Source organism: Triticum urartu, chromosome 7A (assembly GCF_056163025.1).
Source record: "Triticum urartu cultivar PI428250 chromosome 7A, HENAU_Tu73, whole genome shotgun sequence".
Classification (NCBI taxonomy): domain Eukaryota; kingdom Viridiplantae; phylum Streptophyta; class Magnoliopsida; order Poales; family Poaceae; genus Triticum; species Triticum urartu.
The window spans coordinates 575,429,375-575,717,732 of NC_141879.1; the positions used below are offsets into that span (position 1 = coordinate 575,429,375).

General features: G+C 44.7%; 3 protein-coding genes and 1 long non-coding RNA gene across 8 annotated transcripts; all 4 read left to right on the forward strand.

Annotated features, from left to right (window-relative positions):
- Positions 1-3,048: 3,048 nt before the first annotated feature.
- On the forward strand, positions 3,049-139,326 carry LOC125521801 (uncharacterized). 2 transcript variants are annotated; one of them, XM_087534693.1, is made up of 3 exons: positions 3,049-4,081; positions 138,595-138,904; positions 138,975-139,326. In XM_087534693.1, exons 1-3 carry the CDS (start codon positions 3,182-3,184, stop codon positions 139,109-139,111), a joined length of 1,347 nt encoding a protein of 448 aa, XP_087390819.1. In that variant the 5' UTR covers positions 3,049-3,181; the 3' UTR covers positions 139,112-139,326. The 2 variants fall into 2 exon arrangements, with proteins under 2 accessions (XP_087390819.1, XP_048542819.2); XM_048686862.2 differs by lacking the exons at positions 138,595-138,904; positions 138,975-139,326 and adding exons at positions 5,778-6,078; positions 6,164-6,797 and having other exon boundaries at positions 3,052-4,081.
- Positions 77,033-82,396, forward strand: LOC125521751 (uncharacterized). Of its 3 annotated transcripts, none has more exons than XM_087537348.1 (4): positions 77,196-77,545; positions 78,865-79,168; positions 80,444-80,503; positions 81,853-82,388. In XM_087537348.1, exons 1-4 carry the CDS (start codon positions 77,270-77,272, stop codon positions 82,101-82,103), a joined length of 891 nt encoding a protein of 296 aa, XP_087393474.1. In that variant the 5' UTR covers positions 77,196-77,269; the 3' UTR covers positions 82,104-82,388. The 3 variants fall into 3 exon arrangements, with proteins under 3 accessions (XP_048542772.2, XP_087393474.1, XP_087393475.1); XM_087537349.1 differs by having other exon boundaries at positions 77,201-77,545; positions 81,494-81,993; XM_048686815.2 differs by lacking the exon at positions 80,444-80,503 and having other exon boundaries at positions 77,033-77,545; positions 81,853-82,396.
- LOC147960503 (uncharacterized) lies at positions 136,835-138,586 on the forward strand. Its single transcript, XM_087534694.1, has 2 exons — positions 136,835-137,207; positions 137,924-138,586. The coding sequence occupies exons 1-2, from the start codon at positions 136,924-136,926 to the stop codon at positions 138,048-138,050; spliced, it is 411 nt and encodes a 136-aa protein (XP_087390820.1). The 5' UTR covers positions 136,835-136,923; the 3' UTR covers positions 138,051-138,586.
- Positions 139,327-148,389: 9,063 nt separating the features above from the next.
- LOC125522600 (uncharacterized) lies at positions 148,390-150,642 on the forward strand. Of its 2 annotated transcripts, XR_015611286.1 has the most exons (4): positions 148,390-148,750; positions 149,668-149,975; positions 150,051-150,203; positions 150,292-150,642. It is a non-coding gene; the product is annotated as an uncharacterized LOC125522600 (long non-coding RNA). The 2 variants fall into 2 exon arrangements; XR_007289849.2 differs by having other exon boundaries at positions 150,051-150,639.
- Positions 150,643-288,358: the final 137,716 nt, after the last annotated feature.

The window sequence follows — 288,358 nt, forward strand, 5'->3', positions numbered from 1 at the left end:
GTGTGTAGAGACTAACAGTATTCCTACTAGTACTACTACTAGTAACATCCAACCCAGATACGATCTGCAACCAGGAGTACTCCTGTACGTGGGTAGGCTCAGGCAGTACTCTGCAAGACGGCAATAACTCGGCCGGTTGCGGTCGAACAAGGTAACGTCACGATTTGAGTGACGGTTGCTGGCGGTGATAAGTCGATGGAAAGATCGTCCGATATTACTTGACCCCCCCGAGAAAATGAAAGACAAGTACTAATATCTGATCTGACTAGGTAAGGTAGTACTAGGTACCGTGAGTTTAAAGGCACTACTATCTGATACAACCTCGTCTGGCTCCGGTTTAACAGCCTGTAACTTTTCTGACTTGGCTGAGGCAAGAAGCTAAAAAGGTTGACAAGCTATAATTGAGAACCAGGCTGTGCTTAATGAACTTGTGCTGTACTGAGCTTCTTTCTAAATCTATTGAGTAAAAAAAAACTAGCTAGCCCAACGATCGGCAAAAACTGACAGAGCAATAAGAATCTACTATACTTATAAAATTTCTTAAAATGCAAAAAATGGCTTATAATTTAAACAATCATTTTCTAAAAAGGAAATCTTTTTTTGCCAATCCATCTCTGTCATAAAATTGTGCACGCATGCGGAAATACTTTTTAGTGTTACATTTGTAAAAATGCACAGAGCTGGCAAAATTGACCTTTTTCTATGTGAAAATATACAAGCACACAAATACCTGGATATTTTTTTGGGAGAAAAGCATTAGATCTATCAAAAAAGTTTACCAGAAATACAAAACACCTCAAACATAATAAAAATTACATCAAAATATCGACACCACCACTGTCCCCGACGCATCATTGTCACCGCTTCTCTACTAGAGCCGGCTTGACTTTGATGACAGCCGGGAAGTCTTTGTGCACGTGCCCTAAGGACCAGCGCCCTGGAGCCGCGGTCGTCGTTATTGAACTCTTGCATTGATTTGAAATACTTGACAGTAAATCTCGCTACAAGACAAGAAACCCTAACATACCACCCCAAGGAGAGGACGAGAACCTATATCGGAGCTCCATCGACTACATCCAGACAGACGAACTCGACAAGGGTTGTAGCCCCAAAGACAAACACGAAGAAGAAAGGCCGCCATCCGCCCGAGCGCCACATCCGTTAGGACTAAAAAAATCCTAACCTAAACTACTTACCGGAGCGGAGGCACCAAGATTCTCCTTCCCGCCACCGGTCGCCGGAGAGGTAGGGAGAAGGAAGGCGAATCCATGGGCTCGCCGGAGATGTTTAGAGGGAAGAGTTTGTCGTAGCCATTTAGGGTTAGGGGATGAAAACGAGAGGAAGTCTTCATAGCACCTCGGTATTTGTGGATGCATTTTTTCCAAAAATTGGTCTTACATTAGAAAAAAAATCCCGCGGCTGCATCACTCAAGTTATACCAGAGACGCCCTAGAGAAAAAAAAAGAAATCTACTCCCTCAGTTTCTAAATATAAGCCTTTTTATAGATTAGATATTCTAAGAGCAACTCTAGCAAATCCCATAAAAATTTGACCCGCAAAACGTGTTTCTGGTTCCACAAAGATCACGTTTGCGGGTCGAAAACTAGTGCGGCCAAACAGAAACCGTATCTAAACCTGCATAATTATACTATAATTAATTAAAGAAACACTTTCGCGGGAGAACTTGCACAAACATAGTTCATCACATGATCAACAAACTATAAGCATAATTATACTACATACTACGTTCAACTAGTACTAGAGGGGTTGGATCTGATGGCGGCGAGGTCACGGCAAATGGACAACGCCGTGGAGGAGTCGGACGCTCAATCCTCCTCGCCGGAGCTGCACAGTTCGATGTACTTCGCCACCTGCTCCGCGCGGATGCGGCGCCACTCCTCGGCCTTCTCCTTGGCGGCGAGGTTGGCGGCGACCGCCTGCTGCCACTGAAGGTCTTCGAGCTCCTCGACGTGGCGCCGGCGCTCCGCCTCCTCGCGCACGCTCCGCTCGGCGATGGCGGCCGCAACGGCGTCGACGTAGTCTTCCGGCCCGATGACTCCGAGGCGGCCGAGCGGAGCGGGCTTCTTGGGCTCCTCCTTCACGGGGACGAAGGCGAACGCGTCCGACTCCTCCTCGTCCTCCGACCACTCCCTCTTCAACGGGAGAAGGCCCGCGCCGGAGGAGTAGAAGCTCCCGGCGTACGTGGACCTCACGGAGGAGAAGGACGCGCGCCGACGGTCGTACTCCGTCGTCTCGCTCCGCTGGAAGCTCGTCGGCGGCGACGGGTCGCGGTTGGTCCACTTTCGGGCCCCGTGCTTCCTCGCGCCGTCGGATCGGACGCGCATACTCGCGCTCCGGGTCCCTTCCGCCGTCGGATCTGCTGCCGGAGCCGCGTCCGGAGCTCCACATTCGGCCCCACATGGCGGCGGGAGGCGGGGCGGGTGGTCGCCAGCGGCGAGAAATGTAGAGAGGGGAAGGGAAATCACGTGGCTCAGCGGCGGCGAGGGATAGGGTTTGGACCCGCAAACGAGTCGCGGAACCGCAGTTATAGCAGTCGGGGCGTGCGGTTTGCGGGCCGCGGCAAAAAATTTTGTGGGCCAGGCGAATATGCGGGCTCTGTTCTGGCCGGAAAATGGGCCAAGCCCGCATATTCGCCGGAATTTTGCAGGTTTGCGTGTTTGCGGGGTCTGCTAGAGTTGCTCTAATACGGACTACATACAGAGTGCAAAATGAGTGAATCTGCACTCTAAAATGTGTCTATATATATCTGTATGTATTTTTTTTAGGATCATCTGTACGTACTCTTTGAAATATGTAAAATAGGCATATATTTACAAACGGAGTGAATACTTACCTTTCTTTCTGTTCGGCTCTGCTGGTGGTGACAGGTCACACCCATGGAATGGAATGGAAGCGTCCAACTCGCCACCACTTCCGTCGCCGACCTGCCCCACCCCGGCCACACACCTGCGACACGAGAGAGAGATGCCGAGATCCCAAGCACAAGCAATCCCAATTCCCGTGGCCTTTATATAAAGAAGATCCCCTCCGTCTCTCTCTCCTCCACTTGTACTCCACCGCCACCACCCAGGGAACGCCACGCGCAGAGCTCCTCTGAAGCAAACACCAGACACAAGCGGGGACGAATCCCAGCCGTGCGGTTCGTCGATCGATCGATCCGATGGGGCGGCGGCCCAGCGCGTCGCCGGTGGGGTCGGGGGAGCCGCTGCTGCCGGAGGTGCGCAAGTGCGTCAGCGGCGGCGCGACGATGCAGCGGTCGCTCTCGCGGGCGGACGACGAGCTGCAGTGGTTCCGGTCGTGCCTGCGGTGGGTGTGCATGGACCACTCGGCCCCGGGCCGCGCCGCGCTGTCCTGGCTGCTCTTCCTGCTCCTCGCCGTCGTCGTCCCGGCCGTCGCGCACTTCGTCATCGCCTTCCGCCCCTCGCGCCGCCCCTTCGACGCCGTCGTGCAGGTCTCGCTCTCCGCCGCCTCCGGCGCCAGCTTCTTCTGCCTCTCCTCCTCCTTCCGCCGCATCGGCCTCCGCCGCCTGCTCTACCTCGACAAGCTCCGCACCAACAGCGACCGCGTCCGGCTCAACTACACCGCCCGCCTCGCCTTCTCCTTCCGCCTCCTCGCCTCCCTCGTCGCGCCCTGCTTCGCCGCCGAGGCCGCCTACAAGGCCTGGTGGTACGCCACCTCCGCCGACCGCCTCCCCTTCTTCGCCAACGACCTCCTCAGCGACGTCCTCGCCTGCTCCCTCGAGATGGCCTCCTGGATGTACCGCAGCGCCATCTACCTCCTCACCTGCGTCCTCTTCCGCCTCATCTGCCACCTCCAGGGCCTCCGCCTCGAGGACTTCGCCGGCTCCCTGCTCGTCGAGGTGGAGGAAGGGAGGATGGGGGTGGAGCGCGTCCTCAGGGAGCACCTCGACATCCGCAAGCAGCTCAAGGTCATCAGCCACCGATTCCGCAGGTTCATCGTCGCCGCGCTGCTCATCGGCACCGCCAGCCAGTTCGCCTCCGTGCTCCTCACCACCCGCCACGACTCCATCGACGACCTCCTCCACACCGGCGAGCTCGCGGTAAGCCTCGTTTGCCTGATTTCTCCACTCTCTTAGGCTCGATTTCTGAATGTGATGTGTGTGTTCAGTTGGGCAAAATTGGGGATCGCAATCAACTTGACATTATCTTATCTCAGTCTAATTTAGACCGGACTAATAACTCTTTATGTTTAAAATTTATAAGCAAGTTGGAACTGCCTAGAATCGATCAACTGATTGGTACCTTGCCTATACGAGGGGATTAAAAATTGGGTCAAATCGTTTGAGTGCTGAATTTTACTGGATTCAGTTGCCTTCATAGTTACACTTTCAGGACTTCATCTGAAAATAAAAACACTTGGTCGGTGGTTTCTGGACAGGCTCCATCGTCCTCTAAGTAGATGAGAGATTATATAGAAATCCAATAGTCTGATTGACGTCTATAATTAAGTGATAGTAGTATCATGTGAGGAACAGCAAAGCTAGTTAGGTGTGACGTGAGTCACTCTGCTGGCGATCGATCTGTCTCTGGACCTGAAAATGGGACTTCATTCATTTCTGAATGCTAATTGGGGCGCCATCTTTGTAAAGGTATGAGTAGGGCCATGAATCAGTGATAGTGCCTTATTGAAATCACAAACTGAAGGGAGTTGGGACAGTGTATATAAGGTGTAGAGCTCCTGTAGTTTTCAGATTTTGTCATAATCGCAAACAGCGACCTCTATACTGTATTCACAAATATAATATGGTTACAATTCAAAAGAAAAAAAATATCTAATATGGTTAGAAGTTCCAGTTTCAGCGCACATCAGCTATTTTGGAAGCACCACTGTATTTAGGCCAACATAAGCTGATATTCAGAAGAATCACACTTCATTTGAGATTATCTAGAAATCCAATAACTGGGCTGGCTGACGTCTATAATTAAGTGATCTGGAGTAGTATAATGTGAGAAACAGCAAAGCTAGCAGGGTGTGACGTGATTCATTCTGCTGGCCACCGATCTGTCGCTGGGCCTGAAAATGGCACTTCATTCATTTCTGAATGCTAATTTGTGCGGCATCTTTCAAAGGTGTGAGTAGGGCCATGAATCAGTGATCTTATTGGAATCTCAAACCGAAGGGGGTTGGAACAGTGTGAAGGGGCCTGAAAATGGCACTTCATTCATTTCTGAATGCTAATTTGTGCGGCATCTTTCAAAGGTGTGAGTAGGGCCATGAATCAGTGATCTTATTGGAATCTCAAACCGAAGGGGGTTGGAACAGTGTGTAGGAGGTGCAGAGCTCCTTTAGTTTCAGATCTTTTCATAGTCGCAAACAGCGACCTATGTGGCATTAACAAATCTAGCAGATCATTATAAGTTCTAATTTCAGTGTTACTTAGTTACTTAGGCCCTGTTCGGCAAATCGACACGGAGCAGAGCCGGCGGAGCGGCCTTCCAGCCACTCCTCAAATTAGAACTAGATCCTGCTGCGCTCCGGCGTGGAGTTAGAGAGTGGAGAGAGTCCGAACAGCCCCTTCTTCGGCTATTTGGCAGTACTACTGTATAGGATAAGCTGCTATTAGGAGCAGCTAAACTCAAAACAGATATATGTGGTACTTACGGCATTTTGAACAGAAAAAATGGTGAAAGAATTAAGATTTTTCGGACACATCTTACTTACATTGTCTCAGCTCTGCATACTTGGCACCATTTCCAGGCACTGGTCCTAATGTTTCTTCATGTTGAATTCTGCAGCTATGTTCAGTGGTACTCATGTCCGGGCTCATCATAATCCTGAGCAGCGCCGCCAAGATCACTCACCAGGCGCAGGCCCTCACGGGCCAGACCACCAAGTGGCACGCCTGCTGCACCATCGAACCGGTCCCGGACGACGAGATAGATCCGGGATCCAACCAGAACTCCATGCTGGAAGACCCCGAGGACGAGAGCGACTGCGAGTCCAGCGAGGAGACCGGCGACGAGGACATGCTGGAGAACACCAAGTTCCTCCAGCCTCACACGCACGTGATCTCCTTCCAGAAGAGGCAGGCACTAGGTACGTATGATCATCTACAGTCACCGTACATTTCGTCGAATTTCCATGAGATGATCTTTGGGGCTAATGAAAAACGATCTTGCAGTGACTTACCTGGAGAACAACAAGGCCGGCATCACCGTGTTCGGGTTCACGCTGGACCGGTCGTACCTCCACACCATATTCATGCTCGAGTGGACGCTCTTCTTGTGGCTGCTGGGGAAAACAGTCGGTTTCTCGTGAAGACGAGGGACTGTATGCACAAGGTTCTGTTCTCTTCCATGTTTTTCTGCTCTTGTGCCCCATTTGATCCTTGTGTGAAAAGAGAAGGAGTAGGGTTTTTTGTGTGCGCGCGCGGGTGGCACGTGAGTGGTGTGCACTTGTACGTGTGTGTATGCTAGCAGCGATTTGGTGTGTGCTGATGATCATGTAAATTATTATGGGTTGATTGCTCGTGGATGTAAGGTCTATGTACAGTTGTTAGATGAGTGCTGTAGAGCCTCCGCATGCGTGCGTGCTGCTTGGCATTGCAGGTTTATAATCTCGGGTTGTAACTTGTAAGCCAGCATCAGTTGTAGAGTAGGTGTGTCAAAAAAAGAAAACTCTTTCCTTTTTTTTTTTTGGTTCAAGAAAACTCTTTCCGTTATTTTGGTTCTACCGGCTGTTCTCCTGAAGAAAATGTTTTGTGCTCCGTATTTCGGTATGAATTCTATGTTATATGAGATGGTATTTCATATTCAGTACATGTATAATAGTCAAAGCATTTCAATGCAGGTGGGGGTGGTACATCTAATAGTATTTTTTTTTGTGCGCTGGTGTTTCCTGTGTGCTCCTAACTACGCAGAGGTCAAATCTATGCTCGTGCTCATTGTGTTTGTATCCACTTGATACTTCATTTTTAAGTTAATAAAATTCATCTTTTTGTTAAAAAAAAGAATCAAAACTCACTCAAAGTGATGCTCTGGGTTGGCCCATTTTCCAGTATCTGCATATGGTTTTTTCTGTATAATGTGTCCTCGTGGCGATTAATGGGCTCCTATGCGGCGCTTTAGGTGCCGAATAGCTAACGCTCGTTATAGCTTTGCTCGCAAGCCGCAGCCGAATAAGGCCACCTCCCTCTCACGCTTGCTCGCTTTATCAAGTTCGCACGTTTTTCTTTTGTTATTACCTACAGTATGACCTTCCCCTAAAAGAAACTTACAGTATGATCTAGTGTACTACTTCCTCTGTCCCGACTGCAACAAGTAAGTCAGGAAGGAGGTAGTACTTGCCTCAAAAAGAAAAGAAAAAACTACAGTCCTACATGGCCAGCGGTTTTCAAAATCTATGAACTTTTTAAAATTTTATGAACAAAAATTCATGAATCGAGAAAAAAATATGGTTTGAAAAAAAATCATTTTTTTAAAAAGTTATGATTTTGAAATATATAATCATGAATTTCAAAAAAGTTCATGGCATTTAGAAAAGTTTGTAAATACAGGAAACATTCATAGATTTTGAAACAACATAAGTGGATTCAAAAAAGTTCACTAATTTAATAAAGTGCTAGATTTGAAAATAGTTCATGAATTTCGAAAAAGAAGTTCATGAATTTTAAGAAAATTTGTGAATAAAAAACGAATCATGAATATGAAAAAATTCACCAATTTTTAAAAAGTGTGTGGATTTAAAAAGGACGATATTTGAAAAAAAGTTCAAGAATTTTATAAAAGTTCAAAAAATGGAAACTTTCTTATTTTTCTAGATAAAATCACAAATTTGAAAAACTTCACGGGTTTTGAAAAAGTTTATAAAAACTGAAATGAATTTGTGAATTTGAAAAACATTCGTGCATTTGAACAAAGTTTAGGAATTTGAAAAAAAGTTCACGAATTGAAGAAATAGTTTACAATACTAAAAAAGTGTTCACAAATTTTGAAAAAGGAAAAGAAAGAGAACGAGAGAAAGGAAAAAAAGTACGAAAAACTGGCCGAAACAAAACCGAAAAAACATGTGTCTTCTAGGCACAGAACATGAAACAAAAGAAGTATTAGTACGCACAGTAGGTTTTTTTGAGACACTCTCGCTAAGCTTTATTTAAATCACCCCAATGTTTACAGGTAAAAATAAAAGATCTCCAGGATGACCAAACCAAACATGATGACCAAATCCGAATGTTAAAGCATGCTTAGCGAGATTGTGAGCCTCGGTATTCAAGCTCCTATACTCGTGAACTATATTACAAGACCAAAACACAGCCAAATGTTCTTTGACTTCATGTACTATTGCACCATATTCCGCAAAAGAGCCCTGCTTAATTCCGTCCACCACTGTCTTACAGTCCGAGGCCATCTTCCTCGCATAAAGATCTTCCACCAATGCTAGAGCCTCTCGAAATGCCATAGCTTCGAGTGTTTCTAGGCATGAAATATTCCTGACCGTGATGCATGATGCACCTAGAAAAGATCCTTCAGAATCTCTACTAACCATAGCCACCGAACCATAGTTTCCGTCTCTAGATACAGTTGCATCAATGTTGAGCTTTACATGATCCTCCGGCGGTGCTACCCATGATGGTCTAGCTATCGGGATTCTAGTCTGACCACTTGATGGCTTGGCAAGCACCCCCATGTCAACTAAAAAACAGTTTATGAAACAGTGGGTTGATAGTGGCGACTAATGTATGTCCTCGTGAATTACTTTTCGTCGAGCTTTCCAAATAGCCCACAACATACCTACCATCCTCATGAATTCATTCTCGTCGAGTGTCTCATGCATCAGGAACAACCACTCTTTTGCATTCATCTCCAGATTTTTCACACATGTGTTCGACCATCTCATCTAGGGCCAACGCCCACACGCTTCTTGCCATCATGCAATTAACGAGAGCATGTCGCCAACTATCACTAGCTGAACATATAGAGCAGACTAGGGAAGTTGACATGTGTCGATGATGTAAAAGATCCGTAGTTGGCAGCGAGTCTTGACAAAGCCTCCAAAGAAAGTTTTCCAGTTTAGATGGTACCCTGATGTTCTATAAAGACGACCACTTCTTTCCCTCGGCGCTAGTATCTGATGGCCCTTTAATATTTTCTAGCAGGTTCTCCCTCTGTATTTTTGTTTTCATTAGCAGTTTATATACAGAGCTAACAGAGAATTTGCCACGCGGGTCAGCACCCCAGGCCCAGAAATCATCAAGTCTTCTCATGCACAAAGGGATCCTCAGAATAGCCTCCGAATCGAAAGGCACAAATGTTGCCCGCACTACCTCCTCTCACCAAGATGCCGAGGATACATCTGTAAGCCCCGAAACCAATCTGGGAGGGTTCCCAACCAGGGAAGGAAGTGGTTTCATTAAACCCTCTCGAGGTATCCAGTTACTCCGCAAATATTAGTTGATTCTCCTGTTCCAATACGTCTGATAATACCTTGACCAAAGTGTCTCTGCCGTCCAGAATCGCACGCCAAACCTGTAAAGGGTGAGCACCCAGGCTCACCTCCAATAAATCCGTTGAGGGGATGTAATCCGCTTTCAAAATCCTAGCACTGAGTGAAGTCGGTTCTTGGATTAGTCGTCATGCACTATTGTAGGATACTGCTAACACGGCACTACGATCAGAGGCCCTTTGCCGAAACGGTGTGCGATGCAATAATCGCAAACGGTGGTGTAAAAACCGTCAAAAAAGTTGTAAAATGTTTGCAATGGCGGAGCCATCAAACACAGTTTAGATTTTAATTGCGTGTGCGATGCAGGACACACGATTAATCCATTCAAACTGTCTGCGATGAGACAGAACAATAGAAACGGGCAGCCATAACAATATGTGTGCGATGCAGGACACACGGTTAATCCATTCGAACTGTTTGCGATGAGGTAGAACAATAGAAATGGACAGTCATATCAATGTGTGTGCGATATACGACATACGGTTAACTCGGATGAACTGTTTTCGATTAGGAAACACAACAGAAACGGTTCAACTTAACAACATGTGTGTGATATGCGGCATACAGTTCACATGGATGAACTGTTTGCGATGAGCCAAAAGAACACAAACGAGTCGTGTAAACAAGATGTGCGTGATACGTGGCAAATAGCCGACTCGGATGAAGTGTTTGCGATGAGAAATTACAATACAGACGGTCAATACAGTTACTTCGTGTGTGATTCTGTGTGTACAAAAAACTTTGAAAATGCAAACTAGTTGCTTGCGGTGGCGGAGTATCGCACACGATGCGTCTGCGAGCACTCGTGTGCGATGATTAGTATGTTACACATACGTTTTCTTATGTTAACATGTGTGTGAATTTACAATATGGACAGTTAATATGCAAATGCCTTCTGGACATCGGGCACACGCTTAAACTCAATGAACTGTGTACGATACTAATACTTTTCATGAAAATTTATGAACTTGAGTAACATCATTTGAGTATAACACACACACACACACACACACACACACACACACACACACACACATATATATATATATATAGTGGTTACACTATTCGACAAAAGGAGGATCTTCGTAACACGGTTTTGACAACCATATCCATATCTACATACTTAACATATATAGTAACAACTAGCACATTTTAAGAGGCTGAGGCCCAACAACCACAACTATCCACTAGAAGCAGCTTGATCACGGCGACTCAGCATCTCGTCAATGAAAAGGAAGAGCCCTCATGTGCCTTGGTAGAGCATGAGTAGAACAGTGTCTCTAATTTTCCAATATGGATGCATTGCCACGAGAAGCGAGAACTTGTTAATTTGAATGGTTCCATTTCTGCGGAAAATGCAGTACCTTGCAATCACTTTGGCGTTATTAGCAGGCACAAGTGTAATTCGACCACGCCGGAGAATCGATCCAGGAACTGCTACAGGGGGCAATTTCTGTTAACATGTAGAATAAAAAACAATTGTAACATATCGTTGAAGATATATATAGTTTATGAGCATCAACATTAAAATAAGACTTTTCACCAGTGTTTTGTGCACATAATTGGTCTTATTCAGTGTGTGCACCATATGTCTAATTAATCCCATCCAAAATCCAGCATTCATACGCTGTGCTATCTTTGTCAGATTATCAACAAAGTTTATGACATGCTTCAAGTCCTTCCGGTGAAATTTGGTACGCTTAGTAACATACATATCGTTCACTATGCATTCAACATATCCTGCTTAAAAGGTAGAAAGGTATTATTTATTCAGAACATAGCAGAAGAATATATAGTGTGCATAAATTGGTAAATAAAATTTGTTACTGCCTAGGAATGGAGTCAGAATATGATATCACAATTGGTTGCTTAAATAGTGATCAATTGGTTGCTTAAATAGTAATATCACAGCATGGAGAAAGTTGAAAGGACACTAACCTCGATCAGATTTTGATCGACTGATGACATTGGGGAAGTAAACATCCATGTTAATTAGACCAGGTTGTGGTGCATGCACTAGAATTTTATTGCCAGCTTTCAGTTCATAACACTTAGACATTTTTCTCCAAAGGTCTGCATTAAAATAGGAGTGACCATCTTTATCAAGTTTTACGTTAACCGTCATTGTAAATCTATGCTGCGTTGTCAATATGACATCCTCGGAGTCATCAGCAAAGTAAAGCCCAAGATTTCCTTCTACTCCTGTTCTTGCAAAGCAAGGGATGTACTGCTTGAAATGAAAATTAAGATTGTAAATTAGATATATTGAAATAACAGAGCAATATGCAAATATGGGAGTAACTGATAGAACAGATCCATATATATAGATGAAAGAAGAGTACAAAAATATAGAATTAAAATAGATAATGTAACAAAGATTTGATGCAAATATATGGATAATATAGCAACAGACGGTATATGTTCACAAATTTAGGCCATGCCGACCGTGGTAGGTTGATATTGAACATACCGAGCGCTCCCTGAAGTCATCCGGAATGGTGAGATAGAACTTCATTTTTGACTGGCCATGACCACAGTTGCCCGATTTGTGCTCGCACTGTGGACACATGAATGAATACCCACGAATCAGCTAGAACAAAAATGATTCCACGGCGATTTCCGTCGGTTGATTAACAGCGATGGACCGACTACGATAAGAGATGAGTGAATATTTCGCTAATTAAGTCGATTACCTTCTCTATGAGAAAAATCCCCAGCCCAAATCCCATAGAAAACCCAGTCGACCAGAGTCTAGAATGTCGGTGCAGATAGGCGGCGGAAAGCGGTAGGGGTGAATCCAGTGTCGTTTGGAGCACAACCTACGCCCGCCGCCAACAGCCATCGAGTTTAGGGTGCAGAGTTGCAGAGGAGTCCGCGACGAGTGAGTGGGGACGAAGTGGGCGAGGGTTTTCTTTTTTCCTTTTGCATGTGTGAGTGAACACACACGATTCGCAGAGGCGACGGAGATGAATCGTGTGCGATAGTAAATCACCGAGATTGAATGGGAATTCAAATTTCCTTTGTCCTTCATCCATGAGTTTTTTTTCTACGATGAACATAAACTCTGCTGATCACCGTGTTCAAACTTGACACTTTTCTGGGTTCATTTACAATATTTAGGGGATCATGTGCATTTTGTAGGCATTAATGCACATAATTCAAATTCAAACAATCGGTGCATGAAAGGGTGCACAAAAACGGTCTGGAAAAACTATACTCGTGGTATTTAGTAATTTCTCAAGCCTTTTACAAGGAATGGGCAGAGATTTCAATGGAATGCGTGGCAATAGTCAACCACAAATGCGTCATTTACTAGGTTATCAACTATAGAACAATGAGATATGTGCTTGAAAAACATGACGGCTGGCATGGTGCCATGGTATGGCCTCACCGTGCCCTGGTTAAAAGCTGAGAAGGTTTGATTTATGTCGTCATGCACGTCCTCCATAAATCGAACCATCACCGAGGAAGTTTAATGCTTTCGAGAGGAAAATCACCAAGATTGAAGGGGAATCCAAATTTCCATCCTAGTTTGTCATTCAGTTTTTTTTCCAATGATCAACATACCGCCTCAAATGCAATGTGTTCAAATTTGAAATTTTTCCGAACTTATTTATCATATTTAGGGGATCATGTGCATTTTATAGGCATTAATTATGAACATAATTCAAATTCGAACAATCAGTGCATGAAAAGGTCCACAAGAACGGTCTGGAAAACCATGCTCATGCTATTTAGTACATTTTCATGCCTTTTACAAGGAATGGGCAGATATTTCAAGGAAATGTGTGGCAATAGTCATCCATTAATGCATCGTTTACTAGGTTAACAACTATAAAAAATGAAATACATGCTTGGAAAACATGACGCCTGGTGTGGTGCCATGGTATGACCTCACCGTGCCCTGATAAAAATGTCGTCATGCACGCCTTTCATAAAACGAACCATCACCGAGGAAGTTTCATGGTTTCGAGGGGGAAATCACCAGGATTGAAGGGGGATCCAAATTTCCTTTGTCCTTTGTCCACGAGTTTTTTCTACGGTGAACATACAACCTGCAAATCATCGTGTTCAAATTTGGCACTTTTTCGGGTTCATTTGCCATATTTAGGGGATTATGTGCATTTCCTAGGCATTAATGCGCAAAATTCAATTCAAACAATCGGTGCATGAAAGGGTCCACAAGAACGGCCTAGAAAACCATGCTCGTGTCATTTAGTAAATTCTCATGCCTTTTACAAAGAATGGACAGATATTTCGATGAAATGTGTGGCAATAGTCAACCACAAATGTTTGTTTGTTGGGTTTTCAATTATAGAAAAAATGAAATAAATGCTTAAAAACATGACGCCTGGCATGGTGCCATGGTATGACCTCACCATGCCCTGGTAAAAATTTGAGAAGGTTTGGCTTATGTCGTCATGCACGCCCTTCATAAATCGAATCATCACCGAGCAAGTTCCATGCTTTCGAGAGGGAAACCCCCAAGATTAAAAGAGAATCTAAATTTTCTTCATTATTTGCCCTGGAGTTTTTTCCTATGATGAACATACACCCTGCAAATCACCGTGTTCAAATTTGGCATTTTTTCGGGCTCATTTACCATATTTAGGGGATTATGTGCATTTTCTAGGCATTTAGCGCATATAAATCCAATCCAGCTACAGATGCATGGGTGTGATGTGAGGGACGTGGATTGCCGTTCAATCACGGCGCATCCTATGATGCACACGCGCGATCCGCGTGGCCGGGATTCCGGCTAATCATAATGCAACACACAATAGGCTCAGCGCACACTGTTTTCAGAAGCGACGAAGATGAACCGTGTGCGATAATGAACGTGCAAAATTGTAAGGGAAGCCAAGTTTTTGTTGTCGTTTGTCGTTGAGCTCTTGAATACCACCGCACTATACGGCTGCCCGGCCCCTCTGTCCCAAAGCTCTCTCCAGGCGTCGTCCATGGCACCGCGACACACATTAACTGGTAAGGAAGCGATGGCATCCCGCTGCGCCGCATTCCTCGCCGCCCGCGACCGCACACATGGTAAGAAAGCGATGGCATCTCGCCGCGCCGAGTTCATCATCGCCGGTGGCCAGACAGTTACATGGGCGGACTTTGAGGCTGCCATGGCCGAATGGGTGGTGGATCTAGAGGCGGCCAAAGCCGCACAGAAGGAGCGGAAAAGACAGAAAGCAGTCAAGAAAAGAGAGTCCCGTCGCCGCAAGAAAAAAGAGGCCGCACGCCGTGGTGAGGAGAGCTTGGCGGATATCGAAGCACGGTGGGCTGCCGCCTACAAGGCCGGGAAAGAGAACGTCGGCGTCTGGCCAACATGCCCCGATGGCGGCATGTGAGAAGTAGTTTAAGTTTGTAGTATTCGAGCAAATTACGAGTAGGGTACTTTAAATTTGTAGTATTAACGTACAATGTCGGTAAGAGCATCCTTTGAGGGCTTTGAGCGTTGATTAGCATGTGTGCCTATGTGCATTTTTTGCGTTTATCATTAGAAGATCACAAAACACATGTTTTCTATGCTGTACCTGTGTGCGTTTTTTTTGCGTTAATGACCCATAAGTCTGTTACCTGTGTGATGTTTCCTAATAAACCAAGCGTACCATTGACCGAAAAAATCAAGTACACATGTACATTTTATTGGAGATGGGATTTGCCAACTTTCTTTTTTCTTGCATATGAGTATTTTATGCGCTTCGTCTGTGTTGTGTGTTTCCCCCGCCCAAGTTTCAAGTTTCGCTGCAAAATTTTCATTAGGCGCGCGATTTCAGAATTTATTCCTCCAACCACATCCCCACCCTCAGTATCACCCCCTCACGCCTCCCCCTACCGGCATCTCAAACTGCCACCGCCGCAACCACAACTTCAACCACATCTACGTTCTGCTCGGATCCAGTCAGGTAACCCACCGGTCTCTATCACGTCCCCGGCCTAATTGCTTAAATGGCTTCTGTGAAACATCCTCATGCCTCCAACCCCTCCCCCCCTGCCAGGAGCTGATGGCGGTCCATGGCGCGATGGCCGCTATGCGTGTTGACCTGGAGGAACACCTCGCCGCCGCCGCCGCCGACGACATGGTGCAGGCTCTGGCCCAGATGAAGTCCCCTAGCGACTACCCCCCAGGACTTAACAGGTAAGATCTGACCAGCTAAATCTTACCAATACCACTTGCAACGGCTATGATTTGTACAGTTGATGTATTAAACATGTTCGTGCCTTGTTTATTTTAGTACTGCACACTATGTGATGTTCAAATATTACCGTGTCCAGCTCAATTTCACCAATACCAACAATAACGGCCGATGCTTTTGTTTGTCATTGCTTTTGTTTGCCGTTGAGGTGAGATGCGTAAGTACATCGGCCTGTCCATGTACTTACGCAGGGTCATAACGTCCGATGCTTTTGTTTGCCGTTGAGGTGAGATGTATCCCATGTCTTACAGTATTTCACATAATTTGTGCAATTGCAGTTTAACTTCTACCATTTACTGGTTGCTTGTAGGTACACATGTCAATGGCACTAATCCATGTTTCGACTCGGAGGAACAGCTCGCCTCCACCGTCGTTGACTTTGGACGGGCTCTGGCCAAGATGAAGTGCCCCAGCAACTACCTCTCAGGACTTACCGAGTATGTACTCACCAGTTCAATATTACCAATACCAGTTGCAATTAATGACTATATTCTGTACGGTCGATGTATTAAGCATGTTCTAGTAAACATGCCTAACACGTTTTTGCTACTTTCCCTACCTTTTCATAGACATCTGGGCCATTCTCTGCTTTGGCAGCACCTGCCTTGTGATGTTTAACTCTGCCAATTGCATTTTTATCAGTACCGGTTTCAATGGCCATTAAGCCTGTTGCAATTAACAGCTAAATCCATTTTTAAACAGTTGTATTTTAATGGCTACAAACTTACAAAACATGACTTAGGATGCTACTAAGCCTATTGCAATTAACACTTGTATCCATTTTTTAATCTGCCCATTTGCTACCATGCTACTCTCCATAATGAAGATATACTAGAGATGCTGCCCATTTGCTATTTTTGGTGGATGCTAAACCTGTTGTACTTAGCATGCTTGTCCATGTACTTATGCAGGGTCATAACAGCCGATGTTGTTGTTTGCTGTCGAGATTAGTTGCATCCCATGTCTTATAGTATTTCACATCATTTGTGCAATTGCAGTTTAACTTCTACCATTTACTGGTTGCCAGTAGGTACACATGTCAGTGCCACTGATCCATGCTTTGACCCGGAGGAACAGCTCGCCTCCGCCGCCGCTGACTTTCGGCGGGCTCTGGCCAAGATGAAGTGCCCCAGCAACTACCTCTCAGGACTTACCAAGTATGTACTCACTAGTTCAATCTTACCAGTACCATTTGAAATTAATGGCTATGTTTTGTACGGTCGATGTATTAAGCATGTTCTAGTAAACATGCCTAACACGTTTCAGCTATTTTCCCTACCTTTTTATAGACAACTGGGCCATTATCTGCTCTGGCAGCACCTGCCCTGTGATGTTTAACTCTGCCAATTGCATTTTTATCAGTACCGGTTTCAATGGCCATTAAGCCTGTTGCAATTAACAGTTGTATCCATTTTTAAAGAGTTGTATTTCAATGGCTACAAACTTACAAAACATGAATTAGGATGTTATTAAGCTTGTTGCAATTAACAATTGTATACATTTTTTAATCCGGCCCTTTACTACCGTGCTACTCTTTCAAAATGAAGATATCACTACAGATGCTGCCATTTTATTATCATTTGCTATTTTTGGTGGATGTTAACCCTGTTGTAGTTAACATTGGCTTTGTACTTACACAGGGCTACAATGGGCGATGTTGTTGTTTGCCGTCGAGGTTAGTTGCATCCCATGTCTTATACACCATCTATTACTAAATATAAGTATTTTTAGAGATTCCAATTTAGACTACATAAGGAGCAAAATGAGTGAATCTAGATTCTAGTCTAAGCTATATATATATATATATATATAATTCTATATACATCCGTATGTAGTTCATATTGAAATCTCAAAAAATACTTGTAATTAGGAACATAGGTAGTTGTATTTTACATCATTTGTGCAATCTCAGTTTAGCTTCTAACATTTACTGGTTGCTTGTAGGTACATATATGAGCGGTACTGATCCATGCTTCGATCCCTTTTGCGTATGGGGCAATGAGATATTCATGAACAAGCGTCAAGTGTGGAAATTAAGAAAGATTGTTAGGCGAAAGAAACGGATGATTGGAATTAAGCTCTTTATTTACACTTTGTCGAAGACAACGATGAACTTTAGGATGATAAGTAATGTGTTGCCTTTTCCCCTGCCCACAACAAGTTACTCTATTAGACCTCAGTATCTGATATTTTTCTCTTTTCAGTGGTTTCCAAAGCTATTTACTGATGATTACCTTGCAAACTACATGACCGGAGTGGAGGCACCTAAGGTTAAAGTATATAATTCATGCTACCATGATAATGCTTTAGAAGTGTTCCTGGAGGCATTGAAGGATGGGCGGGCGATCGTCACAAGGGGTTGGACAAAAGTGGTTCGTGCCTATGGCATGCAGGAAGGGACATTATGGGCATTACGCTTCTTCAACACCGTCGGCAGTCAAAATGATTTACACTTGTCTCTTCACCTTTACCGCCTTTAAATACTGTGGTTCATCATAGTTAATTGCTGCCTAATCCTGTAATTACTGAACATATTGTATTGGCAATTTTATTTATGGATTCGTTGTTGAACTATTGTGCTGAGAATTTGAATTGCACGTTTCATAAATTACAGGAAAAAATAGAAAGAGAACAGACAGTCATGGAACTTTGCAAACGGTTCTGGCAGTAAAAGCGCTTGTGATGGATAGCCCAATGCCACACAGTTTTTTTTACATCAAATAGTGTGTGATGTAGTTAATGAAAGCAAACAGTTAACCAAGGCAGAGCGTGTGTGATAGTTACACCTTTCACACACGAGCATATACATAAAATTGTGTGGGATGTACATACGAACGGAAATGTTTTCCCTAGATTGACTGTGTAGGATGTACATAAGAACGGAAACGTATTCCTTGGATTGACTGTGTGTGATATACATACGAATGGAAATGATTTTCTGGGATTCACCGTGTGGGATGTACATACCTACGGAAATGTTTTTCTTGGATTGCCGTGTGGGATGTACATACCTACGGAAATAATTGGGTTTCGATGCCTCGCAAGATCACACACGCCCCAGCCTGTGTCCCAGGAGGGCCTATCCCCGATGATTTCTGGGTCATGTGGGAAGGACCCCCCCTATCGCCCACACTCACTTGGCGATGGTTCCAAATGCCGTCACGGAAAGGGGTTAAAAACCATTTGTATAGCACCGATGCGCAGCAGTGATGCCTGCCTCGATAGAAGAGATAGGTTAAAGAGCTCCATGTCACGAAAGCCTAACCCTCCCAAAAACTTTGGTTTTGTGCATACATCCCGAGAGACCCAACACAACTTCCTTTTCCCCCTCTTGCTACCCCACCAAAATTGACGAATAATTGAGGTTATGTTTTCACATACTCCCCTTGGTAGCCTGAAACAAGCCATGGAATAAACAGGAATGGCATGTGCAACACCCTTGATGAGGACTTCTTTTCCAGCATAGGATAGCAACTTTTCCATCCATCCTTTGACTTTCTCCCATACTCTATCTCTCAAGTACTTAAAAGTGTCGTTTTTTGAGTGTCACACATTGGTAGGCATGCCCAAGTACCTCTCTGTTAGTTGCTCATTGTGCACGTTAAGCGAGCCCTTTATGATATCACGTACCACTTGTGGGCATCCCTTACTGAAGAAAATCGAGGACTTATGATTGTTTACCCTTTGACCAGAAGCATTGCAATAGGCCTCCAACAAGTTTGACACTGCAACCGCCCCTTCATTACTTGCCCTAAACAGCAGCACGCTATCATCAGCAAAGAGAAGATGGTTAACAACTGGAGCAGTCGGCACCACCTTAACTCCCACCAAGCTAGATGACTGAGAACTGAATTTCAAAAGGCACGATAGGCCTTCTGCCGCGGTCAAGAAAATATAGGGGGAGATCAGGTCTCCCTGACGAATCCCTCTAGTAGGTTTAAAATGGTCAAGTTTCTCACCATTGAACAGAACCGAGAAAGAAACTAATTTTATCATACTCATAACTGTGTTAATCCATGACTGTGCAATCCCAACTTACACATGATTGCTTCCAAATACGTCCACTCGAGCCTATCATAGGCTTTCATCATGTCAAACTTTAAAGCACAATGGCTATTTGACTTTGACCTGCTTCTTTTCATAAAATATAGACATTCATACGCACTTATAATATTATCCGTTATGAGCCTCCCTGGAACAAAAGCAGACTGCTACTCTAAAATAATGTCAGGAAGGATTTGCTTCAACCTGTTTGCAAGTATCTTCGACGCTATCTTGTACAAAACATTACACAAGCGTATTGGTCTGAATTGGGTTACAAGGGTCGGATTCAATACTTTTGGGATAAGAACCAGAAAAGTGTCATTTACGCATTCAGGGCTCTCCTCCCCTCTCACAATTCTCAACACAACATTTGTCACCTCTTCACCACAAACATCCCAATGCCGCTGATAGAAGTGCGCTGGAAACCCATCTGGCCCCGGTGATTTTGTTGGAAACATCTGGAAAAGAGCCGGTTTTACCTCCTCTCGCGTGTACACCGCACACAAGATGTCATTCATGTGTCCAGTCACCTTCCTAGGAACATGATCAAGAACTCCCTCCATATCTGAAACTCTTTCAGAAGTATGCACCTCCTTGTAAAAATTTGAGACCAAGTCCTTAAGTTCAGCTGGATAGTCCACCAACACCCCAAGGGAGTTTGACAATGCTTTTATCATGTTTTTCTTTCTCCTCATACTCACTCGAAGATGAAATTTTTTGTGTTCCTGTCACCCTCCTTGAGCCAATTAATTCTCGAGTGCTGCCTCCACAATATTTCCTCTCTATGGTAGAGTTCGACAAGCCTTTCATTTATCTTGAGTTCCTCATGACCAGGTCCAGTCCTTGCCAGATCACTTCTAAGTCTTTCAAGAGCCCTCTTCAAACCTTTAATTTCTTTACGTACTGACCCAAAAGTGTCAACATTCCAACTCCTGAGCCTGTTGGACAGTGAAGCCAGCTTATGTTTAATGTCGTCAACTCTCATGCTTGGTTGGTGTGCATCCCCTGTCTCCACAATTGTTTCTTTCAGTACACACAGTAGGTGAGCCGTCTGTGTTGGCTACATTCAATCTCACTACCTGCAACATTTTTGAAGGTTCAATAAAATGGGCCAAGCCCAGAAATGCAAGGGGGTGTGCGTTGGTTTGTTGAGTTGCCTTTACGCGTCGGGTCTCGTTTATAGAGAGACCTCGAGATGGGCCGACCTAGGCACGCGTGAGGCCAGAACCCCCCTTTTATCAAGTTTTTCTTTTCTTTTTATACTCCCAAATATTCTTCAAAAAAGTACAATAAAAAATTGAAAAATGTTAATCAAGCATTTGAAAAATGCTAAATACATATAGAAAAAATGTTTATCATGTATACAAATAATATACAATGTGTATTAAAAAATGTCAATCAAGCATTTCAAAAATGTTAATAAAATATTTCAAAGACACAAATCAAGCATTTAAATAATTTTAAATGTATATAGAAAAATATTTCTCACGTAATGAAAGTGTATTAAAAAATATTCGCCGCCTCGCAAGCCGTCGGATCTGACACAGGTCTAGCGGGTGAACTTCTTTTCTCTACTTTGCAACAAAGACCTTGTTGCAGAAACATTTATAATAGATATTGTGAGAACTTTTGTGCAACAGAGGTTGTGTTGCGGATTTTTTTGCAACAAGGGTATTGTTACATTTTTTTACAACAGAGGTCTTGGTGCGATTTTTTTGCAATAACGGTCTTGTTGCACATTTGTGTTTTGCAACAGCAGTCATGTTGCAGAAGCGGACAGCGCCTTTCGTCGTCAGTGTCGAGCGGAGGTCATCTTCTTCATCACCCGATAGAAGCAGAAGCGGGCACCGTCAATCAAGAAGAGGGAGTTGGAGAGAGGGTGGGTGGTGATGGAGGCGGCCGACAACCGCGACAACGGAGAGCATGCTCGCTGGCATCAGCGGCGACGTGGCTAGATGAAGGAGAGAAGATGGAGGAGGAGAGAGGGTTGATGGTGGGAGAGGCGGTCGACGACCGCGACGGCGGAGCGCGTGCTCGCCGGCGTCAGCACTGGCGCAACGAGGGTGCTCGTCGGCGGCGCGGCTGCCAGCGCCTGTTCTGGATGAAGGTGAGAAGATGGAGGAGGATAGAGGGTGGATGGTGGTGGAGGCGGCCAACAGCCACGACGGCGGAGCGCGTGCTCACCGGCGTTAGCGGTGGCACAGCGGGGGTGCTCGCTGAAGGAAATATGCCCTAGAGGCAATAATAAAGTTATTATTTATTTCCTTATATCATGATAAATGTTTATTATTCATGCTAGAACTGTATTAACCGGAAACATAATACATGTGTGGATACATAGACAAACAGAATGTCACTAGTATGCCTCTACTTGACTAGCTCGTTGGTCAAAGATGGTTATGTTCCCTAACCATAGACATGAGTTGTCATTTGATAAACATGATCACATCATTAGGAGAATGATGTGATTGACTTGACCCATCCCGTTAGCTTAGCACTTGATCGTTTTAGTTTACTGCTATTGCTTTCTTCATGACTTATACATGTTCCTATGACTATGAGATTATGCAACTCCCGATTACCGGAGGAACACTTTTTGTGCTACCAAACGTCACAATGTAACTGGGTGATTATAAAGGTGCTCTACAGGTGCCTCCGATGGTACTTGTTGAGTTGGCATAGATCGAGATTAGGATTTGTCACTCCGATTGTCGGAGAGGTATCTCTGGGCCCTCTCGGTAATGTACATCACTATAAGCCTTGCAAGCAATGTGACTAATGAGTTAGTTGCAGGATGATGCATTATGGAACGAGTAAAGAGACTTGCCGGTAACGAGATTGAACTAGGTATTGAGATACTGATGATCGAATCTCGAGCAAGTAACATACCGATGACAAAAGTAACAACGTATGTTGTTATGCGGTTTGACCGATACAGATCTTCATAGAATATGTGGGAGCCAATATGAGCATCTAGGTTCCGCTATTGGTTATTAACCGGAGACGTGTCTCGGTCATGTCTACATAGTTCTCAAACCCGTAGGGTCCGCACGCTTAACGTTCGGTGACGATCGGTAATACGAGTTTATGTGTTTTGATGTACTGAAGGTAGTTCGGAGTCCCGGATGAGATCGGAGACATGACTAGGAGTCTCGAAATTGTCGAGACATAAAGATCGATATATTGGACGACTATATTCGGACACCGGAAGTGTTCCGGGTGGTTTCGGAGGAAACCGGAGTGCCGGAGGGTTACCGGAACCCCCCGGGAGAAATAGTGGGCCTTATGGGCCTTAGTGGAGAGAGAGAGGGCTCGCCTAGGGCAGGCCGCGCCCCCCTCCCCCTCTGGTCCAAATTGGACTAGGAGAGGGGGGGCGGCGCCCCCCTTTCCTTCTCCCTCTCCCCCTTCCTTTCCCCCTCCTGGTAGGAGTAGGAAAGAGGGGAGTCCTCCTCCTACTAGGAGGAGGACTCCTCCTCCTGGCGGGCCTATAGGGGCCCGCCGGCCTCCCCCTTGCTCCTTTATATACGAGGGCAGGGGGCACCTCTAGACACATAAGTTGATCTGTTGATCTCTCCCAACCGTGTGCGGTGCCCCCCTCCACCATAATCCACCTTGATCATATCGTAGCGGTGCTTAGGCGAAGCCCTGCGTCGGTAGCATCCAGGGCCGGGCTGGAAAATTCTGGGGCCATGTGCGAAACTAAAAAATGGGGCCCTACTCGCTATAAAAATGAACTAACGAGCAACTATAGTGTATATGTATCTCGCATATTTTTTTATAATGTATAACATAAGATGTATTAATTAAATTTCGTTATGTTTCTTTTCTCTTGCTCTTATAGGAACCAGCCAGATTTTCCCCCATGTTTTCTCAAATCTGTATTATTAAACACAAGATAAAAAAAGATGAATACAAAAACTGAAGGCTGGAGTCGGTCACTCAGTCATGGATTGGTCTGATGAGGCGACCCCGTTTTCTGTAGCAACGATGATAGAACTGCAGCGGCCTGAAGTAACGATCCTCAAAAAGTGGGAGAGAAAGCTACGAAGGCAACGACATCGGCTCAAATCTGTTCGCTCTGATGAGGTGAAGGCGAGGACCGACGAGACGATCTCATTTCGTGTTGCGAGGTGGACAGGACTGTTGTTGCGGTTTCAGATCCCGATCGGCTGCTGCAGCGTTCCCTTACTTTCAGACGGAGTAGTTTCCTTTTTATGGGAACATCGAGTGAATCCTTTTCCACCAAGCGATAGCTTTTTCCATCGAGCGATCGAGGCACGAGCACTCGACGGCCTCTACTCGGCCCAACTCCAGCGCCAAGCGGCCGAGTGCGGCAGAGCCTTGACATCTTTTTAGAAATACTATGCCTATATAAAAAAACTGGGGCCCCTCAAAATTATGGGCCATGTGCAGGCCGCACATCTGGCACCACTATGGGCCCGGACCTGGTAGCATCATCATCACTGTCATCACGCCGGCGTGCTGACGAAACTCTCCCATGAAGCTCTGCTAGATTGGAGTTCGTGGGATGTCATCGAGCTAAACATGTGCTGAACTCGGAGGTGTCGTGCGTTCGGTATTTGGATCGGTCGGATCGTGAAGACGTACGACTACATCAACCGCGTTGTGCTAACGCTTCTGCTTTCGGTCTATGAGGGTACGTAGACACACTCTCCCCTCACGTTGCTATGCATCACCATGATCATGTGTGTGCGTAGGAATTTTTTTGAAATTACTACGTTCACCAACAGTGGCATCCGAGCCAGGTTTATGCGTAGATGTTATATGCACGAGTAGAACACAAGTGAGTTGTGGGCGATACAAGTCATACTGCTTACCAGAATGTCATACTTTGGTTCGGCGGTATTGTTGGATGAAGCGGCCCGGACCGACATTACGCGTACGCTTACGCGAGACTGGTTCTACCGACGTGCTTTGCACACAGGTGGCTGGCAGGTGTTAGTTTCTCAAACTTTAGTTGAACCGAGTGTGACTACGCCCGGTCCTTGTTGAAGGTTAAAACATCACTAACTTGACGAAATATCGTTGTGGTTTTGATGCGTAGGTAAGAACGGTTCTTGCTCAGCCCGTAGCAGCCACGTAAAACTTGCAACAACAAAGTAGAGGACGTCTAACTTGTTTTTGCAGGGCATCTTGTGATGTGATAAGATCAAGAAAGTACTTTGGAGAGATCAAAGGCACAAGATGATGATGGCCATATCATGTCACATATTTTTGATTGCATGTGATGTTTATCTTTTATACATCTTATTTTGCTTAGATCGACAGTAGCATTATAAGATGATCTCTCACTAAATTTCAAGGTACAAGTGTTCTCCTTGAGTATGCACCGTTGCGAAAGTTCATCGTGCCGAGACACCACGTGATGATCGGGTGTGATAAGCTCTACGTTCACATACAACGGGTGCAAGCCAGTTTTGCACACGCAGAAATACTCGGGTTAAACTTGACGAGCCTAGCATATGCAGATATGGCCTCGGAACACTGGAGACCGAAAGGTCGAGCGTGAATCATATAGTAGATATGATCAACATAGTGATGTTCACCATTGAAAACTACTCCATCTCACGTGATGATCGGACATGGTTTAGTTGATACGGATCACGTGATCACTTAGATGATTGGAGGGATGTCTATCTAAGTGGGAGTTCTTTAATAATTTGATTAACTGAACTTTAATATATCATGAACTTAGTCCTGATAGTATTTGCATAGCTATGTTGTACTCCCTCCTTTCCGGTTTATAGGGCTTATCTCAAAATTTTAGTTTTTCCATTTTATAAGGCTCAATTTGGTTGTTCCCCATCACATGTTCAGACTTCAAGGTGCATTAAATCATTGCATGCAAGTATTAAGAGAAAATTGACCAATGCATGCACTTTATGCATGCATGCATTGCAATTAATGCATTCGTAAACATAATTTTTTGAGGAAAACAAGAGCATTAATTGGGTGCTTTTGCAAACTACAAAAAATATTCCACCACTCATCATCTACCTTGGTTGGTGAGATTTTTGAATTGAGCCTTATAAACCAGAAAGAAGGGAGTAGATCAATAGCTCGCGATGTAGCTCCCCGTTTACTTTGGTATGTTCCTAGAGAAAAACCAAGTTGAAAGATGTTAGTAGCAATGATGCGGATTGGATCCGTGATCTGAGGATTATCCTCATTGCTGCACACAAGAATTATGTCCTTGATGCACCGCTAGGTGACGGACCTATTGCAGGAGAATATGCAGACATTATGAACGTTTGGCAAAGCTCGGTATGATGACTACTTGATAGTTTAGTGCACCATGCTTTACAGCTTAGAACCGGGACTTCAAAAATGTTTTGAACGCCACAGAGCATATAAGATGTTCCAAGAGTTGAAATTAGTATTTCAGACTCATGCCCATGTCAAAAGGTATGATACCTTTGATAAGTACTTTTCCTACAAAATGGAGGAGAATAGCTCAGCTAGTGAGCATGTGCTCAGAATGTCTGAGTGCTACAATCACTTGAATCAAGTGGGAGTTAATCTTCTAGATAAGATAGTGATTGACAGAATTCTCTAGTCACTATCACCAAGTTACTAGAACTTCGTGATGAACTATAATATGCAAGGGATAACGGAAACGATTCCCAAGCTCTTTGTGATATGGAAATCTACGAAGGTAGAAATCAAGAAAAGCATCAAGTGTTGATGGTTGACAAGACCACTAGTTTCAAGAAAAGGGCAAAGGGAAGCAGGGGAACTTCAAGAAGAACGGCAAGCAAGTTGCTGCTCAAGTGAAGAAGCCCAAGTCTAGACCTAAGCTTGAGACTAAGTGCTTCTACTGCAAAGGGACTGGTCACTGGAAGCAGAACTGCCCCAAGTATTTGGCGGATAAGAAGGATGGCAAAGTGAACAAAGGTATATTTTATATACATGTTATTGATGTGTACTTTACTAGTGTTTATAGCAACCCCTCATTATTTGATACTAGTTCAGTTGCTAAGATTAGTAACTCGAAACGGGAGTTGCAGAATGAACAGAGACTAGTTAAGGGTGAAGTGACGATGTGTGTTGGAAGTTGTTCCAAAATTGATATGATCATCATCACACACTCCCTATACTTTCGGGATTAGTGTTGAACCTAAAATAAATGTTATTTGGTGTTTACGTTAAGCATGAATATGATTGGATCATGTTTATTGCAATACAGTTATTCATTTAAGTCAAAGAATAATTGTTGTTCTATTTACATGAATAAAACCTTCTATGGTCATACACTCAATATAAATGGTTTATTAAATCTCGATCTTAGTGATGCACATATTCATAATATTGAAGCCAAAAGATGCAATGTTAATAATGATAGTGCAACTTATTTGTGGCACTGCCATTTAGGTCATATTAGTGTAAAGCGCATGAAGAAACTCCATGCTGATGGGTTTTTGGAATTACTTGATTATGAATCACTTGATGCTTGCGAACCATGCCTCATGGGCAAGATGACTAAGACTCCGTTCTCCGGAACAATGGAGCGAGCAACTGACTTATTGGAAATAATACATACTGATGTATGCGGTCCGATGAGTGTTGAGGCTCGCGGCGGGTATCGTTATTTTCTGACCTTCACAGATGATTTGAGCAGATATGGGTATATCTACTTGATGAAGCATAAGTCTGAAACATTTGAAAAGTTCAAAGAATTTCAGAGTGAAGTGGAAAATCATCGTAATAAGAAAATAAAGTTCCTGCGATCTGATCGTGGAGGAGAATATTTGAGTTACGAGTTTGGTCTTCATTTGAAACAATGCGGAATAGTTTCGCAACTCAAGCCACCTGGAACACCACAGCGTAATGGTGTGTCTGAACGTCATCACCGTACTTTATTAGGTATGGTGTGATCTATGATGTCTCTTACCGATTTATCACTATCATGTTGGGGTTATCATTAGAGACAGCTGCATTCATGTTAAATAGGGCACCATCTAAATCCGTTGAGATGACACCATATGAACTGTGGTTTGGCTAGAAACCTAAGCTGTCGTTTCTTAAAGTTTGGGGCTGCGATGCTTATGTGAAAAATTTTCAACCTGATAAGCTCGAACCCAAATCGGAGAAATGTGTCTTCATAGAATACCCAAAGGAAACTATTAGGTACACCTTCTATCACAGATCCAAAGGCAAGATCTTTGTTGTTAAAAGTGGATCCTTTCTAGAGAAGGAGTTTCTCTCGAAATAAATGAGTGGGAGGAATGTAGAACTTGATGAGGTAATTGTACCTTCTCCCGAATTGGAAAGTAGTTCATCACAGAAATCAGTTCTAGTGATATCTACACCAATTAGTGAGGAAGCTAATGATGGTGATCATGAAACTTCAGATCAAGTTACTACCGAACCTCGTAGGCCAACTAGAGTATGGTCCACACCAGAGCGGTACGGTAATCCTTTCTGTAAGTCATGTTACTAGACCATGACGAACCTACGAACTATGAGGAAGCGATGATGAGCCCAGATTCCGCGAAATGGCTTGAGGCCATGAAATATGAGATGGGATCCATGTATGAGAACAAAGTATGGACTTTGATTGACTTGCCCGATGATCGGTGAGTCATTAAGAATAAATGGATCTTCAAGAGGAAGCTAGACGATGATAGTAGTGTTACTATCTACAAAGCTCGAATTGTTGCAAAATGTTTTCAACAAGTTCAAGGTGTTGACTACGATGAGATCTTCTCACTCGTATCAATGCTTAAAAGTCTGTCCGAATCATGTTAGCAGTTGCCGCATTTTATGAAATCTAGCAAATGGATGTCAAAACTGTATTCCTTAATGGATTTCTTAAAGAAGAGTTGTATATGATGCAACCAGAAGGTTTTGTCGATCCTAAAGGTGCTAACAAAGTGAGCAAGCTCCAGCGATCCATCTATGGACTGGTGCAAGCATCTCGGAGTTGGAATATATGCTTTGATAAAGTGATCAAAGCATATGGTTTTATACAGACTTGCGGTGAAGTCTGTATTTACAAGAAAGTGAGTGGGAGCTGTAGGGTAACGCAACAGAAAACAAAAAATTCTGACCCACGCACCAGCCCAGGACCACTATGGAGACTACATACATGGTTTGATATTTTTCATTACCGACTCGTAGCGCAGCGGAAGTAGAGTCGATGATGAGTGGCGGTGCAGATCCCCGCAGCTAGGATTTACAACCTCCCAACCGCGAGGATGTATACCCTCATCCACCCCACGGACAGCCCTCCGGGAGGCGGTCACACAGTTCCTCGGACGGTGTCACGGACAGCCCTTCGGGAGGAGTCACAGAACTCGGACCGTCACTTGGACAGCCCTTCGGGAGGAGTCACAGAACTCGGACCGTCACTTGGACAGCCCTTCGGGAGGCACTCTCAAAACATCCCCTCGGACAAAAGGATCGAACTATGACCTCTCTATGGTGTTGCACACATACGGTGTCATCTATCCGGCAGGGGTTCGCCATCCAGAACTAGTTCCTGCCGGAACCCAGACAACCTTTCGGCTCTACAAAACTATTTCGCTGGGAGGGGGAGAGAGAGCCAGATCATGCATGGCATTTGTATGAGAGCAAGATTGTGTCTTTAGGCAGCCCCCTCCACCCCTATTTATAGGCCAAGCCCAAGGGTGGCTTCTCCAAGAAGCCAAAGGGGATAATACCAAAAGGCCCTCAAGGTGGCTTCTCTAAGAAGCCAAGCAAAAAGCACTTTCACTATTCACGATGACATTTTTCAGCGTCCGTTCGAACTAAAAATATTTATATGGGCTCAGAACATTTCCAGTACCCACTAAAATAATTTTCATTGCGTTCCAAACCAATTTCGATTTAGTGAATTTCATCTGCGAAAAGCAAACAAGAATGCGGTTTCACTATTCATGAAGACAATTTTTTCACGTCCATTAAATCCGAAAATATTTCTATGGGTCTTAGAATAATTCCAGTACCCACTAAAATGATTTTGGATTCATTCCGAAACAATTTCAGATTAGTGAATTTCATTTGTGAAAAGCAACCAAACCAGTACCGACAGCTCCGGAACAATTCCAGAAAGTTTCCAGAATGACTCTGGCACCCTCCAAGAATTATCAGGCATGTGCCGAAACCAATTTGACTTAATAGTATATCCCGAAACAACTTTTTGGTTTAACTGAAACTCATCCGATGACCTCTCTGTGGAACTTTTCCGCTGTCCGAAACATTTTGGTGTCCGAAACTTTTTCGGTGATTTTCTCTCAAACTCCCTGTCTAGTATTCAGCAGATAGATGACCCTTAAGCGTGTGACCCTATAGGTTCGGTGAAGCATAGATATGACCGGAACACTTTCCGATCAATGATCAACATCGGAGCCGTGGACACCCATATTGACCCCTATACCCACATGAATGAATATTCGAGCGAACCTCCAGTTGTCGTGTGCTATTCATGTTGCTTCGTGATATGTTACAAATACCCGAGGTGAGACATGTTGGCATCCCCATGGATAAACAACTTGTCCACTATGCCAGTTACCTCGTTACCGGTATTGTTCTCTTTTGTCATTCCCATGTTCCGGCATCCCCGTGATCAAATCACAAAGTGTCTGGCCAGACGATGATGGATACCGTAACACCGAGAGGGCCCAGAGATATCTCTCCATCGTCGGAGGAGCAAATCCCAATCTTGAGCTATCAAGTTACTTGACATACTTTTCCATGAACCCGTAAGCCGCCGTAATAGCCACCCATTTATGGATGACGTTTAACAAACCCCAAAGTTCATGAAGCAAGCATGAAGAAACTTGATACTCTCATGGTCTAAGGAATCATGCAAACGTTAACCATCCCTGTGTTATGTACCATTAACTTGTGACGAATGAATCTCATAGCATAACATCAATCCAGGTCGATTCAACACAAATGTTCTCTTAACATTGTGCCCTCAAAGTTGCTGGCATAGACATGCCCATGATCAGGAAAACAGAACCATCATGCAACACTTGAGCTAGTCTTAGAGGCCATACTAAGAATACTTCTTACCGTTTATTATTCCACACGTGCATATGAGTCTTCCTCCGAGCCTCGTGTTATTGCAGACTCGAGAACCATAGCAGTTATAGCATGGAACATAAACATAATTATGAACTTGGAGATAAATAATATCATTTATTATTGCCTCTAGGGCATATCTCCTACAGACTCCCACTTGCACTAGAGTTAATAATCTAGTTAATGCTAATGCACTTTACACGTATGGCATACTGGTGTAAAAAATGCTTCTCATGTGGTATAGCCTGATGTCCATCGGATCTGACAACTTCAGCTTCATGTGTATCTCTGCACATCCTCGCGTTTTCACGCTTTCACAAAATTCATATTTTGTGCGGACTTGGCTTTGTATATATGTGAATCATTGGTTGAAACATGATTCTCAGACTGAGTTATGGAGCAACTATCTGCAATAGTGTCCCATTGACCAAAGCCTTCTTGGAACCATACTAAGTTCATGAATGAACTATATGATTCAACATCTTTGTCTTTGTCGCTTCTAAAGCGACAACATACTTCACCTCTGTTATAGAATTCACCATAGTAACTTGTTTCGAACAATTTCCAACTAACTGCACCACCATATTGTGTGTTACACAAAACCCTCAATTTAAATCAAAAATCACATGGAGAAATGATGAAGATTGTATTGATGTAACCTTTTACAACAAACTCTTCATGATCTCCACTTGCGAGAAAACATGTCATCAGTGCTACTTTAGTACTCAATGATCCTTTTTCACTCTTGTCCCATGATCAGTACTTTTGATCACTTTGGTATCTATACTCGCAACATCTTGGGAGTATTAGACATATCTGGTTGTTTTACATACCATGGAATACATGATTAATCCAAACACAGGAGTGTGTGGAATCTCCATCATGTATTTTGCTCATCAGTCTTTTGGGACACTGATTCTTGCAAAAACTCTTTCCATGTGACTTCGGCAAGAATCACTCCTTGTCGTTCTTAGTGCTAAACGGTTTTAGCATCTTGTCAATATGTATTTTTGCTCAGCCCTATTAGGTAAATCTATCTCCATAGATCATTATGCCTAATATCAAGGCTATTTAGCCCAAGCACTTCATTGAAAAACTATTTTCAAATGAAGTCCTAATTCGTGTCAAGAAATTTATTTCCAATTAACAATGTGTCAAGCACACAAGGTTTTCAGAAATATTATTATGCTCCCACTTACTTTCTTGAAACCACAAGCATCTTCGTTACCCATTGATGAAGTCAAATCCCTTTGACCATTCCATCAAAAACGAAGATTCCAACTCCATTTTGCTCTCTTCTGTCCATTGCTGGAACTCCGAAGCTAGCATACTTAGTAGCATCCTTTGGACCGACAAAATACTTTGGAATGTATCACATACAAGTCCTAGGTTTTAATTCCATTTCATGGAAATTCTTTTGTCATCCATGTTTCATATCTCACGTTTTGAAATATGTATTAATTGCTAGTTTAACCCGAACCAACTTTAAGCATTGCTACGGTGAGGCAATCTCATTGTAGTCAACTCCTTGAACTTGTTATTGCAACAAGTCGAGCTTAATGGATAAAACAGTTTTATCCATATCAGTTTATAGTCCCATTACAATCCGTTAGACTCCAAGTCTTTCAGAGGGTTTATCAAGATTTAAATCTTGAATCATTTATGGAAACTATCTCGGATTATATTGGCATTCAGCCAATTCCGGAGTCAGGGCCCATCAATGCTTCCTTGTGTATCATAGGTATACTGTTGTCTAACAACAATATCTCGTTTGCGCACCTGAGAGGTTTGCATGTGCTTTGCTTATGTTGTTCAGCTACAAGTTCGACCAAAGTCCATACATCTAATGTAGAGGTTTCCGTATCAGTCGCAGTAGGAAACTCTGGAATTACTTCCATGTTCCTTTCCTTTGACCTGATGACGAAGATACTTGTTATCTCGTCGAGTTGCACTGTCCTCCCACTTACCCTTTTGCAAGAACTATTCTCTTTAAAAGCATATCTTTTTGTGGCAAAAATTCTTTGCCTCGGTATAGTGGTGGGGGAATACCCAATGACTTGGGATAACTTACAAAGTAGCACTTTTCTGATTTGGAATAGGTTTGTAACCTTTTACACAAGCCCCATATTCCAAATGTTAAGAAAAGATATAACATGGTTGGGCGTACCATACCATGCCATCATTTCAACAGACCTGATGGAGCTTTTTTCAGTGTAAAAGCCGCAGTCTCTAAAGCATTACTCTTCAAAAGTGATAGTGGCAAATTTATTTATGTCATCTTTGATCTTACCATGTCATAAACGGGTTGATTACATCTTAATAGACATTCCACTCATAGTGGTGTTCCGGGAGGTGTAAGTTATGAAACTCTTTTCACAACTCATCAAACATTTGCTAAACTTGTAACTCAGATATTCCTTTCTATCAAATTGTAGAAACATAATTTCCTTGTTACAATAACTTCTACTTCATTTTTGAAAACCTTTCGAATGATTTCAAAAGATCCAGACTTACGTCTCATCAAGCGAATATCCATATATCTACTTGAGTCATTTCTGAAGATATATAAATCCACTACTTGCAACAACATTTATTGAACTACACACATCAAAATGTATGATCGCCAATAAGTTTGTTGCTCGTTCCTTATGGCCTGTGAACGGTATTTCAGTCACTTCACTTTTCGGAGGAAAGTTGCAAGTGTCAAATGATTCAAAATCAAACGACTTCAAAATCCATCATAATGGAATTTTTCCATGCGGGTTTCTCCAATGTCACCAAATGCAGTGCCACACATGTGTGGTATTCTCATAGTCTTGCAACATTTAGCGTCAGTGTTATGGATGTATCATTTTACCATCAATATTCATAACATACATCCCATCTTGGATGGAAGCATGGCCCTTCATGTTATTCATAATACCGAACAACAATTGTTCTTTTATGAACAACCCTTTCGCAATAAAGATTGTGCAATGGGGTAGAGTGTAAGAAACTCTAAAATGAATTATGAAAGTAAACACAGAGGTAATATATTAATATCATTATTCATAACATACATCTCATTCATAATGAAAGTATGGCCCTTATGTTTATTCATAATACTGAACATCAAAAGTTCTCTTATGAACAACCTTCTTGCAAGATACTTTATGCAATGGGCTAGAGTGTGTAAAACTCTAAAATGTTTTATGAAAATAAATACATATGGTAATACACCGATGGAAGATATAGTAACATTTACTATGTTCCATGTGTGTATCTAAACCTCATTCCTGGCCAGTCTTTCGGGCCATAGTAGTGCTTACATCGAGTTGCAACAAAATGCAATCGAGCGGGTATCCTTGGGATTAACTCACAATACCCAAGAATTAGTGATTAACATGTTTAACCATAACTCCAAGAACTATATCTTTCACCAGCCTTCTATACATCAAAAACTTGTATCACATTCATACATGAGCTGGATATTCCAGTCATCTTTCTTTCTGCCTTTATACTTCTAACAGTTTAACTTTTAGTATTTCCTACTCGCAAAAGAAGCACCCAACTTAAGAGTGGCGTTAGCCCCGGACTTCCTAGGCGTGTAAGTCATACTAACACCCTTTGGACACTTCCTTTCTCTTTAAGTTGTTGTTTTATTCACCTTTCCTCATATGACAGGTGTTCTTCTGGATCCCTCTCTTATCAGTCTAATGCATAGTAAACACTTTACTAATAATTTGCAGACAAACATTGCTTTGGATATTTCATATCTTTCAGCCATTGTTTGTATCTGAAAATTAATTTTCAGTTCCATGAATATCACATAACTATCCCAAACTATTGAAGTTCGAGTTTCATGGAAGCAAACATATTGCACTTGACCGCAACAGAATTCTAGCTTTTGGATCGAAGGACGAGAGTCTCATCATCCATTACATTTAGCTGGAGTATACAGAAAGCATGTGATAGGACAAAGTCCTTCTCGGCACTTTTGAGGGAAATCCTCACATCACGTTACCAATCGTAAAGTTTTAACCAGATATTTAACATCTATTCAATTTTAACGGGGAAGGTGGAAACGCGAGCCATTATTCTACAACTATTTTGCAAGAAACACTTAGACAGTGTTCATAATTAATTGCACTGAGAATTAAACAAGTTAATTCTATAGTGCGCTCCCACTCAATTCAATATCTCTCAAAATTGATTGTGAGTGATTCAAGATCCGCATTTCAATTCGACGCCATTGACGGGTTCATCACTGATGATGCGAATTTCAATCGGTAGGCCAACTTGCTGATCACATCTCTATGTTGTTCTTGTTCATCTTTCGATGGGTGTGTTCCGAGCTCAGGACGATCCTGCCTGAACGTCAAAGACAACCAAGTGATCTTGCTGCGAGGTCTGACCTCACCCACCTCATTCCTCTCAATTCGTTCATGCTCATGTGTACATGGCGCACCCCGAAAAGATACGAATTTCAGACGGTGCTACACTTGGGTGAACAATAACTACTTTGATATTTTGAAGTGAGAGATCACCCTAATAAAAAGCGACTACCGCGCAATCAAGAAGGGTGCAACAAGAGGGATAAACATCTCAGGCAATTCATAATAGCATGATATGGTATAGCCCCTTCTGACGGAGAAGTATTTCATTTCTTCGTCTTTGGCATTCGCGTCGGTGTTCACCTTCGCGAAGATTGCCACCACCTTGTCGATGCACCAGATAATATTGCTATCTCCATAGCGTATAAAATTAATGCATTACTTAAGGTTGACACGCAGGTCATTAAAGTGCAATCATATGGCTCCAGCCATCATGCCGAATCATGACACACATGTCATGTTAATTACATTATATAATCATCTCATACATAATCAAATTATTATGAGCACTGCTATACCACATCACATGCACATGCAAACCCTCCTGCAAAACCAAGTTAGACGCCTCTAATCGGTTCATGCAAAAACTTGTTTTTCGTGGCTTCTAAGGTTTCGAAACAACCCAAAGCTACCAACGTCCATCATCAAGTATGATAATTCAAGTCGCTAGATAAACTTTGCGGGGTGTATGAAACACGAGATAATAAAATATCGAGCCCCATACTAAACTTTGTCATACGCATGACCCCCATGCAGATCATATCTGCATTGGCCTTTTGTCTGCGAAATTTCATCTTTCTTTCTAACTATGGTGGATTTTGACAAACTATTAGCACTTCGTTGATCAATCAGGATCGCGGATTGCCAGAACATTGAAAATCCACCATGCCGTTATTAAGATCAGATATATGCAAATTCCAGGGAAGAAACAAGAACATCGGGTAACAGATTTCATCTGCTACCCGCACAAATAATTTTCAGTAATAGAACTCATCTACTACAAATTATATTATGCAACACCCATACATCTCTATGTATTCTAGATCGCAACCTGCATCTACGCATAGCACGGCTCTTGATGCCACTGTTGGGTAACACAGTAGAAAACAAAAAATTTCCGACCTACGCACCAGCCCAGGACCACTATGGAGACTGCATACATGGTTTGATCTTTTTCGTTACCGACTCATAGCGCAGCGGAAGTAGAGTCTATGACGAACGGCGGTGCAGATACCCGCAGCTAGGATTTACAACCTCCCAACCACGAGGATGTATACCCTCATCCGCCCCACGAACAGCCCTCAGGGAGGCGGTCGGACAGTCCCTCGGACGGTGTCGCGGACAGCCCTTCGGGAGGAGTGATGACCCACAAGTATAGGGGATCTATCGTAGTCCTTTCGATAAGTAAGAGTGTCGAACCCAACGAGGAGCAGAAGGAAATGATAAGCGGTTTCCAGTAAGGTATTCTCTGCAAGTACTGAAATAAGTGGTAACAGATAGTTTTGTGATAGGATGATTTGTAACGAGCAACAAGTAACAAAGGTAAATAAAGTGCAGCAAGGTGGAACAATCCTTTTTGTAGCAAAGGACAAGCCTGGACAAACTCTTATATAAAGAAAAGCGCTCCCGAGGACACATGGGAATATTGTCAAGCTAGTTTTCATCACGCTCATGTGATTCGTGTTTGGTACTTTGATAATTTGGTATGTGGGTGTACCGGTGCTTGGGTACTGCCCTTACTTGGACAAGCATCCCACTTATGATTAACCTCTATTGCAAGCATCCGCAACTACAACAAAAGTATTAAGGTAAACCTAACCATAGCACGAAACATATGGATCCAAATCAGCCCCTTACGAAGCAACGCATAAACTAGGGTTTAAGCTTCTGTCACTCTAGCAACCTATCATCTAATTATTACTTCCCAATGCCTTCCTCTAGGCCCAAATAATGGTGAAGTGTCATGTAGTCTACGTTCACATAACACCACTAGAGGAGAGACAACATACATCTCATCAAAATATCGAACGAATACCAAATTCACATGACTACTAATAGCAAGAATTCTCCCATGTCCTCAGGAACAAACGTAACTACTCACAAAGCATAAACATGTTCATAATCAGAGGGGTATTAATGTGCATATAGGATCTGAAAATATGATCTTCCACCAATTAAACCAACTAGCATCAACTACAAGGAGTAATTAACACTACTAGCAACCTACTAGCACCAATCCCGGACTTGGAGACAAGAATTGGATACAAGAGATGAACTAGGGTTTTGAGAGGAGATGGTGCTGATGAAGATGTTGATGGAGATTGCCCTCTCCCGATGAGAGGAGCGTTGGTGATGACGATGGCGATGATTTCTGATACGTCTCCAACGTATCTATAATTTTTGATTGCTCCATGCTATATTATCTACCGTTTTGGACTATATATTGGGCTTTATTTTCCACTTTTATATTATTTTTGGGACTAACCTATTAACCGGAGGCCCAGCCCAGAATTGCTGTTTTTTGCCTATTTCAGTGTTTCGAAGAAACAGAATATCAGACGGAGTCCAAACGGAATAAAATCTTCGGGAACGTGATTTTCTCACCGAACGTGATCCAGGAGACTTGGACCCTGCTCCAAGGAACAAAAGAGGCGGTCACGAGGGTGGGGGCGCGCCCCCTGCCTCGTGGGCCCCTCGTTGCTCCTCCGGCGTACTTCTTCCTCCTATATATACACATGTACCCCCAAACGATCAGAACAGGAGCCAAAAACCTAATTCCACCGCCGCAACTTTCTGTATCCACGAGATCCCATCTTGGGGCTTGTTCCGGAGCTCCGCCGGAAGAGGGCCGTCATCACGGAGGGCTTCTACATCATCCTAGCCTCTCCAATGAAGTGTGAGTAGTTTACCTCAGACCTTCGGGTCCATAGTTAGTAGCTAGATGGCTTCTTCTCTCTTTTTGGATCTCAATACAATGTTCTCCCCCTCTCTTTTGGAGATCTATTCGATGTAATCTTCCTCTTTTGCGGTGTGTTTGTTGAGACCGATGAATTGTGGGTTTATGATCAAGTCTATCTATGAACAATATTTGAATCTTCTCTGAATTCTTTTATGTATGATTGGTTATCTTTGCAAGTCTCTTCGAATTATCCGTTTGGTTTGGCCAACTAGATTGGTAGTTCTTGCCATGGGAGAAGTGCTTAGCTTTGGGTTCGATCTTGCGGTGTTCTTTCCCAGTGACAGAAGGGGCAGCAAGACACGTATTGTATCGTTGCCATCGAGGATAACAAGATGGGGTTTATTTCATATTGCATGACTTTATCTCTCTACATCATGTCATCTTGCTTAAAGCGTTACTTTGTTTTTAACTTAATACTCTAGATGCATGCTGGATAGCGGTCGATTAGTGGAGTAATAGTAGTAGATGCAGAATCATTTCAGTCTACTTGTCACGGATGTGATGCCTATATACATGATCATGCCTATATATTCTCATAACTATGCTCAATTCTGTCAATTGCTCAACAGTAATTTGTTCACCCACCGTAGAAAACTTATGCTCTCGAGAGAAGCCACTAGTGAAACCTATGGCCCCCGGGTCTATTCTCATCATATCAATCTCCATCACTTTTATATTGTTTTGCTATTACTTTGCTTTTACTTCTTACTTTGCATCTTTATATCAAAAATACCAAAAATATTCTATCTATCAGATCTCACTCTCGTAAGTGACCGTGAAGGGCTTGACAACCCCTAATCGCATTGGTTGCGGGTAGCTATCGCTTTGTGCAGGTACGAGGGACTTGAGCGTGAGCTCCTACTGGATTGATACCTTGGTTCTCAAAAACTGAGGGAAATACTTACGCTACTCTGCTGCATCATCCCTTCCTCTTCGGGGAAGACCAACGCAAGCTCAAGACGTAGCAAGAAGGATTTCTGTGGCCGTTGCCGAGGAGTCTACGCAAAAAGTCAACATACCAAGTACCCATCACAGTCCCTATCTCCCGCATTACATTATTTGCCATTTGCCTCTCGTTTTCCTCTCCCCCCAATTCACCCTTGCCGTTTTATTCGCCCTCTCTCTCCCTATCCTCCCTCTCTATTTGCCTCTTTTTTCCCATTTGCTTTTGTTTTCTCGTGTGTTAGATTTCTTGTTTGTCGCGATGGCTCTACCAAATTTTGGTGATCTTCACTTTAAAAGGTTAGAGGAGATCGAAAACAACGTTAGGAAGTTTATGGTTTTGCAATTTGAGCATAATAATTTCTTTAGAAACGAGTTTAAGGAACAAAAGGGTTTTATGAGTTATATGAACAAAGAGCTCGATGATATGTCTAAAGAATTTGACGGTATCAGATCCCAAATTGCTCGTCTTGAAAAGATGACTGCTGAAATTTCGAACATGCAAGCTACCTTAGTCAATAAGATGGCCGCAAAACCGAATACCTATGAAAATCAAGATGAAGATCTAAAAGTTATTGATGTGTCCCCTATCAAATCTTTGTTCTGCAATATGAATCTTGATGAAACTGAATATGATCTTCCTTTACCTAGAAGGCGTTCCAAAAATTCGGAGTATTTAGATCTTTATGATGAAATTGACGAAAGTGGGACTGAAAGAAATAAAAATTTAGATGTTGCTAAACCCACTATATTGTATTTCAAGGAATTTAATTATGAAAGATGCTCTTTGATTGATTGTATTTCTTTGTTGCAATCCGTGCTAAATTCTCCGCATGCTTATAGTCAAAAGAAAGCCTTCACCGAACATATTGTTGATGCCTTGATGCAATCTTATGAAGAAAACCTTGAGTTGAAAGTCTCTATCCCTATAAAAATCTATGATGAGTGGGAACCAACTATCAAAATTAAAATTAAAAATCATGAGTTTTATGCTTTGTGTGATTTGGGTGCTAGTGTCTCCACTATCCCCAAAACTTTGTGTGATTTGCTAGATTTCCGCGATCTTGATGCTTGCTCCCTAAACTTGCATCTTGCGGATTCCACTATTAAGAAACCTATGGGAAGAATTAATGATGTTCTTATTGTTGCAAATAGGAATTATTTGCCCATAGATTTCATTGTTCTTGATATAGATTGCAACCCTTCTTGCCCTATTATTCTTGGTAGACCTTTCCTTAGAACGGTTGGTGCGATTATTGATATGAAGGAAGGGAATATTAGATTTCAATTTACATTAAAATAGGGCATGGAGCACTTTCCAAGAAAGAAAATAAAATTGCCATATGAAACCATCATGAGAGCCACTTATGGATTGCCTTCCAAAGATGGCAATACCTAGATCTATCCTCGTTTTTATGCCTAGCTAGGGGCGTTAAACGATAACGCTTGTTGGGAGGAAACCCAATTTTATTTTTATTCCTTGATTTTTGCTCCTGTTTAGTAATAAATAAATTATTTAGCCTCTGTTTTGGTTGTGTTTTTTGTGTTTAATTAGTGTTTGTGCCAAGTAGAACCGTTGGGAAGACTTGGGGAAAGTCTTGTTGAACTTGCTGTAAAAAACAGAAACATTAGCGCTCACAAGAACTGCTGTAATTTTTATTTGAAGAGTGCTATTTAGTTAATTATTTTTGCAGATGATTAATAGATAAATTCCTCACGTCCAGAAATTTATTTTAGAATTTTTGGGGCTCCAGATATTGCGCTAGCTACAGATTACTACAGACTGTTCTGTTTTTGACAGATTCTGTTTTTCGTGTGTTGTTTGCTTATTTTGATGAATCTATGGCTAGTAAAATAGTTTATAATCCATAGATAAGTTGGAATACAGTATCTTTAACACAAATATAAATAAATAATGAGTTCATTACAGTACCTTGAAGTGGTCTTTTGTTTTCTTTCGCTAACGGAGCTCACGAGTTTTCTATTTTGAGTTTTGTGTTGTGAAGTTTTCAAGTTTTGGGTGAGTTCTTTTGATGGATTATGGAACAAGGAGTGGCAAGAACCTAAGCTTGGGGATGCCCATGGCACCCCCAAGATAATCCAAGGACACCAAAAAGTCAAATCTTGGGGATGCCACGGAAGGCATCCCCTCTTTCGTCCACTTCCATCGGTAATTTACTTGGAGCTATATTTTTATTCACCAACATGATATGTGTTTTGCTTGGAGCGTCTTGTATTATTTGTGTCTTTGTTTGTTAGTATGCCACAATCATCCTTGCTGTACACACCTTTTGAGAGAGTCATCTATGAATTAAAATTTGATAGAATACTCTATGTGCTTCACTTATATCTTTTGAGCTATGTAGTTTCCTCTACGTACTTCACTTATATCTTTTGAGCGTTATAATTTTGCTCTATGTGCTTCACTTAGATCTTTTAGAGCACGGTGGTGGTTTGTTTTAAAGAAACTATTGATCTCTCATGCTTCACTTAAATTATTTTGAGAGTCTTAATAGCATGGTAATTTGCTTAATATAAATATGCTTGGTGTTCAAGATATGTGAAATTTTCTTTTGAGTGCGTTGAATACTAAGAGAAGATTGAAGCATGATAGTTGTTTTGAGATATGGAAGTGATAATATTAGAGTTATGCTAGTTTAGTAGTTGTGAATTTAAAGAATACTTGTGTTAAAGTTTGTGATTCCCGTAGCATGCACGTATGGTGAACCGTTATGTGATGAAGTCGGAGCATAATTTATTTATTTATTGTCTTCCTTATGAGTGGCGGTCGGGGACGGGCGATGGTCTTTTCCTACCAATCTATACCCCTAGGAGCATGCGCGTAATACTTTTCTTTGATAACTTCTAGATTTTTGCAATAAGTATATGAGTTCTTTATAACTAATGTTGAGTCCATGGATTATATGCACTTTTTCCCATCCTTCCACCATTGCTAGCCTCTCTAATACCGTGCACCTTTCATCGGTATCATACACCCACCATATACCTTCCTCAAAACAGCCACCATACCTACCTATCATGTCATTTCCATAGCCATTCCGAGATATATTGCCATGCAACTTTCCACCGTTCCGTTTATTATGACACGCTCCATCATTGTCATATTGCTAGCATGATCATGTAGTTGACATCATATTTGTGGCAAAGCCACCATTCATAATTCTTTCATACATGTCACTCTTGATTCATTGCATCTCCCGGTACACCGCCGGAGGCATTCATATAGAGTCATATTTGTTCTAAGTATCGAGTTGTAATTGTTGAGTTGTAAGAAAAATAAAAGTGTGATGATCATAATTTTCTAGAGCATTGTCCCAAGTGAGGAAAGGATGATGGAGGCTATGATTCCCCCATAAGTCGGGATGAGACTCCGGACGAAAAATAAATAAAAGAGGCCAAAGAAGCCCAAAAAAAGAGAGAAAGAAAAGAGGCCATAAAAAAAGAAGAAAAGGCCCAAATAAAAAAATAAAAAAATGAGAGAAAAAGAGAGAAGGGACAATGTTACTATCCTTTTACCACAATTTTGCTTCAAAGTAGCACCATGATCTTCATAGTAGAGAGTCTCTCATGTTATCACTTTCATATACTAGTGGGAATCTTCCATTATAGAACTTGGCTTGTATATTCCAATGATGGGCTTCCTCAAATTGCCCTAGGTATTCATGAGCAACCAAGTTGGATGCACACCCACTTAGTTTCTTTTTGAGCTTTCATATACTTATAGCTCTAGTGCATCCGTTGCATGGCAATCCCTACTCACTCACATTGATATCTATTGATGGGCATCTCCATAGCCCGTTGATACGCCTAGTTGATGTGAGACTATCTTCTCATTTTTGTCTTCTCCACAACCACCATTCTATTCCACCTATAGTGCTATATCCATGGCTCACGCTCATGTATTGCGTGAAGATTGAAAAAGTTTTGAAAAAGTTAGAGTATGAAACAATTGCTTGGCTTGTCATCGGGGTTGTGCATGATTTAAATACTTTGTGTGGTGAAGATAGAGCATAGCCAGACTATGATTTTGTAGGGATAACTTTCTTTGGCCATGTTATTTCGAGAAGACATAATTACTTTATTAGTATGCTTGAAGTGTTATTATTCTTTATGTCAATATGAACTTTTGTCTTGAATCTTTCAAATCTGAATATCCATACCACCATTAAGAAATTTTGCATTGAAATTATGCCAAGTAGCACTCCGCATCAAAAATTCTCTTTTTATCATTTACCTACTCGAGGACGGGCAGGAATTAAGCTTGGGGATGCCTGATACGTCTCCAACGTATCTATAATTTTTGATTGCTCCATGCTATATTATCTACTGTTTTGGACTATATATTGGGCTTTATTTTCCATTTTTATATTATTTTTGGGACTAACCTATTAACCGAAGGCCCAGCCCAGAATTGCTGTTTTTTTGCCTATTTTAGTGTTTCGAAGAAACAGAATATCAGACGGAGTCCAAACGGAATAAAATCTTCGGGAACGTGATTTTCTCACCGAACGTGATCCAGGAGACTTGGACCCTGCTCCAAGGAACAAAAGAGGCGGTCACGAGGGTGGGGGCGCGCCCCCCTGCCTCGTGGGCCCCTCGTTGCTCCTCCGGCGTACTTCTTCCTCCTATATATACACACGTACCCCCAAACGATCAGAACAGGAGCCAAAAACCTAATTCCACCACCGCAACTTTCTGTATCCACGAGATCCCATCTTGGGGCCTGTTCCGGAGCTCCGCCGGAAGAGGGCCGTCATCATGGAGGGCTTCTACATCATCCTAGCCTCTCCGATGAAGTGTGAGTAGTTTACCTCAGACCTTCGGGTCCATAGTTAGTAGCTAGATGGCTCCTTCTCTCTTTTTGGATCTTAATACAATGTTCTCCCCCTCTCTTGTGGAGATCTATTCGATGTAATCTTCCTCTTTTGCGGTGTGTTTGTTGAGACCGATGAATTGTGGGTTTATGATCAAGTCTATCTATGAACAATATTTGAATCTTCTCTGAATTCTTTTATGTATGATTGGTTATATTTGCAAGTCTCTTCGAATTATCCGTTTGGTTTGGCCAACTAGATTGGTAGTTCTTGCCATGGGAGAAGTGCTTAGCTTTGGGTTCGATCTTGCGGTGTTCTTTCCCAGTGACAGAAGGGGCAGCAAGACATGTATTGTATCGTTGCCATCGAGGATAACAAGATGGGGTTTATTTCATATTGCATGAATTTATCTCTCTACATCATGTCATCTTGCTTAAAGTGTTACTCTGTTTTTAACTTAATACTCTAGATGCATGCTGGATAGCGGTCGATGAGTGGAGTAATAGTAGTAGATGCAGAATCATTTCGGTCTACTTGTCACGGATGTGATGCCTATATACATGATCATGCCTAGATATTCTCATAACTATGCTCAATTCCGTCAATTGCTCAACAGTAATTTGTTCACCCACCGTAGAAAACTTATGCTCTCGAGAGAAGCCACTAGTGAAACCTATGGCCCCCGGGTCTATTCTCATCATATCAATCTCCATCACTTTTATATTGTTTTGCTATTACTTTGCTTTTACTTTTTACTTTGCATCTTTATATCAAAAATACCAAAAATATTCTATCTATCAGATCTCACTCTCGTAAGTGACCGTGAAGGGCTTGACAACCCCTAATCGCGTTGGTTGCGGGTAGCTATCGCTTTGTGCAGGTACGAGGGACTTGAGCGTGGGCTCCTACTGGATTGATACCTTGGTTCTCAAAAACTGAGGGAAATACTTACGCTACTCTGCTGCATCATCCCTTCCTCTTCAGGGAAAACCAACGCAAGCTCAAGACTTAGCAATTTCCCCCTCCGGGAGGGAAGATTCCCCGGCAGAACAGCTCCGCTAGAACCCTAGATTTGTTCTGCCAAGGTTCCGCCTCGTGGCGGTAGAGCTTCGTCCGAGAAGATGGCTTGTTACTTTTTTCCCATCGAAAGACTTTATATAGCAGAAGATGGTCTCCGGAGGGCCACCAGGGGGCCCACGAGGTAGGGGGCGCGCCCAGGGGGTAGGGCGCGCCCCCCACCCTCGTGGGCGGGGTGTGGCCCCCTGGTGAAGTTCTTGCTCTCAGTATTTTTTATATATTTGGAAAACGTCTTCCGTGGAGTTTCAGAACTTTTGGAGCTGTGCAGAATAGGTCTCTAATATTTGCTCCTTCTCCAGCCAAGAATCTCAGCTGCCGGCATTCTCCCTCTTTATGTAAACCTTGTAAAATAATAGAGAATAGGCATAAGTATTGTGACATAATGTGTAATAACAGCCCATAACGCAATAAATATCGATATAAAAGCATGATGCAAAATGGACGTATTGATGTCTACTACACAACCTTCTTCTTGTAGACGTTGTTGGGCCTCCAAGTGCAGAGGTTTGTAGGACAGTAGCAAATTTCCCTCAAGTGGATGACCTAAGGTTTATCAATCCGTAGGAGGCGTAGGATGAAGATGGTCTCTCTCAAGCAACCCTGCAACCAAATAACAAAGAGTCTCTTGTGTTCCCAACACACCCAATACAATGGTAAATTGTATAGGTGCACTAGTTCGGCGAAGAGATGGTGAAACAAGTGGTATATGGATAGTAGATAAAGGTATTTGTAATCTGAAATTATAAAAACAGCAAGGTAACGAATGATAAAAGTGAGCGTAAACGGTATTGCAATGTGTTGAAACAAGGCCTAGGGTTCATACTTTCGCTAGTGTAAGTTCCCTCAACAATACTAACATAATTGGATCACATAACTATCCCTCAACATGCAACAAAGAATCACTCTAGAGTCACTAATAGCGGAGAACAAACGAAGAGATTATGGTAGGGTATGAAACCACCTCAAAGTTATTCTTTCCAATCAACCCGTTGGGCTATTCCTATAAGTTTCACAAACAGCCCTAGAGTTCGTACTAGAATAACACCTTAAGACACAAATCAACCAAAACCCTAATATCACCTAGATACTCCAATGTCACCTCAAGTATCCGTGGGTATGATTATACGATATGCATCACACAATCTTAGATTCATCTATTCAACTAACACAAAGGACCTCAAAGAGTGCCCCAAAGTTTCTACCGGAGAATCACGACGAAAACGTGTGCCAACCCCTATGCATAGGTTCCAAATGTCACGAAACCCGCAAGTTGATCACCTTAACATACATCAAGTGGCACGTGGTATCCCATTGTCACCACAGATATCCACGGCAAGACATACATCAAGTGTTCTCAAGTCTTTAAAGACTCAATACGATAAGATTACTTCAAAGGGGAAACTCAATTCATTACAAGAGAGAAGAGGGGGAGGAGAAACATAAGATCCAACTATAATAGCAAAGCTCGCGATACATCAAGATCGTGCCAAATCAAGAACACGAGAGAGAGAGAGAGAGATCAAACACATAGCTACTGGTACATACCCTCAGCCCCGAGGGAGAACTACTCCCTCCTCGTCATGGACAACACCGGGATGATGAAGATGGCCACCGGTGAGGGTTCCCCCCTCCGGTAGGGTGCCGGAACAGGGTCCCGATTGGTTTTTGGTGGCCACGGAGCCTTCTGGTGGCGGAACTCCCGATCTATGTTGTGTTCTGGAAGTTTTAGGGTATATGGAGTTATATAGGCAGAAGAAGCACGTCAGGGGAGCCACGGGGGCCCCACGAGGCAGGGGGGCGCGCCCTAGGAAGGCCCCACCCTCGTGGGCAGCTCCCGTATCTTCTGACGTGGGGTCCAAGTCCATCAGGTGTGTTTCCTTCCAAAAATAACTTCTCCAGTTGATTTCGTTCCGTTTCGACTCCGTCTGATATTCCTTTTCTTCAAAACACTGAAATAGGCATAAAACAACAAATCTGGGCTAGGCCTCCAGTTAATAGGTTAGTCCCAAAAGTAATATAAAAGTGGAAAATAAAGCCCAGTATTGCCCAAAACAGTAGATAATATAGCATGGAGTAATCAAAAATTATAGATACGTTGGAGACGTATCAAGCATCCCCAAGCTTAATTCCTGCTCGTCCTCGAGTAGGTAAATGATAAAAAAGATAATTTTTGATGTGGAATGCTAGTTGGCATAATTTCAATGTAACTCTTCTTAATTGTGGCATGAATATTCAGATCCATAAGATTCAAGAAAAAAGTTCATATTGACATAAAAATAATAATACTTCAAGCATACTAACTAAGCAATCATGTCTTCTCAAAATAACATGGCCAAAGAACGTTATCCCTACAAAATCATATAGTCTGGCTATGCTCCATCTTCACCACACAAAATATTTAAATCATGCACAACCCTGATGACAAGCCAAGCAATTGTTTCATACTTTTGATGTTCTCAAACTTTTTCAATCTTCACGCAATACATGAGCGTGAGCCATGGATATAGCACTATAGGTGGAATAGAATGGTGGTTGTGGAGAAGACAAAAAGGGAGAAGATAGTCTCACATCAACTAGGTGTATCAACAGGCTATGGAGATGCCCATCAATAGATATCAATGTGATTGAGTAGGGATTGCCATGCAACGGATGCACTAGAGCTATAAGTATATGAAAGCTCAACAAAAGAAACTAGTGGGTGTGCATCCACTCGCTTGCTCACGAAGACCTAGGGCATTTTGAGGAAGCCCATCATTGGAATATACAAGCCAAGTTCTCTAATGAAAGATTCCCACTAGTATATGAAAGTGACAACATAGGAGACTCTCTATCATGAAGATCATGGTGCTACTTGGAAGCACAAGTGTGGTAAAAGGGTAGTAGCATTGCCCCCCTTTTTTTGGCCTTTATTTTTTTTGGCCTTTTTTTATTTGGCCTTTCTTTTTTTATTTGGCCCTTTTTTTATTGGGACAATGCTCTATTGAATGATGATCATCACACTTCTATTTATTTACAACTTGATGATACAACTCGATACTAGAACAAAGATGACTCTATATGAATGCCTCCGGCGGTGTACCGGGATGTGCAATGACTCATGAGTGACATGTATGAAAGAATTATGAATGGTGGCTTTGCCACAAATACAATGTCAACTACATGATCATGCTAAGCAATATGACAATGATGAAGCGTGTCATAATAAACGGAATGGTGGAAAGTTGCATGGCAATATATCTCGGAATGGCTATGGAAATGCCATAATAGGTAGGTATGGTGGCTGTTTTGAGGAAGGTATATGGTGGGTTTATGGTACCGGCCAAAGTTGCGCGGTACTAGAGAGGCTAGCAATGGTGGAAGGGTGAGAGTGCGTATAATCCATGGACGCAACATTAGTCATAAAAGAACTCACATACTTATTGCAAAAATCCATTAGTCATCGAAACAAAGTACTACGCGCATGCTCCTAGGGGGATAGATTGGTAGGAAAAGACCATCGCTCGTCCCCGACCGCCACTCATAAGGAAGGCAATCAATAAATAAATCATGCTCTGACTTCGTCACATAACGGTTCACCATACGTGCATGCTACGGGAATCACAAACTTCAACACAAGTATTTCTCAAATTCACAACTACTCAACTAGCATGACTCTAATATTACCATCCTCATATCTCAAAACAATCATCAAGTATCAAACTTCTCTTAGTATTCAACACACTCATAAGAGAATTTTATTATTAATCTTGTATACCTAGCATATTAGGATTTTAAGAAAATTACCATGATATTTAATACTCTCAAAATAATATAAGTGAATCATGAGAGTTCATCTATTTCTTCAAAATAAAACTACCACCGTGCTCTAAAAGATATAAGTGAAGCACTAGAGCAAATGACAAACTACTCAGAAAGATATAAGTTAAGATCAATGAGTAGTAGAATAATTATGCAACTATGTGAAGAATCTCTAACATTTAATCATTTCAGATCTTGGTATTCTATTCAAACAGCAAGCAAAGCAAAATAAAATTACATTCTAAGAATGGAAACATCATGTGAAGAAGCAAAAACTTAGGATCAACCGATACTAACCGATAATTGTTGAAGAAGAAAGGTGGGATGCCAACCGGGGCATCTCAAGCTTAGACGCTTGAGAATTCTTGAAATATTATCTTGGGGTGCCTTGGGCATCCCCAAGCTTGAGCTTTTGTGTCTCCTTAATTCCTCTCATATCACGGTCTCCCTAAATCTCAAAAGCTTCATCCACACAAAACTCAACAAGGACTCGTGAGATAAGTTAGTATAAACCATTGCAAAGACCTTATCATACTCTAATGTAGCAAATCACTAAAATTATTATTCAACATTGCATACTAAATGCCTCTGCACATTTAATAGTCCTATCCTCAAATAGAATCATTAAAGAAGCAAGCATATGCAAACAATGCAAACATAACAGCAATCTGCCTAAACAGAATAGTCCGTAAAGAATGATGCAACATCCATACTTCCCTAGCTCCAAAAATTATGAAAGAAAATTACAACTGTAGTAAATTTATCAGAGCTTAATATGCAAAAGGTTTCAACATTTTATCACATTCTGACTTTTCCAGGGAATTATTGCAACAGCGGTAAACATTATGTTTTCAAACAGCAACATGTGGACTTCTAAAATAGGCATAGTAAAGGCTATCAATGCCACTTTTATTGAAATAAAAGATGCAAAACATTGTTCTAAATAACATCAAGCAAATCCTAACAAAATAAATTGACGCTCCAAGCAAAACACATATCATGTGGTGAATAAAAATATAGCTCCAAGTAAAGTTACCGATGAACGAAGACGAAAGAGGGGATGCCTTCCGGGGCATCCCCAAGCTTAGGCTCTTGGCTATCCTTGAATATTACCTTGGGGTGCCTTGGGCATCCCCAAGCTTAGGCTCTTGCCACTCCTTATTCCATAGTCCATCAAATCTTTACCCAAAACTTGAAAACTTCACAACACAAAACTCAAAATAGAAAACTCGTGAGCTCCGTTAGCGAAAGAAAACAAAAGACCACTTCAAGGTACTGTAATGAACTCATTATTTATTTATATGGGTGTTATACCTACTGTATTCCAACTTCTCTGTGGTTTATAAACTAATTTACTAGCCATAGATTCATCAAAATAAGCAAACAACACACGCAAAACAGAATCTGTCAAAAACAGAACAGTCTGTAGTAATTTGGATCAAACGTATACTTCTGGAACTCATAAAATTCTCAAATAAATTGCTGGACCTGAGGAATTTATCTATTAATCATCTGAAAAAGAATTAACTAAATATCACTCTCCAAATAAAAATGGCAGCAATTTTCGTGAGCACTAAAGTTTCTGTTTTTGACAGCATGATCAACAAGAGTTTCCCCAAGTCTTCCCAAAGGTTCTACTTGGCACAAACACTAATTAAACACATAAAACCACATCTAAACAGAGTCTAGATGAATTATTTATTACCAAACAGTAACAAAAAGCAAGGAATTAAAATAAAATTGGGTTGCCTCCCAACAAGCGCTATCGTTTAATGCCCCTAGCTAGGCATGATGATTTCAACGATGCTCACATAAAAGATAAGAATTGAAACATAAAGAGGGAATCATGAAGAATATGACTAGCACATTTAAGTCTAACATGCTTCCTATGCATAGGGATTTTGTGAACAAACAACTTGTGGGAACAAGAATCAACTTGCATAGGAAAGCAAAACAAGCACAAGTTCAAGATTTTCAACACATAGAGAGGAAAGTTGATATTATTGCAATTCCTACAAGCATAAGTTCCTCCCTCATAATAATTTTCAGTAGCATCATGAATGAATTCAACAATATAACCAGCACCTAAAGCATTCTTTTCATGGTCTACAAGCATAGAAAAATTACTACTCTCCACACAAGCAAAATTCTTCTCATGAATAATAGTGGGAGCAAACTCAAGAAAATAATTATCATGTGAGGCATAATCCAATTGAAAACTAAAATCATGATGACAATTTTCATGGTTATCATTATTATTTAAAGCATACATGTCATCACAATAATCATCATAGATAGGAGGCATGCTTTCATCATAATAAATTTGCTCATCAAAACTTGGGGGACAAAAAATATCATCTTCATCAAACATAGCTTCCCCAAGCTTGTGGCTTTGCATATCATTAGCATCATGGATATTCAAGGAATTCATACTAAAAACTTGCAATCATTCTCATCATTCAAATATTTAGTGCCAAACATTTTATAGATTTCTTCTTGTAGCACTTGAGCACAATTATCCTTTCCATCATACTCACGAAAGATATTAAAAAGGTGAAGCGTATGAGACAAACTCAATTCCATTTTTTTATAGTTTTCTTTTATAGACAAAACTAGTGATAAAACAAGAAACTAAAAGACTCGATTGCAAGATCTAAAGATATACCTTCAAGCGCTAACCTCCCCGGCAACGGCGCCAGAAAAGAGCTTGATGTCTACTACACAACCTTCTTCTTATAGACGTTGTTGGGCCTCCAAGTGCAGAGGTTTGTAGGACAGTAGCAAATTTCCCTCAAGTGGATGACCTAAGGTTTATCAATCCGTAGGAGGCGTAGGATGAAGATGGTCTCTCTCAAGCAACCCTGCAACCAAATAACAAAGAGTCTCTTGTGTTCCCAACACACCCAATACAATGGTAAATTGTATAGGTGCACTAGTTCGGCGAAGAGATGGTGAAACAAGTGGTATATGGATAGTAGATAAAGGTATTTGTAATCTGAAATTATAAAAACAGCAAGGTAACGAATGATAAAAGTGAGCGTAAACGGTATTGCAATGTGTTGAAACAAGGCCTAGGGTTCATACTTTCGCTAGTGTAAGTTCCCTCAACAATACTAACATAATTGGATCACATAACTATCCCTCAACATGCAACAAAGAGTCACTCCAAAGTCACTAATAGCGGAGAACAAATGAAGAGATTATGGTAGGGTACGAAACCACCTCAAAGTTATTCTTTCCAATCAATCCGTTGGGCTATTCCTATAAGTGTCACAAACAGCCCTAGAGTTCGTACTAGAATAACACCTTAAGACACAAATCAACCAAAACCCTAATGTCACCTAGATACTCCAATGTCACCTCAAGTATCCGTGGGTGTGATTATACGATATGCATCACACAATCTCAGATTCATCTATTCAACCAACACAAAGGACCTCAAAGAGTGCCCCAAAGTTTCTACCGGAGAATCACGACGAAAACGTGTGCCAACCCCTATGCATAGGTTCCCAATGTCACGAAACCCGCAAGTTGATCACCTTAACATACATCAAGTGGCACATGGTATCCCATTGTCACCACAGATATCCACGGCAAGACATACATCAAGTGTTCTCAAGTCTTTAAATACTCAATACGATAAGATTACTTCAAAGGGGAAACTCAATTCATTACAAGAGAGAAGAGGGGGAGGAGAAACATAAGATCCAACTATAATAGCAAAGCTCGCGATACATCAAGATCGTGCCAAATCAAGAACACGAGAGAGAGAGAGAGAGAGATCAAACACATAGCTACTGGTACATACCCTCAGCCCCGAGGGAGAACTACTCCCTCCTCGTCATGGACAACACCGGGATGATGAAGATGGCCACCGGTGAGGGTTCCCCCATCTGGTAGGGTGCCGGAACAGGGTCCCGATTGGTTTTTGGTGGCCACGGAGCCTTCTGGTGGCGGAACTCCCGATCTATGTTGTGTTCTGGAAGTTTTAGGGTATATGGAGTTATATAGGCAGAAGAAGCACGTCAGGGGAGCCACGGGGGCCCCACGAGGCAGGGGGGTGCGCCCTAGGAAGGCCCCACCCTCGTGGGCAGCTCCCGTATCTTCTGATGTGGGGTCCAAGTCCATCAGGTGTGTTTCCTTCCAAAAATAACTTCTCCAGTTGATTTCGTTCCGTTTCGACTCCGTCTGATATTCCTTTTCTTCAAAACACTGAAATAGGCATAAAACAGCAAATCTGGGCTGGGCCTCCGGTTAATAGGTTAGTCCCAAAAGTAATACAAAAGTGGAAAATAAAGCCCAATATCGCCCAAAATAGTAGATAATATAGCATGGAGCAATCAAAAAATTATAGATACGTTGGAGACGTATCACATATCAACTCCCCCAAGCTTAGACCTCGCTTGTCCTCAAGCGAAAAGCCGAAATCGAAAAATATGTCCTCATGTTTAGAGATAGAGGTGTCGATAAAAATAAAATACGGACATGAGGGCATCATGATCATTCTTAGAACAACAACTTATATAATTCTTGTCATATGATTTCTTATGCTAGAGTAATAATTGAATCACATTCTTAAGTATGAATAGTAAACTTCATTGAAAACTAACAAACTATGATCTCAATCATTGGAGCAATTGCAATTTATCACAACATAGGAAAGAGTCAATGTATAAGAGCTTTTCATTAAGTCCACATACTCAACTATCATATAGTCTTTCACAATTGCTAACACTCACGCAATACTTATGGGTATGGAGTTTTAATCGGACACAGAGAAAGATAGGGGCTTATAATTTTTCCTCCCAACGTTTTACCTCAAGGGTAATGTCAACAATAATAGTTCATGAAAACTCACATCCAATTAGCCATATATACCAGGATCTTTCCAACATACTGTGCTTGCCAAAGGATAAAATGTAAAAAAGGAAGGGTGAAGATCACAATGACTCTTATGCAAGGTAGGAGATAAAAGTAAAAGATAGGCCCTTCATAGAGGGAAGCAGAGGTTGTCATGTGCTTTTATGGTTGGATGCACAAAATCTTAATGCGAAAGAACGTCACTTTATATTGCCACTTGTGATATGGACCTTTATTATGCCGTCTATCGCTTTTGTTTCTTCCATATCACACGATCGTATAAAGCTTATTTTCTCCCACAATAATAAGTCATACATATTTAGAGAGCAATTTTTATTGCTTGCACCGATGACAACTTACTTGGAGGATCTTACTCAATCCATAGGTAAGTATGGTGGACTCTGATGGCAAAACTGGTTTAAGGGTATTTGGAAGCACAAGTAGTATCTCTACTTGGTGCGATGAATTTGGCTAGCACGAGGGGGAAAGGCAAGCTCAACCATGTTGGATGATCCATGACAATATAATTTATCTCAGATGTAAGAAAACATAACCCATTACGTTGTCTTCCTTGTCCAACGTCAACTCTTTTAGCATGTCATATTTTAATGAGTGCTCACAATCATAAAATATGTCCAAGATAGTATATCTATATGTGAAGACCTCTCTTTCTTTATTACTTCCTATTAATTGCAACAATGACCAAAACTATGTTTGTCAACCCTCAACAACTTTTATTCATCAAACTTTTCTATGTGAGCTCATTACTCTCCATAAGACTCACATGATCTCTTTGTTTCTTTTTATTTCTTTCTCTTTTCTTTTATTTCTTTAGGATCATGGCAAAATAATTAAGCCCTTGACTCAACACTAATCTTTATTATATAGCTCACGGACTCGATTACATAGAAGGATTATAAAGCAAAACTCACAACTAGATCATACTAAGAACTTTTATTCTACTGGATCAAGATATTACCAAAAGGATCGAACTAAGAAAAACAGTAAAGATAAAAGTGATGGTGATACGATACCAGGGCACTCCCCCAAGCTTGGCAGTTGCCAAGTGGAGTGCCCATACCCAGGTGATTATGTATCCTTTGTTGGTGAAGAAGGTGGAGTTGTTGATGATGGATAGTCGCACATCGAGCGTAGGAGGTCTTCTAACTTGCGGATAATGCCCTTGAGTGCAATGATATGCTCCTTCAACAAAATATTTTCACGTGTGAGATACTTATTTTGTATACGAGCTAACTCAATCATCTTGCAAGCTTTGATTTCTGTTGGGGTAAGAAGATTGTGATCCAGTTGAAGGGTTTCTTCTGTTGCCGGAACTTGGTCCTCCATGGCCTTCTTGATCCCTTCATCCTTGCTGATCTACATAGGTTCTTCTCTCTTCAGCTCTGTCTTCATTAGCCAAGCATCGTTGCCCTCATGGTTGGAGGAGGAGGGAGATGACATAGTGCCTGGCCTTGACAACCCTGACAGAAAACAGATCGAAACAAGGACAGGACATTTTTGCGTGATACGGGAGTCAAAACCCCCGGGAGATTATATAATGAATTTTTACCGACCAAAATACGTGTCGTGTACGAAAACAGGATCCGGAGAGCACACGAGGTGCCCACGAGGTAGGGGGGCACGCCCAGTAGGGTAGGGCGTGCCCTCCACCCTCGTGGAGGCCTCGTGTCCTTCCCGGACTGCTTCTTATTTTTCCATTTTTCTAAATATTCCAAAACGGAGAAATATTGCCTTAAAAACTGTTTTGGAGTCGGTTTACTTACCGTACCACATACCTATTCCTTTTCGGAGTCTGAAACGTTCCGGAAAGTGTCCCTTATGTATTCCTCCGGGGTTACAGTTTCAATAACATTGGTTTCCACATTTATGGGATTACCTGAGATATAATGTTTGATTCTTTGACCGTTCACCACCTTTGGATTTGTGCCTTCAAAGTTGTTGATTTTTATGGCACCGGAATGATAGACCTCCTCGATAACGTAAGGACCTTCCCATTTAGAGAGAAGTTTTCCTGCAAAAAATCTTAAAAGAGAGTTGTATAGTAATACATAATCACCTACATTAAACTCACGCTTTTGTATCCTTTTGTCATGCCATCTTTTAAATTTTTCTTTAAACAACTTGGCATTTTCGTGGGCTTGGGTTCTCCATTCATCAAGTGAGCTAATATCAAATAACCTCTTCTCACCAGCAAGTTTAAAATCATAATTGAGTTCTTTAATAGCCCAATAAGCCTTATGTTCTAGTTCGAGAGGTAACTGACATGCTTTTCCATAGACCATTTTATACGGAGACATACCCATAGGATTTTTATATGCAGTTCTATAGGCCCATAATGCATCATCAAGTTTCTTGGACCAATTCTTTCTAGACCCATTGACAATCTTTTGCAAAATTAATTTGAGTTCTCTATTACTCAATTCTACTTGACCACTAGACTGAGGGTGATAAGGGGATGCAATTCTATGATTAACATCATATTTAGCAAGCATTTTACGGAAAGCACCATGAATAAAATGTGAACCACCATCAGTCATTAAATATCTAGGGACTCCAAATCTTGGAAAAATAACTTCTTTAAGCATTTTAATAGAAGTGTTATGATCAGCACTACTAGTTGGAATAGCTTCTACCCACTTAGCAACATAATCAATAGCAACTAAAATATGTGTATATCCATTAGAGGAAGGAAAGGGTCCCATATAGTCAAAGCCCCAAACATCAAATGGTTCAATAACAAGTGAATAATTCATAGGCATTTCTTGACGTCTACTAATATTACCAATTCTTTGACATTCATCACAAGATAAGACAAACTTACGGGCATCCTTGAAGAGAGTAGGCCAATAAAAACCAGATTGCAATACCTTATGTGCAGTTCTATCTCCAGCATGGTGTCCTCCATAAGCTTCGGAGTGACACTTGCGTAGGATCTGTTCCTATTCATGCTCAGGTACACAACGTCTAATAACACCATCTACTCCTTCTTTATAAAGATGTGGGTCATCCCAAAAGTAATGCCTCAAATCATAGAAGAACTTTTTCTTTTGCTGGTATGTGAAACTAGGTGGTATAAACTTAGCAACAATGTAATTAGCATAATCAGCATACCATGGAGCAGTATGAGAAGCATTTATGACATTTAATTGCTCATCAGGAAAGCTATCATCAATAGGAAGTGGGTCATCAAGCACATTTTCTAACCTAGACAAGTTGTCTGCAACGGGGTTCTCAGCTCCCTTTCTATCAACAATATGCAAATCAAATTCTTGTAGCAAGAGAACCCATCCAATAAGTCTAGGTTTGGCATCTTTCTTTTCCATAAGATATTTAATAGCAGCATGATTAGTGTGAATAGTTAATTTAGAATCAACAATATAAGGTCTGAACTTATCACAAGCAAATACAACTGCTAAGAATTCTTTTTTAGTAGTAGCATAATTTCTTTGTGCATTGTCTAGGGTTTTACTAGCATATTGAATAACATTTAATTTCTTATCAACTCTTTTTCCTAGAACATCACCTACAGCATAATCACTTGCATCACACATAATTTCAAACGGTACATTCCAATCAGGTGGCTGAACAATGGGTGCAGAGATCAATGCTTTCTTAAGTATTTCAAATGCTTCTACACAATCATCATAAAAAACAAATGGTATATCGTTTTGTAATAAATTAGTCAAAGGCCGAGAGATTTTTGAGAAGTCCTTAATAAACCTCCTATAAATCTGGCATGGCCAAGGAAAATTCTTATACCTTTGATGTCCTCGGGACATGGCATCTTCTCAATAGCATCAACTTTGGCTTTATCAACTTCAATACCTCTTTCAGAAACTTTATGCCCCAAGAAAATACCTTCATTAACCATAAAGTGGCACTTTTCCCAATTCAAGACAAGATTAGTTTCTTCACATCTCTGCAAAACTCGATCAAGGTTGCTCAAGCAATCATCAAAAGAAGATCCATATACGGAAAATTCGTCCATGAAAACCTCACAAATCTTTTCACAAAAGTCGGAGAATATAGCCATCATGCATCTTTGAAAGGTAGCAGGTGCATTACATAAACCAAAAGGCATACGTCTATAAGCAAAAGTACCAAAAGGGCATGTAAAAGTAGTCTTTGATTGATCTTTGGCTGACACAGGTATTTGAGAGAAACCAGAATAACCATCTAGAAAGCAAAAATGTGTATGTTTGTATAATCTTTCTAGCATTTGATTGATAAAAGTTAAGGGGTAATGATCCTTTTTAGTAGCCTTATTTAATTTGCGGAAATCAATTACCATCCTATAACCTGTCATAATTCTTTGAGGGATCAATTCATCTTTATCATTAGGAATAACAGTAATTCCTCCCTTCTTAGGGACACAATGGACAGGGCTTACGCACTGACTGTCAGCAACGGGATAGATTATACCTGCCTCAAGGAGCTTTAGTATTTCCTTTCTTACCACTTCTTTTATTTTAGGATTCAGCCGATGTTGATGATCACGAACTGGTTTAGCATCTTCTTCCAAATTAATTTTATGTTGACATAGAGTGGGACTAATGCCCTTAAGATCATCAAGAGTATACCCAATAGCAGCACGGTGGTTCTTCAGAGTTTTCAATAATCTCTCTTCCTCATGCTTTGAAAGGTTAGCACTAATAATAACAGGATATATCTTTTTCTCATCAAGATAAGCATATTTAAGAGTATCAGGTAACGGTTTAAGCTCAAACACGGGATCACCCTTGGGTGGAGGAGGATCCCCTAGGATTTCAACAGGAAAATTGTTTTTCAGAATAGGTTCCTGTTTAAAGAATACTTCATCTAATTCCCTTCTTTCATTCATAAACATGTCATTTTCATGATCTAGCAAGTATTGTTCTAAAGGATCACTAGGAGGTACGGCAATAGAAGCAAGACCAATAATTTCATCCTTACTAGGTAATTCTTCTTCACGATGTTGTCTACTAAATTTAGAGAAATTAAATTCATGAGTCATATCATCTAAACCGATAGTAACAACATCCCTTTTGCAATCTATGGTAGGATTAACAGTGTTCGGGAAGGGTCTACCAAATATAATGGGACAAAAGCTATCTCGTGGGGAACCAAGAACAAGAAAATCAGCAGGATATTTAGTTTTCCCACACAAGACTTCAACATCTCTAACAATTCCCATTGGTGAAATAGTATCTCTATTGGCAGGTTTAATTGTGACATCAATATCTTCTATCTCAGCAGGTGCAATAGCATGCATAATTTCTTTGTATAAGGAATGAGGTATTGCGCTAGCACTAGCACCCATATCACATAGGCCATGATAACAATAATCTCCTATTTTAACAAAATAACAGGCATGCCTACCACAGGTCTAGGTTTATCTTTAGCACAGGGTTTAGCAATTCTAGCAGTTTCATCACAGAAATAAATAACATGTCCATCAATATTATCAGACAATAGATCTTTAACAATAGCAATATTAGGTTCAACTTTAACTTTCTCAGGAGGTGTATATATTTTAATATTGCTTTTATGAAGTATAGTTGAAGCTTGAGCATGATCCTTTATCCTAATAGGGAAAGGTGGTTTCTCAACATAAGCAGTAGGAACAATAGGATCATTATAAGTGACAATCTTTTCTTCAACTTTAATGGGTGCAGCTACTTTTACTTCTATGGGAGGATGATATTTAAACCACTTCTCCTTGGGGAGATCAACATAAGTAGCAAAAGATTCATAGAAAGAAGCTACTATCTCATAGTCAAGTCCATATTTAGTTCTAAATATACGAAAAGTATTGGTATCCATAAAAGATTTGACACAATCAAAACTAGGTGTCATACCTGACTCCTTACCTTTGTCGAGGTCCCAATATTCATAGTTTCGTTTAATTCTTTCCAATAAATCCCATTTGAATTTAATAGTCTTCATCATAAAAGAGTCAGCACAAGAAGTATCAAGCATGGTGCGATTGTTATCAGAAAGCCGAGCATAAAATTTTTGAATAATCATTTCTCTTGAGAGCTCATGATTGGGGCATGAATATAACATTGATTTAAGCCTCCCCCAAGCTTGAGCGATGCTTTCTCCTTTGCGAGGCCAAAAATTATATATGTAATTGTGATCACGATGTACAAGATGCATAGGATAAAACTTCTGATGAAATTCCAATTTCAATCGTTTGTAATTCCAAGACCCCATATCATCACATAGCCTATACCATGTCGATGCATCTCCCTTCAAAGATAAAGGGAAGACCTTCTTCTTAACAACATCTCCGGGTACACCTGCAAGCTTAAATAATCCACAAACTTCATCCCCATATATTAGATGCTCATCAGGATGTTTTGTTCCATCTCCTAAAAAAGGATTAGCTGGCAGTTTTTCTATCATACCCGAAGGAATTTCAAAGCAGACATTTTCATTTCCATTTTCAGTAGGTTGAGTATGTTGAGGAGAAACTGTTTGCTCTACTGGTCGGGGTGAAGATGCCCCAAACAAGCCCCTCAAAGGATTACTTTCCATCGTAACAAGTGACAGTAAAATTCAGCACACTATATAAATTTTTCCTTACCAAATTCCACCTACCAAAGGCGCTTCACTCCCCGGCAACGACGCCAGAAAAGAGTCTTGATGACCCACAAGTATAGGGGATCTATAGTAGTCTTTTCGATAAGTAAGAGCATCGAACCCAACGAGGAGCGGAAGGAAATGATAAGCGGTTTCCAGCAAGGTATTCTCTGCAAGTACTGAAATAAGTGGTAACAAATAGTTTTGTGATAGGATGATTTGTAACGAGCAACAAGTAACAAAGGTAAATAAAGCAAGGTGGCCCAATCCTTTTTGTAGCAAAGGACAAGCCTGGACAAACTCTTATATAGAGAAAAGCGCTCCCGAGGACACATGGGAATATCGTCAAGCTAGTTTTCATCATGCTCATATGATTCACGTTTGGTACTTTGATAATTTGGTATGTGGGTGGACCGGTGCTTGGGTACTGCCCTTACTTGGACAAGCATCCCACTTATGATTAACCTCTATTGCAAGCATCCGCAACTACAACAAAAGTATTAAGGTAAACCTAACCATAGCATGAAACATATGGATCCAAATTAGCCCCTTACGAAGCAACGCATAAACTAGGGTTTAAGCTTCTATCACTCTAGCAACCCATCATCTACTTATTACTTCCCAATGCCCTCCTCTAGGCCCAAATAATGGTGAAGTGTCATGTAGTCGATGTTCACATAACACCACTAGAGGAGAGACTGAAGGAAATATGCCCTAGAGGCAATAATAATGTTATTGTTTTATTTCCTTATATCATGATAAATGTTTATTATTCATGCTAGAATTGTATTATCCGGAAACATAATACTTGTGTGAATACATAGACAAACCAAACGTCACTAGTATGCCTCTACTTGACTAGCTCGTTAATCGAAGATGGTTATGTTTCCTAACCATAGACATGTGTTGTCATTTGATTAATGGGATCACATCATTAGGATAATGATGTGATTGACATGACCCATTCCATTAGCTTAGCACCCGATCGTTTAGTATGTTGCTATTGCTTTCTTCATGACTTATACATGTTCCTACGACTATGAGATTATGCAACTCCCGTTTACCGGAGGAACACTTTGTGTGCTATCAAACGTCACAACATAACTGGGTGATTATAAAGGAGCTCTACAGGTGTCTCCAAAGGTAAATGTTGGGTTGGCGTATTTCGAGATTAGGATTTATCACTCCGAGTGTCGGAGAGGTATCTCTGGGCCCTCTCGGTGATGCACATCACATAAGCCTTGCAAGCATTACAACTAATGAGTTAGTTGCAAGATGATGTATTACGAAACGAGTAAAGAGACTTGCCGGTAACGAGATTGAACTAGGTATTGAGATACCGACGATCGAATCTCGGGCAAGTAACATACCGATGACAAAGGGAACAACGTATGTTGTTATGCGGTCTGACCGATAAAGATCTTTGTAGAATATGTAGGAGCCAATATGAGCATCCAGGTTCCACTATTGGTTATTGACCGGAGACGTGTCTCGGTCATGTCTACATCCCGACGTGCTTTGCACAAAGGTGGCTAGCGGGTGACGGTTTCTCCAACTTTAGTTGGACCGAGTGTGGCTATGCCCGGTCCTTGCGAAGGTTAAAACTGCACCAACTTGACAAACTATTGTTGTGGTTTTGATGCGTAGGTAAGATTGGTTCTTGCTTAAGCCCGTAGCAGCCACGTAAAACTTGCAACAACAAAGTAGAGGACGTCTAACTTGTTTTTGCAGGGCATGTTGTGATGTGATATGGTCAAGACATGATGCTAAATTTTATTGTATGAGATGATCATGTTTTGTAACCGAGTTATCAGCAACTGGCAGGAGCCATATGGTTGTCGCTTTATTGTATGCAATGCAATCGCGCTGTAATGCTTTACTTTATAACTAAGCGGTAGCGATAGTCGTGGAAGCATAAGATTGGCGAGACGACAATGATGCTATGATGGAGATCAAGGTGTCGCGCCGGTGACGATGGTGATCACGACGGTGCTTCGAAGATGGAGATCACAAGCACAAGATGATGATGGCCATATCATATCACTTATATTGATTGCATGTGATGTTTATCTTTTATGCATCTTATCTTGCTTTGATTGACGGTAGCATTATAAGATGATCTCTCACTAATTATCAAGAAGTGTTCTCCCTGAGTATGCACCGTTGCGAAAGTTCTTCGTGCTCAGACACCACGTGATGATCGGGTGTGATAGGCTCTACGTTCAAATACAACGGGTGCAAAACAGTTGCACACGCGGAATACTCAGGTTATACTTGATGAGCCAAGCATATACAGATATGGCCTCGGAACACGGAGACCGAAAGGTCGAGCGTGAATCATATAGTAGATATGATCAACATAGTGATGTTCACCAATGAAACTACTCCATCTCACGTGATGATCGGACATGGTTTAGTTGATTTGGATCACGTAATCACTTAGAGGATTAGAGCGATGTCTATCTAAGTGGGAGTTCTTTAAGTAATATGATTAATTGAACCTAAATTTATCATGAACTTAGTACCTGATAGTATCTTGCTTGTTTATGTTTGATTGTAGATAGATGGCCCATGCTGTTGTTCCGTTGAATTTTAATGCGTTCCTTGAGAAAGCAAAGTTGAAAGATGATGGTAGCAATTACACGGACTGGGTCCGTAACTTGAGGATTATCCTCATTGCTGCACAGAAGAATTACGTCCTGGAAGCACCGCTGGGTGCCAGGCCTGCTGCTGGAGCAACACCAGATGTTATGAACGTCTGGCAGAGCAAAGCTGATGACTACTCGATAGTTCAGTGTGCCATGCTTTACGGCTTAGAATCGGGACTTCAACGACGTTTTGAACGTCATGGAGCATATGAGATGTTCCAGGAGTTGAAGTTAATATTTCAAGCAAATGCCCGGATTGAGAGATATGAAGTCTCCAATAAGTTCTATAGCTGCAAGATGGAGGAGAACAGTTATGTCAGTGAGCATATACTCAAAATGTCTGGGTATAATAATCACTTGATTCAATTGGGAGTTAATCTTCCAGATGATTGCGTCATTGACAGAATTCTCCAATCACTACCACCAAGCTACAAGAGCTTCGTGATGAACTATAATATGCAAGGGATGAATAAAACTATTCCCGAGCTCTTCGCAATGCTGAAAGCTGCGGAGGTAGAAATCAAGAAGGAGCATCAAGTGTTGATGGTCAACAAGACCACTAGTTTCAAGAAAAAGGGCAAAGGGAAGAAGAAGGGGAACTTCAAAAAGAACAACAAGCAAGTTGCTACTCAAGAGAAGAAACCCAAACCTGGACCTAAGCCTGAAACTGAGTGCTTCTACTGCAAGCAGACTGGTCACTGGAAGCGGAACTGCCCCAAGTATTTGGCGGATAAGAAGGATGGCAAGGTGAACAAAGGTATATGTGATATACATGTTATTGATGTGTACCTTACTAATGCTCGCAGTAGCACCTGGGTATTTGATACTGGTTCTGTTGTTAATATTTGCAACTCGAAACAGGGACTACGGATTAAGCGAAAATTGGCTAAGGACGAGGTGACGATGCACGTGGGAAATGGTTCCAAAGTCGATGTGATCGCAGTCGGCACGCTACCTCTACATCTACCTTCGGGATTAGTATTAGACCTAAATAATTGTTATCTGGTGCCAGCGTTAAGCATGAACATTATATCTGGATCTTGTTTGATGCGAGACGGTTATTCATTTAAATCAGAGAATAATGGTTGTTCTATTTACATGAGTAATATCTTTTATGGTCATGCACCCTTAAAGAGTGGTCTATTCTTATTAAATCTCGATAGTAGTGACACACATATTCATAGTGCTGAAGCCAAAAGATGCAGAGTTGATAATGATAGTGCAACTTATTTGTGGCACTGCCGTTTGGGTCATATCGGTATAAAGCACATGAAGAAACTCCATGCTGATGGGCTTTTGGAACCACTTGATTATGAATCACTTGGTACTTGCGAACCGTGCCTTATGGGTAAGATGACAAAAACACCGTTCTCTGGTACTATGGAGAGAGCAACAGATTTATTGGAAATCATACATACAGATGTATGTGGTCCGATGAATGTTGAGGCTCGTGGCGGATATCGTTATTTTCTCACCTTCATAGATGACTTAAGCAGATATGGGTATATCTACTTAATGAAACATAAGTCTGAAACATTTGAAAAGTTCAAAGAATTTCAGAGTGAAGTTGAAAATCATCGTAACAAGAAAATAAAATTCCGACGATCTGATCGTGGAGGAGAATATTTGAGTTACGAGTTTGGTGTACATTTGAAACAATGTGGAATAGTTTCGCAACTCACGCCACCCGGAACACCACAGCGTAATGGTGTGTCCGAACGTCGTAATCGTACTTTACTAGATATGGTGCAATCTATGATGTCTCTTACTGATTTACCGCTATCGTTTTGGGGATATGCTCTAGAGGCGGTCGCATTCACGTTAAATAGGGCACCATCAAAATCCGTTGAGACGACACCTTATGAACTGTGGTTTGGCAAGAAACCAAAGTTGTCATTTCTGAAAGTTTGGGGCTGCGATGCTTATGTGAAAAAACTTCAACCTGATAAGCTCGAACCCAAATCAGAGAAATGTGTCTTCATAGGATATCCAAAGGAAACTATTGGATACACCTTCTATCACAGATCCGAAGGCAAGACTTTTGTTGCTAAATTCGGAAACTTTTCTGGAGAAGGAGTTTCTCTCGAAAGAAGTGAGTGGGAGGAAAGTAGAACTTGACGAGGTAACTATACCTGCTCCCTTATTGGAAAGTAGTACATCACAGAAACCTGTTTCTGTGACACCTACACCAATTAGTGAGGAAGCTAATGATAATGATCATGAAACTTCAGAACAAGATACTACTGAACCTCGTAGATCAACCAGAGTAAGATCCGCGCCAGAGTGGTACGGTAATCATGTTCTGGAAGTCATGCTACTAGATCATGATGAACCTACGAACTATGAAGAAGCGATGGTGAGCCCAGATTCCGCAAAATGGCTTGAAGCCATGAAATCTGAGATGGGATCCATGTATGAGAACAAAGTATGGACTTTGGTTGACTTGCCCAATGATCGGCAAGCAATTGATAATAAATGGATCTTCAAGAAGAAGACTGACGCTGACGGTAATATTACTGTCTACAAAGCTCGACTTGTCGCAAAAGGTTTTCGGCAAGTTCAAGGGATTGACTACGATGAGACCTTCTCACCCGTAGCAATGCTTAAGTCTGTCCGAATCATGTTAGCAATTGCCGCATTTTATGATTATGAAATTTGCAAATGGATGTCAAAACTGCATTCCTGAATGGACTTCTGCAAGAAGAGTTGTATATGATGCAGCCGGAAGGTTTTGTCGATCCAAAGGGAGCTAACAAAGTGTGCAAGCTCCAGCGATCCATTTATGGACTAGTGCAAGCCTCTCGGAGTTGGAATAAACGCTTTCATAGTGTGATCAAAGCATTTGGTTTTGTACAGACTTTTGGAGAAGCCTGTATTTACAAGAAAGTGAGTGGGGGCTCTGTAGCATTTCTGATATTATATGTAGATGACATATTGCTAATCGGAAATGATATAGAATTTCTGGATAGCATAAAAGGATACTTGAATAAGAGTTTTTCAATGAAAGACCTCAGTGAAGCTGCTTACATATTGGGCATTAAGATCTATAGAGATAGATCAAGACGCTTAATTGGACTTTCACAAAGCACATACCTTGACAAAATTTTGAAGAAGTTCAAAATGGATCAAGCAAAGAAATGATGCTTGCCTGTGTTACAAGGTGTGAAATTGAGTAAGACTCAATCCCCGACCAATGCAGAAGATAGAGAGAAAATGAAAGATGTTCCCTATGCTTCAGCCATAGGCTCTATCATGTATGCAATGTTGTGTACCAGACCTGATGTGTGTCTTGCTATAAGTCTAGCAGGGAGGTACCAAAGTAATCCAGGAGTGGATCACTGGACAGCGGTCAAGAACATCCTGAAATACCTGAAAAGGACTAAGGATATGTTTCTCATATATGGAGGTGACAAAGAGCTCATCGTAAATGGTTACGTTGATGCAAGCTTTGACACTGATCCGGACGATTCTAAATCGCAAACCGGATACGTGTTTACATTAAACGGTGGAGCTGTCAGTTGGTGCAGTTCTAAACAAAGCGTTGTGGCGGGATCTACATGTGAAGTGGAGTACATAGCTGCTTCGGAAGCAGCAAACGAAGGAGTCTGGATGAAGGAGTTCATATCCGATCTAGGTGTCATACCTAGTGCATCGGGTCCAATGAAAATCTTTTGTGACAATACTGGTGCAATTGCCTTGGCAAAGGAATCCAGATTTCACAAGAGAACCAAGCAAATCAAGAGACGCTTCAATTCCATCCGGGATCTAGTCCAGGTGGGAGACATAGAGATTTGCAAGATACATACGGATCTGAATATAGCAGACCCGTTGACTAAGCCTCTTCCACGAGCAAAACATGATCAGCACCAAAGCTCCATGGGAGTTAGAATCATTACTGTGTAATCTAGATTATTGACTCTAGTGCAAGTGGGAGACTGAAGGAAATATGCCCTAGAGGCAATAATAGTGTTATTATTTTATTTCCTTATATCATGATAAATGTTTATTATTCATGCTAGAATTGTATTATCCGGAAACATAATACTTGTGTGAATACATAGACAAACCAAACGTCACTAGTATGCCTCTACTTGACTAGCTCGTTAATCAAAGATGGTTATGTTTCCTAACCATAGACATGTGTTGTCATTGGATTAATGGGATCACATCATTAGGAGAATGATGTGATTGACATGACCCATTCCATTAGCTTAGCACCCGATCGTTTAGTATGTTGCTATTGCTTTCTTCATGACTTATACATGTTCCTATGACTATGAGATTATGCAACTCCCGTTTACCGGAGGAACACTTTGTGTGCTATCAAACGTCACAACGTAACTGGGTGATTATAAAGGAGCTCTACAGGTGTCTCCAAAGGTAAATGTTGGGTTGGCGTATTTCGAGATTAGGATTTATCACTCCGAGTGTCGGAGAGGTATCTCTGGGCCCTCTCGGTGATGCACATCACATAAGCCTTGCAAGCATTACAACTAATGAGTTAGTTGCAAGATGATGTATTACGAAACGAGTAAAGAGACTTGCCGGTAACAAGATTGAACTAGGTATTGAGATACCGACGATCGAATCTCGGGCAAGTAACATACCGATGACAAAGGGAACAACGTATGTTGTTATGCGGTCTGACCGATAAAGATCTTCGTAGAATATGTAGGAGCCAATATGAGCATCCAGGTTCCGCTATTGGTTATTGACCGGAGATGTGTCTCGGTCATGTCTACATTGTTCTCGAACCCGTAGGGTCCGCACGCTTAAGGTTTCGATGACAGTTATATTATGAGTTTATACATTTTGATGTACCGAAGTTTGTTCGGAGTCCCGGATGTGATCACGGACATGACGAGGAGTCTCAAAATGGTCGAGACATAAAGATTGATATATTGGAAGCCTATATTTGGATATCAGAAGTGTTCCGGGTGAAATCGGGATTTTATCGGAGTACCGGGAGGTTACCGGAACCCCCCGGGAGGTATATGGGCCTTAGTGGAAGAGAGGAGAGGTGGCCAGGGCTGGGCCACGCACCCCTCCCCCATAGTCCGAATAGGACAAGGAGAGGGGGCGGCGCCCCCCTTCCTTCTCTCTCTCATCTTTCTCCCTCCCGAATCCTATTCCAACTAGGAAAGGGGGGAATCCTACTCCCGGTGGGAGTAGGACTCCTCCTGGCGCGCCCTCCTCCTGGCCGGCCGCACCTCCCCTTGCTCCTTTATATATGGGGGCAGGGGGAACCCCTAGACACACAAGTTGATCCACGTGATCATATTCTTAGCCGTGTGCGGTGCCCCCTTCCACCATAATCCTCGATAATATTGTAGCGGTGCTTAGGCGAAGCCCTGCGACGGTAGAACATCAAGATCGTCACCACGCCGTCGTGCTGACGGAACTCTTCCCCGACACTTTGCTGGATCGGAGTCCGGGAATCGTCATCGAGCTGAACGTGTGCTAGAACTCGGAGGTGCTGTAGTTTCGGTGCTTGATCGGTCGGGCCGTGAAGACGTACGACTACATCAACCGCGTTGTGCTAACGCTTCCGATGTCGGTCTACAAGGGTACGTAGATCACACTCTCCCCTCTCGTTGCTATGCATCACCATGATCTTGCATGTGCGTAGGAATTTTTTTGAAATTACTACGTTCCCCAACAGAGACAACATACATCTCATCAAAATATCGAACGAATACCAAATTCACATGACTACTAATAGCAAGACTTTTCCCATGTCCTCAGGAACAAACGTAACTACTCACAAAGCATAAACATGTTCATAATCAGAGGGGTATTAATGTGCATATAGGATCTGAACATATGATCTTCCACCAATTAAACCAACTAGCATCAACTACAAGGATTAATTAACACTACTAGCAACCTACTAGCACCAATCCTGGACTTGGAGACAAGAACTGGATACAAGACATGAACTAGGGTTTTGAGAGGAGATGGTGCTGATGAAGATGTTGATGGAGATTGCCCTCTCTCGATGAGAGGAGCGTTGGTGATGACGATGGCGATGATTTCCCCCTCCGAGAGGGAAGTTTCCCCGGCAGAACAGTTCCGCCAGAGCCCTAGATTTGTTCCGCCAAGGTTCCGCCTCGTGGCGGCGGAGTTTCGTCCGAGAAGATGGCTTGTTATTTTTTCCCATCGAAAGACTTCATATAGCAGAAGATGGTCACCGGAGGGCCACCAGGGGGCCCACGAGGTAGGGGACGCGCCCAGGGGGGTAGGGCGCGCCCCCACCCTCGTGGGCAGGGTGTGGGACCCCTGGTGAAGTTCTTGCTCTCAGTATTTTTTATATATTTGGAAAACGTCTTCCGTGGAGTTTCAGGACTTTTGGAGCTGTGCAGAATAGGTCTCTAATATTTGCTCCTTTTCCAGCCCAGAATCCCAGTTGCCGGCATTCTCCCTCTTTATGTAAACCTTGTAAAATAAGAGAGAATAGGCATAAGTATTGTGACATGATGTGTAATAACAGCCCATAATGCAATAAATATCGATATAAAAGCATGATGCAAAATGGATGTATCAAGGAGTCATAGAAACTCAGACCGTCACTTGGATAGCCCTTCGGGAGGCACTCTCAAAACAGCCCCTCGGGCAAAAGGATCGAAACTACGACCTCTCTACGGGGTTGCACACATACGGTGTCATCTATCCGGCAGGGCTTCGCCGTCCAGAACTAGTTCCTGCCGGAACCCAGACAGCCTTTCGGCTCTACAAAACTATTTCGCTGGGAGGGAGAGAAAGAGCCAGATCATGCATGGCATTTGTATGAGAGCAAGAGTGTGTCTTTAGGCATCCCTCTCCACCCCTATTTATAGGCCAAGCCCAAGGGTGACTTCTCCAAGAAGCCAAAGGGGATAATACCACAAGGCCCTCAAGGTGGCTTCTCCAAGAAGCCAAGCAAAAAAGCACTTTCACTATTCACGATGACATTTTTCAGCGTCCGTTCAAACTGAAAATATTTATGTGGGCTCAGAACATTTCTAGTACCCATTAAAATAATTTTCATCACGTTCCGAACCAATTTCGGTTTAGTGAATTTCATCTGCGAAAAGTAAACAAGAATGCGTTTTCACTATTCATGAAGACAATTTTGCATGTCCATTAAATCCGAAAATATTTCTGTGGGTCTTAGAATAATTCCAGTACCCACTAAAATGATTTTGGATTCATTCCAAAACAATTTCAGATTAGTGAATTTCATCTGCGAAAAGCAACCAAACCGGTACCGACAGCTCCGGGACAATTCCAGAAAGTTTCCAGAATGACTCTGGCACCCTCCAAGAATTATCAGGCATGTGCCGAAACCAATTCGACTTAATAGTATATCCTGAAACAACTTTTCGGTTTCACCGAAACTCATCCGATGACCTCTCTCTGCGGAACTTTTCCGCTGTCCAAAACATTTCAGTGTCCGAAACTTTTTCGGTGATTTTCTCTCAAACTCCCTGTCTAGTATTCAGCAGATAGATGACCCTTAAGCGTGTGACCCTATAGGTTCGGTGAAGCATAGACATGACCGGTACACTTTCTGATCAATGATCAACATCGGAGCCGTGGACACCCATATTGACCCCTATACCCACACGAATGAATATTCGAGCGAACCTCCAGTTGCTGTGTGCTATTCCTGTTGCTTCGTGATATGTTACAAATACCCGAGGTGAGACATGTTGGCATCCCCGTGGATCAACAACTTGTCCACTATGCCAGTTACCTCATTACCGGTATTTTTCTCTTTTCTCGTTCCCGTGTTCCGGCATCCCCGTGATCAAATCACAAAGTGTCTGGCCAGACGATGATGGATACCGTAACACCGAGAGGGCCCAGAGATATCTCTCCATCGTCGGAGGAGCAAATCCCAATCTTGAGCTATCAAGTTACTTGACATACTTTTCCATGAACCCGTAAGCCGCCGTAATAGCCACCCATTTACGGATGATGTTTAACAAACCCCAAAGTTCATGAAGCAAGCATGAAGAAACTCGATACTCTCATGGTCTAAGGAATCATGCAAACGTTAACCATCTCTGTGTTATGTACCATTAACTTGTGACAAATGAATCTCATAACATAACATCAATCCAGGTCTATTTAACAAAAATGTTCTCTTAACATTGTGCCCTCAAAGTTGCTGGCATAAATATGCCCATGATCAGGAAAACAAAACCATCATGCAACACTTGAGCTAGTCTTAGAGGCCAGACTAAGAATACTTCTTACCGTTTATTATTCCACACGTGCATATGAGTCTTCCTCCGGGCCTCGTGTTATTGCAAACTCGAGAACCATAGCAGTTATAGCATGGAACATAAACATAATTATGAACTTGGAGATAAATAATATCATTTATTATTGCCTCTAGGGCATATCTGCTACAGGAGCACTACATCATTTCTGATAAGTATATGTGAATGACATATTGTTGATAAGAAATAATGTAGAATTTTCTGGAAAGCATAAAGGAGTGTTTGAAAAGAGTTTTTCAAAGAAAGACCTCAATGAAGCTGCTTACACATTGAGCATCAAGATCTACAGAGATAGATCAAGACACTTGATACGTTTTTTCAATGAGTACATACCTTGACAAGATTTTGAAGTAGTTCAAAATGGAACAGTCAAAGAAGGAGTTCTTGCCTGTGTTGCAAGGTATGAAGTTGAGTAAAGACTCAAAACCCGACCACGGCAGAAAATAGAAAGAGAATGAAAAGTCATTCCCTATGCCTCAGTCATAGGTTCTATAAAGTATGTTATGCTGTTTACCAGTCTTATTGTATACCTTAGCATTTTTCTGGCAAGGGAGTACAATAGTGATCTAGGAGTAGATCACTGGACAACGGTCAAAATTATCCTTAGAGGACTAAGGAAATATTTCTCGGTTATGGAGGTGATAAAAGAGTTCGTCGTAAAGAGTTACGTCAATGCAAGCTTTTTACATCGATCTAAATGACTCTAAGCCTCGATCTGGATACATATTGAAAGTGGGAGCAATTAGCTAGAGTAGCTCCGTGCAGAGCATTGTGGACATAGGAATTTGTGAAATACATACGAGTATGAATGTTGCAGACCCGTAGACTAAACTTCTCTCACAAGCAAAACATGATCACTCTTTGGGTATTAATCACATAGCGATGTGAACTAGATTATTTACTCTAGTAAACCCTTTGGGTATTAGTCACATGAAGATGTGAACTAATTACGTAAAGATGTGAACTAGATTATTGACTCTAGTGCAAGTGGGAGACTGAAGGAAATATGCCCTAGAGGCAATAATAAAGTTATTATTTATTTCCTTATATCATGATAAATGTTTATTATTCATGCTAGAATTGTATTAACCGGAAACATAATACATGTGTGAATACATAGAAAAACATAATGTCACTAGTATGCCTCTACTTGACTAGCTCGTTGGTCAAAGATGGTTATGTTTCCTAACCATAGACATGAGTTGTCATTTGATAAATGGGATCACATCATTAGGAGAATGATGTGATTGACTTGACCCATTCCGTTAGCTTAGCACTTGATCGTTTTAGTATATTGCTATTGCTTTCTTCATGACTTATAAATGTTCCTATGACTATGAGATTATGCAACTCCCGATTAACCGAGGAACACTTTGTGTGCTACCAAACGTCACAACGTAACTGGGTGATTATAAAGGTGCTCTACAGGTGTCTCCGATGGTACTAGTTGAGTTGGCATAGATCGAGATTAGTATTTGTCACTCCGATTGTCGGAGAGGTATCTCTGGGCCCTCTCGGTAATGCACATCACTATAAGCCTTGCAAGCAATGCAACTAATGAGTTAGTTGCGGGATGACGCATTACGGAACGTGTAAAGAGACTTGCCGGTAACGAGATTGAACTAGGTATTGAGATACCGACGATCGAATCTCAGGCAAGTAACATACCGATGACAAAAGGAACAACGTATGTTGTTATGTGGTTTGACCGACAAAGATCTTCGTAGAATATGTGGGAGCCAATATGAGCATCCAGGTTCCGCTATTGGTTATTGACCGGAGACGTGTCTCGGTCATGTCTACATAGTTCTCGAACCCGTAGGGTCCGCACGCTTAACCGATGACGATCGGTAATATGAGTTTATCTGTTTTGATGTACCGAAGGTAGTTCGGATTCCTGGATGAGATCGGAGACATGACGAGGAGTCTCGAAATGGTCGAGACGTAAAGATCGACATATTGGACGACTATATTCGGACACCGGAAGTGTTCCGGGTGGTTCCGAAGAAACCCGGAGTGCCGGAGGGTTACCGGAACCCCCGCCCCCCAGGATAAATAGTGGGCCTTATGGGCCTTAGTGGAGAGAGAGAGAGGGCTGGCCTAGGGCAGGCCGCGTGCCCCTCCCCCTCTGGTCCAAATTGGACTAGGAGAGGGGGGCCCTTTCCTTCTCCCTCTCCCCCTTCCTTTCCCCTTCCTAGTAGGAGTAGGAAAGAGGGGAGTCCTACACCTACTAGGAGGAGGACTCCTCCTCCTGGCGCGCCTACAGGGGCCAGCCGGCCTCCCCCTTGCTCCTTTATATACGGGGGCAGGGGGCACCTCTAGACACACAAGTTGATCTGTTGATCTCTCCCAACCGTGTGCGGTGCCCCCCTCCACCATAATCCACCTCGATCATATCGTAGCGGTGCTTAGGCGAAGCCCTGCATCAGTAGCATCATCATCACCGTCATCACGCCGTCGTGCTGACGAAACTCTCCCGTGAAGCTCTGCTGGATCGGAATTCGCGGGACGTCATCGACCTGAACGTGTGCTGAACTCGGAGGTGCCGTGCGTTCGGTACTTGGATCGGTCGGATCATGAAGACGTACGACTACATCAACCGCGTTGTGCTAACGCTTCCGCTTTCGGTCTACGAGGGTACATAGACACACTCTCCCCTCTCGTTGCTATGCATCACCATGATCCTGTGTGCGCGTAGGATTTTTTGGAAATTACTACGTTCCCCAACACTCGCCGGTGTCAGCGGTGGCGCATGGGAGTGCTTTGGAGGAGCGCCGATGGTAGCTGCTCTCGAGAGGATCTAGATTCAGATCGTTTCTAATGTGCAATAAAAATGTTCAATGGACATGAAATAAAAGTAGACATAAAAACCATATATTCAAAAAATGCTAATTGTGTCTTTACAAAATGTTAAACATAAAAATGTTCTTCATCTATATGAAAACGTACACTATGTGTGAAAAAAATTATTGCCAATAAAAATGTTTGCTAGTTATTTGAATTTTTTTACATGTATTCAAAAAAGTAAAACTTATATTTTCAAAAACTTACATCTTGTACTGAAAAATGTTCAATGTGTATCAACAAAATGATTTGCGTCTACACTGAAAATTTACATTGTGTACTAGAAAAAAGTAGACATGTGTTGAGCAAAGAAAAAACCAATTAAAAACCAAGGAAGAAACAACGAAAAACAAGGAAAACTAATGAAAACCGGAAAATAAGCAAATAAAACAAAAAAACAGAAGAAAACCACTTAAAAAGAATGGAAACATCAAAACCCAAGAAATAACCAAAGAAAAAAGAAGAAGAAGAAGAAGAAGAAGAAAATGGAAAAAATAAAATAAAAAGGAAGCCCATGAAAACCGAGAAAAGAAAGAGAGAAAATTGGAAGAAATTATAGAGAAGAAAGAAAGAAAACAGTTAAACCCGAAAAAAGAACATAGAAAGCGGTGAAAAAGTAAAGAAAACAAAAAAATACAACCGTAGAAAAACCTTACCAAAAACCAGTACAATGATCGTCCCAAGCAAGCGAGGAAATGAAACGAGCAACCCGCTAAATGGGTCAGCCCACATGTTGGGGAAAACATAGTATTTCAAAATTTTACCTATGATCACGCAAAATCTATCTAGGAGATGCATAGCAACGAGACGGGATAGTGTGTCTACGTACCCTCGTAGACCGAAAAAGGAAGCGTTTAGTAACGCGGTTGATGTAGTCGAACGTCTTCGTGATCCAACCGATCCAAGCACCGAACGTACGGCACCTCCGCTTCAGCACACGTCCAGCTCGATGATGTCCCTCGAGCTCTTGATCCAATTGAGACTGAGGGAGAGTTCCGTCAGCAAGCGTGGTAACGGTGATGATGAAATTACCAGCGCAGGGCTTCGTCTAAGCACTACGATGATATGACCGAGGTGTGTAACTATGGAGGGGGGGGCACCACACACGGCTAAAAGATCAACTTGTGTGTTCTAGGGTACCCCTCTTGCCTCCGTATATAAAGGAGGGAGGGGAGGCCGACCGGCCCTAGGGGCGCGCCCAAGGAGAGGGAGTCCTACTAGTCCTAGTAGGATTCCTCCACAAGGAAGAGAGGGGGAAGGAAGGAGAGGGAGAGGGAGTGGGAAAGGGGGCGCCGCCCCCCTTCCCTTGTCCAATTCGGACTGCAGGGGGGGCTGCCCTGGCGACCCTCCTCTCTCTCCAGTAAGGCTCATGGTGGCCCATTAGTTCCCCCGGGGGTTCCAGTAACCCCTCCGACACTCTGTTTTTACCCGAAACTATCCGGAACACTTTTGGTGTCTGAATAACATGGTCAAAAATATCAATATTTATGTCTCGACTATTTTGAGACTTCTTGTCATGTCCGTGATCTCATCCAGGACTCCGAACAAACTTCGGTACATCAAATCAGATAACTCATAATACAAATCGTCATCGAACATTAAGCGTGCGGACCCTACAGGTTCAAGAACTATGTAGTCATGACTGAGACACATCTCCGGTCAATAACCAATAGCGGAACCTGGATGCTCATATTGGCTCCTACATATTGTACAAAGATCTTTATCGGTCAAACCGCATAACAACATACGTTGTTCCCTTTGTCATCGGTATGTTACTTGCCTGAGATTCGATCGTCGGTATCATCATACCTAGTTCAATATCGTTACCGGCAAGTCTCTTTACTCGTCCCGTAATGCATCATCTCGTAACTAACTCATTAGTCACATTGCTTGCAAGGCTCATAGTGATGTGCATTACCGAGAGGGCCCGGAGATACCTCTCCGATACACGGAGTGACAAATCCTAATCTCGATCTATGCCAATTCAAAAAAACCATCGGAGACACCTGTAGAGCATCTTTATAGTCACCCGGTTACGTTGTGACGTTTGATAGCACACAAGGTGTTCCTCTGGTATCCGGGAGTTGCATAATCTCATAGTTTGAGGAACATGTATAAGTCATGAAGAAAGCAATAGTAGAAAAACTAAATGATAATTATGCTAAGCTAATGGATGAGTCTTGTCCACCACATCATTCTCTAATGATGTGATCCCGTTCATCAAATGACAACACATATCTATGGCTAGGAAACAAAACCATCTTTGATTAACGAGCTAGTCAAGTAGAGGCATACTAGGGACACTCTGTTTGTCTATGTATCCACACATGTACTAAGTTTTCGGTTAATACAATTCTAGCATGAATAATAAACATTTATCATGATATAAGAAAATATAAATAACAACTTTATTATTGCCTCTAGGGCATATTTCCTTCACTTCAGAGAGTCGTCGCCGCCTCGCCACTCTGAGGAGGACACAAACCCTAACAAAAAAAGCATGAAAAAAATGAAGCCTTCCCATCGGCAAGGGCTAGCATCCATCGCGCCTCCACGGCCCTAAGACCATAGGAGACGAAATAGCCGACGGCAGCACCAGCGGGAGGCGGGAGAAACCCTAGTCGGAGCGTCCTCTTTCTTTCATTCGTCCTCTCTTACTTCGATGGATCTTTTTGTCTCACACATGATAAATCACCGCCATGATAAGGAAACCATCATGCAGAATTTGATTTGATGTTATAATGAGAATTAAAGCTAATATTTATCTTGTCAGAGGGCAATATAAAAATTGGACATACTTTGTAAAGGAAAAAAATACATGCTTAATAGATAAAAAAATATTAAAAGTACATGCTTTGAAAAGAAAAGGCATGTTTATAACATCTATATGTGCCTTAGTGTTGTACATTTAAAATGACTCAATCAAACATAAAGAAGTAGAAAAAATACTTGCATGAATCTTCACCTAAAATCAATGACGTAAGACTTATATGTGCAATACTTAGAACACTTCTAGATTCCTTTTGCAAAACCATAAAATAATTCACATTAAAAAGTTAGTGCACAGATTGATTCTTGCTCCCCCACAAATGTTCTTGGGTAACAGGCCCCCGAGCCACAACACAAGGCCTAGCAAGATATGTGACTAACTTTTGCTCCCCCACAAATGAGCTTGGGTGACAGGCTAACGCGACAAAGCCCAGCGATAGAGTTGTAAGAGCTGTCCTTTTATTCCCGTGTATGCGAACTTAATAAGGCGAGGTGGGACTAAGTTGTCGTAGAAGGAGCGAACGACTCCCACAGAGATGGCCGCCGGAGATGCCACCCACGCGCCGCCGGCCGCGGAGGCGCAGTCTCTGGTGGAGTCGTTCTGCGCCGTCACCTCGGCGACCCCCGACGAGGCGACCTTCTTCCTGGAGGGCCACAACTGGGCCCTCGAGGCCGTCGTTCGCTCCTTCTACGACAACACGGAAGTATGGGCCCGATCCAGCACCCCAGCCCCCGCCAGCCGGTTCGCCTCCGTGCTCCTCACCACGCGCTACGGCACCATCGACGACCTCCTCCAAACCGGCGAGCTCGCGGTAAGCCTCGATTGCCTGATTTCTCCACTCTCTTAGGCTCAATTCTGAATGTGATGTGTGTGTTCAGTTATCTCAGCTTAATTTAGACCGGACCAGTAAATTTTATGTTAAAAAAATTAAGCAAGTTGAAACTGCATAGAATCAATCAACTGATCAGCTTTCATAGTTACACTTTCTGGGTCAAATCGTGTAAGTGCTGAATTTTACTGAATTGTGTTGCCTTCATAGTTACACTTTCTGGACTTTCTCTGAAAAGAAAAGAAAAAGAAAAAAGCACTTGCTCGGTTGTTTCTGGACAGGCTCCAATAGTCTGGTTGACGTCTATAATTAAGTGGTAGTAGTATCATGTGAGGAACAACAAAGCTAGCAAGGTGTGACGTGAGTCACTCTGCTGGCGATCTGGCCTGAAAATGGGACTTCATTCTTTTCTGAATGCTAATTGGGGCGCCATCTTTGTAAAGGTACGAGTAGGGCCATGAATCAGTGATAGTGCCTTATTGAAATCACAAAGTGAAGGGAGTTGGAACAGTGTATATAAGGTGTAGAGCTCCTGTAGTTTCCAGATCTTGTCATAATCGCAAACAGCGACCTCTATACTGTATTAACAAATATAATATGGTTAGAAGTTCCAGTTTCAGCGGCACATCAGCTATTTTGGAAGCATCACTGTATGTAGGCCAACATAAGCTGATATTCAGAAGAATCACACTTCATCTGAGATTATATAGAAATCCAATAACTGGGCTGGCTGACACCTATAATTAAGTGATCTCGAGTAGTATCATGTGAGAAACAGCAAAAGCTAGCAAAGGTGGGACGAGATTCACTCTGCTGGCCATCGATCTGTCGCTGGGCCTGAAAATGGCGCTTCATTCATTTCTGAATGCTAATTGGCGCTCCATCTTACAAAGGTGCAAGTAGGATCACGAATTGGTGATAGTGCCTTATTGGCATCACAAACCGAAGGGGGTTGGAACAGTGCATGCAAGGTGCAGAGCTCCTGTAGTTTTACAGATCGGCCGACAGTGCCTTATCAAATCTAATACTAAATGATTAGAAGTTACAGTTTTGGTGCTACTTCAGATATTTTTGCAGCACCCTGTATTTAGTCTAATATCCTCCTAAATGATTAGAAGCTGCTATCTAGAAGAATCACACTATCTGAGAACAAAATATATCCGGTAAACTTGCCGCATTTTGAATTTTTGAGCTAAAAAAGGGCCAAAGAATTTCAGTCCGGTCCTCACTTTCTGTCGGTGCACACTCTCGCAATATTTCCAGGCACTGGTCCTAATGTTTCTTCATGTTGAATTCTGCAGCTATGTTCAGTTGTGCTCATGTACGGGCTCATCATAATCCTGAGCAGTGCCGCCAAGATCACTCACCAAGCGCAGGCCTTGACGGGCCAGACCACCAAGTGGCACGCCTGCTGCACCATCGAGCCGGTCCCGGACGACGAGATTGATCCAGGATCCAACCAGAACTCCATGCTGGAAGAGTACCCAGAGGACGAGAGCGACTGCGAGTCCAGCGAGGAGACCGGAGACGAGGACATGCTAGAGAACACCAAGTTCCTCCAGCCTCACACGCACGTGATCTCCTTTCAGAAGAGGCAGACACTAGGTACGTGTAAATCAATATAACATCCTAAATTTTCAATTTGGAATGTTAAACACTAGATCATCATTGCATATCATATTTATTGCATTTTGGTTGATCCTAGAAATTTCACGCAACTCAAGGGCCCTCGAAGAGAGTTGGGGATTTTGTTATTTTCATAATTGAATTGTCTCAAATTTTGAAAATAGGATCTGTTGATTTTATTTATTTTATTTTCAATTATTTCTATCACAAAAATACGAGAGAGGGAATAAAATGACTTTCCTAAAATAAAGAAATATTGAGGACTTAATAAAAAATCAAATAAGATTTTATTTGGTTTATTTGCTATTTTATTTGAATTTAGGAAAAATGCGCGTTTTTCAAAATTGCATTTAGGCCTCAAATAAATGCTCATCCTGTGCGGCTTGATTTTAGATGCCGGGCAAAATTTATTTCGGGATTTTTGGAGTCCGTTTAGTATTCCTTTTTTTTAAACGTAATTATTTAAAAAAACGCAACCGACCTACGGGCCGTCTCCGACCTGGACACGAGGCCCGTCCGGCTTTATAAGCCGGGGAGGCCCAGCCGGAACCCCACCCCAAATCCTAGCCGCCCCAAGCCCCCCGCCGCCGCCCCGCGCCGCCACCCGTGCCGCACCGCCGCCGCCCCGCCGCCGCCGCCGACGATCGCCGGAGCCACGCCGCCGCCGCCGCCGTTCGCCGGAGCCATCGAGGTAGACGCCGTTGCCTCAGTTTTCGCGAAGAAAACCGATCGGTTTTTTTAAAAAAAAACTTAGATCTGTTTTTTTTCGTTAGATCTGTTTTTTCGTTAGATCGCGAAGAAAACTTAGATCTGTTTTTTCGTTAGATCGGTTTTTCCGGTTTATTTAAATAGCGAGCGTTCGTCCGTTCATTTGTTTTAACGAACGTTCGTCGTTTTTTTTTCTTGGATTAAATCCGTGATTTTTCTGATCGTGATTTCTGATCCGATTTTTGTTTTAGTTTAACTTTTCGCTCGTTTATCGAAATCAGGCGATTCAAGCGCCTGGAGTTTCGTCTCGAAACCCTCTTTCCGATTAACCAACTCAAACAAGTGTTTGCCACTGTAAAAATTGCCCTAGATCCAGAATAGTAAACAAAGCCTATTTCTTTTGCCCTTTGTCTTTCGTTGCTTCGTTCGATTTGATTCTTTTTGCCAACCGGAGTTCTTAAGTTGAACCTTCTGGTTAGATCTCTTATTTGAGTTTTACCTGTGCATTAGTTGAATACTTATTGTATGCTTGTTTTTTTGTGATAGAGTACCCGGAGTGCGCCGCTTGTTACTTCGAATCGCTAGGTTTCCCGGATCATCAGCAAGGCAAGTAACACTTTGATCATACCTCCTACTATCCAATTTTATTGCATTAGATTAATCCTCACACATTGCATGATTAAGATCTAATTAAATTGTGGGTTTGGAAAGTAGTTGAGGTAGTACCTATTACCTGTTTATTATCAAACCTTTGGGAGCTACTTCTACGTTTGCTTATCATGTCATGCTATGCTAGTAGACGTGGATTGGGTGAGTGTATCCATGACAGATGTGAGATTGTTAATTAATGGCTTATCTAAGGTGGCAACTTAAACACACATCTGGGTGGATTGAGGTACCTGTGTATTCCAGGATTGCATGTTTTCTTTTGGACCGCCACCCGGGCTCAAAGGGATCATGAGATTATTCAGCGTAGAAACTTTCGTGTGCAGCCACAAGCTATTATGGGCTCTAGCATAGTTGATTAAGTTGTGTGAACTCTTACAGTGGTAAACTAGTAGATGTAGGGGAAAGTAGGTGTAACGGTCTACCCGATCGTAAGATGCTAGCGCTTCTGAAAGACTATGTCTCGGTCACCCGTCTTCTTAAACACCATGTAGTGCGAGAAACCAAACGGAGACGATCGAGTCTTGTGGGGAAGAGTGCGCAAACCTCTGCAGAGTGTATAAACTAATCATGATTAGCCGTATCCCCGGTTATGGACATCTTGAGTATCTAGTACCTGGATTATCATGTGAATCTTAACATGTTACTCTAAAAATTTAATTTTGTTGGGTTTTGTTTAATGATGATGTTTAATTGGGATTGAGAATGGTGTCAACCATTCTCAATGTTTAACAACCACCATGATAGTTAAATAAATTTATTCCTTTGCAGTAAGGAAAATTTGGCTTTACGCAAAACTGTAACCATAGAGTTTTCCACCAGCCAAATATGTATATAGAATAGTTGTTTTTTTCCATTACTCTCTATGTGTTACATTGCCAGCATATTCCATGTGCTGACCCGTTTCGGGCTGCAACGTTAATGTTGCAGATTTTTCAGACGACGATTAAGTAGTTTTTAGGTCGTGGTTCTATACTCAGTGATGCCGTTGGAGTTGATGGACTCACTTATCTTCCAAGCCTTCCGCTATTATCGTTATTAGATGGCCTTAAGCCATATTTATTGTAATAAGTTCTCTTTTGAGACACTCGATGTAATAGTGTGTGATTGCTACTCTGCTATAAATTATTCAAGTACTATGTGATGTCAGCATTACTGATCTAGGGATGACACCGGAGCACAGAGATTGGACCGTTTGAGATCTAGTTGCTACAATCAACGAAAATCATCGTAAATTTTGTCGAATTTCCATGAGATGTTCTTGGGGCTGATGAAAAACGATCTTGCAGTGACGTACCTGGAGAACAACAAGGCAGGCATCACCGTGTTCGGGTTCACGCTGGACCGGTCGTACCTCCACACGATATCCATGCTCGAGTGGACGCTCTTCCTGTGGCTGCTGGGGAAAACGGTCGGTTTCTCGTTAACACCAAGGAATGTACGCACCAAGGTTCCATGTTTTTTTGCTGTTGTGCCCCGTTTGATCCTTGTGAAAAGAGAAGGAATTGGGTTTTTTGTGTGTGCGCGGGTGTGCACGTGAGTGGTGTGCACTTGTATGATAGCAGCGATTTTGTGTGATGGTCGTGTAAATTATTATGGGTTGATTGCTCGTGGATGTAAGGTGCATGTACAGGTTTAGATGAGTGCTTTAGAGCCTCATGTGTGTGTGTGTGCGTGCGTGCGTGACGCTTGGCATTGCAGGTTTATAATCTCGGGTTGTAAAAAAAAGAAAACTATTTCGTTTATCTTGGTTCTGCCGGCTATTCTCCTAAAGAAAATGTTTTGTGCTCCGTATTTCAGTATGAATTCTAATGGACATAAGATGGTATTTCATATTCAGTACATGTATAAAAGTCGAAGCATTTCAATGCAAGTGAGGGTGTACATCTAATAGTAGTTTCTTTTTTGTGCGTTGGTGTTTCCTGTGTACATCCTAACTATATAAAGGTTAGATTTGTGCTCGTGCTTATTGTGTTTGTATCCACTTGATGCTTCATTTTTAAGTCAATAAAATTCATCTTCCTGTTAAAAAAAAAAGAATCAAAACTCACTCAAAGTGATGCTCTGGGTTGGCCCACTTTCCAGTATCTGCATATGGTTCTTTCTGTATAATGTGTCCTCGTGGCGATTGATGGGCTCCTATGCGGCGCTTTAGGTGCCGAAAAGGATAGCTGATGCTCGTTATAGCTTTGCTCACAGGCCGCAGCCGAATAAGACCACCTCCCTCTCGCGCTTGCTCGCTTTTGTCAAGTTCGCTGGTTTTTCTTTCATTATTACCTACAGTATGACCTCCCCCCTAAAAGAAACTTACAGTATTATCTAGTGTACTACTACTTCCTCTGTCCCAATTGCGACAAGTAAGTCGGGATGGAGGCAGTACTTGCCTCAAAAAGAAAAGACAAAACTACAGTCCTACATGGCCAGCTGTTTTTATCTACTATACCACATGCCAGCAGTTTCCAAAATCTATGATTTTTTTAAAATTTTATGAATAAAAATTCACGAATTCGAGAAAAAGTTTGTGGTTTAAAAAACATTTAAAAAAAATTATGACTTTGAAAAATCATGAAATTTGGAATATATAATCATGAATTTCAAAAAATTCATGATATTTAGAAAAGTTCGTAAATACTGGAAAAATTCAAAGATTTTGAAACAACATAAGCTGATTCAAAAAATTCTCAAATTTAATAAAGTGCTAGATTTGAAAATAGTTCATGAATTTGGAAAAAGAAATTCATGAATTTGAAAAAAATTGTGAATTCAAAAAAACATGAATCTGAAAAAAGTTCACCAATTTTTAAAAAGTGTGTGGGTTCAAAAAAGGACGATATTTGTAAAAAAAGATCACGAATTTTACAAAAGTTCAAAAAAATTGGAAAAGTTCATGAAAAATGGAAATTTTTCTTATTTTCTAGATAAAATCACAAATTTGAAAAAACTTCATGGGTTTTGAATTTTTTATAAAAACTGAAATGAATTTTTGAATTTGAAAAACATTCATGCATTTGAAAAAAGTTTAGGAATTTGAAAAAAGTTCACGAATTGAAGAAATAGTTTACGATTTTAAAAAAGAGTTCACAAATTTTGAAAAAGGAAAAGAAAGAGAAAAAGAAAAGGGAAAAAACTAACAAAAACTGGCCGAAACAAAACCGAAAAAACATGTGTCTTCTAGGCGCACAACATGAAACAAAATAAGTATTAGTGTGCACAGTAGGTGAGTTGTCCATGTTGGTTACTGTGTTTGGAAGGAAACATTGAGGTTCCTACTTTGAATCTCACTACCTACAACATTTTTGAAGGTTCAATAAAATGGGCCAAGCCCAGGACGCAAGGAGGCGTGTGCTGGTTTGTTGACTTGCCTTTTGGCGTCGGGGTCTTGTTTACCCAAGAAAGAAACAAAGAAAAAAGATGAAGAAAAAAACAATGGAAAAAAATAAAATAAAAGCAAGCCCGTGAAAACCGAGAAAAGAAAGAGAGAAAACCTGAAGAAATTGTAGAGAAAGAAAGAAAGAAAAACAGTTAAACCCGAAAAAAGAAGATAGAAAGCGGTGAAAAAGTAAAGAAAACAAAAAAAAATACAACCGTAGAAAACCTAACCAAAAACTAGTACAACGGTCATCCCAAGTGAGCGAGGAAATGAAATGAGCAAACCACTAAATGGGCCGGCCCAGAAACAAAGCGCGAGGGAGTTTCTTCAAGCGAGCAGAGTATATATCTCGCTATAAGCGAGATATAGCTCTTGCAGCGATTGATGCCCTTTTTCCTTTGCTAGTGTGACCCCAGTGAATTATTATTTTTGTTTAGAAATCATCCATGCAATGTCCCAAATATCGATCCATATGTTTACATTTAATTCTATTGTTGCTCTCTTTAAAGTTACTTGTACTTGGCAGTTGTTGGGTATTTTGTTACTATGATACTATGATACTGCTTTGCCACATACACCACTTCATTCACGGTATTGTCATTGCTAGTAATAATTCTTTCAAACAAGCATTTGTTTCATATGTGTTTGAATTGACAACATAACTGCTAAATGCTAAAAAATCAAATGCTCTTTGGCTCTTTTGTGTCGAATCAATACATTTGTGTTGTGATCCCTACGTTTGTGGATCATCATCTATACATTATTGCATCAATAACAAGTGAACCACTCATGTTTTGTTGGAATCCTAAAATGCATAGTTTTGTATTTATTGACAAAATGATTGTGAAACTACTTAAAATGGGCTATTTCTTTATATTTTTACCAACCACAGTTTTATAAGAAATACTCGCACTTATAGGATGGTGAGCATTTCCAAAATCTGAAGTTTCCCTAGCATCTTGAGCAATAGGTAACAAGGCAAAATGTGTTGTAACCCATCCAATGTAAACTGAATTGGATGACACACTTCTGAGACCAAAATTCCTTTATGTGTGCCACATCGAAACATCACAAGTCAAATCAATATAGTGCATTACTCCAAGTCAAAATAAAAATAGTGCACTACTCACTAGGTTCTCCGGATTAAAGCTCCATGCTACATCAAGGAAGCGAAAAGTGTGGAACCTAATTACTTAAAGTGTGGAGGTCAAACAAGATGCCTAAATTGCTTGTCCCCTCTTAGTTCCTTTTTTGCGCGAAATCTTTCGATCTATTCATCAACTGACAAGGTAGTATAAAGAACACCAGAAGTAAAAATACATCCATGTCCGTAGACCACCTAGCGACGACTACAATCATTGGAATGAGCCGAAGGCGCGCCACCATCTTCACCCCTCCCTAAATGGAACCGGGCAAGCTTTGTTGTAGTAGATAGTCGGGAAGTCATCGTGCTAAGGCCTCATAGGGCCAACACACCAGAATAGCAACCACCGCCCATGAAGAGAAGCATAGATCAAAAGGATCTAACTTGTAGACACATGGACACAGATGAACGGAGACATGATCCAGCTGGATCCATCGGAGATAAACGCCAACTGAATCCCACGAGATCCGCCAGAAATAAACCTCCACAAGCCCTCCATCGATGCTAGAAACACCACCAGGACGGGGACTAGGCGGGGAGAACCTTATTCCATCTTCAGAGAGTCGTCACCGCCTTGCCACTTGTTCGCACACGAACACGTCACATTGTACCCTCGACGCCAGGGGTGATGCACCGTAGCTCACGTCGAAGGAGACCCGACCGACAGCGCGATACGCAGGACAGTCGACGGGTGCTTTTGTAGGCCCGAAGCCCCGCTTGCCCGGGAGGGACCCCGTCAGGGCTCGCGGCGGCTATGGGCTGCTCCAGGTCGATTCGCTCGCCCCTAGAGCCTCGTGGATCCGCAGCCCTCCAACATGAAGAACTAGCGAAGAACGAGAAGAAAGATACAAGGAGAGATAAAAAGTAGATGAACACGAAAAAGTAATAGATTGATTTGTTCGATTGGTGTTGTTTCAATTGGTCGTTACCCCTAACATATATAAGAGGCGGTTGGACTTCCCGTACAAGCAAATGATTCATCTAAGCTTTCCTTACAAGAAAATTATATCAATTCATGTCCTACAACTCTATTTCCAGTCCAACTCGGATTCAGCCCGAATCTGTCCCATACTTCTGTCCTGCTTCTTGCGCGGACCATAGAAATCGCATACTAACTCGGATGGAGTTGAGTTCAGCATCAAACTTGTCTGCCTCGATGATTTGCATAAGACCACACGGGCCACTTCTCCTTTTAAGGCTATCTTTATGACTTTCAGGGCCTATCTTTAAATGTGGGTCGGATTCAATTATGCAGTTTTCTGAACTGTCCGAGTCTTGTAACAACTCTGTAGGCCGTGTACTATCTCCGATGATGATGACTCCAAAAGCAAAGTTGACCGTTTCGACGATGCGCACAACTTCCGTGTAGAACACTTTTCCATACAAGGTCGTCTGAATAACCTTTTGAGCCCATCTCCAACTTCTGGTCGGATTGACTTTGACAGTCTCCACCCCGGCAAGCTTTCCACCCCGGCAAGCTTTCCACACCGGTAAGGTTTCTACCCCGGCAAGCTTTCACCCCGGCAAGCTTCACACCGGCAAGCTTCCACGCCGACAAGATTTCATGCCGGCAAGGTCTTCATCCCGGCAAGCCTCACCGGTAAGGTTTCTACCCCGGCAAGCTTTCACCCCGGCAAGCTTCACACCGGCAAGCTTCCACGCCGACAAGATTTCATGCCGGCAAGGTCTTCATCCCGGCAAGCCTCATTCAGCCGGCAAAGGACGAATAACTCACGCGACCCATCAGACACCACCTAGGTGGGTGTCTGGTCCCTCACGTCACTCAGGACCGGCCCGCGAAGTGTTGCCTCTAACTTTTGCATATGAACTCAGATTGGGACAATTTTTATATCAAAATCAATCGGTTCGACGAGACAAAGACAATTCATGTAGATCATGTTTTCATATGAGGTCATCTTGGGGGCTTAATCGGCCAAACTGTACTCTAAATATAAGATCTTGGTACTTTGAGCATAGTTTCGGCCTTTAGGATGAAATCGGACGGCGACGGGCCAAACTTCAAAGATGCACTTCTCCATTTGAGGCCATCTTATTGACTGTGCCAAAATTGGGTGTCAACACCACTATGAGTAGGACACAATCCCTAACAAAAATAAAAAACATGAAAAAATTAAGCCCTCCCACCGGCTAGGGCCAGGATCCACTGCGCCTCCATGACCCTAAGACCACAGGAGACGAGATAGCCGACGGCAGCATCGGTGAAAGGATCGATATAGTTGACTAGAGGGGGGTGAATAAGCAACTAACAATTTTTAGCTTTTCTTTACCAATTTAAACTTTGCATCAAAGTGGGTTGTCTAGATATGCAACTAGGTGAGCAACCTATATGATGTAACAACAACAAGCACACAAGCAAGCAAGGGATGCAACACAATATAAGCTTGCACAAGTAAAGGTACGAGATAACCAAGAGTGGAGCCGGTGAAGACGAGGATGTGTTACCGAAGTTCCTTCCCTTCGAGAGGAAGTACGTCTCCGTTGGAGCGATGTGGAGGCACAATGCTCCCCAAGAAGCCACTAGGGCCACCTTATTCTCCTCACGCCCTCACACAATGCGAGATGTCGTGATTCCACTATTGGTGCCCTTGGAGGCGGCGACCGGACCTTTACAAACAAGGTTGGGGCAATCTCCACAACTTAATTGGAGGCTCCCAATGACACCACCGAAGCTTCACCACAATGGAAATTGGCTGCACGGTGACATCAACCGTCTAGGGTGCTCAAACACCCAAGAGTAATAAGATCCGCAAGGGATTAGTGGGGGAATCAAATTTCTCTTGGTGGAAGTGTAGATCGGGGCCTTCTCAACCAATCCCTAGAAAATCAACAAGGTTGATTGGCTAGGGAGAGAGATCAGGCGAAAATGGAGCTTAGAGCAACAATGGAGCTTAGGGATGGAAGAGGTAGTCAACTCGGAGAAGAAGACTCCCCTTATATAGTAATAGGACAAATCCAACCATTATCCACTTACCCAGCCCGCGACGCGCGATACTACCACACCAGCCATGCGGTACTACCGCGGGGCACTGCGGTACTGCCGCAGGCGCAGCAGGAGCCAGACCGGCCCTGATGCGTTGAAGCAAAGAGCGGTATAACCGCCGGAGCGGTACTACCGCTCCCCCTTGCGGTACTACCGCAAGCCAGGGTTTGTCTAGGCTGGGAAGGCACGGACATATAAAAATACATCCATGGCTACTTCCTCTGAGTTTCGATTTGTGTAAAAACCCGACACAGTACTGCTGTGAACCTGGAGCGGTACTACCGCGTAGGGCGCGGATGTAAAAAGTTACATCCGCCCCTACTTCTGCTCGTGCTGTTGTGCCTAGCCCGAGGCCACGGTACTACTGCGCCCTGGGAGCGGTACTACCGCAATGGACTGTAGTACTACCGCGACCGTGGCCGGTACTACCGTGAGCCTCTGCGGTATTACCGCTCCCATAAGCAGTACTACCGCATGCCCAACACAACCAACACTAGGAGTCCTTCATTTTGCAGAGACACGGATAACTGGAGGATGCTCCAAAGAGCCAACGGAAAGGTGGTGCAAAAGGAACAGACGTGTAGATGATGATTCCACCCAAACCTTTCCAAAGCGGACCCCCTCTTAATAGTACGACTTCCCTATGACTCAAATCCACCGAAAAGAAACACAGGAAAACTCCGTCTTCACTAGACTCCGAGAGGCAACGAATTGTCTTGTGCCTGAACATGAGATATCTGAAATGCTCAATGCACACGATTAGTCCGCAAAAGCATTGCCATCAATCGCCAAAACCACTAAGGGATAAATATGCCCTTACAATCTCCCCCTTTTTGGTGGATTGATGACAATACGGGATTTGCACAAAGGGAAATAAAATGAAGCATAGGCAAACCCAACATCTATAAAATATAGACGGGCTCCCCCTAGATGTGTGCTCTCTAGAGAAGTGCTTTGGACTGCACGATACACATACTAGGATCAACACTCCCCCTATATTTTATAGACGAGGCATATATTGAAACAAAATAACTAACACTAAGCAAGGATGCAAGATAATAAATATGAGCATAAAGTAACGAGAGAACAATCTACTAAGCAAACTAGATAACATGATAAGACAATAAGATACGCTGAGGACATATGTCTTACACCATATGATAGGCTCCTGGATCCAGACGAAACCAAACACAAACCAACAAACGTGTTTCAACAGGACGAAAGCAAAGAGCGAGACACAACAACACAAAACTCGCAAATCCTACACTCTCTCCCCCTTTGGCATCGAGACACCAAAAAGGCAGAGATGACACCTACGACACAGGTGGTAGCTCAAGCTGAAGCGATCACTTGTCACGCTCCTCGTCGGTCTCGGCAGGAGGGATGGTCTCCTCCTCAGATTCAGTCTACTGGTAGCCCTGCTTCGCCATCCATTCAGCCTCTGGGGTGATGTGCTTCTCGGACCCGCTTGATACCTGCTCACCGAACGTCCTCAAGATCCTCTTGTCACGCCGGCGACTCTCCTTTTGAGCAACATGAGACTGGTACTGGCCCTTGGCCTGTGATAACCCACAAGTATAGGGGATCGCAACAGTTTTCGAGGGTAGAGTATTCAACCCAAATTTATTGATTCGACGCAAGGGGAGCCAAAGAATATTCTCAAGTATTAATAGTTGAGTTGTCAATTCAACCGCACCTGAAAGACTTAATATCTGCAGCAAAGTATTTAGTAGCAAAGTAATATGATAGTAGCGGTAACGGTAGCAAAAGTAACAGTATTGGTTGTGTAGTGATTGTAACAGTAGCAACGAAAAAGTAAATAAGAAAAAAACAATATGTGAAAAGCTTGTAGGCAATGGATCAGTGATGGATAATTATGTCGGATGCGATTCCTCATGCAACAGTTATAACATAGGGTGACACAGAACTAGCTCCAGTTCATCAATGTAATGTAGGCATGTATTCCGAATATAGTCATACGTGCTTATGGAAAAGAACTTGCATGACATCTTTTTTCCTACCCTCCTGTGGCAGCGGGGTCCTATTGGAAACTAAGGGATATTAAGGCCTCCTTTTAATAGAGTACCGGACCAAAGCATTAACACTTAGTGAATACATGAACTCCTCAAACTACGGTCATCACCGGTAAGTATCCCGATTATTGTCACTTCGGGGTTAACGGATCATAACACATAATAGGTGACTATAGACTGTCAAGATAGGATCAAGAACTCACATATATTCATGAAAACATAATAGGTTTAGATCTAAAATCATGGCACTCAGGCCCTAGTGACAAGCATTAAGCATAGCAAAGTCATAGCAACATCAATCTCAGAACATAATGGATACTAGGGATCAAACCCTAACAAAACTAACTCGATTACATGATAAATCTCATCCAACCCATCACCGTCCAGCAAGCCTACGATGGAATTACTCACGCACGACGGTGAGCATCATGAAATTGGTGATGGAGGAAGGTTTATGATGATGATGGCGACAGATTCCCCTCTCCGGAGCCCCGAACGGACTCCAGATCAGCCCTCCCGAGAGAGATTAGGGCTTCGCGGCAGCTTTATATCGTAAAACGTGATGAATCGTTCTCTCTGATTTTTTTCTCCCCGAACATGAATATATAGAGTTGGAGTTGAGGTCGGTGGAGCACCAGGGGGCCCACAAGGCAGGGGGCGCGCCCCCACCCTCGTGGACAGGGTGTGGGCCCCCTAGCCTTGATTCTTTCGCCAGTATTTTTTATATATTCCAAAAATATTCTCCGTTGATTTTCAGGTCACTCCGAGGACTTCTATTTCTGCACAAAAATAACACCATGGCAATTCTGCTGAAAACAGCGTCAGTCTGGGTTAATTCCATTCAAATCATGCAAGTTAGAGTCCAAAACAAGGGCAAAAGTGTTTGGAAAAGTAGATACGTTGGAGATGTATCAGCCTGCATGCAGAACAGAGCCTTCATCTTGTTCTTCAGCCTCTTAGCCTAAGAGGGCTCAGAAGATGAAGGCGAGTATCCATCAGAGATGTCCTCATCTGCTTCCTCCTCCTCAATCTCATCCTCATCCACATCCATCTTAGCAGCCTCCGCCTCAGCACGGGTAGTGGTGTTAACCCACTTGTTCTTGATGTGCAGCTTGATAGGCTCGTGGCGGGTCCAGTTTGGAGCAGAAAAGTCTTCCTCCGGAAACATCTTGTCCCAAGTCTTCGAGATTAGAAGGTGCAGGTATGGACCATAGATGGGAACTTTCCGATTGTAGACCGCAAACCTGAGCTCACTCCACATGATATGAGAGATGTCCAGAGGCTGGGTGGCATGATGACGCGCCTCCTCGCACAGAAGCAACATATCCATGAGATAAGCATGCACCTTATCTTTGTCACCGATGCGAGGAAAGAGAGTGTTGTAGAAGATTCGGTGCATGACATCTAGGAAGGGGTTGAGCACCCAAGTCCGAGTGCCATTGGGAAGCTTGTTCTCCACAAGAAACGGTAGAAGCTTGTCCTTGTTGGAAGACTCGGCGTTGCCATGAGGGCGGGCGCCAATGGGCACATCGGGCCCATCATCAAGGACATGCAGGAGCGTCATGAATTCCTTCCAGGTAGCAGACAGCTTCTTCCCATTGGTCATCGAAGTCATAGTCCACTCCCCATCCATGTGAAAGTGGACGGAGGCAAAGAACTGCGCCACTAGCTCCGGGTCAAAGTCCATATGGAACGCGATGAAGTCTTCAATGCCAAACTGCTCCACCAAGTCTAGTGTCTCACCAAAGTAGTTCCAGTCCTTCCTCAGATGATTCATATCAATCCACTGCATTGGAACATAAAGGTTGTGCTTGGTCTTGATCACATCAATGTATATGAGATTCCGTGCTTGGTCCAGAAAAACTCACACCCTCTAACATTCTCACGAGGATTCACATAGGGATCGATCCTCCTTCGAATGATGAACTCTGATTGAGGCAGCTCGTCCATGCCCTGAACTGGCTCCTTGTACCGGTTGGCAGTCTTCTTGACATTGCGTTGTGGGGCATTGGAGCCCTCCGGAGCTTCTTGATTGCGAAGACGCTTGGAGCTTGTGTCGCGGCTTGGGTTCGAGCGACGGACATTGGAGGCACCACCTATGACACACAACACCAGAACACACGAGAGAAATGAGAAGGATCAATGCAAAGACCACGGCAAAAACAAATGAAACACGTAGAAATAAGATTGGGTAGTTGCCACAAGGAAGGTTCGAAGTCAGCGGTAGTACCGCACCTCTAAGTGGAACTAAAATTTTACTGCCGCTCTAGCCGCGGTAGTACCGCGCCGGGATGGCACGGTAGTACCGCGCCTAGAGCGGAAGTAAAATTTTACTTCCGCGCCGCTCCCGGTAGTACCTCCCCAGAGGAGCGGTAGTACCGTACGATGCGGAAGCGGCCTGAGCGGTAGTACCATACAGGAGGTGCGGTAGTACCGCTCGGGATCAGATCCGTGAAGAACAGATCTAGGCACATCCGCAACATTTGAGTGGTACTACGGTTGATCAAAAATACCATGTGGCAACATACCAAATAGCATTTCTACTGCACTACAACTCTCCTACATCCTACTCTTGCAAAGGTTTGGCCTAAAATCTCAAGAACAACATGCATCTCCCCAAAACCTAGAGGCAAAACAACGAAGCAAAGAGAGAGGGATTTGGGGAGAAACCTTGTTCCATGGCAAGAGGACGGGGTGGGGATCGATCCCACCGGTCGGAATGCGAGGAGAGCGGCCGGAGACGGAGATCCGGCAAGGTCCTCCGACACCATTCTTGGGCAGGAGAGAGAGAGAGAGAGAGACGAAGTGGGGAGACGGAGTTGAATGGGTATGGGGAGTTGGAACTCCCCCTGCCCGCTCTTAACCCCCACCCGCTCGTGACGGCGTGGTAGTACCACAGGTCATCGCGGTAGTACCGCAGGCAGGGCGGTAGTACCGCTCATCCAGCGGCAGTAAAAAATTACTGTTGTGCTGGTTGTGGTAGTACCGTGCTCATCTCCTGCGGTAGTACCGTGGCTAGCCACGGTAGTACTGTAGACCCAAGAAAGTGCACGTTTCGACAAAGAGAAAAACATGGCCTTTGCACAGCAGCCTTCAAGCGACCGGACACGCAAACGCGCACACACACACACGAGGCACCTCAGACACACACAAGGTAGAAAGAAGAAGGCAAAAGACAACAAGGACCAACCACGAAACACAACCTCTCCAAAGAGGGTGGCCGGAGCCACCTATGTTTGAGTCAGTTTGTATGGCACCGCGAAGAGTTATCCTTGGGCCCATGAAAAAAACTCATCTTTGAAGCACAAGTACCATAAAAAATGGCTAATGTGAAAGAATTGATCAATTTATGCATAATGGGGGGAGGGAGAGTTCATTGAGAGAACAACACTCCCCCTATGTCCATGCCTACACCTAAACAAGATATCAAGATGAGTATGGTGTGGTGTGCAAGGGTTCAAGCCACATTGCTCGAATCAATGATATTTAGCTCATGCCTTAACTCGCGAAATCTTGCTTCATCCAAGGGCTCCGTGAAGATATCTGCAAGGTTATCATGAGTGTTGACACAGTTGAGCTCGATCTCCCCTCGCCTAATATGAACCCGGATGAAGTGATACTGAATCTCAATATGCTTCATCTTGAAGTGTTGCACCAGGTTGAGAGAAATCTTGATGGCACTTTCATTGTCACACCAAAGAGGCACTTTGTCACAAATGACACTGTAATCCTTTAAAGTTTGCCTTATCCATAGAAGTTGTGCACAACAACTACTGGCGGCCACATACTCCGCTTCGGTGGACGAGAGAGACACACAACTTTGCTTCTTAGACCAACTCACCAAAGAGCAACCAAGGAATTGGCACCCCCCGGAAGTTGACTTCATATCCACTTTGTCTCCCGCCCAATCAGAGTCCGAGTAGCTTACAAGGTTGAATTTTGCTCCTCTTGGGTACCATAAGCCAAAGTTTGGGGTATGAGCCAAATATCGAAAGATTCGCTTGACCACCACATAGTGGCTTTCCTTAGGTGCGGCTTGAAACCGTGCACAGATTCCGACACTCAAGATGATATCCGGTCTAGATGCACAAAGGTAAAGGAAGGAGCCAATCATGGAGCGATATACCTTTTGATCCACCGCTTTACCATTGGGATCTATGTCAAGTTGGCATTTGACGGACATTGGAGTGGAAGCCGGCTCGAAATCACTTAGCTTGAATCTCTTGAGCATGTCTTGAGTGTATTTGGCTTGGTTGATGAAGGTTCCTTCTCTTCCTTGCTTGATTTCGAACCCAAGAAAGAACTTCAACTCTCCCATCATGGACATCTTGAACTTTGAGGTCATGAGAGCGGCAAACTCCTCATTGAAAGCTTTGTTAGGAGAACCAAAGATAATATCATCAACATATAGTTGGCATACAAACAACTCCCCTTTGACCTTCTTGGTAAAAAGAGTGGGCTCGATTTTACCAATTCCAAACCCACAATCTTGCAACAACTCGGTAAGGTGCTCATACCACGCACGTGGGGCTTGTTTAAGGTCATATAGCGCCTTATCGAGTTGGTACCCATGATCGAGAAAATAGGGATCCTCGAACCCAGTGGTTGTTTGACATACACTAACTCATTAATAGGACCATTAAGAAAAGCACTCTTCACATCCATTTGTTGCAACTTAAAGTTATGATGAGAAGTATAAGCAATCAATAGACAAATGGATTCAAGGTGAGCAACGGGACCAAAGGTTTCACCGTAGTCGATACCCTTGACTTGGGAGTAGCCTTATTGAGGGAGTCCTGGATTAGGGGGTCTCCGGACAGCCGGACTATATCCTTTGGCCGGACTGTTGGACTATGAAGATACGAGATTGAAGACTTCGTCCCGTGTCTGGATGGGACTCTACTTGGCGTGGAAGGCAAGCTAGGCAATACGGATATGCATATCTCCTCCTTTGTAACCGACCTTGTGTAACCCTAGCCCCCTCCGGTGCCTATATAAACCGGAGGGTTTTAGTCCGTAGGACAAGATACAATCATACCATAGGCTAGCTTTTAGGGTTTAGCCTCTCTCATCTCATGGTAGATCGACTCTTTTAATACTCATATAATCAAGAACAATCAAGCAGGACGTAGGGTATTACCTCCATCAAGAGGGCCAGAACCTAGGTAAACATCGTGTCCCCTGCCTCCTGTTACCATCCGCCTTAGATGCACAGTTCAGGACCCCCTACCCGAGATCCGTCAGTTTTGACACCGACATTGGTGCTTTCATTGAGATTTCCACTATGTCATCACCATAAGGCTTGATGGCTCCTTCGATCATCGCTAGCGATGCGGTCCAGGGTGAGGCTTTCCTCCTCGGACAGATCTTCATATTCGACGGCTTTGCACTGCGGGCCAATTCGCTTGGCCTTCTGGAGCAGATTGAGAGCTACACCCCTGGCCATCAGGTCAGATTCGGAAACTTGAACTACATGGCCGACATCCACGGAGACTTGATCTTCGACGGATTCGGGCCCATGTCGGACGCGCCGTGCAGTCGTGACGAGCATGACGTAACTCTGCCGTCGGACAATGTTTGGGAGATCGCATCCGCAACTACTCTGTCCATCAATCCGGAGCAAGTTGCGCCATCTGAGAGCGGAGGGATGGACCCCACCATGGAGGTCGCATTCTCAGTGGCGTTAGAGCTGGATACTGACTTGACTCCTTACGAGAGCCGTGTCACTGAACCACTTGATTCATCTCCGGCCACGGACTCCGAGCCGCTCATATCCGTGCCCGTCGAATCCGACTGGGCGCCAGTCATGGAGTTCACCTCCGCGGATATCTTTCAGCACTCACCTTTAGGAGATGTGCTAAATTCATTAAGGTCTCTCTCCCTGTCAGGAGAACCTTGGCCGAACTATGTCCGGCTAGAATGGGATGCGGACGACGAAGAAATTCGCTGCCCACCCACCACCCACTTAGTAGCCACTGTCGACGACTTAATCGACATGCTCGACTTCAGCTCCGAAGACTTCGACGGTATGGACGACGAAGCCGGAGACGAACAGGATCCACCACCCTTGGGGCACTGGACCGCCACCTCATCATATGATATATATACATGGTGGACACCCCCAAAGAAGCCAATGGCGCCGAGATAGCGGAGGATGACCCCTCCAAGAAGCAACCCAAGCGCCGACGTCAGCGGCGCCTCTCTAAGTCCCGCCACAGCAAGAGCAGTGATACCGGCACAGGAGATAATAACACTCCGGATAGCGTTGAAGACAACAACAATCCCCTCCAGCACGGTGCAGAGCTAGAGGACGAACAAGCTAGCCCTCCAGAGTAGGCAGCAGATGGAGAACCGGAGGAGGACAATTACATGCCTCTCCGAAGACGAGGCAAGCCTCGGCGACGACGAGTTTATCGTGCCTGAGGACCCCGTCGAGAAAGAGCGCTTCAAGCGCTGTCTTATGGCCATGGAAAATAACCTAAAAAAGAAACAACAATAGCTTCAAGCTGATCAAGACTTGCTAGCAGACAGGTGGACCGAAGTCCTTGCGGTCAAGGAGCATGAACTCGAGCGCCCGTCCAAGAGTTACCCAAAACGCAGGTTACTACCTCACCTCGAGGAGGAAGCATTGAAACCTCATTCACCAGTGTATGATGCGGCTGACCGGCCACTACGCGGCCGAGCCAGGGAGGCATTTCAGCCTAAAGATCAGACCGCACCCCGTTGCCACTTAGTCAAAAATACCAAGGCCCGGGGCAACACAGAGGACCTGCGAGACATCTTGGACAGTAAGGCAAAAATCGCAAGGTCAATATATGGGAAACGGGCACGTGCGCCCACACGGGACGATGATCATCGCGTCGGATACACCAAGAGTAAATCCAGCCGGGCCGAATATAGCAGACAAGACTCATACGAACTATGTCGGGATATAGCCCGGCACAGAGGTGCCGCACACCCCCTATGCTTCACTGATGAAGTTATGAATCATGAATTCCCGGAGGGTTTCAAACTCGTAAATATAGAATCATACGATGGCACAATAGATCCCGCTGTATGGATTGAAGATTTCCTCCTTCACATCCACATGGCTCGCGGTGATGATCTACATGCCATCAAGTACCTCCCACTAAAAATCAAAGGACCAGCTCGACATTGGCTGAATAGCTTGCCAGCAGATTCCGTTGGCAGTTGGGAGGATCTGGAAGATGCATTTCTTGACAACTTCCAGGGCACTTATGTGCGGCCGCCGGATGCTGATGACTTGAGCCACATAACCAAGCAGCCAGGGGAATCGGCCAGACCATTCTAGACACGGTTCCTGACTAAGAAAAATCAAATTGTAGACTGTCCTGATGCAGAGGCCCTAGCGGCATTCAAGCATAACATCTGCGACGAGTGGCTCGCCCGCCACCTCGGCTAGGAGAAGCCGAAATCTATGGCAACCCTCACGACACTCATGGCCTGCTTTTGCGCGGGCGAGGACAGCTGGCTGGCTCGCAGCAACAACACATCGAGGAATCCGGATACCTCGGATACCAAAGATGCTAACGGTAGGCAGTGTCGTAATAGACCAAAGTGCCGCAATAACGGCGATAACACCGAAGATACGGCAGTTAATGCCGGATTCAGAGGCTCTAGATCCGGTCAGCGGAAAAAGCCATTTAAAAGAAACACTCCGGCTCCGTCCAGTCTGGATCGCTCGTGTAAAATCCACGGCACCCCCGACAAGCCAGCCAATCACACCAACAGAGAATGTTGGGTGTTCAAGCAGGCCGGCAAGTTAAATGCCGAGAATAAGGACAAGGGGCCACACAACGATGATGAGGAGGAGCCCCGACCACCGAACACAGGAGGATAGAAGGGGTTTCCCCCACAAGTGAAGACTGTGAACATGATATACGCAACCCACATTCCCAAGAGGGAGCAGAAGCATGCACTAAGGGACGTCTACGCGATGGAGCCCGTCGCCCCAAAGTTCAACCCATGGTCTGCCTGTCCGATCACCTTCAATCACAGGGACCACCCCACTAGCATCCGTCATGGTGGATCCACCATACTGGTCCTAGACCCCATCATTGACGGATTTCACCTCACTCGAGTCCTTATGGATGGCGGCAGCAGCCTGAACCTGCTTTATCAGGATACAGTGCAAAAAATGGGTATCGATCCCTCGAGAATCAAACCCAGAAAAACCACCTTTAAAGGTGTCATCCCAGGTGTAGAGGTCCATTGCACAGGCTCAATCACACTGGAAGTGGTCTTCAGATCACCGGATAACTTCTGAAGCGAAGAGTTAATCTTCGACATCGTCCCGTTTCGCAGTGGCTAGCATGCACTGCTCGAACGGACAGCATTTGCAAAATTCAATGCAGTGCCGCATTACGCATACCTCAAGATCAAGATGCGAGGACCTCGCAGGGTTATAACAGTAAATGGAAACACAGAATGCTCGCTCCGTATGGAAGAGCACACTACGGCCCTTGCAGCAGAGGCACAAAGCAACCTGTTCAGGCAGACCACTCATTCAGTGTCACAGCCCCCGGACACCTTCAAGCGAGTTAGAAACAAGCTGCAACAGGATCGCCTGGCACGATCAGAGCTCGCCTAGCAATCCGGCCCCAGTTCGAGTCCTAGTGAAGCGACGAAAACCGTGCCACACGTACATAACTACGCATTGAAAATACCATGGACATAGGCGGGGGCACAATCAGGACACGCCCCACATTGTGGCTTAACCACACTAGGGGTTGTACACCTGTGACATTCCTTTTCTCTTTCAGGGCCTAACTCTTCGGAAGCCCTTTCCGGCAGTACGATTGCCAGACACATTCCGGAAGCAACAACCAAGGCGGCAAGAAGTTAGGATGAACACGGGAACCGCCAGGTGGTCTCTAGTAATACTTGATATACCCGTTTTTCACTATTTATGCATAGCTTGCCCTGGGATAGGACATTTCGAATTGTCCTACTTTATGCTTATTGCACTACTTGTACCAGTATGCTTCAACGTATTATTCAAATAACAATGCATATCATTAATCTGTCATTGCATTATTTAAGTTTTTCTCTTTTCTCTTATACGTCCATTTACGACAATCCGCACCCGCACGTTCGGGTACGGTCAGTACGCCAGGAGCTCTCGTTTACCCCACAATACGACGCAGGAAGTACGAACACTTTTGACAGTGCGGCACCCTGAACTTATAGCATTATATGCATCAGCTCCGAATCATGTCTTTGGTCAAGTGTTGGGTCGCCCGGCTCCCATGCTTTGGTACCTTACGTTCCGCTATATCGACTAAGGTAGCGGTGGGAGAACTACTGCGATTGTGTCCTGGTTCTTCTGGACGAGAACCTCAGTAGAGAAAGCCAAAAACTGAGTGTCATGATAAGGCGAGAGACTGGTCGCTGTTCGAGAGGTCTCAAGTCCTTAAAGACTTTTTCCGCTTCGGGCAAGGAGTCGGCCTTGTCCGGCTTAGGCGTGTATAGCGCCCCAAATTCGTCCCTCCGAATACCAGGGGCTTCGCCAAAAATTTAAAATTATAGACTTCTATGGCTAAGTGAGAGTGATAAAGCATTATAGTCCGATTGCCTGGTTCGTTGCGCTGAACACCTCCCTTAAAGGACCCAAAATTGGGGTAAAGATTGTTCAGATTTACCCCGAACACCCCAGAACTAGTTACATGGGGGTAGAAGCCGACGACTGGCCAACTCTCAGATTTTATAAAAATGGCCGCACAGAAGGTAATATTTTAAATTAAGAAAGCGTCACATGGTGCAAAAGAACTCGTTTCATATTACAGGATCACATGGACATGTTCATTCAAAAATTACATCCTTGGCACCCTCATCTCCCACTAAGCGGGAACCCTTCAGGACGCTCTCACAGTAATTCTCAGGGCAGCGATGCTCCTTGCCCTCCGGCGGCCCCTCCTTCACCAGCTTCACGGCGTCCAGCTTCGCCCGGGCAAAAGCCCTGCGTGCACCTTCGATGCAGACGGACCATTTGATGACTTCAAGCCGTGGGCAGGCTTCCACAAGCCGCCTCACCAGACCGAAGTAGCTGCCGGACAGGGGCTTGCCAGGCCACATCCGGACTATAAGGCCCCCCATGGCCTGTTCGGCCACCTTGTGAAGTTCGACCAACTGCTTCAACTGGTCGCTCAAGGACATGGGGTGTTCGGTCCTAGTATACTGAGACCAGAACAACTTCTCCGCTGAGCTCCCTTCCTCAGCCCGGTAAAACTCCGCGGCATCCAGTACACTGCGAGGAAGATCTGGAAACGCTCCTGGAGAGCTCCGAACTCGGGTAAGAAAAAGGAAAGTCTCCTTCACATGCTTGCTTTGCATATTGAATGCCTTACCCGCTGCTATCTTCTTCACCGTGTCAATCTCCTGGAGGGCCTTGTGGGCTTCGGCCTTGGCGCTCCGGACGCTTTCAAGTGCCTGCGCGAGCTCGGACTCTCGCGTCTTGGAGTCAAGCTCCAAGGACTCATGCTTTTTGGCGAGAGCCTCTAGCTCTTGCTGCACCTCGCCTACTCGGGCTTCTTGTTTCTCCTGTTCCAGGCGTTCTTTGGCCGCTTTGTCTTTGGCCTCGGACACCGCCTTCCTCAGGGTCTCCACCTCGGTCGTGGCCCCTGACAAATTTATGATCGATCCTATTAGTTTACACCCGAACTTCTTTTTAACTATATAGACAGGGGTATATCTTACCTTTGCTCTCTTCGAGCTGCCCCTTGGTGAGGATGAGCTCGTCCTCGGACCGCTTCAGGGCCTGCTTCAGCGCAGAAACCTCCGTAGTACGTGCGGCAGCGGCCAGCAGTGAAGCCTGCACATACACATAGACATACTCTAATTAGACTCCTGAGTTATCATTTGATCCTATATTTGGCTTTTCTTCACGAATGCCGAACAGAGCATCAGGGGCTACTATCTATGCGGTAATATTTTCTTATATTTTGAATGCTTACCTCAAAGCCTGTTAGGAGGCTGGTGCAAGCTTCGGTCAGTCCGTTTTTAGCGGGCTGAACCTTCTCGACCACCGCACTCATCATAGTGTGGTGCTCTTCTGCGATGGAAGCGCTGCGAAGCGCTTCCAGCAAGGTGTCCGGTGCCTCTGGTTGGACAGAGGACACCAGCACGGATGGTTGGCCCCCCTTAATGGGGGACCGCCTGCCGGAGTCCAGAATCATCGAAGGTTCCGGCGCAGTGTCCGGCTGGGGCTTGAACTCGAAGCCCGTAGGAGCCTTGCCCCCTTGGTACCCAGGGCCCAGGAGGTCGCCATGAGGCGCCCCCAGGATCACCTCCCCTTGGCTCGGTGCCTTTTGAGACAACACCTCGGCGTTGTCCGTAGGGCGAGGGGTGGAAGCCGTCGGAGGAGAACCGCTGTTCATATCCGACGAGTCCAAAGAGCTGCTCGACGAGGGTACGTCGAGATGAGCTCGGGAAGGACTGCATAATCATGTTCGGCATGAGGAAAGGCAGTACAATAAAACATACCATGAAGCACTATGGTGTCCGGACACTTACGGCTTCGCGAGGGGCTTGTCCCTGGGTAGCCACTCGTCGCCGCTGTCGCCGGCCGTCGTGGCACAGTCCGGAGGGAGGGTCTTTCCCTTCTTGGACCCTTCGGCCTCCCTGGATGGGTCGACCTTCCTTTTCTTGTCTCCCCCGGCTGGGGGGGAGAGCTTTTCTCCTCCTCCTCGTTTCCGTGGGAGGAGTGCATGTCAGAGTCATCGGATGATGAGCCCGATGTAACCTTGCGCCGGAGACCCTTTCGGGTCCCAGTGGCCTTCTTCTTGGCCTTCTTTTCTAGCACCTCGTAAGGTGCCGGAGTCAACATCTTCGTTAGAAAAGCGTCTGCAGGATCTTCGGGCAGGGGGGCTGGGCAATCAAGCTGCTCCGCTGTCTCTCTCTAGTCCTGTTAATAACATGAAAGCTTAGATCCAGCACATAACTAAACCAGGGCAAATAAATACCCTGAGAGATATAAAAGCCTACCGGATGGGCGCGGCGCTTTGCGCTGAGTCCACGGTCCTCAGTAAGGGAGGGAGGCATCTCGGCGCCCTTGAACAGCACCCTCCAGACGTCCTCGTGCGCCGTGTCGTAGAGCTCTCGTAGCGTCTGGTGCTTGGCCGAGTCGAACTCCCACAAAACAAATGCCCGTCGTTGGCACAGAAGGATCCGGTGGAAGAGCATAATCTGGACCACCTTGACAAGCTTGATTTTCTTGTTCATCATGTTCTGGATGCAGGTCTAGAGTCTGGTCAGCTCTACCGCGGAACCCTAGGACAGACCCTTCTTTTTCTAGGAGGTGAGCCGCGTGGGGATTCCGAATTGAAATTTGGGGGCCGCCACCCAGTTGGAGTCGCGCGGCTCGGTGATGTAGAACCACCCCGATTGCCACCCCTTTATGGCATCCACGTAGGTGCCCTCGAGCCAGGTGACATTAGGCATCTTGCCCACCATGGCGCCTCCGCACTCTGCTTGCTGGCCACCCACCACCTTCAGTTTGACATTGAAGGTTTTTAGCCATAGGCCGAAGTGGGGCCTGATGCGGAGGAAGGCCTCGCACATGATGATAAACGCCGAGATGTTGAGGATGAAATTGGGGGCCAGATCATGAAAATCCAGCCCGTAGTAGAACATGAGCCCACGGACAAACGAGTGGAGAGGAAATCCCAGTCCACAAACGAAATGGGTAAGAAAAACTACCCTCTCATGGGGTTCGGGCATGGGGACGATCTGCCCCGCATTTGGCAGCCGGTGCACGATATCCGCGGCCAAGTATCCAGCTTCCCGTAACTTTTTGATGTTCTCCTTCGTGAAAACGATCAAGCAATGGGGCTCCTAAGGTCGGGGAAGGCTCTGATACCAACTTGTAACACCCTCGATGCGATTATATCTCCCAACGGAGGAGACCATCCACTTGCCTCCTGCTCCAGACATGATTGGAGTGGTTTGAGAAGAAGAACGCGAGCTTGGGCGCTAGAGCTCGAGTGTGCGGGAATGGGTAAGCGAGGAGGAAGGAGGCGTGGGTGAAAAAAGTAAATCTTTGTCCCTTTATAAGGGCGGAGGAGGCGATGAGTCTCCCCACTTGGCTGGCAAAAACCGCTTATTCCCCAGGCGCCGTAATTGATGGCGCGGTTGGGTTACCCACGCCCGTATTGATGAGAATCCCGTGATAAGGGGAACACGATCTCTGCTTTGACAAGACGTATCAAGAAAACCGCCTCGCGATATGTGCGGAGCTGGTTGAGAAAAGCGGTTCGAATAATAACCGGTCCATGGTGTGATGTCATGCTGTCAAAACGTGTCAGCAGATTAGATTTGTGGAAATATTATTCTCTCTACGGTGGTATGTGGAACTTATTTTGCAGGGTCGAACACTATCCTCATATTCAAACTCTTCCATGGTGTATTCGGAGGAGGAACCCGCCTTGCAATGCCGAAGACAATACCGCGCGCTGGACTCATCGTCATTGAAGCCTACTTCAGGGGCTACTGAGGGAGTCCTGGATTAGGGGGTCTCTGGACAGCCGGACTATATCCTTTGGCCGGACTGTTGGACTATGAAGATACGAGATTGAAGACTTCGTCCCGTGTCCGGATGGGACTCTACTTGGCGTGGAAGGCAAGCTAGGCAATACAGATATGTATATCTCCTCCTTTGTAACCGACCTTGTGTAACCCTAGCCCCCTCCGGTGCCTATATAAATCGGAGGGTTTTAGTCTGTAGGACAAGATACAATCATACCATAGGCTAGCTTTTAGGGTTTAGCCTCTCTGATCTCGTGGTAGATCGACTCTTGTAATACTCATATCATCAAGAACAATCAAGCAGGACGTAGGGTATTACCTCCATCAAGAGGGCCCGAACATGGGTAAACATCGTGTCCCCTGCCTTCTGTTACCATCCGCCTTAGACACACAGTTCGGGACCCCCTACCCGAGATCCGCTGGTTTTGACACCGACACTTATGCTACCAACCGAGCCTTGTTGTTGCGAACGATAATCCCATGATCATCTTGCTTATTCTTGAATATCCACTTGGTTCCAATGACATTATGGTTCCCCGTTGGCCTTGGAACCAATCTCCACACCATGTTGTGCTCGAAGTTGTTGAGTTCTTCATGCATGGCATTAAGCCAATCCGGATCCTCGAGTGCCTCATAGACCTTTTGGGGTTCAACACAAGACACAAACGCATGATGTTCACAATAGTTTGCTAATTGTCTATGAGTGTTTACCCCCTTTCGTATGCTTCCAAGCACATTCGTCATGATATGACCCTTGGTAGTGAGCTTGGATGCAATCTTGGCAGCACGATGCTCCAATTCCTCCTCAGGAGTGAGTTGAGGAGCGGTAACTTGATCATCTTGTGCGGTGTCTTGAGCTTGTTCTTGATCTTGATCTTTCTCTAGATCTTGAACTTACTCGAAGGTGAGAACTTGATCTTGGGCTTCACTTGGTGGTTCAACACCATCTTGAGGTTGATCTTGCCCTTGATCTTGTTCATGGGGTTGAGGGCCTTCACTTTGTTCTTTGGAAGCATGCGGGTCTTGGGTTGGTGATGGTTCCTGAGGGAGTCCTGGATTAGGGGGTCTCCGGACAGCCGGACTATATCCTTTGGCCGGACTGTTGGACTATGAAGATATGAGATTGAAGACTTCGTCCCGTGTCCGGATGGGACTCTACACGGCCAACTTGAACTACACGGCCAACATCCGCGGAGACTTGATCTTCGACGGATTCGAGCCCATGTCGGACGCGCCGTGCAGTCGTGACGAGCATGACGTAACTCTGCCGTCAGACAATGTTCGGGAGATCGCATACGCAACTACTCCATCCATCAATTCGGAGCAAGTCGCGCCATCCGAGAGCGGAGGGATGGACCCCGCCATGGAGGCCGCACTCTCAGTGGCGTTAGAGCCGGATACTGACTTGACTTCTTACGAGAGCCGTGTCGCCGAACCACTTGATTCATCTCCGGCCACGGACTCCGAGCCGCTCATATCCGTGCCCGTCGAATCTGACTGGGCGTCGATCATGGAGTTCACCTCCGCGGATATCTTTCAGCACTCACCTTTAGGAGATGTGCTAAATTCATTAAGGTCTCTCTCCCTGTCAGGAGAACCTTGGCCGAACTATGTCCGGCTAGAATGGGATGCGGACGACGAAGAAATTCGCTGCCCACCCACCACCCACTTAGTAGCCACTGTCGATGACTTAACCGACATGCTCGACTTCGGCTCCCAAGACTTCGACGGTATGGACGACGAAGCCGGAGACGAACAGGATCCACCGCCCTCGGGGCACTGGAACACCACCTCATCATATGATATATACATGGTGGACACCCCCAAAGAAGCCAATGGCGACGAGACAGTGGAGGATGACCCCTCCAAGAAGCAACCCAAGCGCCGACGTCAGCGGAGCCGCTCTAAGTCCCTCCACAGCAAGAGCAGTGATACCGGTACAGGAGATAATAACACTCCAGATAGCGCCGAAGACAACAACAATCCCCTCCGGCATGGTGCAGAGCTAGAGGACGAACAACCTAGCCCTCCAGAGCAGGCAGCAGATGGAGAACCGGAGGAGGACAATTACATGCCTCTCTCCGAAGATGAGGCGAGCCTCGGCGACGACGAGTTTATCGTGCCTGAGGACCCCGTCGAGCAAGAGCGCTTCAAGCGCCGCCTTATGGCCACGGCAAATAGCCTAAAGAAGAAACAACAACAGCTTCAAGCTAATCAAGACATGCTAGCAGACAGGTGGACCGAAGTCCTTACGGCCAAGGAGCATGAACTCGAGCGCCCGTCCAAGAGTTACCCAAAGTGCAGGTTACTACCTCACCTTGAGGAGGAAGCATTGAAACCTCATTCACCAGTGTACGATGCGGCTGACCAGCCACTACACGGCCGAGCCAGGGAGGCATTTCAGCCTAAAGATCGGACCGCACCCCGTCGCCACTCAGTCAAAAATACCAAGGCCCGGGGCAACACAGAGGACCTACGAGATATCTTCGACAATAAGGCAAAAATTGCAAGGTCAATATATGGGACACGGGCACGTGCGCCCACATGGGACGATGATCGTCGCGTCGGATACACCAAGAGTAAATCCGGCCAGGCCGAATATAGCAGACAAGACTCATACGAACTACGTCGGGATATAGCCCGGCACAGAGGTGCCGCACACCCCCTATGCTTCACTGATGAAGTTATGAATCATGAATTCCCGGAGGGTTTCAAACCCGTAAATATCGAATCATACGATGGCATAACAGATCCCGCTGTATGGATTGAAGATTTCCTCCTTCACATCCACATGGCTCGCGGTGATGATCTACATGCCATCAAGTACCTCCCACTAAAACTCAAAGGACCAGCTCGGCATTGGCTGAATAGCTTGCCCGCAGATTCTGTTGGCAGTTGGGAGGATCTGGAAGATGCATTTATTGACAACTTCCAGGGCACTTATGTGCGGCCGCCGGATGCTGATGACTTGAGCCACATAACCTAGCAGCCAGGGGAATCGGCCAAACAATTTTGGACATGGTTCCTGACTAAGAAAAATCAAATTGTAGACTGCCCGGATGCAGAGGCCCTAGCGACATTCAAGCATAACATCCGCGACGAGTGGCTCGCCCGCCACCTCGGCCAGGAGAAGCCGAAATCTTTGGCAGCCCCCACGACACTCATGACCCGCTTTTGCGCGGGCGAGGACAGCTGGCTGGCTCGCAGCAACAACACATCAAGGAATCCGGATACCTCGGATACCAAAGATGCTAACGGTAGGCAGCGTCGTAATAGACCAAAGCGCCGCAATAACGGCGATAACACCGAAGATACGGCAGTTAATGCTAGATTCAAAGGCTCTAGATCCGGTCAGCAGAAAAAGCCATTTAAAAGAAACACTCTGGCTCCGTCTAGTCTGGGTCACATACTGGATCGCTTGTGTCAAATCCACGGCACCCCCGACAAGCCAGCCAATCACACCAACAGAGAATGCTGGGTGTTCAAGCAGGCCGGTAAGTTAAATGCCGAGAATAATGACAAGCGGCCGCACAGTGATGACGAGAAGGAGCCCCGGCCGCCGAACACAGGAGGACAGAAGGGGTTTCCCCCACAAGTGAATACGGTGAACATGATATACGCAACCCACATTCCCAAGAGGGAGCGGAAGCGTGCACTAAGGGACGTCTACGCGATGGAGCCCGTCGCCCCAAAGTTCAACCCATGGTCTGCCTGTCCGATCACCTTCGATCGCAGGGACCACCCCACTAGCATCCGTCATGGTGGATCCGCCGCACTGGTCCTAGACCCCATCATTGACGGATTTCACCTCACTCGAGTCCTTATGGATGGCGGCAGCAGCCTGAACCTGCTTTATCAGGATACAGTGCAAAAAATGGGTATCGATCCCTCGAGAATCAAACCCAGAAAAACCACCTTTAAAGGTGTCATCCCAGGTGTAGAGGCCCATTGCATAGGCTCAATCACACTGGAAGTGGTCTTCAGATCACCGGATAACTTCTGAAGCGAAGAGTTAATCTTCGACATCGTCCCGTTTCGCAGTGGCTACCATGCACTGCTCGAACGGACAGCATTTGCAAAATTCAATGCAGTGCCGCATTACGCATACCTCAAGCTCAAGATGCGAGGACCTCGCAGGGTTATAACAGTAAATGGAAACACAGAACGCTCGCTCCGTACGGAAGAGCACACTGCGGCCCTTGCAGCAGAGGCACAAAGCAACCTGTTCAGGCAGACCACTCATTCAGTGTCACAGCCCCCGGACACCTTCAAGCGAGTCAGAAACAAGCTGCAAAAGGATCGCCTGGCACGATCAGAGCTCGCCTAGCAATCCGGCCCAAGTCCCAGTCCCAGTGAAGCGACGAAAACCGCGCCGCACGTACATAACTACGCATTGAAAATACCATGGACATAGGTGGCGGCACAATCAGGACACGCCATGCATTGTGGCTTAACCACACTAGGGATTGTACACCTGTGACTTTCCTTTCCTCTTTCAGGGCCTAACTCTTTGGAAGCCCTTTCCGGCAGTACGATTGTCGGACACATTCCGGAAGCAACAACAAAGGCGGCAAGAAGCTAGGATGAACACGGGAACCGCCAGGTGGTCTCTAGTAATACTTGATATACCCGTTTTCACTATTTATGCATAGCTTGCCCTGGGATAGGACATTTCGAATTGTCCTACTTTATGCTTATTGCACTACTTGTACCAGTACGCTTCGACGTATTATTCAAATAACAATGCATATCATTAATCTGTCATTGCATTATTTAAGTTTTTCTCTTTTCTCTTATACGTCCATTTACGACAATCCGCACCCGCACGTTCGGGTACGGTCAGTACGCCAGGGGCTCTCGTTTACCCCACAATACGGCACAGGAAGTCCGAACACTTTTGACAGTGTGGCACCCCGAACTTATAGCATTATATGCATCAGCTCCGAATCATGTCTTTGGTCAAATGTTGGGTCACCCGGCTCCCATGCTTTGGTACCTTACGTTCCGCTATATCGGCTAAGGTAGCGGTGGGAGAACTACTCCGATTGTGTCCCGGTTCTTCCGGACGAGCACCTTAGTAGAGAAAGCCAAAAACTGACTATCATGATAAGGCGAGAGACTGTTGTTGTTCGAGAGGTCTCAAGTCCTTAAAGACTTTTTCCGCTTCGGGCCAGGAGTCGGCCTTGTCCAGCTTAGGCGTGTATAGCGCCCCAAATTCGGCCCTCCGAATACCAGGGGCTTCGCCAAAAATTTAAAATTATAGACTTCTATGGCTAAGTGAGAGTGATAAAGCATTATAGTCTGATTGCCTGGTTCGTTGCGCTGAACACCTCCCTTGAAGGACCCAAAATTGGGGTAAAGAGTGTTCAGATTTACCCCGAACACCCCAGTACTAGTTACATGGGGGTAGAAGCCGACAACTAGCCAACTCTTAGATTTTATAAAAACGGCCGCACAGAAGGTAATATTTTAAATTAAGAAAGCGTCGCATGGCGCAAAAGAACTCGTTTCATATTACAGGATCACATGGGCATGTTCATTCGAAAATTACATCCTTGGCACACTCATCTGCCACTAAGCGGGAACCCTTCAGGACACTCTCACAGTAATTCTCGGGGCAGCGATGCTCCTTGCCCTTCGGCGGCCCCTCCTTCACCAGCTTCACGGCGTCCAGCTTCGCCAGTGCACCTTCGCCCGGGCAAAAGCCTTGCGTGCACCTTTGATGCAGACGGACCGCTTGATGACTTCAAGCCGTGGGCAGGCTTCCACAAGCCGCCTCACCAAACCGAAGTAGCTGTCGGACAGGGGCTTGCCAGGCCACATCCGGACTATAAGGCCCCCCATGGCCTGTTCGGCCGCCTTGTGAAGTTCGACCAACTGCTTCAGCTGGTCGCTCAAGGACATGGGGTGTTCGGTCCTAGTATACTGAGACCAGAACAACTTCTCCGCTGAGCTCCCTTCCTCAGCCCGGTAAAACTCCGTGGCATCCAGTACACTGCGAGGAAGATCTGGAAACGCTCTTGGAGAGCTCCGAACTCAGGTAAGAAAAAGGAAAGTCTCCTTCACATGCTTGCTTTGCATATTGAATGCCTTACCCGCTGCTATCTTCTTCACCATGTCAATATCCTGGAGGGCCTTGTGGGCTTCGGCCTTGGCGCTCCGGACGCTTTCAAGCGCCTGCGCGAGCTCGGACTCTCGCGTCTTGGAGTCAAGCTCCAAGGACTCATGCTTTTTGGCGAGAGCCTCTAGCTCTTGCTGCACCTCGCCTACTCGGGCTTCTTGTTTCTCCTGTTCCAGGCGTTCTTTGGCCGCTTTGTCTTCGGCCTCGGACACCGCCTTCCTCAGGGTCTCCACCTCGGTCGTGGCCCCTGACAAATTCATGATCGATCCTATTAGTTTACACCCGAACTTCTTTTTAACTATATAGACGGGGGTATATCTTACCTTTGCTCTCTTCGAGCTGCCCCTTGGTGAGGCTGAGCTCGTCCTCAGACCGCTTCAGGGCCTGCTTCAGCGCAGAAACCTCCGTAGTACGTGCGGCAGCGGCCAACAGTGAAGCATGCACATACACATAGACATACTCTAATTAGACTCCTGAGTTATCATTTGATCCTCTATTCGGCTTTTCTTCACGAACGCCGAACAGAGCATCAGGGGCTACTATCTGTGCAGTAATATTTTCTTATATTTTGAATGCTTACCTCAAAGCCTGTTAGGAGGCTGGCACAAGTTTCGGTCAGTCCGTTTTTGGCGGACTGAACCTTCTTGACCACCACACTCATGATAGTGCGGTACTCTTCTGCGATGGAAGCGCTGCGAAGCGCTTACAGCAAGGTGCCCGGTGCCTCTGGTTGGACAGAGGACACCGGCACGGATGGTTGGCCCCCTTAATGGGGGACCGCCTGCCGGAGTCCGGAACCATCGAAGGTTCCGGCGCAGTGTCCGGCTGGGGCCCGAACTCGAAACCCGTAGGAGCCTCGCTCCCTTGGTACCCAGGGTCCAGGAGGTCGCTGTGAGGCGCTCCCAGGATCACCTCCCCTTGGCTCGGTGCCTTTTGAGACAACACCTCGGCGTTGTCCGTACGGCGAGGGGTGGAAGCCGTCGAAGGAGAACCGTTGTTCATATCCGACGAGTCCAAAGAGCGCTCGATGAGGGTACGTCGAGATGAGCTCGGGAAGGACTGCATAATCATGTTCGGCATGAGGAAAGGTAGTACAATAAAACATACCATGAAGCACTATGGTGTCCGGTCACTTACGACTTCGCCAGGGGCTTGTCCCTGGGTAGCCACCCGTCGCCGCTGTCGGCGGCCGTCGTGGCATAGTCCGGAGGGAGGGTCTTTCCCTTCTTGGACCCTTCGGCCTCCCCGGATGGGTCAGCCTTCCTTTTCTTGTCTCCCTTGGCTGGGGGGGAGAGCTTTTCTCCTCCTCCTTGTTTCCGTGGGAGGAGTGCGCGTCGGAGTCATCGGACGATGAGCCCGATGTAACCTTGCGTTGGAGACCCTTTCGGGTCCCTGTGGCCTTCTTCTTGGCCTTCTTTTCCGGCACCTTGTAAGGTGCCGGAGTTAGCATCTTCATTAGAAGAGCGTCTGCAGGATCTTCGGGCAGGGGGGCTGGGCAATCAAGCTGCTCCGCTGTCTCTATCCAGTCATGTTAATAACATGAAAGCTTAGATCCAGCACATAACTAAACCAGGGCAAATAAATACCCTGAGAGATATAAAAGCCTACCGGATGGGCTCGATGCTTTGCGCTGAGTCTGCGGTCCTCGGTAAGGGAGGGAGGCATCTCGGCGCCCTTGAACAACACCCTCCAGACGTGCTCGTGCATCGTGTCGTAGAGCTGTCGCAGCGTCTGGTGCTTGGCCGAGTCGAACTCCCACAAAACAAATGCCCGTCGTTGGCATGGAAGGATCCGGCGGAAGAGCATAACCTGGACCACGTTCACGAGCTTGATTTTCTTGTTCGTCATGTTCTGGATGCAGGTCTGGAGTCCGGTCAGCTCTATCGCGGAACCCCAGGACAGACCCTTCTTTTTCCAAGAGGTGAGCCGTGTGGGCATTGCAGATCGAAATTTGGGGGCCGCCACCCATTTGGAGTCGCGCGGCTCGGTGATGTAGAACCACCCCGATTGCCACCCCTTTATGGCATCCACGTAGGTGCCCTCGAGCCAGGTGACATTAGGCATCTTGCCCACCATGGCGCCTCCGCACTCTGCTTGCTGGCCACCCACCACCTTCGGTTTGACATTCAAGGTTTTCAGTCATAGGCCGAAGTGGGTCCTGATGCGGAGGAAGGCCTCACACACGACAATAAACGCCCAGATCATGAAAATCCAGCCCGTAGTAGAACATGAGCCCGTGGACAAATGGGTGGAGAGGAAATCCCAGTCCGTGGACGAAATGGGTAAGAAAAACTACCCTCTCATGGGGTTCGGGCGTGCGGACGATCTGCCCCGCATTTGGCAGCCGGTGCGCGATATCCGCGGCCAAGTATCCGACTTCCCGTAACTTTTTGATGTTCTCCTCCGTGACGGAGGAGACCATCCACTTGCCTCCTGCTCCGGACATGATTGGAGTGGTTCAAGAAGAAGAACGCGAGCTTGGGCGCTAGAGCTCGAGTGTGCGGGAATGGGTAAGCGAGGAGGAAGGAGGCGTGGGTGAAAAAAGTAAATCTTTGTCCCTTTATAAGGGCGGAGGAGGCGATGAGTCTCCCCACTTGGCTGGCAAAAACCGCTTATTCCCCAGGCGCCGTAATTGATGGCGCGGTTGGGTTACCCACGCCCGTATTGATGAGAATCCCGTGATAAGGGGAACACGATCTCTGCTTTGACAAGACGTATCAAGAAAACCGCCTCGCGATATGTGTGGAGCTGGTTGAGAAAAGCGGTTCGAATAATAACCGGTCCATGGTGTGATGTCATGCTGTCAAAACGTGTCAGTAGATTAGATTTGTGGAAATATTATTCTCTCTACGGTGGTATGTGGAACTTATTTTGCAGGGTCGAACACTATCCTCATATTCAAACTCTTCCATGGTGTATTCGGAGGAGGAACCCGCCTTGCAATGCCGAAGACAATACCGCGCGCCGGACTCATCATCATTGAAGCCTACTTCAGGGGCTACTGAGGGAGTCCTGGATTAGGGGGTCTCTGGACAGCCGGACTATATCCTTTGGCCGGACTGTTGGACTATGAAGATACGAGATTGAAGACTTCGTCCCGTGTCCGGATGGGACTCTACTTGGCGTGGAAGGCAAGCTAGGCAATACGGATATGTATATCTCCTCCTTTGTAACTGACCTTGTGTAACCCTAGACCCTCCGGTGCCTATATAAACCGGAGGGTTTTAGTCCGTAGGACAAGATACAATCATACCATAGGCTAGCTTTTAGGGTTTAGCCTCTCTGATCTCGTGGTAGATCGACTCTTGTAATACTCATATCATCAAGAACAATCAAGCAGGACGTAGGGTATTACCTCCATCAAGAGGGCCCGAATCCTGGGTAAACATCGTGTCCCCTGCCTCCTGTTACCATCCGCCTTAGACGCACAGTTCGGGACCCCCTACCCGAGATCCGCCGGTTTTGACACCGACAGTTCCACTTGAGTGGAACATTGTCCTTCTCCTTCAGCCACAAGGGGTTCCTCAACAGGTAGGATAAAACCAACACCCATTCTTCTTATGGCTTGGGGAGGAATTTCATCACCTACATCACAAGTACCACTTTGGTCCACATGGGAGATGTTATTCTCATCAAACTCCATGTTACACATCTCCTCAATAAGTCCCGTGGACTTATTGAGGACACGGTAAGAATGAGAGTTTGTAGCATAACCAAAAAAATATGTCATCATAAGCTCTAGCCTCAAATTTAGACAAACGAACACCTTTCTTGAGAATGAAACACTTACACCCGAACACCCGAAAGTACTTGAGGTTGGGTTGTTACCGGTCAGTATCTCATATGGATTTTTGTTAAAGCCTTTGCGGAGATAGAGCCGATTGGATGCATGACATGCCGTGGTGATGGCTTTGTCCCAAAAGTTGTAAGGAGACTTGAACTCCGCCATCATGGTCCTTGCCGCATCCGTCAACGTCCGGTTCTTCCTATCCGCTACACCATTTTATTGAGGGGTGTAAGGTGCGGAATATTGATGCTTGATCCCCTCATGACTAAGAAACTCATCCAAGGTGTAGTTCTTGAACTCGGTGCCGTTGTCACTTATCGTCAAAATCTTTGCATTGTGTTGGCGTTGAGCTTCATTTGCAAAGTTAATGGCGGTTTGTTGGGTCTCACTCTTCCTCTTGAAGAAGTATACCCAAGTGTATCTTGAATAATCATCCACAATCACCAAGCAATACTTTCTACTCCCAAGACTATCAAAGGATGGAGGCCCAAAGAGATCGAAGTGAAGGAGTTCCAAAGGCCTCTTCGAGTAAATGATAGTCGTGGGAGGGTGAGCCTTCTCATGTAGCTTTCCTTCGATACAAGCACTGCAAGCATGGTCTTTGGCAAAACTAACATTTGTTAGTCCACAGACATGGTCCCCTTGAGAAGACTTTGCAAAGATCTCATATTGACATGGGCTAAACGGCGATGCCAAAGCCATCCCACGTCAACTTTAGCCATTAGGCATGTCGTGGTCTTAGTGGGTCGCTCCGAAAATTTAATCACATAGAGAACGTTCTTGACATGCCCAACAAAGGCTACTTTAAGAGTCTTGCTCCACAAGAGGGCCATGATACGTCTCCAACGTATCTATAATTTTTGATTGCTCCATGCTATATTATCTACTGTTTTGGACTATATTGGGCTTTATTTTCCACTTTTATATTATTTTTGGGACTAACCTATTAACCGGAGGCCCAGCCCAGAATTGCTGTTTTTTTGCCTATTTCAGTGTTTCGAAGAAACAGAATATCAGACGGAGTCCAAACGGAATAAAATCTTTGGGAACGTGATTTTCTCACCGAATGTGATCCAGGAGACTTGGACCCTGCTCCAAGGAACAAAAGAGGCGGTCGCGAGGGTGGAGGGCGCCCCCCCTAGGGTGCGCCCCCTGCCTCGTGGGCCCCTCATTGCTCCTCTGGCGTACTTCTTCCTCCTATATATACACACGTACCCCCAAATGATCAGAACAGGAGCCAAAAACCTAATTCCACCGCCTCAACTTTCTGTATCCACGAGATCCCATCTTGGGGCCTGTTCCGGAGCTCCGCCGGAAGAGGGCCGTCATCACGGAGGGCTTCTACATCATCCTAGCCTCTCCGATGAAGTGTGAGTAGTTTACCTCAGACCTTCGGGTCCATAGTTAGTAGCTAGATGGCTCCTTCTCTCTTTTTGGATCTTAATACAATGTTCTCCCCCTCTCTTGTGGAGATCTATTCGATGTAATCTTCCTCTTTTGCGGTGTGTTTGTTGAGACCGATGAATTGTGGGTTTATGATCAAGTCTATCTATGAACAATATTTGAATCTTCTCTGAATTCTTTTATGTATGATTGGTTATATTTGCAAGTCTCTTCGAATTATCCATTTGGTTTGGCCAACTAGATTGGTAGTTCTTGCCATGGGAGAAGTGCTTAGCTTTGGGTTCGATCTTGCGGTGTTCTTTCCCAGTGACAGAAGGGGCAGCAAGACACGTATTGTATCGTTGCCATCGAGGATAACAAGATGGGGTTTATTTCATATTGCATGAATTTATCTCTCTACATCATGTCATCTTGCTTAAAGTGTTACTCTGTTTTTAACTTAATACTCTAGATGCATGCTGGATAGCAGTCGATGAGTGGAGTAATAGTAGTAGATGCAGAATCATTTCGGTCTACTTGTCACGGACGTGATGCCTATATACATGATCATGCCTAGATATTCTCATAACTATGCTCAATTCCGTCAATTGCTCAACAGTAATTTGTTCACCCATCGTAGAAAACTTATGCTCTCGAGAGAAGCCACTAGTGAAACCTATGGCCCCCGGGTCTATTCTCATCATATCAATCTCCATCACTTTTATATTGTTTTGCTATTACTTTGCTTTTACTTTTTACTTTGCATCTTTATATCAAAAATACCAAAAATATTCTATCTATCAGATCTCACTCTTGTAAGTGACCGTGAAGGGCTTGACAACCCCTAATCGCGTTGGTTGCGGGTAGCTATCACTTTGTGCAGGTACGAGGGACTTGAGCGTGGGCTCCTACTGGATTGATACCTTGGTTCTCAAAAACTGAGGGAAATACTTACGCTACTCTGCTGCATCATCCCTTCCTCTTCGGGGAAAACCAACGCAAGCTCAAGACGTAGCAAGAAGGATTTCTGGCGCCGTTGCCGGGGAGTCTACGCAAAAAGTCAACATACCAAGTACCCATCGCAATCCCTATCTCTCGCATTACATTATTTGCCATTTGCCTCTCATTTTCCTCTCCCCCCAATTCACCCTTGCCGTTTTATTCGCCCTCTCTTTCTCTCTCTATCCTCCCTCTTGTTTGCTATTTGCCTCTTTTGCCCGTTTCTTGTTTGCTCGCATGGTTGGAATAGTCATTTATTTATTACTAAACAGAGAACTAATATCTATGGATCCTCATCCGCTTGTCAATCTTTTTAAGAGATCCAATTATGATGAACCAATTCCTAGTGATTTGGATGCACAAGATTATCTTTATAAGCTTTTGCCTGAAATCCATAAATCTGAAAATTGTGATGAAGTGCTTCACGATAGATCTTTGAATAAAAAGCATGATTGCAATTATTTTATTATAAATTCTCTTGATGTCAATTGTGCTAATAATATGCAAAACCCTAAGCTTGGGGATGCTAGTTTTGCTATGTCCTCTACTTGTTGCAATGATCATGATTGGGGTGATTCTTCTTTTGATCTTGAAAATTTATTTAAACCCCATGATGAATATGAGATTGATTATAATGTTTGCAATAATGTTGGAAGTGGGTTTGGAAGAATGTCAACTTTAGATCCCACATATTTGGAGAATGTTCAATCTTATGAAGTTTTTGATAAAAGTGGGTTTGGAAAGGTCGTGACTTTAGTTAATGTTAATCCCACTATTTTGGAAGAGTGTCAACTTTGCATGCATGTGGATTGTGTTGAAAATATTTTATGTGATAGCTATTTTGTTGAATTTACTTATGATCCTACATATAATTATTATGAGAAAGTAAAATATGGTGGTAGAAATTTCCATGTTACTAAATTACCTCTCGTTATGTTGAGATTGCTATTGTTTCCTTCCGCTTCCTTGCATATGCTAGTTTTCGCTTGCCTTGATAATTTGTTTGCCTATAAAATGCCTATTCATAGGAAGTATGTTAGACTTGGATGTGTTTGTCACGTGTTTTATGATGCTCTGTTTGTGCTTCAATTCTTGTTTTTCATGTGAGCATCATTAAAATTATCAATGCCTAGCTTTAAGGATTTAAAGAAAAGCGCTTGTTGGGAGTCAACCCAATATTTATCCTTGCTGTAATTTAATAAATAAATTATTTAGCCTCTGTTTTGGTTGTGTTTTTTGTGTTTAATTAGTGTTTGTGCCAAGTAGAACCTTTGGGAAGACTTGGGGAAAGTCTTGTTGAACTTGCTGTAAAAGCCAGAAACTTTAGCGCTCATGAGAACTGCTGTCATTTTTATTTGAAGAGTGCTATTTAGTTAATTATTTTTGCAGATGATTAATAGATAAATTCCTCACGTCCAGAATTTTATTTTAGAATTTTGGGGGTTCCAGATCTTGCGCTAGCTACAGATTACTACAGACTGTTCTGTTTTTGACAGATTCTGTTTTTCGTGTGTTGTTTGCTTATTTTGATGAATCTATGGCTAGTAAAATAGTTTATAATCCATAGAGAAGTTGGAATACAGTAGCTTTAACACCAATATAAATAAATAATGAGTTCATTACAGTACCTTGAAGTGGTCTTTTGTTTTCTTTCGCTAACGGAGCTCACGAGTTTTCTATTTTGAGTTTTGTGTTGTGAAGTTTTCAAGTTTTGGGTGAGTTCTTTTGATGGATTATGGAACAAGGAGTGGCAAGAGACTAAGCTTGGGGATGCCCATGGCACCCCCAAGATAATCCAAGGACACCAAAAAGTCAAAGCTTGGGGATGCCCCGGAAGGCATCCCCTCTTTCGTCCACTTCAATCGGTAATTTACTTGGAGCTATATTTTTATTCACCAACATGATATGTGTTTTGCTTGGAGCATCTTGTATTATTTTTTTCTTTGTTTGTTAGTATGCCACAATCATCCTTGCTGTACACACCTTTTGAGAGAGTCATCTATGAATTAAAATTTGATAGAATACTCTATGTGCTTCACTTATATCTTTTGAGCTATGTAGTTTTGCTCTACGTACTTCACTTATATCTTTTGAGCGTTATAATTTTGCTCTATGTGCTTCACTTAGATCTTTTAGAGCACGGTGGTGGTTTGTTTTAAAGAAACTATTGATCTCTCATGCTTCACTTAAATTATTTTGAGAGTCTTAATAGCATGGTAATTTGCTTAATATAAATATGCTTGGTGTTCAAGATATGTGAAATTTTCTTTTGAGTGCGTTGAATACTAAGAGAAGATTGAAGCATGATAATTGTTTTGAGATATGGAGGTGATAATATTAGAGTTATGCTAGTTTAGTAGTTGTGAATTTAAAGAATACTTGTGTTAAAGTTTGTGATTCCCGTAGCATGCACGTATGGTGAACCGTTATGTGATGAAGTCGGAGCATAATTTATTTATTGATTGTCTTCCTTATGAGTGGCGGTCGGGGACGAGCGATGGTCTTTTCCTACCAATCTATCCCCCTATGAGCATGTGCGTAATACTTTGATTTGATAACTTCTAGATTTTTGCAATAAGTATATGAGTTCTTTATGACTAATGTTGAGTCCATGGATTATATGCACTTTTTCCCATCCTTCCACCATTGCTAGCCTCTCTAATACCGTGCACCTTTCGCCGGTATCATACACCCACCATATACCTTCCTCAAAACAGCCACCATACCTACCTATGATGTCATTTCCATAGCCATTCCGAGATATATTGCCATGCAACTTTCCACCGTTCCGTTTATTATGACACGCTCCATCATTGTCATATTGCTAGCATGATCATGTAGTTGACATCGTATTTGTGGCAAAGCCACCATTCATAATTCTTTCATACATGTCACTCTTGATTCATTGCATCTCCCGGTACACCGCCGGAGGCATTCATATAGAGTCATATTTGTTCTAAGTATCGAGTTGTAATTGTTGAGTTGTAAGAAAAATAAAAGTGTGATGATCATCATTTTCTAGAGCATTGTCCCAAGTGAGGAAAGGATGATGGAGACTATGATTCCCCCATAAGTCGGGATGAGACTCCGGACGAAAAATAAATAAAAGAGGCCAAAGAAGCCCAAAAAAGAGAGAGAAAGAAAAGAGGCCATAAAAAGAAGAAAAGGCCCAAATAAAAATAAATAAATAAAAAATGAGAGAAAAAGAGAGAAGGGACAATGTTACTATCCTTTTACCACACTTGTGCTTCAAAGTAGCACCATGATCTTCATAGTAGAGAGTCTCTCATGTTATCACTTTCATATACTAGTGGGAATCTTTCATTATAGAACTTGGCTTGTATATTCCAATGATGGGCTTCCTCAAATTTCCCTAGGTCTTCATGAGCAAGCAAGTTGGATGCACACCCACTTAGTTTCTTTTTGAGCTTTCATATACTTATAGCTCTAGTGCATCCGTTGCATGGCAATCCCTACTCACTCACATTGATATCTATTGATGGGCATCTCCATAGCCCGTTGATACGCCTAGTTGATGTGAGACTATCTTCTCCTTTTTGTCTTCTCCACAACCACCATTCTATTCCACCTATAGTGCTATATCCATGGCTCACACTCATGTATTGCGTGAAGATTGAAAAAGTTAGAGTATGAAACAATTGCTTGGCTTGTCATCGGGGTTGTGCATGATTTAAATACTTTGTGTGGTGAAGATAGAGCATAGCCAGACTATATGATTTTGTAGGGATAACTTTCTTTGGCCATGTTATTTTGAGAAGACATAATTACTTTATTAGTATGCTTGAAGTGTTATTATTCTTTATGTCAATATGAACTTTTGTCTTGAATCTTTCTAATCTGAATATCCATACCACAATTAAGAAATTTTGCATTGAAATTATGCCAAGTAGCACTCCGCATCAAAAATTCTCTTTTTATCATTTACCTACTCGAGGACGAGCAGGAATTAAGCTTGGGGATGCCTGATATGTCTCCAACGTATCTATAATTTTTGATTGCTCCATGCTATATTATCTACTGTTTTGGACTATATTGGGCTTTATTTTCCACTTTTATATTATTTTTGGGACTAACTTATTAACCGGAGGCCCGGCCCAGAATTGATGTTTTTTGCCTATTTCAGTGTTCCGAAGAAACAGAATATCAGACGGAGTCCAAACGGAATAAAATCTTCGGGAACGTGATTTTCTCACCGAACGTGATCCAGGAGACTTGGACCCTACTCCAGGCGGTCACGAGGGTGGGGGCGCGCCCCCTGCCTCGTGGGCCCCTCGTTGCTCCTCCGGCGTACTTCTTCCTCCTATATATATACATGTACCCCCAAACGATCAGAACAGGAGCCAAAAACCTAATTCCACCACTGCAACTTTCTGTATCCACGAGATCCCATCTTGGGGCATGTTTCGGAGCTCCGCCGAAAGAGGGCAGTCATCACGGAGGGATTCTACATCATCCTAGCCTCTCCGATGAAGTGTGAGTAGTTTACCTCAGACCTTCGGGTCCATAGTTAGTAGCTAGATGGCTTCTTCTCTCTTTTTGGATCTCAATACAATGTTCTCCCCCTCTCTTGTGGAGATCTATTCGATGTAATCTTCTTCTTTTGCGGTGTGTTTGTTGAGACCGATGAATTGTGGGTTTATGATCAAGTCTATCTATGAACAATATTTGAATCTTCTCTGAATTCTTTTATGTATGATTGGTTATCTTTGCAAGTCTCTTTGAATTATCCATTTGGTTTGGCCAACTAGATTGGTAGTTCTTGCCATGGGAGAAGTGCTTAGCTTTGGGTTTGATCTTGCGGTGTTATTTCCCAGTGACAGAAGGGGCATCAAGACACATATTGTATCGTTGCCATCGAGGATAACAAGATGGGGTTTATTTCATATTGCATGAATTTATCTCTCTACATCATGTCATCTTGCTTAAAGCGTTACTCTGTTTTTAACTTAATACTCTAGATGCATGCTGGATAGCGGTCGATGAGTGGAGTAATAGTAGTAGATGCAGAATCGTTTCGGTCTACTTGTCATGGACGTGATGCCTATATACATGATCATGCCTAGATATTCTCGTAACTATGCTCAATTCTGTCAATTGCTCAATAGTAATTTGTTCACCCACCATAGAAAACTTATGCTCTCGAGAGAAGCCACTAGTGAAACCTATGGCCCCCGGGTCTATTCTCATCATATCAATCTCCATCACTTTTATATTGTTTTGCTATTTACTTTGATTTTACTTTTTACTTTGCATCTTTATATCAAAAATACCAAAAATATTCTATCTATCAGATCTCACTCTCGTAAGTGACCGTGAAGGGCTTGACAACCCCTAATCACGTTGGTTGCGGGTAGCTATCGCTTTGTGCAGGTACGAGGCCACGGTATCAATATCAAAGAAAGTGGCAAAGCCCATGAGTGCAAGTTGACAAACGGAAAGTAAATTGTATGCAAGCTCAACAAGCATGACTTTCTCGATCGTGAGATCATGAGAAATGATAACCTTGCCAAGTCCTAATACCTTAGAAGACGAAGCATCACCCCACTCGACATTGGTGGGCATAGATGGAATCTTGTGCACGTCCACCACCAAGTCCTTGCTTCCGGTCATATGATTAGTGGCTCCACTGTCGAGCAACCAAGTGCTACCTCTTGAGCACTGCATTGGTTTTCCCTTGAAGAGGAAAGGGTGATGCAGCAAAGTAGCGTAAGTATTTCCCTTAGTTTTTGAGAACCAAGGTATCAATCCAGTAGGAGATCACGCTCGAGTCCCACACACCTACACAAACAAATAAGAACCTCGCAACCAACGTGATAAAGGGGTTGTCAATCCCTTCACGGTCACTTACGAGAGTGAGATTTGATAGATATGATAATATAATATTTTTGGTATTTTTATGATAAAGATGCAAAGTAAAATAAACGGCAAAAGAACTAACTAAGTGTTGGAAGATTAATATGATGGAAGATAGACCCGGGGCCATAGGTTTCACTAGTGGCTTCTCTCAAGAGCATAAGTATTCCGGTGGGTAAATGAATTACTGTCGAGCAATTGATAGAATTGAGCATAGTTATGAGAATATCTAGGTATGATCATGTATATAGGCATCACGTCTGTGACAAGTAGACCGAAACGATTCTGCATCTACTACTATTACCCCACACATCGACCGCTATCCAGCATGCATCTAGAGTATTAAGTTCATAAGAACAAAGTAACACCTTAAGCAAGATGACATGATGTAGAGGGATAAACTCATGCAATATGATATAAACCCCATCTTTTTATCCTTGATAGCAACAATACAATACGTGTCGGTTCCCTTTTTGTCACTGGGATCGAGCACCACAAGATTGAACCCAAAGCTAAGCACTTCTCCCATTGCAAGAAAGATCAATCTAGTAGGCCAAACCAAACCGATAATTCGAAGAGACTTGCAGATATAAACAAATCATACATAAAAGAATTCAGAGAAGAATCAAATATTGTTCATAGATAAACTTGATCATAAACCCACAATTCATCGGATCTCGACAAACACACCGCAAAATAAGGTTACATCGAATAAATCTCCAAGAAGATCGAGGAGAACTTTGTATTGAGATCCAAAGAGAGAGAAGAAGCCATCTAGCTAATAACTATGGACCCGTAGGTCTGAAATAAACTACTCGCGCATCACCGGAGAGGCCATGGAGTTTATGTAGAGGGCCTCCGTGATCAATGCCCCCTCCGCCGGAGCTCCGGAAAAGGCCCCAAGATGGGATCTCTCGGGTACGTAAGGTTGCGGCGGTGGAATTAGGTTTTCGTGGAGCTCCTGGATGTTTGGGGGGTACATGGATATATATAGGAGGAAGAAGTACGTCGGTGGAGCAACGAGGGGCCCACGAGGGTGGAGGGCGCGCCCAGGGGGGTAGGCACGCCCCCTGCCTCATGCCCTCCTCGATCGTTTCTTGACGCACACTCCAAGTCTCCAGGATCACGTTTGTTGAGAAAATCACGTTCCCAAAGGTTTCATTCCGTTTGGATTCCGTTTGATAATCCTTTTCTTCGAAACCCTAAAATAGGCAAAAAAACAGCAATTTGGGCTGGGCCTCCGATTAGTAGGTTAGTCCCAAAAATGATATAAATGTGTAAAATAAAGCCCATTAATATCCAAAATATATAATATAATAGCATGGAGCAATCAAAAATTATAGATACGTTGGAGACGTATCAAGCATCCCCAAGCTTAATTACTGCTCGTCCTCGAGTAGGTAAATGATAAAAGAAGAATTTTTGATGTGGAATGCTTTCTAACATATTTCTTAATGTAATTTTTCTTTATTGTGGCATGAATGTTCAGATCCGAAAGATTCAAGATAAAATTTTAATATTGACATAAAAATAATAATACTTCAAGCATACTAACTAAGCAATTATGTATTCTCAAAATAACATGTCCAAAGAAAGTTATCCCTACAAAATCATGTAGTCTGGCTATGCTCTATCTTCACCACACAAAATATCTAAATCATGCACAACCCCGATGACAAGCCAAGCAATCGTTTCATACTTTTGATGTTCTCAAACTTTTTAATCTTCACGCAATATATGAGCGTGAGCCATGGATATAGCACTATTTGTGGAATAGAATGGTGGTTGTGGAGAAGACAAAAAAGGAGAAAATAGTCTCACATCAACTAGGCATATCAACGGGCTATGGATATGCCCATCAATAGATATAAATGTGAGTGAGTAAGGATTGCCATGCAACGGATGCACTAGAGCTATAAGTATATGAAAGCTCAACAATAGAAACTAAGTGGGTGTGCATCCAACTCGCTTTCTCATGAAGACCTAGGGCATTTTGAGGAAGCCCATCATTGGAATATACAAGCCAAGTTCTATAATGAAAAATTCTCACTAGTATATGAAAGTGATATCATAGGAGACTCTCTATTATGAAGATCATGGTGCTACTTTGAAGCACAAGTGTGGAAAAAGGATATTAACATTGTCCCTTCTCTCTTTTTCTCTTATTCTTTTTTTATTTGGGCCTTCTTTCTTTTTTTCTTTTTGGCCTCTTTTTTCGTCCGGAGTCTCATCCCGACTTGTGGGGGAATCATAGTCTCCATCATCCTTTCCTCACTTGGGACAATGCTCTAATAATGATGATCATCACACTTTAATTTCTTACAACTCAATACTTAGAACCAAATATGAATCTATGTGAATGCCTCCGGTGGTTTATCGGGATGTGCAATGATGCATGAGTGACATGTATGAAGAATTATGAACGGTGGCCTTGCCACAAATACGATGTCAACTACATGATCATGCAAGCAATATGACAATGATGAAGCGTGTCATAATAACGGAATGGTGGAAAGTTGCATGGTAATATATCTCGGAATGGCTATGGAAATGCCATAATAGGTAGGTATGGTGGCTGTTTTGAGGAAGGTATATGGTGGGTTTAAGGTACCGGCGAAAGTTGCGCGATACTAGAGAGGCTAGCAATGGTGAAAGGGTGAGAGTGCGTACAATCCATGGACTCAACATTAGTCATAAAGAACTCACATACTTATTGCAAAAATCTATTAGTTATCGAAACAAAGTATTACGCGCATGCTCCTAGGGGGGTAGATTGGTAGGAAAAGACCATCGCTCGTCCCCGACCGCCACTCATAAGGAAGACAATCAATAAATAAATCATGCTCCGACTTCATCACATAACGGTTCACCATACGTGCATGCTACGGGAATCACAAACTTCAACACAAGTATTTCTCAAATTCACAACTACTCAACTAGCATGACTCTAATATCACCATCTCCATATCTCAAAACAATTATCAAGTATCAAACTTCTCATAGTATTCAATGCACTTCTATGAAAGTTTTTATATTAAAGCAAATTTCCATGTTGTTCTAAAGGACTCTAAAAATAATATAAGTGAAGCATGAGAGATCAATTATTTCTATAAAATAAAACCACCATCGTTCTCTAAAAGATATAAGTGAAGCATTAGAGCAAAAACTATATAGCTCAAAAGATAAAAGTGAAGCACATAGAGTATTCTAATAAATTTCAAATCATGTGAGTCTCTCTAAAAAGGTGTGTACAGCAAGTATGATTGTGGTAAACTAAAAAGCAAAGACTCAAATCATACAAGACGCTCCAAGCAAAATACATATCATGTGGTGAATAAAAATATAGCTCCAAGTAAAGTTACCGATAGACAAAGACGAAAGAGGGGATGCCTTCCGGGGAATCCCCAAGCTTAGGCTTCTTGGTGTCCTTGAGTTTACCTTGGGGTGCCATGGGCATCCCCAAGATTAGGCTCTTTCCACTCCTTGTTCCTTAATCCATCAAATCTTTACCCAAAACATGAAAACTTCACAACACAAAACTCAAAATAGAAAATCGCGTGAGCTCCATTAGCGAAAGAAAACAAAAAACCACTTCAAGGTACTGTAATGAACTCATTATTTACTTATATTGGTGTTAAACCTACTGTATTCCAACTTCTCTATGGTTTTTAAACTCTTTTACTAGCCATAGATTCATCAAAATAAGCCAACAACACACGAAAACAGAATCTGTCAAAAACAGAACAGTCTGTAGTAATCTGTAGCTAACGCAACTTATGGAACCCCAAAAATTCTAAAATAAATTGCTGGATGTAAGGAAGTTATCTATTAATAATCTGAAAAAATAATTAACTAAATATAACTCTCCAAATAAAAATGGCATCAATTCCCGTGAGCGCTAAAGTTTCTGTTTTTTACAGCAAGATCGAAAAGACTTCCCCAAGTCTTCCCAACGATTCTACTTGGCACAAACACTAATTAAACACAAAAAACACAACCAAAACAGAGGCTAGATAAATTATTTATTACTAAACAGGATAAAAAAGCAAGAAATAAAAATAAAATTGGGTTGCCTCCCAACAAGCGCTATCGTTTAACGCCCCTAGCTAGGCATAAAAGCAAGGATAGATCTAGCCATCTTTGGTATTAGGAAAGAAAAGAGAAAATTTCTTTTCTATAGCATTTATCTTTATATTTTGAGATAGCACATGGCCATTAATGGTGGAAGAAAGATTAAGCACGTTACGGAAATTGGCATCTAAGCTAGCCTTCATTTCTTTGATAATTTCATTTTGATAAAAGCACAAAAGAGAGGTAGATTCAACCTTCTCATACATGGGGTGCCCAAATATAGTTTTCATCTTTTCATAGGTATCGATGGGATCCCCCTCAAGAAAACCCTCTTCAAAAATAGAATCTAGAACTTGCTTGAACGAGGAGGGTAGACCAATATAAAAGCTTTTCAGGTAAACCTCAATTTGATATTGTGGCACATAGCTAGCTCGGATCCTTAATAGCCTATCCCAAGCATCTTTCAAAGATTCATCAAGTAAATAACGAAAAATTCCGGGATCATCTTCATCAAAATTATTCGAATTCTCATTGATAACCCCGGTAAGTCTTTCCATAGCATCATTATTTATGAGCTTAGAGAGGACAGAAGGACTATCCAAGGTAAAACCCGAGAGAGAACCCTTAGCCCTTTTTGAATCGGCCATGGTACAAGAAAACAAATGGGAAAGGAGACGAATAAAATGGCAAGGGTGAAGTGGGGAAGAGGAAAATGAGAGTCAAATGACAAATAATGTAATGCGAAGGATAAGAGTTTGTGATGGGTACTTGATATGTCTTGACTTGTGCGTAGATTCCAGCAACGGTGCCAGGAATGACTCGTTGTCAGGAGTCGAATCTTGACTTGACTTGGCGCGAATCTCCCCGGCAACGGCGCCCGAAATCCTTCTTGCTACCTCTTGAGCACTGCGTTGGTTTTCCCTTGAAGAGGAAAGGGTGATGCAGCAAAGTAGCGTAAGTATTCCCCTCAGTTTTTGAGAACCAAGGTATCAATCCAGTAGGAGATCACGCTCGAGTCCCACGCACCTACACAAACAAATAAGAACCTCACAACCAACGCGATAAAGGGGTTGTCAATCCCTTCACGGTCACTTACGAGAGTGAGATATGATAGATATGATAAGATAATATTTTTGGTATTTTTATGATAAAGATGCAAAGTAAAATAAACAGCAAAAGAAATAACTAAGTGTTGGAAGATTAATATGATGGAAGATAGACCCGGGGGCCATAGGTTTCACTAGTGGCTTATCTCAAGAGCATAAGTATTACGGTGGGTAAACGAATTACTGTCGAGCAATTGATAGAATTGAGCATAGTTATGAGAATATCTAGGTATGATCATGTATATAGGCTTCACGTCCGCGACAAGTAGACCAAAACGATTCTGCATCTACTACTATTACTCCACACATCGACCGCTATCCAGCATGCATCTAGAGTATTAAGTTCATAAGAACAGAGTAACACCTTAAGCAAGATGACATGATGTAGAGGGATAAACTCATGCAATATGATATAAACCCCATCTTTTTATCCTCGATGGCAACAATACAATACGTGTCGGTTCCCTTTCTGTCACTGGGATCGAGCACCGCAAGATTGAACCCAAAGCTAAGCACTTCTCCCATTGCAAGAAAGATCAATCTAGTAGGACAAACCAAACTGATAATTCGAAGAGACTTGCAAAGATAAACCAATCATACATAAAAGAATTCAGAGGAGACTCAAATATTTTTCATAGATAAACTTGATCATAAACCCACAATTCATCGGATCTCGACAAACACACCGCAAAAGAAGATTACATCGAATAGATCTCCAAGAAGATCGAGGAGAACTTTGTATTGAGATCCAAAGAGAGATAAGAAGCCATCTAGCTAATAACTATGGACCCATAGGTCTGAAATAAACTACTCACACATCACCGGAGAGGCCATGGAGTTGATGTAGAGGCCCTCCGTGATCAATGCCCCCTCCGGCGGAGCTCCGGAAAAGGCCCCAAGATGGGATCTCTCGGGTACAGAAAGTTGCGGTGGTGGAATTAGGTTTTCGTGGTGCTCCTGGATGTTTGGGGGGTACATGGATATATATAGGAGGAAGAAGTACGACGGTGGAGCAACGAGGGGCCCATGAGGGTGGAGGGCGCGCCCAGGGGGGGTAGGCGTGCCCCCTTGCCTCATGCCCTCCTCGATCGTTTCTTGACGCACACTCCATGTCTCCTGGATCAGGTTTGTTGAGAAAATCGCGTTCCCGAAGGTTTCATTCCGTTTGGATTCCGTTTGATATTCCTTTTCTTCGAAACCCTAAAATAGGAAAAAAAAAACAGCAATTTGGGCTGGGCCTCCGGTTAGTAGGTTAGTCCCCAAAATGATATAAAAGTGCATTAACATCCAAAATAGATAATATAATAGCATGGAGCAATCAAAAATTATAGATACGTTGGAGACGTATCACCAAGATCCCCCACCGGAAGCAAACACGTACAAGAGATCAATGCTTGGTTTTAGGTACCCATTTTGTAATGGGTCCTTTGATGTTAGTAACAAGGGTCTTAGGAACCCAAATAGACCATTCAATGTACTCATAAGGAGAACCAACAAATTTAGCATAAACATGCCCATCACTAGCACGACACAACACATAAGAAGGGTTAAAGTCCCCGGATTTGTTGGAAGGGGTGGCATTGCCCTTATTGACACCACCACCCTTCTCATTGTTCTTCTTCTCCTTAGAAGCACCCTCTCCCTCCCTCACAAAAGTTTGCTTTAGAGGAGCAGGTCGTTTGGCCTTGTCATTCTTCTCCTTGTTCTTGGGCTTGGAAGCAAACCCAATTCCCTCCTTACCCACAACTTCCTTTTGATTGCTCAAAAGGTCGTTGAGGTTCTTCTCACCTTGTATGCAAGACACAAGACCTTTCTCAAGTTGCTCCTCCAACTTAGCATTCTTCTCCACAAGATGCACATGCTCACAACATGGGTTAGTAGCATTTGCATTATCAATTAAGACCATATGAGGAAAAGTGGCCTTTTCCTTAGTTAGCTTCACTTGGAGTTGATCATGAGACTCTTTGAGGCTAGCACGAGCACCCTTCAAGGGTTTGTGAGCCTTGTCGAGTATATCAAACTCCTCCTTGATTCTAGCAAGATCAAGCCCAAGTTTGGCCTTCTCGAAATTGAGCACACGAGATACAACAAGTGCATGATCAAGATCTTTCTTTAATTTAGCATGATCATCGTTGTGTGACTCCTCAAGAGCCAAACGGTGACCACGCTCTTCCTCAAGAGCATTAGAGAGATCCGATATCTCATCGGCATAGTCACGACTATGTCCCTCCATCTTAGAGATGGTGTCTTCGTGAGTCTCGATCATGTCATTGGCTTCACCAAGTTGTTCCAAGAGAGCAAAAAAGTGCTTCTTAGACTTACCCTTGAGCTTACTCATACAAGACTCAAATTCATTTTCTTCCTCATTAGACCCCTCACTTTCATCAATGAAAATCCGTTAAAGAGGGATTAGTAGTGATGGTAGTTTTGATGTTGGGGGTTACCTTGTTGGTGGCTTTGGCCATGAGGCACTTGGCGGTGATGTTCTCGTTGGGTGAATCAAAGAGCGACACCCGTGGAGTTGTTGCAATGGCAACGGAGGCCATGTCAACTGTCTCATCGTCTTCATCATTGTCATCATTCTCATTGTACTCTTCATGTGACACCAACCCCTTGGAAGGAGTCTTCTTGGTGAAGTTGCTCTTGTTGGGGAAGGACTTGGCCTTGTCTTTTCGGATGAGCTTGCCACCATTGTCTTCCCTCTTCTCATATGGGCACTTTGCAACAAAATGGCTCACATTGCCACAATTATAGAAAGTCCTCACACGTTGCTTTCCCTTCACGCCACTTGAGTTGTTCTTGTTGAAGTTGGGCCTTGTGTTCTTCTTGCTCCAAAATTGCCTTGAAGCGAGAGGCATGTGCTCATGGTAAGCATATTTCGTATCTTCGGGGTTGCTCTCCTCTTCTTCCTCTTTGTCCTCTTCTTCCACACTAGCCTTGGCCTTCAAGGCAAGGTTGGGCTTCTTTGCTCTTTGAGAATGCAACACTGCATTGTCGATGGTCTTGTCTAAGATCCTCATAGCCACAAACTCATCCAACACTTCACTTGAGGACAAGGTGTGGAAGTCCGGCCTTTGACGAATAACGGAGGACATGGCCTTGTGGTAAGGCATCATGGCCTTGAGGAACTTGCGCTTGATCCAATTTTCATCTGTATCCTTGCTCCCATGATCTCGGAGTGAGACCGCGAGAGTGGTTAATCTCCGGTAAATCTCAAGAGGCTCTTCATCTTCATTCATTGCAAACTCATCGGCTTCATCTTGTACCACTTCATAGTTGGAGCGTTGAATGATTGCGCTTCCTTTGTAAAGGGAAACAACATGGTGCCATGCTTCCTTGGCCACGGTGAAAGGTCGAAGATGTGCAATGTCTTCGGAAGGAATTGCATCTTGGATGATGAAGAGAGCATTCTCGTTGAATCGATGATCCGCGACTTCTCTAGGGGTGAAGTTGCTTGGGTCATGCGGATAGAAGCCTTGCTCAATGATTCTTCAAAGATTAGTATTGACATGATTTAAATGACGTTTAAAGCGATAGACCCAAGAGTCAAAATCCTCATTTTTCACAATCTTAGGAGGAGAAACCACATGATTTAAATGAGTGGAGGGAACCGGTCGTCCATAAGTAAGAGGAGATTCAACATGGGAAAAGATGTCGTTTCCACTTTTACCACTAGACAAAGGAACTTTTGTTGGGGATCATAGCAATAATTCAAAATTTTCCTACGTGTCACCAAGATCAATCTAGGAGATACTAGCAATGAGAGAGAGGGAGTGCATCTTCATACCCTTGAAGATCGCTAAGCGGAAGCGTTGCAAGAACGCGGTTGGTGGAGTCGTACACGCAGCGATTCAGATCGCGGTCGATTCCGATCTAAGCGCCGAACAACGGCGCCTCCGCGTTCAACACACGTACAGCCCGGTGACATCTCCCACGCCTTGATCCAACAAGGAGAGAGGGACAGGTTGGGGAAGACTCCGTCCAGCAGCAGCACAACGGCGTGGTGATGGTGGAGGAGCGCGGTACTCCAGCAGGGCTTCGCCAAGCACTACGAGAGACGAGGAGGGAGAGGGGTAGGGTTGCGCCAAGAGAGAGATCAAATCACCTGTGTTGGGCAGCCCCATACCTCAAGTATATATAGGGGAAGGGGAGGGGCTGCGCCCCCTCTAGGGTTCCCTCCCCAAGGGGGGCGGCAGCCCTAGATCCCATCTAGGGTGGCGGCTAGAGGGGAGAGGGAGAGAGGGGGCACCCTAGGGTGGGCCTTAAGGCCCATCTGGACCTAGGGTTTGCCCCCTCCCACTCTCCCTGCGCCTTGGGCCTTGGTGGGGGGCGCACCAGCCTACCTGGGGCTGGTCCCCTCCCACACTTGGTCCACGCAGCCTTCTGGGGCTGGTGGCCCCACCTGGTGGACCCCCGGGACCCTCCCGGTGGTCCCGGTACGTTACTGATAGCACCCGAAACTTTTCCGGTGACCAAAACGGGACTTCCCATGTATAAATCTTTACCTCTGGACCATTCTGGAACTCCTCGTGACGTTCGGGATCTCATCCGGGACTCCGAACAACATTCGGTAACCACGTACATACTTTCCCTATAACCCTAGCGTCATCGAACCTTAAGTGTGTAGACCCTACGGGTTCGGGAACCATGTAGACATGACCGAGACAACTCTCCGGCCAATAACCAACAGCGGGATCTGGATACCCATGTTGGCTCCCACATGTTCCACGATGATCTCATTGGATGAACCACGATGTCAAGGATTCAATCAATCCCGTATACAATTCCCTTTGTCTATCGGTATGATACTTGCCCGAGATTCAATCGTCGATATCCCGATACCTCGTTCAATCTCGTTACCGGCAAGTCTCTTTACTCGTTCCGTAATACATCATCCCGTGATCAACTCCTTGGTCACATTGTGCACATTATGATGATGTCCTACCCAGTGGGCCCAGAGATACCTCTCCGTTACACGGAGTGACAAATCCCAGTCTCGATTCGTGTCAACCCAACAGACACTTTCAGAGATACCCGCAGTGCACCTTTATAGCCACCCAGTTACGTTGTGACTTTTGGTACACCCAAAGCATTCCTACGGTATCCGGGAGTTGCACAATCTCATGGTCTAAGGAAATGATACTTGACATTAGAAAAGCTTTAGCATACGAACTATACGATCTTGTGCTAGGCTTAGGATTGGGTCTTGTCCATCACATCATTCTCCTAATGATGTGATCCTGTTATCAACGACATCCAATGTCCATGGTCAGGAAACCGTAACCATCTATTGATCAACGAGCTAGTCAACTAGAGGCTTACTAGGGACATGGTGTTGTCTATGACACACATGTATCTAAGTTTCCTATCAATACAATTCTAGCATGGATAATAAACGATTATCATGAACAAGGAAATATAATAATAACTAATTTATTATTGCCTCTAGGGCATATTTCCAAAAATTTATCACTAGAAGCTTTTCCCTTGTCGGAGTTAGCATCCGTCACCTTGTTAGTGGGATCGACCACTTCCAACGGTGCGGTGGACAATTTAAGACCATCAAGAAAGTTCTTAAGCATGCCTTTGACCTCGGCCGTCATGGAGGTTTTCAATGTGTCCAAGGCCACATTGAACTCCTCACGTGAGATCGAGGTTCCCCCATCGGCCGTGGACGAGGATGGAATCACACAGGGGTGCTCCTCCTCACCGTCTACGGTGTCAACCATACTCTTCGGACGACAAAGTCCTTAATAAAGAGACGAGGCTCTGTTACCAATTGAAAGGATCGATATAGTTGACTAGAGGGGGGTGAATAGGCAACTAACAATTTTTAGCTTTTCTTTACCAATTTAAACTTTGCATCAAAGTAGGTTGTCTAGATATGCAACTAGGTGAGCAACCTATATGATGCAACAACAAGCACACAAGCAAGCAAGGGATGCAACACAATATAATCTTGCACAAGTAAAGGTACGAGATAACCAAGAGTGGAGCCGATGAAGACGAGGATGTGTTACCGAAGTTCCTTCCCTTTGAGAGGAAGTGTGTCTCCGTTGGAGCGGTGTGGAGGCGCAATGCTCCCCAAGAAGCCACTAGGGCCACCGTATTCTCCTCACGCCCTCACACAAAGCGAGATGCCGTGATTCCACTATTGGTGCCCTTGGAGGCGGCGACCGGACCTTTACAAACAAGGTTGGGGCAATCTCCACAACTTAATTGGAGGCTCCCAACGACACCACGAAGCTTCACCATAATGGAAATTGGCTCCGCGGTGACCTCAACCGTCTAGGGTGCTCAAACACCCAAGAGTAACAAGATCCACAATGGATTAGTGGGGGGAATCAAATTTCTCTTGGTGGAAGTGTAGATCGGGGCTTTCTCAACCAATCCCTAGAAAATCAACAAGGTTGATTGGCTAGGGAGAGAGATCGGGCAAAAATGGAGCTTAGAGCAACAATGGAGCTTAGGGATGGAAGAGTTAGTCAACTCGGAGAAGAAGACTCCCCTTATATAGTGACAGGACAAATCCAACCGTTATCCACTTACCCAGCCTGCGACGCGCGGTAGTACCGCACCAGCCATGCGGTACTACCGCAAGGGCCTGCGGTACTATCGCGGGGCACTGCGGTACTGCCGCATGCGCGGCAAGAGCCAGACCGACCCTGATGCGTTGAAGCAAAGAGCGGTAGAACCGCCGGAGCGGTACTACCGCTCCCCCTTGCGGTACTACCGCAAAGCAAGGTTTGTTTAGGCTGGAAAGGCACGGACATATAAAAATACATCTGTGGCTACTTCCGCCGAGTTTGGATCTATGCAAAAATCCGACACGGTACTGCCGCGAACCTGGAGCGGTACTACCGCGTAGGGCGCGGATGTAAAGAATTACATCCGCCCCTACTTCTGCTCGTGCTGTTGTGCCTGGCCCGAGGCCACGGTACTACCGCGCCCTGGGAGCGGTACTACCGCAATGGACTGCAATACTACCGCGACCGTAGCCGGTATTACCGTGAGCCTCTGCGGTACTACCGCTCCCATGAGCAGTACTACCGCATGCCCAGCACAACCAACACTAAGAGTCCTTCATTTTGTAGAGACACGGATAACTAGAGGATGCTCCAAAGAGCCAACGGAAAGGTGGTGTAAAAGGAACAGACGTGTACATGATGATTCCACCCAAACCTTTCCAAAGCGGACCCCCTCTTAATAGTACGACTTTCCTACGACTCAAATCCACCGAAAAGAAACGTAGGAAAAACTCCGTCTTCACTAGACTCCGAGAGGCAACGAATCGTCTTGTGCCTGAACATGAGATATCTGAAATGCTCAATGCACACGATTAGTCTGCAAAAGCATTGCCATCAATCACCAAAACCACTAAGGGATAAATATGCCCTTACAATCTTTCCCTTTTTGGTGGATTGATGACAATACGAGATTTGCACAAAGGGAAATAAAATGAAGCATAGGCAGACCCAACATCTATAAGATATAGACGGGCTCCCCCTAGATATGTGTTCTCTAGAGAAGTGATTTGGACTGCACGACACACATACTAGGATCAACACTCCCCCTATATTTTATAGACGAGGCATATCTTGCAACAAAATAACTAACACGAAGCAAGGAGGCAAGATAACAAATATGAGCATAAAGTAACGAGAGCACAATCTACTAATCAAACTAGATAACATGATAAGACAATAAGATACGCTGAGAACATATGTCTTACACCATATGATAGGATCAACACTCCCCCTTGCGGTACTACCGCAAGGCGGGGTTTGTCTAGGCTGGGAAGGCATGGACATATAAAAATACATCCGTGGCTACTTCCACTGAGTTTCGATCTGTGCAAAAATCCGACACGGTATTGCCGCGAACCTGGAGCGGTACTACCGCGTAGGGCGCGGATGTAAAAAATTACATCCGCCCCTACTTCCGCTCGTACTGTTGTGCCTGGCCCGAGGCCATGGTACTACCGCGCCCTGGGAGCGGTACTACCGTGAGCCTCTGCGGTACTACCGCTCTCATGAGCAGTACTACCGCATACCCAACACAACCAACACTAGGAGTCCCTCATTTTACAGAGACACAGATAAACGGAGGATGCTCCAAAGAGCCAACGGAAAGGTGGTGCAAAAGGAACAGACGTGTACGTAATGATTCCACCCAAACATTTCCAAAGCGGACCCCTCTTAATAGTACGGCTTTCCTATGATTCAAATCCACCGAAAAGAAACGTAGGGAAAAGTCTGTCTTCACTAGACTCCAAGGGGCAACGAATCGTCTTGTCCCTGATAATGAGATATCAGAAATGCTCAATGCACACGATTAGTCCGCAAAAGCATTGTCGTCAATCACCAAAACCACTAAGGGATACATATGCCCTTACAACCGACGGGAGGCGGGAGAAACCCTAGCCAAAGGGTCCTCTTTCTTTCATCCGTCCTCTTTTAGTTTGATGGATTTTTTCATCTCACACATGATAAATCACCGATGTGATAAGGAAACCATCATGCAAAAATTTGATTCGGTGTTATAATGAGAATTAAAGTTAATATTTATCTTGCCAGTGGGCAACAAAAAAATTGGACATACTTTGTAAAGAAAAAAATACATGCTTAATAATAGAAAAAAATTATATTGAAAGTCCATGCTTTGAAAAGAAAATGTTTAGAGCACATCTAGATGTGTTTTAGTATTGTACATTTAAATGACTCGATCAAACATAAAGAAGAAGGAAAATACTGGCACGAATCTTCACCTAAAATCAATGGCGTAGGACTTATCTAGATGTGCTTCAGTAAAACCATAAAAAAATTCACATTAAAATGTATATAGTAGAATATATGCGAGGAGAATCTTATTCCATCTTCAGAGTGTCGTCACCATCTCGCCACTCTAAGCATGGCACAAACCCTAACAAAAACAAAAAAATCATGAAAAAAAACGAAGCCCTCCACCGGCAAGGCCAGGATCCACCGCGTCTCCATGACCCTAAGACCATAGGAGACGAGATAACCGATGGTGGCACCGACGGGAGGCGGGAGAAACCCTAGCTAGAGGGTCCTCTTTCTTCCATCAATCCTCTCTTAATTCGATGGATTTTTTCGTCTCACACATGATAAATCACCCCGTGATAAGGAAACCATCATGCAGAAATTTGATTCGACGTTATAATGATAATTAAAGTTAATATTTATCCTGCCAGAGGGCAACATAAAAATTGGACATACTTTGTAAAGAAAAAAATACATGCTTAATAGATAAAAATTATAGTGAAAGTCCCTGGTTTGAAAAGAAAAGGCATGTTTAGGGCACATTTAGATGTGCCTTAGTATTGTACATTTAAACGACTCAATCAAACATAAAGAAGAACAAAAAATACCCACATGAATCTCCACCTAAAATCAATGACCTATGACTTATATGTGCAATGTAGGGCACATCCAGATGTGCTTTGCTTTAGCAAAACCATAAAAAAATCACATTAAAATGTATAGTAGAAATTATTAAAAAAGTTAGTGCACAGATTACTTCTTGCTCCCCCACAATTGTTCTTGGGTAACAGGCCCCCGAGCCACAAGGCCCAGCAAGATCTGTGACTAACTTTTGCTCCCCCACAAATGAGCTTGGGTGACAGGCTAACGCGACAAAGCCCAGCCACAGTGTTGCAAGAGCTGTCCTTTTATTCCCGTGTATGCGAACTAAATAAGGCGAGGTGGGACTAAAAGTTGTGTCTGCCAACAAATTCAAGGTACTAACGGGCTAAACAAACAACAGCTTCTCCAAACTGAAAGCCCAAGTAAAGAATCTCGCGGCGTGACGGCCCAACGACGACGACGCGGTAAAACGGGGAGGCAAACGCCAAGAGAAGGCTTCCTCCCAAAGCCTTCCAAGCCAGACACACGGCCGCCGCAGCCGAGATGGCCGCCGGAGATGCCACCCACGCGCCGCCGGCCGCGGAGGCGCAGTCTCTGGTGGATTCGTTCTGCGCAGTCACCTCGGCGACCCCCGACGAGGCGACCTTCTTCCTCGAGGGCCACAACTGGGCCCTCGAGGCCGCCGTTCGCTCCTTCTACGACAACACGGAAGTCGACGCCGATGGCCCCGATCCGGCACCCCAGCCCCCGCCAGCCGGTTCGCCTCCGTGCTCCTCACCACGCGCCACGGCACCATCGACGACCTCCTTCACACCGGCGAGCTCGCGGTAAGCCTCGATTGCCTGATTTCTCCACTCTCTTAGGCTAGTTTCTTACTGTGATGTTTGTGTTCAGTTAGGCAAAATTGGGGATCGCAATCAACTTGACACTATCTTATCTCAGCTCAATTTAGTCCGGACCAATAACTTTTTATGTTAAAAAAATTAAGCAAGTTGGAACTGCGTAGAATCGATCAACCTGATCTATACTGGATTTAAGTGCTGAATTTTACTGGATTCAGTTGCCTTCATAGTTACACTTTCAGGACTTCTCGGAAAAGAAAAAAAACACTTGCTCGGTGGTTTCTTGACAGGGTCCGTTGGCCTAGATGAGATTATCTAGAAATCCAATAATTGGGCTGGCTGACATCTATAATTAAGTGATCTCGAGTAGTATCATGTGAGAAACAGCAAAGCTAGTTAGGTGTGACGTGATTCACTCTGCTGGGTGCTGGCGATCAATCTGTCGCTGGGCCTGAAAATGAGACTTCATTGCTAATTGGGGCGCCATCGTTGTAAAGGTACAAGTAGGGCCATGAATCAGTGATAGTGCCTTATTGAGATCACAAACCAAAGGGGGTTGGAACAGTGTATATAAGGTGTAGAGCTCCTGTAGTTTTCAGATTTTGTCATAATCGCAAACAGTGACCTCTATACTGTATTAACAAATATAACATGATTACAATTCAAAAAAAATCTAATATGGTTAGAAGTTCTGGTTTCAGGGGCACTTCAGCTATTTTGGAAGCACCACAGTATTTAGGCCAACATAAGCTGATATTCAGAAGAATCACACTTTATCTGAGATTATCTAAAAATCCAATAATTGGGCTGGCTGACATCTTTAATTAAGTGATCTGGAGTAGCATCATGTGAGAAACAGCAAAGCTAGCAAGGTGTGACGTGATTCACTCTGCTGGCCACTGATCTGTCGATGGGCCTGAAAATGGCACTTCATTCATTTCTGAATGCTAATTTGTGCGGCATCTTTCAAAGGTGTGAGTAGGGCCATGAATCAGTGATCTTATTGGAATCTCAAACCGAAGGGGGTTGGAACTGTGTATAGGAGGTGCAGAGGTCCTTTAGTTTCAGATCTTTTCATAGTCGCAAACAGCGACCTATGTGACATTAACAAATCTAGCAGATCATTACAAGTTCTAGTTTCAGTGTTACTTACTTCGGCTATTTGGCAGCACTACTGTATAGGATAAGATGCTACTTAGGAGCAGCTAAACTCAAAACAGATATATGTGGTAAACTTACGGCATTTTGAACTGAAAAACGGTGAAAGAATTAAGAATTTTCGGACACATGTTACTTACATTGTCTCAGCTCTGCATACTTGGCAACATTTCCAAATACTGGTCCTAATGTATCTTCATGTTTAATTCTGCAGCTATGTTCAGTGGTGCTAATGTCCGGGCTCATCATAATCCTGAGCAGCGCCGCCAAGATCACTCACCAGGTGCAGGCCCTCATGGGCCAGACCACCAAGTGGCACGCCTGCTGCACCATCGAGCCGGTCCGGGACGACGAGATAGATCCGGGATCCAACCAGAACTCCATGCTGGAGGAGTACCCCGAGCCCGAGGACGAGAGCGACTGTGAGTCCAGCGAGGAGACCGGCGACGAGGACATGGTGGAGAACACCAAGTTCCTCCAGCCTCACATGCACGTGATCTCCTTCCAGAAGAGGCAGGCACTAGGTACGTATGATCATCGACAGTTATCATACATTTCGTCAAATCTTGGGGCTGATGGAAAACGCTGTTGCAGTGACCTTCCTGGAGAACAACAACGCCGGCATCACCGTCTTCGGGTTCACGCTGGACCGGTCGTACCTCCACACGATATTCATGCTCGAGTGGACGTTCTTCCTGTGGCTGCTGGGGAAAACAGTCGGCTTCTCGTGAAGACGAGGGACTGTATGCACCAAGGTTCTATTCTGTTCCATGTTTTTTTGCTGTTGTGCTCCGTTTGATCCTTGTGTGAAAAGAGAAGGAGTAGGGTTTTTTGTGTGCGCGTGCGGGTGGCACGTGAGTGGTGTGCACTTGTTCGTGTGTGTATGCTAGCAGCGATTTGGTAAGCTGATGATCCTGTAAATTATTATGGGTTGATTGCATGTGGATGTAAGGTCTATGTACAGTGGTTAGAGCATCTCTATCTAGCAGACCTCGTAAAAGGGCCGAACCCGTATAATTCCGGCGAGTATACGGGTTTTGCTCGTTTTTCTAGCCAGAGTAGACACCGTATCCGTGGCCTGGCCTGTATGGCCCGCAAAAAGTATCTCCCCACCGCTATATATGCGGTTTCACTGCTCGGATACGGGTCAAACCTCGTAAAAGGGCTGAACCCGTATAATTCCGGCGAGTATACGGGTTCGGCCTGTTTTTCTGGCCAGAGTAGACACCGTATCCGTGGCCCGGCCCTAAAAAATTTACTGTGGCCCACAAAAAGTCTCTCCCCACCACTATATATGCCCCACTGCTATATATGCGGTTTCACCGCTCGGATACAGGTCAAACCCTATCCGCCTTCGCCGCCGCTCCGCTGCGATTCCCCTCCTCCGCCCAATTTCTCGCCGCAGGCGAGCCTGAAAAAGCCATGGATTGCTACGGGAGCTCTGGGGATGACGCAGAGCGTCGCGCCAGATCCGACGCCGCACGCAAGCGGGGCGCACGGAGGTGGCTCAACCGCGGTAGCCGGTCGCCGCCAACGTTTGAACGCCGCGAGCTGGTCGAGTTCGAGCGCAAGCTTGCCCGCCGCCACCACGCCTCATTCGGCTCCTCTGCCGCAGAGAGCTTGTCCGCGGGCGCCTCGAGCTCGTGGCTCAGTCCGATGAAGAGAGAGCCGGAGGAACTCGGGCCGCTCGCCGTCAAGCTCGAGGCCGAGGCGCCGCCGCGTCGAGGAGTGATTGACCCCAAGGACTACCTCCCCTCGGGGCAGGAGGAGCACCTAGAGCGTGTCGTCATGGAGCGGTCGGCGAGGGAGCGGGAGGAGGGCGAAGTGCACCGCCGACGCGAGCTCGAGTACGAGCAGATGTTCCCCAGACGGGTGTTGCGGCGTTGCAGGTCCGCCTCCATGAAGGTGGAGCAAGCCAAGTTCTTCATCGACCTCGACCCCTCCGACGAGGACTTGGCTCCTCCAGCTCCTCCGCCGTGCCGTCGCTGCCGCGAGCTCATCGATTTTTGGTATCTAGGCTCGGGCCCACAGATTCCCCCACTAGTATGATCAATGTAGATGAACTAATGCATGATCAATGTCGTTGCAAGTTTCTCTGGCGAATGCTTTTCTTAAAATTTTACAGTTTCATATACGAGGTCTGATCTGCAGCGCACGAATTCAATCCGCAAATCTCATCTGTCTGTAAACACAATTTGCGGGTCGGCATTATACGGGGTCTGCTAGAGATGCTCTTAGATGGGTGCTGTAGAGACTGCCTCGTGCATCGCAGGTTGGCATTGCAGGTTTATAATCTCGGGTTGTAACTTGTAAGCCAGCATCAGTTGTAGAGCAGGTGTGTCAAAAAAAAACTCTTTCCTTTATTTATTTTTGAACCGAAAACCGTAGAACAATTGTTCTATGGTATATTTTCATTAAAATAAAATAAAAGTATGTTACGAGGGGATCAAAAGATCCCTAAATACAAGGAAAACTTAGTCAATTCCTGCTCTTGGAAGCATTAGAGCTGATTTAAAACATGTTATCTAGCCACTGTTTGAAGCTTTGAAAGTGCTTCGCCTTTAGCTTGTGCTGTAGGAGCTTCTGATCTTGCTTGAGGTGAAAACGCCAAAAATGTACCGTATGTGGCAGACCTCTGAAAACTTTCCCGTTTCTCTTATTCCAAGTATTCCAGCATCCAAGAATAACTATTTCTGTGGCAAATTGTTGTGGAAGTTTTTCTATCGCCAGTAGTGTTTCCTCGTATATTGAAGTACCTCTTGTCTTATGGGAATTAGAGTGTTCCAACAATCCTGTGCAAAATTACAGTCCCAAAGCAGGTGAAGGGCTGTCTCTTCAGCATTCTGATTGTAGTTTCGGCAGTGAGGATTGTTCAGTTGCATGCCTTTTCTCTGTAGGAGTGATCTGGTGTTGATTCTACAGTGGGCTACTAACCAGAAAAATATCTTATGTCTGAGTCTGCTAGAGCTCTTTCAAGTCAACTTGAAGATAGGGTGTACCTCCTCATTACCCATTAGGTGTTTGTACATGTGCATTGAAGAGTATTTATTTTGAAGGCCATTGCAAGTCCATTTATCCTTCCCATATCTGTCCGGAGAGGGGATAATATCCCCCAAGTTGAATGAATTGATTGTAGGCTGTGTTGGATAAAGGAGTGTGGAACTGTCCAATCCAGCTTCCAGAGTCACAAAATTCTTGGACAGACAAGGAGCCCCTAATAGCAAAAGAGTGCAGCTCTCGGAATTTTTGTTCCAATATATCTCCTTCCTCTTTCCTTTATTTTGGTTCTACCGGCCTTCTGTTATCCTCAAGAAAATGATTTGTGCTCCATATATCGATATGAATCCTATGGGATATGATGGTATTTCATATTCAGTACAAATATAATAGTCGAAGCATTGCAATGCAGGCGAGGGTGGTACATCTAATAGTGCTTTTTTTTGTGTTAGTGTTGCCTGTGTGCATCCTAACTATGCAGAGGCCAGATATGTACTCATGCTTGTATCCACTTGGTGCTTCATTTTTAAGTTATAAAATTCATCCGTTGTTGAAAAAAGAATCAAAGCTCACTCAAAGTGATGCTACGGATTGGCCCACTTTCCAGTATCTGCATATGGCTCTTTCTGTATAATGTGTCCTCGTGGCGATTGATGGGCGCATCCATATCCCGTTTGAGAGCTCCTATGCAACGCTTTAGGCGCCAAAAAGGATAGCTGGCGCTTGCTAGCTTTCTTCACAGGCCGCAGCCCAATAAGGCCACCTCCCTCTCGCGCCTGCTCGGTTTATGAAGTTTGCTGGTTTTCTTTCGTTATTACTTATAGTACGACCTTTCCCTAAAAGAAACTTACAGTATGATCTAGTGCACTACTTCGTGTGTCCCGACTGCGACAAGCAAGTCGGGACGGAGGGAGAACTTGCCTCAAAAAGAAAATAAAAACTACAGTCCTACATGGCCAGCGGTTTTTATCTACTATACCACATGGCCAGCGGTTTTCAAAATATATGAATAAAACTTCATGAATCGAGAAAAAGTTTATGGTTTGAAAAAAGTCATTTTTAGTTTTTTTTTTAATTTAAAAGAAATCATGAAAATTTTAATATATAATCATGAATTTCAAATAAGTTCATGACATTTAAAAAAGTTCGTAAATACTGAAAAATTCATAGATTTTGAAACAATGTAAGCGGATTCGGAAGAAGTTCACTAATTTAATAAAGTGCTAGATTTGAAAATAGTTCATGAATTTCGGAAAAGAAGTTCATGAATTCAAAAAAAATCATGAGTCTGAAAAAACTTCACCAATTTTTAATAAGTGTGTGGACTTCAAAATGTTAACAATATTTGAAAATTAGTTCACGAATTTTACAAGATTTCAATTTTTTTTGGAAAACTTCATGAAAATTGGAAAAATTTCATATTTTTTAGATAAAATCACAAATTCGAAAAAACTTCACGGGTTTTTAGAAACTTCATAAAAACTAAAATGAATTTGTGAATTTGAAAAACATTCACGCATTTGACAAAAGTTCACGAATTTGAAAAGGCTCACGAATTGAAGAAATAGTTTATGATTGAAAAAAAGTTCACAGATTTTGAAAATGGGAAATAAAGAAAAAGGAAAAAAGGAAGAAAAACTGGCCGAAACAAAACCGAAAAACATGTGTCTTCTAGGCGCAAAACATGAAACAAAAGAAGTATTATTAGGCACAATAGGTGAGTCGTCTGTGTCAGTTACTATGTTCGGAAGGAAACCTTGAGGTTCCTCCTTTGAATCTCACTACCTGCAACATTTTTGTAGATTCAATAAAATGGGCCAAGCCCAGGATGCAAGGGGGTGTGCATCGGTTTGTTGAGTTGCCTTTAGGCGCCGGGGTCTCGTTTGTAGGGAGACCGTGAGATGGGCCGGCCTAGGCGCGTGCGATGCCAGAACCCCCTTTTTCTTTTTTTTTCTTTTTGACTCTTATACTCCCAAATATTCTAAAAATATATTTAAAAAATAATGCGTCAAAAATTGAAAAATGTAAATCAAACATGGGAAATGATTAGCTTCAACCGACTGATCTTTCATTGCCCATCCGCTTCCTCACGCTTGCGACGCGTGTCCTTATGGGACCAGTTTGTTCTTATCCTCACGCCAATGTCCACGCCTCTCATTCCTGAAGCTTCTCGGTGGGATCGTTTTCTTCTCCTTTCGTCCACCCTGTCTGCTTCCAGCTCCCCCCACTCTCTCTCCTTGAGCCGGCGCTGCTCATCCATCTCTCTCATCTCCCCTCTCCTCCATACTATGCTGCTGCATTGGGGACAAGCCTCATGCATGGGACATACCTTGTTGACCAGATCCATTGCATGCCTACTTCAAGGCTCCGGCGTTGTAGGCTAGGCCCCGGATGTTACATGCGTGTGTTACTCACCGTCGAGATTTGGATGAAATTTACTACATGATACTACAAGTGCTTCAGGCGGAATTTTCGCAACAAAGGTCTTGTTGCAGGAATATGGAGAAGAGGTCGCGGATGATGTAATTTTTGGAACAAGGAATACATAGAAGTTTTTTTTTGCAACAATGGCCTTGTTGCAAGAGTGCATAGATGAGGCCGGAGATGTTGTTGCAATTTTTGCAACACGGATCTTGTTACAGGAATCTAGGAAAGATGCCGGAGATATTCTTGCAATTTTTGCAACAATGATCTTGTTGCAGGAATACGACAAAGGGAACAAGGATTACTTGCCCCCGCGTGCCGGCGGCAGCTGATTTTTTGTGGTGGTTGGGGGCGACATCATTCTGGGCGCAACTCTGTCGGGGACGGTGGACAAGGGAGTCTGTTTCTGAAACAGAACCGTTGTCGCGGAAATTAAAGAGGGATCAGCCGGCGCGAGGTGGTTACATCGAACGGCTGTCAGCGCTCTGATCCAACGGCTGTCCAACCGGCGGATCATTATAACATGTCCGCCGGCCGATGCCTAGCGTCGCCCATCAAACATTGGAAATATGTTAAATACATGTAGAAACAAATGTTTATCATGTATACAAATAATATACAATGTGTATTTAAAAAGTTGATATGTATTAAAAAATGTCAAACGAGCATTTAAAAATGTTAATAAAGAATTTCAAAGACGTTAATCAAGCATTTAAATAATTCTAAATGCATATAGAAAAAATGTTTGTCATGTAATGAAAATGTATTAAAAATAGTGTTTATGAGAAAATACTTTATCATGCACTAAAAATGTTAAATGTGTATAGAAAATGTTTCTGATGTACAATAAAAATGTTCAACCGACATGAAATAAAAGTAGACATAAAAAACCATATATTTTAAAAATGCTAACTATGTCTTTACAAAATGTTAAACATGTATATGAAAATGTACACTATGTGTGAAAAACATATTTATTGCCAATAAAAATGTTCACTAGTTACTTGAAAAATGTTTACCTTGTATTCAAAAAGTAAAACTTATATTTTCAAAACATACATCTTGTACTGAAAAATGTTCAACGTGTATCAACATAATGTTTCACGTCTACACTGAAAATTACATTGTGTACTGGAAAAAAGTAGATATGTGTTGAACAAAGAAATAACCAACAAAAAATTGAGGAAGAAACAAGGAAAACTAATGAAAACCGAAAAATAAGCAAAAGAACAGAAGAAAACCACTGAAAAAGAATGGAAACATCGAAACCAAAGAAAAAACCAAGAAAAAATGCGAAGGGAAAAACCAAAGGAGAATATATAATAAAAGGAAGTCCATGAAAACCGATAAAAAACAGAGTAAACCGGAAGAAATTATAGAAAAGGAAAGAAACAAAAACAGTTAAACCCAAAAAAAAGAACATAGAAAACAGCGAGAAAATAAACAAAACAGAAAAATACAACCATAGAAAACCTAACCAAAAACCAGTACAACGATCTCCCAAGCGAGCGAGGAAAAGAAACAAGCAAACCGCTAAATGAGTCGGCCCAGAAACAAAGCGCGAGGGAGTTTATTCAAGCGAGCAGAGCATATATCTCGCTATAACCAAGATATAGCTCTTGCGGCAATTGATGCCCTTTTTTCTTCGCTAGTGTGACCCCCACTGAATTATTATATTTTTTGAAATCATCCATGCAATGTCCCAAATATTGATCCATATGCTTACGTTTAATTCTATTGTTGCTCTCTTTAAATTTACTTCGACTTGGCAACTGTTGGGTATTTTTGTTACTATGATACTGCTTTGCCACATACATCACTTCTTTCAAACAAGCATTTGTTTCAGATGTGGTTGAATTGACAACATAATTGCCAACTGCTAAAGTTTTTAAATACTCTTCGGCTCTTTTGTGTCGAGTCAATAAATTTGTGTTGTGACCCCCTACGTTTGTGGATCATCATCTATACATTATTGCATCAATAACAAGTGAGCCACTCATGTTTTGTTGGAATTCCAAAATGCATAGTTTTGTATTTATTGACAAAATGATTGTGAAACTACTTAAAATGGGCTATTTCTTTATATTTTTACCCAGCGTAGTTTTTAAAGAAATACTTGTACATATAGGATGGTGAGCATTTCCAAAATCTGGAGTTGCCCTAGCATCTTGAGCAATATTCCCTCCTTTCCTTTATGTAACGTGTATTATTTTCAGGACGGTGACCAAGGCACATAATTATAGACTAGTTAGGACGAAATTATCCTTGACAAATTTGTTGATTAGTGCCAAGTAAATCAGTTAGTACAGGAAAGTAACAGATACATGCAATCGATAAAAAGATACTTTCCTTCTTCCGTTACAAGGAGAGATATAGGCAATCAGAAAGTAGATACTTACCTTTTCTGGAGGACTAACAAGGGAATTATAAGGAAATATAAGAAATGCACCTTACATTTTGAAATTTTATCAAAAAACAAATACACCTTATATAAATGAACGGAGGGACTAGGTAACAAGGCAAAATGTGTTGTAACCCATCCAGTGTAAACTGAATTGCATGACACACATCTGGGACCAAAGTTCCTTTCTGTGTGCCACATCGAAGCATCACAAGTCAAATCAATATAGTGTATTACTCCAAGTAAAAAAATGAATTACTCACTAGGTTCTCCAGACTAAAGCTCCATGCTAAATCAAGCAAGCGAAAAGTGTGGAACCTAAGAACTTAAAGCGTGGAGGTCAAACAAGATGCCTAGATTGCTCGTCCTCTCTTAATTCCTTTTTTGCGTGAAATCTTCTGATCTATTCATAAATTGAAAAGGTAGTATAAAGAACACCGGAAGTAAAAAATACATCCAGGTCTGTAGATCGCCTAGCGACGACCACAATCACTGGAGCGAGCCGCGCCACCGTCTTCACCCTCCCTCATTGGAGCCGGGTAAGCCTTGTTGTAGTAGACAGTCGAAACGTTGTTGTGCTAAGGCATCATATGACCAACACACCATAATAACAACCGCTGCCGATGCAGAGAAGCGTAGATTGAAAGGATCTAACTTGTAGACACATGAATACAGATGAACGGAGACCGACTCCTGTGAGATCCGCCAGAAATAAACCTCCACGCGCCCTCCGGCGATGCTAGAAACACCACCAGAACTGGGACTATGCGAGGAGAATCTTATTCCATCTTCAGAGTGTCGTCACCATCTCGCCACTCTGAGCATGGCACAAACCCTAACAAAAACAAAAAAATCATGAAAAAAAACGAAGCCCTCCACCGGCAAGGCCAGGATCCACCGCGTCTCCATGACCCTAAGACCATAGGAGACGAGATAACCGATGGTGGCACCGACGGGAGGCGGGAGAAACCCTAGCTAGAGGGTCCTCTTTCTTCCATCAATCCTCTCTTAATTCGATGGATTTTTTCGTCTCACACATGATAAATCACCCCGTGATAAGGAAACCATCATGCAGAAATTTGATTCGACGTTATAATGATAATTAAAGTTAATATTTATCCTGCCAGAGGGCAACATAAAAATTGGACATGCTTTGTAAAGAAAAAAATACATGCTTAATAGATAAAAATTATAGTGAAAGTCCCTGGTTTGAAAAGAAAAGACATGTTTAGAGCACATTTAGATGTGCCTTAGTATTGTACATTTAAACGACTCAATTAAACATAAAGAAGAACAAAAAATACCCACATGAATCTCCACCTAAAATCAATGACCTATGACTTATATGTGCAATGTAGACCATAGGAGACGAGATAACCGATGGTGGCACCGACGGGAGGCGGGAGAAACCCTAGCTAGAGGGTCCTCTTTCTTCCATCAATCCTCTCTTAATTCGATGGATTTTTTCGTCTCACACATGATAAATCACCCCGTGATAAGGAAACCATCATGCAGAAATTTGATTCGACGTTATAATGATAATTAAAGTTAATATTTATCCTGCCAGAGGGCAACATAAAAATTGGACATACTTTGTAAAGAAAAAAATACATGCTTAATAGATAAAAATTATAGTGAAAGTCCCTGGTTTGAAAAGAAAAGGCATGTTTAGGGCACATTTAGATGTGCCTTAGTATTGTACATTTAAACGACTCAATCAAACATAAAGAAGAACAAAAAATACCCACATGAATCTCCACCTAAAATCAATGACCTATGACTTATATGTGCAATGTAGGGCACATCCAGATGTGCTTTGCTTTAGCAAAACCATAAAAAAATCACATTAAAATGTATAGTAGAAATTATTAAAAAAGTTAGTGCACAGATTACTTCTTGCTCCCCCACAATTGTTCTTGGGTAACAGGCCCCCGAGCCACAAGGCCCAGCAAGATCTGTGACTAACTTTTGCTCCCCCACAAATGAGCTTGGGTGACAGGCTAACGCGACAAAGCCCAGCCACAGTGTTGCAAGAGCTGTCCTTTTATTCCCGTGTATGCGAACTAAATAAGGCGAGGTGGGACTAAAAGTTGTGTCTGCCAACAAATTCAAGGTACTAACGGGCTAAACAAACAACAGCTTCTCCAAACTGAAAGCCCAAGTAAAGAATCTCGCGGCGTGACGGCCCAACGACGACGACGCGGTAAAACGGGGAGGCAAACGCCAAGAGAAGGCTTCCTCCCAAAGCCTTCCAAGCCAGACACACGGCCGCCGCAGCCGAGATGGCCGCCGGAGATGCCACCCACGCGCCGCCGGCCGCGGAGGCGCAGTCTCTGGTGGATTCGTTCTGCGCAGTCACCTCGGCGACCCCCGACGAGGCGACCTTCTTCCTCGAGGGCCACAACTGGGCCCTCGAGGCCGCCGTTCGCTCCTTCTAGGACAGCACGCCGATGGCCCCGATCCCGCACCCCAGCCCGTGCTCGCCTCCGTGCTCCTCACCACACGCCACGACACCATCGACGACCTCCTCCATACCGGCGAGCTTGCGGTAAGCCTCGATTGCCTGGTTTCTCCACTCTCTTAGGCTCGTTTCACTTCATTATCTTATCTCAGTTCAATTTAGACCGGATTGACTGATCTATACGAGGGGATTAAGAATTGGGTCAAATCGTTTAAGTGCTGAATTTTACTGGATCATGTTGCCTTCATAGTTACACTTTCAGGACTTTCTCTGAAAAGAAAAAAAAACACTTGCTTGGTGGTTTCTGGACAGGCTCCGTTGGCATAGATGAGATTATATAGAAATCTAATAATTGGGCTGGCTGACGTCTAGTATAATTAAGTGATCTGGAGTAGTATCATGTGAGAAACAGCAAAGCTAGTAAGTTGTGACGTGATTCACTCTGCTGGCCGTCGATCTGTCGTTGGGCCTGAAAATGGAACTTCATTCATTTCTGAACGCTAATTGGCGTGCCATCTTTGTGAAAAGGTACAAGTAGGGCCATGAATCAGTGATATTGCCTTATTGAAAATTTGAAATCACAAACTGAAGGGGGGTGGAACAGTGTATATAAGGTGTAGACCTCCTGTAGCTTTCAGATCTTGCCATAATCGCAAACAGCGACCTATACTGTGTTAACAAATCTAATACGTAGATTTCAATGAAAATGGAACTGGGTTGAGCCCCTGTTGATCGAAAAAACAAATCTAACAGATCATTACAAGTTCTAGTTTCAGTGTTACTTCAGCTATTTGGCAGCACTACTGTATTTATGCTAGGACAAGCTGCTACTTGGGTGCAGCTAAACTCAAAACAGATATATGCGGTAGATTTATGGCGTTTTGAACTGAAAAGGGGCCAAATAATTAAGAGTTTTTGGACAGTTGTTACATTGTGTCAGCCGTGCAGACTCAGCAATATTTTCAGATACTGATCCTAATGTATCTTCATGTTGAACTCCGCAGCTATGTTCAGTTGTGCTCATGTCCGGGCTCATCATAATCCTGAGCAGCGCCGCCAAGATCACTCACCAGGCGGCAGGCGCAGGCCCTCACTGGCCAGACCACCAAGTGGTAAGCCTGCTGCACCATTGAGCCGGTCCCGGACGACGAGATAGATCCTGGATCCAACCAGTACTCCATGCTGGAAGAGTACCCTGAGGACGAGAGCGACTGCGAGTCCAGCGTGGAGACCGGCGACGAGGACATGGAGAACACCAAGTTCCTCCAGCCTCACACGCACGTGATTTCCTTCCAGAAGAGCCAGGCACTAGGTATGTATAATCATCGTGTAAATTTCGTTGAGTTTCCATGAGATGATCTTGGGGCTGATGAAAACGCTCTTTCAGTGACGTACCTGGAGAACAACAAGGCCGGCATCACCGTGTTCGGGTTCACGCTGGACCGGTCGTACCTCCACACGATATTCATGCTCGAGTGGACGCTCTTCTTGTGGCTGCTGGGGAAAACGGTCGACTTCTCGTGAAGACGAGGGAATGTGTGTATGTATATCGTCCTTCCCAGCCAGGTGGTTCTATTCCGTTCCATGCTTTTTTTGCTGTTGCCCCGTTTGATCCTTGTGAAAAACAGGAGGAGTGGGTGTGCGCGCGCGGGGGTGGCACGTGAGTGGTGTGCACTTGTACTAGCAGCGATTTTGTGTAATGGTTGTGTAAATTGTTATGGGTTGATTGCTCGTGGATGTAAGGTGCATGTACAGGTTTAGATGAGTGCTTTAGAGCCTCGTGCGTGCGTGCGTGCCGATTGGTATTGCAGGTTTATAATATCGGGTTGTAAGCCAACATCAGTTGTAGAGCAAGTCTTACAAAATGAAGTTTTACCTTTATTTTTTGTTCTATAACGGCCTTCCTCTCTTCTGAAGAAAATATTTTTTGTTCTATGGTGTATGAGTTGGTATTTCATCCGTACATGTATAATAGTCGAAGCATTTGAATGCAGGTGAGGATGGTACATATAATAGTGGTTTTTTGTTTGTGTGTGTGCGCTGATGTTGGTTGTGTGCATCCTAACTATGCAGAGACCGAGTGTGTGCTCATTGTATTGTATCCATTTGATGCTTCATTTTTAAATTAATAAAATCTGTTCTTTGTTAAATAAAAAAGAATCAAAGCTCCCTCAAAGTGATGCTCTGGTTTGGCCTCATTCAAATCCATCAACCATGTCGCCGCGGATTCCTAGCCTCCGGAGCAGCCAACCGGATCTAGTTAGAAAATTTTGTTGCTTTGAGGCTGAGTTGTTTGATTTCTTTCGTAGCCTGCATATCATCATATAGTATTTAATGGAATTTTACATATTTGTGGAGAACAACTATACCAGAGGAAAAAATCAATTGTCTTGGAATTTTTAACTGTCCTTTTCAAATAAAATAAAGTTCCAGACTCCCTAGATCCACGGAGCCAAATTGCCTCACTTAGTGATTGATCTGGTATTACACATTTGAGAGTGTTTACCAGACCAAATATTTTCGCTTTGCTCATGCAAAATAACTCTTATCAGAATATGCATGTACATCACATATCTTTATCTCTGATAATATTTTCATGAGTGAAACTATAAAGTCACTTCTCATATCAATTTCAATGAGTTCTTCGCTGGAAACAAAATACAACAATACTCGCAATTGGGTCAACTCTTAGAGAACAAAGCACGAGCTCTTTCATAAGAGTAGAGCACAAACAAAGCATTTATTATTTCAAACAATGAAAACCAGTCACCTCCATCAATGAAAAAATAGATGATCTCTCAAGAAGATTTTACACTAAATAACAGATAGGAAAAAGGAAGTAAAGCCTGGTTTCGAAGTCAAAAGTAGTGCTTCACAAGACCAACTTGATATTGGGCAAGATATGTTTAATTATGCATGACTCTATAGTCATTATACATCACAATATCGGTGAATGGGATAAACGGCGGCTGGAAAAACAGAGGCCAAATGCCTACTCTGAAAGCAAAAGATATGCTTAGGGAGAAACACAAATCACAAGAAATCTGCTGCTTGCTACTAGTAGGTGGAGGTAATGTTGACGAGGATGAGCAGCACGTAGCCGGGGGCAGTGGTGGCAGGGGGCTGCTGCAGCAGGAAATGAAGGAGGCATGAGGGGCTTTGTTGGGGCACGGATGCCGCTGGAGGCAAAGTTGCGGTGCATAGGTCATCAAAGGAGGAGACGCGGGAGGGGGGGGGGCAACGAGGATGAGGGTGATGTGGTGTTGATGATGGGTGGTCGGACTACTGCAACAAAGGAAAAGCAGGAGACGTGTCGGCCGACTGACGACGTCGGTGTGGTGCTTGTCGTGGTCGGGCAGAGGAAGGAAGGGAGTGGGGAAGACAACTAGGAGGGGAGAGTCGTGGTGGTGGTGGGCGATAGGGTGGAGAGGAGCGGGCCGAACGGTGCCGACAACAACCACAACGATAGATCGGTTTTGACACTGTCTACTGCTGCATGTTTGTATGGAACTTTTTTCTGAAATGTGGCTAGTCGGGAGAGACAGGGGTTTATCTAAAAATATCTACCTCGGTGTGGGCGCCTTTCTGCAAAATCGCCACAAATTGCTTCTTGTCCATTAGATGCAGATCCGATGGTTTGAAACCAAGAATGAAAGACACACCATCACCACCGACTCAGATTTTTATAGGGGTAGAGATTATCTACAGTACGACCTCCCCTCCGCCCTCTTTCCCTTAAAAAAATCCTACGGTACGATCTAGTGTACTACTCCCTCCATCCCGAATTATTTGTCGAGATTATCTACAGTATGACCTCCCCTCCACCCTCTTCCTTTTAAAAAATCCTACGGTACGATCTAGTGTACTACTCCCTCCATCCCGAATTATTTGTCGCAGCCTTTTCTGCGACAAGTGGTTTTCAAAAATATATGAACATGGCCAGTGGTATTCAAAATATATGAACATTTTTTAATTTTGTGAACAAAACTACACAAATTTGAGAAAAAGTTTAAAATTTTGGAAAAAGTTCTAGACTTAGAAAAAAAAGAAATTTGTGAAAAATTTCATGACATTTCAAAGCTTCACAAATATTTAAAAAAATCATAGATTTTCAAAAAAAATATTCACGATTTTGGAAAAGGTTCACAAATTTAACAAAGCGCACATTTGAAGAAAGTTCATGAATTTAAAAAAAGTTCATGAGTTCAAAAAAATCGTGAATGTGAAAAAGTTCACCAATTTTTAAAAATTGCGTGAATCCGAAAATAAGTTCACAAATTTCAAAAAAGTTCAAATGTTTTGGAAAAGTTCATGACATTTGAAAAAATCAGGAAAAATGAAAAAAATCATAGTGTTTTTTAAGTACACAAATTTCAAAAAACTTCGCAGGATTTCATAAAAACTGGAAAGAGTTTGTGAATTTGAAAAACATTCATGCATTTGAAAAAAAATTCATTAATTTGATCAAAGTTCATGAATTTAAGAAATAGTTCACAAATTAAAAAAGGAAAAGAAAATGAAAAAAAGAATGAGAAAGAGAAGAGGCAAAGAAAAACCGGCCAACATAAAACCGAAAAACCCGGAGTCTCGAAGGCGCAGAACATGAAAGGAAGTACTAGTAGGCACAATAGGTGAGCCGTCCGAGTTGGTTACGACGTTTGGAAGGAAACATTGAGGTTCGTACTTCGAATCTCACTACCCGCAAAAATTTCTAAAGGTTTTGAAAAATGGTCCAAGCCCAGGACGCAAGCGTGCACCAGTTTGATGAGTTTCCTTTAACTGGCGCTGGCAGCGTCAAATAGGCATCATGGTCTTGCTTAGAGCGAGGCGTAGTTTTTTTTTGAGGAACACCTGTAATTTTATTCATACTCATAACAATTACAGATACAGTGATTTAGACTTAAAATTCAAGAAAATACAAAGTAACTCCAATGACTAAGAATTACAATGAAATCTCTTGAAATCACCTTCTTCGCGGTATCAATCTCTGCTCGAAGAAATACTAAGACTTTGGTAAAGAAGCTGCAGTTGGACTGGAGCAACGGTGTTGTCACTCTTTCACCCGCACGAACATTACCTATAATGATTTTTGAAAATGCCTTGAGTCACCCATCCACAAAGATGGGAAGCCTTAATCGATGAACGTACTTGGGCCGGGGATGATCCCCTAGAAGTGCAGTCCATTGAATCACTATATCTTCACCATGGTGCCGATGCAAGATTTCACCTCCACAAAGAATCAGATCAACAAAAAAAAGCTTGACACAACAACATAAACTCATCAGATCCAAATAATCGGATCTGCAAGGACAGAAAACTCTCAAACTTCATGGCATCGCCAAAAGAACGGGAGGACGTTTATTCTCGCAAACTATGATGATCAGTAGACGTTGACGAAGAACATAAAGATCTTGAAGATCCAAAATACCCCCACCTCTCAGCGCCAAGATGGGCTAGCCCAGGAGCGAGTGAGGCCAGAACCCCCATTTTTTGTTTTTTTATGTTTTCATTTTAATTTTTAATTTTTACACTCCCAAATATCCTAACAATATATATTACAAACATGATTTATGTCAAAAATTAGAAATATATATATATATATATATATATATATATATATATATATACATACACATTAATCAAGCATTTGAAAAATGTTAAATGTGTATAGAAAAAATAGTGTCATGTATACAAAACTGCATATCAAAAATACAAAATGTGTATGTAAAAATTTAATCATGTATTAAAAACATGTCAATGAAGCATTTCAAAATTTTAATCATGTATTTAAAAGATATAAATCAAGCATTTAAAAACTGTCAAACGTGTATAGGAAAATGTTTTTCCTGTAATGAAAAATGTATAAAAAACCGTGCGTATGATAAAATATTATCTATTGAAAAAATATTTAAACGTCTATAAAAAATTATTTCTTATGCACAATAAAAATGATCAAATGACATGAAATAAAAGTACACGTCAAAAAACATATATCTTAAATTATTAATTTTGACTTTAAAAATGTAAAACATTTATATAAAAATGTTCCTTACGTATATGAAAACGTACACTATGTGTGAAAAATATTTATTGCCACTAAAAAGTGTTCACTCGGTATTTTAAAATATTGACCATGTATTCAAAAAATTACAATTTTTATTTGAAAAGACGTACATCGTGTATGAAAAATGTTCAATGTGTACCAACAGAATGTTTCACATGTACTCTAAAAATGTACATCGTGTACTGAAGAAAAAAAAGGGAAATAGCCAAAGAAACAAATAGAAAAAGAATAATTAATGAAAACCGATAAATAAACAAATAAAAAATAAAACTAATGAAACAGAATGGAAGTATCAAAAACAGAGAAAAAAGGAAAAAAATCAAAGAAAGGAAATGAAATGGAATAAAGAAAACCGGAAGAAATTGTAGAAAAAGAGAGAAATAAAAACAGTTAAAACCGAAAAAATAAAGAAAGCAGAAAAAACAAATAAAACCATAAGAAACAAAGAAAAAACTAAAAAATATGAAAAGAAAAAGAAAAACCAGATAAAACTAGACCAAAAACCAGTACAACGATCGTTCCAAGCGAGCGAGGAAAATAAACGAGCGAACCGCTAAATGGGCTGGCCCAAAATGAAGCGTGAGGGATTTCTTCGAGCGAGTAGAGCGTACTGCCTCCGTTTTTATTTATTTAGCATATTAGCTTTGGTCAAAGTCAAACTTTGTAAACTTTAACAAAGTTTATAGAAAAAATATTAACATACACGTTAACAAATCAATACCATTAGATTGATTATTAAATATACCTTCATATCATATAGATTTGTTAATGTAAATGTTCATATATTTTTCTATAAACTTGGTCAAACTTTATGAAGTTTGACTTCAGTCAAATTTAATATGTGGAGTATGGAGGGAGTATTTTTTTCTTCTGTCGGCGATTGATGCCCTCTTTCTTCGCTAGTGTGACCTAGAAATCGTCCATACAACGTCTCAAATATTCATCCCTATGCTTATGTTTAATACTATTGTTGCTCTCTTTAAAGTTACTTGTACTCGGCAACTACGGGTAAATTTGCTGTTGTGATACCCTTTGTCAGGTACACCACTTCATTCACCGTATTGTCATTGCCACTAATAATTCTTGCAAACAAGCATTGTTTCATGTGTGGTTGAATGAACAAGTCGACCGCTAACTACTAAAGTTTTTAAATACTCTTTGGCATCTACTGTGCCGAATCAATAAATTTGAGTTGTGATACTTCTCTCGAAGACTATTGCGATCCCTATGTTTGTGGATCATCATCTATACTTATTGCATCAATAACAATTCAGCCACTCATGTTTTGTTGAAATCCTAAAATGCATAGTTTTTGTATTTATTAAAGGAATGATTCTGAAACTACTTAAAATGGGCTATTTCTTCATATTTTTACCAAGTGTAGTCTTTAAAAGAAATACTCGTACTTATAGGATGGTGAGCATTTCCAAAATTTGGAGTCACCCTAGCAATCTCGAGCAATAGGTTCTCCAGATTGAAGCTCCATGTTACATCAAGCAAGCGAAAAGCGTCGAACCTAATAACTCACAACGTGGAGGTCAAACAAGATGCCTAAATTGCTTGTCCTCTATTAATTCTATAGATGCTTTCTTGTCATCAAGATCTTCACACATGATAAATCACCGCCGTGATAAGAAAACCATCATGCATAAATTTGATTCGGCATTATAATGAGAATTAAAGATAATATTTATCTTGCTACGTAAAAATTGGACATACTTTGTAAAGAAAAAAAATACATGCTTAATATATTAAAAAAATTGGGGGTGGGGGGTGGGGGGGACTTCCAAGCTATTCATCAATTGTCAAGACAGTATAAAGAACACTAGAAGTAAAAATTACATCCAGGTTCATAGACCATCTAGCGACAATAACAAGCACTAAAGCCGTCATTACCCTTTCATCACTGGAGCCGGGCAAACCTTGTTGTAGTACACAGTCGGGAAGTCGTCGTGCTAAGGCTGAATAGGATCAGCGCTCCAGAACAGCAACAGCTGCCGACGTGGAGAAGTGTATATATAAAGGATCCAACCTGAAGACACACGAATGTCTAGTAGAATATTAAAAAGTTAGTGCACAGATTGATTCTTGCTCCCCCCACAAATGTTCTTGGGTAACAGGCCCCCGAGCCACAAGACCCAGCAAGATCTGTGACTAACTAATGAGCTTGGGTGACAGGCTATCGCGACAGAGCCCAGCGATAGAGTTGCGAGAGCTCTCCTTTTGTTCCGGTCTGTGCGAACTAAATAGGCCGAGGTGGGACTAAAGTATTCATGCTAGACTTCGGGTTCACGCTGGGCCGATCATACCTCCACACGATATTCATGCTCGAGTGGACGCTCTTCCTTGTCTAAAAAAGAAAGAGTGGACGCTCTTCGTGTGGCTGCTGGGAAAACAGTCGGTTTCTCGTGAACACCAAGGAATACATGCACCAAGGTTCCATGTTTTTTTTTGCTGTTGTGCCCCGTTTGATCCTTGTGAAAAGAGGAGTAGGGTTTTTTTTTGTGTGTGCGCGGGTGGGACGTGAGTGGTGTGCACTTGTAACGTGTGTATGCTAGCAGCGATTTTGTGTGCGGATGATCCTGTAAAATATCATGGGTTGATTGCTGGTGGATGTAAGGTGTATGTACAGTTGTACTTCTTCCGTTATCGCCGAAACGGATGTATCTAGATAGTTGTCGTCGAAACGGATATATCTAGACATATTTCAGTACTAGATACATCTGTTTGAGCGGTAACTAATATGGAACGGAGGGAGTAGATAAGTGCTATAGAGCCTTCGTGCATGCGTGTGTGCCGCATGGTATTGCAGGTTTATAATCTCGGGTTGTAAGGGCATCTCCAAGGTAGATCTGTAAACCTCTTGCAATCGTTTGGACAGGATTGTCCGGACCACGAAAGCCATCCAACGGCGACCTGTATCGGTAGCCGCCGGTTCAATGCGGACGCAGGTTTCCGAGGAACCAACTTCGACTGCTGCACCACATTGAAGCGGCCGACCGGCCCTTCGCATGGCCTGGCCGCGGCTATTTAAGCCGCGCTCCGTCGCCGTCAACATTGCATCCTCCTCCTCCTTCTTCCTCCTCGCCACACCCGCTACACATTTTCGACGATGGGCAAGTCCCGGGCGTCGGCGCCGGCAGGGGGTTCCGGGGCGGGATCTGGCGGCTCGTGAGACGTCGCCCTCCGACTCCGGGGTCGTCATGCTCGTCGGCTGGCGGCGACTCGACGCGGGCGGATATCTTCATCTCCTCCGATGACGAGGAGGACCAGCAGTCGCGACCGCCGTAGTCCGCGCTAGCGGTGTCGGGCCAGGTCTACGCTGACATTGACGCGGAGTTCGAGGAACAGATGGAGTTGATGCTCCGTCGCTCCGTCGTCCACACCAACGGCCCGACTCCGCCACCGGGGGCGCTCCTCCCCATGAAGCGGGAGCCGGCATCCCCTCCACACTCTCCGCCGCCAGCGCAACAGCGGCGTCCAAATCGGACGCCCCGTCAAGGAAGATCGGCTCTCGTTGCCATCCCGACGCACCATGAAAGAAGAGTGGCACTTGCCGCCGCCTGGCGCGCCATGAAAGTGGAGCGTCGCTCGTCGCCGCCTCGCCGCGTCGTCAAGGAGAAGCGCCGATCGTCGCCGCCCCCCTGCCCAATGCGCACGGGCGCATTCTGCACTACCTCCGCAGCAACTCCTCCTCATCATCGTCGTCACGGAGCGCCATGACTGCGCAGGAGTACGCTGACCGGGAGCAGCGCAGACGGGACAGGCGCAACGCCACGCGGTGATCCTAGTTCACGGACTCCGACGTCCCGCCGCCACACATCACGGCGGACCCAGACCTGGCATAGGCCTTAGCCCTGGACCGCTCTGTGACGATGTCGGAGACGGCTAAGCGTCGCCTCTGCCGCCTCAATGAGGAGATGGCCAGGTACGACGAGGAATGCTCCCTCGCCGAGATCGCCGCCGCCATCGAGGACGCCGCCTCCAACGACCGCCGCCCTCTCCCCCAGTCCACGTCCTCGATGGACGCGGCCGCACTGCGCATGGGCAGGAGGAGGTGGAGAGGATCATCCACGAGCGCCAGGTAGCTGCCGGAAAGCCCTGTCACGGTGCCACCACCTTTCGCTGCGCCAAGCCCAACGACGACGACTCCGACGGCGGGTCGGGCGACGATGATGGAGGAGGAGGAGCTGGCCAGCCCGACATTGGCTATGAGGTCACCGTGAAGTATAGGATAATTTAGGGTTTTAGTTTTAGGTTTTAGTTCACCGGATGAAATATCGTCCTGTTTTATGAATAAATTATCCTACTCTCAATGGAATCCGTCGCGTTTATATCAAAATTCGTCGTGTTTGCACGAATTTCGTCCGGTTGGTTTGAGTTGCTGTCAAAATGTATGCGGCTAGCGTTGGGTGTCGACCTCCCGCATCCGTGTCCGGAGACTGGCCCCCCTATCCGCGGACGGATGCGGGAGGTTTTTTGCAGGTTGTCGTTGAGATGCCCTAAGCCAACAACAGTTTTAGAGCAGGCATGTCAAAACAGAAAGAAAAAAAATCTTTCCTTTATTTTGGTTCCACCGGCCTTCTCTTCTCCTGAAGAAAATATTTTGTGTTCGATATTTTTGTATGAATTCTATGTGATATGAGATGGTATTTCATTTTCCGTACATGCATAATAGTCGAAGCATTTCATTGCAAGTGAGGGCGGTACATTTAATAGTGGCTTTTTGCGTGTGTACATGCGTTGGTGTTGGTTGTGTGCATTTTAACTATGCAGAGGCCCGATGTGTGTACCCATTGTGTTTATATCGTCTTGATGCTTCATTTTTGAGTTAATGAAATTCACCCTTTGTTGAAAGAAAATCTAAGCTCCCTCAAGGTGATGCTCTGGGTCGGCCCATTTTTGGGTATATGCATATAGTTCTTGCCGCAGAGCATCACCTTGATGGGCGCGCCGGCCTCGCTTGAGAGCTTCTATGCGGCGCTGAAAAGGAGGGAGTTCCTAACCAGCGCCTTAAGCGCCGGTTCAAGAAGCTGGCGCTCGCACGCCGCACCTCATGGGCCGGCCCACCACACGCTGTAGAAGGAAAAATGTCTCGTGAATAAAACACGCAAAAAACTGCCGGTACCGTCACTCGAACTCACGCCTTGAAACTACAAGGGAGGAACCATTTCGCTAACCACTACAACAAGGAACCGCTAGTTAGTACAAATGAACGCGAAGTGTATAAGAACCAATAAATTAGCGCTATTTATTGGATTTCCTAATTATTTTAAAAACATTTATTGAACTTGAAAAAAGATCATCGAACTTGAAAAAAAGTTCACCAAATTTGAAAATGTTCATCAAATTTGTAAAAAGTTCATCATTTTACTTAAAGTTCATCAAATTTGTAGAAATGTTCGTCCATTTTTTAAAAAGTGTTCATCAATTTCGGAAAAAGTTCAACAAAATTTGAAAATAGTTCATCGGATTTGCAAAAAAGTTCATCGATTTTGAAAAAAGTTTACGAATTCAAAAAAGGTTCACAAAAAAAAGTTCATTGGATTTGCAAGAAGTTTATGGATTTTGAAAAAAGTTCACGAATTCAAAAAAGGTTCACAAAAAAAGTTCATCAAATTTGAGAAACATTCATCGGATTTGCAAAAAGTTTATGGATTTTGAAAAAAGTTCACGAATTCAAAAAAGGTTCACAAAAAAAAGTTCATCAAATTTGAGAAAATGTTCAACGGATTTGCAATTTTTTTATCGATTTTGAAAAAAGTTCACGAATTCAAAAAAGGTTCACAAAAACAATGTTCGCGAAATCGAAAAAGGTTCACAAAGTAGAAAAAAGAACAAACAGAAGAAAACCGGCGAAAAAAAGAAAGAAAAGAAAACAGGTTCACGTTCTTTATTTGAAGAACTGTGAAAGATGCTCTCAATCACCAAAGCTTGTTGTCCCCGGTGGTTACTCCGCATGTAAAGAGACTATGGGGTGAAGGGTTCGAATCCTCCCCCGCACACCTTTTTTTGAAAGAATTTAGAGTAGAAGAAAAAAAAGGTAAGACGGGCCAGCCCAGTGCGGACGGAGGGGTGTGCGCCCGATTGCACAAAGAACTATATCGGGCGCAGAGAGCGCCGTTTAGGAAATGCTTGAAAAGGATAGTTGATGCTAGCTAGCTTTGTTCGCGAGGTGCGGCCCAATAGGCCACCTCCCTCTCCCGCATGTTCACATCCTCAAGTTTGCTGGTTTATCTTTCCTTGTTACCTACAGTACGACCTTCTCCTAAAAAACCTATAGTACAATCTAGTGTACTACTCCATCCGTCCTCAATTACTTGTCGTAGCCATTTGTACGACAAGTAATTCGGGACGGAGGGAGCACTTGCCTCAAAGAAAAAAACTGCTATACTACATGGCCAACTATTATTATCTATTGTACTACATTGCTATCGTTTTCAAAAAGTATGAAAATTTTAAATTTTACGAATAAAACTTCAGGCCTTTGAGAAAAAGTTCATGGATTTGAAAAAAATAAAAATTTTGAAAAATTCACGAACTTTGGAAAAAATGACATTTCAAAAAGTTCAAAAATATTGAAAAAATCATATGTTCTGCAAAAATGTTCATGAATTTGGAAAAGGTTCGCTAATTTTGTAAGTGCTAAATGTGAAGCAAGTTCATGAATCTGAAAAGGAACATCACAAATTTGAATAAAATTTGTGAATTCGACAAATTTCATTAATCTGAAAATAGTTCACTAATTTTTAAAAAGTGTGTGAATCTTTAAAAGTTCACAACATTTAAAAGTAAGTTCATGAATTTCACAAAAGTTTAGAAAAGTTAGAAAAGTTCATGACATTCGAAAAAGTCCATGACAAATGAAAAAACTTCATAGATTTTGAAAAAAAAAGTTCATAAACTTGAAAAACCTTCACAGGTTAAAAAAATCATTAAAGTTGAAAGGTGTTTGTGAGTTTGATAAATATTCATGCATTTCAAAAAAGTTCAGGAATTTGAAAAAAGTTCACAAATAAAATAAATAGGTCACGACTTAAAAAGAAGTTCATAAATTTAAAACAGGGAAAATAAAATAAAATAAAATAAAAGAGATAAGGAAAAAGAAAAATGAAGAAGAAGAAAACCGGCCAAAATAAAACCGAAAAAACCTGAGTCACGAAGGCGCAGAACATGAGCAAAAGAAGTATTAGTAGGAGCAGAATGTGAGCCCTCCGAGTTGGTTAATGCGTTTGGAAGGAAACATTGAGGTTCATACTTCGAAGCAACATTTTTGAAGGTTAAAAAAATGGGCCGGGCCCAGGACGCAGACGGTGTGCGCCGGTTTGTTGAGTTGCCTTTTAACCGGCGCTGAGGGTGCCAATAGGCGTTGGGGTCTTGCTTATAGCGAAACGTAGTGCAGCCTTGCCCGAAGGCCGGCCCAGACACGCTCGAAGCCAGAACTCCCTTTGTTTTTTTTTCATATTTTTATTTTATTTTTTGCTTTCTTTTTTAAAACTTATTTATACTCCAACTTCCCTAAAATATATATTACAAACAAAATTTACACTTAAATATTGAATAAATTTTAATCAAGAATTTGAAAAATGTTAAATATGTATAAAAAAAGCTTTTCTTGTATACAAAAATATATACAATGTGTATGTAAAAAGTTGATCATGTATTTGAAACATGTCAATCAAGAATTTGAAAACACTTAATCAAATATATGAAAGATGTAAATTGAGCATTTAAATAATCATAAATGTGTATAGAAACAAAGTTTGTCATGTATCAAAAAATGTATAAAAAACAACATGTATGAGAAAATGTTGATCATGTATTAAAAAAATGTTCAACGGACATGAAAAAAAGCAAATATAAAAAAACCATATATATAGTAAATGTCAATTTCTTTACAAATGTTAAACATGTATATAAAAATGTTCCTGATGTTATGAAAATATTCACTATATGTGAAAATACTTATTACCACTAAAAAATGTTCACTAGGTATTTGAAAAATGTTGACCATATATTCAAAAAAGTAAAACTTTTATCTAGAAAAACACAAATGATGTTTTGAAAAATGTTCAATGTGTATCAATAACATGTTTCACGTATACACTAAACCTGTACATTGTGTATTGAAAAAAAGTATACATGTGTTGAACAAAGAAATAAGCAATAAAAACCGACAAAGAAAAACAAGGAAACCTAACCTAAAAAAATATTCAAGAAAGAAGCAAAGAAAAAAGTGATGAAAAAACAAGAAAAAGAAAGGACGACCGTTAAACTCGAGAAAAGAAACAAAGAAATCCGAAAGAAATTGTAGAAAAAGAAATAAAGAAAAACAGTTAAAAGTTAAAAATGAAAAAAGAAACAAAGAAAATGGTGAAAGAAGTCACGAAAATAGAAAAAACAAAGAAAACCATGAAGAAACAAAGAAAAAACAAAAGAAAACCCACAAAAAACCAGAACAAAAAACAGTACAACAATCATTCTGAGCGATTGAGGACAAGAAACGAGCAACCAATGGGCCAGCCCAGAAAGTAAGCGCGAGGGAGTTTTTTCAAGCGAGCAGAGCGTATATCTTGCAATAGCTCTCACAGTGATGGATGCCCTTTTTCTTGACGCTAGTGAATTATCTTTTGTGTTTAGAAATCATCCATGTGACGTCCCAAATAGTCATCCATGTGCTTACGTTTTGATACTATTGTTGCTCTTTTTAAAGTTACTTGTATTTGGCAGCTGTCGGGCATTTTTGCTGCTGTGATACTGCTTTGCCACGTACTCCACTCCATTCACCGTATTGTCATTGCTACTAATAATTCTTTCAAACAAGCATTGTTTCAAGTGTGGTTGAATTGGCGACTCAACTGCTAACTTCTAGATATTTTAAATACTCTTTGGCTTCTATTGTGTTGGGTTATAATACTTCTTTTAAAGACTGTTGCGACCCAGAATCATCAACTATACATTATTGCATCAATAACAAGTGAGCCACTCATGTTTTGTTGGAATCCTAAAATGCATAGTTTTTGTATTTATTGATGAAATGATTGTGAAACTACTTTAAATGGGCTATTTCTTTATATTTGTACCAAATGTAGTCTTTAAAAAAAATACTCGTACTTATAGGATGGTGAGCATTTCTAGAATCTGGAGTTTCCCTAGCAGTCCCGAGCAATAGGTAAGAAGGCAAAATGCATTGTAACCCATATCGAGCGTAACATATTGGACCAAAATTCCCTTTTGTGTGCCACATCAAAGCATCTTAAGTCAAATCAATATAGTGCATTACTCACTAGGTTCTCCAGATTAAAGCTCCACGCTACATCAAGCAAGCGAAAAAGGTCGAACCTAATAATTCAAAGCGTGGAGGTCAAACAAGATGCGTAAGTTGCTCGTCCTCTCTTAATTCTACAGATCTTTTGCTGTTGTCGGCGTTCTGGGACCGGGGGTGCCCAGACTTGCCTGCATGCGGCCCAGAGCGTGGCTCCACCAGCGGCCTGGTACGGCCCATCTTCAGCGGCAACAACTCAAGACCCTCGTGAGGGGCCAAGCCTCGCGAGGCGGACAACACCAAGACCCTCCTAGGGGCAGCCTCTCTAGGCTGGCTCCTGAGGAGCAGAGATATCTATGCAGAGAGCACCTCACGAGGTTCACGTGACGTGAGCCATGACGACCAAGGCTAGGCGGGCGCCAGCGGGCGCAGTGTACCAGTTTCCTCTTTGGTGCTAAGGCGGCAAGCGCAGGCGCGGGGTCCCGAGGCATCAGGCAAAGGTTTCCATATCGGTACAACAAGACTAAGACCGCCAGGACGACAGGGCGGAGGTCATCACGGAGCCCACAACGGCATCACCACTAGAGCCTTTGGCAGGCGAAGACCACCTTTTGTCAGGATAGCTTGCACTAGTTGTCTCCCTTCAAAATTGGCTGTTGCGGGATCCCTTCCCGCCTACATTTGGGAAGAGGACCAAGGCCACTATAAATAGGACTTAGCCACCACCATGGAGGGGGGGGGGGCAGATTGATTCCACCTGGACGAGTTCACCAACTCATCGAGCCCAAGAACACCTCACCTCCTGAGGTTGTTCATCTATTGTACTAGTTCATCCTCAGCCCCTCGAGGCAATCCACCCACACAATGGAGTAGGGTATTACACCACAAGGTGGCCCGAATCAGTATAAACCTCTGTGTCTCGTGTTCTTTGGGTTCGTCGAGCTAGGTCGTGGAATCGCTGAGCGTGCGAGTCGGGGAGAGAGTGTTCTTCGTGCGCACCCCAGAGTTCGAACCTCACAAGGGTTTGCTGGAGCTTGCACTAGTTGTCTCCCTTCAAAATTGGCTGTTGCAGGATCCCTTCCCGCCTACATTTGGGAAGAGGACCAAGGCCACTATAAATAGGACTTAGCCACCACCATGGAAGGGGGCAGATTGATTCCACCCGGACGAGTTCACCAGCTCATTGATCCCAAGAACACCTCACCTCCTGAGGCTGTTCATCTATTGTACTAGTTCATCCTCGGCCCCTCGAGGCAATCCACCCACACAATGGAGTAGGGTATTACACCGCAAGGTGGCCCAAACCAGTATAAACCTCTGTGTCTCATGTTCTTTGGGTTCGTCGAGTTAGGTCGTGGAATCACAAGGTGGCCCAAACCAGTATAAACCTTCGTGTCTCGTGTTCTTTGGGTTCGTCGAGTTAGGTCGTGGAATCGCTAAGCGTGCGAGTTGGGGAGAGAGTGTTCTTCGTGCGCACCCCAGAGTTCAAACCTCACAAGGGTTTGCTGGAACCCATAATCCGACATTTGGCGCGCCTGGTAGGGGTGCGCCGAAGCCCCTCTTCCGCCAATCGACCCGTCAACGCCCCGCGGCTCCGATGTCGGACGACCCGAGGACCCACGCCGACCATTGGGCTGCTTGGCCCGTCCGGGCGGCGCCGTCCGCCCAAGAAGACCTCAACTCCGCACTCCAGGCGGACCGCACACCGCCGAACACCGTCGGACGTGGGGGCGGACCGGCACCCTCCGCCCTCATGCCGTGGCGCATGTGCGCCTGTTGGGGAACGTAGCAGAATTTTAAAATTTTCTACGCATCACCAAGACCAATCTATGGAGTCATCTAGCAATGAGGGAGAGAGGAGTGCATCTACATACCCTTGTAGATCACGAGCGGAAGCATTCAAGAGAACGGGGTTGATGGAGTCGTACTCGACGTGATTCAAATCACTGATGACCTAGTGCCGAACGGACGGCACCTCCGCGTTCAACACACGTACGGTTGGGAGACGTCTCCTCCTTCTTGATCCAGCAAGGGGGAAGGAGAGGTTGATGAAGATCCAGCAGCACGACGGCGTGGTGGTGGAAGCAACGGTGATCTCGGCAGGGCTTCGCCAAGCGCTGGGAGATGGAGGAGTGTCACGGGAGGGAGAGGGAGAGGCCAGGGGCTTGGGTGCGCAGCCCTCCCTCCCCCCACTATATATAGGGTGCCTAGGGGGGGGGGGGGCGCCGGCCCTAGGAGATCCAATCTCCTAGGGGGGCGGCGGCCAAGGGGGTGCCTTCCCCCCCAAGGCAAGGGTGGCGCCCCCACCCCTAGGGTTTCTAACCCTAGGCGCAGGGGGAGGCCCAAGGGGGGGCGCACCAGCCCACTAGGGGCTGGTTCCCCTCCCACTTCAGCCCATGGGGCCCTCCGGGATAGGTGGCCCCACCCGATGGACCCCCGGGACCCTTCTGGTGGTCCCGGTACAATACCGGTGACCCCGAAACCTTCCCGATGGCCGAAACTGGACTTCCTATATATAAATATTTACCTCCGAACCATTCCAGAACTCCTCGTGACGTCCGGGATCTCATCCGGGACTCCGAACAACTATCGGGTTACCGTGTGCTAATATCTCTACAACCCTAGCGTCATCGAACCTTAAGTGTGTAGACCCTATGGGTTCGGGAGACATGCAGACATGACCGAGAAGCCTCTCCGGTCAATAACCAACAGCGGGATCTGGATACCCATGTTGGCTCCCACAAGCTCCACGATGATCTCATCGGATGAACCACGATGTCGAGGATTCAATCAATCCGTATACAATTCCCTTTGTCAATCGATACATTACTTGCCTGAGACTCGATCGTCGGTATCCCAATACCTTGTTCAGTCTCGTTACCGGCAAGTTACTTTACTCGTACCGTAATGCATGATCCCGTGATCAATCACTTGATCACTTTGAGCTCATTATGATGATGCATTACCGAGTGGGCCCAGAGATACCTCTCCGTCATACGGAGTGACAAATCCCAGTCTCGATTCGTGCCAACCCAACAGACACTTTCGGAGATACCTGTAATGTACCTTTATAGTCACCCAGTTACCTTGTGACGTTTGGCACACCCAAGGCACTCCTACGGTATCCGGGAGTTGCACAATCTCATGGTCTAAGGAAATGATACTTGACATTCAGAAAAGCTACAGCAAATGAACTACACGATCTTTGAGCTAAGCTTAGGATTGGGCCTTGTCCATCACATCATTCTCCTAATGATGTGATCCCGTTATCAATGACATCTAATGTCCATAGTCAGGAAACCATGACTATCCTTTGATCAACGAGCTAGTCAACTAGAGGCTTACTAGGGACGTGTTGTGGTCTATGCATTCACACATGTATTACGATTTCCGGATAACACAATTATAGCATGAACAATAGACAATTATCATGAACAAAGAAATATAATAATAACCATTTTATTATTGCCTCTAGGGCATATTTCCAACAGTCTCCCACTTGCACTAGAGTCAATATTCTAGTTACATTGTGATGAATCGAACACCCATGCAGTTCTGGTGTTGATCATGTTTTGCTCTAGGGAGAGGTTTAGTCAATGGATCTGCTACATTCAGGTCCGTATGTACTTTACAAATCTCTATGTCTCCATTTTGAACACTTTCACGAATGGAGTTGAAGCGACGCTTGATATGCCTGGTCTTCCTGTGAAACCTGGGCTCCTTGGCAAGGGCAATAGCTCCAGTGTTGTAATAGAAGAGAGCCATCGGGCCCGACGCATTGGGTATGACTCCTAAGTCGGTAATGAACTCCTTCACCCATACTGCTTCTTGTGCTGCCTTCGAGGCTGCCATGTACTCCGCTTCACATGTAGATCCCGCCACAACGCTTTGCTTGCAACTGCACCAGCTTACTGCCCCACCATTCAAAATATACACGTATCCGGTTTGTGACTTAGAGTCATCCAGATCTGTGTCGAAGCTAGCATCGACGTAACCCTTTACGACGAGCTCTTCGTCACCTCCATAAACGAGAAACATTTCCTTAGTCCTTTTCAGGTACTTCAGGATATTCTTGACCGCTGTCCAGTGTTCCATGCCGGGATTACTTTGGTACCTTCCTACCAAACTTACGGCAAGGTTTACATCAGGTCTGGTACACAACATAGCATACATGATAGACCCTATGGCCGAGGCATAGGGGACGACACTCATCTTTTCTCTATCTTCTGCCGTGGTCGGGCATTGAGCCGTGCTCAATCTCGTACCTTGCAATACAGGCAAGAACCCCTTCTTTGACTGATCCATTTTGAACTTCTTCAATATCTTGTCAAGGTACGTACTCTGTGAAAGACCAATGAGGCGTCTCGATCTATCTCTATAGATCTTGATGCCTAATATATAAGCAGCTACTCCAAGGTCCTTCATTGAAAAACACTTGTTCAAGTAGGCCTTTATGCTTTCCAAGAATTCTATATCATTTCCCATCAACAGTATGTCATCCACATACAATATGAGAAATGCTACAGAGCTCCCACTCACTTTCTTGTAAATGCAGGCTTCTCCATAAGTCTGCATAAACCCAAACGCTTTGATCATCTCATCAAAGCGAATGTTCCAACTCCGAGATGCTTGCACCAGCCCATAAATCGAGCGTTGGAGCTTGCACACCTTGTCAGCATTCTTAGGATCGACAAAACCTTCCGACTGCATCATATACAATTCTTCCTTAAGGAAACCATTAAGGAATGCCGTTTTGACGTCCATTTGCCATATCTCATAATCATAGAATGCGGCAATTGCTAACATGATTCGGACGGACTTCAGCTTTGCTACGGGTGAGAAAGTCTCATCGTAGTCAACCCCTTGAACTTGTCGATAACCCTTAGCGACAAGCCGAGCTTTATAGATGGTCACATTACCATCCGCGTCTGTCTTCTTCTTAAAGATCCATTTATTTTCTATGGCTCGCCGATCAAGGGGCAAGTCAGTCAAAGTCCATACTTCGTTTTCATAAATGGATCCTATCTCGGATTTCATGGCTTCCAGCCATTTGTCGGAATCCGGCCCGCCATCGCTTCTTCATAGTTCGAAGGTTCACCGTTGTCTAACAACATGATTTCCAAGATAGGGTTGCCGTACCACTCTGGTGCGGAACGTGTCCTTGTGGACCTACGAAGTTCAGTAGCAACTTGATCTGAAGTTTCATGATCATCATCATCAACTTCCTCTCTAGTCGGTGCAGGCACCTCAAGAACATTTTCTTGAGCTGCGCCACTTACCGGTTCAAGAGGTAATACTTCATCAAGTTCTACCTTCCTCCCACTTATTTCTTTTGAGAGAAACTCTTTCTCTATAAAGGACCCATTCTTGGCAACAAAGATCTTGCCTTCGGATCTGAGGTAGAAGGTATACCCAACATTTTCTTTAGGGTATCCTATGAAGACGCATTTTTCCGACTTGGGTTCGAGCTTTTCAGGTTGAAGTTTCTTGACATAAGCATCGCATCCCCAAACTTTTAGAAATGACAGCTTAGGTTTCTTCCCAAACCATAATTCATACGGTGTCGTCTCAACGGATTTCTACGGAGCCCTATTTAAAGTGAATGCGGCAGTCTCTAAAGCATAGCCCCAAAATGATAGCGGTAAATCGGTAAGAGACATCATAGATCGCACCACATCTAATAGAGTGCGATTACGACGTTCGGACACACCATTACGCTGAGGTGTTCCAGGCGGCGTTAGTTGTGAAACTATTCCATATTTTCTTAAGTGTGTGCCAAATTCGTGACTCAAGTATTCTCCCCCACGATCTGATCACAAGAACTTGATTTTCCTGTCACGTTGATTCTCAACCTCACTCTGAAATTCCTTGAACTTTTCAAAGGTCCCAGACTTGTGTTTCATTAAGTAGACATACCCATATCTACTCAAGTCATCAGTGAGGGTGAGAACATAACGATAGCCACCGCGAGCCTCAACACTCATTGGACCGCACACATCAGTATGTATGATTTCCAATAAGTTGGTTGCTCGCTCCATTGTTCCTGAGAACGGAGTCTTGGTCATTTTACCCATGAGGCATGGTTCGCACGTGTCAAATGATTCGTAATCAAGAGACTCTAAAAGTCCATCTGCATGGAGCTTCTTCATGCGTTTGACACCTATGTGACCAAGGCGGCAATGCCACAAGTATGTGGGACTATCATTATCAACCTTACATCTTTTGGTATTCACACTATGAATATGTGTAGCATTACGCTCGAGATTCATTAAGAATACACCATTCACCATCGGAGCATGACCATAAAACATATCTCTCATATAAATAGAACAACCATTATTCTCGGATTTAAATGAGTAGCCATCTCGAATTAAACGAGATCCTGATACAATGTTCATGCTCAAAGCTGGCACTAAATAACAATTATTAAGGTTTAAAACTAATCCCGTAGGTAAATGTAGAGGTAGCGTGCCGACGGCGATCACATCGACCTTGGAACCATTCCCGACGCGCATCGTCACCTCGTCCTTCGCCAGTCTCCGCTTATTCCGCAGCTCCTGCTTTGAGTTACAAATGTGAGCAACCGCACCGGTATCAAATACCCAGGAGCTACTACGAGTACTGGTAAGGTACACATAAATTACATGTATATCACATATACCTTTCGTGATGCCGGCCTTCTTGTCCGCTAAGTATTTGGGGCAGTTCCGCTTCCAGTGACCACTTCCCTTGCAATAAAAACACTCAGTCTCGGGCTTGGGTCCATTCTTTGGCTTCTTCCCGGCAGCTTGCTTACCGGGCGCGGCAACTCCCTTGCCGTCCTTCTTGAAGTTCTTCTTACCCTTGCCTTTCTTGAACTTAGTGGTTTTATTCACCATCAACACTTGATGTTCCTTTTTGACTTCTACCTCTGCTGATTTCAGCATTGCAAATACTTCAGGAATGGTCTTTTCCATCCCCTGCATATTGAAGTTCATCACAAAGCTCTTGTAGCTCGGTGGAAGCGACTGAAGGATTTTGTCAATGACCGCGTCATCCGGGAGATTAACTCCTAGCTGAGTCAAGCGGTTATGCAACCCAGACATTTTGAGTATGTGCTCGCTGACAGAACTATTTTCCTCCATCTTACAGCTGAAGAACTTGTCGGAGACTTCATATCTCTCGACCCGGGCATGAGCTTGAAAAACAATTTTCAGCTCTTCGAACATCTCATATGCTCCGTGTCTCTCAAAAAGCTTTTGGAGCCCCGGTTCTAAGCTGTAAAGCATGCCGCACTGAACGAGGGAGTAATCATCAGCACGTGTCTGCCAAGCGTTCATAACGTCTTGGTTCTGTGGGACGGGTGCGTCACCTAGCGGTGCTTCTAGGACATAATCTTTCTTGGCAGCTATGAGGATGATCCTCAGGTTCCGGACCCAGTCCGTATAGTTGCTGCCATCGTCTTTCAGCTTGGTTTTCTCTAGGAACGCGTTGAAGTTGAGGACAACGTGGGCCATTTTATCTACAAGACATATTGTAAAGATTTTAGACTAAGTTCATGATAATTAAGTTCATCTAATCAAATTATTAAATGAACTCCCACTCAGATAGACATCCCTCCAGTCATCTAAGTATAACATGATCCGAGTTAACTAGGTCGTGTCCGATCATCACGTGAGACGGACTAGTCAACATCGGTGAACATCTTCATGTTGATCATATCTTCTATACGACTCATGCTCGACCTTTCGGTCTTCTGTGTTCCGAGGCCATGTCTGTACATGCTAGGCTCGTCAAGTCAACCTAAGTGTATTGCGTGTGTAAATCTGTCTTACACCCGTTGTATTCGAACGTTAGAATCTATCACACCCGATCATCACGTGGTGCTTTGAAACAATGAACCTTCGCAATGGTGCACAGTTAGGGGGAACACTTTCTTGAAATTATTACGAGGGATCATCTTATTTAAGCTATCGTCGTTCTAAGCAAATAAGATGTAAAACATGATAAACATCACATGCAATCAAATAGTGACATGATATGGCCAATATCATTTGCTCCTTTGATCTCCATCTTCGGGGCTCCATGATCATCGTTGTCACCGGCATGACACCATGATCTCCATCATCATGATCTCCATCATCGTGTCTTCTTGAAGTTGTCTCGTCATCTATTACTTCTACTACTATGGCTAACGCTTTAGCAATAAAGTAAAGTAATTACATGACGTTTATGTTGACACGCAGGTCATAAATAAATAAAGACAACTCCTATGGCTCCTGCCGGTTGTCATACTCATCGACATGCAAGTCATGATTCCTATTACAAGAACATGATCAATATCATACATCACATATATCATTCATCATTCATCACAACCTTTGGCCATATCACATCACAAAACACTTGCTGCAAAAACAAGTTAGACGTCCTCTAATTGTTGTTGCAAGTTTTTACGTGGCTGCTATAGGTTTCTAGCAAGAACGTTTCTTACCTACGCCAAAACCACAATGTGAATTGCCAATTTCTATTTACCCTTCATAAGGACCCTGTTCATCGAATCCGATCCGACTAAAGTGGGAGAGACAGACACCCGCCAACCACCTTATGCAACTAGTGCATGTCAGTCGGTGGAACCGGTCTCACGTAAGTGTATGTGTAAGGTTGATCCGGGCCGCTTCATCCCATGATGCCGCCGAATCAAGATAAGACTAGTAACGGCAAGCAAATTGACAATATCGATGCCCACAACTACTTTGTGTTCTACTCATGCATAGTAACTACGCATAAACCTGGCTCTGATACCACTGTTGGGGAACGTAGCAGAATTTTAAAATTTTCTACGCATCACCAAGATCAATCTATGGAGTCATCTAGCAACGAGGGAGAGAGGAGTGCATCTACATACCCTTGTAGATCACGAGCGGAAGCGTTCAAGAGAACGGGGTTGATGGAGTCGTACTCGATGTGATTCAAATCACCGATGACATAGTGCCGAACGGACGGCACCTCCGAGTTCAACACACGTACGGTTGGGAGACGTCTCCTCCTTGATCCAGCAAGGGGGAAGGAGAGGTTGATGAAGATCCAATAGCACGACAGCGTGGTGGTGGAAGCAACGGTGATCTCGGCAGGGCTTCGCCAAGCACTGGGAGATGGAGGAGTGTCACGGGAGGGAGAGGGAGAGGCCAGGGGCTTGGGTGCGCAGCCCTCCCTCCCCCCACTATATATAGGGTGCCTAGGGGGGGGGGCGCCGGCCCTAGGAGATCCAATCTCCTAGGGGGGCGGCGGCCAAGGGGGTGCCTTCCCCCCCAAGGCAAGGGTGGCGCCCCCACCCCTAGGGTTTCTAACCCTAGGCGCAGGGGGAGGCCCAAGGGGGGGCGCACCAGCCCACTAGGGGCTGGTTCCCCTCCCACTTCAGCCCATGGGGCCCTCCGGGATAGGTGGCCCCACCCGATGGACCCCCGGGACCCTTCTGGTGGTCCCGGTACAATACCGGTGACCCCGAAACCTTCCCGATGGCCGAAACTGGACTTCCTATATATAAATATTTACCTCCGAACCATTCCGGAACTCCTCGTGACGTCCGGGATCTCATCCGGGACTCCGAACAACTTTTGGGTTACCGTGTGCTAATATCTCTACAACCCTAGCGTCATCGAACCTTAAGTGTGTAGACCCTATGGGTTCGGGAGACATGCAGACATGACCGAGAAGCCTCTCCGGTCAATAACCAACAGCGGGATCTGGATACCCATGTTGGCTCCCACAAGCTCCACGATGATCTCATCGGATGAACCACGATGTCGAGGATTCAATCAATCCGTATACAATTCCCTTTGTCAATCGATACATTACTTGCCTGAGACTCGATCGTCGGTATCCCAATACCTTGTTCAGTCTCGTTACCGGCAAGTTACTTTACTCGTACCGTAATGCATGATCCCGTGATCAATCACTTGATCACTTTGAGCTCATTATGATGATGCATTACCGAGTGGGCCCAGAGATACCTCTCCGTCATACGGAGTGACAAATCCCAGTCTCGATTCGTGCCAACCCAACAGACACTTTCGGAGATACCTGTAATGTACCTTTATAGTCACCCAGTTACCTTGTGACGTTTGGCACACCCAAGGCACTCCTACGGTATCCGGGAGTTGCACAATCTCATGGTCTAAGGAAATGATACTTGACATTCAGAAAAGCTACAGCAAATGAACTACACGATCTTTGAGCTAAGCTTAGGATTGGGCCTTGTCCATCACATCATTCTCCTAATGATGTGATCCCGTTATCAATGACATCTAATGTCCATAGTCAGGAAACCATGACTATCCTTTGATCAACGAGCTAGTCAACTAGAGGCTTACTAGGGACGTGTTGTGGTCTATGCATTCACACATGTATTACGATTTCCGGATAACACAATTATAGCATGAACAATAGACAATTATCATGAACAAAGAAATATAATAATAACCATTTTATTATTGCCTCTAGGGCATATTTCCAACAGCGCCACCACGCGATCTTCGGGCTATGCTGCGGCAACGACACCGCACACCCGACGGGAGCAGGCTAACATGAGAGCCGTGCTCATCGTGGCGCGGGAGCTGCTGCGATGCAGGCTGGCGGAGAGCGGCCGTGATGCGCTGCTGGAGCGCGTGGTCGAACTGCTGGACGCTGCCTGCAGAGGTACACCGCCCTTCTGCTCCTTGCCCACGCCTCAGGTCGTGGCAGAGGCGCACGCGAGGCCCCGGCGAGTTCGCGGGCCTCTTGGAGCGCCAGGGGGACCCGACAACACCAACATGGACCCCAACGCGACCCGTCCCGCCACGGCGGCGCCGTCGCCAGGAGGGACAAGCGCTGACGAACCACCCCGAAGACGCACTGGAGTGTGATACGTCTCCAACATCTCTATAATTTTTGATGTATTCATGCCATGTTTATAATATTTCTACATGATTTTGGTATGATTTGGTTAGAACTAACCCGGATTGACGTTATTTTCAGCAGAACTACCGTGGTGTTGTTTTTGTGCAGAAATAAAAGTTCTCGGAATGCGCTGAATATCAATGGAGATTTTTTCTGAAAAATATAAAAATATTGGAACAAAGAGTTACCGGAGGGAAGTCCTGCTACCTCTTGAGCACTGCGTTGGTTTTCCTTGAAGAGGAAAGGGTGATGTAGCAAAGCAGCGTAAGTATTTCCCTCAATTTTTGAGAACCAAGGTATCAATCCAGCAGGAGACCACGCGCAAGTCACCTCATACCTACACAAACAAATAAGAATCTCACAACCAACGCGATAAAGGGGTTGTCAATCCCTTCACGGCCACTTGCAAGAGTGAGATCTGATAGAGATGATAATAATAAGACAAATATTTTTGGTATTTTTATGATATAGATTGAAAGTAAAGTTTGCAAAATAAAGTAGATTGGAAACTTATATGATGGAGAATAGACCCGGGGGCCATAGGTTTCACTAGTGGCTTCTCTCAAGATAGCATAAGTATTACGGTGGGTGTACAAATTACTGTCGAGCAATTGATATAAAAGCGAATAATTATGAGAATATCTAGGTATGATCATGTATATAGGCATCATGTCTGTGACAAGTAGACCGACTCCTGCCTGCATCTACTACTATTACTCCACACATCGACCGCTATCCAGCATGCATCCAGAGTATTAAGTTCATAAGAACAGAGTAACGCCTTAAGCAAGATGACATGATGTAGAGGGATAAACTCATGCAATATGATATAAACCCCATCTTTTTATCCTCGATGGCAACAATACAATACGTGACGTTTCCCTTTCTGTCACTGGGATCGAGCACCGCAAGATTGAACCCAAAGCTAAGCACTTCTCCCATTGCAAGAAAGATCAATCTAGTAGGCCAAACAAAACTGATAATTCGAAGAGACTTGCAAAGATAAACCAATCATACATAAAATAATTCAGAGAAGATTCAAATATTGTTCATAGATAGACTTGATCATAAACCCACAATTCATCGGATCTCGACAAACACACCGCAAAAGAAGATTACATCGAATAGATCTCCAAGAGAATTGAGGAGAACTTTGTATTGAGATCCAAAGAGAGAGAAGAAGCCATCTAGCTACTAGCTATGGACCCGAAGGTCTGAGGTAAACTACACACATATCATCGGAGGGGCCATGGAGTTGATGTAGAGGCCCTCCGTGATCAATGCCCCCTCCGACGGAGCTCCGGAAAAGGCCCCAAGATGGGATCTCTTGGGTACATAAGGTTGCGGCGGTGGAAATAGGGTTTCGTGGTGCTCCTGGATGTTTTCGGGGTATGTGAACATATATAGGAGAAAGAAGTAGGTCGGTTGAGCCACAAGGAGCCCACGAGGGGATGGCGCGCCCAGGGGGGTAGGCGCGCCCCCTACCTCGTGGCCGCCTCGTTCATTTCTTGACGTCCACTCCAAGTCCTCTGGATCGCGTTTGTTCCAAAAATCACGTTTCTGAAGGTTTCATTCCATTTGGACTCCGTTTGATATTCATTTTCCACGAAACACTGAAATAGGCAAAAAAACAGCAATTTGGGTTGGGCTTCCGGTTAATAGGTTAGTCCCAAAAATAATATAAAAGTGTCAAATAAAGCCCATTAACATCCAAAACAGATAATATAATAGCATGGAACAATCAAAAATTATAGATACGTTGGAGACATATCAAGTCTCGTGGAACCCACGAGGGTGGAGGGTGCGCCCACCCCCTGGGGCGCGCCCCTGTGCCTCGTGGACTCTCGGTGGGGCCCCCCTGACTTGTTCTCAACGCCAACCTCTCCTATAAATCCCCAAACCTCCAGAAAATAACCTAGATCGGGAGTTCTGCCGCCGCAAGCCTCTGTAGCCACCAAAAACCAATCAGGACCCTATTCCGGCACCCTGCCGGAGGGGGGATCCATCACCGGTGTCCATCTTCATCATTCCGACGCTCTCCATGACGAGGAGGGAGTAGTTCATCCTCGGGGATGAGGGTATGTACCAGTAGCTATGTGTTTGATCTCTCTCTCTCTCGTGTTCTTGATTTGGCACGATCTTGATGTACCACGAGCTTTGCTATTATAGTTGGATCTTATGATGTTTCTCCCCCTCTACCTTATTGTAATGGATTGAGTTTCCCCTTTGAAGTTTTCTTATCGGATTGAGTCTTTAAGGATTTGAGAACACTTGATGTATGTCTTGCATGCGCTTATCTATGGTGACAATAGGATATTCACGTGATCTACTTGATGTATGTTTTGGTGATCAACTTGCGGGTTCCGTGACCTTGGGAATCTATGCATAGGGGTTGGCACATGTTTTCATCTTGACTCTCCGGTAGAAACTTTGGGGCACTCTTTGAAGTTCTTTGTGTTGGTTGAATAGATGAATCTGAGATTGTGTGATGCATATCGTATAATCATACCCTAATGTCACCTAGATACTCCAATGTCACCTCAAGTATCGGCGGGTATGATTATACGGTATGCATCCCACAATCTCAGATTCATCTATTCAACCAACACAAATAACTTCAAAGAGTGCCCCAAAGTTTCTACCGGAGAGTCAAGACGAAAATGTGTGCCAACCCTATGCATAAGTTCACAAGGTCACATAACTCGCAAGTTGATCACCAAAACATACATCAAGTGGATCACGTGAATATCCCATTGTCACCACAGATAAGCACATGGAAGACATACATCAAGTGTTCTAAAATCCTTAAAGACTCAATCCGATAAGATAACTTCAAAGGGAAAACTCAATTCATCACAAGAAGATAGAGGGGGAGAAACATCATAAGATCCAACTATAATAGCAAAGCTCGCGGTACATCAAGATCGTGCCATATCAAGAACACGAGAGAGAGAGAGATCAAACACATAGCTACTGGTACATACCCTCAGCCCCGAGGGTGAACTACTCCCTCCTCGTCATGGAGAGCGCCGGGATGATGAAGATGGCTGATACGTCCATTTTGCATCATGCTTTTATATCGATATTTATTGCATTATGGGTTGTTATTACACATTATGTCACAATACTTATGCCTACTCTCTCTTATTTTACAAGGTTTACATGAAGAGGGGGAATGCCGGCAGCTGGAATTCTGGGCTGGAAAAGGAGCAAATATTAGAGACCTATTCTTCACAGCTCCAAAAGTCCTGAAACTTCGCGAAAGTCATTTTTGGAATTAATAAAAAATACTGAGCGAAGAAAATACTAGAGGGGGCCCACACCCTGGCCATGAGGTTGGGGGGCGCGCCCTACCCCCCTGGGCACACCCCCTGCCTCGTGGGCCCCCTGGTGGCCCTCTGATGCCCATCTTCTGCTATATGAAGTCTTTCGTCTGAGAAAAAAATCATAAGAAAGCTTTCGGGAAGAAACTCCACCGCCACGAGGCGGAACCAATTTAGGGCTTCGGCAGAGCTGTTCTTCTAGGGAAACTTCCCTCCGGGAGGGGGAAATCATCACCATCGTCATCACCAACTATCCTCTCATCGGGAGGGGGTCGATCTCCATCAACATCTTCACCAGCACCATCTCATCTTAGACCCTAGTTCATCTCTTGTATCCAATCTTTGTATCCAAACCTCAGATTGGTACCGGTGGGTTGCTAGTAGTGTCGATTACTCCTTGTAGTTGATGCTAGTCGGTTTACTTGGTGGAAGATCATATGTTCAAATCCATTATGCATACAAATACCGCTCTGATTATGAACATGAATATGCTTTGTGAATAGTTATGTTTGTTCCTGAGGGCATGGGAGAAGTCTTGCTATAAGTAGTCATGTGAATTTGGTATTCGTTCGATCTTTTGATGAGATGTATGTTGTCATCCCTCTAGTGGTGTCATGTGAACGTCGACTACATGACACTTCACCATTGTTTGGGCCTAGAGGGAGGCATTGGGAAGTAATAAGTAGATGATGGGTTGCTAGAGTGACAGAATCTTAAACCCTAGTTTATGCGTTGCTTCGTAAGGGGCTGATTTGGATCCATATGTTTCATGCTATGGTTAGGTTTACCTTAATACTTCTTTTGTAATTGCGGATGCTTGCAATGGGCCTTAATCATAAGTGGGATGCTTGTCCAAGTAAGGACAGTATCCAAGCACCGGTCCACCCACAAATCAAATTATCAAAGTACCGAACGCGAATCATATGAACGTGATGAAAACTAGCTTGACGATAATTCCCATGTGTCCTCGGGAGCACTTTCATTTATATAAGAGTTTGTCCAGGCTTGTCCTTTGCTACAAAAAGGATTGGGCCATCTTGCTGCACCTTATTTAGTTTTGTTACTTGCTACTCGTTACAAATTACCTTATCACAAAACTATTTGTTACCGATAATTTCAGTGCTTGCAGAGAATACCTTACTGAAAACTACTTATCATTTCCTTCTGCTCCTCGTTGGGTTCGACACTGTTACTTATCGAAAAGGCTACGATAGATCCCCTACACTTGTGGGTCATCAAGACTCTTTTCTGGCGCCGTTGCCAGGGAGTGAAGCGCCTTTGGTAGGTGGAATTTGGTAAGGAAAAATTTATATAGTGTGCTGAAATTTACTGTCACTTGTTACTATGGAACATAATCCTTTGAGGGGCTTGTTCGGGGTATCTTCACCTCGACCAGTAGAGCAAAGAGTTGCGCCTCAACCTACTGAACCTACTGAAAATCTTTACTTTGAAATTCCTTCGGGTATGATAGAGAAACAACTAGCTAATCCTTTTGCAGGAGATGGAACATTGCATCCCGATTTACACTTAATCTATGTGGATGAAGTTTGTGGATTATTTAAGTTTGCAGGTATGCCCGATGATGTTATCAAGAAGAAGGTCTTCCCTTTATCTTTGAAGGGAGATGCATTGACATGGTTTAGGCTATGTGATGATATTGGATCATGGAACTACCAACAATTGAAATTGGAATTTCATCAGAAGTTTTATCCTATGCATCTTGTTCATCGTGATCATAATTATATATAATTTTTGGCCTCGCGAAGGAGAAAGCATCACTCAAGCTTGGGGGAGGCTTAAGTCAATGTTATATTCATGCCCCAATCATGAGCTCTCAAGAGAAATGATTATTAAAAAAATTTATGCTCGAATTTCTCTCAGTAATCGCTCCATGCTCGATACTTCTTGTACTGGATCTTTTATGATGGAGACTATTGAATTCAAATGGGATTTATTGGAAAGAATTAAACGGAACTCTGAAGATTGGGACCTCGACGAAGGTAAGGAGTCAGGTATAACACCTAAGTTTGATTGTGTTAAATCTTTTATGGATACCGATGTTTTCCCTGAATTTAGCACTAAATATGGACTTGACTCTGAGATAGTAGCTTCTTTCTGTGAATCCTTTGCTACTCATGTTGATCTCCCCAAGGAGAAGTGGTTTAAATATAATCCTCCCATTGAAGTAAAAGTAGTTGCACCTATTAAAGTTGAAGAAAAGACTATCACTTATAATGATCCTGTTGTTCCTACTGCTTATATTGAGAAACCACCTTTCCCTGTTAGAATAAAGGATCATGCTAAAGCTTCAACTGTAGTCAACAAAAGTAATATTAGGACACACAAACCCCCTGAGCAAGTTAAAGTTGAACCTAATATTGATATGGTTAAAGATCTCTTGGCCGATAATATTTATGGGCATGCTATTTACTTCTGCAATGAAGCTGCTAGAATTGCTAGACCCGATGCTAAAAATAAACATAGACCTGTTGTAGGCATGCCTGTTATTTCCGTTAAAATAGGAGATCATTGCTATCATGGCTTATGTGATATGGGTGCTAGTGCAAGTGCAATACCTCATTCCTTATACAAAGAAATTATGCATGATATTGCACCTGCTGAGATAGAAGAGATAGATGTTACAATTAAACTTGCCAATAGAGATACTATTTCACCGGTTGGGATTGTTAGAGATGTTGAAGTCTTGTGTGGGAAGGTTAAATATCCTGCTGATTTTCTTGTTGTTGGTTCCCCACAAGATAGCTTTTGTCCCATTATATTTGGTAGACCCTTCTTGAATACTGTTAATGCTAAGATAGACTGTAATAAGGATATTGTTTCTGTTGGTTTAGGGGATATGTCTCATGAGTTTAATTTTGCTAAATTTAGTAGACAACCCTGTGATGAGGAATTTCCTAGTAAAGATGAAATTATTGGTCTTGCTTCTATTGCCGTGCCTCATAGTGATCCTTTAGAACAATATTTGCTAGACCATGAAAATGATACGTATATGAATGAAAGAAGGGAAATAGATGAAGTATTCATTAAAACAGGGACCTATTCTAAAACACAACTTGCCTGTTGAAATCCTAGAGGGTCCTCCTCCACCCAAGGGTGATCCCGTGTTTGAGCTTAAACCATTGCCTGATACTCTTAAATATGCTTATCTTGATGAAAAGAAGATATATCCTGTTATTATTAGTGCTAACCTTTCAGAGCATGAAGAAGAGAAATTATTGAGAACTCTGAAGAAGCACCGTGCTGCTATTGGGTATACTCTTGATGATCTTAAGGGCATTAGTCCCACTCTATGTCAACACAAAATAAATTTGGAGAAAGATGCCAAACCAGTTATTGATCACCAACGAAAGCTAAATCCTAAGATGAAAGAAGTGGTAAGAAAGGAAATATTAAAGCTCCTTGAAGCAGGTATAATTTATCCCGTTGCTGATAGTCAGTGGGTAAGCCCTGTCCATTGTGTCCCTAAGAAGGGAGGTATTATTGTCGTTCCTAATGATAAAGATGAATTGATTCCGCAAAGAATTATTACAGGTTATTGGATGGTGATTGATTTCCACAAATTTAATAAAGCTACTAAAAAAGATCATTACCCTTTGACTTTCATTGATCAAATTCTAGAAAGATTATCCAAACATACACATTTTTGCTTTCTAGATGGTTACTCTGGTTTCTCTCAAATTCCTGTGGCAGCTGATGATCAAGAAAAGACTACTTTTACTTACCCTTTCGGTACCTTTGCTTATACACGTATGCCTTTTGGTTTATGTAATGCACCTGCTACCTTTCAAAGATGCATGATGGCTATATTCTCTGACTTTTGTGAAAAGATTTGTGAAGTTTTCATGGATGATTTCTCTGTTTATGGATCCTCTTTTTTTGATTGCTTGAGCAACCTTGATCGAGTTTTGCAGAGATGTGAAGAAACTAACCTTGTCTTGAATTGGGAGAAGTGCCACTTTATGGTTAATGAAGGTATTGTCTTGGGTTAAAATTTCTGAAAGAGATATTGAAGTTGACAAAGCTAAAGTTGATGCTATTGAAAAGATGTCGTGTCCCAAGGACATCAAAGGTATAAGAAGTTTTCTTGGTCATGCCGGTTTTTATAGGAGGTTCATTAAGGACTTCTCTAAAATTTCTTGGCCTCTGACTAACCTATTATAAAAAGATATTCCTTTTTGTTGATGATGATTGTGTAGAAGCATTTGAAATACTTAAGAAAGCCTTGATTTCCACACCTATTCTTCAGCCACCTGATTGGAATTTACCATTTGAAATCATGTGTGATGCTAGTGATTATGCTGTAGGTGCTGTTCTAGGACAAATAGTTGATAAAAAATTAAATGTTATTCAATATGGTAGTAAAACTCTAGACAATGCCCAGAGAAATTATGCTACTATTGAAAAGGAATTCTTAGCAGTTGTATTTGCTTGTGATAAGTTCAGACCTTATATTGTTGATTCTAAAGTAACTATTCACACTGATCATGCTGCTATTAAATATCTTATGGAAAAGAAAGATGCTAAATCTAGACTTATTAGATGGGTTCTCTTGCTTCAAGAATTTGATTTGCATATTATTGATAGAAAGGGAGATGAGAATCCCATTGCAGACAACTTGTCTAGGTTAGAGAATGTTCTTGATGACCCACTACCTATTGATGATAGCTTTCCTGATGAACAATTAGCTGTCATAAATGCTTCTCGCACTGCTCCATGGTATGCTGATTATGTGATACGTCCATTTTGCATCATGCTTTTATATTGATATTTATTGCATTATGGGTTGTTATTACACATTATGTCACAATACTTATGTCTATCCTCTCTTATTTTACAAGGTTTACATGAAGAGGGGGAATGCCGGCAGTTGGAATTCTGGGCTGGAAAAGGAGCAAATATTAGAGACCTATCCTGCACATCTCCAAAAGTCCTAAAACTTCATGGGAGCACGTTTCAGAATATATAAAAAATACTGAGCGGAAAAGGCACCAGAGGGGGCCCACACTCTGGCCACAGGGGTGGGAGCGCGCCCTGCCCCCCTGGGCACGCCCCCTGCCTCGTGGGCTCCCTGGTGGCCCTCCGATGCCCATCTTCTGCTATATCAAGTCTTTCATCGACGAAAAGATCATAAGCAAGCTTTGGGGAAGAAACTCCGCCACCACGAGGCGGAACCTTGGCGGAACCAATCTAGGGCTCCGACAGAGCTGTTCTGCCGGGGAAACTTCCCTCCGGGAGGGGGAAATCATCACCATCGTCATCACCAACGATCCTCTCATCGAGAGGGGGTCAATCTCCAGCAACATCTTCACCAGCACCATCTCATCTCAACCCCTAGTTCATCTCTTGTATCCAATCTTTGTATCCAAACCTCAGATTGGTACCTGTGGGTTGCTAGTAGTGTTGATTACTCCTTGTAGTTGATGCTAGTTGGTTTACTTGGTGGAAGATCATATGTTCAGATCCATTATGCATATTAATACCCCTCTGATTATGAACATGAATATGCTTTGTGAGTAGTTACGTTTGTTCCTGAGGACATGGGAGAAGTCTTGCTATAAGTAGTCATGTGAATTTGGTCTTCGTTCGATATTTTGATCAGATGTATGTTGTCATCCCTCTAGTGGTGTCATGTGAACGTCGACTATATGACACTTCACCATTGTTTGTTCCTAGAGGGAGGCATTGGGAATTAATAAGTAGATGATGGGTTGCTAGAGTGACAGAAGCTTAAACCCTAGTTTATGTGTTGCTTCGTAAGGGGCTGATTTGGATCCATATGTTTCATGCTATGGTTAGGTTTACCTTAATACTTCTGTTGTAGTTGCGGATGCTTGCAATGGGGGTTAATCATTAGTGGGATGCTTGTCCAAGTAAGGACAGTACCCAAGCACCGGTCCACCCACATATCAAATTATCAAAGTGCCGAACGCGAATCATATGAACGTGATGAAAACTAGCTTGACGATAATTCCCATGTGTCCTCGGGAGCGCTTTCCTTCATATAAGAGTTTGTCCAGGCTTGTCCTTTGCTACAAAAAGGATTGGGCCATCTTGCTGCACCTTATTTACTTTTATTACTTGCTACTCGTTACAAATTACCTTATCACAAAACTATCTGTTACCGATAATTTCAGTGCTTGCAGAGAATACCTTACTGAAAACTGCTTATCATTTCCTTCTGCTCCTCGTTGGGTTCGACACTCTTACTTATCGAAAAGCTACGGTAGACCCCCTACACTTGTGGGTCATCAAGACTCTTTTCTGGCGCCGTTGCCGGGGAGTGAAGCGCCTTTGGTAGGTGGAATTTGGTAAGGAAAAGTTTATATAGTGTGCTGAAATTTACTGTCACTTGTTACTATGGAACATAATCCTTTGAGGGGCTTGTTTGGGGTATCTTCACCCCGACCAGTAGAGCAAAGAGTTGCTCCTCAACCTACTGAACCTACTGAAAATGTTTACTTTGAAATTCCTTTGGGTATGATAGAGAAACTGCTAGCTAATCCTTTTGTAGGAGATGGAACATTGCATCCTGATTTACACTTAATATATGTGGATGAAGTTTGTGGATTATTTAAGCTTGCAGGTATGCCCGAGGATGTTATCAAGAAGAAGTTCTTCCCTTTATCTTTGAAGGGAGAGGCATTGACATGGTATCGGCTATGTGATGATATGGGATCATGGGACTACAAGCGATTGAAATTGGAATTTCATCAGAAGTTTATCCTATGCATCTTGTTCATCATGATCGTAATTATATATATAATTTTTGGCCTCGCGAAGGAGAAAGAATCACTCAGGCTTGGGGGAGGCTTAAGTCAATGTTATATTCATGCCCCAATCCTGAGCTCTCAAGAGAAATGATTATTCAAAAAATTTATGCTCGGCATTCTCTCAGTAATTGCTCCATGCTCACACTTCTTGTACTTGATCTTTTATGATGAAGACTATTGAATTCAAATGGGATTTATTGGAAAGAATTAAACGCAACTCTGAAGATAGGGACCTCGATGAAGGTAAGGAGTCATGTATAACACCTAAGTTTGATTCTTTTATAGATACCGATGCTTTCCGTCAATTTAGCACTAAATATGGACTTGACTCTGAGATAGTAGCTTCTTTCTATGAATCCTTTGCTACTCATGTTGATCTCCCTAAGGAGAAGTGGTTTAAATATAATCCTCCCATTGAAGTAAAAGTAGTTGCACCTATTAAAGTTGAAGAAAAGACTATCACTTATGATGATCCTGTTGTTCCTACTGCTTATATTGAGAAACCACCTTTCCCTATTAGAATAAAGGATCATGCTAAAGCTTCAACCGTGGTTAACAAAAGTAATATTAAGACACCTAAACCCCCTGAGAAAATTAAAGTTGAACCTAAAATTTCTATGGTTAAAGATCTCTTGGCCGATAATATTGATGGGCATGTTATTTACTTCTGCAATGAAGCTGCTAGAATTGCTAGACCTGATGCTAAAAATAAACATAGACCTGTTGTAGGCATGCCTGTTATTTCTGTAAAATAGGATATCATTGCTATCATGGCTTATGTGATATGGGTGCTAGTGCAAGTGCAATACCTCATTCCTTATACAAAGAAATTATGCATGATATTGCACCTGCTGAGATAGAAGAGATAGATGTTACAATTAAGCTTGCCAATAGAGATACTATTTCACAAGTTGGGATTGTTAGAGATGTTGAAGTCTTGTGTGGGAAAGTAAAATATCCTGCTGATTTTCTTGTTCCCGGTTCCCCACAAGATGACTTTTGTCCCATTATATTTGGTAGACCCTTCTTGAATACTGTTAATGCTAAGATAGACTGCAATAAGGATATTGTTTCTGTTGGTTTAGGGGATATGTCTCATGAGTTTAATTTTGCTAAATTTCGTAGACAACCCCACGATAAAGAATTGCCTAGTAAAGATGAAATTATTGGTCTTGCTTCTATTGCCGTGCCTCCTACTGATCCTTTAGAACAATATTTGCTAGACCATGAAAATGATATGTATATGAATGAAAGAAGGGAAATAGATGAAGTATTCTTTAAACAAGGACCTATTTTGAAACACAACTTGCCTGTTGAAATCCTAGGGGATCCTCCTCCACCCAAGGGTGATCCCGTGTTTGAGCTTAAACCATTGCTTGATAATCTTAAATATGCTTATCTTGATGAAAAGAAGATATATCATGTTATTATTAGTGCTAACCTTTCAGAGCATGAAGAAGAGAGATTATTGAAAACTCTGAAGAAGCACCATGCTGCTATTGGATATACTCTTGATGATCTTAAGGGAATTAGTCCCACTCTATCCCAACACAAAATGAATTTGGAGAAAGACGCCAAACCAGTTATTGATCACCAACGACGGCTAAATCCTAAGATGAAAGAAGTGATATAAAGGAAATATTAAAGCTCCATGAAGCAGGTATAATTTATTCCGTTGCTGATAGTCAGTGGGTAAGCCCTGTCCATTGTGTCCCTAAGAAGGGAGGTATTACTGTCTTTCCTAATGATAAAGATGAATTGATTCCGCAAAGAATTATTACAGGTTATAGGATGGTGATTGATTTCCGCAAGTTAAATAAGGCTACTAAAAAAGATCATTACCATTGCCTTTCATTGATCAAATTCTAGAAAGATTATCCAAACATACACATTTTTGCTTTCTATATGGTTACTCTGGTTTCTCTCAAATACCCGTGTCAGTTGATGATCAATAAAAGACTACTTTTACTTGCCCTTTCGGTACCTTTGCTTATAGACATATGCCTTTTGGTTTATGTAATGCACCTGCTACCTTTCAAAGATGCATGATGGCTATATTCTCTGACTTTTGTGAAAAGATTTGTGAAGTTTTCATGGATGGTTTCTCTGTTTATGGATCCTCTTTTGATGATTGCTTGATCAGCCTTGATCGAGTTTTGCAGAGATGTGAAGAAACTAACCTTGTCTTGAATTGTGAGAAGTGCCACTTTATGGTTAATGAAGGTATTGTCTTGGGGCATAAAATTTCTGAAAGAGGTATTGAAGTTGACAAAGCTAAAGTTGATGCTATTGAAAAGATGTAGTGTCCCAAGGACATCAAAGGTATAAGAAGTTACCTTGGTCATGCCGGTTTTTATAGGAGGTTCATTAAGGACTTCTCAAAAATTTCCCGGCCTCTGACTAACCTATTACAAAAAGATATTCCTTTTGTATTTGATGATGATTGTGTAGAAGCATTTGAAATACTTAAGAAAGCCTTGATTTCTGCACCTATTGTTCAGCCACATGATTGGAATTTACCATTTGAAATCATGTGTGATGCTAGCGATTATGCTGTAGGTGCTATTCTAGGACAAAGAGTTGATAAAAAATTATATGTTATTCAATATGCTAGTAAAACTCTAAACAATGCCCAAAGAAATTATGCTACTACTGAAAAGGAATCCTTAGTAGTTGTATTTGCTTGTGATAAGTTCAGACCTTATATTGTTGATTCTATAGTAACTATTCACACTGATCATGCTGCTATTAAATATCTTATGGAAAAGAAAGATGCTAAATCTAGACTTATTGGATGGGTTCTCCTGCTACAAGAATTTGATTTGCATATTATCGATAGAAAGGGAGATGAGAATCCTGTTGCAGACAACTTGTCTAGGTTAGAGAATGTTCTTGATGACCCACTACCTATTGATGATAGCTTTCTTGATGAATAACTAGCTGTCATAAATGCTTCTCGTACTACTCCATGGTATGCTGATTATGCTAATTACATTGTTGCTAAATTTATACCACCTAGTTTCACATACCGGCAAAAAAAAAGTTTTTCTATGATTTAAGACATTACTTCTGGGATGACCCATATCTTTATAAAGAAGGATTAGATGGTGTTATTAGACGTTGTGTACCTAAGCATGAACAGGAACATATCCTACGCAAGTGTCACTCCGAAGCTTATCGAGGACACCATGCGGGAGATAGAATTGCACATAAGGTATTGCAATCCGATTTTTATTGGCCTACTCTCTTCAAGGATGCATGTAAGTTTGTCTTATCTTGTGATGAATGTCAAAGAATTGGTAATATTAGTAGACATCAAGAAATGCCTATGAATTATTCACTCGTTATTGAACCATTTGATGTTTGGGGCTTTGATTATATGGGACCTTTTCCTTCCTCTAATGTGTACACACATATTTTAGTTGCTGTTGATTACACTACTAAGTGGGTAGAAGCTATTCCAACTAGTAGTGCTGATCATAACACCTCTATTAAGATGCTTAAAGAAGTCATTTTTTCTGAGGTTTGGAGTCCCTAGATACTTAATGACGGATGGTGGTTCACATTTTATTCATGGTGCCTTTCGTAAAATGCTTGCTAAGTATGATGTTAATCATAGAATTGCATCTCCATATCATCCATAGTCTAGTGGTCAAGTAGAATTGAGTAACAGAGAGCTCAAATTAATTTTGCAAAAGACTGTTAATAGATTTAGAAAGAATTGGTCCAAGAAACTTGATGATGCATTATGGGCTTATAGAACTGCATATAAAAATCCTATGGGTATGTCTCCTTATAAAATGATTTATGGTAAAGCATGTCACTTACCGCTTGAATTAGAAAATAAGGCATATTGGGCTATTAAAGAGCTCAACTATGATTTCAAACTTGCCGGTGAGAAGAGGTTATTTGACATTAGCTCACTTGATGAATGGAGAACCCAGGCCTATGAGAATGCCAAACTGTTTAAAGAAAAAGTTAAAAGATGGCATGATAAAAGGATGCAAAAACGTGAGTTCAATGTAGGTGATTATGTATTGTTATACAACTCTCGTTTAAGATTTTTTGCGGGCAAACTTCTCTCTAAATGGGAAGATCCTTACGTTATCGAGGAGGTCTATCGTTCCGGTGCCATACAAATCAACAACTTTGAAGGCACAAATCTGAGGGTGGTGAACAGCCAAAGAATCAAACATTATATCTCAGGTAATCCCATAAATGTTGAAACTAATATTATTGAAATCGTAACCCTAGAGGAATACATAAGGGACACTTTCTGGAATGTTTTAGACTCTGAAAAGGAATAGGTACGTGGTACGGTAAGTAAACCGACTCCAAAACAGTTCTAACAGAAATTTTTCTCTGTTTTGAAATATTTAAGAAAATAGGAAAATAAGAAGCAGACCGGAAAGGACACAAGGCTTCCACGAGGGTGGAGGGCGCGCCATACCCCCTGGGCGCGCCCCCTGCCTCGTGGGCACCTCGTGTGCTCTCCGAACTCTGTTTTCCTGCACGATACTTCTTTTGGTCGGTAACAATTCATTATATAATCTCCCGAAGGTTTTGACCACCGTATCGCGCAAAAATCCTCCGTCTTTGTTTCGAGTTGTTTTTCTGACAGATCTAGGTCGCCATGGCATCTTCAAGTGCCCCCAAGGACAAGTTCTTCGAGAAGGTCATCAACCCCTACCTCGCGGAGGTGCTACAACACCATCAAACCATTGAGATGTGTGAGGGGTTGTTGCACATCCACGATGTGGAGGGACTAAGGAGGACTGAGGGAGTCATGGATTAGGGGGTCCTCGGATAGCCGGACTATATACTTTGGCCGGACTGTTGGACTATGAAGATACAAGATTGAAGACTTCGTCCCGTGTCCGGATGGGACTCTCCTTTGCGTGGAAGGCAAGCTTGATGATTCGGATATGTAGATCTCCTCCCTTGTAACCGACTCTGTGTAACCCTAGACCCTCCGGTGTCTATATAAACCGGAGGGTTTTAGTCCGTAGGACAACAACAATCATACCATAGGCTAGCTTCTAGGGTTTAGCCTCTCCGATCTCGTGGTAGATCAACTCTTGTAATACTCATATCATCAAGATCAATCAAGCAGGAAGTAGGGTATTACCTCCATCGAGAGGGCCCAAACCTGGGTAAACATTGTGTCCCCCGCTGTCGGTGTACTAGAGTAGGGGTACCCTAGTATCCCGAACTTGTGCACGGGCAGTCGCAGCATCCCGCGGCAAGGCTTGCCGGGTGACCGCCAAGATCCTCCGTGGTTCCTTTGGAGCCATTCAAGAACAAAGTGTCCAAGTCAAGAAGACAAGACCCCGGCAAGAGGAGCTTGCCGGGAAGGCCACTCAAGGCATTTCAAGGAACTTGCCGCGGCGCACAACGCGTTCCGGCAAGACCCGGTGAGCGACAAGCTCCCGGATGCGACAAGACAACGACCGCGGCAAGGCGCTCGCCGCGGCAAGCCACCTCTCAGCGCCCGCGCTCCAGCACATCCACCAACATGTCGCTCTGGGGCCCTTCCAGGCGTACGTGGCGGAAGGCTGTGCAGCTAGGGACGTGCGGTGGCAAGCGGCGCTGACAAGATCGCCATCGTGGCGAACGGTGGCGTCCCTGGCGGTCCCTTTTCGCACTGTTTAGGCGACACAGACGGGCATTTAAGACACTTGTCCCCTGCCGTCAGGGTTAGGTATGATACACTGTAGCAGGTAGCTGTGCCTACCACAGCACCTTTCCATTTTTGCCCTTTACCTTCGTTGTCACCTGTCGGCAGCCCCTTGAGCGTATAAAAGGAGGCCCGTGTGCAACGTAGAGGGGGGTTAGCCAGTTCAAACACTCACGCTCGGTCTTGCTGGCCGCTGGTGTGTACTGTAGCACTCCGCGCTCCCGAGCTAGAAATCAATACAAAACCATGAAGCAGGAGTAGGGTTTTACGCATCCGTGCGGCCCGAACCTGGGTAAATCGCTCGCGTGCTTCGCCTCGATTTGCTCTTTGCACGATCTCCGCCCCCGCCGAACCGAAAGGGACCCGGCCCGCCGGTCCCATAGGTGCCCGTGGATCAGCACCCCGGCATCTTTGGCGCGCCAGGTAGGGGGCGTCGAAGTTGTGTGAACCAGATCCGGCGTTCTCGCCAGCTAGATCTTCATCATCTTCATCAACATGCCGCCGAAGAAGAAAGTTTCGGAGGTAGCTGCTCCGTCTGCGCCGAGCCAGCCACCGCCGGAGCAAACGGTTGGTGGGGCAGGCGCCGGCGGAAGGAAACGCGTCGATGAGGGAACTCACGGTGCTGCCAGGTCCCAGGACAAGGCTGCGCTGCCCATCGGCGGCGTAGCCGGCTCCCACAATGACCGAGCGCACTCCAAGACCTCGGCGTCCGTGCATGCACCGCGCCCATCTCAGGAGGCGCGGGACCGGTAGCGTCATGGTACTCACGGTACCATGCGTTCGCTAGATCAAGACCGAGCTGGTGGATCTCGGAGCGCTCAGGACCACCATGCACGTCAACCTGCTGGCGCGAGCGAGACACGGTCGCCTGGACGAGATACTGCTCCTTCTAACGTAGTTAGAAGTCCGAGCATATCCCGCTCCTCGCACCGTTCGCCACCGCCACCTGCCACCGCAGTAGAAGCTCTGGCGCGAGCTCAGCTGCTCCTAGACTACCCTCCAGCGGCGGACAAGATCGACGATTGGAGGGCCACTATCCAGAGTCTCATCGGCTTCGCCAACGGTGACACTCCACGGCAGCCGAGCACGTCTCAGCCACGGCAAGCCAGCCAGGCATGAGCCAGAGACGACAAGACTGGTGGGGGTGCAACTACTGTGCACTCTCCACCCCGAAGGCCAAGATCGCCGACTCGCCGGGTCCACCTCGACAGCGACTCCACCGCGTCGTCAGATCCGCGAGCTCGTCGCGATCAGCGCCAAGTTCTTCAAGAACGACAACAAGAAGACGCTCGTACTCGCATCGAGCGCCGGAGAGAAGCGCGGCGTCAATCAGACCAGCGCGCTGGGCCCTCTGTTGACGTGCATGCGCCAGGGGAACTAGGTGACTTGCTGTACGCGGTAGGTTGCGCTGCGTTCACTCGTGAGCTGCGGCAAGTCCAGTGGCCCAGTACGAAGAATTTCAAACTAGATGTACCAGAGAAGTACGACGGCAAGTCGCATCCGTCGGAGTTCCTCAGCATCTACACCATCCCGGTGCAGGCTGCTGGGGGCGGGATGACAAGATCCTTGCCAACTACTTCCCGTTGGTGCTCAAGCCCAACGTCAGGTCCTGGTTCATGCACTTGCTGGACAACTCCATATCCTCCTGGGCTGATCTATGCCATCAGTTCATCGGCGCCTTTACAGGCGGCCACAAACCTCATGGCCAAGAGAGTGATCTTCATCTGCTCGTCCAGAAGGAAGGAGAGCCCCTGCGCAAGTATATTCAGAGGTTCAGCCGTGTACAGTACAACATCCCAGACGTCCACCCCGCCGCGGTCATCAGCGCGTTTCATCAGAACGTGCGTAACCGCAGGATGCGGGAGGAGATGGCGATGTGCAGGATCAGAGACGTCAGTGAGCTATATGCCCTGGCCGACAAGTGTGCATGCGCTGAGGAAGGGAGGAGACTCCCCGGAGAGAAGACGGGAGCAGAAGGATCTGACAGTGAGGATATTGCCCCGGCAAAGAAAAACCGGCGGCGGAACAGGAAGAAGAAAGGCAAAGAGGTGCTAGTCGTTGAGCAGCCCGGCAACGAAGGTGGCGCCAAGAAGGCCAAAGTTGGTAGCTCCGGCAAGGAGATTGCCGCGTGCGCCAACTGCCAGGCTGTGGCAGCCGCCGACAAGCAGGACGGCTCCGACAAGCAATACTGCAAGATTCACCGCACCAAGGGCCATGACCTCCAGAGCTGCAAAAAGGTCGAGCAGCTTGTCCAGCAGCAAAAGGCTGAGTACGAGCGGCGAGACAAGGAGAGGGCCCAAGGTGGCGCCGCAGAATCTGGCAAGAAGCGCGCCGGCCGAGGAGGACGCCGCGGTAAGGCCAAGCAGCGGCAAGGAGACAGACCTCCCCGCGGCCGCGACAACGATGAAGACGACTACGACGACGAAGACATGGATGATGTCGAGACCAGTGAGCAGGAGTTTCAGAAAGCCACAGAGGTCTTGTGCATTGACGGTGGCGCTTCCCTGCACACTTCACACCGCCAACTCAAGCAGTGGGTGCGGGAAGTCAATGCAGCGGAACCACCTGTCGAATCGCGCAAACTTCTGAAATGGTCCAGCACGCCTATCATCTTTGACATTGAGGACCACCCTGATCGCACAACTGCGGTCGGGTGTTTCCCGATGTTGGTTTCACCAACTATCCGCAACCTCAAGGTCACCAAGATGCTAGTTGACGGCGGGGCCGGCTTAAACCTGATCTCCTCCGCCGTACTCCAAAAACTCCAGATCCCCGACAGCGAGCTTGAAGAGACCGGCACATTCCAAGGAATCAATCCGAGAAGGAGCAAGCCGAAGGGGAAGGTCACGCTGCCGGTAACATTTGGCAGCGAGCTAAACTTCAGGACTGAGAAGGTCACATTCGACGTTGCCGATATTCCATTGCCTTACAATGGGATACTTGGCCGTCCAGCACTCGCCAAGTTCATGGCAGCCTCTCACTACGCATATAACATGCTGAAGATGCCAGGCCCGATAAGCGTCATTTCCATCCCCGGCGACAAGAAGGATGCTCTTATCTGTGCCGACAAGATCTACCGGGAAGCAGCAGCCACGGCAGATCGCAATCCACTTGCCGCTGAAGCTCTTGGGGGGAAGAAGACCAAGTCCGGCAAGAGTTCTGATGCTCACTCCGGCAAGCGCACCTCTTCGGAGTGCTGCACTGCCGTCGAGGACGCACCATCGAGCTCCACCGGCAAGTGCAAGAAGACGATGGCAGCTCCGCCAGAGACGAAGAAGGTATCCGCCAAGGAGGACGGCACTGGTGGTACCTTCACCATCAGTGCCACGCTCGACCCTAAATAGGAAAGCGCACTCGTTGCTTTCCTGCGGGTGAATGTCGACGTGTTTGCATGGCAACCGTCTGACATCCCCGGTGTTCCCAGGAAAGTAATTGAGAACCACCTTGCCGTTTGTCCCCTTGCGCGGCCCGTCAAGCAGAAAATCAGGAAGCAGGCAGTGGAGCGCCAAGAATTCATTGCAGAAGAGATCAAGAAACTGGAAGCAGCAGGCCTTGTCAGAGGAGTGCTCCATCCCACGTGGTTGGCCAATCCTGTAGTCGTGCGCAAGGCAAACGGGAAATGGAGACTTTGTATCGATTTCACCGATGTTAACAAAGCTTGTCCCAAAGACCCATTTCCTTTGCCGCGCATTGACCAGATTGTTGACTCCACCGCCGGATGTGATTTGCTTTCATTTCTTGACACATACTCAGGATATCATCAGATCTTCATGGCAGAAGAGGATGAGGAGAAGACCGCATTTATTACTCCATGTGGCACATACTGTTTCGTACGGATGCCTTTCGGATTAAAAAATGCTGGTTCGACATTTGCAAGAGTAGTCCATGTTGCTCTTGAGCCACAAATACACAGAAATGTGGAAGCATACATGGATGATATAGTGGTCAAGAGCAAGGACAGAGCAACCCTGATATAAGATTTAGACGAGACCTTTGCAAATCTGTGCAAGATCAGCCTCAAGCTCAACCCAGAGAAGCGTGTGTTTGGAGTTCCCTCCGGCAAGCTTCTCGGGTTATTCGTGTCTCAGCGGGGAATTGAAGCCAATCCCGACAAGATCAAGGCCATTGAGCAGATTGAAGCACCAAAGCGCGTCAAGGATGTACAGAAACTTGCCGGTTGCGTGGCTGCTCTCAGCAGGTTTATCTCTCGGTCTGCTGAGCGCGCCCTGCCGTTTTTCAGATTATTGAAAAAGGCAGGTCCAATGAAATGGACTCCGGAAGCGGAGGCTGCGCTGCAAGACCTGAAGAGATACCTGTCCTCCCCTCCAATACTTGTCGCACCTAAGCCACAAGAGAAGTTGCTGCTATACATAGCGGCAACCAATCAAGTGGTTAGTGCTGCGTTAGTAGCAGAGAGGGAGGCAGATGATGAGCCAGCAACCGTGGCAAGCGCATCCAGCGACAAGCAGGGAGCCTCCTTGACAAGCTCTGGTCCCGAAAAAAATGGATCTACGCAGATACACGACGAGATACAGAAGAAGATGGTGCAGCGCCCAGTTTACTTTGTCAGTTCCCTTCTGCAGGGGGCTAGGTCAAGGTACTCTGGTGTGCAGAAATTGCTTTTCGGCCTTCTCATGGCCTTGAGAAAGCTGCGCCATTACTTCCAAGCACATGAGATCACAGTTGTCACTCGCTTTCCGCTGAAGAGGATACTGCAGAATCCAGAAGCGACAGGCAGGATTGTTGAGTGGGCACTGGAACTGTCAAGCTTTGGCCTCAAGTTTGAAAGCACTTCAACTATCCAGAGCAGAGCATTGGCAGAATTCATAGCAGAATGGACGCCAACACCAGATGAAAAAATTCCAGAAACGAGCATCCTCGACAAGGAAGCAAGCAAAGAGTGGCTGATGTACTTTGATGGTGCCTTTTCGCTGCAAGGCGCCGGCGCTGGCGTGCTGCTTGTCGCACCCACCGGTGAGCACCTCAAGTACGTAGTCCAGATGCACTTCCCCAAAGAGCAAGCAACGAACAATACTGCAGAATATGAGGGCTTGCTTGCCGGTCTCCGGATCGCGGCAGACCTTGGAATCAAGAAGCTCATTGTCAGGGGTGACTCACAACTTGTCGTCCGCCAAGTAAACAAGAGTTATCAGAGTCCGTTGATGGAAGCTTACGTCGACGAAGTGAGAAAGCTAGAAGAACACTTTGACGGCCTACAAATGGAGCATGTTCCAAGAGCTCAGAACGCCATTGCAGATGGCCTGTCAAAGTGTGCCGCACTTAAGTTACCTGTGGAACCAGGGATCTTTGTGCTCAAGCTGACTCAGCCGTCCGTAACACCATCAACTGGACAGAGCAAGAAGAGGAAGTTGGTTTCTGGTGACTATTTGCCGGCAGAGCTCCCCGAAGCCGCCGCCAAGAAGGTCCCCAAGATCAACGCCAAGAGTGCTGAGGAGCAGTCTGCTCCGGCAGACCCTAGGGTTTGTTCCGTTGAAGCAAGAGCTCCCGACAAGTTTTGCTCCGGCAAGCTTGCCGGGGAACGTCACGCTCCGGCAAAGCCGCAGGTTCTTGCCGTAGAAGCGGATATTCCCGCAGCAGTCTCCAAGATCAACACCAAGAGCGCTGAGGAGCAAGATGCTCCGGCAAGCCCTAGGGTTTGTTCCGTTGAAGCAGAAGCTCCCGACAAGTTTTGCTCCGGCAAGCTTGTCGGGGAACGTTAAGCTCCGACAGAGCCGCAGGTTCTTGCCGTGGAAGCGGATGTTCCCGCAGCAGCAGATTTGCCTTTAGTCCTTGTTGTCGAGCCACAAGCTCCAACATGGGCACATCAGATTGTCCATTTCCTTCAGACAGGAGGACTTCCCGAAGAGCAAGAAGAAGCAGAGAGAGTAGCCCGGCAGTCAAGTATGTACCAGTTTGTCGACAAGACACTGTACAGAAGAAGACTCAACGGTGTGAAATTGAAGTGTATTCCCCAGGAAGATGGACAAAAGCTGTTGGCAGAAATACATGGAGGCATATGTGGTCACCACATTGGCGCAAGAGTACTTGTCGGTAAAGCTTTCCGGCAAGGTTTCTTCTGGCCAACAGCCCTCCAGGATGCAACTGCACAAGTAACCAAGTGTGAAGCGTGTCAGTTTCATTCCAAGTAGATACACCAACCAGCTCAAGCTCTCCAGATGATCCCTTTATCTTGGCCATTCTCGGTCTGGGGGCTCGACATCCTCGGCCCCTTTCCCCGAGCTGTTGGGGGCTTTGAGTACTTGTACGTTGCAATCGACAAGTTCACAAAGTGGCCGGAAGTGGAACCAGTGAGGAAGGTGACAGCACAGTCAGCAGTCAAGTTCTTCAGGTCGATTGTTTGCCGCTTCGGGATCCCTAACAGGATAATCACCGACAACGGCACACAATTTACGAGCCGCACCTTCACGCAGTACGTCCAAGATCTTGGCGCCAAGGTCTGCTTCGCTTCTGTTGCTCACCCGAGAAGCAACGGTCAAGCGGAGAGGGCAAATGCTGAAGTGCTGCGTGGGCTCAAGACCAGAAATTTCGACAGGCTACACAAGTGCGGAAGAAACTGGATCGAGGAGCTGCCGATGGTTCTTTGGTCGATCAGAACGACGCCAAATCGAGCCACTGGACAGACACCTTTTGCTCTAGTCTATGGAGCAGAGGCAGTTATCCCCACGGAACTCGTATACGGGTCACCTCGAGTGCTCGCTTATGATGAGCTCGAGCAAGAGCGGCTGCGACAAGATGACACGCTGCTCCTTGAGGAAGACCGTCTCCAGGCTGCTGTGCGAGCTGCTCGCTACCAGCAAGCTTTACGCCGCTACCATAGCCGCAAAGTTAACGCCAGAAGTCTCGAGGAAGGCGACCTTGTTCTTCGGCGCGTTCAGTCCGCCAAGAATTCCAACAAGTTGACGCTGAAGTGGGAAGGCCCTTACCGGGTGAAACGAGTCACTAGGCCTGGCGCTGTCCGCCTTGAGACCGAAGATGGCATTCCGGTGAGCAACTCCTGGAACATTGAGCATCTTCGTAAGTTTTACCCGTAAGGCGCGGTTGTCGGAACCTGTTCCAGCAACCACCTTTTGTACAAGTCTTGCCGCTGTTGCATGTAATCCTTTGTACAAAGCCGGGCGCAGATCCCGTGCATAAGTAAAACTCATGTGCTCGGCACATTTTGTCAATTTTATGCTTTCTATTTTCTGGCATATATGATCTGACACTTTGTGCAACACCTACTCCACGGTAAGCAATAACGAGCCATAAAGCTCCATATCTGTATTGTCTCTTCTTCCTTTTGAAAGCAAGGTTCCCCTCGCCCACAAGTTTGCCGGGGGGGAAAGGAGAAGACGATGGATGGTATGGGCCAGGCGTCGTTCAAGAAAGTTTCGCCTTGCCGGGAAGCAAACAACAGAAAAGCTAAGTTGCCAAAGTTTGAGCAATCGAATTTTTCAAATTTTAAGTTATCTCCCTTGAACGACCACACTTTGTATGGGAAACCTGTGCGTGGAGGAACCAACTCATAGCTAGTTGCGCCCCTACTTTGTTTCGAGTCCGCTCAACAACTTGAGTGAGCTGCTAGCGCCCTTACTTTGCTTCGAGTCCGCTCAGCAACTTAAGTGAGCCGCTAGCGCCCTTACTTTGTTTCGAGTTCGCTCAGCAACTTAAGTGAGCTGCAACTAGTTGCGACAAGGTTTCTTGCCGGTAGCGGCACCGCCAGCAGGCTGCTGACGTTCCGCACTCAGCGCTCGCGGCTCAGGTGCCTGCACCGGCAAGTTCCCTAAAAGCGTAGGGCAAAAACATACAAAGGGAGGAATCAAGTAAAGGGAGTAACATTACAATCATTGCCCATAATCAAGTTACATTACAAAGATAGCTTGTCGCAGCTCTAACAGATTGTTTTCATGACATGATGGGCAGCGACAAGAAAAGAAGAAATGAGTGGCCTAATCTACGCGATCTCCTTCGACCCGCTTGATCCCACTCACCTTGTCCATAATGGGTGAGACAAGGGCCTTGAGCTCCTCCAGATCAGCTTCTGGCGGCAAGGACCTGAGGATATTGGTAAGGCGGAGGCCCGGATTGCGGAAGGCCACCTTCATCAACACTTTCTCGAGGGCTCCTGCGCAGATCTCGCGCGACTCGTCAGCTAGTTGCTTGGGGATCCTCTCTCGGAGTCGCTGAAGGGCCGTCGCCACGCCCTTGAAGAATAGGACGAGCTTGGCGCTGGGCTGGAGGTTGTCGTCGGAGGGATACCCAAGATCTTCCATCCCCAGCTGCGCCAGCTCCTTGTCGATATCTGTGGCGGCGTTCACCAGACTCTCCGTCCAGTGCGTCACAGTCTCCCTGAAGGTGTTCTGGGCGGTGGCATCGCTCTCCAGCAGCGCCTTGTCGGCCTTGATTTCCTCCTTCAAGGCCGCCTCCCGCTTCTTGGCGCTGTCCAAAGTCTTGGTCAAAATGGTTAGCTTCAACTCAAGATCCACGTTGGAGGCCTTGGTGACGCTGAGCTCCTTGCCCTTCTCGGAGAGATCGGCCTCCAGCCGCACCACCTTCGTCTTCAACTCCTCCTTGGCGGCCTCGGCGGCGGCGGCAGCGTCCTCTGCTTGCTTGAGGGCTCCGCCAAGCTTCTCCTCGCGCGAGGCAAGCTCCTCCTCGTGGGCGTCGAGATTGACCTTCCGCTGCGCCAGATCACCCTCTTCCGTGGCTAGCTTCACAGCGGCAAGTCGCTGGCGCTCTTCGGCTTCAGCCTTCTCGAGGAGAAAGACCTTCCGCGCTTTAGCGAGCTGCTCCCGCTCCTCCGCCAGGGATCGGAGGGCTTCCCGGTGGAAACCCCCGAGCTCTTCCGCGCGCTTTTCAATGTCTGCTCCCGCCTTCGCGACAAGCGCCTCGCGGGACTCCAGCTTGGCTTGTCGCGCGCGGTAGAGCGACATCAACCTGCGCAGCAGCCGCTCTTCTTCGGGCTCGTTGCTGCTGCTGCTTGGCGCGTCGACCAGCTTCAGCCCCGCGGAGGCGAGCACTTCTCCGTCGAAGACCTCCCCCTCGACCGGCGCTTTGGAGCTTGATACCCAGGGAAGATTGATGAAGACATCGTCGCCGGCCTTCAAATAAACGCCCGGCTGGGGCTCCTTGGAACTTGGCGCTGCAGCTTCGGCGGATGGGTCGGCGGTCGGCGTAGCGCCTGGCACTCCTGCGGCCTCAGGGCCGTCAGTACGATCGCCAGATTCCTCGCCAGTTGCTGCGGCGTCAGCCTTGGCGGCCTCTGCGCCGGTGGTGTCTCCAGCACCGGCTGCTTCATCGGCGGCGACCTCTGTCTCCATCTGCTCCACAGCGGATGGATCTGACAGCCGAAAAGGGGGAGAAGAGTCAAACAGAATCCAGCAGAAACCCATAAAGATCAAGAAAAGAAGGATCCAAGAGAAGTTTTAAAGCAAGGGGAGTACCTGCACCAGGCTCTGCGGTTGTGGTCTCCGTCGTCGGGGGGCCGCTGGCGCTGTCCCTCGCCGGAGAACCCTCCCTTGCCGGAGACTTCTCCCTCACCGGGAAGCCTTCCCTTGCCGGAGAATTCTCCCTTGTCGGGGGATTCTCCCTTGGCTCTTGGTGGGGCTGATCGGCTCCTACACAAGTCAACAAGCAGATATCAGCAAAGACAAGTACCCATGCGCGCCTCGCCGCGGAAAATAATTCACACACTTACGCTGGGGGCTGCCATGGAGGGAAGTCGCCGGCTCCGGCAAGGTTGTCTCGGGCGTGCCACCTGTTGTCACAGTGGGCTCGTCCTCGATGATGATCACTGGGGCCTTAGCTCTCTTTGCCGCTCTCTGGGCCAGAGTCCTAAAGAGGAACAGATTCAGGGAAAAGCAAGTGAGAAACAAGACCAACAGCAAGAGTTGAAGAAATGCAAGTACAACAAGAGAAGCTTACTCTTCTTCTTCTTCCTCATCGGAGCTTAACGCGGAGAAGTCGAAGCCTGGCGCGCGCCTGGAGCAAGGAGGCGGAGGAGAAGCTTCCCTTGGCTGCTTGGCGGGAGCAGTGGCGGCGGTCTGAGACGACCCCGCTCCGGCTGTCGGCGCGGCGTGAGTAGCGGCAGGGACTGAAGCGGTGGTCCGGCTAGACTCCGCTCCAGTTGCCGTCGTAGCATGAGGCGCTCCCGTGGCAACGGTGTTTGCCGTGGTCGAGCGTGTCACGCGGCGTGGTGACTGTTGGCCCGCTTGCCGCTCCGCCACATCACCAACCTTGCGGAGACGCCTTCTTGGTGGGGATGGAGGCTCTGCTTCTGGTGGGCTGTCTGAAGACGAGGTGGAAGAAGAGTCGATTTGCAACGAGCCGCTCGTGTCCTTGGCGGGCTCGCTCGGCTCGGTGTCTTGCCCGGCAAGCCCCTTCTTGCCGGCAGGCTCCCCTCGCTCGGCACGGCTTGCCGCTTCTGCTGCATCGGCCTCCTCCATAGTGAACCCGAACTCGCCCGCGGCTGCGGCTGCCGCTGCCTCCTCCAGCCTAGTGGCGATGAGCGCCATCTCCGCATCCGTGGTGTCGCGGGTGAGGCCGTCCTTCTCGTCGAGGCAGATTGGCACTTCCACCAAGTCGTCGAAGAATTGCTGCACGACCTCGTCTGCAGGCTCCTGCCAAGTTGGCACAATCCCGTGCGAGTCGCACTCCGGCATCATTGCACGGATGCGGTCGAGCGCGGAATTGTTGCACAAAGGCACGACGCCACCTGGCAACCTGAACACCTCGGGATGCTGGGGGTCATATTTGAACAGCTCCTGCAGCATCGCGTTGAGCTCCAGGACTGTGAAGTTGTAATTGAGGCTTGGCCGCAGCCTCATGATGTCTGCCACGTTCTTGAACTCCCAAGTGGGCCTCCCCCGTTCCTGCAGGGGGGCGATGCGGCGGCGAAGGAAGTCTGCGCCAACAGCGCCAACAGTAAGCCCGGAAAGCCTCAGGCGCAGGATCCTGGTGACGGCAATCTTCAGCCTGGCGTCCTCCGGAGCCATGTCACTCCAATCACTGCCGCGTGCTACTGGGGTTCAGCGTCGGACGGTGAATGGCTGCGGGCTCTCCTCGTCAATCCAGCACCAATCAGCTCTCCACTCCTCCCACTTGCCGCGGAATTCTCCCTCCAGATAGGTCTCTTTCTTGCCGGGCCTTGAGATCCAGGCAATCCCGCCGGATAGAGGCTCTCCTCTCTCTACTCGGGGTATGAAAAAGTGGCGGAAGAGGGCTACGTTGGGAAGGACTCCGACAAAGTTTTCGCAGAGGTGTGCGAAAACTGCCATTGTCAGGATGGCGTTAGGGGTGAAGTCAAGGAGATGGAATCCATAGGTGTTCATGATGTCGCAGAAGAAATCAGAGAAGGGCGGGCAGAGCCCGCAATAGAAGAACAATGCGAAGAAGGGGTACCCATTCGGAGCCTTCTTCCAAGCGGCGGCGGGGAGAACCTTTGTGCGCGGATGCGCGCGCGTCTCCGCCGACCAGAACAGATAGTAGTTCTCCCTCAGCTCCTTCGCGCCGAGCTTGGGAGGGAAAACGGACCGCTCCTTCCGCAGCGCCACGAGCCGCTGCGCCTCGGTCGTCTTCACGGTCTTCCCCTTGTCGGCTTTTGGAGCCATGGCGGAAGTAGTGGAGGAGGTCGACGGCGTTGGTGGTGCTAGTGGCGATGGGGGGCGGAGCGCTGCTCTCTCTCTCTCAGCTTTGGGGAGGCAAGGGAGCGGCGGAGATTTCTGAGATTGGGAACGGCAACGGGCGAGTGGGCCAACTGCCCCTGTTTCCCCTGCTTATAAAGGGGGAGGGGGCGGACGCTCCGCATTTCCGAATAAAGAAACCCCCACGACCTCTCCCACGACGCCGCATTCAACGCGTGCCATTCGGGGAGGGCGCGGTGGATACGGAGTGAGATACGGCGTAACCTAGGCCGCGCGTGCCCGTGCCCTGTTTTGGGCCTGGCCCAACAGCGCTCGGCACCATGTATGGCCCAGGCCCCGGGGCTCCTGTCGGTGTACTAGAGTAGGGGTACCCTAGTATCCCGAACTTGTGCACGGGCAGTCGCAGCATCCCGCGGCAAGGCTTGCCGGGTGACCGCCAAGATCCTCCGTGGTTCCTTTAGAGCCATTCAAGAACAAAGTGTCCAAGTCAAGAAGACAAGACCCCGGCAAGAGGAGCTTGCCGGGAAGGCCACTCAAGGCATTTCAAGGAACTTGCCGCGGGGCACAACGCGTTCCGGCAAGACCCGGTGAGCGACAAGCTCCCGGACGCGACAAGACAACGACCGCGGCAAGGCGCTCGCCGCGGCAAGCCACCTCTCCGCGCCCGCGCTCTAGCACATCCACCAACGTGTCGCTCTGGGGCCCTTCCAGGCGTACATGGTGGAAGGCTGTGCAGCTAGGGACGTGCGGTGGCAAGCGGCGCTGACAAGATCGCCATCGTGGCGAACGGTGGCGTCCCTGGCGGTCCCTTTTCGCACTGTTTAGGCAACACAGACGGGCATTTAAGACACTTGTCCCCTGCCGTCAGGGTTAGGTATGATACACTGTAGCAGGTAGCTGTGCCTTCCACAACACCTTTCCATTTTTGCCCTTTACCTCCGTTGTCACCTGTCGGTAGCCCCTTGAGCGTATAAAAGGAGGCCCGTGTGCAACGTAGAGGGGGGTTAGCCAGTTCGAACACTCACGCTCGGTCTTGCTGGCCGCTGGTGTGTACTGTAGCACTCCGCGCTCCCGAGCTAGAAATCAATACAAAACCATGAAGCAGGAGTAGGGTTTTACGCATCCGTGCGGCCCGAACCTGGGTAAATCGCTCGCGTGCTTCGCCTCGATTTGCTCTTTGCACGATCTCCGCCCCCGCCGAACCGAAAGGGACCTGGCCCGCCGGTCCCATAGGTGCCCGTGGATCAGCACCCCGGCACCCGCCTCCTGTTACCATCCGCCTTAGATGCATAGTTCGGGACCCCCTACCCGAGATCCGCCGGTTTTGACACCGACATTGGTGCTTTCATTGAGAGTTCCACTGTGCCGTCACGGTAAGGCCTGATGGCTCGCCTTGTTGTCAGGGACAACGTTACCTCTGGGGGAGCCCTGGCTGTAGGCCAAACTCTCCGATTAGGCGGCTTCGTCAAGACCGCCCCATCGGCCGTCGCGCCGACGATGACTTCTCGGGTCATAAAAAATAGCCTCCACATCGGCTCGGGATTCACCGAGCAGATGGATCCAATGGAGCTCTCTTCTTTGAACAAGCTCTTGGATCGCATTGCCGCCTTGGGAGTCACAATGGACTATGATCGGATCGGGCTTAAACCCGACCAAAGGGAGATTAACTCTCCGCCGATTACCCATCAGATAGCGGTGGTGGAGGAGTGATGCAGCGATTCTTCCTCTATTTTGAGGAGAAACTATGTCCGGATTCCCAAGCTCTCCGAGCCGGATACCCGTCTATGGGAGGACATGGCCCGTGCTTCGAACCTGGAATAGAACAGCGGGCTAGTACCGTTGGGCAACATCCCAGAGCCTAAACTACCAAGCTCGGAAACTCCTTTGGGTCTCAGACCGGGACAGGGTTTGGACTTAAATCTACCCACCCACCCTCACATAAGTGATCTTTCCCATATTAGACAAGAGCCCCAAGAGACAGTACATCACTATTGGGCCAGATTCCTCCTTACAATAAGCAAGGCGAAGGACTGTCGCGAGGAAGACGCAATTTCATTCTTTTGCAAAAATTGCATGGACAAGGGAATCCTCAACGCCATAAGTCGCCGTGATATAACACACTTCGCTGACTTGGCATCCATAGTACGGAAGTACTGTGCGATGGAAAGCACTTGGAAATCCCAAACACAATTCTGGGATCCTCCGGCTCTAACTAAACCCTCTGTCCAAACTAAAAGGGTGTACTCTCGTAAGTCACCCAATCCAATTACAAAGAAGCCAAAACCCACTACAGGGCGTAGAACCATATTGGAGGGATGGCTCAATGGGCCATGCAAAATTCACAGTATATCAGATACCATGCCAACACACAACCTTAGCGCATGTTGGATACTCCGGCAGGTGGCCAGGAGCGGTGAGGATCTCCTCGTCAACAATACCGCAGAGCACCCTCCCGCGGAAAATAACAATACAGTACTGACAGTCTTTGAGACTTTCGCCTCAAACAATAGGCGCAAGCGGGCACTTCGCAGCCTCGCCGAAGTCTGTCACGTTGCAACGATAAATCCATGGAACGACATAGCCATAACCTTCAATGCCAGTGACGAACCTCAATTCCGCACAGCTCGAGCTCCAGCCTCTTTGGTCCTTAGTCCAATTGTGGACGACTTCCGCCTTACTAAAGTACTCATGGACGGTGGCAGCGGATTAAACCTCATCTATGAGGAGACTCTTCGAAAAACTGGGATCCTCCGGAAGTACTGCGGGAGTTCTTACGCAAGAATTGGGACATCTTCGCCTGGCATCCTTCAGATATGCCAGGCATCCCACGCAGGCTGGCCGAGCATATCCTAAACATTCTAAAGGAATACAAGCCGGTCAAGCAAACTCTTCGGCGTTTCTCCGAACCCAAGCGACAAGCCATGGGAGAAGAACTAGCCAAGTTACTCAAGGCCAGATTCATCAGAGAAATAAAACATCCGGACTGGCTAGCAAACCTGGTGATGGTACCAAAGAAGGACAAATCCTGGCGCATATTTTTCGATTTTAAGGACCTTAACAAAGCTTGCCCCAAGGATCCCTTCCCCCTCCCCTGCATCGACCAAATTATCGATGCTACCACGGGACACGACTCGTTGTGTTTCCTCAACGCATACTCTGGATACCATCAAATCAAGATGGTGGAGCCTGATCAAGCCGCAACGGCATTCATTACCCCATACGGCCCCTTCTGTTTCAACACCATGCCTTTCGGGCTCAAAAACGCCGGTGCGACCTATCAACGCATGATTCGGACATGCCTGGAAGCACAAATCGGCAAAACAGTGGAGGCATGCGTAGACGATGTGGTAATTAAAACCAGACACGTCGAATCTTTGATAGACGACTTGAGGCTCACGTTCAACAATCTCCGAACATATGACATTAAGCTCAATCCGGAAAAATACGTTTTCGGCATACCCGCCGGAAAGCTCTTGGGCTTCATTGTTTCCAACAGAGGAATTGAAGCGGATCCGGCTAAAATCCAAGCTCTGTCACAGTTGGCTATCCCAAAAAACCTCAAGCAAATCCAGAAATTAACTGGATGCGTGGCTGCCTTAAGCCGTTTTATCTCCCGACTGGGAGAAAAGGCATTACCTCTTTATCGCCTTCTTCGGCACACCGAACACTTCGAGTGTACGGACGCGGCTACAGCCGGATTGGAAGAAATAAAAGCTGCCTTGGCCAGCAACCCAATCTTGGCCGCGCCAAATATCGGCGAACCAATGCTGTTATATATAGCGGCAACACACTAGGTTGTAAGCGCGGTGCTCGTCGTCGAACGAGAAACGGTCGAACATAAGTTCCCGCTTCAAAAGATGGTATACTACATATCTACTGTCCTCACTCCATGCAAATTCCGGTACCCACATTATCAAAAGATAGCATACGCGGTCTTCATGGCATCCCGAAAACCACGGCACTACTTTCAAGAGTGTTCAATTACGGTGGCCTCCGAGGTTCCACTCAATGACATTATAAACAACCGCGATGCCACGGGCCGGATTGCTAAATGGGCTATTGAGATCCTCCTGTTCTACATATCATACAAACCACAGCGAGCCATTAAGTCACAAGTACTGGCCGATTTCGTCGCCGAATGGACAGAAGCCGAACTCCCTAAAGAATACGGCGCATACTCCAATTGGATCATGCACTTTGACGGCTCTAAAATGCTGGCGGGTCTGGGAGCAGGCGTCGTCCTGACATCCCCAACCGGAGATACAGTCCAATACGTACTCCAAATATTATACACAGACTCCAACAACGCAGCCGAATATGAGGCCCTGTTGCATGGTCTCCGGATGGCAGTCTCCATGGGCATTCAACACCTAGAAGTGCGTGGGGATTCAAACCTCACAATATCTCAAATAAATGGAGATTTTGATGCCAAGGACCCAAAAATGGCGGCTTATCGCAATGCCATCCTCAAAAGGTCAGCTCGATTCGAGGGGCTCGAATTCCACCATGTGGTCCGAGAATACAATCAAGCGGCGGATATCCTCGCCCGAATCGGCGCTAACCGCGACCATGTCCCACCTAATATCTTCTTGGAAAGGCTGTTTAAGCCATCTGTGGTGTGGGAAGGGGAGACCGGCAACAATAGCCCGGATCCGGCCACAACACCAGACCCCGAACACTCTGACGTAATCGGAGGCTCCGCCACCGAGATAACACCTTCGGCCCACGTGATTATGGCTGTCATCGCCCCATGGACAGAACCCTTCTTGGATTACCTAAATAGGCAAGAACTCCCTGAGGACCAAAACGAGGCACGTTGCATTGTGCGGCGGTCTAAAGCCTACAAGGTCCACGAGGGAGAGCTTTATAAGAAAAGCACTACCGGAGTACTGCAAAGGTGCATCTCCGAGGAGGAAGGACGACAACTTTTGGCAGAAATTCATGCTGGACTCGGCGGCCATCACACTGCAGCTCGGGCCCTTGTAAGTAAGGCCTTCCGTACAGGTTTCTACTGGCCGACAGCTCAAGCAGACGCACAGGACCTCGTTCAACATTGCGTCGGTTGCCAGCTCTTTGCAAACCAAAGCCATATGCCACCTACTGTCCTCCAAACAATCCCCATTACTTGGCCCTTCGCGGTCTGGGGGCTTGATATGGTCGGACCCCTTAAAGGAGGAATCCATAAGAAAAAGTACCTATTGGTCATGGTGGATAAATTCACCAAATGGATAGAAGCCAAACCAGTTAAAACGGCCGAATCCGGACTAGCGATAGATTTCATATCCGGGGTTGTACACCGCTACGGTGTCCCCCACAGTATCATCACCGATAACGGCTCGAACTTTACAGCCGACGAGGTAAAAACTTGGTGCGGCGACATGGGCATTAAGCTCGGTTACGCATCCGTCTATCACCCTCAAACTAACAGTCAAGTCGAACGAGCAAATGGTCTTATAATGAGCGGCATTAAACCCAGACTAGTGCGGTCCTTGAAAGAATCAGATACGCACTGGGTCGAGGAGCTCGACTCCGTACTATGGGGGATCAGACCACGCCAAATCGCACTACCGGATACACACCTTTCTTTATGGTGTACGGCGCAGAGGCGGTACTGCCCTGCAACATCATTCATGACTCACCTCGTGTGCGCATGTACGAAGAGAAAGAAGCCGAGCTAGATCGGTAGGACAGTTTGGACGCCCTGGAGGAGGAGCGTGACATGGCAAAAGCCCGATCCGCATTCTATCAACAACAGGCTCGATGATATCAAAGCAGAGAAGTACGGGCCAAAACTTATAATGTTGGCGAACTTGTTCTACGCCTACCAGAGAAGAAAAAGGACAAGCTCAAACCCAAATGGGAAGGTCCCTTCATCATTGACAAAGTTCTGACCGGTGGAGCGTACCGTTTGCGGGATGCATCGGACAATCGACTCGAGCCAAACCCATGGAACGCGGCCAGACTCCGAAGGTTCTACGCCTAGCGCCGGACTCTGTGTTCGTCTCCTTACCTTCGACAATTTTTTATATATATTCGTTATCTATATTTTTCTTTCTTTCTTCCTTTTCTTCGCGGCCTTCAAAGGTTAAACTCTGTCTTGATTGCACAATTTGTACGCGCTAAGCGCGCTCATTATACCTGGGGGCTTCTTATACAGAAGCTGAATATAATTATGATCCGGGCTCTATGCCTACCGCACATGTGTTATTTTTACACATGCACCTTTTCTGTGCCATTATATGCATCGATATGACTTAAGTTTTGGCCAAGCTGGGTTGCCTGTCTCTTGTGTTTATGCCCTACGTTCCCGTTAATTCGGCTAGGGCATACGGGGAGCACCTCTGCGATTGTTACTGTCGGGTCAGCCGGACGTGTACCTCAGACTGGGTGAAGCCTAAAGCTAGCGTTCTTAAGGGAATATTCGGTCGGCGAACAAAGGATGACTTTTTTACTTATTAGAATACATACCCCCAGATGTTTATATCCTGCGTCTCTTGTCGCAGTTTGGACATGCACATTAATGCATGCGTACCCAGGGAAAGGAACCCTTAACAGAACTATTCTCCCTGGAAGATGTTTCTTACTATCCATGTAATATAACATAACTAGTTGGGTATTTGTCTGTTCAAGCACTTATGACCCCTACGCCTGGTTTCCACGCGTACCCCGATTTTTACATAACTGAGTGGGTATTCGGATACACTCTGGACTGTCGGGTCCAGAGGTCGAAGCGAAAAGGTCCGCCATGACAAATGATTTAAAATCCGGCTAGGGACAATATATGTCACTCAAAGTACACAGTCACTTAGACTGACTAAATTCTTCTTCTATACCATCCAACAGGCTGTCTAGCCTACAATCCTGTTGGGAATACTTTGCGGCTAATTTCACCTGGCCATACACCAAGCTGACGGGGATCTCTTTCCCGTCAGGCCCTACAGGTCCGACCTCGGCCATATGGTTCGGATCGGCCTTGGTATATCGAGTCTTCACCATGGCCCAGGCTTCCCTCGCACCTTGTCGACAGGCAGATATCTTCCATAATCAGAAGCGCCGCCGCGCTCCCTTGAGTATCTCTACAAGCTCCGCCATGCCTCCTGGCAGGGAGGCGGATGGCCACAAGGCCTGGGCAAGGTCATGCATCACCTGCCGAACTTGTTTGTGCAGTTGTGAGAGCTCTGGCAGAAGATCTGCCACAGACCCGGGCATCTCCTCTCCGGGACGGCCCGTCGACATACCTACAGATATAGCTCTGTTAGCTGGTTTCTTCGCCGAATTCTATAGAAGTTCGCTCAAGCACTTACTGAAAATGCCGCGTCGAAGCCTTTTATTCTCCTTTACAGAGTCAGCCAGCTGGGCCCAAACATCTTTCAGTTCAACACCCAGCCGGGTATTGGCATCTTGGAGATCATTTTTCTCCCGCCTTACTTGTGTAAGCACGTGCTCGCCAGTCTTCAGCTGTCGTTGAGCATGTTGCTCCTCCGGATTCACTCCGGGATCATCTGCAGAATCTATTGATTAGATTAGCATGCAAGCCAAATATTAACCGATACATTTCGTTCTTTTCAATAGGAACAAGTGTTACCAGATGGGGCCTTCTGGGACTCCTCCATTTTGGCAACTGCGGCCCGTAACTGGGCTTTGCACTCCTCCAGCTCTTGAGACAATTGGGTATTCCTCTCAGTAAGAACCTATGCAAGTAATGATCCTTAAATCAGTTGTGCAAACTATTTCAAGTCTCAGGGGCTACTGGTATATATATATAATTATCAGATTTTCTTACCCGTATATCCTTTACATACTGGTCCGTGGCTCTGGCAAGACCATTTTGAGCACCTCGGATGTACGTGTCCCCTGAGTTGAAGGCATCAAACGCCTCTTCAGAAAAACCGGGGTCGCGGAGTACGGCCTAGCGACGCCTGTGCTTCATGGCACTCTCCACTTCGGAATTTGTGGTGGACAGCCTATCTGCATCCTCGGTAGGAGGAATATCCGGTGTTGTCCCCACATTAGCATCTGCCTCCAAGTCCGGCTTTGGAGCCCAGCTGGTGGAGGCATGGCCGGCAGGCTCTCCGGATACGGTCCGGCGAGCGTTTTTCCTGGTTTTAACCACGGACGTTATTATACTTTAAAGACAATAACCACGGAGTAGGGTTCTTTTTCATACCTCTGCGACAGCATCTCAGTCCTGACCGCCTCCCTTTTAAGCCTACCCGGTTTCGGGCCCCTTGTTGGTGAGTCGCTGCGGGTTCGGCATGGCGTCCCAAGGGCCTTCCCTGCAAGACACCATACATGTGCGGTGGGTGAAGTGCGAAAAAGGGGATCCTTCTCAGAAGTTGGGACTTCGGTTTTACTTACATGCGATGCAGGGAGTAGTCCAGGATAATCGGCGGTGATGGCCACCAAGGCGCCGTCGCAGCTTAACTGATAAAACGTCCTGTCGATGAGCTCCACGAATATGTCCGAATCTTCTTCGAGTCCGGGATAGAGGGCCCAATCAAGGTCCTCTAGCTATGGAGACGGGCTGTGAATCTCCCTCACAGCTTTTCGTAGTTCCTGCTATGAAATAGCAAGGTAAATATTTAGGACAAAGAAAGCGGGAAGGTTTGGAGTAAAAAGCAGCAGCTCACCCAGTTTGGGGGGTTGTACATGGAGAATCCATCCCGTGGCTTAATACGGATGAACTCCTCTTCCTCTCCCTTATATAAATCAGACAGTATTTTTGCCAGAGCGGCGGCGGAGTCCGGACCTTTACGGCCACAGCGGGTGGCATCGTCTTCTCCATTGAAGTGCCACATGGGTTGTCCCTGATATTGAAGTGGCTGCACCCCCCGCGTTATACATATTGACATAACCTCGATTATTATCAGTCCTGATTCGGCCAGTGTCTTTATCCGGCTCATTAGGTAAAGGACCTCCCTGTTGTCTTTCTCCTGGGGGCTCCGAGGGCGCCAGCTACGGCATTTCTTCAAAGGGGCGTTGTTGAACTCAGGAAGGCCCATCCGAATAGGGTCCGGGAGCGGAACTTCCTCCATATAAAACCACTCCGAAGGCCAGTGTTCGGATGTATTCTTCGGAGTACCGGATAGGTATCCGGTCCCGGCAATGCGCCATATTTCGGCTCCGCCCACTTGAAATATTGACCCCTTCTGTGTACGGGGCACGAGGCAGAATAGCCTCTGCCATAGCTCAAAATGAGCTTCGCAGCCCAGAAACAGCTTGCAAGGGGCAACGTAGCCCGCGATGTGTAATATGGAGGTGGGAGTAAAGTTATGCAGCTAGAGGCCATAGAACTCTAGGAGCCCGCGGAGGAATGGACGGATTGGAAATCTGAGTCCCCTCAATAAATAAGGGATGATGCATACCCGCTCCCCCGTGGATGGGTTGGGAAAGCTTTCTGCTTGCTCCCCGCCATTATAAGTGGCTAGTCCGGCTCGGACGGGGACCATGTACGCAGGAGGGAGAAACCCCTGGGTCTGCAACTCTACTAGTTGGCTATGGGGAACATAACACTTCTCCCAACTACATGGCTTAGGGCTACGGGGGCGAGAGGAGGAGCTGCGGTGGCCGGCCATGATGGGATGGATTTTTCCGGGCACGCTCCAATGGATACTCGCTATGGGAAGGTGGTGTGATCTAGATCTGAAGATCCCCGGCTGTTTAAATAGACGATTCACCTACCTGGTTAGGGTGGTAAATGTAAAAACTCCCCGACCTCTCGCATTCGCTCGACACGTGGAAGATAGCCATTATTAAGGCATAGAAGCCGAGGAGTGCAACATTCATGGGAGGCCGGACACAACTCGTTATGACAGGTACTCAGGATTTGGAGGAGAACCCTCCTTGCAATGCCGAAGGCAATCTGCGCTTCGGACTCATCGTCATTGAAGCCTGGTTCGGGGGCTACTGAGGGAGTCCCGGATTAGGGGGTCCTCGGACAGCCAAACTATATACTTTGGCCGGACTGTTGGACTATGAAGATACAAGATTGAAGACTTCGTCCCATGTCCGGATGGGACTCTCCTTTGCGTGGAAGGTAAGCTTGACGATTCGGATATGTAGATCTCCTCCCTTGTAACCGACTCTGTGTAACCCTAGCCCCTCCGGTGTCTATATAAACCGGAGGGTTTTAGTCCATAGGACAACAACAATCATACCATAGGCTAGCTTCTAGGGTTTAGACTCTCCGATCTTGTGGTAGATCAACTCTTGTAATACTCATATCATCAAGATCAATCAAGCAGGAAGTAGGGTATTACCTCCATCGAGAGGGCCCGAACCTGGGTAAACATTGTGTCCCCCGCCTCCTGTTACCATCCACATTAGACGCACAGTTCAGGACCCCCTACCCGAGATCCGCCGGTTTTGACACCGACAAGGACCGGAAGCGTGGAGACAAGGCTCGAGGCAATGGAGCAACACGTTTTCAAGTGTCAGGAGATGGTGGAGCGTGGACTTGACTCCAATCACATAATGATCATGGAGTTCACCAACAACCACAAGCTGGATGCCAAGGACATTGGGGAGGCCATCTTTAAGCTTCATGAGAAAATCGAGCGCCTCCAAGCCCAGATCTATGACGTGCAAAACCAAAACTGTGAGTATGAATATAGATTCAAGAGGATGAGTTTGGCTGCAGATTTGAGGATCCGGAGACTCGATCATCCTTCTATGATGGTGAGCCTATGCCTTGGAAGATGGACGACAAGCCTACATCTTCAACAACTCCTTCATCACCACCTCCGAGGAAGGAAACATAAACACATGGGTATGGGCACTCCCCTTGGCAACTTCCAAGCTTGGGGGAGTGCCCCGGTATCATATCACCATCACTTTTATCTTTACCGTGATACATCTCCAACGTATCTATAATTTTTGATTGTTCCATGCTATTATATTATCTGTTTTGGATGTTAATGGGCTTTATTTTACACTTTTATATTATTTTTGGGACTTACCTATTAACCGGAAGCCCAGCCCAAATTGTTGTTTTTTGCCTATTTCAGTGTTTCATGGAAAAGGAATATCAAACGGAGTCCAAACGGAATGAAACCTTTGGGAACGTGATTTTTGGAGCAAACGTGATCCAGAGGACTTGGAGTGGACGTCAAGAAATGAACGAGGTTGACATGAGGCAGGGGGGCATGCCTACCCCCCTGGGCGCGCCTGATAACCCACAAGTATAGGGGATCACAATAGTTTTCGAGGGTAGAGTATTCAACCCAAATTTATTGATTCGACACAAGGGGAGCCAAAGAATATTCTCAAGTATTAGCAGCTGAGTTGTCAATTCAACCACACCTGGAAACTTAATATCTGTAGCAAAGTATTTAGTAGCAAAGTAATATGATAGTAGTGGTAACAGTAGCAAAAGGTAATGATAACAAAAGTAATGTTTTTGGTGTTTTGTAGTGATTGTAACAATAGCAATGGAAAAGTAAATAAGCGAAGAACAATATATGGAAAGCTTGTAGGCAATGGATCGGTGATAGAGAATTATGCCGGATGTGGTTCATCATGTAACAGTCATAACCTAGGGTGACACAGAACTAGCTCCAATTCATCAATGTAATGTAGGCATGTATTCCGAATATAGTCATACATGCTTATGGAAAAGAACTTGCATGACATCTTTTGTCCTACCCTCCCGTGGCAGCGGGGTCCTAGCGGTAACTAAGGGATATTAAGGCCTCCTTTTAATAGAGTACCAGACCAAAGCATTAACACATAGTGAATACATGAACTCCTCAAACTACGGTCATCACCGGGAGTGGTCCCGATTATTATCACTTCGGGGTTGCCGGATCATAACACATAGTAGGTGACTATAGACTTGCAAGATAGGATCAAGAACTCTCATATATTGATGAAAACATAATAGGTTCAGATCTGAAATCATGGCACTCGGGCCCTAGTGACAAGCATTAAGCATAGCAAAGTCATAGCAACATCAATCTTAGAACATAGTGGATACTAGGGATCAAACCCTAACAAAACTAACTCGATTACATGATAAATCTCATCCAACCCATCACCGTCCAGCAAGCCTATGATGGAATTACTCACGCACGGTGGTGAGCATCATGAAATTGGTGATGGAGGATGGTTGATGATGACGATGGCGATGGATTCCCCTCTCCGGAGCCCCGAACGGACTCCAGATCAGCCCTCCCGAGAGGATTTAGGGCTTGGCGGCGGCTCCGTATCGTAAAACATGATGAATCCTTCTCTTTTATTTTTTTCTCCCCGAAAGTGAATATATAGAGTTGGAGTTGAGGTCGGAGGAGCTCCAGGGGGCCCACGAGGAAGGGGGCGCGCCGGGGGGCAGGCGCGTCCCCCACCCTCGTGGCTAGGGTGTGCCCCCCTGGTCTTGATCTTTTGCCAGTATTTTTTATTATTTCCAAAAATACGCTCCATGGAGTTTTAGGTCATTCCGAGAACTTTTGTTTCTGCACATAAATAACACCATGGCAATTCTGCTGAAAACAGCGTTAGTCCGGGTTAGTTCCATTCAAATCATGCAAGTTAGAGTCCAAAACAAGGGCAAAAGTGTTTGGAAAAGTAGATACGACGGAGACGTATCAACTCCCCCAAGCTTAAACCTTTGCTTGTCCTCAAGCAATTCAGTTGACAAACTGAAAGTGATAAAGAAAAACTTTTACAAACTCTGTTTGCTCTTGTTGTTGTAAATATGTAAAGCCAACATTCAAGTTTTCAGCAAAGATTATAGACTAACCATATTCACAATAACGCATAGGTCTCATGTTTACTCATATCAATGGCAGAATCAACTAGCGAGCAATAATAATAAATCTCGGATGACAACACTTTCTCAAAACAATCATAATATGATATAACAAGATGGTATCTCGCTAGCCCTTTCTGAGACCGCAAAACATAAATGCAGAGCACCTTTAAAGATCAAGGACTGACTAGACATTGTAATTCATGGTAAAAGAGATCCAGTCAAGTCATACTCAATGTAAACTAACAGTAATGAATGCAAATGACAACGGTGCTCTCCAACTGGTGCTTTTTAATAAGAGGGTGATGACTCAACATAAAAGTAAATAGATAGGCCCTTCACAGAGGGAAGCAGGGATTTGTAGAGGTGCCAGAGCTCGGTTTTGAAATAGAGGTGAATAATATTTTGAGCGGTATACTTTCATTGTCAACATAACAACCAAGAGATGGCGATATCTTCCATGCTACACACATTATAGGCGGTTCCCAAACAGAATGGTAAAGTTTATACTCCCCCTCCACCAACAAGCATCAATCCATGGCTTTCTCGAAACAACGAGTGCCTCCAACTAACAAGAGTCTCAGGGGGAGTTTTGTTTGCAATTATTTTGATTTAGTTTTCATAAAGCATGGGACTGGGCATCCCGGTGACCAGCCATTTTCTCGTGAGTGAGGAGCGGAGTCCACTCCTCTGGAGAATAACCCGCCTAACATGGAAGATACGGACAGCCCTAGTTGATAAATGAGCTATTCGAGCATACAAAACAGAATGTTTATTTGAAGGTTTAGAGTTTGGCACATACAAATTTACTTGGAACGGCAGGTAGATACCGTATATAGGTAGGTATGGTGGATTCATATGGGATAACTTTGGGGTTTATGGAGTTGGATGCACAAGCAGTATTCCCGCTTAGTACAGGTGAAGGCTAGAAAAATACTAGGAAGCGACCAGCTAGAGAGCGACAATAGTCATGAACATGCATTAAAATTAATCAACACTGAATGCAAGCATGAGTAGGATATAATGCACCATGAACATAAATATCGTAGAGGCTATGTTGATTTTGTTTCAACTACATGCGTGAACATGTGCCAAGTCAAGCCACTCGAATCGTTCAAAAGAGGATACCACCCTATCATACCACATCACAACCATTTTAATAGCATGTTGGTACGCAAGGTAAACCATTATAAGCTCCTAGCTAATTAAGCATGGCATGAGCAACTATAATCTCTAATTGTCATTGCAAACATGTTTATTCATAATGGGCTGAATCAGGAACGATGAACTAATCATATTTACAAAAACAAGAGAGGTCGAGTTCATACCAGCTTTTATCATCTCAGTCAGTCCATCATATATCGTCATAATTGCCTTTCACTTGCATGACCGAACAATGTGGATAATAATAGTGCACGTGCATTGGACTAAGATGGAATCTGCAAGCATTCAATAAATAGGAGAAGACAAGGCAATGTGGGCTCTTTTGTCAGATCAACAATAATGCATATAAGAGCCACTTCAACAATTTAATTATGGTCTTCTCCTATCGACCCCCAAAGAAAACAAAAGAAATAAAACTATTTACATGGGAAAGCTCCCACAAGCAAAAGAAGAACAGGAAATCTTTTTGGGTTTTCTTTTTAATTACTACTACAAGCATAGAAATTAAAACTAGCTAAAAGCTACAACTAATTTTTTTGGTTTTTCTTAAGGTTTATTAAACACACAAGAAGAAAGCATAAAAGAGAAAATAAACTAGCATGGATGATACAATGAAAAAGTATGAGCACCGACATCTAGCAATGAGTGTGTGAACATGAATGTAATGTCGGTGAGAAATACATACTCCCCCAAGCTTAGGCTTTTGGCCTAAGTTGGTCTATGGCCACGGTTGGCCTGGCGGATATCCATAGTAATAGTTGGGGTCGTACTGCGAAGAAGAAGACTCTGATTGCCACTAGTTGGCAATCTTCTCCGGATCCCACTGGTAATTAGACTGTCATGGAGGATCAACTTGTGGTTCCGACTCTGGCTCTATGACTGATGTAGGGTTCCGGTAGGCGTGAATGTCCTCCGGCGAGATGAGGTACTGGCCTGTAGATAAATCAAACAAGGAAGGAGCAAGCAAGGTGATAGTCTCAGGATGACGTTTATCAAAGAACAATTTGTATTTAAGCTCCCCTTCCCTATTCTTTATAATAAAATCATGTGCTACCATACTCTTATAATCTAAATAAACAATAGGCAGCAATTTTTCTTCTTTTTCATAATGCCTAATAGGTATGTTATAGTATGTAGCAAGGCGTGAAGCATAGATACCACCAAAGATGGGACCCTTTGTACGGTTCAGACTTAACCATTTAGCAATAATACCGCCCATACTAACAGAGTCGTCACGAAATAAACCATGGAATAAAATAAAAATACCAGGAACACTAAGGTTTCCACAGTTTCCGCGACCAATTAAGCAACGACTAGCAAATATTGCAAAGTAGCGTAAAACAGGAAAATGTATGCTAGTGATTCTTGCATCGGAAACCTTCCTAGTTTCCCCTACAGTGATAGTGTCAATAAACCCATCCACATCTTTACAATGTGGTTCCTCTAAGCTACCCTCGAAAGGTATTTTGCAAACCCTGCAAAATTCATATAGTGACATCTTCTTAACCACATCATATAAATGAAACTCTACCGAAGGAGGTGATTCCCTAGGATAATAGTAGAAGTTTTGCACAAAAGTATTGGTGAGTAAGAGATATTGTTCGTGTTGGTCGCGGAGGAAGTCGGTGATGCCTGCACTCTTAGCCAATTCATAAAAATCCTCATAAATCCCGGTTGCTCTCAAGAAATCATCGGAGGGACATTCACATGGCCGAACCTCCGTGGTGTGAGGCAGATTATATTTGGGCTTCTTCATTTTGCTTTTCCTTTGAGCTTCGGCTCGATGAGCCCCTCAAAAATCTCTTCATTATTTTCTGAAAAATTGTGAAATTTTTAGTAACTTCAAAATAAAAGTGAACCAAGCTCAACAAAATTGATAGCAGCTACTCCTACAAGTGCCTAGAGCCTATATCATGCATCAAAACTAATTGGAACCATATAAATTTGACATGCAAGCTCAAGAATAGGGTCACCTAGGCAGCACAAATTTGCAATGAATAAAGCACTAGAACAAAAACTAATTGGACCAATGGAGGAGTCACATACCAAGGATCAATCCCCCCCAAGCAGTTTTGTGAGAGGTGCTTTGAGCAAGGAGATCGAAAATGGAAGCAAAATGAGCTTGGACTCGGGCTTGAGCTAGATAATGGTGTTTGTGGGAGGAAGAAGGAGTGTGTGGGTGCAGGAATAAGTGAAGGAGGGCCACCGTGGGCCCACGAGGCAGGCGGGCGCGCCCAGGGGGGTAGGGCACGCCCTCCAACCTCGTGGCCAGGTGGATGCTCCCCTGCTGTGTTCTCAGTGCCAAATATTCTCAAATATTCAAAAAATCATATTTAAATTTCAGGGCATTTGGAGAACTTTTATTTTCAGGGTATTTTTATATTGCACGGATAATTCAGATAACAGATAGAAAATACTATTTTTATTTTATTTAATATAAATAACAGAAAGTAAAAGGAGGGTATAGAGAGTTGTGTTTTCTAAATTCATCCATCTCATGATCATCAAAAGGAATCCATTAACAAGGTTGATCAAGTCTTGTTAACAAACTCATTCCAAATAACATGGAACCGGAGAATTTTCAAATAACACTAGTGAAAGGATTGATATGGTTGACTAGAGGGGCGGGGGGTTAATAGGCAACTAACAATTTTTAACTTTTCTTTACCAAATTAAACTTTGCATCAAAGTAGGTTGTCTAGATGTGCAACTAGGTGAGCAACCTATATGATGCAATAACAACAAAAAACAAGCAAGCAAGATAAGTAACACTAAAGAGCTTGCACAAGTAAAGGTAAGAAGTAACCAAGAGTGGATCCGGTGAAGACGAGGATGTGTTACCGAAGTTCCTTCCTTTTGAGGGGAAGTACGTCTCCGTTAGAGTGGTGTGGAGGCACAATGCTCCCCAAGAAGCCACTAGGGCCACTGTATTCTCCTCACGCCCTCACACAATGCGAGATGCCGTGATTCCACTATTGGTGCCCTTGAAGGCGGCGACCGGACCTTTACAAACAAGGTTGGGGCAATCTCCACAACTTAATCGGAGGCTCCCAACAATACCACGAAGCTTCACCACAATGGACTATGGCTCCATGCTGACTTCAACCGTCTAGGGTGCTCAAACACCTAAGAGTAACAAGATCCGCTAGGGATAGGTGGGGGAATCGAAAATCTCTTGGTGGAAGTGTAGATCGAGGCCTTCTCAACCACTCCCGAGCAAATCAACAAGTTTGATTGGCTAGAGAGATAGATCGGGTGAAAATGGAGCTTGGAGCATTAATGGAGCTTGAGGGGGAAGAGGTAAGTCAACGGGGAAGAAGGGGACCCCCTTTTATAGTGGGGGTAACAATCCAACCGTTGCCCCACCAACCAGCCCTGCAGAGGGCGGTAGTACCACTTGGGGGGGGTACTACCGCTGAGCCAGCGGTACTGCCGCTCCAGCTAGCGGTACTGCCGCGTAGAGGAAAGAAGCAGGGACCTGGACCCAGAGCGGTACTACCGCGGTGGTAAGGACGGTACTACCACTGAGAAGCGGTACTACTGCCTCTACTGCCGCAACTAGTGCCGCAAAACCCGACACGAGAAAAAGAGCCCTCAAGTCGAGGCGGTAGGAGCCAGTCAGGCCAGCGGTAGTACAGCTGCGGAGTCACCGACGGTACTACCCCTGCGGAGCGGTACTGCCGCTTGTGACCCCTCAGCGGTACTACCGCTGAGCCAACGATACTGCCGCTCCAGCTAACGGTAGGGCCAGGCAGGCCAACGGTAGTACAGCTGCAGAGTCACCGGCGGTACTACCGCTGCGGAGCGGTACTGCCGCTTGTGACCCCTCAGCAGTACTACCGCTGGGTAGCATGGTACTACCGCTGTGACCCAGACAAGACACACAAGAGAGAACATATCTCTCCAATGAAGCGAAAGTGCTCTGAGGGAGAGAAGCGGATGTGTACGTGTTGATTCCACCCAAGCAATACCCCAGCGGACCCCCTCTTCATAGTACGGTGCCCTCTACGAACTAGTCCACCGAAAGAGAAACGAAAGAGCTACACCGTCTTGAATGACACTCCGAAGGGAAGAAATCGTCTCATGCCAAGGATGAATCTCTAAAATACTCAAAGCACACGATTAGTCCGCAAACACGTTGTCATCAATCACCAAAACCACATCGAGAGAGATATGCCTCAACAACTAGGTTACCTCAACGGGGATATGCACATCCCCAACAATAAGAATATCATATTTCTTCTTGATAGTAGGAAGAGGAAATTCAAAACCTCCAAAAATAATTGATGGAATTTTTCCAATAGAATTTATACTCTGGACTTGAGGTTGTTTCCTCGGAAAGTGTACTGTATGCTCATTACCATTAACATGAAAAGTGACATTGCCTTTGTTGCAATCAATAACAGCCCCTGCAGTATTCAAAAAGGGTCTTCCAAGAATAATAGACATACTATCGCCCTCGGGAATATCAAGAATAACAAAGTCTGTTAATATAGTAACATTTGCAACCACAATAGGCACATCCTCACAAATACCGACAGGTATAGCAGTTGATTTACCAACCATTTGCAAAGATATTTTAGTAGGTGTCAACTTATTCAAATGAAGTCTATGATATAAAGAGAGAGGCATAACACTAACACCGGCTCCAAGATCACATAAAGCAGTTTTAACATAGTTTCTTTTAATGGAGCATGGTATAGTGGGTACTCCTGGATCTCCAAGTTTCTTTGGTATTCCACCTTGAAAAGTGTAACTAGCAAGCATGGTGGAAATTTCAGCTTCCGGTATCTTTCTTTTATTAGTAACAATTTCTTTCATGTACTTAGCATAAGGATTCATTTTAAGCATATCAGTTAATCGCATAGGCAAAAAGATAGGTCTAATCATTTCAGCAAAGCGCTCAAAATCCTCATCATCCTTTTTCTTTGATGGTTTGGGAGGAAAAGGCATGGGGTTTTGAACCCAAGGCTCTCTTTCTTTACCATGCTTCCTAGCAACAAAGTCTCTCTTATCATAACGTTGATTCTTTGATTGTGGGTTATCAAGATCAACAGCAGGTTCAATCTCTACATTATTGTCATTACTAGGTTGAGCATCAATATGAACATTATCATTAACATTTTCACTAGTTTCATGTTCATTACCAGATTGTGTTTCAGCATCAAAAATAGAGATATCATTTGGATTCTCAGGTGTTTCAATAACAGGTTCACTAGAAGCATGCAAAGTCCTATCATTCTTCTTTTTCTTACTTTTAGAAGGACTAGGTGCATCTATATTATTTCTCTGAGAATCTTGCTCAATTCTCTTAGGGTGGCCTTCAGGATACAAAGGTTCATGAGTCATTTTACCAGTTCTAGTAGCCACTCTAACAACATAATCAGTATTCTTACTATTCAATTCATTGAGCAAATCATTTTGAGCTTTAAGTACTTGTTCTATTTGAGTGGTAACCATAGAAGCATGTTTACTAATAAGTTTTAGTTCACCTTTGACATTAGCCATATAATCACCCAAGTGCTCAAGCATATCAGCACTGTGTTTTAATTCTCTACCAAAATAAGCATTGAAGTCTTCTTGCTTAACCATAAATTTATGGAACTCATCTGAGCATGGGCTAGCAAACTTAGTAAATGGGATTTCAGCTTTATCCTATCTATAGAGAGAATTTACCTTTACTACTTGTGTCGGGTTATCAAGACCATGTGTTTCTTCAATAGGTGGTGGATTAAGACCATATATTTCTTCAACAGGCGGTAAATTAAGACCATGTATTTCTTCAATAGGAGGTAAATTCTTAACATCTTCAGCTTTAATACCCTTTTCTTTCATGGATTTCTTTGCCTCTTGCATATCTTCAGGACTGAGAAATAGAATACCTCTTTTCTTCGGAGTTGGTTTAGGAATAGGCTCAGGAGTTGGATCAGGAAGTGTCCAATATTTTCATTAGTCAACATATTATTCAATAGAATTTCAGCTTCATCCGATGTTCTTCCACTGAAAACAGAACCAGCACAGCTATCCAGGTAATCTCTAGAAGCATAGGTTAGTCCATTATAAAAGATATCAAGTATTTCATTTTTCTTAAGAGGATGATCAGGAAAGCATTAAGTAATTGGAGAAGCCTCCCCCAAGCTTGTGGGAGACTCTCTTCTTCAATTTGCACAAAATTATATATATCCCTTAAGGCAGCTTGTTTCTTATGAGCAGGGAAATATTTAGCAGAGAGGTAATAAATCATATCCTGGGGACTACGCACACAACCAGGATCAAGAGAATTAAACCATATCTTAGCATCACCCTTTAATGAGAACGGAAATTTTTGAAGGATATAAAAGTAGCGAGTTCTCTCATCATTAGTGAATGGGGTGGCTATATCATTTAATTTAGTAAGATGTGCCACAACAGTTTCAGATTCATAGCCATAAAAAGGATCAGATTCAACCAAAGTAATTATATCAGGATCAACAGAGAATTCATAATCCTTATCAGTAACACAGATAGGTGAAGTAGCAAAAGCAGGGTCAGGTTTCATTCTAGCATTAAGGGATTGCTGCTTCCATTTAGCTAATAACCTCTTTAGATCATATCTATCATTGCAAGCTAAAATAGCTCTACAGATTCTTCATCCAGAACATAACCCTCAGGAACAACCGGCAATTCATATTTATTAGGGGGGAGTCTTCATCATCACTTTCGTCAATATTATCAGTTTCAATAATTTCATTCTCTCTAGCCCTAGCAAGTTGTTCATCAAGAAATTCACCAAGTGGCACAGTAGTATCAAGCATAGAAGTAGTTTCATCATAAGTATCATGCATAGCAGAAGTGGCATCATCAATAACATGCGACATATCAGAATGAATGGCAGAAGCAGGCTTAGGTGTCGCAAGCTTACTCAAAACAGAAGGTGAATCAAGTGCAGAGCTAGATGGCAGTTCCTTACCTCCCCTCGTAGTTGAGGGATAAATCTTGGTTCTTGGATCTTTCAAGTTCTTCATAATGATAAGCAGATATAAATCCCAAGTGACTCAAAGAATAGAGCTATGCTCCCCGGCAATGGTGCCAAAAAATAGTCTTGATAACCCACAAGTATAGGGGATCGCAACAGTTTTCGAGGGTAGAGAATTCAACCCAAATTTATTGATTCGACACAAGGGGAGCCAAAGAATATTCTCAAGTATTAGCAGCTGAGTTGTCAATTCAACCACACCTGGGAACTTAGTATCTGCAGCAAAGTATTTAGTAGCAAAGTAATATGATAGTAGTGGTAACGGTAGCAAAAGGTAGTGATAACAAAAGTAATGTTTTTGGTGTTTTGTAGTGATTGTAACAATAGCAACGGAAATGTAAATAAGTGAAGAACAATATATGGAAAGCTCGTAGGCAATGGATCGATGATAGAGAATTATGCCGGATGTGGTTCATCATGAAACAATCATAACCTAGGGTGACACGGAACTAGCTCCAATTCATCAATATAATGTAGGCATGTATTCCGAATATAGTCATACATGCTTATGGAAAAGAACTTGCATGATATATTTTGTCCTACCCTCCCGTGGTAGCGGGTCCTAGCGGAAACTAAGGGATATTAAGGCCTCCTTTTAATAGAGTACCGGACCAAAGCATTAACACATAGTGAATACATGAACACCTCAAACTACGGTCATCACCGGGAGTGGTCCCGATTATTGTCACTTCGGGGTTGCCGGATCATAACACATAGTAGGTGACTATAGACTTGCAAGATAGGATCAAGAACTCTCATATATTGATGAAAACATAATAGGTTCAGATCTGAAATCATGGCACTCGGGCCCTAGTGACAAGCATTAAGCATAGCAAAGTCATAGCAACATCAATCTCAAAACATAGTGGATACTAGGGATCAAACCCTAACAAAACTAACTCGATTACATGATAAATCTCATCCAACCCATCACCGTCCAGCAAGCCTATGATGGAATTACTCACGCACGGTGGTGAGCATCATGAAATTGGTGATGGAGGATGGTTGATGATGACGATGGCGACGGATTCCCCTCTCCGGAGCCCCGAACGGACTCCAGATCAGCCCTCCCGAGAGGTTTTAGGGCTTGGCGGCGGCTTCGTATCATAAAACGTGATGAATCCTTCTCTTTTATTTTTTCTCCCCGAAAGTGAATATATAGAGTTGGAGTTGAGGTCGGAGGAGCTCCAGGGGGCCCATGAGGTAGGGGGCGCGCCTAGGGGGGCAGGCGCGCCCCCACCCTCGTGGCTAGGGTGTGGGCCCCCTGGTCTTGATCTTTTGCCAGTATTTTTTATTATTTCCAAAAAGACGCTACGTGGAGTTTCAGGTCATTCTGAGAACTTTTGTTTCTGCACATAAATAACACCATGGAAATTCCGCTGTAAACAACGTCAGTCTGAGTTAGTTCCATTCAAATCATGCAAGTTAGAGTCCAAAATAAGGGCAAAAGTGTTTGGAAAAGTAGATACGATGGAGACGTATCAGCGCCCTCCCCCCTCGTGGCTCAACCTACCTAATTCTTCCTCCTATATATGTTCACATACCCCGAAAACATCCAGGAGCACCACAAAACCCTATTTCCACTGCCGCAACCTTCTGTACCCAAGAGATCCCATCTTGTGTCCTTTTTCGGAGCTCCGTCGGAGGGGGAATTGATGACGGAGGGCCTCTACATCAACTCCATGGCCCCTCTGATGATGTGTGAGTAGTTTACCTCGGACCTTCAGGTCCATAGCTAGTAGCTAGATGGCTTCTTCTCTCTCTTTGGATCTCAATACAAAGTTCTCCTCGATTCTCTTGGAGATCTATTTGATGTAATCTTCTTTTGCGGTGTGTTTGTCGAGATCCGATGAATTGTGGGTTTATGATCAAGTCTATCTATGAACAATATTTGAATCTTCTCTGAATTCTTTTATGTATGATTGGTTTATCTTTGCAAGTCTCTTCGAATTATCAATTTGATTTGGCCTACTAGATTGATCTTTCTTGCAATGGGAGAAGTGCTTAGCTTTGGGTTCAATCTTGCAGTGCTCGATCCCAGTGACAGAAAGGAAAATGACACGTATTGTATTGTTGCCATCGAGGATAAAAAGATGGGGTTTATATCATATTGCATGAGTTTATCCCTCTACATCATGTCATCTTGTTTAAGGCGTTACTCTGTTCTTATGAACTTAATACTCTAGATGCATGCTGGATAGTGGTCAATGTGTGGAGTAATAGTAGTAGATTGTAACGCCCTCGATGCGGCTATATCTCCCACGTGTCGAGGCACGACTTAGAGGCATAACCGCATTGAAAGCAATGTCGCAAGTTAGGCAATCTTCACAACATCCCATGTAATATAGATAATAAAAGGGGAAGGTACATAGTTGGCTTACACTCGCCACGTCAATCAAAGTGCATAAATAGCATTACATCAACCAAACACTCATGGCCCGACTACGGTGCCAAAATAAAAGATCAACCCAACATGCGACACGGTCCCGATCGTCCGAACTGGGCACCGCTACTGATCATCAGGGAAAGACACATAGTAACGGCGTGAGTCCTCGTCGAACTCCCACTTGAGCTCAAGCGCGTCATCTGGAACGGAGTCATCAGGCCCTGCATCTGGTTTGGAAGTAATCTGTGAGCCACAGGGACTCAGCAATCTCGCACCCTCGCGATCAAGACTATTTAAGCTTATAGGTAAGGCAAGGTAAATATGTGGAGCTGCAGCAAGCGACTAGCATATATGGTGGCTAACCTGTTCGCAAAAGAGAGCGAGAAGAGAGGCAAAGCGCGAACGGATAACTAGAGGACAACCTGCGGCAAGCATTACTCCAACACCGTGTTCACTTCCCGGACTCCGCCGAGAAGAGACCATCACGGTAACTCACACAGTTGATTCATTTTAATTAAGTTAAGGTTCAAGTTATCTACAACCGGACATTAACAAATTCCCATCTGCCCATAACCGTGGGCACGACTTTCGAAAGTTCAAATCCCTGCAGGGGAGTGCCAACTTAGCCCATGACAAGCTCTCACGGTCAATGAAGGAATAGACCTTCTCCCGAGACATTCCGATCAGACTCGGTATCCCGGTTCTACAAGACACTTTGACAAGTTAAAACAAATCCAGCAACACCGCCCGAATGTGCCGACAAATCCCGATAGGAGCTGCACATATCTCGTTCTCAGGGCACACTCAGATAGGTCAAGCTACGAGTAAAACCAGCCCTCAAGTTTCCCCGAGGTGGCCCCGCAGGCTGCCTGGTTCGGACCAACACTCAGAGGAGCACTGGCCCGAGGGGGGGGTTAAATAAAGATGACCCTCGGGCTCTGGAAACCCAAGGGAAAAGAGGCTAGGTGGCAAATAGTAAACTAAGGTTGGACATTGCTGGAAAAGCTTTAATCAAGGCGAACTATCAAGGGGTTCCCATTATCACCCAACCGCGTAAGGAACGCAAAATCCGGGAACATAACACCGATATGACGGAAACTAGGGCGGCAAGAGTGGAACAAAACACTAGGCGAGAGGCCGATCCTTCCACCCTTTACCAAGTATATAGATGCATTAAGATAACAAGATAATATAATGATATCCCAACAAGTAAATAATGTTCCAACAAGGAATGGTCTCCAATCTTCACCTGCAACTAGCAACGCTATAAGAGGGGCTGAGCAAAGCGGTAACATAGCCAATCAACGGTTTGCTAGGACATGGTGGGTTATAGGTTTGACATGGAAATTTGGGAGGCATGATAAGCAAGTGGTAGGGATCGTAGCATAGGCATAGCAAAAGAGCGAGCATCTAGCAAAGCAAAGATAGTAGTGATTTCGAGGGTATGATCATCTTGCCTGCAAAGTTGTCAGAGTTGACTAGATCCTCGAAAGCAAAATTAACGGGCTCCTCATTAGCGAACTCGTCTCCCGGCTCTACCCAAACAAGACAAGCAAGCAACAAGGACACAATCAACCACGTGCAAAGCTCAAACAATATGATGCAAACATGGTATGCTATGCGGGATGCGATATGCGATGCATATGCAAGATTTGACAAGGAATGCATGAACCTGTCCTCAACTTGGAAATCCAAGTGTGCCACTGGAAAGGTGAGATGAAATCGCTTGAAAACTATATAAAGAACGCCGGAATCGGAGTCACAGTTTGGGAATGGCAAGTAATTCAAATATGGCACCGGTCTGCGATATACATCACGTAGCCATCTAAATTTAATAAGATGAACATGTTACAGCACTCAAACATGACCACAAGATACATGGCAGGGATCCATTCATGATGCTTAACAAAAAAGGAACACTGAGCTATGGCCAATTCATCTATGAACAGGTTCAAACAAGCATGGCAAATATGCATTTGGCAAACAGATTTCAGACTTAGTGAAATTAACACTTGTCTGGAATTTCAGATCAGGTAGCACACTTTGGGGCATGAAAACTATATGCTACAGGACCTGAACATGGCAAAGTAAAGCATGGCATGGAGCTACTCAAAGAGCTTAACAAAAGTCCCTTAGTGACCTTGAGCCAAAAGGGATCAGAAAATACATTTGCAAGCATGTGAACATGGCAAAAACATAAGCAGTTCTCAGACTTCGTGAAAAACTGGAGCATGCAAATCAGATATCAAGTAGGCATGTTTACGAGATCATGTCATGACAATCTAAGCATACACCCATCAAGAATACACATTATACAAGCTAGACATGGCAAGAACAATAGCATAGCATGCACAGATCAACTACAACATCCTCGGCAAAATCGCTAACAAGTAGACAATCTGCCCAGATTCACGAAATGACAAAAGTAGAGCTCGATTGACTCAAGCTAGTGTGCTTCATAATTGCAAACAAAGACATGGATGGATAGAGAACTATAAGATTAACAAAACATCCTTACTAATCATCCTCAAAAGAGGCAAGGATCACTAGGAAACAACATGAACATATGGCATATTGAGATAAACAGATCAAGGACTTAGTGGAAATGCTAAGTCCCTGAAATCAGCATTAACAAATGCTCTACTATGCAAGCTTGTGCTAGTCACCACACACATCACAAAAATACATGGGTTGCACCTCTAGATAGATGGCAAAACATATAAAAAAACATATGTAGAGCTCAGGGGCATATCATGCACACAAAAATCATGGCAAAAATGACAAATATCTAATTGGAGCAGCAGATCTAACAATTATCTCAAATAGCACTCTTCCAACAGCATTTCGGGCATCAAGATGAACTCAAATGAAAATGATTCAATGAGATGAAATGATGTGCTCTCTGAGACGAACATTTTGATATGCTATATGCCCAAAACGGAGCTACAGATGCGGAGTTACGATGCGATGAACATAGCGAAAAAATTAGGGTTTCGGGCAAAAAGTCAACCGATCCCGATTTGGAGGGTACTGTAGCAGCGGCGCGTATTTCAAGGTTCGCTGGGGAGGTCGGCGCCGGAGTCAGACTTGCCGGCGTTGAGGAGGGAGGAGGAAGGCCGGGCCTCGCCGGGGCGTGCGGCGGCGCGGCCGCGGCATAGGGCGGCGAGGGCGCGGCGGGGGCGTCGACCGGAGCTTGCCGGAGTTGCTGCCGCGGGCTCCGGCGGCGAGGAGGTGCGGCGGCCGGCAAGCGGGAGCGCGGCGACGTGAGGAGGCGCGGCGAGGAGGAAGCCCCGGGCGGCGGCGGTGGCGACCCGGGCCGGGAGGGCCGCGCGCGGGCTCTCCGGGCCGGCGCGGTTGGTGGAGGCGGCGGTGACACGTGGCACCCTGTGATTGGTCGCGGGCGGCGGCCGACGTGTCCGGCTGCGCAGAGAGGGTGGATCTAGGGTTTCGGGCGAGGGGATCCGCGAATTTTGAGGAGGGGGTCTATATATAGAGGTAGAGGGAGTTAGGAGTGTCCAAATGAGGTGTGGTTTTTGGCCACACGATTGTGATTGAACGCTCTAGATGATGGAGAGGTTTTTGGTGGGTTTTGGGCCAAAATGGAGGGGGTGTTGGGCTGCAACACACACGAGGCCTTTTCGGTCCCTCAGTTAACCGTTGGAGCATCAAACGAAGTCCAAATGGTACGAAACTTGACAGGTGGTCTACCGGTAGTAAACCAAGGCCGCTTGGCAAGTCTCAGTCCAATCCAGAAATGTTTAATCCCCACACACGAAAGAAAGGTAGAAATGACCACCGGAGGAGAACGAAGCGCCGGAGTGCAAAACGGACAATGGGGAAAATGCTCGAATGCATGAGATGAACACGTATGCAAATGCAATGCACATGATGACATGATATGAGATGCATGACAACGACAACAACACACGGAGACAAAAACCCGAACCCGAGAAAATAAAATAACTTAACGCCGGAAACGGCAAGAGTTGGATTACATATTAGGCAAATCATATCCGGGGTGTTACAACACTCCACCACTACGAAAGGATCTCGTCCCGAGATCTAGGACTGAAAGAACGCTGGGTATTCAGAACGGAGGTGATCCTCGCGTTCCCAGGTAGCTTCACGGTCGGAATGGTGTGACCACTTGACTTTGAGGAATTTGATTGACTTGTTGCGAGTCTTGCGTTCAGTCTCTTCAAGAATAGCAACGGGGTGCTCATGATAAGAGAGATCTTCTTGGAGCTCAATGTTCTCGAAGTTGATGGTGCGGTCGGGAGTCTTGAAGCACTTTCGGAGCTGAGAGACATGGAACACGTCATGCACATTTGCAAAGTTTGAAGGAAGCTCGAGTTGATAGGCGAGATCGCCTTTCTTGCTGACAATCTTGAAAGGTCCCACGTATCTAGGGGCAAGCTTCCCTTTGATACGGAAGCGACGAGTACCTTTCATTGGAGAGACGCGGAGGTAAACATGATCTCCGATCTCGAAAGCCAAATCACGGTGCTTACTATCATAGTAGCTCTTCTAGCGGGATTGGGCTGCTTTGAGGTTATCTCGAATGACTTTGCACATTTCCTCTGCCTCCATGATTAAGTCATTTCCCAGAAGTTGACGTTCACCAGTTTCAGACCAGTTGAGAGGGGTACGGCACTTCCTGCCATACAGAATTTCAAATGGGGCCTTACCCGAACTTGCTTGAAAACTGTCGTTGTAGGAGAATTCAGCATATGGAAGACAATCCTCCCACTTCATGCCGAAGGAGATCACACAAGCCCTGAGCATATCTTCAAGAATCTGGTTGACACGCTCGACTTGACCGCTAGTTTGAGGATGGAAAGCTGTACTGAAGCGGATGTTGGTGCCCATGGCCTTCTGAAAAGAATCCCAAAACTTGGAGGTAAAGATGCTGCCACGGTCTGAAGAGATCACTTGTGGAATACCATGCAACGAGACAATTCGATAGGTATAGAGCTCCGCCAATTGAGCTGCAGTGATTGACTCTTTGACAGGCAGAAAGTGAGCCACTTTAGTGAGTTTGTCGATGACAACGAATATAGCATCATTGTCACGCTTGGACTTTGGAAACCCAGTCACGAAGTCCATCTCAATGTGGTCGAACTTCCATTCTGGAATGGCAATAGGTTGGAGGAGACCAGCTGGCCTTTGGTATTCTGCCTTCACTCTTCTGCAGACATCACATTCATTCATGAACTGAGCAATTTCGCGCTTCATTCGAGTCCACCAATAAGCCTGCTTGAGGTCCTGATACATCTTCGTGCTCCCAGGGTGGATGGAGAGGAGAGAATTGTGAGCCTCGTTCATGATCAATTTTCGTAGGTCACCTTTGGGCACAACAATACGATCCTCAAAGAAGAGAGTGTCCTTGTCATCAAGGCGGTAGCACTTGTACTTGGGTTGACTCTTGGCAATCCCAATCTTCACCTTTTTCACCATAGCATCAAGAACCCGGGCTTGGCGAATCTGGTCTTCCAAGGTAGGAGAGACTTGAAGGTTGGCGAGGAAACCTTGAGGAACAACTTGCAGATTAAGTTTGCGGAAAGCTTCACAAAGCTCAGGTTGATAAGGCTTGAGAATCAGAATGTTGCAATAAGCCTTCCTGCTCAATGCGTCAGCAATCACATTGGCCTTGCCTGGAGTATACTCGATACTCGGATTAGACTCTTGAATCATTTCGACCCATCGAGTTTGCCTGAGGTTGAGATTAGGCTGAGTGAAGATGTACTTGAGACTCTTGTGGTCAGTGAAGATGTCCACTTTTCTTCCCAATAAGAGATGTCTCCAAGTCAAAAGAGCATGCACAACTGCCGCCAACTCAAGGTCATGAGTGGGGTAGTTCTTCTCGTTGGGCTTCAACTGGCGAGAGGTATAAGCCACAACTTTCTTCTCTTGCATCAACACTGCGCCAAGACCTTGGAGAGAAGCATCGCAAAAGACCTCGTACGGTTTGGATTCATCAGGAGGAGTCAGAACTGGAGCAGTGACCAATTTCTCTTTCAAAGTGTTGAAAGCAATGTCACACTCCGGAGACCAAACGTACTTGACGTGCTTCTGGAGAAGATTTGAGAGAGGCTTCGCGATCTTAGAAAAGTTTTCAACGAATCTTCGACAGTAGCTTGCGAGACCGAGGAAGCTACGGAGTTGCTTCACGTTCTGAGGTGGTTCCCAATTCATAGTTGCAGACACCTTCTCAGGATTCACCGCAATGCCCTTGGCAGAGATGATATGACCAAGATAAAGAACCTCATCGAGCCAAAATTCGCACTTGGAGAACTTGGCGTAGAACTTGTGTTCCCTGAGCTTATCGAGTACCAAACGCAAGTGCTTGGCATGATCTTCCTTGTTCTTCGAAAAGACCAGAATGTCATCGAGATAGACCAAAACGAAGTCATTGGTGTAGGCGTTGAAGATGAAGTTCATCATGCGAGAGAAAGTCGGAGGAGCGTTGACGAGGCCAAAAGACATGACAGTGTATTCATATGAACCAAAGCTTGTCCTGAAAGCCGTCTTGGGAATATCTTGCTCACGGATTCGAATCTGGTGATAACCCATACGGAGATCAAGCTTGGAGAATACTTGGGCACCTTTGAGTTGTTCGAACAGCTCGTTGATGTTGGGAAGTGGGTATTTGTTCTTGATGGTCTTCTTGTTCAATGGACGGTAATCAACACAAAGTCGGTCCGTTCCATCCTTCTTCTTCACAAAAAGAACACCACAACCCCACGGAGAAGAACTAGGTCGGATGAGACCCATTCTCTCTTGAATATCGAGTTGCTTCTTCAGCTCCTTCAACTCTTCAGGTCCGAGCTTGTAAGGACGCTTGCACACAGGTTTCGTGCCAGGCTCAAGATCGATGACGAATTCAACTGGCCGGTGCGGAGGCATTCCTGGAAGCTCTTCTAGAAAGACGTCTTGATATTCGCAAACAACTGGGATTTGCGAGATAGCATCCAGTTCACCCTTCTCATTGAGAGAGAACAGACGGATGGTATCATCACGAGCGGCAAAGACAATTACATCCTCAGACGAATGAGTCAATTGAATCTGCCTGGCTACACAATCAAGCTGAGCCTTGTGCTTAGAAAGCCAATCCATTCCGAGAATAAGATCAATGTCCGAGTCACCAAGAACCATCGGGGAAGAAAGGAACTTGTAGTCTCCCAAGGTGATAGTAACATCTGGCACCTCCAGACTTGCACTCAAACGTTTGCCAGGAGAAACGATATCCATTTGTTTACCCAAATGAGAAGAAACGAAATCATGCTTGGTAAAAAATGGCTTTGCCATGAAACAATGCGATGCACTAGTGTCAAAAAGAACTCTTGCAGGAATATCATTAACAGGAAGGTTACCCATGATGACATCTGACGAGTCCTCTGCCTGAGCTACATTCATCAAGTTGACCTTGGTGTGCTTGGGGTTATGCTTGACCACAGCTGTACTTGCCGATCTCACAGGAGGAGGAGGAAGACGCCTCTGATTAAAGCATTTGTTGGCATAGTGACCCTTCTGTTGGCACTTGTTGCACGTGACCTCTGAAAGCGGACGGTGATACGGAGCACTCGATCTTGGAGCTTGAGACGAAGTATTGTTCTGAAAGCCAGGGTTGGGTGGGTGGGAAGATCCACTGCCACCTATGCTCTTCTGCTAATACGGCTGACGGAACGGAGGAGGAGGAAGCCAATACTTCTGCTGCTTGGCCACTTGAGTAGAGGAAGAAGGAGTAGCATCTCTGGCTCGCTTCTTGGAAGCATCACACCTCAGTTGAGCAGCCCCTTGCTTCAAAGCCATGTTATAGAACTCATCGTATCTCAAGGGCTCAAAGAGAATAAGAGCTAGCTGGATTTCTTCTCTAAGACCACCCCTGAACTGGTATATCATGCTCTTCTCATCAGGGACGTCCTTCTTAGCAAAGCGGGCAAGCTTCTGAAACAACTTGTTGTAGTCATAGACAGACAAAGAGCCTTGCTTCAGGTTGCGGAATTCCTCACGCTTGCTCTCAACCACGCTCTGAGGAATATGATGAGCTTTGAAGTCTTGACGGAATTCATCCCAGGTAATCACACGGCCTCCTCTGGAATCCTTGTATTGCTGGAACCATTCTGCAGCTTGGTCTTTGAGTTGGAAGGAAGCGAACTTGACAAAGTCCTCAGGCCTGACGTTACTACACTCAAAATGCTTGCACAGATCCACGAGCCAATCGTCAGCATCAGTTGCGTCAACACAATTGCTGAAAGTCTTTGGCCCATTAGCAAGGAACTGGTTGAGTGTAGCAAAGTGATTCTGATTGTTGCCTTGGTTCGCTTGATTGCGCTCTTGAAGAATTTGCATGATCAACTGTGTGTTTGCATTGGTTGTGGCCATCACAGCTTGCCATGCCTCCAGAGGAGGAGGAGGTGGTGGCGGATCCTGATTCTGATTCTGATTGGTGCTCTTAGCGGGAGCCATCCTGAAGAGGGTGACAACCGTTAGCACATTGACAGATAAAATGAAGCTGAATCAAAATGGGTTGAAATTGCAACATAAAGTCTTCACATCCGAACATAAGAACGAATGCATTCCACTTGAAATGGTCACACATCCATAAATTGAGAAGCCACTTAGAATTTAGGTAGAGGAATAAATCAACAAGGTATGGATGAAGAACGAATACTCGGTAAGAAATCCCAATCTCAAACCAAATATCCGTGGAAGAAGAACTAGAGCTACAAGAATTCCCACCTATGAAACTCCCGAACCTTTCCGGTTATGCAATCAGGTGTTGGGGATACATGGGAAGCATAATATCTCACCCAAATCTAGCAATTCCTACATCCAGCTGTATCCATCCTTCAACACATAACCGAGAAAAACTTCGGAAACCATCTACCTCAACCTTCGAAAAGCATCCGTTATACAAGTTATGGCGATACTCCCGAACTCCCGCCCCAGTACTGGGTGGCGTCGAGGTTATCTCACCAACGAACTGCATAAAAGAGATTTTCGATGTCGGCGTACTAAACTCAGGTATTCCAGAACTGCAATGATAAAATTGTGATGACAACACCTCGGAGCTCAATTCCCCGGGACACTGCCACAACCCCTAAAGACAGGAGGCACCAAGAACAATGTTCTCGTCACAAAACCATCGGAACGATTCCAAGATACCCGCGTGATCCTAAATTTTTTTAGTGAAATTTGAGAAGAGAATAGTCAAAACTCTACGTCAGGATGCCTTACCAGAGCGATGAGGAGACTGGGGAGTAAAAAAGAATTCCTAAACTCTCTGATATATAATTCCTAAATGACTCAAAACATTTTTCTAGACTCAACTCGGCCACTAGTAACGATCAAGCAATGGGGCTCCTAAGGTCGGGAAGGCTCTGATTACCAACTTGTAACGCCCTCGATGCGGCTATATCTCCCACGTGTTGAGGCACGACTTAGAGGCATAACCGCATTGAAAACAATGTCACAAGTTAGGCAATCTTCACAACATCCCATGTAATATAGATAATAAAAGGGGAAGGTACATAGTTGGCTTACACTCGCCACATCAATCAAAGTGCATAAATAGCATTACATCAACCAAACACTCATGGCCCGACTACGACGCCAAAATAAAAGATCAACCCAACATGCGACACGGTCCCGATCGTCCCAACTGGGCACCACTACTGATCATCAGGGAAAGACACATAGTAACAGCGTGAGTCCTCGTCGAACTCCCACTTGAGCTCAAGCGCGTCATCTGGAACGGAGTCATCAGGCCCTGCATCTGGTTTGGAAGTAATCTGTGAGCCACAGGGACTCAGCAATCTCGCACCCTCGCGATCAAGACTATTTAAGCTTATAGGTAAGGCAATGTAAATATGTGGAGCTGCAGCAAGCGACTAGCATATATGGTGGCTAACCTGTTCGCAAAAGAGAGCGAGAAGAGAGGCAAAGCGCGAACGGATAACTAGAGGACAACCTGCGGCAAGCATTACTCCAACACCGTGTTCACTTCCCGGACTCCGCCGAGAAGAGACCATCACGGTAACTCACACAGTTGATTCATTTTAATTAAGTTAAGGTTCAAGTTATCTACAACCGGACATTAACAAATTCCCATCTGCCCATAACCGCGGGCATGGCTTTTGAAAGTTCAAATCCCTACAGGGGAGTCCCAACTTAGCCCATGACAAGCTCTCACGGTCAACAAAGGAATAGACCTTCTCCCGAGACATTTCGATCAGATTCGGTATCCCGGTTCTACAAGACACTTCGACAAGTTAAAACAAATCTAGCAACACCGCCCGAATGTGCCGACAAATCCCGATAGGAGCTGCACATATCTCGTTCTCAGGGCACACTCAGATAGGTCAAGCTACGAGTAAAACCAGCCCTCGAGTTTCCCCGAGGTGGCCCCGCAGGCTGCCTGGTTCGGACCAACACTCAGAGGAGCACTGGCCCGGGGGGGGGGGGGGTTAAATAAAGATGACCCTCGGGCTCTGGAAACCCAAGGGAAAAGAGGCTAGGTGGCAAATGGTAAAACCAAGGTTGGGCATTGCTGGAAAAGCTTTAATCAAGGCGAACTATCAAGGGGTTCCCATTATCACCCAACCGCGTAAGGAACACAAAATCCGGGAACATAACACCGATATGACGGAAACTAGGGCGGCAAGAGTGGAACAAAACACTAGGCGAGAGGCCGATCCTTCCACCCTTTACCAAGTATATAGATGCATTAAGATAACAAGATAATATAATGATATCCCAACAAGTAAATAATGTTCCAACAAGGAATGGTCTCCAATCTTCACCTGCAACTAGCAACGCTATAAGAGGGGCTGAGCAAAGCGGTAACATAGCCAATCAACGGTTTGCTAGGACATGGTGGGTTAGAGGTTTGACATGGCAATTTTGGAGGCATGATAAGCAAGTGGTAGGCATCGTATCATAGGCATAGCAAAAGAGCGAGCATCTAGCAAAGCAAAGGTAGTAGTGATTTCGAGGGTATGATCATCTTGCCTGCAAAGTTGTCAGAGTTGACTGGATCCTCGAAATCAAACTCAAAGGGCTCCTCGTTAGCGAACTCGTCTCCCGACTCTACCCAAACAAGACAAGCAAGCAACAAGGACACAATCAACCACGTGCAAAGCTCAAACAATATGATGCAAACATGGTATGCTATGCGGGATGCGATATGCGATGCATATGCAAGATTTGACAAGGAATGCATGAACCTGGCCTCAAATTGGAAATCCAAGTGTGCCACTGGAAAGTTGAGATGAAATCGCTTGAAAACGATATAAAGAACGCCGGAATCGGAGTCACGGTTTGGGAATGGCAAGCAATTCAAATATGGCACCGGTCTGCGATATACAGCATGTAGCCATCTAAATGTAACAAGATGAACATGCTACAGCACTCAAACATGACCACAAGATACATGGCAGTGATCCATTCATGATGCTTAACAAAAAAGGAACACTGAGCTACGGCCAATTCATCCATGAACAGGTTCAAACAAGCATGGAAAATATGCATTTGGCAAACAGATTTCAGACTTAGTGAAATTAACACTTGTCTGGAATTTCAGATCAGGTAGCACACTTTGGGGCATGAAAACTATATGCTACAGGACCTGAACATGGCAAAGTAAAGCATGGCGTGGAACTACTCAAAGAGATTAACAAAAGTCCCTTAGTGACCTTGAGCCAAAAGGGATCAGAAAATACATTTGCAAGCATGTGAACATGGCAAAAACATAAGCAGTTCTCAGACTTCATGAAAAACTGGAGCATGCAAATCAGATATCAAGTAGGCATGTTTACGAGCTCGATGCACTCACTACAGATCATGTCATGACAATCTAAGCATACACCCATCAAGAATACACATTATAAAAGATAGACATGGCAAGAACAATACCATAGCATGCACGGATCAACTACAACATCCTCGGCAAAATCGCTAACAAGTAGACAATCTGCCCAGATTCACGAAATGACAAAAGTAGAGCTCGATTGACTCAAGCTAGTGTGCTTCATAATTGCAAACAAAGACATGGATGGATAGAGAACTACAAGATTAACAAAACATCCTTACTGATCATCCTCAAAAGAGGCACGGATCACTAGGAAACAACATGAACATATGGCATATTGAGATAAACAGATCAAGGACTTGGTGGAAATGCTAAGTCCCTGAAATCAGCATTAACAAATGCTCTACTATGCAAGCTTGCGCTAGTCACCACACACATCACAAAAATACATGGGTCGCACCTCTGGATAGATGGCAAAACATATAAAAAACATATGTAGAGCTCAGGGGCATATCATGCACACAAAAATCATGGCAAAAATGACAAATATCTAATTGGAGCAGCAGATCTGACAATTATCTCAAATAGCACTCTTCCAACAGCATTTCGGGCATCAAGATGAACTCAAATGAAAATGATTCAATGAGATGAAATGATGTGCTCTTTGAGACGAACATTTTGATATGCTATATGCCCAAAACGGAGCTACGGATGCGGAGTTATGATGCGATGAACATAGCGAAAAAATAGGGTTTCGGGCAAAAAGTCAACCGATCCCGATCTGGAGGGTACTGTAGCGGCGGCGCGTATTTCGAGGTTCGCTGGGGAGGTCGGCGCCGGAGACGGACTTGCCGGCGTCGAGGAGGGAGGAGGAAGTCCGGGCCTCGCCGGGGCGTGCGGCGGCGCGGCCGCGGCATCGGGCGGCGAGGGCGTGGCGGGGGCGGCGACCGGAGCTCGCCGGAGTTGCTGCCGCGGGCTCCGGCAGCGAGGAGGTGCGGCGGCCGGCGAGCGGGAGCGCGGCGGCGTGAGGAGGTGCGGCGAGGAGGAGGCCCCGGGCGGCGGCGGTGGCGACCCGGGCCGGGAGGGCCGCGCGCGGGCTCTCCGGGCCGGCGCGGTTGGTGGAGGCGGCGGCGACACGTGGCGCCCTGTGATTGGTCGCGGGCGGCGACGGACGTGTCCGGCCGCGCGGAGAGGGTGGATCTAGGGTTTCGGGCAAGGGGATCCGCGAATTTTGAGGAGGGGGTCTATATATAGAGGTAGAGGGAGCTAGGAGTGTCCAAATGAGGTGCGGTTTTCGGCCACGCGATCGTGATCGAACGCTCTAGATGATGGAGAGGGTTTTGGTGGGTTTTGGGCAAAAATGGAGGGGTGTTTGGCTGCAACACATATGAGGCCTTTTCGGTCCCTCGGTTAACCGTTGGAGCATCAAACGAAGTCCAAATGGTACGAAACTTGAGAGGCGGTCTACCGGTAGTAAACCAAGGCCGCTTGGCAAGTCTCGGTCCAATCCGGAAATTTTTAATCCCCACACACGAAAGAAAGGTAGAAATAACCACCGGAGGAGAACAAAGCGCCGGAATGCAAAACGGACAACGGGGAAAATGCTCGAATGCATGAGATGAACACGTATGCAAATGCAATGCACATGATGACATGATATGAGATGCATGACAACGACAACAACACACGGAGACAAAAACCCAAACCCGAGAAAATAAAATAACTTAACGCCGGAAACGGCAAGAGTTGGATTACATATTAGGAAAATCATATCCGGGGTGTTACATAGATGCAGGCAGGAGTCGGTCTACTTGTCACGGACGTGATGCCTATATACATGATCATACCTAGATATTCTCATAATTATTCGCTTTTATATCAATTGCTCGACAGTAATTTGTTCACCCACCATAATACTTATGCTATCTTGAGAGAAGCCACTAGTTGAACCTATGGCCCCCGGGTCTATTTTCCATCATACAAGTTTCCAATCTATTTTATTTTGCAATATTTACTTAATCTATATCATAAAATACCAAAAATATTTATCTTATTATTATTATTATCTCTATCAGATCTCACTCTTGCAAGTGGCCGAGAAGGGATTGGCAACCCCTTTATCGCATTGGTTGCGAGGTTCTTATTTGTTTGTGTAGGTACGAGGTGACTTGCGCGTGGTCTCCTACTGGATTGATACCTTGGTTCTCAAAAGCTGAGGGAAATACTTACACTGCTTTGCTGCATCACCCTTTCCTCTTCAAGAAAAACCAACACAATGCTCAAGAGGTAGCAAGAAGGATTTCTGGCGCCGTTGCCGAGGAGATCTACGCCAAGTCAAGACATACCAAGTACCCATCACAACTCTTATCCTTCGCATTACATTATTTGCCATTTGCCTCTCGTTTTCCTCTCCCCCACTTCACCCTTGCCATTTTATTCGCCCTATTTTCCGTTCGCTTTCTTCCTGTATGTATCTTTGTTTGTGTTTCCATTTTCTTGCATCTTTGCTTGCTAAAAATCCATTGATATGGATCCACTTAAAGTATTCTACTTGGATCATCTTTGATCCTTATGCGCTCGTGCTAAAACCCCAACTAGCCTAGTTGATGGGAAATCTTTAGATGAGCATGCTCATTTTGTGTGTCACCGTTTGTCTGAAAAAGGGAGACTCTTATGGGATCAAATAAATAGATTGATATGTTATGCTTTGAATCTTTGTGAAATTTGTGATCTTACTTGTTGCTCTAAGAACCCTAAAAGACACCTGCCCTACCTATGTGAGTTTAATGACAATGAAATCTTATCTTCTTATGCAGAGGGTGTTTATAGTTACTACGATATCGAACAAATCGAAGAATTTGTTGCTTTTAAGGGTGCTTATGAAGTTGCTTCTTTGATTGGAAAATATGATGTTACTCTCTACGAATCTAAATTTTTTGACATACTTAAATATTGCTATGAAAACTATGCTCATAATGTCTATGTCAAAGAATTTATTGAAAGAATGACCGTTGCTTGTGAAGAAAATAATGATATGCATGAATCTATAGATAATCATGATTCCAATGATTTGATTGAAATATCCCTTGATGAACATGATGCTTGCTATTCTTGTGGCCATGATGCCAATATTTATGAAGATGAGTTTGCTATAGTTCCTTATGTTAAACATGAGATCGTTGCTATTGCACCCATATTTGGTAGTTCCTTCGATGAAAAGCATGATTGCAATGATGTTATTATATTTTATATTAATGTCAATTGTGCTAATAATATGCAAAACCCTAAGCTTGGGGATGCTATTTTTTGCTATGTCCTCTACTTGTTGCAATGATCACGATTGGGGTGATTCTTCTTTTGATCTTGAAAATTTATTTAAGCCCCATGATGAATATGAGATTGATAATGTTTGCAATAATATTTAAAGTGGGTTTGGAAGAGTGTCAACTTTAGATCCCACATATTCTGAGAATTTAAAGGATCGAGAAGAGGTGTCTAGAGGGGGTGATTAGACACTAAGTGCTAAAAGTTGCAGTTTTTAGTTTCTTTAGGTTGAAGTGGAGTTTTGGCACAAGTTTAACAAACACAATACATATCAAGCGAGCATACAAAGAGTATATGAGCAGCGGAAAGTAAAGCATGCAACTTGCAAGAATGTAAAGGGATGGGATTGGAGTGTGGAAACGCAATTTGGGGACACGGAGATTTTTGAGACGTGGTTCCAGTAGGTGGTGCTATCGTACATCCACGTTGATGAAGACTTCAACCCACGAAGGGTAACGGCTGCACGAGTCCATGGAGGGCTCGACCCACGAAGGGTCCACGAAGAAGCAACCTTGTCTATCCCACCATGGCCGTCGCCCACGAAGGACTTGCCTCACTAGCGGTAGATCTTCACGAAGTAGGCGATCTCCTTACCCTTACAAACTCCTTGGTTCAACTCCACAATCTTGTCGGAGGCTCCCAAGTGACACCTAGCCAATCTAGGAGACACCACTCTCCAAGAAGTAACAAATGGTGTGTTGATGATGAACTCCTTGCTCTTGTGCTTCAAATGATAGTCTCCCCAACACTCAACTCTCTCTCACAGGATATGGATATGGTGGAAAGAAGATTTGAGTGGAAAGCAACTTGGGGAAGGCTAGAGATCAAGATTCATATGGTAAGAATGGAATATCTTGGCCTCAACACAAGTGTAGGTAGTTCTCTCTCAAAAAAGAGTAGGTTGGAAGTGTAGGTTTGTTCTGATGGCTCTCTCCATGAATGAAGAGGTGGTGGAGGGGTATATATAGCCTCCACACAAAATCTAACCGTTACACACAACTTGCCAATCTCGGTGGGACCGAATTGATAAACTCGATCGGACCGATTCAGCAAATCTAGTGACCGTTAGGGTTTTCGGTGGGACCGACTGGATCAACTCGGTGGGACCGATGTCCTAGGGTTAGGGTAAATCCAAAACTCAGTTTGACCGATTACTCAAACTCGGTGGGACCGATTTGGGTAATAAGCGAAACAGAGAGTTGGCCAAGCAAACTCGGTGGGGCCGATTGCATATTTCGGTAGGACTGAAAATATTGCAATGGGTAACAGAGAGTTTGCAAGCCCATCTCGGTGAAACCGAGATCCCATCGGTGAGACCAAACTTATTAGGGTTTCTGGCAGTGGCTATGTCAATTGAACTCGGTGGCTCCGGATAGAAAGAATCAGTGGGGCCGAGTTTGACTTTTGGTTTAGGCCATATGTGGTTGTGAGAAAGTGGTTGAGGGCTTTGGAGCATATCACTAAGCATTTTGAGCAAGAGCCTCATTAAGCAACACCTCATACCTTCTTAATAGTATTGGCTTTTCCTATAGACTCAATGTGTTCTTGGATCACTAAAATAGAAAATGTAGAGTCTTGAGCTTGGAGCTTGAGACAATCCTTTGTCCTTAGCATTTTGAAGGGGTTCCACATCCTCTAGTCCATGCCACTTCATTGTTGAACTTATCTGAAACATACTAGGTAAAAGTGTTAGTCCAACAAGAGATATGTTGACATTAATTACCAAAACCACCTAGGGAGCACTTGTGCTTTCAATCTCCCCCTTTTTGGTAATTGATGACAACATACATCAAAGCTTTAGATTAAGATATATAGAATAGTAAATAAAGCTTTGGAAAAACATGTAACATGCATAGGCTCCCCCTACATGTATGCAATCATGTGAATATGGAATATAGAAGCATGTGAATGCATAACCATGACAGAGTAAGCAATGTGTTACATGTATCTTGGCTATATGCATCAGAGCAAATGATGTGAATATGAGAAATGTACCTTCATGCTCGTGAGTCCTTCTTGCAAACAGTATGTACATCAGCAAGAATTTCTCATACGCATGACTGTGATGCATATACTTACCTTGTGGTCTTGAATTGGCTTAGGATGGAATGAACCTGCGTAAACAAGGTTAGATAACACAGATACACCTACTGGCCAGAGCAAACAAAAGAAACCACAAGAGTACCAAGACTGGGATGACATGTAGAGTGATTACTAAGTACCACACTGGATATAGACATGTCCCCAAAGGTAAAGATGTGCAATAAATCAAGGATTTCCTTCCATTAGATGTCTTGCTCCCCCTGAATCTAGCATGGGATGCTGGGAGAAGATAGGGAACAGAAAATCAGAGCAAAATCAGAGCTCAAAGGAAATAAACAGAGCTAATGCAAACGAGCAAATATGAACATGTCTTTCCCCTCTTGAAGACAAGTGACTTCTCTCCTCTTGAACACCAAGCATCTGGGGTCCTTGATGATTACTCTTTCTTCCCTTGAGTATTCTCTCCCCTATAGATATGATTAAGCTTTGATGTGATCTCTCTCTCCCCTTTGACATCAATTTCCAAGAAGGGTTCTTCTGGATTTTGTCATGATGGGTTTGGTCCTTGAGTCACAAAACAAAGCAGCAAGTTGAATGGGATGCTGGTCGAGGACAAGATTAATTGAGTGGAGATGGATCAAAAAGAATGCAGAAATAAGTGGCAAGATGCCTTTCCTGTAGTGAAATCGGTGACACTGAGTTGTATGGTTCGGTTGTACCGAGAGGATTCGGTTGGACCGAATGCATCAGACCGGTGAGATCGAGTTCATCACAGAGAAAACACTTGTCACCTCAGCTCACTAGACAAGTAAGATCTCACAAGGATTTGCAAGGAATTAACTGAAAGATTTGCAATGAATTTGATGCAAGGAATGCAGAACAGAAAATAGAAGAAACTAAAAAGAAGTCTAGATGAAGTTGGAAACAAATATGCATGAGACAAATGCAAGAGCACAAAAAAGGAACACAAGAGAACTTCATCTAGAATTGGTCGGCGACAAAGTCACCTATGTTAGAGTATATTGACTTAGGAGTCAAGTGAGATCACTTGATCATAGGTCATACTCATCGTTTAAGCTCAAAATGGGGTTACCATTTTTCGTTTAAGCTTTTTGATGTATTCACATCTTATCGAGTTGCTTTGACTCATGACTTGGAGTAAAGCTTCTCTAAGATGGAATAACATACCTTGGGTGGTGGCGTTGATCATGATCATGTAGTTGAACTTGTGTGGGTTGCTCAAGGTTGATGTGGCTCATCAAGAGTTGGGAGAACCACTTGGAGTTTGAGTTCATCTACCTACATGGGTTAGTTTTTGCAAGGAAGAGCACTTGTGTATCCAAAATGACAATCATGAAACTCAACATAAAATTTGTCAAATGATATGTTTGAATGGTCGCGTGCTTCTTTGTCTTCATCCACCATTGTGTAGAGACTTGGTGATACAGAAATTGCTCAAGATGTGAGTGAGTTGCAATCTCATAGATTTAGATTCATCCAAGTACCTACACGGGTTAGGTAACATGCAAGGTGCAAATATATCCAAGACATAAGATAGTCAACATAAGAGAAATATCAAGGATTAGTCATAGGCCCACGCCTTGCATGTATCAAATGGAGTTCCTACTCCAAGTTTGAAGCATCAATGATGTTTAATTCACCTCTTAACCTGCAAAACACTTTCTCATCAAGTGGTTTCGTGAATATATCAGCTAACTGCTTTTCGGTGCGAACATGCTTAAGATTAATGTCCCCTTTGGCAACATGATCTCGAATGAAATGATGACGAACTTCAATATGCTTAGTTCGAGAATGTTGCACGGGATTGTGAGCAATCTTAATAGCACTTTCATTGTCACAAAGTAATGCAACATGTTTCACATATATCCCATAATCTTTAAGAGTTTGGGTCATCCAAAGTAATTGAGCACAACATGATCCAGCGGCAATGTATTCCGCTTCGGCGATGGATAAGGATACCGAGTTTTGTTTCTTGGAAGACCAAGACACAAGAGATCTACCAAGAAATCGACAGTACCCGAAGTGGACTTTCTATCAACCTTGTCACCAGCATAGTCCGAGTCGGAGTAGCCAACAAGATCAAAGGAGGCCCTCTTTGGATACCAAATGCCAAAATTTGGTGTACGGATTAAGTATCTCACTATCCTTTTCACGACCTTAAGATGACATTCTTTAGGAGCGGCTTGATATCGTGCACACATGCACACACTTAGCATAATATCAGGGCGTGAAGCACATAGATATAACAATGAACCAATCATAGAGTGATAAACCTTTTGATCAACCGGTTCACCATCTTTGGTTAAATCAAGATGTCCACTAGTAGGCATGGGTGTAGTCATACCTTTGCATTCGTGCATATTGAACTTCTTGAATAAGTCCTTGGTGTACTTCATTTGAGAGACAAAGGTACCTTCCTTAGTTTGCTTGATTTGCAAACCAAGAAAGAATTTGAGTTCACTCATCATCGACATCTCAAACTTCTTCGACATTAGCTTTCCAAACTTTTCACTAAAATGAGGGTTAGTTGATCCAAATATAATATCATCGACATAAATTTGGCACACAAATAGTTCTCCATTAACCTTCTTAGTAAAAAGAGTAGAATCTATTTTTCCAATTTCAAAGCCTTTTTCAATAAGGAACTTGGTCAAGCATTTATACCATGCTCTAGGAGCTTGTTTAAGACCATAAAGAGCTTTGTGAAGTTTGTAAACATGATTAGGTTTCTCAGGATTGAAAAATCTGGGAGGTTGCTTAACATAAACTTCCTCCTCTATTTCACCATTCAGAAAAGCACTTTTAATGTCCATTTGGTACAAGGTGATATCATGATGATTAGCATAGGCAAGTAAGATGCGAATGGACTCAAGTCTAGAAACAGGGGCATATGTCTCACCATAGTCCATACCTTCAACTTGAGTGTAGCCTTGGGCGACGAGACGTGCTTTGTTGTGAACTACTTGTCCATCTTCATCTTGCTTGTTGCGAAACACCCATTTGGTACCGATGATGTTGTGGTTGTTGTCAGGCTTCTCAACTAATGTCCAAACTTGATTTCTCTCAAAGTTGTGTAGCTCTTCATGCATGGCATTTATCCAATCCGGATCTTCCAAAGATTCTTCAACCTTCATAGGTTCAATGCTAGAGATGAATGAATGGTTTTCACAAAAGTTAGCTAAACGAGTTTTTGAGCGAGTGATTCTCCCGGTTTGGATATCATTGTAGATTTACTCGACGGGATGATCTTTAGCAATTCTTGCCGAACTCGTGAAAGCTTTTGCTTGGATCTTGGTTGAACATCTTCTTCATCTTGTTCTTCTTCTTGGCCTTCTTCGTTGTTGACGTTGTCGTTCTCTTATCGTGGTGGATAAGGAGGTTGTTGGCGTTCATCTTGGTGCACTTCCTCGTTTTCTTCATCTTGGTGTGTCCCACTTGTGGATGCTTCCGTATCAACTCTTGGTTCACCTTATCGTGAGGTAGAAGCTTCCACTTGGACGGACGAGGTACTCTCCTTCACCTTCGTTGGACGAATATTGCCAATAGACAAGTCTTGGATTGCTTCCGAAGGGTCTTTGTCTCCTACATCAATTGGCAATTGCTCTACTTGCGAGACGTTAGATTCATCAAACTTCACATCTACCATCTCTTCAACCTTTCAGGTGAAATTATTGTAGACACGGTATGTGTGAGAGTTTGATCCATAACCAAGTAGGAAACCTTCATGAGACTTAGGAGCAAATTTAGAACGACGATGCTTATCAAGAATGTAGCACTTTGAGCCGAATACTCGAAAGTATCCAACTTGTGGTTTGTTACCGGTGAGGAGCTCGTATGCCGTTTTGCCGAGTAGCTTGCGAAGATACAAGCGATTTGTTGCATGACAAGCTGTCTCAACCGCTTCCGCCCAACAGTGCTTTGGCGTCTTGTAATTATCAAGCATCGTTCTCGCCATTTCGATGAGTGTCCGGTTCTTCCTCTCAACAACTCCATTTTGTTGAGGTGTGTACGTAGCCGAGAACTCATGTGAAATCCCTTCTTCGTCAAGAAAGGTGTCCACATTTGCGTTCTTGAACTCCGTTCTATTATCCTTGTGAACCTTCTTGATTTTCACTTCAAATTGATTTTGGGCCTTCCTAGCGAAGTTTTTGAAGATCTTTTGGACCTGCGATTTATCATCGAGAAAGAACACCCACGTAAATCTTGAAAAATCATCAACTATAACTAGACCAAAAGAAATTCCACCGAGACTTTTGTAAGCGTTAGGACCAAAAAGATCCATGTGAAGTCGCTCGAGTGGTCTCCTTGTGGTCATGATGTTCTTCATGGGATGCCTTCCTCCAACCTGTTTACCTGCTTGACAAGCGCTGCAAAGTCTATCCTTATCAAATATGACATCGTTGACGCCAAGGATATGATTTCCTTTAATAAGCTTGTCAAGGTTTCGCATACCAACATGACCTAATCGTCTATGCCATAACCAACCTTTAGAAGATTTAGCAACTAAGAAAGTTCTAGGTTGAGCCTTTTTAGTGAAATCAATAATGTAAAGATCACCTCTGCGTATACCGGTAAAGACTATTTTATTATTATCTCTACGAAACACTTGGCAATCTACTTCAGTAAATAGGACATTGAAACCGAAATCAGCAAGTCTAGTACTGAAAGTAAATTGTAGCCAAGGGATTCAACGAGCATGACATTTTGTATGGAGCTATCATGTGAGATGGCCACCTTACCGAGGCCAACCACCTTACCCTTTGAGTTATCACCAAATGTGACATACTTTCGAGGGCCATCATTTTCAGCAAGCTCACGGAACATATCTTTATCTCCGGTCATATGATCAGTACATCCACTATCAAGAACCCATTCCTTTCCTCCAGCCATGTAGCCGCAAAGATTTGCCATAAGACCAAAGTGTCTCATTGCATCATTAAGATCATAGTCACTGTCATCATCATCCTCATCATAGTATCCATATTCAACATCATCTTGTGATTGATCAATTCCTAGAGAGGGTAATTCATTAGATAAATGATCATTTCTATGGTTATCTTTATGAATTCTAATAGCTTTGGAAATGATATTGCTAATGATTCCAACATCTCCTTTGGCACTCGTAAGATTAGTAAGCTCAAATAAGCAGTCACCAAATTTGGGATCATTGGAACTCATCTTAATCAAGGCAATAGACTTATGGAGAATTTCATCTATATCTTTCAAGGAATAATTTGGAAAGCGTTCCTCAAGAAATCTCCATATAGTGTAGGCACAATCAAGAGTAGGCAAACATTCAATCAAGTTTCTAGGCAAGCCTCTGGTGATAAGATTAACAGTTCTAAGGTTGTGGATCATGTCAATAGACTGATCAAGGGTAGGATGCAAAGGATCAACATGAGGTGCACAAGGGCTAGCAATGTACTTGTTCAAATGATATTCATTGAAAATCTCAAGCATTTCATTTTTCCACTCATGAAAATACTCTCCATCAAGTACAGGTACTCTATGTCTAAGACTCCCCAAAGTAGACTCATCAATCTTCCTCCAATGGTGTTTAAACCAAGGCAATGGAGACCAAAGCTCTGATACCAATTGAAAGGATCGAGAAGAGGTGTCTAGAGCGGGGGGGGGGGGGGTGATTAGACACTAAGTGCTAAAAGTTGCAGTTTTTAATTTCTTTAGGTTGAAGTGGAGTTTTGGCACAAGTTTAACAAACACAATACATATCAAGCGAGCATGCAAAGAGTATATGAGCAGCGGAAAGTAAAGCATGCAACTTGCAAGAATGTAAAGGGATGGGATTGGAGTGTGCAAACGCAATTTGGAGACACGGAGATTTTTGAGACGTGGTTCCAGTAGGTGGTGCTATCGTACATCCACGTTGATGGAGACTTCAACCCACAAAGGGTAACGGCTGCGCGAGTCCACGGAGGGCTCCACCCATGAAGGGTCCACGAAGAAGCAACCTTGTCTATCCCACCATGGCCGTCGCCCACGAAGGACTTGCCTCACTAGCGGTAGATCTTCACGAAGTAGGCGATCTCCTTGCCCTTACAAACTCCTTGGTTTAACTCCACAATCTTGTCGGAGGCTCCCAAGTGACACCTAGCCAATCTAGGAGACACCACTCTCCAAGAAGTAACAAATGGTGTGTTGATGATAAACTCCTTGCTCTTGTGCTTCAAATGATAGTCTCCCCAACACTCAACTCTCTCTCACAGGATATGGATTTGGTGGAAAGAATATTTGAGTGGAAAGCAACTTGGGGAAGGCTAGAGATCAAGATTCATATGGTAAGAATGGAATATCTTGGCCTCAACACAAGTGTAGGTAGTTCTCTCTCAGAAAAAGTAGGTTGGAAGTGTAGGTTTGTTCTGATGGCTCTCTCCATGAATGAAGAGGTGGTGGAGGGGTATATATAGCCTCCACACAGAATCTAACCGTTACACACAACTTGCCAATGTCGATGGGACCGAATTGATAAACTCGGTCGGACCGATTCAGCAAATCTAGTGACCGTTAGGGTTTTCGGTGGGACCAACTGGATCAACTCGGTGGGACTGATGTCCTAGGGTTAGGGTAAATCCAAAACTCAGTATGACCGATTACTCAAACTCGGTGGGACCTATTTGGGTAATAAGCGAAACAGAGAGTTGGCCAAGCAAACTCGGTGGGGCCGATTGCATATCTTGGTGGGACCGAAAATATTGCAATGGGTCACAGAGAGTTTGCAATCCCATCTCGGTGAGACCAAGATCCCATCGGTGAGACCGAACTGATTAGGGTTTCTGGCAGTGGCTATGTCAACTAAACTTGGTTGCTCCGGATAGAAAGAATCGGTGGGGCCGAGTTTGACTTTTGGTTTAGGTCATATGTGGTTGTGAGAAAGTGGTTGAGGGCTTTGGAGCATATCACTAAGCATTTTGAGCAAGAGCCTCATTAAGCAACACCTCATCCCTTCTTAATAGTATTGGATTTTCCTATAGACTCAATGTGATCTTGGATCACTAAAATAGAAAATGTAGAGTCTTGAGCTTGGAGCTTGAGCCAATCCTTTGTCCTTAGCATTCTGAAGGGGTTCCACATCCTCTAGTCCATGCCACTTCATTGTTGAACTTATCTGAAACATACTAGGTAAAAGTGTTAGTCCAACAAGAGATATGTTGACATTAATTACCAAAACCACCTAGGGAGTACTTGTGCTTTCAATAATGTTCAATCTTATGAAGTTTTTGATAAAAGTAGGTTTGGAGAGGTCATGACTTTAGTTAATGTTATTCCCACTATTTTGGAAGAGTGTCAACTTTGCATGCATGTGGATCGTGTTGAAAATATTTTATGTGATAGCTATTTTGTTGAATTTTCTTATGATACCACATGTAATTATTATGATAGAGGAAAATATGGTTGTAGAAATTTTCTTATTGCCAATTCACCTCTCGTTATGTTAGGATTGCTATTGTTTCTTTCCTCTTCCTTGCATATGCTAGTTTTTTCTTGCTATGATAATTTGTTTGCCTATAAGATGCCTATGCATAGGAAGTATGCTAGACTTATATGTGTTTTTCATATGCTTTATGATGCTCTCTTTGTGCTTCAATTCTTGTCTTTTGTGTGAGTATCATTGAAATCTTATGCCTAGCTAGGGGCGTTAAACGATAGCGCTTGTTGGGAGGCAACCCAATTTTATTTTTGTTTCTTGCTTTTTGATTCTGTTTAGTAATAAATAATTCATCTAGCCTCTGTTTAGATGTCGTTTTATACTTTTAATTAGTGTTTGTGCCAAGTAGAACCTTTGGGAAGACTTGGGGAAAGTCTTTGCGATCTTGCTGTAAAAAACAGAAACTTTAGCGCTCACGAGAGTTGCTGCCATTTTTTACTGGAGAGTGATATTTAGTTAATTATTTTTGCAGATGATTAAAAGATAAATTCCTCACGTCCAGCAATTTATTTTAGAATTTTTGGGGTTCCATAAGTATTCGAAACCTACAGATTACTATGGACTGTTCTGTTTTTGACAGATTCTGTTTTTCGTGTGTTGTTTGCTTATTTTGATGAATCTATGGCTAGTAATAGAGTTTATGAACCATATAAAATTTGTAATACAGTAGGTTTAACACCAATATAAATCAAGAATGAGTTCATTACATTACCTTGAAGTGGTGGTTTGTTTTGTTTTACTAACGGAGCTCACAAAGATTTTCTTTTAAGTTTTGTGTTGTGAAGTTTTCAAGTTTTGGGTAAAGATTTGGTGGATTATGGAACAAGGAGTGGCAAGAGCCTAAGATTGGGGATGACCAAGGCACCCGAAGGTAAAATCCAAGGACAACCAAAATCCTAAGCTTGGGGATGCCCCGGAAGGCATCCCCTCTTTCGTCTTCGTCCACCGGTAACTTTACTTGGAGCTATATTTTTATTCGCCACATGATATGTGTTCTGCTTGGAGCGTCTTGAATGATTTGAGTCCTTGCTTTTTAGTTTACCACAATCATCCTTGCTGTACACACCTTTTGGGAGAGACACACATGAATTGGAATTTATTAGAATACTCTATGTGCTTCACTTATATCTTTTGAGTTGGATAATTTTTGCTCTAGTGCTTCGCTTATATCTTTTAGAGCACGGCGGTGGTTCTATTTTATAGAAATAATTGATCTCTCATGCTTCACTTATATCATTTTGAGATTCCTTCAGAACAGCATGGTAATTCACTTTGGTTCTAAATTTTAAATGCTACGAGAGGTTGGATGCTTGATAGATGGTTTTGAGATATAAAGGTGGTAATATTAGAAGTGTGCTAGTTGAGTAATTGTGAAATTGATGAATTCTTGTGTTGAAGTTGGCAAGTCCCGTAGCATGCACGTATGGTGAACGTTATGTGACAAATTTGAAGCATGGGGTGTTCTTTGATTGCTTTCCTTATGAGTGGCGGCCGGGGACGAGTGATGGTCTTTTCCTACCAATCTATCCCCCTAGGAGCATGCGCGTAGTGCTTGGTTTTGATGACTTGTAGATTTTTGCAATAAGTATGTGAGTTCTTTATGACTAATGTTGAGTCCATGGATTATACGCACTCTCACCCTTCCATCATTGCTAGCCTCTTCGGTACCGTGCATTGCCCTTTCTCACCTTGAGAGTTCGTGCAAACTTCGCCGGTGCATCCAAACCCCGTGATACGATACGCTCTATCACACATAAGCCTCCTTATATCTTCCTCAAAACAGCCACCATACCTACCTATTATGGCATTTCCATAGCCATTCCAAGATATATTGCCATGCAACTTTCCACCGTTCCATTTATTGTGGCACGCATCATCATTGCCATATTGCTTTGCATGATCATGTAGTTGACATCGTATTTGTGGCAAAGCCACCATTCATAATTTTTTCATACATGTCACTCTTGATTCATCGCAATCCTGGTACACCGCCGGAGGCATTCACATAGAGTCATATTTTGTTCTAAGTATCAAGTTGTAATTCTTGAGTTGTAATAAAATAAAAGTGTGATGATCATCATTAGAGCATTGTCCCATGTCAGGAAAGGATGATCGAGACTATGATTCCCCCACAAGTCGGGATGAGACTCCGGACAAAAAATAAAAAAAGAAGAGAAAAGAGGCCAAAAGAAGAAAAAAAGAAGGCCCAAATAAAAAAGAAAAAAATGAGAGAAAAAGAGAGAAGGGAAAATGTTACTATCCTTTTTCCACACTTGTGCTTCAAAGTAGCACCATTTTCTTCATGATAGAGAGTCTCTTATTTTGTCACTTTCATATACTAGTCGGAATTTTTCATTATAGAACTTAGCTTGTATGTTCCAATGATGGGCTTCCTCAAATGCCCTAGGTCTTCGTGAGCAAGCAAGTTGGATGCACACCCACTTAGTTTCTTTGATGAGCTTTCATATATCTATAGCTCTAGGGAATCCGTTGCATGGCAATCCCTACTCCTTGCATTGACATCAATCGGTGGGCATCTCCATAGCCCATTGATTAGCCGCGTCAATGTGAGACTTTCTCCTTTTTTTTTCTTATCACACAACCTCAATCATCATATTCTATTCCACCCATAGTGCTATGTCCATGTCTCGCACTCATATATTGCGTGAAAGTTGAAAGAGTTTGAAAAGGCTAAGTATGAAACAATTGCTTGGCTTGTCATCGGGGTTGTGCATGATGAGAGCATTTTGTGTGACGAAAATGAAGCATGGCCAAACTATATGACTTTGTAGGGATAAGTTTTCTTTGGCTATGGTATTTTGATAAGACACAATTTCTTGAGTAACATACTTGGAGTATTACTATTTTTATGTCAACAATAAACTTTTATATTGAATCTTTCGAATCTGAACATTCATGCCACAATAGAGAAAAATACATTGAAGAATATTCTAGAAAGCATTCCACATCAAAAATTCTGTTTTTATCATTTACCTACTCGAGGATGAGCAGGAATTAAGCTTGGGGATGCTTGATACGTCTCCAACGTATCTATAATTTTTGATCATTCCATGCTATTATATTATCTGTTTTGGATGTTAATGGGCTTTATTTTACGCTTTTATATTATTTTTGGGACTAACCTATTAACCGGAGGCCCAACCCAAATTGTTGTTTTTTTGCCTATTTCAGTGTTCCGTAGAAAAGGAATATCAAACGGAGTCCAAACGGAATGAAACCTTCAGGAACGTGATTTTTGGAACAAACATGATCCAGAGGACTTGGAGTGGACGTCAAGAAACGAACGAGGCAGCCACGAGGCAGGGGCGCGCCTACCCCCTGGGCGGGCCCTCCCCCCTCGTGGCTCAACCGACCTTCTTCTTCCTCCTATATATGTTCACATACCCTGAAAACATCCAGGAGCACCACGAAACCCTATTTCCACCGCCGCAACCTTCTGTACCCAAGAGATCCCATCTTGGGGCCTTTTTTGGAGCTCCGCTAGAGGGGGCATTGATCACGGAGGGCCTCTACATCAACTCCATGGCCCCTCCGATGATGTGTGAGTAGTTTACGTCGGACCTTCGGGTCCATAGCCAGTAGCTAGATGGCTTCTTCTCTCTCTTTGGATCTCAATCAAAGCTCTCCTCGATTCTCTTGCAGATCTATTCGATGTAATCTTCTTTTGCGGTGTGTTTGTCGAGATCTGATGAATTGTGGGTTTATGATCAAGTCTATCTATGAACAATATTTGAATCTTCTCTGAATTCTTTTATGTATGATTGGTTTATCTTTGCAAGTCTCTTTGAATTATCAGTTTGGTTTGGCCTACTATATTGATCTTTCTTGCAATGGGAGAAGTGCTTAGCTTTGGGTTCTATCTTGCGGTGCTCGATCCTAGTGACAGAAAGGGAAACGACACGTATTGTATTGCTGCCATCAAGGATAAAAAGATGGGGTTTATATCATATTGCATGAGTTTATCCCTCTACATCATGTCATCTTGCTTAAGGCGTTACTCTGTTCTTATGAACTTAATACTCTATATGCATGCCGGATAGCTGTCGATGTGTGGAGTAATAGTAGTAGATGCAGGTAGGAATCGGTCTACTTGTCACGGACGTGATGCCTATATACATGATCATACCTAGATATTCTCATAATTATTCGCTTTTCTATCAATTGCTCGACAGTAATTTGTTCACCCACCGTAATACTTATGCTATCTTGAGAGAAGCCACTAGTGAAACCTATGGCCCCGGGTCTATTTCATACAAGTTTCCAATCTATTTTATTTTGCAATCTTTACTTTCAATCTATATCATAAAGATACCAAAAATATTTATCTTATTATTGTTATCTCTATCAGATCTCAATCTTGCAAGTGGCCGAGAAGGGATTGACAACCCCTTTATCGCGTTGGTTGCAAGGTTCTTATTTGTTTGTGTAGGTAGGAGGTGACTTGCGCGTCGTCTCCTACTGGATTGATACCTTGGTTCTCAAAAACTGAGGGAAATACTTACGCTGCTTTGCTGCATCACCCTTTCCTCTTAAAGGAAAACCAACGCAGTGCTCAAGAGGTAGCATACCGTTTTTCTTAGTTCGATCCTTTTGATAATATCTTGATCTAGTAGAATAAAGTTTTAGTATGATCTAGTTGTGAGTTTTGCTTTATGATCTTCTTATGTAATCGAGTCCGTGAGCTACATATAATAAAGATTAGTGTTGAGTCAAGGGCTTGATTATTTTGCTATGATCTTGAGGGAATAAAATAAAAGAGAAGAAATAAAAAAAGAAATAAAGAGATCATATGGATCTTATGGAGAGTAATGAGCTCACATATAGAGAGTATGATGAATAAAAGTTGTTGAGAGTTGACAAACATAGTTTTGGTCATCGTTGCAATTAACAGGAAGTAATAAAGAAAGAGAGGTTCACATATAAATATACTATCTTGGACATCTTTTATAATTGTGAGCACTCATCAAAGTATGATATGCTAAAGATTTGATGTTGGACAAGGAAGACAACGTAATGGGTTACGTTTTCTTACATCTGAGATAAATTATATTGTCATGGATGATCCAACATGTTGAGCTTGCCTTTCCATCTCTTGCTAGCCAATTTCTTTGAACCAAGTAGAGATACTACTTGCGCTTCCAAATATCCCTAAACCCAGTTTTGCCTTGAGAGTCCACCATATCTACCTATGGATTGAGTAAGATCCTTCAAGTAAGTTGTCATCGGTGCACGCAATAAAAATTGCTCTCTAAATATGTATGACTTATTAGTGCAGAGAAAATAACCTTTATACGATCATGTGATGTGGAAGAAATAAAAGTGACGGAGTGCATAATAAAGGTCCATATCACAAGTGGTAATATAAAGTGATGTTCTTTTGCATTAAGATTTCGTGCATCCAACCATAAAATCGCATGACAACCTCTGCTTCCCTCTGCGAAGGGACTATCTTTTATTCGTGTCTTATACTTCATACAAAGAGTCATGGTGATATTCACCTTTCCTTTTTACATTTTATCCTTTGGCAAGCACAATGTGTTGGAAAGATCCCGATATATATAGCTAATTGGATGTGAGTTTTCATGAACTATTATTGTTGACATTACCCTTGAGGTAAAACGTTGGGAGGCAAAACTATAAGCCCCTATCTTTCTCTGTGTCTGATTAAAACTTCATAACCATAAATATCACATGAGTGTTAGCAATTATGAAAGACTAAAAGATGGTTGAGTATGTGGAGTTGCTGAAAAGCTCTTATATTGACTCTTTCCTATGTTATGATAATGTAACATGCCAAATTTCCAATTTGGAATGTTATACACTAGATCATCATTGCATATCATATTTTATTGCATTTTGGTTGATCCTAGAAAATTCTACGCAACTCAAGGACCCTCGGAGAGAGTTGGGGATTTCGTTATTTTCATATTTGAGTTTCCTCAAATTTTGAAAATAGGATCATTTGATTTTATTTATTTTATCTTCAATTATTTTTATATCAAAAATATGAGAGAGGGAATAAAATGACTTTCCCAAAATAAAGAAATATTGAGGATTTAATAAAAAATAAAATAAGTTTTATTTTGGTTTTATTTGCTATTTTATTTGAATTAGGGAAAAATGCGTATTTTTCAAAATTGCATTTAGGCACCACATAAATGTTCATCTTGTGCTGCTTGATTTTAGAAGCCGGGGAAAATTTATTTCAGGATTTTTGGAGTCCGTTTAGTATTCCTTTTGTTTTTGTTTCTGAGTGTAATTATTAAAAAAAAGAGTCTGAACCGACCTTGGGCCGTAACCGGCCAGGACTCCGCCTGGCCGGGCCCTTTATATAGCGCCCCGAGGCCCGAGGCCAGCCCAAGTCGCCGCCGCCCCTGAACCCTAACCCTAGGCCGCTGCCGCCGCCTCGCCGCCACCCGCGCCGCCCGCCGCCACCGCCTCGCCGCCGCCGCCGAAGGTAGTTTTCGCCGCCGTTTTTTTCTAGAAAAACCGATCGGTTTTGTTCGGTTTTTTTAGTTTCGTTTTTTTTAAATAGATCGGGTTTTCCGGTTTATTTATTTATCGAGCGTTCGTTTGTTTTAACGAACATTCGTCGTTTTTCTTTTTCTCGGATTAAATCCACGATTTATCTGATCGCGATTCCTGATCCGATTTTCGTTTTAGTCTAACTTTTCGCTCATTTATCGGAATCAGGCGATTCAAGCGCCAGGAGTTTCGTCTCGAAACCCTCTTTCCATTTAACCAACTCAAACAAGTTTTTGCCACTGTAAAAATTGCCCTAGATCCAGAATAGTAAACGAAGCTTGTTTCTTTTGCCGTTTGTCTTTCGTTGCTTCGTTCGATTTGGTTCTTTTTGCCAACCGGAGTTCTTAAGTTGAACTTTCTGGTTAGATCTTTTATTCGAGTTTTACCTATGCATTAGTTGAGTACTTATTGTATGCTTGTTTGTTTGCGATAGAGTACTCGGAGTGCGCCGCTTGCTACTTCGAATCGCTAGGTTTTGCGGATCATCAGCAAGGCAAGTAACACTTTGATCATACTTCCACTTACCCAGTTTTATTGCATTAGATCAATCCTCGCACATTGCATGATTAGGATCTAATAAATTGTGGGTTTGGGAAGTAGTTGAGGTAGTACCTATTACCTGTTATTATCAAACCTTTGGGAGTTACTTCTACATTTGCTTATTGTGCCATGCTATGCTAGTAGACGTGGATTGGGTGAGTGTATCCATGACAGATGTGAGATTGTTAAATTAATGGTTTATCTAAGGTGGCAACTTAAATACACATCTGGGTGGATTGAGGCACCTGGGTATTCCAGCGATTGCCTGTTTTTCTTTTGGACCGCCACCCAGCCTCAAAGGGATCATGAGATTATTCATGCTAGAAGCTTCCGTGTGCAGCCACAAGCTACTATGGGCTCTAGCATAGTTGATTAAGTTGTGCGAACTCTTACAATGGTAGACTAGCAGATGTAGGGGAAAGTAGGTGTAACGGTCTACTCGATCATAAGGTGCTAGCGCTTCTGAAAGACTATGTCTCGGTCATCCGTTTCTCAAACACCATGTAGTGCGAGAAATAAAACGGAGGCGATTGAGTCTTGTGGGGAAAAGTACGCAAACCTCTGCAGAGTGTATAAACTAACCATGGTTAGCCGTGTCCCCGGTTATGGACATCTTGAGTATCTAGTACTTGGATTATCATGTGAATCTCATCATGTTACTCTAAAACCTAATTTTGTTGGGTTTTGTTTAATGATGATGCTTAATTGGGATTGAGAATGCTGTCAACCATTCTCAATGTTTAACAACTACCATGATAGTTAAATAAAATTTATTCCTTTGCAGTAGGGAAAAGTTGGCTTTATGAAGAACTGTAACCATAGAGCTTTCCACTGGCCAAATATGCTTATAGAATAGCCTATTTCATTCCATTACTCTCTATGTGTTACATTGCCAGCATATTCCATGTGCTGACCCGTTTCGGGCTGCAACGTTCATGTTGCAGACTTTTCAGACGACGATTAAGGTGCTTTTAGGTCGTGGTTCTATACTCAGTGATGCCGTTGGAGTTGATGGACTCACTTATCTTCCAAGCCTTCCACTGTTATCGTTATTAGATGGCCTTAAGCCATATTTATTGTAATAAGTTCTCTTTTGAGACACTCGATGTAATAAGTGTGTGATTGCTACTCTGTTATAAATCCTTCAAGTACTGTGTGGTGTCAGCATTACTGATCTAGGGATGACACCTGAGCACAGAGATTGGACCGTTTGAGGTCTGGTTGCTACAAGATGGTATCAGAGCACACGCTGACTGTAGGACATGACCACTAAGCTAAAAGACCTAGATCACTACTCACTCTCTTCTCATTCTGACCTCTCATCTTTTCTACTCTTTTAGGATGGCGGATTCAAAGAACAAGTTCACGCAACCGGATGAAGATACACCCTTTGGACGTCACTTGAAGGAAGTCACTAGATACCTGAACATAGGAGTACCAAGCTTCACTGGAACCTACAACGCCACTCTACCTGAAGAAGAGCGCTGGATGATTCAAGTTCAAGTTCCAGGAAGGACGTTCATGCCAGTCACTGAGCCCATAGAGTTTTCTTTTGATGCACCAACTTGGGATCTAGGAAAGAGCATGGCAGCTCACATCGCCATGGGACGCATTGGAGAAGTCTACCGCAATGATCTCAAGGATACTATCTACCAGATTTGTGGGCGCCGAGATGAGCACTGGGAGATGATCAGTACCAGGAAGTATAGATCAATTGCAGCTTTTATCCAGGAGTTAAACCAGCACATTCGACGTCAGGAGAACCAGATGTGCGCCGACATGATAGATCTAAAGAAGGCAAAGACGAGAATCAAGGAACTGGAGGAAGAACTCAAGGCTACACGTGAAGATTATGAAGAGAAAATCGAAGTATTAGTGGAGAAGAATGATGATCTGATCAAGAAGATTGGAATATTCATGGGAGGCCCTACACCGGTAGAAGAAGACGAAGAACCCAAGGAGATTCGCCCAGAAGACTACATCATCATCGACGACACCGACTCGGATCCAGATGATAGCGATGAGGACTATGTTGATGAAGCTGGAGCAGATATCATGGAGTATGAAACCGAAGAGTATTTCTAGTAGACCACCAAATCAGTAGTAGTATTCCACCATGTAAATATAGTAGTCCGAGCACTTTGCGATAGTTAGATCGATCGTATGCCCTTGTTCGATTGATTGAATGAAGTGAATTGTTTTCTTTTGTCTCATGTGCATATGGGTAGTGTTTTCTCTTTAGACCCTCTGTTCTTAAATCTCATCTTTTCTAAACCCTCATATGCCTCCGAGACGTGACCCCGGATTTACCTTCCCACCGGAGCTCACCCAGTTGATCCAGCAGCAGAACACATTGATGCAGTTGCTAGTCCAGAACCAGAATCAGGGGAACAACAACAACAACAACCCACCACCACCACTTGTTGATCATTTAGCCCGTTTTCTTAGGCTGAATCCACCGGTGTTTTCCAGTAGCACTGAGCCGATCGTAGCTGATGATTGGCTCCGCAAGACAGCTAGAGAGTTGACCACGGCAGGATGCACAGATGCGGAAAAGGTGAAGTTTGCCGCACATCAGCTAGAAGGACCCGCAACATCATGGTGGGAAAATTTCACAGCCACCTTCCCTGTAGACATTGTCACGTGGGACCAGTTTCAGCAGGCTTTTCGTACTGCCCATGTTTCAGCAGGAGCTATGGCCATTAAGAAGCGAGAGTTTCGCAACTTACGCCAAGGAGGACGAACAGTTGGCCAGTATGTGGAGGACTTTAGTAAGCTAGCACGTTATGCCCCAGATGACGTTGCTACAGATGCAGCTAAGCAGGAGAAGTTTCTGGAAGGACTGAATGATGAGTTGAGCATGCGGTTGATGGTAGAAACCTTCAACAACTATCAGGAGTTGGTAGACCGTGCTCTCATGATTGAAGGGAAGCAGCAGCAGATTGAGAATCGCAAGAGGAAGTATGGACAAGGGAAGTACAATTCAGGAGCTCAGCAGAAGCCATGTTTTAACCCTAGACCGGGAGGACATTTTTAGCATACCCATGGAGGAGGTAGCTCGCACAATCATAATGGCACCAAGAATGGTAATGGGAATGGAGGAAGCAACGGCCAGAACCGCACCCACCCATCGACCCCAGCCAAGAGAGACCTGAGCCAAGTCACTTGTTTTAAGTGCCAGAAGACCGGACATTATGCCAATGAATGTCCTGAATCCTAGAATGGAAACGGCAATGGAAGCTCTGAGAAGAAGCCGAACCCTTTCAACAGGGGACAGGTGAACCACGTTAACGTGGAGGAGGTTGAAGAACAGCCGGATGCAGTAATCGGTAAGTTTTTGGTTAAGTCATTTACTGCACTCGTTCTTTTCGATACTGGTGCATCGCATTCATACATATCAAGGGGATTTGTGGATAAATATAATCTGCCCACCAAAGTTCTTAGAACACCCATGTTAGTAAGCTCACCAGGAGCGGAGTATATGGCTAGCCAAGGATGTTTTCAAGTGCCATTGAGTATAGGTAGGCATGTGTTTCCCTCGGATTTAATCATTTTGGAATCACAAGGATTGGATGTAATTCTGGGTATGGATTGGCTGTCGATGTATGGAGGAAACATCGATTGCGCCAGCAAGTCGATCTTGCTTATCACCCCAGAAGGGAGAAGGATCAAGTATGTATCCCGGCATGTGCCGAAGAGGACTCAAGTAAATTGTTTAACAGGAGTTGTGCAGGAGGAAGTACCAGTAGTGAAGGATTTCCCTGATGTATTTCCAGAAGAGTTGCCAGGCATGCCACCGGATAGAGATATTGAGTTTTTGATTGAGCTTTTGCCAGGAACAGGGCCAATATCAAAGAGACCATATAGGATGCCCGCAAAGGATTTGGTGGAGATTAAGAAGCAGATTAAGGAGTTACTGGATAAAGGATATATTCGCCCAAGTTCTTTGCCTTGGGGATCGCCAGTACTTCTAGTGGAGAAGAAGGATGGATCATTAAGGATGCTTGTTGATTATCGAGGATTAAATGAAGTAACCATCAAGAACAAATACCCACTACCGATGATCAATGATCTGTTTGATCGATTGCAAGGAGCTAAGGTATTTTCCAAGATCGATCTGCGATCAGGATACCACTAGTTGAAGATTCGAGAACATGATATACCTAAGACGACTTTTACCACCAGGTATGGGCTGTACGAGTATACCGTTATGTCATTTGGTCTGACTAACGCACCTGCATATTTTATGAACATGATGAACAAAGTATTTATGGAGTTTTTGGATAAGTTCGTCGTAGTGTTCATTGATGATATCCTTGTTTACTCAAAGAATGAGGAGGAGCATAAGGAGCATTTGAGTTTGGTACTTGGTAAGCTCAGAGAACATCAGTTATATGCCAAGTTTAGCAAATGTGAGTTTGGGTTGAAAGAAGTTGGATTTCTCGGACACGTTATATCCGGAGAAGGTATAACAGTAGATCCCACTAAGGTGGATACCGTGACAAATTGGGAAGCCCCAACAATAGTTGGAGAGATCCGGAGTTTTCTTGGACTCGCAGGATACTACCGGAGATGTATTGAGAATTTCTCAAAGATTGCGAAGCCTATGACGGAGTTGTTGAAGAAGGATACCAAGTTCATATGGACTGAGGAATGTGAGGCTAGTTCCAGGAGTTAAAGAAACGTTTGGTTACATCACCAGTGTTGATTTTGCCAGATCAGACCAAGGATTATGAGGTGTATTGCGACGCTTCACGTCGAGGACTTGGAGCAGTGCTTATGCAGGAAGGAAGAGTTGTTTCATATGCCTCACGACAGCTTAAGCCGCATGAGTTAAATTATGCCACACACGATTTGGAGTTAGCAGCCATAGTGCATGCATTGAAGACGTGGAGACACTTTCTCATTGGAAACCATTATGAGGTGTACACGGATCACAAGAGTTTGAAGTATATTTTCACGTAGAAGGAGTTGAATCTCAGGCAAAGGAGATGGTTGGAGCTCATCAAGGATTATGATATGAAATTGCATTATCACCCCGAAAAGTCTAATGTAGTAGCTGATGCGTTGAGCCGTAAAAGCCACGTCAACACCTTAATGACAGGAGATTTACCAAGGGAGTTAGCCGGAAATCTTCGTGAGCTATGTTTGGAGATAGTTCCGAGAGGCTATGTAGCAGCATTGGAGATTCAGTCTACTTTGATGGATAAGATCAGAGAAGACCAGAAGACTGACAAGGAGATTGCCTCTATAAAGGAGAAAATGAGCAAAGGAAAAGCTAAGGGATTTCGTGAAGATGAGCACGATACCTTATGGTTTGAAGACCGTGTTTATGTGCCTAATGATTCGGAGATCAGGAAGTTAATTCTGCAAGAGGCCCATGATTCACCATATTCGATTCACCTAGGAAATACCAAGATGTATTTGGATTTGAAGGATACTTTCTGGTGGACCAGAATGAAGAAGGATATTGCGGAGTATGTAGCAGTTTGTGATGTATGTCAGAGAGTAAAGGCAGAGCATCAGAAGCCTGCAGGATTGCTACAACCATTGCCGATACCCAAATGGAAGTGGGATAAGTTAGGCATGGATTTTATTACAGGATTGCCCAGAACACGTCCAGGCTATGACTCGATATGGGTTGTAGTCGACCGTTTGACAAAGGTAGCTCATTTCATTCCAGTGAAGACTACCTATACCAGTGCAAAGTTGGCAAAGATATACATGACCAGAATCGTATGTCTGCATGGAGTTCCAAGGAGAATAGTATCAGATAGAGGAACCCAATTTACCTCAAAGTTCTGGAATCAGTTGCATGAAACTTTGGGTACCAGACTGGAGTTTAGTATAGCTTTCCACCCGCAGACAGATGGACAGACCAAGAGAGTCAATCAGATTTTGGAGGATATGCTGAGAGCTTGTGCGCTAGATTGCGGATCTAGTTGGGACGAGAATTTGCCATATGCAGAGTTCTCTTACAACAACAATTATCAATCCAGTTTGAAGAAGGCCCCTTTTGAAGCCTTGTATGGAAGGAGGTGCAGGACCCCATTGTCTTGGGATGAAGTTGGAGACCGCCAGTTGTTTGGACCGGATCTGATAAAGGAGTCTGAACAGAAAGTGAAATTGATTCGCGATAGGTTCAAGGTAGCTCAATCCAGGTAGAAGAGTTATGCAGATTCTAAACGCAAGGAGACAGTTTACGACGTCGGAGACCGAGTTTATCTTCGAGTATCTCCACTTCGAGGAGTTAAGCGCTTTGGAGTTAAGGGAAAGTTAGCGCCACGTTTTGTAGGCCCATACAAAGTTTTAGAGCGTATGGGAGAAGTAGCCTATAAGTTGGAATTGCCCGAAGGATTGTCAGGAGTTCACAACGTATTCCACGTTTCCCAGTTCAAGAAGTGCCACGCGGAGAAGGCTGATATACCTCTAAGAGACACAGTGCCGCTGGAAGCAATTCAGTTGGACAGTGATTTGACCTATGAGGAGAAACCAGTTAAGATTCTAGAGTATGCCAGTCGAGACACCCACAACAAGGTTATCAAGTTTTGCAAGGTTCAGTGGAGCCACCACACGGAGGATGAAGCCACCTGGGAACGAGCGGAAGAATTGCTGAAGGACCACCCTCACCTATTTTCTAGCCAACTCGAATCTCGAGGGTGAGATTCATCTTAAGGGGGGTAGGTTTGTAACATCCCAAATTTCCAATTTGGAATGTTATACACTAGATCATCATTGCATATCATATTTCATTGCATTTTGGTTGATCCTAGAAAATTCTACACAACTCAAGGACCCTCGGAGAGAGTTGGGGATTTCGTTATTTTCATATTTGAGTTTCCTCAAATTTTGAAAATAGGATCATTTGATTTTATTTATTTTATCTTCAATTATTTCTATATCAAAAATATGAGAGAGGGAATAAAATGACTTTCCCAAAATAAAGAAATATTGAGGATTTAATAAAAAATCAAATAAGTTTTATTTTGGTTTTATTTGCTATTTTATTTGAATTAGGGAAAAATGCGCGTTTTTCAAAATTGCACTTAGGCCCCAAATAAATGTTCATCCTGTGCGGCTTGATTTTAGAAGCCGGGGAAAATTTTATTTTGGGATTTTTGGAGTCCGTTTAGTATTCCTATTGTTTTTTTTCTGAGCGTAATTATTTAAAAAAAGAGTCCGAACCGACCTTGGGCCGTAACCGGCCAGGACTCCGCCTGGCCGGGCCCTTTATATAGCGCCCCGAGGCCCGAGGCCAGCCCAAGTCACCGCCGCCCCCGAACCCTAACCCTAGTGCGCCGCCGCCTCGCCACGCCGCCCGCCGCCGCCGCCGCCCCGCCTCGCCGCGCCGCCGCCTCGCCACCGCCAGATCCGCCGCCGGTTTTTTTTAGAAAAACTGATCGGTTTTCCGTCGGTTTTGTTCGGTTTTTTTAATTTCGGTTTTTTTAAATAGATCGGTTTTTCTAGTTTAGACATTTAGCGAGCGTACGTCCGTTCGTTCGTTTTAACAAACATTCGTCGTTTTTCTTTTTCTCAGATTAAATCCGCGATTTATCTGATCGCGATTCCTGATCCGATTTTCATTTTAGTCTAACTTTTCGCTCATTTATCGGAATCAGGCGATTCAAGCGCCTGGAGTTTCGTCTCGAAACCCTATTTCCGTTTAACCAACTCAAACAATTTTTTGCCACTGTAAAAATTTCCCTAGATCCAGAATAGTAAACGAAGCCTGTTTCTTTTGCCGTTTGTCTTTCGTTGCTTCGTTCGATTTGGTTCTTTTTGCCAACCAGAGTTCTTAAGTTGAACTTTTTGGTTAGATATTTTATTCGAGTTTTACCTGTGCATTAGTTGAGTACTTATTGTATGCTTGTTTGTTTGTGATAGAGTGTGACACCCCAAAATTTTGACCTTATTTTACTAATTAAAATTTTGCCAGGGAATTTAAAAAAATTATTTTCTGGTTTTTCCTTTGATTTCAGAGCCATTCTTTCCTTTGTTATCATGGAGTTTTTACCCCAAGTGAAATCTTTCTAGTCATATTGTTGGACTTGTCTTTCCCCTCAAGAAGAACATTTCTATTAAAAGTGGATTTAATTGCATAATTATTTCTTTCTGAGTTTTATTCCTTAAAGTGAGTTTTCTTTGGTTTTAGGGCCCCATTTGCACTACAACCCTTTTATAAATTCATCTAAAATTCCAACCAAAATTTGGAGGTGTCATGTGATGTTTTTCAATCACTTTTATGCAAAAATATATTTCATTCATTAAATATTTTGAGCTCTACTCCAAGTTTTCAAATCTGGTCCAGTGGGCAATTTTGCACTACAACCCATTTAAATATTTCTTTCTAGCTTCCACCAAAATTGTGGGATATTAGTAGTGGTATGTAATTCAACTTTATGCAAAAACCTAGTGGTGTTCTTTGAAAAATTTGAGTGAATCAACCTCTTTTGCTTTCTGGTCCAGTTTGGCTTTTTCTACAGCTACCCTAATTGAATTTGCTCTAGTACTCTTGAGCTTTCTCCTGCTTATAGCCCATGCTACAAAACCCTTAAGTCCAGAAGAGTGGACCCATTGGAGAAATTTTAGTGCATGCAACCATGCCTTTTTCCTTCTGCCCAGAACTGAAGTTTGGCAAAACTTACACTAACAAGTTTGAGCTTTTGGCAAACTAACCTCACCACCCTCTATTTCAACTAAAGAGACCCTGATCTGGAGAATTTGGCCACCCCAAGAATTGCCTAGATGCCTTTGGCATTTTGTCAAACACCCTGTGTGCACAACCAGATTTGGCATGATTTCAAGTTTACATTGTGAACTTGATCCCCTGACCAAACCAGCATGTCACATGGATTTTTCCCAAGCCTATAGCCCCACCCTGCTAACTCTCTTGTGGATTGGAGCCCCCTAGCAAGCCCTGGCATTTGGTCGAACACGTCGCGTACGTGCTCTGGGCGCGCCCAGAGCGCACGTTCCGCACGCGCGTGCACCGAGCCGCCGCGTCGCACTGCCGTCGCCTCGCACTCGTTCTGGCCCTTCCCCACTCGCAGCCAACACCCCGCCCCTTCCCCTCGCCGTAGAGCCACCCCTGGCACTACGCAGAGCCGCCGTCAGGTCGGCCATGGCCGCAAGCGGCCGGCTACAGCAGTCCTGCCGTGGGCGGCACCGCCCGAGCCACCCACGCGCGCCAGCTGCCCCCTTGAACAGCTCAAGCTCATCCGCAGCCTTGTCCGCAATCCCTCGTCACCGCCACGTCGCCCTGCAGCACGGTATGGTGGTTGCCGGCGTTCTTATCCTCGGCCATCGTCGGAACCGCCCCTGATCGCTATATAAGGACCCCCCGAGCTCACCAAACCCTCAAGCAACCTCCCACACTCCCTCACCGATCCGCCGTAGCTGTAGAAAGACCAGAGAGGTCGTCTTCCTCATCTCCGGCAACCATGGCCGCCGCCACTGTCTCGTTCACTCCGGCGCCACCAAGGCCTCCCCCCTTCCACTCTCTTCACCAGGGGCCCTCCCTTCGTCTCGTGAGTCCACCCCCAAGCTCGATTTTGATCAGGAGCCACCGGAGACAAAGCCCCCAATCATGCCCGAAGCTCCCTCCGCCGCGGAGCTCGCCGCTGGCGATTCCCTCCGTCCCCGCCGGCCAGTCGACCACCGGGAGGACCGCCTAGGAGTGGCGGATCCATCCCTGGCCTCGGATGCCCTCGAGGAGCCTCCGTTCGCCGGCGATGATCACCGGAATCCTGCCCCCGCTCGGGCAGAGGAAAAGGAGGGAGGGGGCGACTGGTCAAACCTGACCAGTGGGCCCCGTGGACCCACTGTCAGTGACCCAGCCCCGACTCCACGTGTTTTAAGTGAAGGCGTAAACCCCATAAGTACGTCTCCTCTGCCCCAGAAGCGTATTTCTATCTGAAACGTTTTCTTTTTCTGTTTTAATTTAAAAACAGAATTTGACCAAAACTTTGACTGGCTATAACTTTTTAAACATAAGTCCAAATGAATTGATTCTTTTTCCTACCACTCTAAAATTTCACCTAGTTTATTTTAAGATTTATTTCAAAAATAATTAAGACAACTTTTTGTACTGTTTTTAAAGTATGTGTTATTTGCCTATTTTCGAAATAGGATTTTGGAGAGAGAGAAGAGAGCTTTCAAAAAAATATTGGAGTGCACCTCACCACACCTTGAAGGCAAGCATTCTGAACCCTGGCATAATGTTTTGTGGGTTGTTCGATACGGTTATAACACCACCTCGACATGAAGCGTTGGTTATTTTTATATGGCGATATGATCATACACCTTGAGTGCATAAATGAAAATTCTTGCTGTTGGAAATGGACATACTTGTGATAGCAATCACCCTCATATGCCTCTCATGCCTACCGGGAAGGACCCGGGAAAGTCTCTGTCTTGTGTAGACACGAGCTTGTCCCTCGTCGAGACGGTTATGACCGGTAGTGCAGGGGGAGGTATGATAAGTGGTGGTTGTGTCTGATGGCTGTGAAATATAATTCTTGAGCTAACCATGCAGGAAATACATAAGCCTCCTGAGTCGGCCGTAGATCGAGTCTTGTTCCAGTAACCCCCATACTTGTTTCGTGCTGCCACTTGCCCCTGCCGTAGGTAGGGTACGGTTCAGTAAGTTGTCAACCCCTGTCCTAGCACACACCGTACAGAGAGGCCATGGTGGAAGATACCGGTTGTAGCTGGTAGGCATGCCACCTAGTCCGGGGGCATGGGTGTTTCCGGTTGGGACCGAGAGGGGAGGCCACCCCTTAGAGCGCGCGATAAAAATTTGATCCCATGCTACGCGAGGTTGTAGCCTCCCCACTTAGAGTTTTGCTTAACAGGTGTTTGGGTGATTCTAGACACGTGTAAGGTTAAGCTGGTGTGTGCAAGTCAGGTGTGTTTTCGACTAAAAGACTGTAGACGGAATTAGTCCCGATGGACTAAAGGAATCCGTTGCTAGTGGGTAAAGAGTACACCCTCTGTAGAGATATTATATCTATTCGAATAGCCGTGTCCATGGTTAAGGACTACAGTCTGGGATGGGTCAAGTGTCGGTCTTAGTGTCGGTCTTCGGAGGAAAAACTATTAAACCAGAATATTGATCCTGACTTGTGATGTATGATGATTATGATTATTATTATTATGGACTAACCATTTATGTTATTTGAATTATTGAGTATCCCCGGGACGGTTCTACCTCCTGGATATTCACCATGATTATTTTTATACATAAGCCCTTTATGTGGTGTCGCTCAGACGCCCGACTGTGGCATGTTTTGTTATTTCATTTACTTATAAGCCCTTTATGTGGTGTCGCACAGATGCCCGACTGTGGCATGCTTGTTATTTTATTTACTTATAAGCCCTTTATGCGGTGTCGCACAGACGCCCGACTGTGGCATGCTTGATATTTTATCTACTTATAAGCCCTTTATGTGGTGTCGCTTAGACGCCCGACTGAGGCATACTTCATATTGTTATCCTTTCGAGGCGTCGCTTCAAACACCCTATCGGTGCATTCTATTTCTACTCGCTGATTGCATATTCATATATGACATGATTAACCTGGTTGCATGCATCATGAGCTTCATTTATGACTGACGAAGTAATCATGGAATATTTTAAAGCATGATTAGCAGTGACTATATTATACCTGTGTTCTTAATGTTTGCGAGTACATTCAAAGTACTCACTGGCTTGTCCCTGGCTATTGTCTTGGCCAGATTTCTTGCGTGGAAAGGAACGTTGTGATGACAGCCCCGGAACCTACGCATTGGAGATAGCAGCCTCACGAAGATAGGAGTTATCCTGGTCAGCTGTTCCTGTGGGAAATGGAGTCCCATAGACGCTGATGATCCACAAACCGCTCCCGCCATCAACCACTAGAAACCAATTGTTGTACCCATAGGCCAGAATGGTCTTGTACTACATATTTTGTAGTTTGCTTGGAGTGTCTGTAACAAGTTGGTGTCTCATCAGCTAACAGTAATCTTGGGGCTGGTGAGCACAAGGGCCGCTTTTGGGAAATTAATATCCCGAAAAACCGGTCCTGACAAACTTGGTATCAGAGCGAGGCTGACCATTGGCTAATCCTATCTTAGCCAGATCGAAAAACCTAGGTAAACCAACCAACCAGACCTTAACCAAACCCCGGCCAAGCTTCTCGTGTAAGATAGCCTCACAGTGACCCGACACCTTTTGGCAGTCGGTGCCCAACCTATCAGCCTAACCTGTCAGTCACACGCCAGTAACCGGCCCCTAAATAGTCTTTTTCGCAAGCGTGCGAAGGAAGACTCTGCCCCCCTTTTTCTATAAAGAGGGCACGCTCGCCTCAGCACAGCACAACACAACCTCTACCCCAAACCGAGCTAGAATGCTTGGCCCCATTGTTCACAATGAGACCACAGCAACCAACCTTGGAGGTTTCGTAACCGTGATAGCAAACCTTACCCGCCGTGCCTTTGCATTAGAAGAGCCCCCAGAATATGTTGTGTACCAAGGGTCCATGAGCGGTGAGAGCCGTCAATTTTGGGCCACTGTGCACGTCTATGGTAGGGGTCTATCGCCAGAACGCCCCTACAGGTTCACCGGAAGGACAACTTCCTTTGAGCCATAAGCCATCCAACTAGCTGCCCGAGAAGCTATAGTTCAACTCCGGCACTTGTCGCCCAGAGTTAACTGTCGCTCCTTCTACTACTACCCCAGCCGTGACGGGTATGGTAGACCACCACAAGTTGCCAACGGAGACCACGAGACAGATCCTACATTATTGCATCTAGTGCGCTATGTAAGTGCACTAGAGGGACTGTTCGATCAAATCACCCTTGATCTGATCGCAGCTCGTGGAGAACTGATTCGCCGAGCCCCGGCAAGAAGAGAGGCTGAGCCCGATGCCGACAACCCAGTCGTGCTGTTCGGACAACCGATCGAGACCTTGAGGTCAGCCCCAGCCATCAACCAAGGTGCTTTGATGACCCCAGAAGTGCTCCGTCGCCTTTTGGGAACACACTCCAACGGGATTGTGGCCAACAATCCCCGCGATGGTCATCATCACTACCCCAACCCTACAGTTCCGCAACCCCCTCCAGCTAACCCCGACGGTGAGGCCAATGGAGAAGCCTCGGCATCCACAAGGCACACCCGCTTAGATATAAACGAGGTAGACTAAGTCACTCGAGTAGTACCGAGTCTCAGTATGTCCATAACCTGTAGTTGTGTGATCTTGTATTACCACAGTGTTGTCTGCATGTGCGCCCCTATTTTAAAAGTAGCTGTGCATAAGTGTGCTGATGTACGGTTGCATTTTTAATTCTGGGCGTAGCTACCAAAACCAACCCCGACGGCACCCACAGTAATGTGTCACTTTGGCGAGATGTGTGTAACTGTGGCTTTGACCCCGACCCCATAGGGCAGAACCGACAAACTAGTTGCCCTTCACCGCGGTAAATAACCCAGCCCAGTTACTTTATAAAAGGGACACCTCGTGACCTTGCCGAGTACCCCTCATCTTGTGCGCAACCCTCACAACCATTTCTTGCCATGCCGAGCCCTAGCATTTATCTGAGAACCCCAGATGCAACCCCAGGTAGCTTTGTTAAAATATTGTGGGACTTTACCTGCAGTACCATGGGTTCTACCCAGCCACCCCAGTACGAGCTGCTCAAATCGAGGATCACCTCTTCCGCCTCGAAATATTGAGCAGTAGTGCACATCCCTCCGTAAACTCAAATCAGGACCCAACAAAAGTCTCCTTCCTAGGGAAATCTATGCCGACTCCGCAGATGGCCATAGAAGCGGCTGCACACGAAGCGATTGTTCGCCTTCGATTCGCGGTACCCTATGCCAGTGAACGAGGGTATTATTACTTTCCGAGCCACGCAGCACCCGGGGAAGTGACATCTTTTCCCGGTGGACGAATTGAGAGTGACCCAGTACTGGCCAACCTTGTCCAGTATGTCATCGCTCAAGAGCGTTTGACCCAGCGAGTAATGGGTTATCTCCAGAGCCTCGCTGATTTAAATCCTCAGATCGCCATCGGCAGACCACTGAGGCCCGACCAGGAGAGACGCGTTCATCGACTGATCAATCCGCTTCCCCCGATAGAAGAAGAGTGCGCCCCAGTACCAAAGACGTTTTCTCGGGACCCCGTCCAGTTGCCATTTTTATTCTAGATGTCACTGCTATGTTCTTGTATTCTCGCATTTAGTTAAGTGTTGTAACTCATGCGTGTTATTCTAAACCTTGTGCGATGAGATGAACATTTGGTTTCAATTATAATGAGTAATTTTTGCTGCTGTAAATTTTGATTAACTAATTTTTTCCTCGCGAGAAATCCTGGAGTGAGATTTCTTTTCCCTGAGTTGCTACAACATATATCTCCTCACGACATGGATTTTTTATTCACGCAGCACCACGGCAGCCGACTCACAACCACAACCACTCAAACACATACACTACTTGCAACACCACGTAACTGTGTTGCATCTGGCTAATCATCTCCCTAACGCACCACAGTCTCTGAAAGAGAGATTACTGGATAATCATCCAGATGCGAGTTACCTCCCGCACACCAACAACAGTTAGCACCCGAGACCACACCTACTCCTCGTGATCACCGCCACCGCGGAGAGCCAACACTCGAGCGGCAGCATCACGATGATCATCGAGGATCATCGCACACAGGAGCACAGAGAGCCCCAGCAATGCCGCCAGCCCTCCGCACATCAGGATCACGTACCAATCCGGCATCGCCTCCGCCATTAAAACCTCGTCTCTAGCTTCTGTAAACGGAAATGGAGGAGGAAGAAGGAGAAGCGAGGCCAGGTGCGAGGAAGAAGAGAGGAACACCTCGGCCGTTTTATAGCTCGAGCTCGGTGTACGGTGGGCGAAGTCCACCAGCGCCGCTCGTCACCCGATCGTCGGTGTTCGGAGGCGAATCCCCGAGTAGTGCCGACAGCACGCTGGCCCGCGAGGTGAGTGCACGCTGCACCGGCAGCTAGCACGCCGCGCACTACCGCAGGTACGGCCTAGATGCCCTACGCGCTAGACGTCGCCGGTGGAGAAAGCGCGGGAAAGCGCGCGGGAGAGAGGAAGAAGAGAGAACCGGATGAAGAAGAAGAGACTGACAGTAGACCCCGAGTCCGCCTGTCAGCCAAGGAGAGCACTGTGCTCTCGGGTACGACCAGCGTATTTTAAATCTAGAATTTATTCTAAATTTACTGTATCCAACATAGAAATCTCTCGTTTTCCCCCTAACCGTAGATTTTTCCACATAGCGCCAGTGTTCCACACTGTGGTTTTACACCACTTATTGCCCTCACACTATAGCCACATTTTATTGCTTATATTTTCTTAAAGCAGCTTTTAGCAAATCTCAAGGACGAGATTTTTCTTAAGGGGGGTAGTGTTGTGACACCCCAACATTTTGACCTTTTTCTACTAATTAAAATTTTGCCAGGGAATTTAAAAATTTTATTTTCTGGTTTTTCCTTTGATTTCAGAGCCATTCTTTCCTTTGTTATCATGGAGTTTTTACCCCAAGTGAAATCTTTCTAGTTATATTGTTGGACTTGTCTTTCCCCTCAAGAAGAACATTTCTATTAAAAGTGGATTTAATTGCATAATTATTTCTTTCTGAGTTTTATTCCTTAAAGTGAGTTTTCTTTGGTTTTAGGGCCCCATTTGCATTGCAACCCTTTTATAAATTCATCTAAAATTCCAACAAAATTTGGAGGTGTCATGTGATGTTTTTAAATCACTTTTATGCAAAAATATATTTCATTCATTAAATATTTTGAGCTCTACTCCAAGTTTTCAAATCTGGTCAAGTGGGCAATTTTGCACTACAACCCATTTAAATATTTCTTTCTAGCTTCCACCAAAATTGTGGGATATTAGTAGTGGTATGTAATTCAACTTTATGCAAAAACCTAGTGGTGATCTTTGAAAAATTTGAGTGAATCAACCTCTTTTGCTTTTTGGTCCAGTTTGGCTTTTTCTACAGCTACCCTAATTTAATTTGCTCTAGTACTCTTGAGCTTTCTCCTGCTTATAGCCCATGCTACAAAACCCTTAAGTCCAGAAGAGTGGACCCATTGGAGAAATTTTAGTGCATGCAACCATGCCTTTTTCCTTCTGCCCAGAACTGAAGTTTGGCAAAACTTACACTAACAAGTTTGAGCTTTTGGCAAACTAACCTCACCACCCTCTCTTTCAACTAAAGAGACCCTGATCTGGAGAATTTGGCCACCCCAAGAATTGCCTAGATGCCTTTGGCATTTTGTCAAACACCCTGTGTGCACAACCAGATTTGGCATGATTTCAAGTTTACATTGTGAACTTGATCCCCTGACCAAACCAGCATGTCACATGGATTTTTCCCAAGCCTATAGCCCCACCCTGCTAACTCTCTTGTGGATTGGAGCCCCCTAGCATGCCCTGGCATTTGGTCGAACACGTCACGTACGTGCTCTGGGCGCGCCCAGAGCGCATGTTTCGCACGCGCGTGCATCGAGCCGCCGCGTCGCACTGTCATCGCCTCGCACTCGTTCTGGCCCTTCCCGCTCGCAGGCAACACCCCGCCCCTTCCCCTCGCCGTAGAGCCACCCCTGGCACTACGCAGAGCCATCGTCAGGTCGGCCATGGCCGCAAGCGGCCGGCTACAGCAGCCCTGCCGTGGGCGGCACCGCCCGAGCCACCCACGCGCGCCAGCTGCCCCCTTGAACAGCTCAAGCTCATCCGCAGCCTTGTCCGCAAGCCCTTGTCACCGCCACGTCGCCCTGCAGCACGGTACGGTGGTCGCCGGCGTTCTTATCATCGGCCATCGTCGGAACCGCCCCCGATCGCTATATAAGGACCCCCCGAGCTCACCAAACCCTCAAGCAACCTCCCACACTCCCTCACCGATCCGCCCGTAGCTGTAGAAAGACCAGAGAGGTCGTCTTCCTCATCTCTGGCAACCACGGCCGCCGCCACTGTCTCGTTCACTCCGGCGCCACCAGGGCCTCCCCCCTTCCACTCTCTTCACCAGGGGCCATCCCTTTGTCTCGTGAGTCCACGCCCAAGCTCGATTTTGATCGGGAGCCACCGGAGACAAAGCCCCCAATCATGCCCGAAGCTCCCTCCGCCGCGGAGCTCACCGCCGGCGATTCCCTCCGTCCCCGCCGACCAGTCGACCACCGGGAGGACCGCCTAGGAGTGGCGGATCCATCCCTGGCCTCGGATGCCCTCGAGGAGCCTCCGTTCGCCGGCGACGATCACCGGAATCCTGCCCCCGCTCGGGCAGAGGAAAAGGAGGGAGGGGGCGACTGGTCAAACCTGACCAGTGGGCCCCGTGGACCCACTGTCAGTGACCCAGCCCCGCCTCCACGTGTTTTAAGTGAAGGCGTAAACCCCATAAGTACGTCTCCTCTGCCCCAGAAGCGTATTTCTATCTGAAATGTTTTCTTTTTCTGTTTTAATTTAAAAACAGAATTTGACCAAAACTTTGACTGGCTATAACTTTTTAAATATAAGTCCAAATGAATTGATTCTTTTTCCTACCACTCTAAAATTTCACCTAGTTTATTTTAAGATTTATTTCAAAAATAATTAAGACAACTTTTTGTACTGTTTTTAAAGTATGTGTTATTTGCCTATTTTCGAAATAGGATTTTGGAGAGAGAGAAGAGAGCTTTCAAAAAAATATTGGAGTGCACCTCACCACACCTTGAAGGCAAGCATTCTGAACCCTGGCATAATGTTTTGTGGGTTGTTCGATATGGTTATAACACCACCTCGACATGAAGCGTTGGTTATTTTTATATGGCGATATGATCATACACCTTGAGTGCATAAATGAAAATTCTTGCTGTTGGAAATGGACATACTTGTGATAGCAATCACCCTCATATGCCTCTCATGCCTATCGGGAAGGACCCGGGAAAGTCTCTGTCTTGTGTAGACACGAGCTTGTCCCTCGTCGAGACGGTTATGACCGGTAGGGCAGGGGGAGGTATGATAAGTGGTGGTTGTGTTTGGTGGCTGTGAAATATAATTCTTGAGCTAACCATGCAGGAAATACTTAAGCCTCCTGAGTTGGTCGTAGATTGAGTCTTGTTCCAGTAAGCCCCATACTTGTTTCGTGCTACCACTTGCCCCTGCCATAGGTAGGGTACGGTTCAGTAAGTTGTCAACCCCTGTCCTAGCACACACCGTACAGAGAGGCCATGGTGGAAGATACCGGTTGTAGCTGGTAGGCATGCCACCTGGTCCGGGGGCATGGGTGTTTCCGGTTGGGACCGAGAGAGGAGGCCACCTCTTATTGCGCGCGATAAAAATTTGATCCCATGCTACGCGAGGTTGTAGCCTCCCCACACAGGTGTCTGGGTGATTCCAGACACGTGTAAGGTTAAGCTGGTGTGTGCAAGTCAGGCGTGTTTTCGACTAAAAGACTGTAGACGGACTTAGTCCCGATGGACTAAAGGAATCCGTTGCTAGTGGGTAAAGAGTACACCTTCTGCAGAGATATTATACCTATTCGAATAGCCGTGTCCATGGTTAAGGACTACAGTCTGGGATGGGTCAAGTGTCGGTCTTCGGAGGAAAAACTATTAAACCAGAATATTGATCCTGACTTGTGATGTATGATGATTATGATTATTATTATTATTATGGACTAACCATTTATGTTATTTGAATTATTGAGTATCCCTGGGACGGTTCTACCTCCTGGATATTCACCATGATTATTTTTATACATAAGCCCTTTATGTGGTGTCGCTCAGACGCCCGACTGTGGCATGTTTTGTTATTTCATTTACTTATAAGCCCTTTATGTGGTGTCGCACAGATGCCCGACTGTGGCATGCTTGTTATTTTATTTACTTATAAGCCCTTTATGCGGTGTCGCACAGACGCCCGACTGTGGCATGCTTGATATTTTATCTACTTATAAGCCCTTTATGTGGTGTCGCTTAGACGCCCGACTGAGGCATACTTTATATTGTTGTCCTTTCGAGGCGTCGCTTCAGACACCCTATCAGTGCATTCTATTTCTACTCGCTGATTGCATATTCATATATGACATGATTAACCTGCTTGCATGCACCATGAGCTTCATTTATGACTGACGAAGTAATCATGGAATATTTTAAAGCATGATTAGCAGTGACTATATTATAGCTGTGTTCTTAATGTTTGCGAGTACATTCAAAGTACTCACTGGCTTGTCCCTGGCTATTGTCTTGGCCAGATTTCTTGTGTGGAAAGGAACGTTGCGATGACAGCCCTGGAACCTACGCATTGGAGATAGCAGCCTCGCGAAGATAGGAGTTATCCTGGTCATCTATTCCTGTGGGAAATGGAGTCCCATAGACGCTGATGATCCACAAACCGCTCCCACCATCAACCACTAGAAACCAATTGTTGTAACCATAGGCCAGAATGGTCTTGTACTACATATTTTGTAGTTTGCTTGGAGTTTCTATAACAAGTTGGTGTCTCATCAGCTAACAGTAATCCTAGGGCTGGTGAGCACAAGGGCCGCTTTTGGGAAATTAATATCCCGAAAAACCGGTCCTGACATAGAGTACCCGGAGTGCACCGCTTGCTACTTCGAATCGCTAGGTTTTGCAGATCATCAGCAAGGCAAGTAACACTTTGATCATACTTCCAATTACCCAGTTTTATTGCATTAGATCAATCCTCGCACATTGCATGATTAGGATCTAATTAAATTGTGGGTTTGGGAAGTAGTTGAGGTAGTACCTATTACCTGTTATTATCAAACCTTTGGGAGTTACTTCTACGTTTGCTTATTGTGCCATGCTATGCTAGTAGACGTGGATTGGGTGAGTGTATCCATGACAGATGTGAGATTGTTAAATTAATGGTTTATCTAAGGTGGCAACTTAAACACACGTCTGGGTGGATTGAGGCACCTGGGTATTCTAGTGATTGCATGTTTTTCTTTTGGACCGCCACCCAGGCTCAAAGGGATCTTGAGATTATTCATGCTAGAAACTTCCGTGTGCAGCCACAAGCTACTACGGGCTCTAGCATAGTTGATTAAGTTGTGCGAACTCTTACAGTGGTAGACTAGCAGATGTAGGGGAAAGTAGGTGTAACGGTCTACCCGATCGTAAGGTGCTAGCGCTTCTGAAAGACTATGTCTCGGTCATCCGTTTCTCAAACACCATGTAGTGCGAGAAATCAAACGGAGGCGATCGAGTCTTGTGGGGAAAAGTGCGCAAACCTATGTAGAGTGTATAAACTAATCATGGTTAGCCGTGTCCCCGGTTATGGACATCTTGAGTATCTAGTACTTGGATTATCATGTGAATCTCATCATGTTACTCTAAAAATTAATTTTGTTGGGTTTTGTTTAATGATGATGCTTAATTGGGATTGAGAATGCTGTCAACCATTCTCAATGTTTAACAACTACTGTCACGACCGGGTTTTCCGGGTATAAATTTCCAGAAAAAGACCGTCGTGCTCATCAGCCCCAGGATTACTGTTAGCTGATGAGGCTCCAACTTGATACAGAAATTCCAAGCAAAATACAAAGTATGTGGTACAAGACCATTCTGGCCTGTGAGTACAACAAAAGGTTTTCTAGAGGTCGATGGCGGAAGCGGTTTATGAGTCATTTGTGTCTATGGGACTCCATTTCCCACAGGAACAGCTGACCAGGTTAACTCCTATCTTCGCGAGGCTGCTATCACCGTTACTTAGGTCTCGAAGCTGTCATCGCCACGCTCCTCTCCAAGCAGAAATCTGGCCAAGACAATAGCCAGGGACAAGCCAGTGAGTACTTTGAATGTACTCGCAAACATTAAGAACACAGGTATAATATAATTGATAATCATGCTCTGAAAAAATTCTATGATCACATCGTCAGTCATAAATAAAACATCTTTTATGCATGCAAGCAGGTTATTTTCATGCAACATGAATAAGCAGTAATAGAGTGGGAATAAAATGCCGTAGTCGGGCGTCTGAGCGACACCACATAAAGGGCTTTAAAATAAAATAATCACAGTGAATATCCAGGAGGTAGAACCGTCCCAGGGATACTCAACAATACAAATAATGCAACGGGTTAGTCCATCACAAAATAATAATCATGGTCCTCACAAGTAACCAGTCGGTATCCAAGTTTGGTTTAATAATATCTCCTCCGAAGACCAACACTAAGACCAATACTTGACCCATCCCAGACTGTAATCCTTAACCATGGACACGGCTATTCGAATAGGTTTTAATCTCTGCAGAGGGTGTACTCTTTACCCATGAGTAACGGATTCCTTTAGTCCATCGGGACTAATTCTGTCTACGGCCTTTTAGTTGAAAACACGCCTAACTTGCACACACCAGCTTAACTCATCGGTGTCTGGAATCACCCACGACACTTGTTAAGCAAAACTCTAAGTGGGGAGGCTACAACCTCGCGTAGCATGGGATCAAATTTATATCGCGCGCTCTAAGGGGTGGCCTCCCCTCTCGGTCTCAACCGGAAACACCCATGCCCCCTGACCAGGTGGCTTGCCTACCGGCTACAACCGATATCTTCCACCATGGCCTCTCTGTACGGTGTGTGCTTGAAAGGGGTTGACGACTTACTGAACCGTACCCTACCTGCGGCAAGGACAAGTGGTAGTACGAGGCAAGTATGGGGGTTACTGGAACAAGACTCGGTCTACAGTCAACTCAGGAGGTTTATAAATTCCCTGCATGACATGTATAACAAATATAATTCAACCAACATAATCACCACTCAATATACCTTACCATGCCATACCGGACATAACCGTCCCGACGGGGACCGGCGACAAGCTCACTCCTACCCAAGGCAGAGGCTTTCCCGGATTTCTTTCCGGCATGCATGCAAGGCACATGAGGGTGATTACCATCACAAGTATATTCATTTCCAACAGCAAGGAAATCAATAATATGCATTCATGCAAATGATCATATCACATGAAATAACAAGTTCTCCGATATAAGGTGGTGTTATAAACGTGTCAACTAACACACCAAGAATATTATTCCGTGGTTCAGAATGCTTGCCTTTAATGGTGTGGAGAGGTGGGGGTGCTCTCCAAAAATTTTGAAAGCTTCCTTCTCTCCCAAAAATCCTATTTCCAAAAATATGCAAATAACACATATTTCAAAAACAGTACAAAAAAGTTGTTTGGAAAATTTTCAAATAAATCTTAAAATAAACTAGACAATATTTGAGAGATGTAGGAAAAAGAATTAATTCATTTGGAGTTATATTTAAAAAGTTATAGCCAGTCAAAGATTTGGTCAAAATCTGTTTTTAATAAAAACAGAAAAGAAAACGTTTCGAATAAACACGTACACGTCGAAAGCGTATTTTGGAAATGCGCTTCCACTTAACCCACGTGGACCGGCGCTGGGTCACTGACGGTGGGCCCGCCTGGCCCACTGGTCAGGTTTGACCAGTCGCCCGCGTCTTCTCCCTCCTCTGCCCGAGCGGGGCGGGGCTCCGGCGAGGCTCACCGGCGAATGACGGCACCGTTCGGGGAACGGAGGCCATCGGCGTGCTCAGGGGATCAAGACGGTCACTCCGGTGGTCGATATGGTCTCGGGGATGGACGGAGCTGCCGGCGGCGAGCTTCGCGGCGGATGGAGACCGTCGGGCAAGGTGATTTTTCTCCCGCGGTGTGTCCCGATCAAAATTGAGTAGTGGGAATGGTTCACGGGAGGATGAGGAAGCTCTTGGTGAATAGAACGGAGAGGGGGAGGTACTAGAGGTGCCGGATTGGCCGGGGCGGTGGCGGCGGCAGGAGTTGCCGGAGATGAGGAAGGAGGCCTCCCCGGGTCGAATGCGAGCTAGGGGAGTGCCATAGGGGTGGCCTGAGGTTGCCTGCGTGCTCGGGGAAGCTCGGGGGCCTCCTTTTATAGCTCGTCGAGGTCGGTTCCGCGGCGGCCGGATAAGAACGACGGCGGACCGCCTTCCTGTAGTGGCAGGGCGTCGTGGCGGCGACGAGCGCTAGGGGACATGCTTGCGGATGATCACGCACTGCTCCAGGAGGCAGGTGGCGAGCGGGGGAGGCTCGGCGGCGCTGAACGGAGCAGGGGCTGTCGGCGGCCGTGGCGGCTAGCTCCTGGCCTGTCGGGGACGTGGCGAGGGGCGGCTTGTCGCGTTGCGGTGAGAAGGGAGCGAGTGGCGTGTCTCTGCAGTGGTGGCAAGGCCAGGGGCGCGACGCGTCGGCTCAGCGTGGCACGTGCAAAACGCGTGCCAAATGCACGCTCTACTCGCGCTCTGGGCATGCACGGGATGTGCTCGACACAATGCCAGAGCACGCTAGAGGTCGCGGGAGAGGCTGGCGAGAAACAGGGCTAGGTTAGGGATAGATAGTGGGTGAATGGGCATGGTGGTTAGGTCAGGTGGCCAAGTTCACAATGTAAACTTGAATCCATGCCAAATCTGGCTATGCACACAGGGTGTTTGTCAAAATGCCAAGGGCATCTAGGCAATACTTGGGGTGGCCAGAATCTCCAGATCAAGGTCTCCTTAGATAAATGAGAAGGTGGTGAGGTTAGTTTGCCAAAAGCAGAAACTTGTTAGTGCAAGTTTTGCAAAATTACAATTCTGGACAGAAAGAAAAAGGCATTACTTCATGAACCAAAAATAATCCAATGGGTGCATGCTCCTGGATTTAGGGGTTTGGTAGGGCTATCTACAAGTGGGAGAAAGCACAAGATCATTGGAGCAAAATTAAATAGGGTTGTAGTAGAAATCACAAGGCTGGACCAGAATGAAAATGAGGTTGATTCACTCAAATTTTTCAAATAACAACACTATGTTTTTGCATAAAGTTGAATCATATGCTACTACCAATATCCCATAATTTTGGTGGAGGCTAGAAAGAATTATTTAAATGGGTTGTAGTGCAAATTGCACTCTGGACCAGAGAAGGAAAAATTGATGCAGAGCTCAAAATATTACATAAATAAAAGATATTTTTGTATAAAAGTGATTTAAAAACATCACATGACATCTCCAAATTTTGGTTGGAATTTTAAGTGAATTTATCAAATGGTTGTAGTACAAATATGGCCATATAACCTTGAAAAACCATTTTTCAAGAAAATAAAGATCAAGCAATTTAATTAGTTAATTAGTTACACTGATAAAAGAAAAGTTTTTCTTGAGAGGTTAAACAAGTGCAATAACATATTTGAAAAGTTTTCACTTTGAGGAAAAACTCCATTATGACAAGGAAAAAAATGGTTCAAAAATAAAAAGGGAGCCCAGAAAATAAAAGTTTTAATTCCTGGCAAAATTTTAATGTATTAAAGCAAGGCAAAAAATTTTGGGGTGTCACAACACTACCCCCTTAAGAAAAATCTCGTCCTCGAGATTTGTTGAAAGCTGTTTTAAGAAAAACTATAAGCAGTAAAAATGTGGCTACAGTGACAGGGCAATAAGTGGTGAAAAACTACAGTGTGAAAACTGGTGCTGCGTGGAAAAGTCTACGGTTCGGGACAAAAACGTGAGATTTCTATGCTGTATATAAATTTAGAATAACTTCTAAATTTAAATATATGCTGGTCGTACCCGAGAGCACAGTGCTCTCCCTGGCCGACAGGTGGACCCGGGGTCCACTGTCAGTCTCTTCTTCTCCCTCTGGTTCTCTCTTCTTCCTCTCTCTCGCGCGCTTTCTCCACCGGCGATGCCTAGCGCGTAGGGCATCTAGGCCGTACCGTGGTAGTGCGCGGCGTGCTAGCTGCCGGTGCAGGGTGCACTCACCTCGCGGGCCAGCGTGCTGTCGGCACTGCTCGCGGATTCGTCTCCAAACACCAGCGATCGGCGACGAGCGGCGTTGGTGGACTTCGCCCATCGTACACCGAGCTCGAGCTATAAAACGGCCGGGGTGCCCCCTCTCTTCTTCCTCACACCTGGCCTCACTTCTCCTCCTCCTTTTCCCTCCATTACTGCTTACAAAAGCTCGGGTTAGGCTCTAATGGCGGAGGCGATGCCGGACTGGTTTGCGATCCTGATATGCGTAGGGCTGGCGACACTGTTGGGGCTCTCCGTGCTCCTGTGCACGATGATCCTCGACGAGCGTCGCGACGCTGTTGCTCGGGTGTTGGCTCTCCGCGGTGGTGGTGATCACGAGGAGTAGATGGGGTGTGCCGGGTGCTAACCGTTGTTAGGGGTGATTAGCTGGATGTAACACCGTTGCAAAGTTTTGCAAACAGTGTATGTGTTCGAATGATTATGGTTGTGAGTCTGCTGCCGTGGTGTTGCGAGAAATTAATTAATCCACGCCGTGAGGAGGTGCAGATGTAGCAACTCAGGGAAAAGAAAACTCACTCCAGGATTTTGCGAGGGAAAAACAGTTAATTTTTTAAAAGAGCATAAACCACAACAAAAACTACACACATTAGTAGAAGCCAAATAATTGACTCGTCGTACAAACTCAGGGTATCACGCATAAGTCACACACATAAATAAATGTTGCAAATAATGAACACTGCAGCGACGTTCTAAAATGGAAACGGTAACTGGACGGGGTCCCTAGAAAACGTCTCTGGTACTGGGATACACTCCTCTTCTATCGGGGGAAGTGGACTGACCAGTCGATGCACGTGTCTCTCCTGGTCGGGCCTTAGTGCTCTGCCGATGGCGATCTGAGGATTTAAATCTGCGAGGCTCTGGAGATAACCCATCACACGTTGGGTTAAACGTTCTTGAGCGATGACGTACTGGACAAGGTTGGCCAGGACTGGGTCTCTCTCAATTCGTCCACCGGGAAAAGATGTCACTCCTCCGGGTGCTGCACGGCTCGGGAAGTAATAATACCCTCGTTCGCTGGCATAGGGTACCGCGAATCGAAGGTGAGCAAGCGCTTCGTATGCAACAGCTTCTATGGCCATATGCGGGGTTGGCATAGATTTCCCCACGAAGGAGACTTCCGTTGGATCTTGGTTTGAGTTTACGGGAGGGATGTGTACTGCTGCCCGATATCTCGAGGTGGAAGGGGTAATTCTTGATTTGAACAGCTCGTACTAGGGTGGCTGGGTAGCGCCCATGGTACTGCAGGTAAAATCCCGCAATATCTTGACAAAACTACCTGGGGTTGCATCTGGGGTTCTCAGATAAATGCTAGGGCTCGGCATGGCAAGAAATGGTTGTGAGGGTGGTGCACAAGGTGAGAGGTGCTTGGTAAGGTCACGCGGTGGCCTTTTTATAGCACCGGAGCTGGGTCATTTTTACCGAGGTGAATGGTAAAGAAAATTTTCAGCTCTGTTCCAAGGGTCGGGGTCAAGCCACAGATTCACACGTTTCACTATAGTGATGTGTTACTGTGGGGTTGACGGGGTGGTTTTTGGTAACTGTGTCCGGGATAGAAATCTTATACTGCATACTGGCGTATCCAGGCAAGGCTACCATTAAAACAGAGGCACGACAACAGGCGGCATTTAATTACAAGGCCACACGATTACAAAGCGAGGGTACACTGGGACTCGATACGACTCGGGTGACTTAGTCTACCTCGTTTACATCCAAGCGGGCGTGCCTTGAGGCTCCTCCACGGGTCTCGTCGTCGGAATTAGCTGGAGTGGGTTGAGGGGCTGCAGGCTCGGGGTAGCGATGAGGACCATCTCGGGGATTGTTGGCCACAATCCCGTTGGAGTGTGCTCCCAATATGCGACGAAGCACTTCTGGGGTTATCGCAGCACCTTGGCCGATGGCTGGGGCAGGCCTCAGGGACTCGATCGGGTGTCCAAACAGCACGACTGGGTTGTCGGCGTTGGGCTCGTTCTCTTCTCTCGCCGGGGTTCGACGAACCAGCTCTCCACGAGCTGCGATTAGATCAATAGTGATTTGATCGCACAGTTCCTCTAGTGCACTTACATAGCGCACTAGGTGCAACAACGCAGGATCCGTCTCGTGATCTCCGTTGGCAACTTGGGGTGGCCTACCATACCCTTCACGTCTGGGGTAGTAGTGGAACGAGCGACAGTTAACTCTGGGCGACAAGTGCCGGAGATGAACTATAGCCTCTCGAGCTGCTAGTTGGATGGCTTGATGTTCAAAGGAAGTCGTCCTTCTGGTGAACCTGTAGGGGCGCTCAGGCTCTAGACCCCTACCATAGATGTGTACAGTGTCCCAGAATTGACGGTTCTCACCGCTCATGGGTCCTTGGTACACAACATATTCTGGGGGCTCTTCTAACGCATAGGCACGACGGGTGAGGTTTGCGAGTATGGTCACAAAGCCTCCAAGGTTGGTTGCTGTGGTCTCATTGTGCACGACAGGGCCAGGCATTGTAGCTTGGTTTTGGGGTAGAGGCTGTGCTGGGCTGTGTTTGGGCTAGCGTGCCCCTTTTTATAGGAAAAAGGGGACGGAGTCTTCCTTTGCACGCTTGTGAGAGAGGACTATTTAGGGGCCGGTCACTGGCGCATGAGCGACAGGTTAGGTTGATAGGTTGGGCACCGACTGCCAAAAGGTGTTGGGTCACTGTGTGGCTATCTTGCACGAGAAGCTTGGCTGGGGTTTGGTTATGGTTTGGTGGGTTGGTTTGCCTAAGTTTATAGACCCGGCTAAGATAGGATTAGCCAATGGTCAGCCTGGCTCTGATACCAAGCCTGTCACGACCGGGTTTTCCGGGTATAAATTTCCAGAAAAAGACCGTCGTGCTCATCAGCCCCAGGATTACTGTTAGCTGATGAGGCTCCAACTTGATACAGAAATTCCAAGCAAAATACAAAGTATGTGGTACAAGACCATTCTGGCCTGTGAGTACAACAAAAGGTTTTCTAGAGGTCGATGGCGGAAGCGGTTTATGAGTCATTTGTGTCTATGGGACTCCATTTCCCACAGGAACAGCTGACCAGGTTAACTCCTATCTTCGCGAGGCTGCTATCACCGTTACTTAGGTCTCGAAGCTGTCATCGCCACGCTCCTCTCCAAGCAGAAATCTGGCCAAGACAATAGCCAGGGACAAGCCAGTGAGTACTTTGAATGTACTCGCAAACATTAAGAACACAGGTATAATATAATTGATAATCATGCACTGAAAAAATTCTATGATCACATCGTCAGTCATAAATAAAACATCTTTTATGCATGCAAGCAGGTTATTTTCATGCAACATGAATAAGCAGTAATAGAGTGGGAATAAAATGCCGCAGTCGGGCGTCTGAGCGACACCACATAAAGGGCTTTAAAATAAAATAATCACAGTGAATATCCAGGAGGTAGAACCGTCCCAGGGATACTCAGTAATACAAATAATGCAACGGGTTAGTCCATCACAAAATAATAATCATGGTCCTCACAAGTAACCAGTCGGTATCCAAGTTTGGTTTAATAATATCTCCTCCGAAGACCGACACTAAGACCAATACTTGACCCATCCCAGACTGTAATCCTTAACCATGGACACGGCTATTCGAATAGGTTTTAATCTCTGCAGAGGGTGTACTCTTTACCCACGAGTAATGGATTCCTTTAGTCCATCGGGACTAATTCCGTCTACGGCCTTATAGTTGAAAACACGCCTAACTTGCACACACCAGCTTAACTCATCGGTGTCTGGAATCACCCACGACACTTGTTAAGCAAAACTCTAAGTGGGGAGGCTACAACCTCGCGTAGCATGGGATCAAATTTATATCGCGCGCTCTAAGGGGTGGCCTCCCCTCTCGGTCTCAACCGGAAACACCCATGCCCCCTGACCAGGTGGCCTGCCTACCGGCTACAACCGATATCTTCCACCATGGCCTCTCTGTACGGTGTGTGCTTGAAAGGGGTTGACGACTTACTGAACCGTACCCTACCTGCGGCAGGGACAAGTGGTAGTACGAGGCAAGTATGGGGGTTACTGGAACAAGACTCGGTCTACAGTCGACACAGGAGGTTTATAAATTCCCTGCATGACATGTATAACAAATATAATTCAACCAACATAATCACCACTCAATATACCTTACCATGCCATACCGGACATAACCGTCCCGACGGGGACCGGCGACAAGCTCACTCCTACCCAAGGCAGAGGCTTTCCCGGATTTCTTTCCGGCATGCATGCAAGGCACATGAGGGTGATTACCATCACAAGTATATTCATTTCCAACAGCAAGGAAATCACTAATATGCATTCATGCAAATGATCATATCACATGAAATAACAAGTTCTCCGATATAAGGTGGTGTTATAAACGTGTCAACTAACACACCAAAAATATTATTCCGTGGTTCAGAATGCTTGCCTTTAATGGTGTGGAGAGGTGGGGGTGCTCTCCAAAATTTTTGAAAGCTTCCTTCTCTCCCAAAAATCCTATTTCCAAAAATATGCAAATAACACATATTTCAAAAACAGTACAAAAAAGTTGTTTGGAAAATTTTCAAATAAATCTTAAAATAAACTAGACAATATTTGAGAGATGTAGGAAAAAGAATTAATTCATTTGGAGTTATATTTAAAAAGTTATAGCCAGTCAAAGATTTGGTCAAAATTTGTTTTTAATAAAAACAGAAAAGAAAACGTTTCGAATAAACACGTACACGTCGAAAGCGTATTTTGGAAATGCGCTTCCACTTAACCCACGTGGACCGGCGCTGGGTCACTGACGGTGGGCCCGCCTGGCCCACTGGTCAGGTTTGACCAGTCGCCCGCGTCTTCTCCCTCCTCTGCCCGAGCGGGGCGGGGCTCCGGCGAGGCACACCGGCGAATGACGGCACCGTTCGGGGAACGGAGGCCATCGGCGTGCTCAGGGGATCAAGACGGTCACTCCGGTGGTCGATATGGTCTCGGGGATGGACCGAGCTGCCGGCGGCGAGCTTCGCGGCGGATGGAGACCGTCGGGCAAGGTGATTTTTCTCCCGCGGTGTGTCCCGATCTAAATTGAGTAGTGGGAATGGTTCACGGGAGGATGAGGAAGCTCTTGGTGAAGAGAACGGAGAGGGGGAGGTACTAGAGGTGCCGGATTGGCCGGGGCGGTGGCAGCGGTAGGAGTTGCCGGAGATGAGGAAGGAGGCCCCCCCGGGTCGAATGCGAGCTAGGGGAGTGCCATAGGGGTGGCCTGAGGTTGCCTGCGTGCTCGGGGAAGCTCGGGGGCCTCCTTTTATAGCTCGTCGAGGTCGGTTCCGCGGCGGCCGGATAAGAACGACGGCGGACCGCCTTCCTGTAGTGGCAGGGCGTCGTGGCGGCGACGAGCGCTAGGGGACATCCTTGCGGATGAGCACGCACTGCTCCAGGAGGCAGGTGGCGAGCGGGGGAGGCTCGGCGGTGCTAAATGGAGCAGGGGCTGTCGGCGGCCGTGGCGGCTAGCTCCTGGCCTGTCGGGGACGTGGCGAGGGGCGGCTTGTCGCGTTGCGGTGAGAAGGGAGCGAGTGGCGTAGCTCTGCAGTGGTGGCAAGGCCAGGGGCGCGACGCGTCGGCTCGGCGTGGCACGTGCAAAACGCGTGCCAAACGCACGCTCTGCTCGCGCTCTAGGCACGCACGGGATGTGCTCGACACAATGCCAGAGCACGCTAGAGGTCGCGGGAGAGGCTGGCAAGAAACAGGGCTAGGTTAGGGATAGATAGTGGGTGAATGGGCATGGTGGTTAGGTCAGGTGGCCAAGTTCACAATGTAAACTTGAATCCATGCCAAATCTGGCTATGCACATAGGGTGTTTGTCAAAATGCCAAGGGCATCTAGGCAATACTTGGGGTGGCCAGAATCTCCAGATCAAGGTCTCCTTAGATAAATGAGAAGGTGGTGAGGTTAGTTTGCCAAAAGCAGAAACTTGTTAGTGCAAGTTTTGCAAAATTACAATTCTGGACAGAAAGAAAAAGGCATTACTTCATGAACCAAAAATAATCCAATGGGTGCATGCTCCTGGATTTAGGGGTTTGGTAGGGCTATCTACAAGTGGGAGAAAGCACAAGATCATTGGAGCAAAATTAAATAGGGTTGTAGTAGAAATCACAAGGCTGGACCAGAATGAAAATGAG

Coding starts and splice junctions, on each gene's coding strand:
- LOC125521751 (XM_087537348.1), top strand. CDS start 77,270: ATGGCCGCCGGAGATGCCACCCACGCGCCGCCGGCCGCGGAGGCGCAG. Junction 79,169..80,443: donor TCAGAAGAGGCAGACACTAG/GTACGTGTAAAT, acceptor TTTTTGTGATAG/AGTACCCGGAGTGCGCCGCT. Junction 80,504..81,852: donor TTTCCCGGATCATCAGCAAG/GCAAGTAACACT, acceptor ACGATCTTGCAG/TGACGTACCTGGAGAACAAC.
- LOC147960503 (XM_087534694.1), top strand. CDS start 136,924: ATGGCCGCCGGAGATGCCACCCACGCGCCGCCGGCCGCGGAGGCGCAG. Junction 137,208..137,923: donor TTCACACCGGCGAGCTCGCG/GTAAGCCTCGAT, acceptor TTCTGGTTTCAG/GGGCACTTCAGCTATTTTGG.
- LOC125521801 (XM_087534693.1), top strand. CDS start 3,182: ATGGGGCGGCGGCCCAGCGCGTCGCCGGTGGGGTCGGGGGAGCCGCTG. Junction 4,082..138,594: donor TCCACACCGGCGAGCTCGCG/GTAAGCCTCGTT, acceptor TTAATTCTGCAG/CTATGTTCAGTGGTGCTAAT. Junction 138,905..138,974: donor CCAGAAGAGGCAGGCACTAG/GTACGTATGATC, acceptor ACGCTGTTGCAG/TGACCTTCCTGGAGAACAAC.